We start from the raw sequence: 258,247 nt of genomic DNA on the forward strand, positions 1-258,247 counted from the left end.
AACAAGTTTGTCCAGGCGTGAGGCGTCTTTCATCTTTATCCTGCCACCCCAGCACACCACCGCGTAGAAGAGGGCACTCGCCACAACCGTCTGGTAGAACATCTGCAGCATCTTACTGCAGATGTTGAAGGATGCCAACCTCCTCAGAAAGTATAGTCGGCTCTGGCCTTTCTTACAAAGAGCATCAGTATTAGCAGTCCAGTCCAATTTGTCATCCAGCTGCACTCCCTGGTATTTATAGGTCTGCACCCTCTGCACAGTCACCTCTGATGATCACATGTTTAATGACATAAAAGTAATGTTATACATTTACAAAATATTGCTGCACTTAATCGATCTTATGATACACTGCACAGAGTACTCAGTAAATCAAAATTATAAAGACAGACATTTTAAAAACTGAAGCAGAAAATAAAGAGAGGAGTATTTGACCTTAGGATTCTAGATTCTTATCCACTACGCAGTACACTGCAAGTCTGGTCATGGCTGTTATCTTCTCAAAGTTATTTTGACGTGAACTGAGGAAATTCAGTGTTGTACAAGGCAAGCGTATAATACTTTATTATTCAGAAAATTGTGCTCTCTGGTGGCTTTTGTCAGCATTTACACTAATACTCTAATTCTATACTGTAATTTTGCTATGTTGGTTCACCTCCCCAGTAATCCATACCAGTAATTTGGAATTACAGAATCTGACACCTCTGAAATAAAGCAAAATGGAATAAGCTACTAGGGGTGGACCTTGTCCACCAGTTAATTTGTGACAAATACGAAATGCAGTGGAGTCAATTTGGACTAGAATCTCTGTGCTAAAATTTTAACATCTAGCTGAACACACACCTTAACAGCTTCATGATGACCAAACGTAAAATAGTGAACCAACTCCCAATAAAATAAGGTGTATCTTAACACTTACTTTTTTCTATAATAAACATTACCATGACTTAAATACTGGGAAACAAATACATCGAAACAAATAACCCTAACATAACATTCTACAATCAACACAATTCCAAGTGGAATAATGGGATTTCTGCAGGACTAAGCACAAGGCCAGAAACAACCCTGGAGACAGGGTGCTGATCCATCACAGGTGGTGTGGTAGCTCACGTTGTAACTTGAGATAATCTGACCTAACGGGAGCATATAGATTGAGAAAAGAAGCGGACCTAGGATAGAGCCTTGTGGAACCCCACATAGAATATCATGTGTCTTCGAGTTGTAATTACCATAACTAACAAAGAATTTTCTCCCTGCTAGGTAAGATTCAAACCAATTTAAGACACTGCCAGAGAGGCCCACCCATTGACTAAGGCGATTTCTAAGAATATTGTGATCAATGGTATCCAACGCGGCACTCAGATCTAAGAGGATGAGAACAGATAAATGGCCTCTGTCTGCATTTACCCGCAAGTCATTTACTACTTTAACGAGTGCAGTTTCTGTACTGTGATTTGTTCTAAAACCTGACTGAAATTTATCTAGAATAGCATGTTTACTTAAGTGGTCATTTAACTTCATAATGACTGCCTTCTCTAGAATTTTACTTAAGAAGGGCAGGTTAGAGATGGGTCTAAAATTTTCAAAAGCAGAGGAGTCAAGATTATTTTTCTTGAGAAGGGGTTTAACTACAGCAGTCTTAAGACAGTCTGGGAAAACCCCCGTATCTAATGACGAGTTTACTATGTCAAGGATATTTTCAGTAAGCGCGTCTGATACTTCCTTGAAAAACCTTGTTGGTTTTTCTGGACATCCAATGAGACAAACCCACAAGAACACAATGAGCAGGCTTAAGAGTTAACACTAGGTTGCTGAATCCATGAAGCACTTATCATAAGCTAATATGCTGCTCCCTTGTAAAAAGTTGCTGCTTTCAATCCCTAACTTAACATAAATACGGTTAAAGTCATTATTACACTAATAAACCACAACATTTACCTCTTCATTCCTCAACCAGTTATGAAGTGAATAGTAAGTTGCTTTTTTGTGAAGATCGATTCAAGATTCAGAATAAGTGTAGTTCAGCAGAATAACGATAATGAGAGCATTCGGTTTCTAGTTTATGAAAGAACTAACTTTGAATTACTATTTACTTTCCACAAAGAACTGAAGGGATAAAAACATGAATGTCACAAAACTGTGCAGCTGAGATGTTTAACAGAGAATGTTCTTAAACTGTCTGGCTACAGATTCAGAGTAAATTAAATATTTTCACTTCAGCATGAAATAATATTGTAAGGACCCAAGGGAGTGGGAGATGGAGAAATGAACTTACTACTCTGAACAGAAGTGCAAGGCTGACCACAGCACAATTAAGGGCTAAAACTGACATGGATGTTTTCAGTTCAAAAAGAGGTTGGTTTTTTTTTTCTACAGGCTGACACTTGCGCTTATTATTTGTTATTTAGGGAACAGTGTCCTCTGGTGGCTATACAACGCATTTGCATGACTATTCATTCATTTTCCAAGCTTTATATAATCTGCAATGGGATGGCAGATGAAATTTGCATCTGACGTTGTTTGGATGGGTACTGGCTCCCTGTGACCCTATACTGGAAAAACTGATTAAAGAAAATGACTGGCTGAAGAAATAATACACTCTAATATTCTTTTAATACTCTATACGCTTGCTTAACTTATGCATAACAATGTTAATATCCATCATTCCATCTGTAGATTTTCTAAACAATTTAATCCAGATGCATGTTTTGTGTTGTAAGGACTATCCCGGCACCAGTTCATCTTGATATCTATAATATGGAGATGATATTATTGCATAGTTGTAATATTTGCAGCCTTACAGCCTGCGAGTGGATCCTGTCCAGGATTTTAATGTGCTTTGTGACCAGTGATGTAGGGTGTGGCGGAAGTGCTGAAATTTAGGGCTCAGCAGCACCCGGCAGCGTCCACAGAACCCAACAGGGCTGCACCAAACTACAGCTCCCATTGAGCCCTGAGGCGTCCGAGGCACTGCTGCAAACCAGGAGGGCTGTCACCTAGCGCTCTGGAGAAGGTAATGCTCTGGATACGCTTCCTCCCTGGGTCCTTTCTAAATATATATTACATATACACATACAATCAGTTAATTGGTATTGGCTATTAAATACTCCATCCATCCAACCCGCTATATCCTAACTACAGGGTCATGGGGGTCTGCTGAAGCCAATCCCAGCCAACACAGGGAAGGAAACAAACCCCGGGCAGGGCACCAGCCCACTGCAGGGCTAAATACTCCTTAAATGTAAATATACATACACTTGCAGGTTTTAATAATTTTTAATCTTTAATTGCACTACAGCTACAACATGAAAACGTGCTCGGCCAGTTGTCGAATCCTTTAGGCTATCAGGCCTATGCATATGTCTTCTGCTTACAGAGAGACAACGCATATTCAAAGAAATAGAAATATGGGTGCATTTAATCAAATAGTCATAGCTAAAACTGAGCATCCCCTTCTTGTTAACAGTTTGAAAAAAATGACTTTGGGAACATCTGGGCGGACCCTTGTGGTGGTCACGTGCCCCAACCGGGTGGAGCTTCCCAGCTCCAAACATGTGGCCCACCAGCGAACCAGGGAGATTGCCCTTTCGTGTTCCAGCTTCCAGGCATCCCGGCTGCGCAGACGCCCCAGCCATCTGTCACAATATACATATACACACATATATATATATACACACACATATACATACTGTGGATAGATATTTCTTGTTTAAAGTTTCCTTTATTAAGTGTAAGTGTCAGTTTGTGTGTTACCTCAGTTATGCTGCATTTCATATACAGTTCACAACAGAAGTGCTCATGTTTGCAATGCTGGAAAAGGTGTGCTCAAAGTATTGTCATGATGGGCTATTTTTAATTGTTATTCTATTATTTTTCCCCAGATTTATTTAGCTGTACTGTATATATTTTTGAGGGTGTGGTAGCCATTCAGGACATAAGTATGTTGACACAGGTTTGTTTAAGTTTCTTTATATGTTTTAGCTTTGATTATTGGTTGCTTTGTGGTTGTTAGTAACTTAGTTAGAGGTCATGAAGATAGGAATGTAAGTGGTCACAGCATACAAGTATAATTTTCTATGGTCACTTAGATATCCAAGTTTCCGGATCTCTCACAAAAAAAACAAACAATATCTAACTGACCGAGGTTTTCCTCATTGGCTCCAAGTCTACATTATTGAAATCTAACAGTTTCTCACTTAACACTGAAGATATTTCAGTATCTCGTGCAGCTCAGATTAAGACTGTGGGGGTTATCTTTGATAGTATCCCATATCAATAATGTTATACAGTCATCTTTTTTCCACCTCTGTAGAACTGCACTCCTGTGACCGTCCCTCGCACTAAACATCACTGCTCTCATTACTAACACGTGTTGGTCACTTCCTGCATTGAATACTGTAATTCTCTTCTCTTTGGTCTCCTGCATTAGCTTTTCCAGTTTGTTCAGAACTCAGTGGTCAACATTATAACTCAGACCCCTTCCATACAATACATTACTCCATCTCTTAAACAGCTTCATTGGTTTCCTGCAAAATTCTGCACTGATTTTAAAATCATTTTACTTACCTTCAAAGCACCCCATAACCCTGCTCCATTATACTTCTCTGATGGCATACATCTTTCTACCCCCAGCAGCACTCTTAGGTCCTTCACATCTGGTCTCCTCATAATCCCCCCGATCACCATGGGTTCCAGGGCATTTAGTAGTACTGCTCCTCGTCTCTGTATGTCTCTACCACAAAACATTTGGGACATAGGGATTAAAAATGGTTAGGGAAATCGGTCTTAAGACTCACTTATTTAGATTGGCTTACACTATAGAGCCTTAGGCTGTATTCATATTTGCTTTGTTTATTTTCAGTTTCATATACTGTATAATGTAAATGTGTATGTTTATATGCATGTTTGCTTTTTATTGATTTTATGATTTTATTGTTTGTATGGTGTCCTTGGGTGTTTGGAAAGGTGCCTTGAAATAAAATGTATTATAATTATTAATTTAATTCTTTTGTGTATGTCTAATTCTCCAATCTCTTTTTCACTTTGGGTTTTTGACTAGGAGTTAGGATTGCATTTTGGGTTTTTCCCCCTTAGATCTCATCTTCTGGTTATGACTTTTGCTTTGTTTTTGACTGCCATTTATTTCCTGGTCCATCTTTTGCCTTTCAAAATAAGTATCACTACTTTTATTTTGAAAAGTGTTTATTGCTTGCTTTGTTTTATTATTTCATTAATTAAGGGCATCTGAGTTTCTTGTCAGTAAACCCTTTTTGGATTTGGCCTATCCAGGTCCTTTTGTAGTCCATTCTCTACTTGTGTCTTTAAAGAAGCAAACATTGGAATACAATTATACTCCAAAAGATTTTAAAGGTTATACAGTATGTACGAGGTGTGGCAGAAAAGTAATGAGACTGGCAACACTGCAAGCGATCTGGCAATGGTGCGCTGTTGTCCTTGATAGAGCGCGTGTATCAGTACCCTCCCATAGCTCAGTGTGAGTTTCAACTCCTTCCGTTAACTACGTGATTTTTGTGACTGCTATTAGCGAAGTTGTGTTTTTGGTTGTGCGTCACGCAAAATGGAGCAGCGGAATTTGGAGCAACGTTGTGCCATTAAACGGCAAGTGTGACATTTGAAAAGTTAAAACAGGCCTATGGGGAACATTCTTTATCCCGAGCTCAAGTTTTTCGCTGGCGCAAACTTCAACTTCGAAAACCAATGAAAACATCGAACATGTGAACACTCTTGTGAGATCAGACCGTCATTTAACATTAAGAATGTTGAGTGAACAATTAAATTTGAACAGATTTACCGTTCATCAAATTTTGACTGAACATTTGCACATGCGAAAGGTCTGTGCCAAAATGGTGCCGAAAAACCTCACAATTGAGCAGAAGGACAATCGAAAAAACATCTTCTTGACAGAATCGCTAATGAGCAAGATTTCTTTAGTCGTGTGATCACAGGTGATGAATCATGGATTTTTGAATACGATCCTGAGACCAAGAGGCAAAGTCAGGAGTGGCACACTGCAAACTCTCCTCGACCAAAGAAAGCTCGAATGAGCAAATCGAAGATCAAATCAATGCTGATTTGTTTTTTTGACAAAAGGGGAATCGTCCACAAAGAATTTGTTCCTCCAGGACAAACTGTCAACCAAGTTTTTTATAAAGACGTCCTTGAAAGGCTCAGAAAAAGGGTCATTCGCGTGAGACCAGACATTGCAGACAAATGGATGCTCCATCATGACAACGCCCCTTGTCACACTGCCCTCTCCATAACAGAATTTTTGACCTTAAAAGGCATTCCTGTGGTTCCCCAGCCCCCTTATTCACCTGACCTCAGTCCGTGTGACTTTTTCCTTTTTCCTAAACTGAAAATTGTCCTCAAAGGACGTCATTTCGGGACTTTAGAAAACATCCAAAAGAGTGTAACGGACATGCTGAAGACCATACCGGTTGAAGACTTCCAGCGCTGCTACCAACAGTGGGAACAACGTCTCCATCGGTGTGTAGCTGTAACCTAATGCTGTCTGTTATTATCTGGATGTTTTCTTTTCCTGTGTGAGTTTGTAATTGGTGGAGAAAATGTATTTATATTTAACTAAATGCTCAAGGAGGTGTAGGGGGCTACCCTTCTTTAACACGAAGCAGAGAAACAATTGGTAAAAAACAAAAACAAATAACATTCTTTTTAAAATCTTAGACTGCATAACCAGCATTTTGAAGGGAAAACGTACCTTCTTGTTTTCAGCCACCATTTTTACATACTACCAAAGAAATGTCACCTTTCTGGTTTATTGTAAACAGCAGACCGGTCTGACAAGTGATTCTCAGTATGGGGCTGGAGCATCATGACATTAGGAGAAGCTGTTTGATGACACATGTAGTACTTTTTTTTTTTTATAAACAAAAAGCTTGATATATCCACATGAAACACTTTATCAGCTAGGCTAAAAGGGACACTGTTTTCCTGCATTCTTGAGATTGTTTTGAAAAGTCAGTAATGCAAATGATATGTAAAAACAAAACACACCCAATCATTCCTCAGGACGGTGACTGTTCTCAGAAACTGTCACATCAAGAAAATAAATGTTGTTTACAGCGTTTCTGCCTTGCTGTACACTTGACCTGTGACTTCAGTTGGCCACAGGCAGGGCCTCCAATCATTGCAGAAGGAGATACATTGGCACCAAGATTTTTATTCCATTCAGTATCCTTTTTTAATGTCAAATCCTTACTGTTAATTGAATTTCTTCTTGAATTAGATGGTTCATTGTGGCACTCTCTCTGCACCCTAAGAAATTACAAATAGTGAATAAAGGTGGCGGGGGTTACGTCATAGACAACATAAGAATATGCTTTTATGAAGTCCGGTGATTCATGAGAATGCATTCTAAAAATCCATCCATTATCCAACCCGCTGTATCCTAACTACAGGGTCACGGGGGTCTGCTGGAGCCAATCCCAGCCAGCACAGGGCGCAAGGCAGGAAACAAACCCCACTGCAGGGCGCGCACACCCACAAACACTAGGGACAATTTAGGATCACCAATGCACCTAACCTGCATGTCTTTGAACTGTGGGAGGAAACCAGAGCACCAGGAGGAAACCCACGCAGACACGGGGAGAACATGCAAACTCCACTAAGGGAGGACCCGGGAAGTGAACCCAGGTCTCCTAATTGCGAGGCAGCAGTGCTACCCACTGTGCCACCGTGCCACCCATTCCAAAAATAAAGTGCATTTATGATTATTATGGACCTAGGATTGTCATGTCAGAGGAAACTGCAGATTCCAGATAGAACCCACATGGTCAAGTGGAGAATTATAGTCTCCAAACAGACAGAGGCCTTTTAAAATTTTAAATCTATTTTTGTTATGCGTCCACTCATTTCCCAAATTCATAGGCTACAAACATTCATCACTTTTATTTTTTTCTTCGTTACACTTGAATATACTCTTTGGCCACTTTATTAGGTATACTTTTCTAACACTAGGTAAGACCCTCTTAACTACGAACAAGCCTTCAATCTTCAAGTCATGGATTCAACAAGGTGCTCAAGACATTCCTTAAGGATTCTGATTCATGCCAACTTGATAGCTTCTCTACCATTGCCTACACACTCACATAGTGCACCCTTCCACTCCTGTTTATCCCAAAGGTTCATTCTTGGAATAAAATCTAGGAACTGTGCCTGCCATTAAAGTAAACTGAAGTCATGGTCATGTTGAGATGTGGTGCTCTTTGTGACACAGTGCATTATCCAGCAAGATTTCTACCTCCATCTGCCTCTAAAGCTTTGTCTGAGAGTACAAGAATATGAAAAATATGATTTATCTAACCAATTCCTATTATGCTAAACAGGTATGATAGTAGATACCTGGATTTGTATAACTTTAGGTTTGTCTGACACCCTTATACAGGGTGACTTACTTTTTTTAATGATTGGAAAAGCACCTGCCTGCCTGGATGGACTCGTTATACCACAAACACACGAATGAGGAGTGAGTGAAGGGAGGACACGTCATGGTGTACAGAGGGTCTTGCCCTCAGATTTTGTTTGTTTTTTTTTTTCTGCTGCATTAAGAGACTCTGTTTTAGTTTTATTTTTTGTTAATTATGATGACTTTATGGCTAAGGATCTGTGCTGGTATCTAGAAGGTTGCTGGTTCAAATCCCATTACTGTCAGAAGGAATGCTACTGAATTGGACCCTTGAGCAAGGAACCTTAATCTTAAAAAAAATTCTTCCAGGGTGTTGCACAAAGGCTGACCCCCACACTCAGACCTCACGTGAAAAGACCATATACCCTCCGGAATTAATAAAATGTACAAAATACCAAACAAGTGTCTCCTAATTGTTTCATGTCTTTCATTAATTTAGTTAGGTTCCTATTGTCTTCAGTTAGTTTTCTTTAATTATTGTGTGTGATTCAGGCTGGGTAAGATCCCTAATCAGATTACAGACCCCATATGCTTTTGATGTTTTCCCACTCCTTTCACAACAGAACTTAACATAACATTCTCAGATTTGATCACTCCATTTTAGAGTTTTGAGCGGCAGACTCCTAACCTATAATCAATCGTCTGGTAGCAAAGCAGAGACCAGCCCTAGACAGAGGTGCCAGTCCACTGCCAGGATAAGAAGTAAAGGGTAATTAAACAAAACCTGGCAAGCTCACCAGACTTGAATAATGACAGTCTGTCCCCAGGCTGTGAGGTGGGCTGGTCCCCCTATTTCTTGTCCACTACTTAAAACACTGTGCCCAAAACTGTGCTTACATTCTCTATCTGTTCATTTTCTACAGCTGCATATCCTGAGCAGGGCCACGGGGAAGATGGAGCCTATCCCAGCAAACCTGAGGCGCAAAGCAGGAACAGACCCTGGACAGGGTACCAGACCATTGTAGGTTGAAGATGCACAAACACACTACCCAGTGGCCAATTGGTCATCAACAATCCAAGCCAATCTGCATGTCTTTCAGGTGTAGAAGGAAACCCATGAAGACATGAGGAGAACATGCAAAGGCTACACTGCGAGTACCTAGGGCTTGAAGTCTGGTCTTGCTGTTGTCAGGCAGCTCTGCTACAACCATAATAACATTCTCCATCTATAAAATTCTGTCCACCTTCCCTCACTGCCTAGAAGTCCCATCCTCAAGTTGCTTTTATTTAAATTTGCTCAGAGCAAATTTACAAATTAAGTTCTTTTGTATCACTTTTTGCCTACAAAATTAACGAAGATTAATGCTTTCAATGCTGTGCTGACAGGCAAGAAATGAATGAGTGTTAAGAGCGTCAATCCCAATGTTGTTAGCTCTGAGACACCCACCTAGAGAGCTGACAACTTACAAGTTGGCACCTGCTCCATGGGACGCCTCTCTTTGAATGCCAGCTTTATTCCAGTTGATAAAAGTTTTTATTGTTTTTTTTTTGCCCAAACAGGCCTACCTTTCATAGAGACAGGCTTTGTTATCACAAGTCAATGCATGTCATGCTTTTCTTAGGATTGCAACAATGTTCCCATCAAAAGAAGGCCCCAATACTGGAGCCAACCACAATCTGCTATCCCAAAATGCTTTGCTTGTGCATGGGTTATGAACACGAGAGTCCCCAAGCATCAAAGTCCAAAATGATGACTCAAAATGTCCACTAGGTGGGAAATTGCCATTAAACTCAAGGTTGGTCACTCAAAAAGGGCAATGAAGAAGAAAAGAAAAAAAAAGATTTATTTTGCCAAACATGCACTGAGGCGCATAAGTAAGCTCCAGGGAGAAAGGGCAAACGGCACAGAAGGCAAAGCTTTCAAAATGCCATGCGAAAAGTGAACAAAGTCCCAATCAGAAATTCAAGAGTTGAAGTCTCAAAAACAGATCTCGGGTTCAAAAAAATCCAACAAATAGCAAAAGCACATAAAATCACAATAGAAACTCACGACAAGTGCATGTGTAGTGAACTGCAAGGGACTGTGGGTTGTCTCCACCATTAGAGGGGCAGGAAGGCATCCCTTGATAGTGATAAGCAGGTGGCCTTGACCATTGGGGCAAAACTCACAAAACACACGGCACATAATAAAAGATGGTTAATCATAAAGAAAGAACATAATCAACAATGTCAACTTAAAAGATGAACAAAATAGACATAAAAACAGCATTTGAACCCAAGCTGGGGCAGAACCCTAGCTGAAATGCAACAGTAAGTTCTCTCATTTGACTACATAATTTTGAATGTTCAGTAAGGCTCACACTGCTAGTATATGTCTCAGCATACACAGCAGGCAAGTCTGCACTCTACACAATAAAACAATTCAGAAATGCAGTCTTCTTCTTTCGGCTGCTCTTGTTAGGGGTCGCCACAGCAGATCATCTTCTTCCATATCTTTCTCTCCTCTGCATCTTGTTCTGTTACACCTATCACCTGCATGTCCTCTCTCACCACATCCATAAACCTCTTAGATCTTCCTCTTTTCCTCTTCCCTGGCAGCTCTATCTTTATCATCCTTCACCCAATATACCCAGCATCTCTCCTCTGCACATGTCCAAACCAACACAATCTCACCTCTCTGACTCCAAACTGTCCAACTTGAGCTGACCCTCTAATGTCCTCATTTCTAATCCTGTCCATCCTCGTCACACCCAATGCACATCTTAGCATCTTTAACTCTGCCACCTCCAGCTCTGTCTCCTGCTTTCTGGTCAGTGCCACCGTCTCCATCCCATATAACATAGCTGGTCTCACTACTGTCCTGTAGACCTTCCCTGTCACTCTTGCTGATATCCGTCTGACACAAATCACTCCTGACACTCTTCTCCACCCATTCAACTCTCTTTTTCACTTCTCTTCCACAATCCCCATTACTTTGTACTGTTGAATCCAAGTATTTAAACTCCTCCACCTCCGCCAGCTCTACTCTCGGCATCCTCACCATTCCACTGCCCTCCCTCTAATTTACACACATTAATTCTGTCTTGTTCCTACTGACCTTCATTTCTCTCCTCTCTAGAGCATATCTCCACCTCTCCAGGGTCTCCTCAACCTGCTCACTACAATCGCTACAGATCACAATGTCATCAGCAAACATCATAGTCCACTGAGACTCCTGTCTAATCTCATCTGTCAACCTGTCCATCACCGTTGCATATAAGAAAGGGCTCAGAGCCGATCCCTGATGTAATCCCACCTCCACCTTGAATGTATCTGTCACTCCTACCGCAGACCTCACCACTGTCACACTTCCCTTGTACATACCCTGTACAACTCTTACATACTTCTCTGCCACTCCCGACTTTCTCATACAATACCACAGATCCTCTTGAGGCACCTTATCATATGCTTTCTACAGGTCTACAAAGATGCAATGCAACTCCTTCTGGCCTTCTCTAAACTTCTCCATCAACATCCTCAGAGCAAACATTGCATCTCTGGTGCTCTTTCTTGGCATGAAACCATACTGCTGCTCACTAATCATCACCTCACTTCTTAATCTAGCTTCCACTACTCTTTTCCATAACTTCAGGCTGTGGCTCATCACTTTTATTCCCCTGTAGTTATTGCAGTCCTGCACATCCCCCTTATTCTTAAATATCGGCACCAGTATACTTCTTCTTCACTCCACAGGCATCCTCTCACTTTCCAAGATTCCATTAAACAATCTGGTTAAAAACTCTACTGCCATCTCTCCTAAACACCTCCATGCAGTACTGGACACAAAATACTGCAAGTATTTTATCATAAAGTGCAAGCTCTCTTCTTTTGTGAATATATATTTTAGCATGTTAGTATATTACACGACACTCTGTTAGCACCTATAATAGTATGTAGTGCAAATACTTCAATTTAGCATTCAGTTTATTTTTGTAGAGGACTGTAACAAGTTCACAGCTAAACTTTACAAATAATTCTTTACATAACAAATGCACATAAAGACACAGATTTGTTTAAACACAAAGAACAAAAATGCAGTTCCAAAGTGATCCACATAAACAGAACCTTACAAAATCTGATCACTGGCATACTGTTTGAACTATGGCCCCTTTACCACAGAGGCAAGAAGAACACAAACACCAGTGACATACTGCTGCTCTCTATATGCTGTTGGCATGTGTCTCAATACACTGTACAGGCATTCGTTACTATGTGGACTAGCACTTCAGTACCCTCTCTGTACAATACAAGTTTGGTGTTTCAATATCACTCTCGGTGAAAAGAAAAAAGAAACACAAAACCATTTTAACAGGCATGTCTGCGCTCAATTATATAGTTCTGCTTATGTCTTACGTACCTCGATTATTTATTGAGAGTAACATGATACATAGCAATGCAGAAATAGGAAAACATATAGAGTATATAAACTTACAGATAAGTCAAAGAAAAATAAATCACAAACTATGTTTGAAAAATCATAAACTTAAGAATGTTAGACATTAGAGAGGTCATAAACACCAGCCCCCCCAAAACTCTGTGGCCTCAACTCCAAACTACGCACTCACCTGTGATGGCAAACCACCAATTATTAATAGCGTGCAGAACATGACAGAAAAAAACAAACCCTTAAAAACAGCTCGGCTGGCTTTTGATTTTCTTAGCGACAGACTCCAGCTTTCTAATGTTACCTTCTGATGCCCTGTTAATTCTAAAAGCATCAAATTCTGAAATGAAAACTTGCACTGAATAAAGGATACACGTTCTGGGTCTTTCCAATGACACAGTAGTAGATACTCCACTGAAAGAGTCTGCATTGTATACTAGGAAACAAGCTGTAATCATGTACCCTGAAACATACCATTTAGGACCCAGATTGTACGGATGAATTGCAGAATCGACATTTTCCTTGTGTGAGTTGGGGTACCCACATGTAATGGTTCCCTAAGCACTCATGTAGGTCAGTTATATTTGTTACAACAAAAGTCTTGTGTGCAGGCATTCAGTATACCTGGTCCATAATACTACTAGGACCCACAGCACACCCTGTATGCCAGGCATGTCAAACTCACTACCATTGGTGGGCCGCTTCGACTGCCATACGTGAGTCAGCGGGCCGCACTGTAACAAATACTAATATACTATTATACAAAGTTACTGTAGCTTTCTTACCAATACCGAAAACTTTAAAAAATGTAACATTTAAAGTTTAAAGAAAAGCAATTTATTTCCATACAATCTCCGTACAACAGCGTACAATTAGAGTCTTAGCATCTTAGCTAAGTCCTTATATAGGAGTCTTACAGTGTGAGATTTATTTCTTTTGTCCCGACACTTGGTACCCAGTTTGTCAATATCAGGCTTGAAATCTTGTGCAGTTGCAACTTTTATGAGGGATGAAAGGTGCTCGACGGTAAGTCTTGAGCGATGTGGGGTTTTGGTAGCTTTCATTAACTAAAACAATTGCTCACAAAGGGTAGTGCTTTGAAACATAAGACAGTACTCTCGATGCCAACTTATGGATCTGCACATATGAGGGTGGCAGGTAAGCATACAAGCCTGGCACACCAACTTCGTTGTATTTTGCCTTCAGAATAGAATCGGACTGCAGTTCAATCAATTCCATTTGGATATTCTCAGGCGCATTCTCGACGTTGTAAGAGTATGGTGACATAAACAGCACAAAGTCCTGTTCGTGTGAACTGAAATCACGAAAAACGCTCACTGAATTCATTGCTCAAGTAACTCAATCCTCCAAAAGTCTAATTTTACTTTACTAAGTTTACTTCAAAGTTTATATTGTAAAATAAGCCGATATGCAAAAAGCCCCCTGACCTACACTAATTTTATAAAATTAAAATCACAAAAATCTGTTAATAATCAACTCACCAACTTCTCGTGTCCACTTTAGATCTTCAGCTGTAGTCTGCACTAACTGTTTGTTACAATACTAGAACAAAATGACATAAAACTAGAGCAAAAAAACGTGAAAATATGTGGGCTATTACTACTCGTGTTGGTCAGTTCTGCCCTGTGGTCAGTCTCAGCAGCCCACCCAGTAGTGTAGCCTGCCAGGCTGCCGCACCCTAGCACTTCAGTTGCGACGTCGCGGCTCATTAACTTTGGTCAAGGCTCGTGTTAAGGGCAGTGTCATGCCTAGGGTATCAAGGAGCTGATGCCGCAGCTGCAACTATACTAGCAGATGACATTTCCGGTACCATATTGCCAGAAAGCGTAAATAAGAAAAGTCAATAAGTAACGCCGAAGATGCAGAATGATTCAATCACAAAGGATAGTAATCATTTTGTACAAGTTTAGCTCTAACTAGGATTTGTCATGTGGGCCGCGTGTCTGACATGCCTGCTATATGCACAGTACACTTATGGCTCCCGTAAATGTTGCCCACCACAACCACTGTTCTGCTGCTGAAAAGTATTAATACTGTTTACATGGCAGAGTTGAGTCTTTGAAATGTCCCCTAGGGCACTTTTATTTACCTCCTCATGGATCCAGTTTCCTTTTGTTGCATTCTGGACTGATTACACTCTGCATAACACCCTGGTTCGCCCTTCATTTCCCAAATACGTTTATATTAAGTGGTGGTTGTAAATTAGCCTACTAGCCTAATAGGGTGCCCTACAATAGACCTGCCATCTCTTCAGGGTTGGTTCCTGCACTGTCTTCAATGCTGCCTTGATAGGCTCCCACAAATTTTTTTTCATAAGAGACATTAGCCCTGGCATGTAAATGCTTAACTGACATTCATATATGTAACAAAAGGGATGAAATGTGGTGCCTGTCCCTACAACTGCTTCAAGGATTCTGCAATTTGAAAACCTTTTACTGGAATATCAGGAATACTTAACCAGACAAACAGGTCCAGGATGTGATGTGCTGACCTCCACGTCCGAATGTTATTCTGATAAAATTGCTAAGGAAACGGGCCCGGCCGGTTTGTTGGCCGAGCAGGTGGAAGAGGTGGTCAATTAGATGGGCTGTGTTAAAGTCACTTTCTAACGCAGCTATGGAGTTCCTGGAAGAAGCAGACACGTCTCACCACAACCGAACGTGCGCCTCATCACAAAGCTGTGACAGCCATTACAGCTGTGAATTGATATATAAAACCTACTCAAGTCTAAACCGCTTTACTGACTTCGTCTTATCAGGTCATGTAAACGCTTCTGTCAGACTGTTGTAGCTTTACGGTATGTAGGTGTGGCTGCGCCGGAGAGGCGGCTTGTACTCCGCGTCGACTAAATTAAAATCGAATGACCAACCGTTGCTATTCGAAAGCTTTTTTTTCTGCGCTGAGGTTGCCAATGCGCCTAAATAGGTTGATAAAAGAGTACAGGTAGTTTCATTAAAAGTAATCTGCCTCTTGCTAAGGTGGGCTGGCGACCTGCCCGGGGTTTGTTTCCTGCCTTGCGCCCCGTGTTGGCTGGGATTGGCTCCAGCAGACCCCCGTGACCATGTAGTTAGGAGCTAGCAGGTTAGATAATGGATGGTTGGATGTATAATCCACCTCTTGTTACTCGTACCAGCAAACAGCAATGGACATTGCGCGACACTAACCCAATAATATTACTTTCAATTGACAAAAACACTGCTAACAAAAGAACAGCCTAGCTAAATAAGAACAAAAGCAGCAGGCCTCTTGCTTCTCTTAATCACTGTACGCCAGGACATAGAAAAGAAATGATGAACGATTTATAACAGACAGACTTACAGTAACATACTTATCTCTGCCTGAAGAAGGGGTCTGAGTTTCCTCGAAAGCTTGCATATTGTAATCTTTTTAGTTAGCCAATAACAGGTGTCATTCTGCTTGACTTCGCACAACATACATTATTAAAAACAACACATCGTCTTATTCATTTTTAACTATATAAAAGCGCTTTCATAAAAAGACATGTCGATTAAACATTTGCTCGCGTCCCGTTACGCACTTTGCTTACGTCCTACGTACCTCCGAAACTTGACTGAGGAAAAGGCGCGCAAAACTTACAAAGAATTGCACGGGGGGAGTAAAGGTCAGCAACAATAAAATCCAAAATACGCGGTAAGAATAATTTAGAATAATTTTATCAAAAGTTACAATAAATACACATAGCCAAAAGGGATTTTAGGTGAAAATAATAATGCAAAAATAAAACCATATTATAAGTGGTTCAAGGCTGACCAGCAGAATTTCGTGTACCTAAAACGGACACAACTAAGAAATCGAGTGAGCGTCTTAGACGAAGATTAATTCTAAGAGATGGTTGGTGGGGAAGGCGATGGGTGGTCCCTCTTGAAGTTTCGTGCGCGTTGTAAAAATGTTTATTAGGGGTTTCGATTACGGGCGTTTAAAAACGGGACATTTTATAAAATTCCGGAACGCAATGCATTAAAACGGGACGCCTTGTCACTATGTGTTGTTCATATTATTTCACTTACATTAATTTACAAACACAAAAAAACAATATATCCTAAAAATAAACACACACACACATATATAGTTTTGAGATTTTAATTGTAGGCTATTTATTCACACAGGCAAATGTACCAGCGTTTCATTAACACAAAGATTATATTCTGATCCTACGAGAAGTGTGCAGCAAAGTCAACGCCGAACGTCTTCACCTTAATGTTACATATTTCTCTTTATTAATGAAAAGAAAAACAGATTTATTAAGATAAAAAGATTTAAAAAAAACGAACAATCGTTTCTCAAATATGAATGCAGCATTGCTCAGCGGCAGCATCGACCACAAGTCAGGAGAACAAGTCGTGGACGGGACGAAATGCAACAAAGAAAACAGACTTCAATAAAATGGCTTCAGTTTTAGCCGGGTACAAAAGGTGTGGTTAGCGGTATAAAACTTAACATTGAAATCACATGTGAATGACGTGCCAGTTTTAAAAAAAAAATCTAATTTTCTTAGCCCATTTTTACAATTTCAGGGTCACAAATTAATAATCAGGATGCCACTCCATTGCAGGACACAATGAACTCACGTTATGAGTATGAAGTTTCAATCGACCAACCAACCTAATCTTCAGTTATTTATATGAGAAAAAAGAAAAAGGGGGAATGAGTAGACCTCACGCAGACATGCGGTGTTGCCAGTAGTTGAACTCGTGTGCTAAGGTTTGCCGTGGACACTTAAACACGATTTTATTTTTGGAACTAGAGTTTAGGCTAGAACAAATCATTTTAATAAGCTTAGGAACTGGTTTTATTAAATACAAATAATGTTTTCTTAGTATTTGTAGGTGGGGCGGCACAGTGGCGCAGAGGTTAGCCCTGCTGCTACTTTAATTTACTCCACGCTCGCCGGTTCTCCTCACACGCGGATTTGGCAGATTTAAAACATTTCTTTGTGTGGGTCCGAGTATGCTCGAGAGCGGAAACCGCGATACACTGCCTTGCCTATGGCTGTTTCCTCCTTTCAGCCCCCTATTGCCAGGATAGTTAGAGATAAAAATATGAAGGGGCAGGGAACTGATAGACAATGGATTGGTTTATAAGCAAGAACCTGGAGATGACACGATAGCGAGGTCAAAAAAATGAAGATAAAGCCATTGAAATTCTTGAGATGCCCAGTTGACGGATAAAAGGACCAGGTAACTTCTCTGCATATTAACAGCCGACTGAAGTGAAAGAGCGCATGCGTGCGAACGGACAGCTACATGACGACTTAAACGTCAGTCAGATTTTTAGTTGTCCGCCGGTATTTGAGGGCTTGTTCCGAGTGGGTAGAATTAACTATCGGGAACATTCAAATTATGTATTTCATTGAAGTAACTTTAATATAAAGTAATTAAGTTTGCGGTTCAGTTACGTTTTACTTTTATAGATACATTGACTTAAATTTGTCACACTAACAAATTTTCTTGAAACAAGGCATTTAGGATATTTTTTTTCAACAGAAACAGATTCCGTCTCAAGGACTATTGTCATTGCTCACTTATTTTGTGTTAATCAAGATGCAAGATACCTTTATTGTCACTGCCCAATACAATGAAATATCGTTTGGAGTAATACCTTAGATAAAGGTACTGTATATTAGAGTAGGCAATAAATTAAGTAAACATTAAACTAGGAGAAGCACAGTTACTATTAACAGTTCCAATATACACAAAGTAAAGGTAAATATGTAAGCATAAATAGATAAATAATACATGAAGTCACAATGAGGGTTACGGTCAATGTAGTGGTCCTGTGTTCCACATGGGTCATGTGTGTTACTATGTGTGGCTGAAGTAGATGTTCAGTTCAGTCAGTGATGGTTTCTGTTATAGGACAGGGCAGTGATTGCTGTGCCTTTAATAGGCCGATTGCGTTGGTGTGAAAGTTCTTCTTCAGGCTGGTAGTGTGGGCATGCAGGGCTCTGAAGTGCCTTCCAGAGGGTAGAGGAGTGAAAACATTACAGCCGGGGTGGGTTGGATCTCTACAAATGTTCTTTGCTTTGATATCTTCCTGTGATGGTAGCTGAGCGCCAGTAGTTCTCTGAGCCATTAACAGAAATTTGGACATGAACCCAGCATATGCAAACTTAAGAAGAAGAATATCCTCATATTAAATAATCATGCCCCCCACTGGGCCTTTTACCTAACCAGACATATTCATTCTGTAGAAAACGGCTGAGATGTTTCTTGATGGAGCTGTTGTCATTTTGAACCGAGAACTAACCTTTAGGAATGCCAGTACCTGGTAACCCCAGTGAACCCAATAACAGGTTTCTGTGGTGCTAATGCAATTACAAAAGTGTCTCTAATAACTAATTAACATTTAAAGTGACTAATTAAGGATAAGCCAAGGGAGTTGACCATCAGGACACTGAAGGAATGGCTGCTGAAAATGGGGCTCTGTAATGATCTGTGAATAATAAATTAAACATCAGCAGTAACAGCCATTAGTAACACTAGCCATGATTGGCTGGATTTTAAAATCACTGTAATGTTATCTTGATAAATAGAAATTAATATTTTATCTTTGCTTAAACCATGAACATTTATATGCAATTCCAAACTTTTGAGCGTTAGTGAATGTGCAGCGGGCGGCACGGTGGCGCAGTGGTTACGCTGCTGCCTCGCAGTTAGGAGACCCGGGTTCACTTCCCGGGTCCTCCCTGCGTGGAGTTTGCATGTTCTCCCCGTGTCTGCGTCGGTTTCCTCCCACAGTCCAAAGACATGCAGGTTAGGTGGATTGGCGATTCTAAATTGGTCCTAGTGTGTGTGTCCTGCGGTGGGTTGGCACCCTGCCTGGGATTGGTTACTGCCTTGTGCCCTGGGATTGGCTCCAGCAGACCCCCGTGACCCTGTGTTCGGATTCAGCGGGTTGGAAGATGGATGGATGAATGTGCAGCAAGATCCAAATGAGAACTTTTATAGCATCCAGTGTTACAGCACACACATCAATCTCATTTTGTTTTTAAATCATCGCATTACATTTCTACTTTTGGTTCATGAAAGACGCGTCTGAGTGAAGGTTCCAGAAAGTACCTGTAACAGGTAACAAATAAACAGACGGTAACGGATTTGTCAGATACAATACAATTTTACAATGTATTTTTTTGTACAGCCCAAAATCACACAAGGAGTAACGCAATGAACTTTAACCGGGCCTGCCTTTTGACAGCCCCCCAGCCTTAACTCACTAAGAAGATAAGACCCCCACCTCTGCCCGAAAAAAAAAAAAACCCTTGTAGGAAAAAAAAAAGAAATCTCGGAAAAGGCAATTCAAAGAGAGACCCCTTTCCAGGTAGGGTAAATACAATACAGTACATAGAACAGAACACAAGCAAGTCTCGATACAGTACGATAGTACAACAGTAATATTACAAGTACAGAGCAAAATGCAAGAGTAGAGGATACCACGATGGGCTGTGATTTTAAAAGGGCTCTTTCTGCACACAACACAGGCCAAGTCCTGCTAGATTGCCTACCAAACATAAAATATTTCAGTTTTTTTCACATATTTGGAAGGTTTTCAAAGCGTAAAGAACCAACTTCATATGCAAAAGTAGCCTTTCCAGAATAAAATGTGCTTTGTCAAGCAATCGTTCAACAGAAATCAGTAAAGAACCATAAAGGACCATTAAAGACTCAGTATTTTTAAGAGTGTAGCGCCTTTCCCGGTAATGGAGTATTGTTCGACTTACGGAGGGCATGGGGAATAATGACGGAAATAAAAAAGGGCCTTAAAGAAAACACTCAGTAGTGTAAAATGGTTCGTTTAAATTTTTACAGGACGCTTCTCACCTTGACAAAGCAGATTTACATTAAATCAAAGCTAACAAGCGTGTGCTGTGAACCGGCTGAAGGTTGCCACAGACTCTTAAGTTATTTTATTTAACTGCCTGTCGACGTCTAAGCAGAGATGCAAATTACCTCGGGGCCACGCCCACAGAAACTAACTTTAAAAAGAACAAGAAGGAGCGAGCGACCGAGCGAGAAATCGGAGTGCATTTCCGCCATTCCAGCACACTGCCCCTCGCTGCGGTGACTCGCCGACCCCTGAATTACACTCTGTTGTCGACTTCACCGGTAAGGCAGGTGCGTCCGCCATCAGCGCTGGGGGGCGTATACGATACTTGTAGCCAACGGAGATAACGATCTGCCAAGCGCTATTATCTGTCTGCTTTCCTGCCCGGCCGAAGTTTCAGTCAATCTGGTTTGGCAGTTTCGTCAGCAGCTCTTTTTTCTCTCTCTGTGTTTGCAGCAGGTAACAGGATTCTCTTTGACAAACGCGAGCGCCTCAGGCAGACAGAAGAAACATGCGGACCCCGGTGGTGATGATTATTGGGCTCGTGCTGGCCCCCTGTGGGTTCCTTCTCAGCCTCATCGCCACATTCAGCCCTGACTGGAGGGAACTAAGATCGGTAAGCGGCGCCCCTGTGGACGAAGTCATCCAGCAAGGCATATGGGACGTGTGTATAGCATCGGACATTTCGAGCTCGGTCGCCTGCGGCCAGTCGGACTCCACTTACTTCTCGCAACAGGTGATTACGGTGGCCAGAGGTCTGATGCTCGCATCCCTTCTGGTTATGGCAGGCGGCATCGTGATGGCATCTCTGGGGGTCAGGTGTTGGCAAGACAATCCAAACTGGCTGATCGCTGGTCTGAGTGGGATCGTCATCTTTATTTCTGGCGTTCTGTCGCTAATCCCAGTGGCCTACTACACCAACATGTTGTCCAACATCACCACGACATTCACGGCGGCGAAATTCCAGGTGGGCTACAGCATCGTCATCGGCTACATCGGCAGCTGTTTCGAGCTGATCAGCGGCGCGTTTCTTATTCTGTGTCTCTTCCACTTATGCAAGAAAAGAAACGAGAAGCAGGCGAATAGCTTCTACAATAAATACTACCGGGAAAGCTCGCCAAAGACGCACATCAGGACCATCGACGTGCCCGACATGACCAGGGAGCACCGGCGGTCGCCCTCCTTCGGTATTGAAGATTTTTCGCAGCCCCCAAACCGACAGACCCCAAAAAGGCAGACTCCCCGAGAGTTTGTTTCGACGGATTTCACCAGAAACGAGCCCTGTGATGCCGATTTATAGCCGGGAAGGTGACAGTAGAGGACCGCGATGGACCAAAAAAAAAAAAACTTCTTTCTTTATTAAAAAGTCGGATGTTTCATAAGAGACTTCAGCAAATATAACAATTGCCAAGTTTATTTAGAATGCAACAACAGGACTGGGAAAAAAAAATCGGCATTTGTGTCGAAATTTAAAACTGGCAACTTTTAGACTTCTAATTTTAAAAAAAGACTTTGGTAAGAAAACTGTGACCTGCAGGGTCCCTGTAATGGCACTTTACGGGGATGTGTGGTTCATTGTAATGATTCATTCCCTTTTGTGAAGGGCTCTTTGCACATGAAGTTGGGTCTTCGGGCTTTGGAAAAGATTCCTAACGTGCATAAAACACAAATCTTTAAAGTATAGTAAGCTACACAGCCGGACTTGAACTTAAAGGTCTGTGTTATTGTATGCGGCGAGAGTCCTTTTAAAATCAGCAACCTTGGTTATCACATTCGTGGTTATTTTATGAAGTCCGTTAGGAATCGAAAGAAGTAAAGGACCCCTTCAAGAAAGCAGGCAGGATGCAACAATGGGCCCATCTTTGACGGAAGAAAGACACTGGGATATGCAATAAAGTATTTTAACAGCAAAACATGATACTGTAATTATAGCAGTGAGTAGATCAATGATTTTATTCAGATTTTTTTTTTTTAATTTTGCATTATTGTTCAGTTCCACCGGCGGGTCCAAAGCAATGGGTCTGAATTTAAAGGCTGAGCAATTCACTTTTAAACTTCTGGGTGAGCACCGGGGTGTCCTATACAAATGAAGACCACGTATGGGGTACAGCAAAAGAAAAATACATGGATGAGTGGGTCCGACTTGAGCTGTCTGGCTACTGAAAGAATGGCTCATTGGAGTCACATTCCCAGCTTCTTTGTGGAGTTCTGATGTTCTTCCCATTTGCTTGTGGGTGGGTTTCCAAATATGTGCCATCCGAGATGTTGCCACACAGTTTTGGGTGGGTGTGGCTGTAGCCCTGTGACTGTGTGGTGTCCCTTCAGGGGCTGTTGGTATGGATGTGCTAGAAGACGTGGAATGCTCCGGAAAGAGGAGTGTGCTGGACAGGGAGATTCTCATCAGCACAAGTCTCGCTTCTTATGGCCTTTGACGCCACTGGTGGACTTAAGACGGGCAGAATGCATGAAAGTGCGTGCAGTAAAGTTAAGCATGTGCACTCTTGTCCATTGATGTGAAGAATCTAAGTGTTTATTTCCTTTATAAACATTGCATTTGATGGCTGTGACAAAATTTGTTTAAGAGACAACAATTGTTGTATCTGTATTTAAAAATGATGACCGTTCTTAATAAAATGTTTGATTATCTGCATTGGAATGCTAATCGGCCTTATTTATATATTTCCTAAAGGAGGCTACTTGTTTTTAGTTATAGATAAGGTTTATACATAAAATAATCCTCTCAAACCTGCTTAACCAGATTGAGGGTTACAGGAGCCAATCCTTTAAGCACAAGGCACAAGATGGGAACAGGCCTGGCCAGGGTGTCCATGGCAGGGCCCACTCAACCACACCCACCTTCATACAGGACCACTTTAGAAGCGCAAGCCAAACTGACCTGCACATCTCGGGGAGTGTTGGAGGAAAGCTGGGATCCACATTGACACCGGTTGAAGCCCATCGCCAGTCTGAGAGGAGGCTACAGGAGTTTTCCAATCCAAGACCCTGGAGTGGTGAGCTGCCAGCTGGCTAAACGCATCAGTGGTAAAGAATATCTCCTATCCATCCATCCATCCATCTGTCTTCTTGTCTACTTTGGGGTTCTAGTGACCTTATAACAACAGTTAAACATACTGTAATTGCAAAATGAAGTAATATTTACACAACTCCTCTCTAACTACAACCAAATAGAGTTTGTTTGAAGGCCTGATGGGATTGTTTAAAGATGCTGTTTATAACACAACACGTGCATTATGCACACAAGCCTAAGTTACCAATGTAGACCTCAATGTATTCTGCATTAATGTTCGCAGTGCATCAACTATTGAAATGTTACATTGTTATCGCGTTACATTTTTCATTCCAACAGATGGTGCATCACAAACATTACCAATGCTTTTACTAATCTCATGCCAAAATGGCTATAACAAAGACATAGCAATATATTCAGTGTTAATGCTTGCAGTATACTATTGAAATGCATTTTGTAATGCACATGGCAATAAAAGGCAGTGCATATTTCATTCCAACAGATGGTGCATCACAAACCTTAGCACTGCTTTTACAAATCCCATAACAACTGGAGGTCCACACAGATACACACACACTTGTCCTTTTATTAGGATGGATTATAAACCTGTATATAATGTGTCACCTGCTGGCATCTATAAGGTAAGGCAGTTACAGTGGCTAATCATGGCGCTGCAGCGTGAAGCTCTGTTACATGGTGATTAGTGCATACAAGTAAGCATTTCACTGTACTCTGTACCTGCGATAATGACCCTATAATATAATCGCGGCAATGTTCCAGCCAAGGTTATTATAGTTTTATATCTATATTTTTTCTGATCTTACTTGGAAATTCAGTTAAGTTTTACTTCATCATGTATTTGTAGTTTTAATTTAGTTTTTATTTTACAAAGACATTTCTATTTTATGGGGTGGCGCAGTGGTAGTACTGCTGCCTCGCAGTAAGGAGATCTGGGTTCGCTTCCCGGGTCCTCCCCGTGTCTGCATGGGCTTCCTCCCACAGTCCAAAGACATGCAGGTTAGGTGGATTGGTGATCCTAAATTGTCCCAAGTATGTGTGTGTGCCCTGCGGTGGGCTGGCACCCTGCCTGGGCTTTGTTTCCTGCCTTGTACCCTGTGTTGGCTGGGATTGGTTCTGGCAGACCCCCTTGACCCTGTAGTTAGGATATAGCGGGTTGGATAATGGATGGATTTCTATTTTATTTTTATATATATTGGTTTCAGTTTTAGTAACTATGGTACGGTTAAAGAGCTACTATGGAGTTTAGTTTTTGTGTCACAATGAGACAGAACTGTACACTTAATGGGTTTGGATATAAATACAAGTTTAATGTTACTGAAAGCTTACTACACAACACAGTTTACTATTTGGTTTTGTTTTTGTCTGATAAAAACAAGCATAATCAGCATAATTGAATATCAACAATCTTAGAAAATATTTTAAAAATTATAAAATTGTGTATTTTATTTGTGCTAAACAAATCTGCGCTGCCTGTTGGCACTTTTTTCCTTTTATTGCCCAGAATGGGCCAATCTGTAATGAAATTTTGTTGAATTTTAAGGTGCGAGGGTTTTTTTTACTCTAAATGTCTACAGCACACAAGATATCCTGCTCCAAGACAGTGTGCTTATAATGAATGCCTTCAAAAATCTCAAACACTTTTATCTTCTACCAGCCATATTGAGCTCTGATTCCATCTCAGGCACAAACAATTTATAGACAGAATTTTGCTACTTGCAGGCCTGAAAAGATATAAAAAATTCGAAAACAGAATCTACTGTGTGCTGACAGGTGCGATTATGAAAAGCACTGGGGCTTAAAAAGAACAGAGCTCTTAGGCTCGAATGAGTGTGCAGACCCCACCTAGCAGTACTGAGAGAAAGCATGTAGTGTGAAGGTTAGGGGCAGTGAGTCGTGAATAGCCCATCATAATGAATATGTGCGGGCGGCTGGTGGTGGATGACTTTCAGTTTTAGACTTAACTAACAGCAAGAATATTCATTCAAAAACAAAAACTAAAATTATTTAAGTAAATTATTTTATTTGTTAGTCTTTCCAGCTACAGTAATAGTTTCATTTAGTTTTTCCTTTCAGTTTTGTTAATTATTTTATTTCAGTTTACGAAAATTTTTTAATAATAATTTCAGTTTTGAGTTTAGTTTTCGTTAACTATAAGAACCTTGGTTCCAGCTTTCCACAGAGCCGAGGTCAGGTCAGTTTGTGGCTCCATTACCTTTTGTGTGAAGCAGGCCTGTTCTCCACATGCTCCTCTGATGACTCTAAACTGGCCAGTCACCATGAGTGTGCCCCACCATGGGCTGGCAGTCCCTTTGCAGGTGGTCCCTGTTTACCATTGATGAGAACAAAGCCAGTTCAGAAACACTTGAATGGCACATACGATACCTTCACCCCTAGGATGAGACGTGAAACTGATGTTCTGACTTGTGGAGATCATAAAAGATCCATGGGCATCTTTCAAAAAGAGTAGGGCTTACGTTAAGTCCTGGATAAAATTGCCCACCACGGCCTGACCATTAAGAGAGCAGCAATCCTCAGTTAGGTATTGACATTCCAGCTATGATTCATTGGTATTAATGGCCCAAAAGGTTCCAAGGAAAAACATTCCTGACCCCATTCCACCACAGCCAGCCTTGATTGTTGGCACAAGACAGTTTGGATACCTGGATTCCTGCTGTTTCTGGTAAATTCTGAATCTACCATCTTTGTGCTACAGCAGAAACTGAGATTTGTCAGAGCAGACTTCACCTTTCCAGCCTCCATCTGTCCAGGTTTGAGGGCCTGTGCCCACTGTAGCCTCAGCTTTCTGTTCTTGGCTGACAGGAGTGGAACCGAACGTGGTCTTCTGTTGGTGTCGTTCATACGCCTCAATCCTCAACCTACTGTGCATTCGGAGAGGCTTTTCTGCTTACCACAGTTGGCCATCCGACTTCCCGTAGACTTTCTCTCAGCTCACACCAGTCTGCACATTCAAGGCATTTCTATCATCGAAACTGCTGCCTGCTGGCTGATGTTTGTTCTTCACACCACCCTACCTAAACTCTATGGATTGCTGTATATGAAAAATACAAAGAGATCAGCAGTTACAGAAGTTCTCTAACCATACTGTCTGGCACCAACAATTACACCATGGCCAAAATCAGTGTTTTCTGCACATGCGGTTGTTTGGTGTGAACATTAAGTGAAGCTCCTGACCTGCAGATGAAGGATTTTATGTACTATGCTGCTGCAACATGAATGCAGTCACTCGTATTAAACAGCTTTATTTCTTTGAATTTATTCAATGTATGCTGCAGTGTAGCCAATGCCAAAGGGCTTGGAATCAGTCTAGCTGCTGTGTGGAGCTTCCATGGCATTTCTCATTTTCTGTTTAAAGCCAAAGCGAACTTTGTCATCTCAACCATATACATGTATACAGATAGACAAAATTGCGAAGCTCAGGGCCTACAGTGTAACAGCATGAAGTACAAATAATAAATTAATAATAGAATTAAAATTTAAATTAAAATACAAACAAGACAAGACATTGTGCAAAGAAAAGAAAGTAGCAGCAATATTGACGTGGATTAAGCAATATGAACATTGATGCAATACATATAGTCAATAGATATGTAATTGTAATAAATAAATGATAGATATAGATAATACAGAAATTATCAATGTATGATAATAGTTACTTGCACATCCCACCCCCACAAAAAACACATTCATGTTAAGTCAGGGCAGCTCTAAAATTGTCAAAGTAGGTGCAAAAATCCTTTGGACAAGACGGACGTCTGTTCCAGTTTGGTTCTTGGCTCGCCACTTGTGAAAAGCCGATTCAGCGAATGTGCTGCCTTAGGGCCAGTCTGTCATGAACAACGTCCTAAAATACCTTGGATGGATGGCTTTACCTGTCACATTCCAAAAACATGCAATTCTATTGAAGTGATGACTTTAAAATAGCCCTGCTTGGGTGGGTGTCTTTGATGGGACTGGTACCATTACCCTCCGAAGAACCTACACAGGGCTCCACAAGTGTGTAGGGCCACAGTTCCACTTAAAGCTGATAGTTAAAGCGTAAATGATCACAAAATGCAAAAATAAAATCCCCATGTTACTATAATGCATCTACTTAATTTAAGGAAAGACTCCGTGTCAAGAATGGAGAGCAAAATAAACTCTGGGATAACAAATACTAGGGGAGTGAGAGAGTGAGATCGATCTTGACAAACGAGTGTCATCCGAAAGAGGCAAATCATACTTGCCTGTAGGTGGGAGATGTGGCCCCGAGGCGAGAGTGCTGAACAGAAGAGTCAATCTGTGATGACATTAGCAGTTTTAACAGAACATACAATAATAAAACCAACAGAACAGTTTCACAGCCATTTGCACTAACTCAATGGCACTGTAAGTGGATGTTATCCTAACAGTCCAACGTGCACACTTGGGCCATCTGCTCTCCGACGGATGGGAATTCGAAACTGTAAAACTCAAGTGAACGTCCTACAAAGTTGAAGCTCTGAGTCAGACATGTTGGAGAAAACAAAACTAGCCAAATTATTCCAGTTGTGGCAGGGGTATCTGAAAATTCCAGATACCTGAAGCTTGAAATCACCCTTACAGAAATACCCCGAGATGTCATCCAGGCGTACAGCACTCACACTGGGGGTGTTTAAGGGAACGAGCCTGTTGCCTTCCTACAGAAGGTTTTGTACAAAGCTGTCTGGAAGAGATTCAAGTAAAACGACACAAAAGTAAGCAGCTAAGCATTCTGCTTACCTTACTGTGTAACTGTAGTCTTTGTAAGACTGTTATTATCATTACTTCATTTTTTTTTTTTTACGCTATTTTGGTTTATTCCAGTAAAATGAGCAACACATTGTGAAAACCAATAAGAAATTGTGCAGAATGAATCATTTAAATAGTAGAGAAAGCCAACATGAGGAGTGTAGCAGTGCATCAGCCCAGCAGAAGAGCTTCCACTAACTTGTGTCCCAGAGCACTTCAGGAGGCGGGGTCCAATTAAGAGAAAGGATTTTAATGGACAGTGGAGAGACTGGGGGCGGAGTCACATCAGTGGGCCAGAAGATCCACCAAAGACAGGAAGGGGCATCGGCAAACCTACAGGATTAGGAATTTTTTTTCCCCTTTCCCATTTAGCAACATTTACTGTGATTGTTGTAGAGAAAAGAAAGAGTCATTGGGCTTAGCTGCAAAAATCAAAAAGTGGCAGCGCCTTCTTTCAGGTCCATTTCAATGCAGTTCACAGCCCCAATATTCTAATGAAAACTGAGGACTTAACTTGAAAAATCTCCATTGATTGAGTAGGTGTATATTAGCATTTTAGTTATTTGCTTTAGTTATTTGCTCTTCAAATGTGTTTTGACACCTTCAGTAGTGAAGTTAAGGTTGTAATTTGCTTTGTCATTTATTTCCCCCTAAATGAATTTGTTAAAAATGTATACACATAGAACTCTGTATTGTACATATATATTTTTTTTAACCATACTTTCTACTTATTTTCACATTTCTAGTTCAGGCATGTGAAGTGCCAGGCTTATACCAGAAGAGATTTGTGATCTTTTACTCAGTAAAATTATCCAAAAGCAGGACCGCCCTGGCCCTTTACACCACTGCTTTAACCAACAGAATAATTTAAAGGTGACTTAAAATCCATCCATCCATTTTCTAACCTGCTGAATCCGAATACAGGGTCAGGGGGGTCTGCTGGAGCTAATCCCAGCCAACACAGGGCACAAGGCAGGAACCAATCCAGGGCAGGGTGCCAACCCACCACAGGACACACACAAACACACCCACAAACCAAGCACACACTAGGGCCAATTGAGAATCGCCAATCCACCTAACCTGCATGTCTTTGGATTGTGGGAGGAAACCGGAGCACCCGGAGGAAACCCACACAGACACGGGGAGAACATGCAAACTCCATGCAGGGAGGACCCGGGAAGTGAACCCTGGTCTCCTAACTGCAAGGCAGATTTTAAAGATCAGTCTGAGGCCATGGCACAGTGTCAGACTAGTTAGTACTGCTGCCACATGGACCTGGGCTTGTGTCCCTTTTCAGGTGGTCTTTGTGGATTACCCAGATTATGCTAATTAGCAACCCTAAATGGATGCTCCAGGCTGAGCCAGGACGACGAGACTGTGTTTACCAGGATTATTTCTCAATTTCATGCAATGATGCTTTAAGAGTGTACAGTACACGCATATTCTAACATCACTCATCACAAAAAAAATCATAAGCTGAGGGTGATGGAATGGTTAACACTGCTGAACGACACAGCCCGAGCCCTGCGTTCAGCTACTCACCACAGCAAAGTTTGCACATTCACTCCTCATCTTGGTGAGATTTCCTCCCACATTACACATGTGCATGTAAGGTTAAATGGTGGCCAAGTTACAGTAGCATTTTTAGACATGAAAATCCTGAAGGGAGAAAGACAATTAGAAGTGGTGGTGCTACCTTGGGAATCAGTGCAAGAGAGGTGTGTGTGAGTGTGTGTGTGTGAAAAAAAGACACACACAGTCAAGCCTTTAAAGAGCAGAAGCTACGAGATCCACTCCTCTGCTTACATCCGTGACCGACTGCAGTCTCCCAGGATCTGGGCTTAGATATGTGTAGGGAGTTAAGGAACACAGATGCAGATAGTGCTGTCTTCAACCACAAGCGAGTGGCATGAGGTGGAGCTGGTGGTGGGCACGGCTTTAAGAATTACTGGAGGAACATGGAAGACTGGAAAGATTGGGGAGGGCGTTCAAGGAAGGGGTTGGCCTCCAATAAACCTCACGTGACAGAGAAAGTTAGAGATGCTGGGTTTCACAATTCATTAGGCTACACGCACCAATCCTAAAATGTCAATTTCATGTGTTTTTTGGTTAAGATTAACTGTCATACAGTACAGCTACCCAAACAGAAAACAATTAAACTCAATAATAAAAGCAGAAAAACAAAAATTCAGAAACTTGCACATTTCAATTACGCATCATATTATAAATTAATAACTGATATGGTTCATACGGTTGACAATTACTCCAAAACAGAGTGAAGGCAGACAGGCTCACACCCCCTTTAGTGTGCCACAAAATAAAACAACCAGTTTGTATGTGTGTTTCTTTTTAAGGGGCACACCTGGGCAGTGGTGTGCCTAGAACACTGCGCTGAGCCACCTAAGCACTCTGAAAGAGTTTGGCAGTGCCAGGCAATTAAATTCCACATACTTTTTAAAAAAAAAAAAAAAGTAGATGTCCTACATAAATACAGTTTATTTTTCTAAATGTTCCAAGTTGAGTTTGCCGTTAACATTCATAGTTTTAAAATTAAGGCAAGTCTACTACTAGTTTAGTTTCTATACAGCAGTGCCATCTGCTTGGAGTTGGGGGACACCATACTACTATGAAATCAACCCCTGCGGGTGCGAGTGTGTGCAGGACGAGGCCAGTGCTGCAGGAACGACTGCTACGACCAGCAACTACAAATTGGACAAAGTGGTAAAAAAAAAAAAGTAGCTCACAAAATAGAGTTGAGGAGTTCAATTGAGGGCAGCTGATTTACAAAACAAAATACTGACATGTAAAATATTAAATGAGACACAAGGACTGGTCTGCTGATACATTTAGAAAACATTAAACTCCTACACTAAATGTTAGTGACCCAGAATATCAAATCCAGTCACCAGAAGTGGATACCACAATCTCAAAATCTCAACACCATTTAGTGACTCCCAGTCCCCTCCAACAACATACTTCGACATGTTCAGTTTGAAATAGGGCTGCACGAGGCCTGGGTATCTTCAGCAATGCTGGGTGGGTGACAGGAATAAACCCTGGACAGACAGGGCAGAGCCGGAGGACAAGACTGTTTGTGCCTTTGACTCCATCACAGAGGTCTAAATTTATGGACTAGTTAAATCCTTCTCAAACTTTTTCCTTGGGAGAAAACATTCCTTTAACACATGAAGTGACATCCTTCACATCTTAAAGGGCAACTCTGCATGATGTTCTGTGCTGTGGTGTGGTGTGCTGGACTAGTAACATCACTTCAAGAGAGGCCCACTGACACAAATAGCTAATTAAAAGGCCACGTTCACTTATGGGACACTCTGGACCCCCTGGAGGTCGTAGCAAAGAAGAAAAAATAAACCGGAGTACCATTATGAACAATGCTGCACATCCTCTCCCTGACAACACTATAACTGAGGACTTTCAGCCAATGAAGTATTCAGCAGAAGTGTGTCAAGTAACGCTACAGGGGCTCCTTTACAGCAATGGTAATACACCTTTATAATGTCTCACTGGGACTGTCAAGTCAGATGCTTTTCTTTTTAGTCATTCTGGTGCGAGTCCAAGCTGTAGTGCATGCACGCACACACACACACACACACACACACACACACACACACACGCACTTTAATGAGCTGCTATAAAGAAAAAAAAAAAAAAAAAAAAAACAAATTCCACCCTGGATACAAACAAAATCTGTTTTACTTCCATATCCTCAAACACAGAAGTACGTGGTGAATAAAACTCCCGGCCATGGGGTGAATGTGCAAAATGCACACAAAACTGGGGGTAGAGTTTCAATTTGGGATTGTGAATCTATGCAACAGCAGCAAGCCACACAACCCAAGGCTCCGCCATGCTTCCTCTCAACATCCTCTCCAAAAAGCTTGGTAGGCCATCAACTGGTTTGTATACACAAGGTGACAGTAAACTTGAAATTCGCAGCAAAGGAAAACAAAGGGTACACAAGTAGTAATGCGTTCTTTTGTGGCTGTTTCACACAAGTTACACTGTCGCACATCATAAAGGTGTTGACGCCCTTGGCTAACACATTGACGCTGGTATGAATGTTTTTCAAGCTCTACGAGATTTTAAAGGGCAGGGCTATATTTTAAATTTTGGGTCAGACTTTGGCACCGGTTTGTAAACTTTGCACACATCCAGCAGACCCATGGAGGCCTTTACATTATATTCTTGCTTCATTACAAGCTGCTTCCCCTAATTGCTCTTGCTGTTAAAGGACAGGACCTCCGACATTTACAACTGATTAGGATTTCCTGTCAAGTCACGTCCACCTCCTTCATGTTACTGTCATTTTTTTTTTTTTTAAATCAGAGTCTAAGAGCAGAAAGGCGTCGCTCTTACATTTTTGGGAAGTGCACTGCACAAGACTAGCACAACACTTCAGTGCATACGTATCAAATGGCATTTTTGAAATCAGTCTACTAAATTTAGTTTAATCATTTGTTTAATGTCTAACACCTGGAATGAAAATCCTGTACCTTAAAAAAAATGCAAAATTCAATTAAAACTCTCTTGCATCAATACATCCAACAGGTCCGGGGAATTTTCAGAAGCTAAAATATGTAACTGAATACTTCATCTAAAAAATAAAAAAACCTGAGAAATAGTCTTGGAAAAAGCTAGAAGATTCCAGATTGTTGCTGGTAAAGAATTTAAATGTACAGAGCTGTAGTGGTTTTGAAAGGTCACAGTGAAATTAAGTGTCTTGCCACCCTGGCATCCCTGAAAATTCTTATGGGCCACGTGTTGGAGGCCTGGACTCAAATTCACATTGTAAAGTGACAGACACTAGTAGATTCTGCAGGAGTGCAACCTCACGAGAAGGACCTGCTAAGCTTAACGTGCATCACCCATCCACCAGTCTATTTTTCCAGTTCATGACTATGCCGAGTCTGGCATTATGGGGTGCCAGTCCAGAGAGGATACTCGTACAGACAGACACTTGCTGTCACCTTGGGAAGGCTTGCTTCCTCTGATCTTCTGACACCTCATGAGTAAAGTCAAAAACTACACAAGGCTTAAGCGCTCTTAACTTTTATTACATCAACAATACAGAACTTTGTCTTAACAGCTTTTACTGTTCCAGTGGAGTGGTCATGTCCTGAAAAGGAAGAACAAGTGTTAAAATGAGAATGACAAACATCAGGGATTGCTTTTAAAAATTGTGTGGCAGGTTTCTAAAGATTTTTAGTCCACTGAAAGTGACTCTAAAATAGAACTCTAGGACAGGTTTAAAAAGCAGCAATTCAGTTTCACTAAAACAGGTCAAAGTTGAATATCTTTTCCTCAGAATTTTGCATTTCTTTGTATCATAGGGAAAAATTACCATTCTTTTAATACAATACAGCATGTGGTAATGTATGGTTGCATTTTGAGCAGTAACCCAAAATGCTGTAACCATTTGACACTGTGTGCTCATGATGCTCTTTTCAAACAATTATACGTTCATTTAATAGAATGAAATTTTATGATAGATGTACCACTGTTAAAAGGTGCCATGATCTAAAGTGCTTTATACTGTATAAGACAGTCTATAAATTTAATTGGTGTAAAAACACAAATTAAGGATGATATACAAGTACAAAAGAAAAAAAAAGTTGTCATACCCCTTCTCCATCATAAATGTCATTTGCAAACGTCTGGCTTGAAAACATGTCTCCTTCTAGATCCTTCATGGCCGTTTTTTGTTTATCTTTATTCCTGCATTAGAATTATTAAGAAAAGCTCATCCTTGTGCATTCTGATGCAAATTGCTTTTTCAAGGCTCTTCATCTACCATGCTAGCACCAGACCCCATTCAAATACAGGTTGGCATTCAATCAACATCTACTGAGGGGCCTGCAAGATCATCTCCAAAGAACAACTGGCGCTTAGATGGACCCTACCACTCAGCCAGATGCTTTTGCTGCATCAACACCAGCACGAACAGAGCAGATATTCTTTCCAGCAAGAGCAGAAATTGAATTACAAGATAAGTGACATGACCGAAGAGAAAACATTCGGCTCATGGGGCAGACTAATAAGAGAAGGTACAGGAGGCAATTTATTATTTTTTTAACCTTTTGCATCAATGGTGGCTTGCGTACTGAATTCAGAAAAGAAAAATCAGATTGCCATAAATGCATTTTGAGATCTCTAAATGGTCAAGATATCTGAAAATGCATTTAAGACATCTTGCATGCATTTTTAAAGTATTTGTAATTCATTTTATTTCACGAGATCTGAAAGACATTTTAGGATATCTCCAATAAAACGTCCTGATATCTGGAAATTATATGCTGCATATTTGATATCTCAAAATACATTTCAGATACCTCAAACAACTTTCTGTGCATTTCAAGATACCTCAAAATACAATTTCAGATCTCAAAATCACTTAGAGCAGAAGATCCATTTAAAGAACTGGAAAATTAACAATATTAAGATATCCCAAAATAAATTTCAGAAAACTGAAAATGCTCAGGAACGGATTTGGAGATACTGCAGCATGAAATGCATTTTAGAGACTGGAAAAGGGACAAGAAGCCATCTAAAGATATCTGAAAATATTTTAAATTTTCTACTCACAATACCTTAAACAGTGAATTTCAAAATATCTTGTGAGATATACAAAATACATTTTTAGATGTCAAATTATTTTCATGATATCTTAAAATAGGGCTGTGCTCCAGTTCAGATATCAACGTATCTGAGATCTTCAAAATATATTTTGATATTTAAAAAAAAAAAAAAAATCATAATAATACCTGAATAATCATTTTTAGATGCAACAACAATTCTTTACATGTGTATAGTGATTTAGTAAGTGGGAAGCCACTTCAACCATCACCTGGATGACGCGACAGCAGCCATTCCTGTGCCAGTAGACTCATCACACATTAACTAGTAGGTGGTAAAGTGGTGGGAGAGATAGCCAGGTAGAGATGGGATGATAGGCCAAGGAGGGCAATTTAGCCTGAACATCAAGATAAACCCTGCTGTTTATGATTTTTGAGGTATCTTAAATTGTATTATGGAGGTGCTGACTCTCTGTGGTCAACCACATTTCAAGAGAAGAAGTCCCATTAAAAGGAAATGGAATTGAATAAGAGGTGATTTCAACATGCCTTGAAATCCATTTCAGAGATCTTAAAGGTCTATTTGAGATCTTAGAATTTATTTGTTTACATTAAGATATCTGTCATACAGTTATTCTGAGATATCTGAAAACGTATTTCAAGTTCCCACACATACAGGGAGGTCCAGATCTAATTATGCAATTATGAAAAGGTGAACACATCGCACCCGCTGTTCGACTGACAACCGTCTCGCCGCCATTTTGGAATGCAGGGCAGGTGCTGCCATCTGACGCAACAAAAATAATTTTTTGTGAATTCTCTATGTAATAAACTTAAGTTACAGCGTAATGAAAACAGCATAATTAGACCTGGACCACCCTATATTTTGAGATATTTGGACACAATACCTTAAAAAGTAAAGTGCTTTTTCACAGACCTGAAATTTATTGAGGAGTTACTAAACGTTAATTTATTGTAGGAATCCTTATATGGCAAGAAGAATTATTTTGCTAGTGATATAAAGAATCAGCTGAAGACTATGGGATGTCAATAACAAATTAAAACAAGGACATGGAGCAGGCTGGTTATTCCTATCCTCAAGCAGGAAAATTCAAACATGGGGAATCCAATTCACATTTTAAAAAACACAACAGGACATGTAGGGTTATATCCCTCAAGTTACCTTTGTGCCTCTTTTCTCCTCTTCTGAACAACAGCAAAAATCACAACAGCAGCAAAAAATGCCAAGAGTACAAAGGCAACTCCAAGGGTGAGGGGTACACTTATTGGTTTGAACACTGGGCCACCACAATATTCGCCGCCATAACCCAGTAAGCAATTGCACTTTACTTTTCCTTCGACCAGGTAGCAGTCACCATTGAAGTGGCACTTCTCTCTATCACATGACTTGGACTCCAAGTTGCGGAGCAGCTCTTCAGCAGACATGGTTGGGTTTCCTGAGTATACCAAGCCTCTGGGGGAGCCCTGAAGAGGCTGCTCTCTTGTTGGTGTAGCAGAAGGTTTCTCTTTAGGCTTTTGATCAGTTCTTACCCTCTCATCTGAAGTATCACCTGGAAAGAGCAAATACGAAAGTCTTGTCATTTGTAATCCACAGCCAATCCAGGCACTCAAATTATAAGGCTTTTAATGCAAAGTTTACGCTTCACATTTTATACCACCTAACAACGGACAATTCACAATGGAGATTACATGAAAAATTATTTACGATTACTCTGTGCAGCAGTAGATTATAGTTGAGTGACACAGGTGCTCAGAAATGTTTTAGTTTCAGACAGTTAATTTTTTTTGTCTCATTTCATACGTTTTTACTTCATTGTCTGATTGTTAAAGATCAAAGTCCACAGTAAAGCTCATTTACAAGCAATGACTCAAGACATTCATGCATGGACTGCCATCTCCTGTCGTGCAAGATGCAAAATTGCACGTCTGTTTTAAAAAGTTAGAGGACTCCTTTAAATTTCTCTGGTTTGTAAGTCATAAGTTCAGACAAGTAAGCCGGACCTTGGCCATTTAAGGCTTTATATGTTGAAAGGAGGATTTTGAAATCTGCCCTAAACTTAACTGGGAGCCAGTGTAAGGATTTAAGAACTGGAGTTAAGTGTTCATACTTTCTTTTTCTTGTAATAATTCTTGCAGCAGCATTTTGGATTAACTGGAGGCTGTATAGAGAACAGTTTGAACAGCCAGTCAACACCGTATTGCAGTAGTCAATCCTACTAGAAATAAATGCATGAATTTATTTCTCAGAATTCTGTTTATTTAGAAAGCGCCTTAATTTCCCAACATTTTTTAAGATGGAAGAAACATGATTTGGACATCTTTGTAATATGCACTTTAAATGACATGCTAGAGTCAAAGATAACTCCTAGATTGTGGGCTGAGTCAGTAAAGTTAATGGTGATTCCAACCGAGTTAAATGACAGAATATTGTTGTGATCAGCATCATTTCCTCCAACAATTAACATCTCTGTTTTATCGTTGTGTAAAAGACAAGTAGTTCTCATCCATCCACTCCTTTACTTCACTAACACAACTACATAATTAAAGACAACATCGGAGAAACTTCATTTGATCTAAATGAAAAGGTATAACTGGGTGTCATCTGCATACGAGCGAAAATTAACATTATGTTTCGTAATAAGAGATCCCAGCGGAAGCATGTAAATTGAAAATAGTAAAAGGTCCCAGTACTGAGCCCTGCGGGACACCATATCTCATTTCTGTGTATAATGGCATGCTGTCAGCACATTTCTGTACATATTGGAATCAATTTGATAAATAAGAACTAAAACAAGCGAGCATGGTGCCTGTAAGCCCAATATCATTTTCTAGTCTGTGCAGTAAAATAGAATGGCCGATGGTGTCATATGGTGCATTCAAGTCTAACATAATTACAGTGGAGTTTCCTTCAGAGGATATCAGAATGTTGTTTACAACCCACGTTAGTGCCGTTTCTGTACTACGACCAGGGCGGAAACAAGACTGGAATTTCTCAAATAAATTGTAATGCGAACAAAAAGTTTTATGTAAAATTAACCCCTAGTGAGCAGACATCTGTCCCCCTGTAATTTTGTTGAACTCCTTACAGAGCAGTGTGACAGATGCTAGTATTTTATTAGATTAAAGGAAAAAAAAGAAGTTTACAACAGGCTATGCAGCACCAACCCTATCCACCTAATGTCTGCAAAATGACATCAAGATTTGACAGGTGTCTATGGATGTTTGTGTGAAGAAAAACCTAATGCTTGTGCAACATTTACCCTTAAGTTTCCAACTGTGCCCTTATGTTTTTTGATCACATTTTAAAATAAGTCTTTATCCACTGTACTAATTTTTTTCAAAATGTATAAATCTTTAATCATGTAATGCAAGTTCACTTAAACTGAGAAGTTTTAACTCTGTCAATCTTTCCTCATAACTCCTACTTTGCAGCGGTGGAATCAGCCTTGTTGCTCTTCTCTGGACTTTCTACCACTGCTCCTTGTGTCTTTTGTAACACGGAGCTCAAACTGCATTCAGTACTAAAGGTCAGCCTTATTAGTGCCTTACAAAGATTAAGCATGACCTCCTTTAACTTGCACTAGAAATATCCTACTATACAATCCAACATTCTATTAAACGTTTTTTAGGTTTGATGGTCATCTGTGTTCAGAAGCCATTAAGAAGGTTAATTGTGCTATTTAAGCAAGTCACGCTCACACAACCATAACTTAAATCTTTCTGATGTATCAGACTATAACAAAGTTGAATCAGGTCCTAGGAAGGCCAAGGCTACCAAATGATGCACACTAGTCATGCATTTGTATTGAACATTTGTTTATACTTTTGTAACCCAACACCCCAGTTTCAGGAGAAATCCTTTAAGACCCAATATGTGAAAACAAGCTTAAACACATTTTTTAGAATTGTTAATTTACAGTACATGGGATCCAGGGAGCTTTACCAATATGAATCAGGCTCTCGCTGCACTTCAAGGGTCAAAGGTACAGCCTAATCACAGTCTTGTAATCATAAGGTAAAAAAGTTGAAGCTCAAGGTGGTTGCTCAAACTGGATCACCGAATTACACATCTGGAGCTCTGTACATTTGTAGTAACTGAGCACAGATGTGCTGCAGTTTGTAAACCAGTCAACTGAAGTGGGTTAACCCTAATCAGACTGGATATAAAGGGGGTGCACGCTTGAATATTCAGATACTTTAACTCCATCACAAGCTAACCGAATACTCCTTCACTGCAAATGCCTTCCAATAACAAACTAATAGCATCTGCAAGTCTGCATTTGGCACAACTTGTTTACACAAATGTCACTAAATGTCTGCCGTCATAAGGAATAGCCCAGCTTGTAAAACTTGGCTTGCCTTGGGCAAGTACTGAAGCCTTGCATTAAGTGAATAACCCCAATTTGGAGCTCCAGATTTCAACATTTTTTTTTTTTATTACAGAACTTTCATACTGGCTACCATACCCTGGAAATAAAGCTTGACAGGGATAACAAACAGCTATTGAGCATCATGGCCACTTGACTTGGCTTACACTGACCCAAGGAGGGGCATTCGACCATCAAATATCTCAAACAGCGATATACAGCCTTTAAACCCTAAATACAGACAGCTCTAATTGTACATTAAAAAGGTGCTCCTTTATAATCAAAAATCTAAATGAAACACCAGCAGGAACAAAGATGCACTTGGAAAGCCCTAAACCTTACTAAAGCATTTTATATTTACTGGTAAGCTATGACATAGTGAAAGCAACCAAATGTCCCACATTCACTTCAATGCATCTATAATTAGTGCCACCATTTGTTAACAGGTTGCAGTCGTATCACGTCAAAGTAAAACTGGTAGATTATCACTTAACCCAAAGCAATAGTTACCGACAAATTCAACCACATTTCTGTGCAAAGAATGTTGTTAATACAAACTGCATTCAAGTACTCTGTGGTTGTGTTCTTAACAGTATAAAATACAAGATCAATACTTTAAAATTACAAGTAGACTAAGATGAGCCGTGACACATTTCAAAGGTTAACTTCAAATTCAAAGTAATTTTAAGAACAGCGCTGTAGTGGTTTCGCTCATTACACTGGGGTGCTGAAAAAAAAAGTGTTAAAATATAGTCCTTTACTTCATTAGGAAGCCTGGATCTACTTAAACATGATTTTTTTATGCTTAAAAAAAATTTCCTGAAGTACTTTGCTGCTCTTGTAAAAGATCATTCAGTTCAGCAAACAGTGTTTAAGTCGTCTGTAAAAGCACTTTCTTCTGCCAGAGCACATCTAAACTTGCCCGCTACCACAGCCTTTTTTATTTAGGTCACACACATTTACTTACTTTATGTGAACCTACGGATCCTTGGAAAAAAAAAAATCATCCTAGATCCTTGCAGCACAAATCCTCAGATTTTGGAAAAAAACCTTTAAATTCAACTACAGGTCACTAAACAAGTTCTTAAACTGCCACTGCAACAGCTCCTCCCTGCAATAAAAGGCAACTGAGCACAAACAATGAGGAAGTCTTGAAGCAATTTACTCCTCCTAAAGAGGATCCAACCAAAGAACGTTTGCTACTAATAGACACTGAATGTCCACTTTCAGGAAGTAAATGACATTAATTCCCAATAATTCATCAAAGTGAAGCTTCATTTTAACAGCCAAATATGATTTTTCACCGTGACACCCTAAAATGCTATTACCTCACAAGTGTCAAATGCTTTATTTATTCAACTCCCCAAAAATTAAACATGTCGAGTTATGACACTAAAATTCTCAGGACTATAAAGCCATTGGCCAGATATTTAGGAAAATGGCCTTTGGGTGCTCTTTAGCATGAAACCTTGGTAATCAAGATGAGTTGGTGGACACGTTACTTCTTTGTGGCTAATACTTTAATAATTAAATACATGACGAATTAATAACTAGACATAAGAAAATCATCCTGCGCCACTTAGAATTTTTAATGTTGAGTTGTGTATATGTTGCTCTGACACCTATAATCATCTAAACCAGGGGTTCTCAAACTCGGTCCTGGGGGACCCACTGTGCCTTAAGGTTTTTGTTCCAGCCAGATTCATAATCAGTGACAAACACCTGATAACACTGATCTCATTTAATTAGCCGGTAATTTGTCTTCCTATTCTACATTCAGAAAAGCATGCCAGCATGATATTATTTATAAAGATATTTAGAAATACCTGTATTATTTTTGCTAAAGATTTAAATGCTTAACTGTTTTGATTTATCTGTGTGGTTTGTTCCCTTCATTGCATCTTAATAATGATAATTAAAATGAGCAGAGCAGACACCAAGGCAAACACAATCATGAAAAGTTGCAACTACATTAGCTCCAGATCCACTAATTGCTAAATAATGGATTAATCAAACAATTAGAAAACCTGAAAAAGCAGAATGAAAATCATTGTTAAAAACAAAAAACACATTCCCATACAACTACTTACTACAATTTCTTAATTTTTCTTTTTAAAACCAAACTTGGTGTTCTAATTTCTATATTGTTCCCAAATCACAGAATCTGGGAAATAACAGTTAACTTAATTATCCCAGGAGTCCAATTAAAAACAGACGCTGGAACAAAAACCTGCATTAGTGGGACCCCAGGACCGAGTTTGAGAACCCCTGGTCTAAACTACTATGTATTGCATTTTAACTTTGATTATATTCATCTTTTTTACATACACAATGTCCTGTTATCTCCATCTATGAAAAGCTAAAAACAGCAAAGCAGCTAGCGCATGTGGACATATAATTGAAATGTTAAAGTATAGAAGAATAACAGTAATTAAATAGTTAAAAATGACCCAGCAGGCATGGTACACAGAGGGAATAGAATTGTATCAATATATAAAAAGGGTAACTCTACGAACCACAATTGTATAGCAATAGGTTTGTCATCAGTGCTGTATATTCAGGTATTACAGAAAGAGGCTGGACAACAGCAAATGAGGACAAACTAAAAGAGCAGCAAACGACATACAAATCTGGAAGTCAAACACAAGGTCTCATTTTTAAAATTTCAAAAAGATTGTTTGATTTTATCTAAGCTGGTATTTCTTGATTAAAAAGCATCATTTGACACATTTAGGTATAAAAAGGATCAATAAAGTACTAAACAGAATTGTACGATTAAATGGACAAACATCAGAACAGAATATATAAAAGGGTATTAAACAAGAAAATGCCTAAGTGCTCTATTATACATGATATTAATTACATAATTAACACGGTCAATAAAGAAATTAGAAATGCCGGCTTTGAATACTTTAATAAATCCAGGATTGAATATATTACAGTATATGGGTAACATAACATTAATTGTAAGTGAGCAACAGTTACAAAGAAAACGAACATGGAAGAGCCAAGTGGAAGCAAAAGGTACGAAATTAAAATGTAGAAAAACCAAGGGAGGAACAAAGAAAACCAATAAATGTGAATACAGATATATTGAAAACTATAAAAGGTGTCAATGAGTCCTTGGGGGGGGGGGGGGGGGTAGTAATAAATGAAAATGGAAAGACCAAGGAAGAAATTAGAAATAAAATATCCTATTAAATTAACTGCTTATTCTATTTTTTCTGATTCCTTAATAGGGAAGGAAGAATTAATCTTAAAAAAAGAAGCTGCTGCTATATAACCATACATTTTTCAACATTATTATACGCAGCAGAATCTTGGGCAATACCAGATAAGCCAAAGATAACTGAAGTATTTAAGGAGAGAGAATGATCAAACAAAATGACAGGATAATAAAATAATTCATGAAAAACTGGGATCACAGCGACTCCATGAAATAAATAAAACTACAGTGGTATGGACGTGTAAGAGGAATGAAGATATTCCAAAAAGGTGTCTAATTAAGCAAGAAGTGAAAAGACCAAGAAAAAGAGGTATGACCATGGAACAAATGAAGATCCTGGCAAGACATAGAATAAATTACACATTTCAATGATTGCCCTGAGCTATTGAGTGTATAAGTTTGAGAGGGGAAGTTGAAACACATGACTATTTGGAAAGGTCCATTAGCAGAGTTAAAGGCAATTTTCAAATCGAGTTTTATTTCTTCCTTTCAAACACCATCACAAAGTGTTCTGATTTGGCCTTGAGACTCAGGTTATATTACTCTTAGGCTGACAGACAAAACCATTTTGCTTTGAACTTTTGCCACTTCACGTTTTGATGTTCGACTAAAGGAACAAGTTCACAGATTGCCTTGGCTAATATCCACTTTCCCTCACATACATTTTAGATAATCTCTCATGATTAAAACTTTTTAAATCCATTCCATTACAGAATAATATCCTCTTGTTGCAGTTCATTTGACATTTTAGGGGAGCATCAGGCATGGACAAAGCAATATTTTCTCTAGAAAGTTAAAACACTTGGTGAAAAGAGTTTATATAATAATGGTTTAAAATTATAATAGTGCTAAAACATAAATCACCAAGATCTGTCATTTGGGCTTTTATTTCTTTTCCTTTGCTCTTATTTATTATCTTGCATACAGTATATACACACACACATACATGCACGTATACACAATTTCAGTAATTCCATTCAAAAAGTGAAACTTGTATATTAGATGCATTCATTACACACAGACTGATGTATTTCAAATGTTTATTTCTTTTAATTTTGATGATTATAACTTACAACTAATGAAAGTCCCAAATTCAGTATCTCGGAAAATTTGAATATCAAGACCGACCAATGCAAAAAGGATTTTTAGAAATGTTGGCCAACTGAAAGGTATGAACAAGAAAAGTGTGAGAATGTACAGCACTCAATATTTAGTTGGGGCTCCTTTGGCCTGGATTACTGCAGCAATGCGGCGTGGCATGGAGTCGATCAGTCTGTGGCACTGCTCAGGTGTTATGAGAGCCCATGTTGCTCTGATAGTGGCCTTCAACTCTTCTGAATTGTTGGGTCTGGCGTATTGCATCTTCCTCTTCACAATACCTCATAGATTTTCTATGGGGTTAAGGTCAGGCAAGTTTGCTGGACAATCAAGAACAGGGATACCATGGTCCTTAAACCAGGTACTTGTAGCTTTGGCACTGTGTGCATGTGCCAGGTCCTGTTGGAAAATGAAATCTGCATCTCCATAAAGTTCGTCAGCAGCAGGAAGCATGAAGTGCTCTAAAACTGGTAGACGGCTGCGTTGACCTTGGACCTCAGAAAACAAACACCAGCAGATGACATGACACCCCAAACCATCACTGACTGTGGATGCTTTACACTGGGCCTCAAGCAACATGGATTCTGTGCGTCTCCTCTCTTCCTCCAGACTCTGGGACCTTGATTTCCAAAGGAAATGCAAAATTTACTTTCATCAGAGAACATAACTTTGGACCATTCAGCAGCAGTCCAGTCCTTTTTGTCTTTAGCCCAGGCAAGACGCTTCTGACGCTGTCTCTTGTTCAAGAGTGGCTTGACACAAGGAATGCGACAGCTGAAACCCATGTCTTGCATACGTCTGTGCGTGGTGGTTCTTGAAGCACTAACTCCAGCTGCAGTCCACTCTTTGTGAATCTCCCCCACAGTTTTGAATGGATTTTGTTTCACAATTCTCTCTAGGGTGCGGTTATCCCTGTTGCTTGTACACTTTTTTCTACCACATCTTGTCCTTCCCTTTGCCTCTCTATTAATGTGCTTGGACACTGAGCTCTGTGAACAGCCAGCCTCTTTAGCAATGACCTTTTGTGTCTTGCCCTCCTTGTGCAAGGTGTCAATGGCGTCTTTTGGACAACTGTCAAGTCAGCAGTCTTCCCCATGATTGTGTAGCCTACAGAACTAGACTGAGAGACCATTTAAAGGCTTTTGCAGGTGTTTTGAGTTAATTAGCTGATTAGAGTGTGGCACCAGGTGTCTTCAATATTGAACCTTTTCACAATATTCTAATTTTCTGAGATACTGAATTTGGGACTTTCATTAGTTGTCAGTTATAATCATCAAAATTAAAAGAAATAAACATTTGAAATACATCAGTCTGTGTGTAATGAATGAATCTAATATACAAGTTTCACTTTTTAAATGGAATTACTGAAATAAATAAACTTTGTCATGATAGTCTAATTTTCTCTCTCTCTCTATATACATATCTATATATATACATACACATATATATATATACATACACACACACACACATTCTCCATCTACCTGTATATCTATCTATATATCTATCCTTTCATTCGATATCTAGGTTTGCAGTTTACCTGCCTGTTCAGATACTCTTCCCAAAAAAGGTAATACTAAAATGCAACTAAAAGCAAAACCCTGTGACACTGCATGAATACTTTACACCAGGGGTCCTCAATTACAGTCCTGGAGGGCCACAGTGGCTGCAGGTTTTTGTTCAGATCAGCTTCATAATTAAATGCCAGGTGTTTCTGCTAGGCCTAGTTTCTAATTGTATGGCTCGATAGTGCTTTCATCCCCCACCGCCAAGACAAAATCGACCACATTATGGATTTGTACTTTTCTGTGAACCTTATATACAAAATGTTTTTTTTTTTTTTAATTCACCACAGTAACACAGATATGTTATGAAGTACATTAGCTGGTGGTTCATTTTCCATTTGCATCTCATTAACCTAAGACTGGTTAAACAAGCAACAATCAAAATCTTAATGCAGTTTGTTTAAAGCGAGCTATAGGGTCCTGAAGTATAACTAGCGAGTTAACGAAACCCAAAAACATTGCTTTAGAAGTTTAAAACAAAGGGGTGGGATCAGCGTTAATTGACATATTGGTTAAAGTGAGAACCTGCAGCCCTCAAGGAAGTAACTGAATATCCTTGCATTACACCATGGCCAGTAAAACTTTCAAAACATAAGGGGAATAAAAAAAAAAAAAAAAAAATTCTCAAGTATACCATAATATACTTAAGATATTACACTTACAGCCCTCCTCATCAGAACCATCTAGACAGTCATCCTCGCCATCGCAGAACCTCTGATTCAGAATGCACTTTCGGCCATCTCTGCAGGGCTTGGAGAATTCTGCACAGTGGATTTCCTTGACACAGTCAGCTTCGCCACGGGAGCGGTAGCCCATAGGGCACTTGCAGGTTTTGCCTCCAGGGTATGGCAGGCAGAAGTAGTTACACCCACCATTGTGCACACAGGCATTTGTACCTGAAACAGACACAAAAAGGGAAGCAGCACAATGAGAACTGACGTAGTAATAAGCAGACAGACCAGCGATGTTCCTCCAGAATTTTGTTTATATACAGACAGCACACAATCCTGAGGCTGGGAAGGGTGCTATATAAATAAAATGTATTATTAAACACAGTCACATTAGTTAACAGTACATTCCTCAACAGTGTAGCGTTCAGCCTGACTGCTCCATTGAATCCATAAAGCCAAAGAACTGTAGCTTCCAGTTTTTATCCCTGCTTTAAACTGGACTCTGATCTTAAGCATTATTATGTCCCATCTTTTACCTTTTACTGCACCAATTGTGTTAAATTATTATTTAACAAAATGACCTGACTGTTTTGTTTGGCTTTTAACATGTTTAACATGTTGCTTGTTAATAAGCACACAAGCAGACAAAGGCATCAATGAGAATGAATAATAGCAATAATCAGTACTGTCCAGTATGTATTTTAATTAACGGCAACTGCTTCTATTTAAGCCCCACACTACATTTTACTGTTCCACTCCATCTGAACTAGTGTGGTGCCGAGGTATCTCCCGTTGCATGGCTGCACTCTGGTCCTAATCTGGATCCTGAGTTGGTTTGTCGTGTGGTGGGTGCGGCAATGCACTGTATCAGTGTGCGTTCCTAACCTAACTACATTTTTGTTATTTCTTTAGTTGGACACTGCAATGACAGTGGAGTGAGATTTAAAATTTCCTTCCTGATGCTTTTTAAACTGTACCCACACAGGAGCTTTCAAGCAGCAGCAGGAGAGGTACAACAGCTAAGGCTTCAGTTGAATCAGACTACTGCGTAGAACTTTGAGGGTTTAATTGCTGCGTCCTTAAGATTTTTTTTCTCAAATTGTGGAAAAGAGGGCAGCAGAGAGGTTGGTGCCTCTGCATTCCTTCTGAGAGAGTCAGCTTTAGATCCAAGTTTGCTAGCAATCCGTGGTCTTTGTCCAGATACTCTGAATGTACTGTCCAGGTGTTCGACATGGGAAGGCCAGACACCACCCCATAAACATGCAAGTTGGGCTACCTGGCAGCTCAGAATTTCCTGCTATTGGCGAGTATGGAAATGTGCATGAGTGCACCTTAATATGAAGCAATGTCTCATGCATGCTCAATACCTTCTTTGCTCTCAATGAGGCTAAAATGTGCTTCATTGCCCTTACACCCTCTTTTTTTGAGTGTATTTAGTCCAAGAATTGGATTTCAAATAAAACTAGATTGAAATATTAACATAAGGAAAAGCTTAGATCATACAAATTACCTTCTGACAAAAAAAAGTGGGAGTAAGTCAGATTACATGGAGAACCCCCACATGAAAGATGGGAAGAAAATGCAGCGAGTAGACAGATGGGTTCTATTCTTGCTCAGTTACTAAGTTCCTAGATTTCAGAGGGAGCACCGTTCACTTCGGTGTCAAGCTGGCCAGTTGATTTTAAGCTCAATTAAAGTTTCAGGATATAAAATCAGTGCAGACACTCAAAAGAATCCAAATAAAAGTATTTCATGTTACCACTGAAAAAAAAAAAAAGAAGCAAACCCAATCTGTAGGAAGTACAATTAACTTTTGGGCGGGGCTCACCCACTTGGGCTGGTTCCTCTACATGAGACACTGCCAGTACAGGCTACTGTTCATGGTGCTGCCAGCTCAGCCTGAGACCCGCTTACACCCTGGGCCAATTTTAAAATTGCTAATGAATTCATTCTGACACAGGGAGAACAAGCAGCTGGGTCAGGGCTTTGAACACAGGATGCATAATCTTTAAGGCAGCTTGGATACAACTCCTGCAATGCCACACTGTACCGGTGATAAAATCAGCAGCTGTTAAATGACAAACTGTCTGCAGAGTGCATGTGTTCACTCCCTTTTGGTTTTGACAAATGAGTCATTGCTCTGGGCAGAGAAGGAAAAAAAAAAAAAAGAATCATGGGAAGGTTTAGCTACTACCTGACTAAAATCAGGGTACATCTGCTGAGCCCACTCAGGGCATCAGTTCAAGACAAGTCCATGTTTAATTTGATGTACCAATGGTCAGAACAATAAACTAATTAAATAAAATAAAAATTAATAAAGTATCTATCTAAACTGAGCTTTGTGAGATGTGCGGCTTTAAGGGTGGCACAGAAAGCAGTGTTAGAAAGAATAATTTGCCCTGAGAAAAATCAGCTATGGTTAGACTGCACAAACAGGTTTTTCTCCTTCTCTGCCAAGACATTTCTCATCAAATTAGGTATGCAAAATATATTTATGACCGACTAAATACAGAAATACTGCATTCAAAGGCTTTGATTAAAGTTTGGGTCAAATAGTGCTGATCAACACAATGTTTAAGGCACACCAAACAGAGAAGTGGAATTTAAAAGTACAAACTTGCATAGTGGCACTAGAGTAGAAAAAACATCACCCGGACTGTTTAATGGAGTAAATCCTTACATAAACAAATGGAGTTAAAGTCTAAACATTTACTTGAATGCATTTCAAAAGTAAGGTGATGAATTGTATATAGAGCGCCTATAAAGTATTCACTGCTTTGGAAGTTCACATTTTATTGTTATACAAAATCGAATTACAGTGGATTTAATTTGGCATTTTTGACACTGATCAATAGAACATGACTCTTCATTGTCAAAATGAAAACCAATCTCTCTATAGCAGTTGTCCCCAAACTCAATCCTGGGGATCCACTGTGGCAACAGGTTTTTGTTCCATCCAGATTCACAATCTGTGATAATAACTAAAAATTGATCTCATTTAATTAGCTGATCTTTTTACTCTTTTATTCTGCATTCAGATAAAAACCAGTATGGTTTTTACATTTATAAGTCATTTAGAAAAATACTTATGTTTTTTTTCTAAAGCTATAAATGCTCAACTCTTGTGGTTTTCCTATTTTCCCTTATAGTTATAATTAACAACCAGCACAGCTGACACCCAGGATATTGAAAGCAGCAACAACTTCAGTGTCAGACTCACTAATCAGTAAATAATTAAACAACCAGAACACCTAGAAAAGCAGAATGAAAATCAGGTTGAAAATAGTTAGTTTAATAAAAATCTACCAAATTTACTTTGTAATTTCTACATTGACTCCAAAACACGGAAACCGGGAAATACTGACTCACTTAATTAGGCTAAGAGTCAAATGAAAAACAGAAGTTGGTTGGAACAAAAACCTGCAGCCACAGTGGGTCCCCAGGATCGAATGTGGGAACCATTGCTCTAAAATTACAAATATAAAACAAAATTAATTAAGTATTCAATACTTAATGCACCTTTGGCAGCCATGACAGCCTTGAGTCCAAGTACCCATGTCTCTCCATTCTTTTCTTTACTAAACTGCTTGAAGTCTTTCAGGCTTCATGTTGATTGTGAGTGAACAGCCTTTTTCAAGTCCAGCCACACATTCCCAGTGTGGACTGACATCAGGACTAACTCATTCACTCCAGGTTATTAAAGCAGGGTTTTGACTTTATGCTTGGGGTTGATGTCTTACTGGAAAAGGAGTCTTCTCCCATGGCAGAGGTGCAGACTGTATCAGGTTTTCCTCTATCCTACTGCTTTCATTTTCCCCTTGCATGCCTTCCACAGCCTGCTGCAGAGCAGCATCCCCATAGCCTGATCCTCACACCACCGTGCTTTATGGTGGGATAAGGAGTTTTTCATAATAGGCAGTGTTCAAACATGGTGTTTATCTGATAAGACCATAGGACCTTCTTCCAGCTGACTTCAGAATCTCCCAGGTGCCATCTGTATTTGGTTGTTTAAAGCTGTGACTGAAAGCTCCAAGGAAACAGTTGTCTGTACAGCGTCTCCATTCTCACCCACTGTAGCTTGTAACTCCCTCAGAGTTCTCGCATGTCTTCTGCTGGACTCCCTCACTAATCTTGCACAATTATTCAGTTTTTGTTGGTAGATAGATAGATAGATAGATTCACAATTGTGTAAAACTCTTTCCATTTATTGAATATTCCTGGAAGTCAAGCTAGATCAGTTTTCTTGGATATTTGTCCTCAGAGTTGCCTTTGTCTTCATTCTGTATGTTAGGCCACCATAATGATTCACCACAAGTTGCACCTTCCACATACAGATGAATTTATATGACAGTTAATTGAAACCCCAGACAGGAGATCTTCATTTAACTAATTCTGTAACTTCTAAACACACAAAATTATATAAGTATTTATCCTTTCAATATGCCACACCTAAACCATCTCATCTCTGGTGCAGCTGACTGGTTTTAGATTTGTAATAGATGTCAAGTGAAAACCGATCTCTTCCAAAATGGTCAAAATTACAGGTTTATTCAACCAGTGTCAAAAAAGCCACGTTAAATCCACCATGACTAAATGTTGTACATCACTAAAATATGAAATCTTCCAAGGTGGTGAATAGAGGATGGTCCAGATCTAATTATACAGATCCAGATCGTCTGGATGACTTTGATCTATGCGGGGACGATTCCAGTTCAGCACGAAGACGATTCTTCATGTCATCAGTTCGCACACTTCGATGATCCGCGATTTTTCAGGTGATTATCTATGTAATAAACTTAAGTTTTAGCGTAATGAAAATTGCATAATTAGATCTCGACCACCCTATTCTTCAAGGCGCTTTATTTTGGGTAATCTGAATTGAGACAAACGTATGGGGTGCACAACAGAGCCCAGATGGACCAGCTTTTACACAAATTGAGAAGTGTATTTTAAATCGAGTGAAGTTCCTTTTGTCTTCTGCAAATGCAGCTGAAAAGCTTTGGTTCCAGTGGTATCTCAGATTGTGTAGAAGTTTGCTATTCTTAAACACAAGTACAGTTTGGAAATACTAGCTGCACCTTTATCATAGTAAGAAAGCCTGATTCTTTCAAAAGAAATCAATAGAAGGCTGATAAAACTTGGCACATTTCCACTGGCAAAATGTAAAAACAGCACAGTTAGTTAAATATTAATTTCCAAGTACCATTTTAAAATAAACAGGAAATTAGAAACCTACATATCACCTAGCCTCCGAGTCCAACAATGCAACTGTCAAAATATTTTTATAAAATGAATCTTGAAAACAAAGTAGCTTGAGGAAAACCATTTTAGCTTAAAGCAACAGCTGCATTTCAAATCAACTTGTACCTTGCTGACTGTACTTGCTGAACACTTGTAGACCCACTATTTTCATCTTGGTCTCAAACCACAGATGTTTGGTCTGAAGACCATCACTGTACCACATTTTGACCGTATCTAGAGAAAGCAAAAAGAAAGTTAGTATGCACATCAGTTGAAGTTATACTAGAGCACATCAGTCCAAGACACTTTGAAGAACTGCTTTTATACATCGTTATGACTGGAATGCTTGAACATTTTACCTTATCTATACCAGGGTAGGGTTAATATGGTAGCTGGGGGTCTATGCCCACCCTAAGATTAGAACTATAATACTAAAATAAGACAAGAGTATGTTTTCCAACCTAAATTTTTAAGGCCATAGCTAATCAAGGAATAAGACAATTAAATCAGTCGTTCCCTTCACTTACTTGCAAGTTGCCTGTCCTTAACAGATACAGACCAAAATTCCAAAAACCCTCCTTTTCATATGCTCACCATTTTGTTACAAAGCCATATATTCACCCAACAAGGTCTCAGCGTGACTAAGCTGCCAACTTGTTCTTATCCTTATATTAGTTACAGTAATCTATTAAACCTATCAATTCATAGCTGTTACTTATATAGAAAGACCAAGTAGTTGTGTTGTTCCATTTAGTTTAAAGCTCTTCACTTGTGATGACTGATGTCGTAACCTTGTCCTGTATTCCAGGTTTCAAAACAGTCTCCAGATTGACGCTTTTTCGATTATATTGAGTTTTGTAAATCACTCTGGATAAAAGCATCTGCTAAGTAAACTTATGTAATTTTTTGGGGTGGGATCTATTCGTCCCCATCAATGGAACATAAGGAGAATGCATCTGCTTGCACAAATCTCCCAGATGGTGTCCATGTCACACATGGATTGCATCCCTTGAAACTACTGCGAGTATCCCAGCTTGAAGTTGTCAATCAGTTTTCCTACCAAACTGAACTCCATCAGACAGGACTTGAAGACAACCATTTACTTTCACTCTGGCATGCGGTCTTCATCCACAGTGTCCCTTAAGGTTTTTTTTGTACATCCTCTGCACTAAATGGTTGTCACTGAATTACAAACCAATTACTTGTAAAATGTGCTGATGACTCAGTGATTGAAATCCTTCTGAATGAAATTGAAACCAGTCATGGTCCTGTGGTAGATTTTTTGGTAATGGGTTTGAGGAGTCTTTTCTACAAGTAAACATTACAAAAACTAAGCAACTTACAATTGATGATTGGCCCACTATGAACAATGATATTTCTTTGAAAGTCAAAGACTAGACAGTGGAGAATGTTGACAATTAATTAATCTGGGGACAATCAAAATTAAAGAAAATTAATATTACTAAAAATATAGATGCCACCTACATAAAAAGGAGGACAGCTGTGAATTCACTTCCACTTTATTTGCCATATCCAATTTCTTTCATTAGAAATTTCATCTACCCCCCATACCCCAACTGACTCTCTAGAGATGAACAGAGGGGCAGAGACCAGCTTTGGGTCAGAGAGCAGGGTCAGCTATTTGTACAGGTTCCCTGGAGCCTTCTGGCACTGCCAGGATTCAAAGCAGCAACTTTCCAGATACCAGCACAGATCCTTGGGCCAGAAGGAAATGAAGTCGTTTTAGCGAGTCCTACTATTAAGGCAAACTTTTTAAAGTTTTGTATTGAGTCTAGCTTTAATTATATTCCACTGGCCTGGTTTGAAAATCTTAATGCCAGCAGCAAAATATGAATAAATCAAATTGTAAAATGGAGCAGCAATAATATAAGATCACTGGTCAAATGTCAGACCTGTTTAATGAGCAATTATGGAAGACAGAAATAATTCCTGCTGTCTAGGTTTGTGCAAGCGTGAATAGAGTTCCTGTAAAGTCCTTCTACTTCCTGGTAAATTTATGGCCAATTTCAAAATGCTTCCCACATATGAAGCTTTCACTGGCCTAGGCTCTACCTCCTGTTCCAAAATTACTACATCTTGTACACATCAGAGTGTGTGTTATGTAGATTAGGTGTATCCAATTCTTATCGTGGAGAACTACAGTGGCTGCACATTTTCCTTCCTGACACTTTCGTAATTAGCATCTAATTTCTGCTGCTACTTATGATTCCTTCATTTGAATTGCCTTTTTTTTTTTTTTTTTTAAAAACTCAGACTCCTTAACTGTTTTTTTCCCCATAACAGCCAGACATTCAGATGCAGACTAAGCCAGCACTAACCTGTGTCCATCACACAGCATTTGGAAATAAAGGTGAAGGTCTCAATAATATTGATCTGCTCAGGTCAGCACAACATTTTGACACTCTTAAAAAAAGAAAATCAGTTTGCAATGTCTGGTGTGGCAGAATGAGGGCAGTCACAAACCATGAAATCAAATAACTGGTTTAATTAACAAAAAACAGCTTCTAATTAAAATACTGGCTGGAGTGAAACTGGCTGTAGTTTGAGGCCCTACCTCAGCAGGTCACCTGTAGGCTCGATTCAAATCTTATTTTTGTATTAGTGCCATTTAAGTAAAAGAGCAATTCAGAGGATTGAGAGTTGAGAATATTTGCCAATTAAAATGTAGTGAAAAGTCAATTAACAGCAGAATCTGGTCATTGCTTAAGAAAGTTGCAGAAAGGAAAGCCTGCAGGCACGGTAGCATTGCAGATACCCCCAGTCTTGAAGTCTACTAAAGACTCCAAGGATTAATATGAGCAGTGGGAGGCCACAGGACCCACAAGATGTTAAATGACCGGCATTTTGTATAACACATGAACTTTTAGTCTCAGCTTTTAAAACCATTATGAATGCTCTTTATTTTAGTCTGGGTTACCCTGTCTAATGGCAACTGCCAATTCCATGTTCATATTGCATCGGTTCATATTTTGTACAAAAAAAAAAAATTTAACTGCGATTGCCCTCTACTCTCATTCTGCTTCTGGCTGTGAAACATGGTGCCAATGCTCTACTGCCAAACTGTTCTCCTGTCTATGGGAAAGACACCAGAAATACTCAGGGGCCTTGGAATCCAAAAGACAACAGATTTGGTCTTATTGAAGTAAACAGCAGCAACTTCTACAGTGCCATAGAATGCCCTGGAGGGCTTAGATAACCAATTCATTGAAGCCTCAAGAACTTTGTGTCTGACTTTGTTATAACTGAAGGTTTTTTTCTCAAGGGATGCTGCTGGCTGGAGTTTGTTCTCCCCTTTTCCACTGTTAGCTGAACAGAGAGAGGAGGAGAGGTGGGGAGTTTGTGCAGGACAAACCACATTCGGACAGACCTCAACAATTATACTGATGGACATAAGGCTAGGATCCTTCTCTGTTAAATGGCTTGAAATTGCAGTACTTTGTCTTTAAATTAATCTGAAGTGGAGTGCACATTGTCATTTTTATTGGGCCTGTTAAAATGTTACAACATCTGAACCCTGGCTCAGTTAAAATCACTATACAAAAAATAAATTGAGCACACAAAGTAACACAGAGGGTCGTGACCCTCATTAATGACTCCAGTGATGCAGTGAACGGACAGTTCCATCCATCCATTATCCAACCCACTATATCCTAACTGCAGGGTCACAGGGGTCTGCTGGAGCCAATCCCAGCCAACACAGGGCACAAGGCAGGAAACAACCCTTAAAAGAAAGAATTAAGGTAAAAGGTAAATCAGTAAGTAAACCAATTAAACAACTCACCATTTCCAGTTGTCCAGAAAAGCAGGTTATCGCCAAATGCAAAAGCAACGACATCATGTCCAGTCCGATATTCATTATATTTCAAGCCGTCTAAAGCAACTGAGCCAATGACTCCCATACCTAAGGGTTAACAGAATAAAAGTCTTCTTCTGCTGGACAATAGGGACTTTAAATGTAAACAGATTAGAGTCATCCTTTGTAAAATACAAGCAGGAAATAATTCTAAAAAAAAAAACAGTATGATAAGCAGGTACGTACAGGGTGAGCCAAAAAGACATACCACATTTCAAAACTACAAGATAAAATAAAATTTCATTACGACACTAGAAAGGGTATACAAAATAAAAATTTTCACTGTGTTTTAAAAATGAGGTCTTGAAGGTGGTGGCCATCATTAACGATACACTCTTTGAGAATTTTTCTGAATGCTCACATGACTCGTTTGACCATTTCAAGTGCAATAGTGGCATTTTCATGGTGAATAGAGTCTGAGGGCTTAAAAATTTTGAGTTTAGTGTGTGAATACCTTCGACTTGAGATAGCCCCACAAGAAGAAATTGCACGGAGCAAGAGCAGGTGAACATGAAAACCACCCAACATTGCCATGCAGGGAGATCCGCTTCCCCAGAAACATCTCCCCACAAAACGTACATGGACCTCGGCACCATATGAGTGGTTGACGCACCCTGTTGAAACCAGGCATCCACCACATTCATTTCTTCCAGTTGGGGCTGCAAAAAAAGTTCTCTAGCATATCAATGTGACATTCTGAACCGATGGTGACTGTAGCTCCCCCTCCTCAAAAAAAGTAAGGGACTACAATGCCAAATTCTGCAACGGTGCACCAAACTGTAACATGCCCACTGTGCAGGGGTCCCTGATGAAGTTCATGAGGGTTGGTTTCAGCCCAATAGCAAAGATTTTGCTTATTTACACAACCATTCAAATGCCTTGTCTCTGCACATGACGATGGCATCTTGATGAACGGTTTGCAGAATGTTCGTGCACAACTCTCTACGGCTCTCCCAGTCTCTCTCTGCGAGTTCTTGCACTAACATCATTCTGTATGGATGGAAATCAATGTCCTCATGCAAAATCCTCCTCGAAGACATGTTGGAAATTCCTAAGGCACAAGCATTTTTGCGTGCTGAATTTCTAGGAGACAGCAAAATTGATGCTCTTACAGCTTGGATGTTTTCAGGCATTTGTACAGTCCGAAGATGGCCTTGAGATTCTCTGTGCAATGTTGTACCCATCTGTCTAAATTGAGCCTTCCACTAAAGAGTTGTTTTCCCGATTTGAGATGTTACCATTAGGAGGAATGCTGTAGTGCGTGCAGTAAGTGTGTTACGTAGTGATGATGGATTTGTTGTTTTTGAACAACAGTGAAAGCACAGTGTGCACCAGACAAAGGCATGTTGCCAACTGAAAACTCCAAGGGATTGCATACCAAAGGACCCCCAACCCAACCCACTAGGCTGCCTCTACCTTGCGCAATGACCTTGGTATTTCATTTTGGCTCACTCTGTACCACAGCATATCTAAGGCATCTAATCCAAGGATCTGTGTTCTGCTCACTCAGAATTAAACAGTTCAATGAACCTTGTAAGGCTGAAAAACTTAAGTTTCTAAAGTCCCTCTCAGATTACATGGGTGGAAAGTCAAAACGTACACATTTTAAACATCTTACCAGGATCTGCCCAGTAAAGCACAGCACCAGATTCCGAGAAGACCAAGCTACCAGGCCTGCTTCCTTCACTCCACACCAGTTTTCGGTTCTTTCCATTCATAAATGAACATTCAATCTTAAATTTGTTCCGTTTCACATCCAGCTCAGAAAAGCACATATACCCCGTGGGTGGGTGCAAAGCAATGGAGTTGACCTGGTTAAGGTTTTCAAGTACAGCTGCAGTGTGAGCACCATTGGCAGACGTTACACAAATGAAAGCAGGGAAACCGCCACTCCAGTAGAGAGTCAGAGTTATCCAGTCAACAGCCATTGCAGTCACCATGACTCTGTCCATCTGGAGCACCTTTCCACGGAAAGCAAGCGACGGCTCCTTAAGCTTGAATTGACCAATGAACTGCCCTTCTGAGTCTGCCACAAACAGAGTGTGGTTTTTTAGTACGTAAGCCATGGCGCTGATCTGGTTGACTATGGGAACGGAAAACACCTTGTGCTCAGGCAAGATCTTCATTCCTACATTTGACTGAATACTCCTCAGGTAAACCTACAAGAAAAACTTTAGCTTAGCAAGGACAGGACCGTCCATTATTTAAACATATTCAATAAACGCAGGTTGACCTTACAAACAAAATGTATATATTCCTGTATTGATAGCATTTGAGTTCTAAGTTTTATTACTTGTTTAATTTATTGATGTTGTATGCATTAACCACTTTTGGAGATGTTCCTGCTCCCATTTTCCCCTCAAAACCTAGAAATCATAAATTATGTAAATGAGGGATACAGACTCTATTGAAGACAATTCATGGAGCTTGTGAGGCAGGAGCTTCAGAGATGAGGATTAATCAACATGAGGTCTTACTAAAATAGTGGCCAAGAATATCAGGGAGAACGACATCAGCCAGGGGCAACTGAACTAAAGTACAAAGTCCTACACCATGATGCCTGTGCACCGAATGGAGATTCAAAGTAAGTCTGAAACATTGGCCAGCCAAAAGCAAGAGATGCAAGTTTCATCAACATTATCTTCAGGTTGAATAATAGTCCCTGTGAATCCATAAGTCCAGGTTTGTGATTAAAGTAGTACAATAAACATCAGATTTGGTCTGCAGAGCAGTGGGAAAACTGGGGTGGAAGGGGAAAAAGGTGCATTCGAGTGTGAATAATTAGGGGGTTTAATGTGGGTAGAAATTCAGTCTGGCAGTTTATTTTATTTAGGATGAGGTAAACATCAATAATTAAGGCAAATCTGTGTGATCAAGTTGATTCAGGACTGAGACCTCAATATTTATGGAGCTGAATCTTTTGTTAGGACAATACCCCATCCACTGAGCACGAACTGTAAATGAATGATGCACAAAGTATACCATATACCGTTGTTGGGCAGTGCAGTCTGTGTGTGGCACAATTGCTCTAATGTTCATTGCTCCATTGCCATCATGGTCATCCAGATAGCCCAGCTGAATAATTTAAAATTCTAAATCAGTACCCAAGAGCAATTGCAGCCATTATTTAGGCCCCAAATAAGCAATACAAGCTGTTCAAGTAACGTGTCTTTAATAAAGACAACACTCAAATCTTGCAAAAGTGCTGCAAATCTGTTCTGGTAGCTCACAATGACCCAAAAATCTTAACATTTAAAAAGCCATTCATTAGTCAGATGACTCCTCCTTGAACCGTCACCTTATCGTGGTGGAGGGGTTTGTGTGTCCCAATGATCCTAGGAGCTATGTTGTCCGGGGCTTTATGCCCCTGGTAGGGCCACCCAAGGCAAACTGGTCCTAGGTGAGGGATGAGACAAAGAGCGGTTCAATAAACCTCTGATGAAGAATAAAAACCTTGGACGACGTTTTCCCTTGCCCGACGCTGGTCACGGGCCCCCTCTGGAGCCAGGCCTGGAGGTGGGGCTCGATGGCGAGCGTCTGGTGGCCGGGCCTGCACCCATGGGGCTCGGCCAGGCACAGCCCGAAGAGGTAAGGTGGGTCCTCCTCTCCATGGGCTCACCACCTATGGGAGGGGCCAAGGAGGTTGGGTGCAGTGTGAGTTGGGTGGTGGCGAGGCGGGACCTTGGCGGTCTGATCCTCGGCTACAGAAACTGGCTCTTGGGACGTGGAATGTCACCTCTCTGAAGGGGAAGGAGCCTGAGCTAGTGCGCGAGGTGAGAGGTTCGGCTAGATATAGTCGGACTCACCTCGACGCACAGCTTGGACTCTGGAACCAATCTCCTTGAGAGGGGCTGGACTCTCTACCACTCTGGAGTTGCCCCGGTGAGAGGCGCCGAGCAGGTGTGGGCATACTTATTGCCCCCACTGGAGCCTGTGCATTGGGGTTTACCCCGTGGACGAGAGGGTGGCCTCCCTCCGCCCGGGTGGGGAAGGGTCCTGACTGTTGTTTGTGCGTAGTCGCCGAACAGCAGTTTGGAGTATCCACCCTTTTTGGAGTCTCTGAAGGGGTTGCTAGAGGGCATACCTTCTGGGGATTCCCTCGTTTTGCTGGAAGACTTCAATGCTCACGTGGGCAATGACAGTGAGACCTGGAAGGGCGTGATTGGGAGGAATGGCCCCGATCTGAACCCGGCGGTGTTTTGTTATTGGACTTCTGTGCTCGTCATGGATTGTCCATAACGAACACCATGTTCAAGCATAAGGGTGTTCATATGTGCACTTGGCACCAGGACACCCTAGGCCTCAGGTCGATGATCGACTTTGTGGTCGTGTCGTCGGACTTGCGGCCATATGTCTTGGACACTCGGGTGAAGAGAGGGGCGGAGCTGTCAACTGATCACCACCTGGTGGTGAGGTGGCTTCGATGGTGGGGAAGATGCGGTCAGACCTGGTAGGCCCAAGCGTGTTGTGAGGGTCTGCTGGGAACGGCTGGCAGAGTCCCCTGTCAGAAGTAGCTTCAACTCCCACCTACGGCAGAACTTCAACCACGCCCCGAGGGAGGTGGGGACATTGAGTCGAATGGGCCATGTTCCGTGCCTCTATTGTTGAGGCGGCTGACCGGAGCTGTGGCCGCAAGGTGGTCGGTGCCTGTCGTGGCGGCAATCCCCAACCCGTTGGTGGACACGGGCGGTGAGGGATGCCGTCAAGCTGAAGAAGGAGTCCTATAGGACTTTTTTGTCCTGTGGGTCTCTCGAGGCAGCTGATAGGTACCGCAGGCCAAGCGGAGCGGCCGGTTGTTGCTGAGGCAAAACTTCGGGCATGGGAGGAGTTTGGAGAGGCCATGGAGAACGACTTTGGACGGCTTCGAGGAGATTCTGGTCCACCGTCCGCGCCTCAGGAGGGAAGCAGTGCAGTGTCAACACCGTATATGGTGGGGATGGTGCGCTGCTGACCTCGACTTGGGACGTTGTGGGTCGGTGGGAGGAGTACTTCGAAGACCTCCTCAATCCCACTAACATGCCTTCCAATGAGGAAGCAGAGCCTGGGGACTCTGAGGTGGGCTCTCCCATCTCTGGGACTGAAGTCACCGAGGTGGTCAAAAAACTCCTTGGTGGCAGGGCCCGGGGTGGATGAGATACCGAGTTCCTTAAGGCTCTGGATGTTGTAGGACTGTCTTGGTTGACACGCCTCTGCAACATCGCATGGACATCGGGACAGTGCCTCTGGATTGGCAGACCGGGGTGGTGGTCCCCTCTTTAAAAGGGGACGGAGGGTGTGTTCCAACTATAGAGGGATCACACCTCAGCCTCCCTGGAAAAGTCTATTCGGGGTTCTGGAGAGGAGGGTCCGTCGGATAGTGAACCTCGGATTCAGGAGGAACAGTGTGGTTTTAGTCCTGGTCGCGGAACAGTGGACCAGCTCTTCACCCTTAGCAGAGTCCTGGAGGGTGCATGGGAGTTTGCCCGACCGGTCTACATGTGTTTTGTGGACTTGGAAAAGGCATTCGACCGTGTCCCTCGGGTAATCCTGTGGGGGTGCTCGGGAGTATGGGGTACCGGACCCCCTGATAAGAGCTGTTCGGTCTCTGTACAACCGGTGTCAGAGCTTGGTCCGCATTGCCGGCAGTAAGTCGAGCCCGTTTCCAGTGAGAGTTGGACTCCGCCAGGGCTGCCCTTTGTCACCGATTCTGTTCATAACTTTTATGGACAGAATTTCTAGGGCAGCCAGGGTGTTGAAGGGGTCGGTTTGGTGGACTCAGGATTGGGTCACTGCTTTTGCAGATGATGTTGTCCTGTTTGCTTCATCAGGCCGTGATCTTCAGCTCTCTCTGGATCGGTTCGCAGCTGAGTGTGAAGCGGCTGGGATGAGAATCAGCACCTCCAAATCCGAGAGCATGGTCCTCAGCCGGAAAAGGGTGGAGTGCCCTCTCAGGGTTGGGGAGAGATCCTGCCCCAAGTGGAGGAGTTCAAGTATCTCGGGGTCTTGTTCACGAGTGAGGGAAGAATGGAGCGTGAGATCGACAGGCGGATCGGTGCGGCATCCGCAGTGATGCGGCTCTGCATCGGTCTGTCGTGGTGAAAAGGAGCTGAGCCGTAAGGCAAAGCTCTCAATTTACCAGTCGATCTACCTCCTACCCTCACCTATGGTCATGAGCTATGGGTAGTGACCGAAAGAACGAGATCGCGAATACAAGCGGCTGAAATGAGTTTCCTCCGCAGGGTGTCTGGGCTTTCCCTTAAAGATAGGGTGAGAAGCTCAGTCATCCGGGAGGGGCTCAGAGTAGAGCCGCTGCTCCTCCGCATCGAGAGGAGTCAGATGAGGTGGCTCGGGCATCTGATCAGGATGCCTCCCTGGTGAGGTGTTCCGGGCACGTCCAACCGGGAGGAGGCCCCGGGGAAGACCCAGGACACGCTGGAGGGACTATGTCTCCCGGCTGGCCTGGGAACACCTTGGGATTCTCCCGGAAGAGCTGGAAGAAGTGGCCGGGAGAGGGAAGTCTGGGCCTCTCTGCTTAAGCTGCTGCCCCCGCGACCCGACCTCGGATAAGCGGAAGAGGATGGATAGATGGATGGATGGTCAGATGAATGGAGCTGTGTCTTATTCCAATTACAAAGTGATCTGGAGATCAATCTACTGCTGCTCAGTTTTTTTTATTTACGCTCTGCTATATACTTCAAGCCATAGACTTGTATATTGAGTTCTTTTGTGGTATATTTCAATTTTCTGACTTACAAGAGAGGAGGCCAATCAGGGTCTTAATGAATGGTATGAAACACTTCGATGATCGACAGAAACAGCACCTTACAGGTTGTGACGATGGTGTGATGCTACCACACTTGCAGTGCCTTTCACTCCAAAAAATATCCAGGTTTGATTCACAAAGATTACATGCAACTTTCTTTAATTAAAAATTCCCTTCACTACTTTGGTCATGGCCCCAACCATCTCCAGGACAAGCCATAATGCCTCAAGATGTATTTAATGCAATTGAGAAGTGTCTATTCCAGAAGAAAACCAAGAATATATAGATTTGTAGGGTTACTGCCAAATATTAGAGTACAGTGAAATTCTTACTTGCATGTATTAATCAAAAACATGTTGCCACAGTCCTACACCATCATCAGCCGGTCTAATTACCTTACCTTGATACCTCTGACTTCCTTAACTGAACAATTTTAGTATACATTATTTATGTACATTAGAAAAGTTTACTATAAAGGAACTCTAGCCAAGAAAAGGCACCCATCCATAGATTTTCTAAAACATTCAAGTAGCATCTTAAAGAGCTGATGGCAAAACTGACTTGACTGCCAGTGATACAACATTGCTGAAGTAGATGTACGCTTGAATTGAGTAGAAATAGGCTTTTCACTGTTGAGTAACAATATTTATATAATAAATGCAACCAACTGAGGAGTAATAACTTCAAAACTACAAACTTCATCTTTTCACCTTGTCCAGACAAGCCCAGGAAACTACTAGTACAGCCAGGGATTAAGACTGACAAAGATGGGCTTGCTTAGTTCATCCTTTATATTAGTGAGCAGAAAAAGGTCAATCTAATGATCTTCTACACAACTTTAACAGTATGCTTCATTTTATTTTATTGTCCACCACTCCACCTGTCGCATTTGTTAGCGAGAAGCCTGTTAAGATGGTGTACACACAGAATTGAAATACACATCTGTTCCAAGCACCCCATCCAAGTCTCCTATATTCTAGTTAAGACTGTCACACCCAGAAGGTTTATTATATTTACTAGCAAAATACCCGCGCTTTGCGGCGGTGAAGTACTGCCTTAAAATTATTAAGAAAATTAAACCTTTTTAAACTGAGGGAAAATATACCAATAATTATTTGTTAAGGATCTCTTTGTATGCCGCATTGTCAGTTCGGCCCTCCGGTTGTAATATGACCAAGCTGTGCTCTGAGCTTACTCTTGAGCATGCAACGTACAGTTGGCCATGTGAACAAATCTCACAGCTTGGATTGCTGCGGTCATAATCGGTTTGAGTTTCATGTTTTTTTTTTTCCCCAATTATGACAGTATTTGCAGGACTTGAAGAGACATTCAGTATCTGTCAAGCGTTGTAAGTATACAACCAGTTTCATCGATAACTTCACATCCAGCTTTTGAGAGTTTAAACATTCATAAACATTAAAGTGTCCACTACTGAAATCGTCACCTGTGAATCTAAGATGTTTAAGAGGCATTGGCGGTTGTCGAAAGGTGTAAAATATTTGGCCATTTCAGTACACTTGAAAGTGACAACCGAACAATTCAGCGGCAGCCATCAACTCACATGCAGATCCATAGGTGAAGGGCTTAAGCATTTCACTCTTCTAGTGCTCCTGTGTAGTATAATTATCTCCTGTACCGTCATCAGTCCACTTCTTGAACCTGTCCCAGTCATTTAATACATAAGACACAATGTTCCCCTGGATATGAAGAGTGAGCCTGATATGGCCGTGCAATATGTACCAAAGAGAATGGAAAAGGTAGGTGCCATCTCCGGGCATGGAAACCACTCAGTAAGTGACGGTTGTTTGATCGATGGTGATCACCTCGATAGACATGTTAATGCGGGTACGGTTGGAATGATAAAGGAAATGGGTACCTGAACAATGTAAAGCAAGTCTAAAATACCTACACAATAACTATAATCGTAATAAATGAACAATAAAACAGCGGAGAAGCCGTGGATTAAATAAAAAGGCTGTAGTTATCAGCGGGGAGACGTGAATCCTGTGGCAAAGCAAGGAAGGGAATGCAGAGACTGGAGCGACGGACGGTCTTATATAGGCAGGCAGCCAACAACGTGGGAGGCATTGGGATGGGGGACCTAATGCCGCCTCACACGGTGACTGAGCTGCAGGCTATGGACGTATATATGTACCTAAGTAGGATTCAGTTAGCGTTGGGAACCCGCTGCCAAATTTCTTGAAGATGGGCCCATAAGTAACAAAACCGCTGAAAGTTCAATATGGCGGCTGACAGTGGCATCAGACCACCAAAATAAGTAACGTACATTGGTTTCGGTTAGCGCAGGGAAGCCGCCTACCAAATTTCGTGAAGATGGGGCCATAAATAAGAAAGTTCAACATGGCGGACGTTGTCGACCATTATCGACTGTTATGACCGTTACGTGTAGAATTTCGAAATGAAACCTGCCCAACTTTTGTAAGTAAGCTGTAAGGAATGAGCCTGCCAAATTTCAGCCTTCTACCTACACGGGAAGTTGGAGAATTAGTGATGAGTGAGTGAGTGAGTGCTTTGCCATTTATTAGTATAGATTTATATTATCTCTCTCTATCTATATATCTGTTCGATTGTATGAAATACAATTTAATACTTATTGTAATATGCAATGCAAGAATTCCACAATCTACTATATAAAAGGAGCTCCTATAGGTAGTTTAAGACTCAAGATTGACATAAAACATTTCAGTTTTGGGTAGCACAGCTATAGTAGGATCAACAACTGCTTAATCATGGCCAGTTTACTCCTGCAAATAAGACTGATTAAATGGCCATGACAAAGCCTAATATTCCTGGCATAGTGTAAACAAGGAAAAGCAGCCATCTGTACGCTTACTTTTTACGTTCTAGAGAACACACGACACATGAGGGAATTTCTATAGCTAAAGAACTTTGACTTCAGTTATTTATCATCATAACTTGGCTTTGGCTCCAATAGTCAGCTGGTAAGACTAGATAGAGGTTATGCAGATGTTAAATAAATAAAAATAGTGTCAGAAAAACCATACAGGAATGTAAGCAGCATTTGACAGTTATTAAACCAAAAAATGAAAATGGTAAAAAGAATTTACCTTTTTCTATCAGCATTAAGGCTAGGACTAGGAGTCAATGGATGAACAGACAAACTAAGACTATAATCAGTAATGTCCTGTAACGTCACCTTTGGTTCAGACATCTTAATAGATTTCAATCAGGACATTGGATCACTTTACCTCCCCTACAAGGAATGCAGTCATTTATTTAGATACATAGTGAGGATGCCACATTACTAAAATTAAACCCTTGATAGCATGTGCTTCACAGATCCTATACATTTTTTGCATTACCTGCGTGATAGAAGTTGATGAGGCCACAAACAGAAAAGCTGTATCCCTTGGAAGAGTGCAGGTTGCTTTGTTAGTTTCCAAAATCAGTCCAGGAGGACAACGGCAAATGGCCTTTTGCTCTGGTCCAATCAGACAAACGTGGGAGCATTCGAGTTTCTGGCAGGGATTTGGCAACACTGGTTGAAGGATCTCATGCATGACCTATAAAGTTTATAAAAACAAATAAGTGAATAGCCAATATCTCCAACTAAAAATGACAGCCTCACTTGTAGCTAAATTTACCAAATGTAATTAAGGAGACCACATTCAACCAGGTATGGCTTAATTATATAATAGACATTTTTTGTTGGCATTTATCTATTAGAGACATTCTGCAAAAGGTGCGTCACCACAGTTTAATTTGGCTTTACAGGGGTGTTGAAATTCCCTACCAGACTGCACCTGTTGTGCACGTGAAGGACACAGCCGCTGCCCAATACTAAAGTGAAATGATGGTTTATATTTGACTGGTCATTTTGAGGTTGAATTTGTTTATTTAAAACTAATTCAGCAATCAGTAGAAGACAGCGATTTTAATATTTTGTTTTGCTCTTGGAGGAATTTAAGTGCTAATTGTGTTGTGATTTTTTAATTTGTTTTAAAGGAGATCCTGAGAATGTGCAATGAGATGGCTGCGCATCAATCTAGTGAAGTTAAAAACATCTGGTAAAAGCAAAGTGTTGCGTTTTTTTGTTTTTTTTTTGGTTAAAAGTCAAACTCCACTTCACTCTGGTTACTGTGCCCTTGCTGTTCCTACTTCTGAAGAGAGAAATCACCAGAACAGGAAGCCCCTAACAGACATTCCTCTGAGGTCACTGCAGACAAGCATTCTAATAAATGGACAATGGCAATCATTTCATATAACAGAGTGAATAGCCCCCAGTATGACGAGTATACACCACGAGGGGTTTGTTGCTTGCTCTCACTGATCACGTTTCCATGTTTTCTCTTAATGGAGTCCAACAAAAACATGAATCACTGTCTCATGTACAGAAGTACTATATATTCTATTAACAGTTATAAATTACTAATTAAGAATGTTTACAAACACACAAACAAACAAAAACAAAAAAAACACATGCAGCCACTATGGTCCAGGATCCAAGTTTGACATTCCAGCTGTTAAATTAAAGCAACAGGAGATTTAGAGATTTAGGAGAAAACTTAAGAGTTGGCATTCCAATCATTTAGTCCTTTCACAATTTTACATCTCTCAAAAACATACAGAAGAAAACTAGTGGCTGGCAATTTTCATGATTTTACAACTTCATGTTTCAACAGAGAGTCCTACTAAGTGTAGGTGAAGGTAGAACTTTAAACCTTCAAAGGTCATTGGTATTTCAGACATTAATTTCTTTCCATCAAAACAGATCTATTAAGCAGGTGCTTTCACCCACCAAATTTACAGGTTATGGGGGGGTGAACAAATGTTTTCCCCTTTCTGTATCACAAGTGTTGAACTTCCCAGGTAAACCAACATAACTGCAGTCATACACTTCCAACGTAGGCCTTTCAGAAGCGGCTAAACTCTGACTTTAAAACAAGGGCATCATCTCAGCTCCACTGTCAATTTGTATGGCGCCTCAGTAGTAAAAATATGAAAACAATACCTCAATTTTAACTTATGCAAAGGACAATATATTGATTATAAAGGTTTCCTTATATTGCAACCCACCTTTAGTCCAAAGGGTTGGCCAAGTCGCTTAAGGAGAGTTTTTCTATTCTTGCCTGTAGATTTATCAGCTCGTTGAATTACTCGCTTTTTAGTGTCAGACCAGTACAGAAACCCTTCAAATACCGACAGCGAGAAAGGACTCGGCGACTCTTCCAACTGCATCAGCTGTTAACATTAAAAATGGTGAGTAGGTGGAGTTTTATAAGAGCAGCTGTGCTACAAGAACATTAAATATACTTTTATTTACAACAGCAGCAATATCCAAGATGACCACCTCTAGTACAGGCTCCTCCCCCAAAAAGCCAACCAATGCAACTGATGGCACATACTGTACGCTTTCTACCTGCAAATTAAGAGTTAAAACATTCATTGGAGTCCAACCATTCAGCTGAGGTGGCGGTTGCACAAAAGTCCGGACTACATTTTGGCCTTTGATACCAGGACATTTTAGTTTCACCATCCTATTTTACATGTGGCCAACATATCTTATCAGTGTGCTTAGTGCAGCTAACCTGTTCACCCTGGCTTTATAATTACTATCATTTCATTTTTAACAGTCTTAGCAAAATTGAGACGAGCCCTAATGTTCTTTTTGCTTAACAGTGGTTTGCGTCTTGGAAATCTGCCATGCAGGCCGTTTTTGCCCAGTCTCTTTCTTATGGTGGAGTCGTGAACACTGACCTTAATTGAGGCAAGTGAGGCCTGCAGTTCTTTAGACGTTGTCCTGGGGTCTTTTGTGACCTCTCGGACGAGTCGTCTCTGCGCTCTTGGGGTAATTTTGGTCGGCCGGCCACTCCTGGGAAGGTTCACCACTGTTCCATGTTTTTGCCATTTGTGGATAATGGCTCTCACTGTGGTTCGCTGGAGTCCCAAAGCTTTAGAAATGGCTTTATAACCTTTACCAGACTGATAGATCTCAATTACTTCTGTTCTCATTTGTTCCTGAATTTCTTTGGACCTTGGCATGATGTCTAGCTTTTGAGGTGCTTTTGGTCTACTTCTGTGTCAGGCAGCTCCTATTTAAGTGATTTCTTGATTGAAACAGGTGTGGCAGTAATCAGGCCTGGGGTGGCTACGAAAATTGAACTCAGGTGTGATACACCACAGTTAGGTTATTTTTTAACAAGGGGGCAATGACTTTTTCACACAGGGCCATGTAGGTTTGGATTTCTTTTCTCCCTAAATAATAAAAACCATCATTTAAAAACTGCATTTTGTGTTTACTTGTGTTATATTTGACTAATGGTTAAATGTGTTTTATGATCAGAAACATTTCGTGTGACAAACATGCAAAAGAATAAGAAATCAGGAAGGGGGCAAATAGTTTTTCACACCACTGTAACAATTAGCAAGCAGAGCAGAAAGCCAGGCAGAAAATGAAAACTGAAAGGCTGCAACTACTTGACTACAATTTTAAACTGACTGTATCAAGTAGGAATTTGAATAAACGTGAAATTAACTTTAGTTAATTTAGTTAAAATTAGTGTGTTTATTCGCTTAATGTTGCTGATACATCACATTAATTCAATTGAGCTAAAAATGTTTTGCCGAGGAGTTTTGTTTTTACTTATTTGACGTCCATAAAAAAATTAATGTTTTAACATCCAATAGTCTGTCAGCATCAATAGATTCCACTTGCACCGATATTACTTTTCCATCTTTGTCATGTTCTGTTCAAACCTTATACTATGTCAGCCACTGACTACACCAGGCTTAGCAGGGAAGTCGTCCAAGTGTGAATGCAGAAAATGAATCTTTAGTGCCATGTTGTTGTCGTCAATCAGCTGATGTAGTTTGCTGCTCTGTGCTTGGAAAGAAAATTCTCAACATTCTTGAATGCCTTCCATGCGATTTCCTCCAACGCCACTAGTAGATCTTTCAGTTGCTGGCCATTGAGGACGTGGGACCATCAAAAATGCCTTCCTCAATCTTTGCATCATTACTTGTGGAAACACTGGTCTCAAACCCCCACTGTCAGTCCAAATTTTATATTTAAAAAATAAAAAAAAAAAAAAGTGGCAAAATCTGTTTTTGGTCAACAGTGGTTAATGTGCCACACGTCTGCCCTGGAAACAAATGTTCACGGAATGGCCAGTTCTTTAATACACGGACACGATTGTCCTGTTCTCAAATGAAACAGGACTTGGCATATCTGAACTGCATTCCCAATAATAGTTCAGCAACTTTTAGATCACCTTAGATGTTCCAGTTGTCCTACTGTATATGTATACTTTTAACATGAGCAGAAATCACAAAAAATAGGCAGTTGCAATGAAACTGCACGAGATAAAAATTTAAAGCCAAAATCTATAATATACACACAAAGGGGGTCAGGAAGTAAAATCTTCATTGTCCAGTGTTACTGGAACATCTAGAAAAACCTGAATGAATTATCTACAACAGTAATTTTAATCAACTTAAAACTACATTATCTACAGTACATATAACACACAAATCCATGGTACATTCCAAAATTTAACATACCCAGACTGAAATATCTGGTGACAAATGTTTCATCTCTCTGTCTCTTGCCCTAAAATCTATTTTGTTTGTTTTTAATTGAAATGAGGATACGACTGAAAGCTAACTCCAGAGGAAATAAGATTAATAGGAAAACAGAATTATACACATATTTACACATATACACACACACCTACGTGTGGAAGTGTGTCTGTCCAGCCCGGAAGTGCGAGGCTACAGCATATGAAGCTCAAAGAAATCGACTGTCACCAAAATGAAACCACAGAAAAGAGAAACTTGCTTAGCCGCTAACACTCAAGTGAGGCGAGCACATTGGCAAAAAGAAACCTCAGAGGAAAGACAACCTCACTTAGCCACTAATGCACAACCGACGAGATTGATTGGATTGATTGAAGTGTCAGAAGCCTTGGTTTCTAGGAGCCCAGGACTTTTTACAGTATGGGCTTACACAGCTAGTAAAAAATAATGTTTCTAAATTTCTGAATGTAAATGTCCACTACAGAATAAGGACAAGCTTATTAAACTTTGAAATCAAAAGATAAAATGAACCCAAACTTAGGAAACTGATTGGAATAAAACCCTGCAGTCAACAGTGAAGCCCCAGCACAGGGATTGGAAAGCACCGGTCTAGAATGTAAAGAAAGGTACTGAAAATGAAAATGTTCTGAAACACCAAGGGAGGTTTTAAAACAGAATTACAGATATCACCTTCATTTCTAAGCCAATTACTCCACTTCACCACCATAGGAGACCTGTGCCGATCCCAGCAGCAATGGGCAGAAGGCAGCAGACGGTCCTCAACCATCAAATGCAGGGTACTCTTACTAAGCCAATTCAGAATTAATGTACCCAAACTACATTTTACTTACTTAGGTCTTTACATACCAAAAAAGTCAGGCTGTGTTGCAACTCCACAAAGTCAAAGCATTACAATTAGGTCAAATCTAACAAATATGGATAACTTTAGAAAGTTAGACTTAAACTAAAATCACTGAATCAAAAATTGAGGGAGTTCATACCTTGAAGTCTGTGCCATCTAGTTTTACTGAGCCAATGCTTTTTAACTTGTCATCTGACCAGTAAAGCCGTGAAGTTATGAAATCAAGTGCCAAGCTGATTGGCCAACCAAGCCCCTTTGAAAGCAACACCTTCCGACTTGAGCCATCCATGCCTGCTTGCTCGATTTGTGGATCTGCTCCTATTTCAGACCAGTACATGAATCTGTAAGAAGGGGGGGTGGAAGGAATGAAGGACACAGAAGAATTTGCTGACCAAAATAATTATACTGAACTCTAGTGTAGTGACTGACATACTGTACTACTTAAAGTGAATTCAAAATTGTGGGATTCCTGTTGGGGGCAGATGGTCCACATCTTTCTGATTTATATATTTTTGCAGCACTCTAGACCACAAATCCAGAAAGATCTGAAGTTTAAACTTTTAACCTATTACCAAGCAAAGTTTGGTACCCAGTTGAACAGTTGAAAAAGGAACACCAAACACAGTGGAAAATTGTAAAGTACAACTCAAGTATAGTCATCCCCAGTGCATTGTGTCCTTCATATCAAGTAAAATAAATTCAAACTATAGTCACTACCTCACAACTATGGCTCCATTCAAACAATTACATTTTCACTTAAAAATGCAGACTTTGTTCTGTGTTTACACTATCATGGCTTTTTTAACTTGATAAAACAGACTTTTGAAAACAAAATGTGGCGTAGTAGTGTGGGTGGGTGAATGAAAACTGAGTCCTGAGAATGCAGACTCCGCTTAGGCTCTCCTTTGTTGGCTTTGTTAAGTTACCCTTCCCCGATTGGATCCTGCTCCTTACATCATGTCATTCCCTAATTTGTCGCCCTTCACGGAAGAAAGGCATATCACACCATAGCAGACACAGGAGTTATGCTCAATGGCACTTGGTGTGCTGCCTATCTGTATGAATCTTAGTTACATTTTGTAGAGTTGTGCAAAAGGCAAATAATTGACTAGTTTTAAAGTTTTGTGCTAAATTTTGTGGCTAGCAGCGTTACCATGCCTTCAAGGATTTTTCTGTCAAAGCGTGCATGCTCATTGTATGCAAACCTCTTCATCATATGTGTTTTAAGTTGTTTAAATGTGGGCAGAGATACTTTCATAAATGATGTGAACACACTTGAGTGGACAGAGAGAGTTCACTTTAAAACACCATTTTCAAATGACAATGGCATAGTGTGGACATAGCTACGGTTACATTTGAGGTCAGAGCAGTTCAATTGAAACTGGAATGCTAGCAAACTGTCATAGAATCCATTCAGAAAACTGACACACTGCATAAGGAGATGTAGACTTAAGACAGAAAAATTTGGGGCGACAGGGGCAGGAACTGAAACTAAACTAGTGTGCTTGGAGCAACAGTAGCAGCGACAACTTAGTTTTCTTGTATATAAATAGAAAAAAAAAAAAAAAATTAACCATTTCTACTCTAGCAGACATCTTGGATAGTGTCCGTCCATCCCCTCCGATCACCATCACCTTCTTGACCCTTACAACTTACTGGGTTAAGTCTTACCCACTATGAGGATTAAGCACAAGAGCACGAGGCTGGTCAAGGTCTTCATCCAATACAACTGTGTAATTTGTAGGCGCTGCCGCAGTTGAATACATGCTAACAGCCAGAATCTGACCCGATATTCCATCTGTCCAGTACAGGTTTCTGCCAACCCAGTCGACGGCAATGCAATCAGATTTGATTCCTGAAAATAAAAACTTAGATGAAAATTGAGCAAACTGACTCGTCACTGTTGTTAGTAAAAAGAATTGCAGATAATTCCACACTCTCTGCCATTACAGATTTCATGGCCTGCAACTTAAGGAGATTAACTTAAGCACTTGGAGGCAGAAGCTGCAGTATTGTCAATGGTACAGCATACAGCCCAACAGAAATTCAACCCAAGACCCCAAATATAAAATATGCTTGTTGATGCATGCAATATTCCACCATTATGCATTTGATGACCCAGTTCTCCTTTAGCCTTTTCTCTAAGCTCACCATCCATCCATCCTCTTCTGCTTATCCAAGGTCGGGTCGCGGGGGAAGCAGCTTGAGCAGAGATGCCCAGACTTCCCTCTCCCTGGCCACTTCTAGCTCTTCCGGGGGAATCCCGAGGCGTCCCCAGGCCAGCCGGGAGACCTATCCCTCCAGCGTGTCCTGGGTCTTCCCCGGGGCCACCTCATGCCCAGAACACCTCACCAGGGAGGCGTCCAGAAGGCATCCTGATCAGATGCCCGAGCCACCTCATCCGACTCCTCTCGAACCGCCACCTTATCGTGGTGGAGGGGTTTGCGTGTCCCAGTGATCCTAGGAGCTCTGTTGTCTGGGCCTTTATGCCCCTGGTAGGGCCACCAAATGCAAACTGGTCCAAGGTGAGGGATGAGACAAAGAGCGGTTCAACTAAACCTCCTATGAAGAATAAAAAATTTGGATGGTATTTTCCCTCGCCTGGACATGGGTCACAGAGGCCCCCCTCTGGAGCCAGGCCTGGAGGTGGGGCTCGATGGCGAGCGCCTGGTGGCCGGGCCTGCACCCATGGGGCTCAGCTGGGCACAGCCTGAAGAGGCAATGTGGGTCCCCCTTCCCCTGGACTCACCACCAATGGAGGGGCCAAGGAGGTTGGGTGCAGTGGGAGTTGGGTGCAGTGGGAGTTGGGTGCAGTGGGAGTTGGGTGGTGGCCGAAGGCGAGGACCTTGGCTGTCCAATCCTCGGCTACAAAAGCTGGCTCTTGGGATGTGGAATGTAACCTCTCTGAAGGGGAAGGAGCCTGAGCTAGTGCGCGAGGTCGAGAGGTTCCGGCTAGATATAGTCGGGCTGACCTCAACGTACAGCTTGGACTCTGGAACCAATCTCCTAAGCTCACCATAAAAAGGGAAATTTAAGAAATAGCTGCTCTGCTTTTACGCCGAGTAAACCGAAGTATGTTGGCTATGCCAGCTGAGCATAGGACAGGCCCACCAGTGACTAGCTGCCTGACCCTGTAAAGTATCTTAAGGTGGCTGGACTTGGGACATCCCTCTAAAATGAATGCATAGGATTGGGGTTCACTGTAAAAGGCACTATAATATTTGGTCTACTTAAGAGTACTCTCTCCTGCCAATGCTGATGTGATATGCTCTAGCCACCTGTGAAACGATCTGTTCTCAAGTAAAAGAATACACCAAAACACTAATGTATTTTTGCACTTTTGTTCAACTTGAAAATATTGTAAATAGCACTTTTCTATACTGAACAACTTAAGAAGAATAAATGTTCTCTGTGATAATGTCTTCTAACAACTGAAAGTTTATAACAGTATTATACCACTGTATAATACTGATAAGGCCAAAATAACATAACATGTACAATTATAGCAGGGCTGCATTTTCCTGAAGAAAAGATAGAACGCACTGAAGGGGGAAATCAGTGACGTACAGTCCACTACTTTAAGTAACCTTTGAATTTTATATCAAGTTAAAACTAAAAATGTAAAAGTAAATTAAAACATCAATTAAATGACTGACTGATGACTGATAAGATAAGGAACCTTGCTTTGTGAATTTAGGCTTTAAACTGGATTGTATTTGAACGGGAGGAACCATTAAAATGTAGAACTGTGATTTATAGCAGTTCATCTTGAGAAAACTGGAGAGACCACTTGCTGAGCTTTATCAAGAGCTAAATGGAGAAGCTCTTAGCCATCTTAGGTAAAAACAAATAAAATGCCTCAGACAAATCATGTTGAATGTGTGCTATTCAGGCAGTTTTCCTTACACATTACTTCTATCAATATTTATATCTTAAAGAACTTTTTTTTTCTTCTTTGTAGTGCATATGCTCACAAAAAGTATTCAAAAATGTCTGGACCTTTTCCAAGTAATGGGCACAGGTGACGAGAAAATAGAGCACATCAAATACAATCGTGACACATGGTCACAAATGGCATAAATACAGTGGTGTGAAAAACTATTTCCCCCCTTCCTGATTTCTTATCCTTTTGCATGTTTGTCACACAAAATGTTTCTGATCATCAAACACATTTAACCATTAGTCAAATATAACACAAGTAAACACAAAATGCAGTTTTTAAATGATGGTTTTTATTCTTTAGGGAGAAAAAAAATCCAAACCTACATGGCCCTGTGTGAAAAAGTAATTGCCCCTGAACCTAATAACTGGTTGCCACCCTTAGCAGCAATAGCTGCAATCAAGCGTTTGCGATAACTTGCAATGAGTCTTTTACAGCGCTCTGGAGGAATTTTGGCCCACTCATCTTTGCAGAATTGTTGTAATTCAACTTTATTTGAGGGTTTTCTAGCATGAACTGCCTTTTTAAGGTCATGCCATAGCATCTCAATTGGATTCAGGTCAGGACTTTGACTAGGCCACTCCAAAGTCTTCATTTTGTTTTTCTTCAGCCATTCAGAGGTGGATTTGCTGGTGTGTTTTGGGTCATTGTCCTGTTGCAGCACCCAAGATCACTTCAGCTTGAGTTGACGAACAGATGGCCGGACATTCTCCTTCAGGATTTTTTGGTAGACAGTAGAATTCATGGTTCCATCTATCACAGCAAGCCTTCCAGGTCATGAAGCAGCAAAACAACCCCAGACCATCACACTACCACCACCATATTTTACTGTTGGCATGATGTTCTTTTTCTGAAATGCTGTGTTCCTTTTACGCCAGATGTAACGGGACATTTGCCTTCCAAAAAGTTCAACTTTTGTCTCATCAGTCCACAAGGTATTTTCCCAAAAGTCTTGGCAATCATTGAGATGTTTCTTAGCAAAATTGAGAGAAGCCTTAATTGAGGCAAGTGAGGCCTGCAGTTCTTTAGACGTTGTCCTGGGGTCTTTTGTGACCTCTCGGACGAGTCGTCTCTGCGCTCTTGGGGTAATTTTGGTCGGCCGGCCACTCCTGGGAAGGTTCACCACTGTTCCATGTTTTTGCCATTTGTGGATAATGGCTCTCACTGTGGTTCGCTGGAGTCCCAAAGCTTTAGAAATGGCTTTATAACCTTTACCAGACTGATAGATCTCAATTACTTCTGTTCTCATTTGTTCCTGAATTTCTTTGGATCTTGGCATGATGTCTAGCTTTTGAGGTGCTTTTGGTCTACTTCTCTGTGTCAGGCAGCTCCTATTTAAGTGATTTCTTGATTGAAACAGGTGTGGCATTAATCAGGCCTGGGGGTGGCTACGGAAATTGAACTCAGGTGTGATACACCACAGTTACGTTATTTTTTAACAAGGGGGCAATGACTTTTTCACACAGGGCCATGTAGGTTTGGATTTTTTCTCCCTAAATAATAAAACCATCATTTAAAAACTGCATTTTGTGTTTACTTGTGTTATATTTGATTAATGGTTAAATGTGTTTGATGATCAGAAACATTTCGTGTGACAAACATGCAAAAGAATAAGAAATCAGGCAGGGGGCAAATAGTTTTTCACACCACTGTATGTCAAATTTATATAGGGGTCCCTGGCACGACTCCCCTCAAACTTTTGTTTTTTGTCCCAGGGTTGCCTTAATTTTTATAGTTCAATGCTTTAGCCGCTGGGTGGCACACACCACCTACAGTAGGGCAGCTTGACATCTTTCTACAAATAAATCAATGTCTTGCAGACCACAGGGCCACATTGTAAACTGGAGCTTGGAAAAAGTTCACAGTCTACTGCCTTTGCCATTACACTTCACATCATGTCTACTGAAAACTGCTATTAAACAGATCTGGGGATGGTCAAAGCAGAGAATGAATTGTAAGCAATCACTTGAGTTAATGGTCATGCACAAAAATTGAAAAATGGTTGCACCGTACCAAATGCCTTTACATATTTGCAATGATAATGTACAACTTGTGTACCAGTTATGGAAAATGACAACACAGTACAACACTAAATGCTGATGTGCATAAACTCAGGTGCTAAAAAATACAAGGTCTTGCAGTTTCATTTTTTTCCCCCAAAATGAATTAAGACTAACTTTAAGGTAACTTAGTCAGAAACATGCCTATGCTTAGAATCTCTTAGATATTTTAAGAATCTTCACTTGCAATCAGAGTCACGTAAATAAGTAGACATTGTGAGAATGTGCTCTGCAGGGGATTCCATCCGACATAAACCTCTTCCTTCAGGCACACACAAACCATGCCATCTCACACATGCAGTGCATGTGTAATAAAGGAAACAATGTGGTCTGAAAGAATACATGCAGGGCCGATCACCTAGAAAATGATCAGAATGGCTGTAAAACTATAAATCACCAATCAAGACCTGCATCTTCAGATATTTCTGCAGAAGTGGACCACTGGAAGCAGCAAGCAATAGCATTGCAGAGGATATCTGGCAAACATGAAAGCGGTCAGTGGGCTACAACTGTGACTGGCAGGACAGTATGCAATGACTGTGGATTCTTTGAACAAAGAAAAAAAATCAAATGCCCTAATCCATGAAAACTTCTGTAAATCTAACTAATTGCTGAATCAAAGTCAAAGCTTCTCTGCAAGCAGAATTTAAAAGTGAAAATCTTCCGTACATGACTGATTATTTTGAGAAAGTGCAGTGGTTTGTCAAGTCAAGTGAGCCTGTGGCAGGCAGTCCAAAATATAACTAGTCCCGTGAGCCAAAAACTTCCTTTTGCTTAGCTGGCCAAGGAGGAAGTTGAGGAGTTAGAGGAGGAGTACCACCTCAAAAGAGGGAAGCCAGACTTCTCCAAAAGAACTCCATTCCATTAAGAGGCAGAGCTTACAAATTCTCTCAGCCTGGGATGCCACATGAAATACTCAAGGCTACAAAGGCAGTGACACTGTTCAGCACACTTTGCATGTAAGAATCAAAATCCGCCTGCCATGTTAATGAGGAAGACCCAGTATTATAATTAGGGATTCATTAAAATTAGCTGCAGCCACTTGAAGCTCATGTGAAGCACAATAATGAGCCTAACCTCATTACCTTTCACTAAAGTCCCCTTTTGTTTTTGGTCAATGGAAATCCACTTGATGTTCTGTGAACCAAGACTCAGCCAGAAGACTCTCTGCGCCTTCCAGTCGTAGTCCAGAGAGAAGATCGCGTTTCTGGCTGTGGATACAAGGATGTCTTCCGTGGCACTTTGCAAGCCATACAAGAGGACATCGGATTGAAAAGCCGCTAGCAAAAAGGGTTCTGTTCCTATTAAAAAAACAAAAACTTTAACATGTTAATGTAAAATTTAATAATTAAAATGATACATTTTCATAACTAAAGTATTAAAAAAAAAAAAAACACACCAAACAGTGACTGAGTGTGCTAGGCCTAAACACATTTTAGCTTTGTGCAAAGGCAAAGCTAGGACTTCATCCCCCAACATATCAAAGATTTGACTCTTTCTGTGAGTAGGACTGGGACCTGCAGATTGAACTCATTTCAAGAGAATTTCAGGCTATTTTTTTTTTTTATTGATGTATAACAAGCGAGACTGCAAGGTAACCATTGATAGCAAATCAACGAAATAATCATCTAAATTACAACCAAGGTAAAACTCGGCAGGTACCCGGGGGCTGTGGGAGGAAGTCCGACACCACATAATTAAACTCTTCAGACACCCCAATAAAAAGCCTAAAAAAAATTTTGCAAAGAAAACCACACACTATTTTGTCTCAGTTAATTTGGCTGCCCATGATCGCACTCTTCAGCATAACAGATTGTTCACACTGTAAGTGTGAGTGTCATTGTGCTAATGCACACATCTCCACCAAGAGGCTTCATTTTGGCAAAGCACACCCCAACAGAACATTGTTTCACCCTCAGAACGAGTGGCTTCTGTCTTCCATGCCCTAAAGCAGGGCTGGCATGTGGAGTGAGGTGACAAGCACTTTAGGTAGAAGTTTAAGAGTGGCATTTTCATGTATTTTTGTTTTAAAATATTATGAAATACAACTGTGGTGGGTTGGCACGCTGCCCGGGATTGGTTCCTGCCTTGTGCCCTGTGTTGGCTGGGATTGGCTCCAGCAGACCCCTGTGTTCGGATTCAGCGGGTTGTAAAATGGACGGATGGATGGAAATACAAAAAAAAAAAAAAAAGTGTGACTCTTAAGTAAAACATCCTGGAGCAAGCAATGGACTTGAAAAATGGACTTCAAGCAAGGACTTGAAAAATCCACACTGGCTAGGTTTGGCTCTACAGCCTATTGCAGTTAAGTGTTTCGGTTCTGCTTTACAAGCGATTTAAGATCGGATATGACTGTACTGATAATCTATCCTAAATTTGGAAAACTAATAAAAAAAAAAAAAAAAAAACCACAAAAATCAGACAGATGCGACCTTGTAAACAAAATACGTACACCAGCTACATGAGGATTTAAAACTCTTTACCAGGTGGGATATTTGCAGTTTGCCCAAATATGCTATATGTAATCATCTCTGCTGATTGTCTGTCTTTTTTTGTGTTTGAGTTTTTTGTGAGAGATTTGCAAATTTTTTATTCATGCGAAATGGATTAAATATAAATAATGTGAGTAAGGGGTAACTCTCTTCTTAAACTACCAGTAAGGTAGCTTGCTGTTATGGTATTAACCCAATTATTTTAATATACGGCCCAATAAACTAACCATACAAATGATATCTATGGGATTGAAATAATCTGAATAGTCTAATTCCTAAATTCAATGAAATCTAAGCATGTTTATTGCTCATTTACCCATGGCCCCAGTTTCCTATCTTCATTACTGTACTCAAATTAGCCAACATTGATGCCAAGCATTAATTGGATGGTAGTTTGCCAAGAAAGGAAGAATGCTTAGCATGCCAGTAACAGGAGCAAATGTAAAGAGCATCATCATCAAGTCAGATTGTGAAGCACTACAGAGGATGGGATTTGCAAAGTCTAACTGCAAGTCTTAATTAAAGAGTATACTAATTATGTCGTTTAGTAGAACTGTGTGAATTTCTGGAGTCTGTTTAAGATGGCAGTCGTAATATATGTTAAACATTGCGCAAGGTTTGTTAAAAGGGTTGGCACCTTTCATTTTGCAGGACGGTCCTTAACAGTTGGAGTTTAGAGAACCATGCAGGAAGAGCAAAACAGCAGAGTTTTTTTTCGCATCGAGTTTCATATTACATTTGTAGATACTGTAGATAGATACTTTATTAATCCCAAGGGGAAATTCACATTTGAGTAGTATTTTGGATAATGGATAACGTATTTTTTGTATCATAATGGATATTGTATTTTTTGTCCAATGTTCACTGAATGCATCGTATAGCGAAGCCTGTAGAGAAGTATGTATTGCACATGAATAAAGTGAATCATTTCATGCTGTCTAAGGATATGGTGGAGTTGGGGACTGGGGTGCTAATGGGTGGCAAAAGTGCACCTTGCCTCAGGTGGCATTTTGTAACGCGCTGGTCTGTGGCAAGGTGACAAACTTCCGAGGCAAACAATTACTTTAATAGGACTGATGTAATTGCTATTTTAATACTGCATACAGAGGGTTCAAATTGTGTAATTGTCAAAGTAGCTGTTCTCCATGACTGTGGTCAGAACAAGGCGGCAACAGGACACGTGTACAGATTGCATCTCTATGCATGATGGGATGTATTTACTGTAAGCCCAGCTTGATGGACATGTCACCAAGTCTTTAATAACACAAGCTTACTTTTCCAGCAGTCACTTGAATTAGAGGAGTTTCAGTAGACTTCACACTTCCACAGAAATTGAATGCTCCTCAGAATGTCAAAACAGTAGTAATCAAAAGAAAGGCAGGTCATGTACACAACACCCAGACACACAAGCACATTAATATGACAGCACCTTATCATAATTATGAAGTTAATATAGGCATTTCTTTTATTAGAAAGACTGAAATAAATATAGTAGCACCCACAAACAAGCAGTGACCTGTCTAAGAAATTATACTAATCTTCCAGGGAGAAATGAAGGCTGAACAGTAAGATATGAAAAACTGCACATAATTTTTTGTTTGGCTGCATATTGTATTATTTGTATATTCATATGCTGCACCCTGTACTGCCTATTCACCACTTGCTTAATTTACAATTTAATTTCTATTAAAGCTTGAAACAGTTCTTAATATTTTCAGAATAATATTTAAAATGACATAAGGAAGAAAAACAACAATTAAAGATTCTCCCATTATGAATCCATAGAGAAGTATTTCTGTTTTATAATCAGAGATGCAATACATTGAACAGACTACTTTAACGTTTAAGCGGCACAACCCTCCTTTAATGTGAACAAATCAAAATCCAACTAGGATGTCTGCATCATCCCCAAAACCATAGCTGGGGCTAGAGGATAATGACCAAACACCCTAATTACATTTCAGTCATCAATAACCAAATAGAAACCCTAATTAAGACTTCTAGTGAAATCGCACTTGCCAGATGCTTTACAGCTGTGTCCATCGGCTTCCAGCAGGTAACCAGAGAGGCAGTCGCAAGTGTAGGAGCCCTCGGAGTTGTGGCAAGTCTGGCTACAGACATTTGGGGACACGACTGCACATTCATTTATATCCATGCACGATGATCCATCCTTTGCTAGTGTAAATCCAGGATTACATGCACATTTCTAAGAGTATAAATAAAGCACAGAAAATTTCATTACCACAAGTTCTACTGCCATAGGCATTTTTGTAAAACTGAATTGCAAAACAGAAATATGAGCCATTATGTTGACCGAGCCAGGTCTGCAGACTTAGACTGAAGCTTTTACTCTTCCTCCACTTGCCAGTCTTGGTCATGCTAGTTGTAAGATCAATCATCGCATCACATACATACAATCTGGCCTCATTCACAGTGTATCCCTTTATTCAGATTTTCTTCACCTTTTGCTCGATAAGGCCAAGCTACTTAGGATTGTTCTCCTTACCAAATAAATTGCCATATGCACACCAGTCCTTTCCCTCAACTTGAACAGAATGATGGTCTTAAATTAAAGAACACACTGTTGGTGGTTTCATATTCTGCCTAGAACATTTTTGCCTACTTATCTGGCATGTTTCATTTTAAACTGCTGCGAAAAATTTCAGTTACAGTGTTTATAGGGCCGCTGTCACATGTACAGTGAAATTCCTAGTGGCGCCATGATGAGAGAGAACTACTTCACATCATCTCTGTAATAGTTATGTTGGGTTTGAACGAGTTCGCCTATCTGTATTACTACTGAAGGTCCAAGACCTTCAACCCAAATCAAGATCCCAGTCACACTGTCACCATCCTGCTCCATGACATCACTGTAGCAGCCTTTTAAAAGCAGCACAGTAAGGAGAGGAAGCTGCTTACTGACTGAGAGGGCAGGAGGACTTCTATTTTGCTGAAGCCAATTCTAATTCTTTAGTTACCGTCATTACAAGTTATTTAAAAACCTGGTTTAAGACCTGGAGACAACAGTCATTATACTAGTGGATACCAATAGAGGAAAGGGCAGGTCAGTCACAACATATAAATGAATATTTAATAAAGATACACAGAGGACTTTAAGATGCTTTATATCCCAAACAGATAGATAGAATAAATAGTCTCTCTCTCTCTCTATATCTATCTATCTATCTATACACACACACACATATATATATATATATACATATATATACACATATACATATATATACACATATACACATACACATACACATACATATATATATATATACACATATGCATACAAATATAGTCACAACCCTGTGGCAAGCAATAAATTTGTTTTTTTTTCCAGTTTTGGATATTCAGTCATCTAAAGATATCCCCTTTAAATCTAATACCAGGCTGTGAACACTCTCCAAATCAAATGACGATCACGGATGATAAAACGGTCTTACTGGTCCCGCTGGGGTCTTGTAACAGATCTGAGAACACTGCTGCTTGCAGTTCTTCTTACAGTCGCCACCTTCATCAGATCCATCCACACAATTAGTCCTCCCATTGCATGCCAAGCTGGTGTTGAGACACTCTCCGTTATTGCACTGGAAATGGTGGCTACCACAACTCTGGATACCTGCAACACAAGGTAGGAAGTGTAGGCATGGCTAACATTCAAGTACGTTCTGGGAATGGAATACCAATTGATCATAAAAAAATATTTAAAACTGAAGACTAAATTATGGGAAAAACATTTGAGTTGCCAACCCCCAAAAAAACCCAGAAATTGATTTTTATTGCAAAATTACTGTACAATCAGTATATTTTTTTTAATGTAATGCATCGACACAGTTTGTCATTCCACTTCTATCGGAGTAGTGCATGGGTTATTCAGGTATTTGACAGAATTTGTGCTTAAGTTTAACAAATCACTTTTCTTTGGCTTTGTTCATCTTGCCTTGCCATGCTAACGTAGATTTAACAGACAAAGTTGGGCATTGCACTTTCAGGATGGCTTGGATTAAAGATGATAATGAGTCATAAAAATGGAATGTAATTATCTATTCCTTTAAACAGTTTTCCTGGGTAGGTGGGTATATCCAGACCCTTCATATCAATCTGACACTACATACAGTATATCTGTTTTGATCACTAGATGGTGCTATTGAGCCAAATTCAAATGGTGTATGGGAGGCAAAAATAAGCAAAGGAAAAAAGTCTATTCCTTTATGAGGGGCTTACTGGGCTGGTAAGCATGCACGTCTGGTACCACTGTATCATGCAGATATTACATCTACAAGCTGGCTTACTACTGCATGGTGTGCATTGCTCATGGGGCATTTTTGCATCAACCTCAAAGTACGTGATCATGTCGAATGAGCTCAGTATGACCAAATGCATTATACATTAAAGGGAATGTCAATGTAGAAAATGGCCATTGGTATTAAGTCAAGAATAAATGCAGCATCACAAGTCAGTCAATAGTGATCATGCCACAACAATTAATTCTGGAAACGCCATTAGTTTTTCCAAAACCACTCCACTACTTTGGGTCCACGTCATTTGCCCTGAGCAGCTCTATGGAATTTGATACCTCTAGAATAAATGACTCAAACAGCAGAATGTGTGTGTTAGGTGCTTGACTTGTATGTTACCCAAGTAAAAAAACATGTTATTAGAATTTACAATATCATGCAGCCCAAATAGGCTTCAGGTGGCTCAGATGCTTTCTTAGACTGTAATCCAGGTTTTTTTAAAAAAAACACAAGTTGTGCAAGTCAAAATCTGATTAAGTTCACCTGCACACACAGCTGAAGTGATGGCAAGTTTTGCTGCCACATGCTGCCCTGTGTGCAGTGTCAACTGGAATGTGGTCCAAGGACACGGTTATACTGCTGGGTCTACATTTATGTAGTATATCGGGGAAGCAGATGCATGTTTTCCAATTACATTAAAGGAAGTTGAATAACTAGTTCTTAGAATACACATCTATCCAATTTCAAACCTGCTTATCCTGAGCAGGGTTGAGAGGAGGCCAGAGCCTATCCCAGCATGGTTTACCATTGTGTTAGTGTTGCCATGTTAAAGTATACTTTTACTGCACTCTGTATGTGTGAGCTTCACAAATTCCCCTTGAACATGCCTTAATTACCTGGCAGTGTGCCCTACCCACCCAAACTCCAGATGAGTCCCCTCCACAGACTTTGTGCGACCCTGAGCATCTTACAAGGCTCCAGCAGGAAAAAATGTGGAATAGACTGCAATCAGGTCACTGATGATTTTTAGGAAACTGAACTGGCCTTGTGTTCATGAACCACAGAATGCTGTGAAGTGAGAACTTAGATTCTCTAAACTTTTTCTGTAGAATTTCACAATTATTACAAAATGACACATACACCCTGCTTCATCACTGCCATCTCTGCAATCCAGTTGCCCATCACAGTGCCATTCCTTCGGAATGCACTGGGTGTTGGAGGCACAAGTCCATTGGTTTTGATTGCATGTCACTTCAGGCCACTTGCATGCCTATATGAGGAAGAAAAAACGGGGTTTATTCAGCTTTCATCTTTTAAAGCAGTTTTAATAAGACCTTGATGATGAATGTTGATCCAAAACCACAAAAACATTTTAAAAGGAGTAGAAGAAAGCCAGAACAACATTAAACATTGATATGTCCTTAGAATAGCACAGTGATCTTTGTCCAAGTGGCAGTACTATTCCAAAAACATTTATGCTAACACATAAATCGGGTTAAGTTGAATAACCCAATTAAGGCAGAGAAATAATTTAACAATCCACATTTAAACACACAAGTCATTTTCTGGAGTTTTTGTCAAAACACTCCAATGCCATTAAACTGCACAAAAAATGTAAATCAATCATCGACAACCATGAAACTGCAAAAAAGCATGATGCCGATAATTCTTTTATAGATAGGTTTAGTCAAATTAAAATGCCAAAATTTATAGGTTTCTGTTACAGGATTGCGTGCAGCAAACTTTTCTGCATGACTCAGTCACTCCACCAAACAAAGGACCGACACAGTGCACATGCTTGTTGCCTTACACCCAGTTCTGCTGGAACAATAATGCAGGTAGTTTTACTTCAATAAGACAAGCATCGGATTAGGTCACTTGTAACTTTAAAAAAATAATCTGACAACGTAACACGTTACTTTTAACATTACCCTACAGCTCTTGAGATTTTGCTGCTGAGTTTTGCATTGTAAATTCAGCTAATCAACATATGTAGCTATTTCTGAAATATTGAGATAAATCACCTCAGCCAGAAGGAATAATGTGATCACCTGGGGCCTCATGCATAACACCATGCATAGAATTCGCACTAGAACATGACGTAAACACAAAAGTGGAAATGTGCTTACACACAAAAAAATCCAGATGGATAAATCTGTGCGAACACCAGCTTCCACTTTCTTTTGCTACATGAATCCCGATCAGCGTGAAAAGTAACGCACGTGCATGCGCCTGCTGTCCTGCCCCAACTCCTCCCAGAATTACACCTCTTTGAATCTGCAAATCAATATAAATAGCCCTCAGCATTCTGTGAAAAAGCAATGTCAAAAGCACGAGGGAAAATGGAATTTCAGTGAATATGAAGTGGAGGCAATGAAAAACTTACTATTTGATGGTTTAAACAGTGGTATAAACAACAAAAGGAAGTTGATCGAGTGACACAGTATGTCGGAGAAACTCGAAAGCTCAAGTTCACAAAAAGTCAGTGCCCGAAATAAAAAAAAATGTTGTCAGATATCAAAGTCGCCATGAAAAGGCGAATCGTAGCTCATTGTCCGAGTGTCATATGAAAGCTTATTAGGGTACAGAGAGAAAAAAAAAAAATAGGCACACAGTGGGAACAAAGCACGAAATGTCAACTTTAATCTCAAAATTTCCACTTTAATCACATAGTTTATTTTGTCCTTAAAGTAGATTATCACAAACTTCATCTTAAAATCGTTTAATTTTCTAGTTTCTCAAATCCCATCATAACTAAATAAATGCTTTGTTTTGTATTTGATCTTCTATGTGCTCTGTGTGTGTGAATCACTACGTGCTTCTGGGCTTTCTCTTCCTTCGACAGGACACAGAATCCATTACATTTGTGATATTACAGCTCTCATTAAAATACTGAGATGTATACATGATATAATTTTCATGATGACAGGAGTTAAAGCATGTTATTAAACATGGGAACACGGTGGAGCAGTGATTGTTCATGCCTCATGCAAGATGCTTGCTGCGCTGTGTGCTACCTTCGATGAAATACTTTATTGTAGCAGTACTGTCTCTTTCAAAATGTACTAACCTCCAATTCCTGCCCTTACTTTTCTTTCTCCAAATACCCAATCTCCATACAATCAGCTCTGTAATAGATGTTAAGCCATCTGTAAGCGTAGAACGCCGATTCTTCAAAACTATTCTTCAAACAGGAACACTGAAATATCTTCGTAGTACGTGTTTAATTATTCTATCCATCTATCCTTTCAGTGTCGCGTTAGCACCAGCAAGAATACAGTGCGAGGCAGGAACAATCCATGAATGGAGCGCCTGTGTCCTCACAGGTTTAATTATTAACAATATAGATTATTTAAATTAAGTTTTATCTGTATAACATTTTGCTGCATTTCATCTTAAAAATGATATCATCATATGTAAATACGCGCTTTATAAAGTGGCTCAGGTTGTGCAATATTATAACTATCGCAAGTTTACAGTGAGGTAATTGTACTTATAAGTACAAACAGTTCTATACAAGGAGCACTTGGACTAATTGAGTGTGTTTAGAGTTCTTGGGATGAGACTGTTTCTGAACAGCGAGGTCCATATAGGAAAGGCTCTGAAGAGTTTGCCATATGAGTGCAGTATCCTGATAATTCTCTTTCCAATCAGCTGCTGAGCTGCGATTCCCCACTCAGATACAGTGGTAGAAATATTCAGAGGTGCAGCGAGTGTAATATGGAAAAAAGATGATCCACTGTGGCAACCCCTAACAGGAGCAGCTGAAAGAAGAATGTGCAGTGAGAGTAACGCTAAAGCAGTTATGGTATTTGGAATAGTTTGGCCATTCCATGGACCATTATATTGTTACACGTTAAGTAGCAGTAGCACTGCTTTGACGCTGGGTGCCGCCAATCTGAAAAACCGAGTGCAGAACTTGCGTATGCCATGGTATGAGCTACCGTGTAAACGTGTGGCTTTATGGCAAGTTTAGGTTTTATACATCGTGATTTGAACTTGGAAACATTCTTATGCAACATTTTTGTGCGTACGCACCGTTTATACATGATGCCCCTGAACATTTGCCTCTGGATATATATTTTGGTGAAAATTCTACACATGGCTGCTGAAAGTGCATGCAAAGCAAACATGTACAGGCTGAGAGAGCAACAGACATGGAAGGTTAAGGGTTTACTTGGCAAAAATATCTACAAAATATTTGTGAAGAAATTTACCTCTTTTAAATTAGGATGCTCAGTGGCCAATAACCAGTCATCCAATCAGAATAAGGGTTTACATGGCATTTTAGCAATACCACACTGTCACGACTTCTCTTAAACAGGACAATACAAAGCTCTTGGCTTATCAAGCAATGATGTCAATGAAGTGGTATGGAACTGATTTGTAAATGCAGCACTACACACTCCCATGTCATAGTAAAAGACATTAAACAGGAGCATTACCTTCTCATCTGAGCCATCTTCACAGTCAGGCTCTCCATCACACAGCCACTCTTCCAGAAGACACTCTTTGCTGTCTGGACACCTTCTGTCAGAAGGACAGTGATGTAGTTTGGAGCAGTTCAACTCATCGGAGTGATCTCTGCAATCTGCACCCCCATCGCATCGCAAGGAAGAAGAAATGCACTGCCCATTGCTGCACTGGAATTCTTCCTGACCACACTCTTCATGAGCTTTAGGAGGAGGAGAAGGAGAGCACAGTTCGGGAACATGGTTATACTCGTTCTGAAATGATCCTAATGCTAGTACCAGGATATAACATGTTATTGAGCCCAAGGGAAAATACTTTTCTAAATTATTCAGAATATTAACAGCAGTCAAAAACTGACTACACTCGTCTAAACTGTAAAGCCACCCTTTTTAAACTTAAATTATAAAACCAGTAGAAAGAAAATCAATCTGGGAAAAGATTTGTAAAATTTGATGACAGTGAGTAGAACACTTTTAAAACTCTTGCTGGATCACCAAGAAAAATTAACCTTGACCTGAAAGTAGAGTGTAGCTTGACCAGGTTGTCATGCGGAAGAGGCAGGACAGTGTTCATAGCCAACAGCTAGATAAATACTTCCCTGTTCCGGTCTCCCGAGTGACCCAACAGGACTCAGACGTTTGTTGGCATCTTCTGTTGTCATGCTACTGTCTCAACAAACCATAAAATAAGAGTACACTTGCAATGACAGACCAGCTGTGGAACATTTCGGCATAAAATGCTCTATCAAAGGCCCCTCGCCACCTCAGGAAATAGATGTGCCTGAACCTTTGTATGCTGTTTCTTCTTTTGAAGCCCACTGTAGATTTTTCTTGGTGTACCACCAGCTCCCTGGACTTTAGGAGCAGTAAGTCTTTCCGGACGATAGTCTTTGGACAAACAAGAGAGGTCGGTGTGGTACAGATGTTAATAAAACTGAGATAGTGCTGTAAGTTTACCTACTGATGGTTCACCTTGATCACTCTATGTTATGCACCAGGACTCTATTATTCCTCCTATCCAAAACTTATGCAACTTACGACTGAAGGATCTTAAAAGTTCTTGAATTTAAAGCAATTGATTTTTATAAGGGGCATAAATTGTGGAAGTAAAATTGAGTTTGCTGTACTGTTGAGGCCATAAAACCCACCATCCCAGGGCATTTCACTATATGCAGTTTTCCTCCGTACTTACCACAGTTAGCTTCATCAGTTCCATCTAGGCAGTCCTGTTCACCATCACACTTGAAAGTCTCAGGAAAGCAATGGGAGTTGCCATCACAGTGGAAAGAACAAGTCTCTGTGGGTTTCCTGCAGCCAACCTCATCTGAGCCATCAGGACACTGTGCAAAGCCATCACAGCGTAGTCTGTCTTCAATACATTTTCTCCCATTTTGACACCGAAAGTAATCTAAAGGAAAGAAGTGTATTAAAATTATAAAAATGCTATGGATTGTACCTGCAGAAAACAAGTGGGAGAAAGTCTAGACAACTTCTAGATAGTAGCAGAGGAGTCAAGCTGCTGGTTTTATGGAGCCAGTGTAGGTGCGCTTCCATTTGGCATTATTTGTCACACTACTCTTCTCAATAGATTATCTTTGATTGGCATTGCCCACACTCCTCTAGATTGGTTCAGATCCTACCTCTCAGGCTGCACTCAGTTTGTTCAGCTTAAAACTTTCACATCCCAACCCACCGCTGTTACTTCAGGTGGGCTCTGTCCTGGGGCCCCTCCTTTTCATTATTTACCTCGTTCCCCTTGACAATATCTTTCATAAATATAACATTAGCTTCCGCTGTTATGCAGATGACACCCAGCTCTATCTCACTAGCAAACCTACTGCTTCCTTTCCACCCTCCTCACTTAGTGATTGCATAGCAGAAATCAAATCCTGATTTTCTTCAATTTAATAGTGACAAAACCGAGGTTCTCCTCATTGGTACAAAATCAACATTATTCAAAACTGATCACTTTTCATTTGCTATTGATAATTGCTGTTTCCCCTTCCCCGCAGGTTAAGAGTCTAGGTGTCAGTACTTTATCTTTTCAGTCCCACATCGGTAACATCCCCCGGGTCTGCAGATTTCCACCTGCGTAACACTCAATAACTAAGAATTACAAAGTTAAAAAAGGATTTCAGAAATTTTTGCAAACTTAACAAAAAATGAAATATGACATCGACTCTACACTATGAAACTTGAAATATGGCTCTGGTGCATCCCATTCTGTGGGCCAACCAGGATGTTTTTTCTACACTTTTAGTTCACTTGTGGTCTGTTTGAATGACTGGATATGCTTAGGAGACAGGCTTGTTTTGAGGCAAAGACTTGGGAATGCTGCAAAAAATGTTCGGCACATTGAGGGTTCCTAAGAGCATAGTAGCCTCCACAAATCTTAAATGGAAAGAGCTTGTAACAATCATGAATACTCCTAGATGTGGGTAAACTGAACAATCAGGGGAGAAAGGCAACACTCCATCAGTCTGGGCTTTAAGGCACAGTGGTCAGATAGAAACCTCATCAGTTAGACACATAAGCCAACTTGAAGTTTGCAAAATGGTACCTAAAAAGACTAGTGTGAGAACCAAGATTCCCTGGTCCGATGAAACCAATATTGAACTGTTCCAGCTCGATTCAAACGTCACGCTTAGAGAAAACCATGCACTATTAATTACCCGTGCAATACCATTCCAAGAGTGAAGCACAGTGATGGCAGCATCATGCTGTGGGGTTATTTTTCTATGGCATGGACTGGGAGACTAGTCCGGATTGAAAGCAAGCTGAACAGAGAAAATTAAAGAGATATCCTTAATGAATACCTGCTCCAGAGCACTCAAACTGGGACCGACTAATTCAAATCTAAAATGATTTTAGCACAAGGAGGCAACATGGCAATTTGTTAAAAACGTGAAGGGGTCTGAATACTTCCTGAATGCACTGTACATACAATATATGTGAATATCTCAGGAGTTTCAGAAGATCGACGTCACCTTTTTTTCTTGACAGGTGTTAACAGCATTAGCCCAGTGACTGAGAAAGGAAGCAGATGGGAGATGCACATATATAGATTTTTTTCCTAATGAAAATATACCCTTTTCCAATTCTGGCGTTTTAGATCTCAGAATAGGGCCTACACTATCTAGACTGATTTAACCCTTAATGTCCTAGATCCATCCATCCATCCATCCTCTTCCGCTTATCCGAGGTCGGGTCGCGGGGGTAGCAGCTTAAGCAGAGAGGCCCAGACTTCCCTTTCCCCGGCCACTTCTTCCAGCTCTTCCGGGAGAATCCCAAGGCGTTCCCAGGCCAGCCGGGAGACAGTCTCTCCAGCGTGTCCTGGGTCTTCCCCGGGGCCTCCTCCCGGTTGGACGTGCCCGGAACACCTCACCAGGAAGGCGTCCAGGAGGCATCCTGATCAGATGCCCGAGCCACCTCATCTGACTCCTCTCGATGCGGAGGAGCAGCGGCTCTACTCTGAGCCCCTCCCGGATGACTGAGCTTCTCACCCTATCTTTAAGGGATTCTTTAATGGATATCTTTAATGTCCTAGAATTAAACTCAATCCCAATCCAAGCTTAAGTCACTATAATTAAATGCTGAGAAGTCCTGTGTGAATGCTCCCCTTTCCCCCTCAGAGATTAAATATTTAAATGAATTCCACCTGCTTCAGTTAACTGATGTTCAAAAGCACTCCTTTGACATTTCAGCCACAGCATTTCCATGGGGTTGAGGTCTGGACTTTGACTAGGCCACTTCAAAACCTTAATTTTCTTTTTCAAGCATTCAGGTGTACCTTTGATAATTACCACAGTCCAATTTTTAGACAAATGGTGTTACATTTTGAAGTTTGGTATAAAGTGAAATCATGGCAGAATCACTGATCAAAGTAAAGTATACCACAATCACAAAATACCCCCAAATTATTGCTTCATCACAGTGCTTGACTACTGATACGAGGTTCTTCAGACAATAGTTTTGTTTATGCTGAAAATGGCATTGTGTAACAAGCCTACACTATTTTGGTCTCAATAAGGTACAGAACACTGCTCCAGTAGAGTCTTGTGATTTATTCATCTGCAACTATGCAAAGCCATGTTTTTTGGGAGTGTGGGGGAGATATTGTCCCAGACTACCTGTCAATGAGTCACACTTTTTAGCCTTTCTGATGGTCATGAACTAACATTTACCATGCTGATGTGTTGATCCCCGTAACTCTTGGGTTCTTTAGATTTTTGTGAAGCATACTCTTGGGGTAAATTTGACAACACTTTCCATGTGTTAATCATCCTGACTGTAAATGGACTATAAATTGTGTGGGAACTGTTCCCAAACACCCAACAACTACTTCTGAGATCTTCACGATGTTACAATACCCTGAACATCCAAGTGTTGTGTTATGTGTTTGTTTGTTTGTTTATATATATATATATATATATATATATATATATGGTGTGGCAGAAAAGTAATGAGACTGGCAACACTGCAAGCGATCTGGCAACGCTGCGCTGTTGTCCTTTATAGAGCACGTGTATCAGTACCCTCCCATAGCTCAGTGCGAATTTCAACTTCTTCCGTTAACTACGTGATTTTTGTGACTGCTATTAGAGAGTTGTGTTTTTGGTTGCGTCACGCAAAATGGAGCAGCGGAATTTGGAGCAACGTTGTGCCATTAAATTTTGTGTTAAGCTTGGAGAATTTTTATAAAGACGTCCTTGAAAGGCTCAGAAAAAGGGTCATTCACGTGAGACCAGACACTGCAGACAAATGGATGCTCCATCATGACAATGCCCCTTGTCACACTGCCCTGTCCATAACAATTTTTGACCTCAAAAGGCATTCCTGTGGTTCCCCAGCCCCCTTATTCACCTGACCTCAGTCCGTGTCCTCAAAGGACGTCATTTCGGGACTTTAGAAAACATCCAAAAGAGTGTAACGGACATGCTGAAGATCATACCGGTTGAAGACTTCCAGCGCTGCTACCAACAGTGGGAACAATGTCTCCATCGGTGTGTAGCTGCCCAAGGGAACTACTTTAAAAGGGATAACATTGATGTTTGAAAAGAAAAAATTTGGTAAATAAAAAAATCAGTCTCATTACTTTTCTGCCACACCTCGTATATACACACACAGAGAGATGGTAGCAACTGCTGATAACCAATTAATCTAGATCACTTGGTCAGTGGTTTCCACATTTAGGCAAAATAAAATGGACGGCTTTCCATTCAGACGATTTTTTCTTAAGACAGCTCAGACTTCCTGGCTGACATCAATTCAGTGGTTGCAGCTGAATTTGGCTCAGTGAGTGAAATTTAACTGTTAGTTCTCAGCTAAGTAGAAGGTTTCTAGCACTGGGACATGGCTCCTTTTATCTTTCTGTAGCTGCTTTTGAAGCAGGCCAAGTTTTACACCAAAAGATACAAAGGGCAGGTGACAACGCTAGCACAGACACACCTTGATGCAATAAGCCTGAGCAGTCAAAAATGCCTGTCCAAGTTAAACCAGTTGGCAGTAAGTTAGGACACAAACTCAAACTGCATCACAATGGCAATTCAGAGGCTGAGTCAGGAGGGGCTGCTTATTTCTGTGCTATTCATTTCAAGTAACAGAATTTAGACCTTCGAAATAATAAAATCCACATGCGAAAGCACTTTTAAAGAGCATCTATCCTACAACAGTTGTTTCACAATTAACTTGTTTAAAATTCTGAATCTATTGTTAAAATCATCTGCATTTTGAAGAGGCCCACACATGCTGCAACACACAGAGGTGCCCTAGGAAATGTGCATGCCTGTCGCACATGGTTGGGTTGGGGACAGCCCATGTAAAGTCAGTCCAAAGACCCAAGCCTGGAGGTGGTGAGAAATAGAGGGGCTACCTGGGCAGACATCTGGAAAACCATACAAGTACAGCTCAGCTTCCTGATAGCAGCAACTTAGGATACCCCAATAATACCCCAGAAACCTCTGCCAGTGGTTTGGAAGCAAATAAAACTACTCACTCTAACAATATTAATGCAAAGCCTTCAAACACATTCTTTCAGGATGCAAGGTTGCAATTACACAGGGGTGTTTCTGGTGGCAGCACAACCAGGTCTTGGCAAAGTTTCTAGAGAACTGCAAGGATGGAGGGAACAAAACCTTCAGTGCTGCAAAACCCAGTGACATTTAATGTGTCACACCAGGTGACAGTGTACAAGAAATTGCAGCAAAGCGGCCAGCATCCCTCCTTACCTCTGGAAAGACATGGGAAATATGCTCAGACCTTGGGAAGCAGCTGCTCTTTCCAACTGAAATCACAACCATTACCCCCAGGCTACTGATCATGATGTGGTCAGCAGCTGCAGAGTGTCCTTATCTCAGGACAGACCACACCTGGCAGGAAGGAATGTCTGTGGCACATAAGCAGAAAAGAGAAGTTCTCAGATCCGGCAGCAGAATGCCAAGAGACTGGTTGGAATGCAACCTTCTGCAGGGTTTTTGTTAACACAGCAACCATCTAATTTCTTTGTGTTGCCAGCACGACCAGGTCAAAATTAACAAAGGCAACTAGAGAGCTAGCAGTGGAGGCCAAGAAAGCAAACTACTAGATGTGGTTATGGAAGGACAGAATTTGTGGGTTTTACATAACACCCCATTGAGGAGCTGCTGCAGGAGTGGCAGGGAAACGTCCCCACTCTGGGAGTTGTACTGGGTAAAGGGGTGAAACATCAGCATGGTGGCTCTCAGCTGAAAACCCTGCAGCTGGCCCATGGGCAATGAAGGAGGTATGGTAGGCAGGAGAGCTAGAGCAGGGAAAAAGCTACATGGGTGACAAACTATCATAAGATTTACATTTCAGATACAACCAACTCAGCATTTTGAATTAGGAATGCCTTAAAAACACAGATTTGATATTCTTACAGTGGATAAAATCCCTTTTCTCTCAAACCTGGGTGCTCTCATCCCTATACATTAGGCATGGTGTCAGATGGAGAGGCTCTTAAACCTCTACCCCCATATGGCATTCTGACACTAGTTTGACTTGATTTCCAGTGGATACTCCGTTTCCTTTCCAGCCTAGGTACAGTACATCAGGACATTCATACATTTAGATATTACTATGACAGAGTACCAACCACAGAGATCCAAGTTCTAATACTTGTCATCTCCAACTAAGGCCAGTTCCAAAACATTTAGGGTGCGTCTCAATCTCCCCATCTTAATCTTCTCATTGTATTTGCTCATTCACTTTTCCCTCACAGAAACTACTTGTGACTTTATAATGGACACTTTGTGCATTGCTTCAATTTTCCATCCCATTATAATTCTATCCTGGAGCACTAGGTTTATAAATATTCTACCATCCGAAAAAAACAAAAAACATACCTAACTAACTTATGCCCCTTTCAAAATCTTTTTCAAAGCGCTGCTGCTGTCTTCCTGCAAGATTGTGGCCTTGAGCAGTGCGAATTATCCCACAACAATTTAACCCTAAGTATTATTTAACACAATTTAGTATGCAGCTGGCAGTTTGAAAACAAGTGCCCAAGAGAATTTTATTTCTTTAAGGCCCGGCCATTTTGTTCATTCCAAATATTTAGCTTGTCTCTGATCTGTTAAGTGACACCACAAACTTAGTCTCCTGCACACTTCTGTAGGAAATACAGACACTCCCCATTAACACTCCGATGATGTGGGTGACCCTACTGGCCTTCAAAACAAAATGATGCAGTCACCTGGCTGACATTGTTCAGGGCAGTCCACCTCATCAGACCCATCAGTGCAGTCCTTCTCATCATCACACAGCTGGTCACTAGGAATACAGTCACTGCCATCTTGACACATGACAAACGTCCTTGGGCATTTCAGGGGCATGGGAGCAGTAGGAAGACCTTTTATAGAAGCTTCAGAAAAAAACATTAAGAAATCAATGAATTATTCTTGGAGCCCCAAAAGCTGGTCTTAAAGATTTAGAACATCTAATCTAGCATCATTCTACCAGTGCTTCATAAAAAAATATTGACTGGATAATTAATCTTAAGATTTTATATCGAAGGAATCCTTCATCCAACGCAACTTACAAGATCAAACTACATTAAAATTCTGAGGCATATACAATCTACTTTTAAAATGCACAACTGCAGCAAAGGGCTGATTAATGACCTGCTCTGGTCTAGCATAGCGTTACTCAAGTTTACTATGGTTGGCAGTCAGGTAGCAGTTGCAGGAAATCAACAGTCGAATAAAAAATAAAAAAGCTGATCTTGTGTACTGTAGAAAAGTGACCAGCTATAGTAAATACTCGGACTAGGAACATTCCTTAGGATTCACAGTTTGCAAATGAGGATGACATGATCTAGAAAAGCCCAAGTACAAGATAGGCTTAGGTCTGAGAAGTGAAGTCAATTGCCAGGATGTAGATGGAGATATGAAGTGAAAACAAAGATGGACACAAAAGATCTGTGAACACATATGAAGTCCATGAGGACTTTGGCATTCATCCTGTGTCCCCTAAACAGTCCAGCACTGATCCACATGCTGCACATTCAAGCTGAAGAATGATAACAATGGAGAGAAGTATCCTCAAATGAAAGCAAAGCTGTTTGGGTAAAACCGCCTGTATAAAGACTGGCCACAAAGGCGAAAAAAACACAAATTGAAGTAGAACATGCTTTGCCGATTGATACTTTTGTCAATGCACATGTTATCCACAACTTTAGTAATTGTTACTTTAACAAAAGCAGAGTTTTTTTATGCCTGAACACAGTGTGGAACTAAAGACATGTAATGAACAAGGTGGAGACTGAAGAAAATGTGGGAATGAAGTCTAGATATATGGACTGGTGGCACATGGTCTTTAGAGATGTGACAAGATACTCCCACACCTAATATGGGATTGGTTGGGCGATACTCTGAGACCTACTGATGGATTAATGCCTGAAATTGTGAAAACAAGAAAGTCTAATCCGCTGACATAATATATGCACCGGACTGGAGAGATCTGTCAGATCTGGACAACTCATTGGGAGCTGAACTTGATACACCTGTATACAGCTAGAGAGCCACAATATGCATATGGAGTGCATTGTCTGCCTATTTCACGGCAGTGAGCAATTAGAGAATTTCTAACAATAAGTAGGGTCACCTAAATTGAACCAAGTGGGACTATTCAACATTAGTTATATGGTATATCTGAAACAGTCATAGGGAAAAAGGTGAAGAGACAGGAGTCTGAAATGTTAATCTGTCTTGGATGTCCTTAAAGTTCCTTGATGTTAAGAAGCAAGAAAACTCATTAATTATATCTCAGTCCAGACTTCATGTGTAACTCCTTGCTGGTGGAACAAGCTGCCCACACCTCTAATCTGCCGATGCCTCCCTCAATGTGTTTAAGAAGCATACGAAGACACTCTTGTACAATGAATCGGTCTATTTGATAATGACCGATACACATCCTTGGTTACAAGAACCTATCTAGATCTTTACTTGTCATAATAAATTCCATAACCTTGTCCAGTAACACTTGTTCTAAAACAGCCCCCCAGACTGAGTTTACTTGATTATATTGACAATTTTTTGTAAGTCACATTAGATAAAAGCATAGTCAAGCATACAAATATAAACGGTGGTAAGATTGTAAGGGTTCAAGAGAAACATTTGCTGGAAGTTACTACAAATAGGAAAAAAAAAAAAAAAAAGTACAAAGAGTGGTACATCAGGGCAAAGGAAAGTTCTCATGTATCACACCAGCATTGCCCTCACCACATTTGGCTTCATCAGTTCCATCTGCACAGTCTTCTTTTCCATCACAGAGCACAATTTCAGAGAAGCATTTAGTGTTTTTGTCACATGTGAAAGCACAAGGCGACACTGGGCAATTTTGCTCATCTGAGCCACTAGGACAGTGACGGAATCCATCGCACACCAACTGCTCTTCAATGCATTTCCCATCAGCGCACTGGAAAAAACCTGAGAAGAAGATTACAGCAAAAATGGTAGTACACCACACAACTGTTCCAGAAACAAAGTTGTAACACAGGCTTGTCTAACCTGGTTTTTTACAAGGCCGCACTGGGCAGTTGGCTTCATCAGAGCCATCCTGGCAATCATTCACACCATTGCAAGTCTGCTCCAGAGTAACACACCCTTTCTGATCAAGGCAGGGACTAGATGGACTTGGACAGGTCAGTGGTGGTGGGCTGCTGGTTGCCACGCTTATAATCTTGGGAACTAAATAAAACACAATTAGCGTTCTTTGCCTTGTCACTACTTTGGCAGCAGTTCTCTGGCTAAGCTAAAACATGCAGTGTCAAATGACACTGACAGTGGTGGTAGCATGGCTGACCAGACCACCAGATAACTCACCACAGTTTCTCTCATCTGCTCCATCTGCACAGTCCTGCTTGCCATCGCACTTCACATGTGCAGGAAGGCACCGTCCATTGCCACAGAAGAAACCGCAATCTTCCACTGGCTTCTTACATTGTGCCTCATCAGACTGGTCATCGCACTGAGGAACTCCATCACAGACCTGCTTTAGCTTCAAACACTTCTTTTTATCCAAACACTGGAAATGACCTGTTTAGGATTTAAAAGCCAGCATTTCATAAGCCCCCACCTCCCCAATTCCTCCGAGGACCTGGACAGATTTTAGTTACCATACATTTGAATCCTGCAAACCGATCAGAAGTGTCAATCAAGGCATCCATTACATATACTTATTGCTTGTATAGTTTGCTCTCAAAAACCCAAAGAGCACACATACATAAGCGGCAGTCTAAAGAGGGGAAAAAGTAGCCTCAGACAGAAATGACAAAGTCATTAGACACTGGTTAAAACTCTTGGTTCCGTCACTGGGGCAGCATATGGGCATTTTACCTGGTTTGCTGCAGTTTGCTCGGCAATGTTCTTCATCAGAGCCATCAGCACAATCCAAATCCCCATCACACAACTCTCTAAAGGAAATGCAATCACTGCTGTCTCGGCAAGACACAAATGTCCTTGGGCAGGTGCGTACAGGAAGACCTTCAGGTTTCCTTTCCACTTCTAAAGAGGAAATGCATGATAAACAAAACTAATCAAGCAGCTTCATCTGTAGTGTCAAAAGCAGTTATAACATCAAGAGGTTTTTAAATGAGCTAAAACAAAAAAGAAAATCAAGGGCTTACTACAGTCGCTCTCATCGGTTTGGTCCAGGCAGTTTAGCACTCCATCACACTTCACTTGAAGAGTAAAGCATTTGTCATTGTCACACAGGAAATCACAGCTCTCCATAGCTTTCTGGCAGTTGGACTCATCTGAGCCGTCAAAACATTGCGCTTTGCCATCACAGACCATTCTGGGCTCAATACACTTTCGTCCATCCATACAACGGATGTTTTCTGTAAGAAGCAAAACTTTAGTATTCCAGTTGTTTCCTTGGGTTGGCATGTAAAAGCCCACTTATTCGCCTTTTGTGGCTAATCACACAAAGCCATTGTTAGTCAAAATGCTAGCAGAACGTTTTTTAAGAAACACTTGATAATGCATACAAGGGATTTGTAACGGGTTTACCTGAACAAGTTCATCATAAACAAAATCAAGCCACACAAGTAAGATTTTTAAAAAGCAGCTCACCTGGTTTATTACAACCCTGAAGACAATTTGCCTCATCTGAGCCATCCTTGCAGTCTTTGTCCCCATCACACAGGTGGCTACTGGGAATGCAATCGCTCCCATCTCTGCAAGTCACAAACGTCCGGGGACAAACACGAGTGGGAACAGCAGTTGGAATTTTTAGGACTGAAGGAAAAAAAAGAAACCATTAGATTCCAACAGCTCTAGTACCTTACTTGTAGGGGAGTAAAATAATCCAAGTTCAACTACAAAGCTTCTGCTAACCCCGTGAAGAGATACAATATCAGTCCAAAAGTTTGGACATACTCAGAAATGTTCATGTTTCTAATAGTTAGATTTACCAGGATATCATTAAATTGATTTAAAAATACAGCCAAGACATTAGTGATTCTAATGTCCATTACTGTTTGAAATGCTTAAATTTACTATTCACATACAATTGCAGAGCCCCATTTTCAGCAGACATTCTCTTAAGTGTCCTAATGGTTAAGTCCCTTAGCTTATGCTTAGTCATTTCAAATGCTAATTGGTTACTAGAGAGATGTTGAATTGAAATCAGTACCACCTCAACCAGTTATTCATGTCACTTGAGTTGCAATGTCCTGGCATTCCTAAAGTTCAACTCTGAGATCAATGGTGAAAATGAAACAGCTTTCTCAAGAAACACAAGTCTGTTTTTTTGCAGAATGAAGGTTATTCTGTGCGACATACTGCCAAGAAACAGAAGATTGACAAAAGGATTGGACTGTCTTGAAAGAGGGCAATGTGGATCTAACCAGGATGAAAATATTAGAAGGACCAGCTGGACAACTAAATGAGGAACAAAACTCAGTCCTCAGTTGGCTTCTTACTTACATACAGTACATGCCAAACACGAGTGTCATCTGCAACACAGAAAAGACTACTACGGGATGCTTTCAGTACTGTACTTTATCAATAATTTAATATGAACTTTATAAATAAAAAGTTTAACGTATAACAGCATACTTCAATCCGTAGGCAGCAGCAAATCGCTTGAGCGTTCCCTCTGTATTTGGTCAAAACAGGTACACTAGATGATCACAAATAACCAAGTACTGCATATAACATGGTGTTTGCACAACATCCAAATTGCATAAAGTCCCATTTCGCAGAACGTATCGTGAATGCTAAGAGGTGCACATACCAGTAATGTCTTCGCTGTATTTTTAAAATCAATGTAACAGTGTCTTGATTAAAAAGGTACCAGTATCAAAAAACCTGAAAACTTCTGAATGTGTCAAAACTTTTGACTGGTACTGTATAACAGGGATATCAGACTCTGATCCTAGTGGGCAGCAGTGGTTTTCATTCCAGATATTTTAAATTAAAGACCAATTAGTGCAACTAATTGAACAGACTTCAACTGCCTTCATTTTTTAATTAACTTACATTTTGATATTTAGAGCCCTTAAATGTTTGTTTCTTAGCTGCCAGACAAAGAATATTGAGGCCAACTAACAGTCTCAGACTTGGTTCCACCAGGCCCGTCATTTTATCTCAATTTTTTAAATTAGAAGCTAAACCTTTTACTCCTGTAACCCATTCAATTTCATTCTATGGCTTGTTAACATTCTCATGATGCCCTATCAGATATTTTCAAAGCAATTGGTTTTCTTTATTTCTGAAAGCACCGTCCAGATATTTACTGCACCAGAACAGATCCAACTCTCTGGCCTTTGTCCAAAATATTTTATTGAAACCATCATTGTGTTCTTCACAGCAAGGAAACAAGACGTTAACATTATCTGTAGCAAGTCCCTTGAAAGGGGAAGAGAGAGGGTATGAAAAAAAGACAGAGTAGAGTTTAAGCTGGAAATTTATGAACAAAGACACTTGAAGATGGGATCAGCCGAAATAACGGAGAAGCTGCCTGAGGATTTGAGAACATAGATAGAAAAACATTCCAGTATTCATTCCTTAACAAGTTTGCCCACTAAAAGTTAACTTGTATTTGGTATTCATCTACAGGCAGACATCACCAATGAGCTCTCATAAACAGCCTTCTGGGCTGAAGCAGAAAATACAAGCATATTTGTGGGTAACACATAAATAGCAGGCATCTGAAATTTGTTTTGTGGCACCATGCTGATTTTTTTAAATCTATTTTTCACTTTCAGTTAGTGTCTTATTAGTCATATTTTGGATACCAAGTAGTTTTCACAAACAATTTACATATGTAGGATCACAACCACAAAGTTGAAATGGAAATTGCTACATTCAAATGGAACACATTGTGCAAGAACTAACGTTAGACTCATTAGAGATAAGAACTGTTGGATTAGCTAGCAGAAATCTGCTCAGAATGGACCAAGACTACCTGGGCTCAATATGAACTTAGAGGACAGTAGAGGGTGAAAGTTTTAGATCAAAGGCAAGACAAAAAAAACTTTCAGTACCAAATGAAGTAGATTAATTGTAGATGTTGGTGGAAATTGCCATTTATGAAAAACTGGAGCATCTACTACCAGATCTTTTCCTAAGGCAAAGTCAATTTTAATTCGTTAAACCACCGAAAATATCACTAAAGGCTTTGGGCAGATCACAGTAGTCACCTGAAAACAGCTTACAAAGAGGGACATGAAAGTAAAAATAAAAACGAGAGAAAGAGCGAGGTAGTAGTGAAAATAATGGTGAATGATCTATAGTCACACATTATTCTGAAAACTAACTCCGGGAGAAAGAAGAGACAGGATGGGCAGAATTGTAGGCTTCAGTTTTATCCTGGGTTATCATTAGGAGATGGGGCAAAAGCAGTAGCAGAAACCAAGAGGACAATAAGTGACAAGAAATTTAGCATGATGGGAAAAAAAAATAAAATAAAATGCTATTTGTGGACACAGTAATACAAGGTGAGGTTCTTTAAAGTATTGTTGCTATTCACATAAGCCATTTCTCACCTGACACACCAACATTTTCCTCATTACAGCTGGCTTCATCAGCTCCATCCCCACAATCCACTTTGCCATCACAGCGTACACTTTCAGGGAAGCATTTGGTGTTTTCATCACAGGAGAAAGCACAAGGCCTCACAGGGCAGTTTTGCTCATCTGAGCCACTGGGACACTGTGGGGTTCCATCACACACCAATTGCTCTTCAATGCATTTCCCATCCAAACACTGGAAAAATCCTGAGATGATTACAGCAGATGTGATACTACACACTACAGAGGCTGGCCCATAAACCAAAAAGATAACAGATGTTCTCTAACCTGGCTTACACAGCTGCACTTGACAGTTGGCTTCGTCAGAGCCATCTTGGCAATCACTCACACCATTACAACTCTGTTCTGGAGTAAAACAGCCTTTCTGATCCAGACAGGGATGAGACAGACTCTGGCAGGCTAGTGGTGGGCTGCTGGTTGCTAGAACCTTTGGGACTAAAGAACAGCACAATCATGGATGCCTGCTCTTCCATGCTACCAAATCAGTTGTATTATTTGTAAAATAAAAATCACTAAGTATGTAGAGAAGTGCAGAAAAAAAATATCCTAGATGGCAGACTGGATCATAAATCACTCAACTCACCACAGTCTGCCTCATCCGAGCCATCTCCACAGTCCTCCTTGCCGTCACACTGTTTACGCAGCGGCAGGCACTGTCCATTTCCACAGATGAAGCCGCAGTCCTCCAATGGCTTCTCACATCTGGCCTCGTCAGACTGGTCTTCACACTGAGGAACTCCATCACAGACCTGCTTTAGCTTCAGACACTTCTTTTTATCCAGACAATGGAAATGACCTGTTTAGGATAAAAAGCCATCATTTTATAAAGCACCAGCCAACTCCCCTCCAATTTTCCCCAGAGTTCAATGACATGTTTTACATTCCTATAACTATGATTTAGCATTTATAATCGAACAAATTAACACCAAAGACAGCTTTAAAATATTGAGGTGGCAGCCATGCATGATGGCTTAAGGGGTTTTTGAGAGGAAACAAATAAACAATAAGAAGCAAACCGAGACCACACTAACTTTGGATACAAAAAAAAAGCCCACTAAATTCTTGAACATCTGACGCAGATGGTTTACCTGGTCTGCTACAGTCTGCTCGGCAGTATTCTTCATCTGACTCATCAGCACAATCCGACTCTCCATCACACAAGTGGCTGTTGGAAATGCAATCACTGCCATCTCGGCAAGACACAAATGTCCTTGGGCAGTTGCGCGCAGGACTGACTGGAGGTCTGCTTTCCATTTCTGAGGAGGAAAACGTATGATAAGATAAAGCTCCATATAACTGACAACTTAGACAGAGCACTGCACACAAGTAAAAAAAAAAAAAAAAAAAAAATTAAGTGCTCACGACAATTGCTCTCATCGCTTTGGTCCAGGCAGTTTAGCACTCCATCACACTTCATATGAAGAGGAAGGCATTTGCTGTTATCACAGATTAGGCCACAGCTCTCCACCGCTTTCTGGCAGTTGACCTCATCCGAGCGGTCGAAACACTGCGCTTCACCATCGCAGACCATTCCCAGCTCAATACATTTTCGCCCATCCTGACAACGGAAGATTTCTGAAAGGAGGAATACTCTGTTCCTAACACAGCTCACTGTTTGACCCTGGTAGTCTAAGCAGACTTGTCTTTCTGTGCTTTGATGTTTTTAAATAACTTCAGAGCTGCTGACATTTTGAAATTTGAAGTTTAACAGCATCAGTGGCTATTGTGACTGAACAGCCAAAACCAGGGAAAAGTATGGATTACCCAGGTTTGCTACTGTAGAATGTATAAATCAATGGTTTACCCTGTATCATGCTGAACTAGCTGCGAGATGTTCAATTTATGGCAGAAGCATCACAGACCAAACCACACAAATGAGGTTTTGAAAAAGGCTGCTAACCTGGTTTGTTACAACCCAGAGGACAATTTTCCTCATCTGATCCATCATTGCAGTCTTTATCCCCATCACACAGGTGGCTATTGGGGATGCAATCGCTTCCATCACTACAAGTCACAAATGTCCGGGGACAAATACGGGCAGGAACACCATTGGGTCTGCCTTCAACTTTTTGGTCTGAAAAATGCAAAAAAACAAGAGAAGCCCATCACCTCAATACAGTCAGACTAAAGTGCAGGTTTTATTTCAGATTCTTCAAGGGCTTTTAGAATTTTCATACAACCACAATAGTCTTAGGATTCTACGAGGCGAGACACAAAAATAACCGGATTCGTAAAAACAAAAAAAAAAAATGTATAGATGAATTACAGTATTTCTAAACATGGTCATCTTCTATATACTCTCACTCCCGATCTCTACACCACTCCATATGCATCTTCCATTGACTGAAACAGTGCTGGAAGTCTTCTTGCTTGAGGCTCTTCAACAGGCTTGCCATTTGTTTTCTCTTCACCAATTGAAGAAAAAATGCGTTTCCTTCAAGTCACTTGATTTTCGGAAACAAGTAAAAATCACAGGGAGCTAAAAATTGGCCGAATAGGGAGTATGATCGAGGACAGGAATATTTTTGTCAGTCAAAAACTGCATTGTGCAAAAACAGAAAAAGCATTGTGTTGGTGAAGCACTCAATACCCCTCTCGACCTAGGGATTCTTCCACATTTTCTTGTCCTTCCTTGAAATGTTTGTGCCACTCAAACTTGTGTGCTAGACAAACTGTTATCACCATACACTGTTTTTATCATCATTTCATAAGTTTGTGGCCATTTAGATCAATTTCACTGCTCGATTTTTTCACCTGAAATTATAGCGGCAACTTATGTAGCAATTATTGTGCAAATACTGAATGGGCTATTCACAGGATATACCAAGCCAGTCGGCGGTTTGAGAGGGCGAGATATAGCTCTGATTCACGTCAGGGAGACCTCCAGACGGTTTTCCAGGAAAGCCCCAAGCCCAGTCTAGTTAATTTTTGTGTCTCACCTCGTATGCAAAATAAACAACGTACCAGGACAGTACATAAAACCATTAAGGATAATTGTGTCAGTGTCACCATGTCAATCACATAGGGTTTCCATCACATCATGTGATTAACCAAAACCATTTGCTACAGGTGGCCATCAACATTTTATTAATCCCCATAGCTTTAGCCCCGAGTATCACTCAAGCATTGGTACAGACGTATCCCGCGTAAGACCAGAGGATTACTTGTGCTGTAAAAGTGGCAATAATGTTAATGCCAAGTGTTACTCTGGCAATGGTGTAGACGCGTCTTCTTAGTCTCATAATGGCATCTCATAAGAAATGCCTCTTATTTGCAGTGATTAAGTGACTGTCTCCAGGCAACGAAACTGAAATGGACAGTGAAACCGAAAACGATTCTGGTGAATCTGAAAGTGACAATCGTGGCACAAGCAAATGTGCAGTTAAAGTTCATATTATTCATTATTATTTGTAACATTACAAAACACTAAGGTGTTTTAAAATAAGAACGCCACAATGCATCAAGGTGTATGGATCTTTAAGGTGACTGCCATTTTACCTCCTCCAAGCAGACATATTTAGACATAGAATGTCTAAGGGATTAAACCCCGAGAGAAAACAGTGTGATGGCTAAGGACTTCACCTGTACTCAAGACATATGAACCTTTTCTATGAATACAGCAAGAAATGATTGCAGGCTCTTGTGATGGATGAAGGGAGAGATGCAGAGATGTCCGATGCATAAAAAGAAAATTGGGCCCAGTGATCTTTGACCTCCACTAATGGAAGAGGGACTGGCTTTTACACACTGGTGACTTTACTGATGTAATGAGCTTTACCAAAATTCTTTACAGTCGCGTTCTAAGCTGCTCTGTCTCATGGGCAATGGTTTAAAGTACCCCAACCTTTAGGGTGGTTTGAGAATTTGATACTATTTCTGCAGTAGTGGAGGGTATTGGGTAGGAATCCAAAAATGGAGATAAGCCCCAAAAGGAGGCAATTTACCCACATAATTAACATATAGCTGGCATAAATGGAGCATTCCGTGCTTTTTGCAACACTATACAAAGCTACCATTCAACGCTGGTCATTGAAATAACAAAATTGATCTTAACATTTCTTGAAAAACAGGAGTTTTGGTTCTGAATATTGAGTTATTCTTGGAGCCATTGTCTTTTTCTCATAATTGCTATCCTTGTGTGTTGAATGTCACATGTTCACAACCTATGATGTAAGACGGTCCCTAAAAAAAAACCAAAAAGATGGAGGCACACCATCTAGCATCTAAACTTTGATAAGATTAAGGGGAAGACCTGACAAAAGTACATTCAATTGTTTGCAAGAGAATTTTAGGGTGTTCAACACTTTTGCCTTGGAAGTTTGATAATATCTACTAATGGTCAAAACATATCCTGAGATTTTTCAAGTAAGGAAGAAGAGGTAATGTTGTTAAACTACCTAAACATGGTACCAGATAGTTGCAACTTGTTGCATGTTGATTAGCACATACAAGGAAAAAAAAAAAAAAAAAGTCATTGTCATGGGTACAGAGTACAAAAAGGACCCTAGAAACATTGACCCTGTCAATCATGGCAACATCTGGCAAATTTCCAGAAACACCTTTGAAAAGTTAGTATATTGACAATCTAAATCAACATTCAAAACCTTTGTTCAGACTTGATTAGAATCTGGGCTGTCATTTTGATAAAGGACATTCTTGTTCCTGTTAATCATCCTTGGGTATTTACAGTATTTCACTTACTTCTGTAGAGTTGGCTAATGTTGTTAAGTTAAAATTTGAGCCGTCAATAGTGATGTACGAAGGGCAAAACTACAGCTCAAATCTGTACAGTTTAGTATGGGAGGACTGGAGAAACGGGACAAGATGGGGAAACCACGTGCCTTAAAACACTAATTAAATATATGGTAACACTTAATACATTTTAAAACATTTCAGGTATCTAGAATTTCTAAATTGCTCAAGGAGATGCACTTTGATGCATGGTTGTCACTCAGGTAGGCAAAGTGAATCAATGTTCGAGCCTATGAATGGGGTTGTGCTAATCACCTGAAAGTATGTTAAACAGTTTAAACCAGGGGTCTCCAACACGTCGTTCACGAGCTACCAGTAGCTCGCAACCCCTTTCCAAGGAGCTCGCCAATGGGTTAATGAATCCTACATAAATTTGAAAACTTGATTAGTCAAATTAGGGTTGGGCGATCTTTCCAAAAAATTATATCACGATCCGCAATCTGAATTGAAATCTCTCTTTTCAATGTGGCATACACTTATGAGAATATCCGGACTCAAATTTATCAAGACCTAAGTAACATTTTATTTTAAATATCAAACAAAGTTGAATTCAATTGTTCTCTTGTTCGCTAGCCAAGTGGAGTTAAGGACCACGCCCTGAAGCTGGAAGGCCCCTACCCTCGGCCCACTACATCTCTTGGATTCGCACAAATAAAATCGGTACCGCAAGCGAACTGTGTTACATAGCGAAATGAGAAGTCGCAAAATCAACCAGAATGTTCGAGCAAATTCTAGAAAAAAAACCCCACCTAAATCCGTTAAGTAGTTCTCGTTTAAAGTGAACATGATTTTATATATTACATGATAGTAAACCTTCAAAATAACATGCAGTTAAAGTCTCAACAGCATTTCTGGAGGTTAGCTATACGAATCTTCAAGCAGCTTTGAAAATGTCTGCTTTGTTTGGGTATCCATACCTCTGCGAGTCTGACATGAATGTCATGAAATAAAAGTTCAGAACAAGACTGACAGATGAACATTTGAAAGACTCCATAAGAGTGAACTTAAGTGGCTACACTCCACCATATGCCGGCCTCTCTTGCTGACTCCATGCAGTGCCAGTCATCTGACTAACTAAAAAACACATCACGCATGCAACTGGACATGTGAATAAAGTGAAACGGTGACATGGAACAAAATGACAAATAAATAACGAATATCTGTGGATTTGAAATTGCATTGTTTTGTTTTGATAGCATTCATGATTTAATTGAATAGTATGAGATCCATCCATTTTCTAACCCGCTGAATCCGAATACAGGGTCACAGGGGTCTGCTGGAGCTGCTCCCAGCCAACACAGGGCACAAGGCAGGAACCAATCCTGGGCAGGGTGCCAACCCACCGCAGACACACACACACAAACACACCCACACACCAAGCACACACTAGGGCCAATTTAGAATCGCCAATCCACCTAACCTGCATGTCTTTGGACTGTGGGAGGAAACCCACGCAGACACGGGGAGAACATGCAAACTCCACGCAGGGAGGACCCGGGAAGTGAACCCAGGATAGTATGAGATACACTAGAAAATGCATACAGACATACAAAATGCACTTGCAGGTGAACTACATTTTCTTTTTTGTTGTTTTAATGCAAAATGCGAGTTGTGGACACCAACATTTTGTAAATGTTCAGGCAAAACAAGCTTATTTAGTTTTTTTGGGTTGAAATAAGCTATGAGAATAAAACGTTAGAAAACATGAGTAGCTCTCGGCCATTTTCATTTTGTAAAATTAGCTCTCTATGGAAAAAAGTTTGGCGAGTCCTGGTTTAAACCTTCACATTGAGGAGATTACTACCAGAATACTCACTGCAGTGGACTTCATCAGACCCATCCTTACAGTCTTTTCTTCCATCACAGCGGACAGTTTCAGGAAAGCACTTGGTGTTTTTGTCACAGGAGAAGGCGCATTGCTTGCCTGGGCAACCTTGCTCATCTGAGCCACCAGAACAATGTGGAATTCCATCACACACAAGCTGTTTTTTAACACATTTTCCTTCAGGACATCGAAAATAACCTGAAAGACATTGAAGTGGATGCCTAGATATGGTCCATCACCTACAAGTTTGCTCCTGTCTGATATTATTGAAAGAGCACCAGCAGCTCACCTGCATTGCATTGCTGCAAACAGTTTTTTTCATCAGAGGCATCTGCACAATCCTCCACACCATCACAAAGTTTCTCCTTTGCAATGCAGATTCCCTCACCTGGGCAAAGCACAGACTCATTCAGGCAGGTGGGAGTCTGGACCTTGTGGAAAAGGTCACTTTTATCTGATGGAACTGAAAAAGAAAAGGTGTGAGAGTGGACTTCAGTCATGGGCTAGTAATGAAAATGTTGTATTAGGCTTGGTGTGAAATAATGAGCCTGAAAAAGTCATTTGTTAAATAACAAGTTTTAAAATTTAAACAGCAAAATACATACTGACTACTTTGTAAAAAGTCTTTATTGTGGGTGACATTTCCATTTCAGTGACACCATGCATGGAATATGTACCGAACCAACAAAGTGTTAACTTTCTCACAAATTGGTGTACACATGTATTAACCAAGTAAAAACTACACAGAAATGACCAATGACAAAAAGAAAATCTAAACTGAGCAATCTGTCAGTGACGTCACTAGCATGAGCTCTCCAGACCATAAGTTACCTCTGATGTGTCAGCTGAACCGGACTGTGCAAATAGGTCTACTGACCACGTTAGCTCCAAGAGGAGCCTGTTGAAGTTACTTTAGCCCACACTGCATTGATCTGTCTGTCCATATTAAGACAAGAATGGAGAAAGAGTGGAATAAGTACAGCAAATTGTGATTTTGGGGGTGGTGGGGGGAATCTAAATTTAAAGGGCTATAGCAAAATATCACTGTTTATAGAAACAGTAAATGGAACTTAGGGCAGATGAAAACATGAAAACGCAGATGAATTTATCTTAAACTAATCTAACCCCATATTTAACCTACAGATGCACCAAGCCCAGTTCATTATGACAAGTCAAGCTGGGGAGAACCCAAGGATTTTCCGGAGAGATAGTACCAAAGGAGTCCAGTCTCAGGTCACTGGATAGCGTCCATGTCTCGCAAACCATATAGCAAGACAGGAAGCACCAGGACGCGAGACTTGGACCTTAGTCCTTTTGCACAGATATTGGGAGAGACACACCCCCCCTTTCCAGCGACCTCATGACCCCCCATGCTCTCCCAATCCATCTACTGACTTCACAGGAAGAGTCACACCTGAGACATGAATGTCACTGCCAAGGTAAGTAAACCTTGCAACAAGGTCAACACTCTCTCTGCAAACCGACACACTGCTGATGGTTGTGCCCAAGAGGTCATTAAAGGCCTTAATTTTGGTTTTTATCAAGGACACTCGCAAGCCTAGATACTCAGACTCCTCACCAGTCTCTCGAGCGAGCATCCTGATCAGAACCTCCATTGACTCAGTGAAGATCACAGCATCATCATCAAAGTCAAGATCTGTGAATCTTTCTTCACTGACAGATGCCCCTCAGCTGCTGGATCCCACAACCTTGCCCAACACCCAGTCCATACAAGCATTGAACAGAGTAGAAGCAAGAAAACCCCCTGACGAACCCCAGAATCAACTAGGAAAAATGCAGAGGTCCTGCATCCACTCTGCACAGCACTCGCAGTACCAGTGTACAGGCTGGCCGTGATATCCAGCAACCTCGAGGGGATCCTGCGAACCCTCAGGATGCTCCACAGTGCAGCTTGATCAACTGAGTTGAACACTTTGCGAAAGTCAACAAAGGCTGCTAAGAAACTCTGCCGATATTCGCGTTTGCACTTTATGAGAGCTCTCAGTGCCAGGAAACGGTCGATGGTAGACTCCTTAGGTTGATGGTAGGTGAGCAAGTGATCACGGATCATATTGAGGATGACCCTAGCAAGGGCCTTACCCGGCACCAAGAGCAGTATTATTCCCCTGTAGTTGCTGCAATCCAGGCAATCACCCTTCATTTTCCAGATAGGGACGACAAGTCCTGTTTTCTAGTCAGTTGGGATGATGCCAGTCTCCCAAATGAAAACAAAGATTGCTTACGATGCCAGGAGGACAGCCTTACCACCAGCCTGGAGAAGTTTACCCTGGATACCACAGATCCCTGCAGCCTTCCCCCCCCTCAGCTGGTTCACCACCTGTGCAATGAGTGTGGGTGGTTCACAGCTAATTGGAGGATCAGCCCCAAGAACTGTGGACCCAGAGATATCGAACGTCCTAGCCAGAGGATCAGCTTTGAACATCTGCTTAAAGTAGCCAGCAGCAGTGTCATCCGTAAGGACAATTCCATCAGCCACCCTGACTGACTCTCCGAGGAACAGATTCAGATGTGCATAATGCTTTGATTCCTCTGTAAGCAGGACGTGGGTCGCTAGACCACAGATAATGTGTCACTTGCTCACAAATTCCTCTAACAAATGCCTCTATCTTCCCTCAGAGCCCTCGTAGTCATCCTTCTCAGCTCCCGGTACAGACCAGAGTTGCCATTGAGCCGTGCGCTGCGACTCCTCTCTAATGGCGCTTTTCCACTGCATAGTACGGCACGACACGGTTCAGTTCAGCTCACTTTTGGGGCGTTTTCCACTGGGAACAGTACCTGGTCCTTTTTTTAGTACCACCTCAGCCGAGGTTCCAAGCGCGCCGAACCGTTACCAAAGCGTCACGTGTAAACTCTGCTGGTCACTTATTGGCCGGAGAAAATCGTCATTACTGCGTCACTGGCTATTCTTTTCTTTAAAGGTACACACACGCGGAAGTTTGTGTCCCGTCTCTCCATCGCTGGACGCAGCTTGTTGCATAAGTGGATGAATGTTTCTTCAGACATTCGAAAGTTCTCCAGCCACTGAGTGTTTGTAAAACCGGGAACAATCACATCCCACCACTCTGAAGCACGGTTAAAATGTCCAAACAGATTGTCTGTTGCGCCGACTTTTTTGCAAAATGTGGAAGATCTGTAATATACAGAATCAGCATTTTAATGTTACATTGGCAGTTAAGTTCATTTTATGCTTTGGAACAGTGATAAAAGTTAGCTAGTGACGTGCTTTTTTTAGATGCTTACCCTTGCGTGTCGTCGAGCTAAAGTGTTGTCGTTGTCTGTGTGTTGTTGTAAAAGTTCAACGGTGTCACGGCAGTAGAGGCGGCGCAACTATAACGACACGTGAATAATCCCGCCCACTCTAAAGCGGTACTAAACTGCAGTCGAAATGCAAACCGAGCCGAACTGAGCCAAACTAAGGTGAGCTGTACTGAACCGTGCTGTGCCGTACTATGCAGTGGAAAAGCGCCATAAGATATCCAGGGTGCCCTGCGAGATGAAACATCTCCTTCTGGGAACACTGGTAACACCAACACAACCCTTAGCAACCTTCAGGGTCTTGTCGTGGAAGGTCTCCCACATCACATTAGGATTGGCAGTCATACCCAAATCTGAAAGTTCCTCACACAAACTGCGTGCAAACTCATTAGAAACAGCCTGGTCTTGGAGTCTGGCCAAGTCCAGGCTCATTTTCCTAGTAGGTGGTAAACTAATGGACCTAAGCTGGACCCTAAGAGTAGCAACAAGAAGTCTGTGGTCAGAATTCACAAAATTGGCACTTCTGCAGACCCTGCAGTTTTGCAAGAGCCTCAAGCATCTGCCCACAAGGATGTGATCGATCTCTTTCACCGCACCACCAGTATTGGAGTACCAAGTCCAACGATGCGGTTCAGGGCGCTGGAACCAGGATCCAGCGATTCGCAGCCCCTGACCTTTTGCAAAGTCAAGGAACATGGAGCCACTTTCACCACGGTCACCAGGCCCATGGGGACCAAGACAATCCTCATAGCCAGCCCTGTCAGTGCCAGTGGTTGCATTGAAGTCAGCCATGACCAGAGGAATGGTTACCTCATGGGCACCCATCAACCACCGAGCAAAGCTGCGAATAAAGTGTTTCATCCTCACCGAGACATCACTCACCGCGGTCAGAGCATACACTGAAACAGACAAGGCACCCAGAGAGTGGCATAATCAGAGTCCCATAATACGCTCGTTGAAAGGAGTGATATCGGACACCATCGGAAGAAGCCAATCCGCTACAGCAACAGCTAATCCCGAGTATGACAGCCATGAGACCGACAAGACCAATAAAAGGTGTAACCACCTACAGAGATCTGGCCATTCCTCGGTCTGCGCATCTCAGAGATTGCCGCCACCGAAATGCAGAGTTTACGCAGCTCCTCCAACAACAGCAGAGGAAGATGATGCTCTTGCCGGAGAGAAGACATTCGATGCACCCACCTATATGGGCCGCCTCAAATTGGGACCCCAGTGCTGCCGTGCAACAGGCAATGCCTCAGCACCACACCAGTTCTGATCCTCAACAGACCCAAACCTGTGGGCTCTCCAACGGTTTCGACTCTCCTGGGGATTGGACTCCTGAGGGCTTTCCTTCATCCCCTTCATGATGTGAGCAGCCTTCCTTTGGGCGGCTGCAGCAGAGCTACTCCCACGGAGAGTAAAAAGGAGTCATTTAATGGTCTGGAATCCCTACAGATTTTATTTTTTTCTCCAGCTGTTTGGAGTTTTTTTTTTTTTTTTTTTCTGCCCACCCTGACCATTGGACCTTACTCTTATTCTATGTTAATTAATGTTGACTTATTTTCTTACTGTGTCTTATTTTTCTATTCTTCATTATGTAAAGCACTTTGAGCTACTTTTTGTATGAAAATGTGCTATATAAATAAATGTTGTTGTTGTCTTTCTGTAGTCTCAGAGCGCTTTTTTTTTTTTGGTGGCTGGAGTTGCCAGTCCTGCCACTATCCCCCATGATTTCCCTGCAAGTTGGAGGATCGCTTGCAGGGCCGGATAGAGTTTAACATCATACCCAGGACAAGGACACAGACACCACTGCAAAGACAGGAAAGAGTCTGAGCTAACAAGTGTAATCCACTCAAGACACCAAATCTACTCTCCTCCCTCCATCTCCACAAGGAAACTCCAAGCAATGTACAACACTTACTGCAGTTCTCTTCATCTGACCCATCAACGCAGTCTTCTTTACCATCACATTGCATATGAGAAGGCAAGCACCTTCCATTGTGGCAGACAAAAGCACATTCTGTTGGCCGTCGACATTTTGCTTCATCAGACTGGTCCTCACACTGTGGAATGCCGTCACAGACTTGCCCAGGTTTCAGACACTTGCTTCCATTCAAACACTGGAAGTACCCTGGGGAGCAAAGAAAGCAGCCGTCAGGCTTGCAGGTGAAGTGGTCCCAGTAAGAGTAGTAACTGAAAAACCCCTTAAACTAAAAGTCCTTTAGATTGATATTTCATATTAGCTTTTTAGAAAGGACGAGAAGAAGTGCAACTTTTAATATAACCATTTTGCAGAAAGTTAAAAACAAAGACAAATGTGACATTTTAATAATGCACTTGTTGTAGCTCAAACACTAAGTCACAATCTTGCATTTTCATCAATTTTTTTAAAAGACCGTTAGCTTTTTGGTATTCAACAGTTCGCAATAATGCTCTCTGGTCATCACTTAGATAACAAGGTAGATAGGTTGCAAAGTAATGTCAACACTATAATCCTACTCATGGTAACAAGCGATTACCTGGTTTTCTACAGTCCATCCGGCAGTTTTCTTCATCAGATCCATCTTTACAGTCAAGATCTCCATCACACAAGAGGGTAAAGAAAATGCAATCACTGCCATCCAGACAAGACACAGACGTTCTTGGACAGGCACGAGCAGGAAGGCTAGGAATGCTATTTTCTGCAATGAAGTGGCAGGCAAACGAAAAATTGTAAAAATTAATAATTTTGCAAAAAATTTCTCAAAGAATGACAGCACAAAATGGTGAAGAACATGTGCTATGATTTAAAAAAAAAAAAAGCGCTTTCCCTCACCCAATTCAAATATATGAACATAAACCCAAGGACTAACTGATCAGTTTATATTGCTCTTGAAGTCGGAGGATGCTCTAGTGAAAGAACTCTCATCAGGCAAAGAGTCAACTGCAGCACATTGCTGCCTGGAGAGTCATTTCTCCGACCACCTTTGTCTTTGTTGTGTTTCGCAGAGGGTGATCACTGATTGACTGGTAAGCAATGCCTGCTTTAGTCTTTAAAATATTGTGCCTAAAATACTAGGATCTATAGAATCACTTCCATGTTGCATGCATTTGTTGCGTGTAAATGTTAGCCGTATGGATTGACTTTTTTAAAATTATCCAACATATGTTGTCAGAATGAAGTGTCCATCCATCCATCCATTTTCTAACCCGCTGAATCCGAATACAGGGTCACGGGGTCTGCCGGAGCCAATCCCAGCCAACACAGGGCACAAGGCAGGAACCAATCCTGGGCAGGGTGCCAACCCACTGCAGGACACACACAAACACACGCACACACCAAGCACACACGAGGGCCAATTTAGAATCGCCAATCCACCTAACCTGCATGTCTTTGGATTGTGGGAGGAAACCGGAGCCGGAGGAAACCCACGCAGACACGGGAGAACATGCAAACTCCATGCAGGAGGGAAGCGAACCCAAGTCTCCTAACTGCGAGGCAGCAGTGCTACCACTGTGCCACCGTGTCAGAATGAAGTGTCCTCAATGGCTATTTTCTTGCACAGAAATATAAATTAGGCAACTCAGGTAAGTAGTGTGATTGTTTTCATTCAAGTGAGAGACAACAGTGTTATTGTACTATACTGTGCAAAAGAGTAGTTACATTCTTGTACTTTTGATAGGTCGCTCTTACCATCCACAAATCTCCCCAAGAGTGCTAATGTCGTCATTTTATAGCTGCTCCCCAAGGTCAAATGCTCTTTTGGCAAAAAATGGAAAGGGTAGTGACCTTGCTTGAACACAGTACGTTGTGGAGGGGACAGTAAACATTTTTGAAACTTTAGGCACTGTATTAAAATTAAGATGCTATCTCCCATATTTACAGATTTGTGCTCAGATGGTCTGAATTGTTAATTAACTCTGCACACAAAAGAGCACTGAGAAGGTGGGAAGGTTATTTTCTTTATGCTATCTACCAGAAAGCCGATTGTGTACATTTTAGACAGAAGTATCTCTAGTTCCCTTGGGGGAAAAAAAGATACAAGAGAAATGACCATTGACAAGATTAAGTATTTTGAACATACTTTCCCAATCAAAATTTTAGGCAGAGCTATCCATCACCAGAATTGCCATCAAATTACAGAATCTGTGTGTAACATCGTGGTCTGGAACCCCACATTCGCTTTTTGACATAAAGGACAGCTGTTTTGAAAGAGATGGAGAGAGACTTGCCATTTTAATCAGACAGACTTAAGATCTGGACACTGAAGATGCCATCCACACATCTGCCGAATCTAGATGTCCAACAAGCCAACTCCTTCTCCAATACAAAGGTTACCTTTCTTTACAGAAAGTTGAGTCAAGAGTGTTTTATTAGGGCTTTACTATAATTGACTAATTTATTTTGCTCTCGTTATTGTTCTATTATTAATTAACACCAATTTGCTTTTAAGTTTCTCTACTCTGCTGTACATTTTTAAAAGGATTAAGTGATAAAGTAAATACAGGGCACCTGATGTGGGGAGATTGCTACTTTGACTTCTCCATGGGGTAAGCAGGTTGAGGGGAGCGGTTCCCAACAGAGGACCACACAGGAGTTACACATCATTGGTTAGCACATGGTGTATCAGCTTCCATGTGTCCAGGTTATTCTTGGAGATGAAGGTGTCCATGTTTAGGACTAGGTAACATCCAGGGACACCATGAGCATGTGTCAGCCTTTATTTGTAAAGGTTAGTGACCAAGTTACATCCGAGTACATTTAGGTGTTGCTCATACCAAGAGTATACAGTCTATGTGTAGAGCTGAGGAGCGATAAGCATGAATTATGAGCGATAGTGTCTGTGTGCCTGACCATGGGTATTAGTAGGCCAAGACAAACTTGGAGTTCCAATCATCCTACAACAACAGTGTAATTGGTACTTAGGCATACACTTACCACAGTCTCTCTCGTCGGTTAGGTCAAGGCAGTTTTGCACCCCATCACATCTGACATTAAGAGGAAAGCACTTCTCATTATCACAGGTGAAGTCACATTCCTGTATCCCTTTATTGCAGTTGGCCTCATCTGAACCATCAGAACACTGGGCATTTCCATCACAGACCATTGCAGGGTCTATACATTTCTTTCTATCCAGACACTGGAAGTTCCCTGCATAAGGAACAAAGCTTATTGCTCTTTATCCAAAAATAGAGTGTGCGCTACTACAGTTTCTACCCCATCCAAGTAAATAAATAAAGATTAGAGTATTGCAACATTTCATTTAGAGGTGAAGAGACTCATTTTAGATGGTGGTAATTGCGCCATCTAGTGCCCATTTAATAGACATTTCACTACACTTAACTCTATAGCTTAAAAGCCAGGGTTTGACAGTCCTGAAGACCCCGAAACATTATACTAGACTACAAGATGAGAAATTATTAGACCATTTATCATGCAGTATCTGGTGGACCCCTCTTGTGAGGGACTAGGCACCCATTTGCACAGCTACAAATCAAAACAGCATCAGTAAATAGAATTCCACAATGGAGTTTAATCCAAGGGTGTGCAATTTTCTGGTGGCAGGCTGAATAGTTACGGACTCGTATAACAGGACAAATCTAGTAGTGTCACAGGCATGTGTTAATGACAGAATTTCAAAAATAGTTTCTCCAAAAAATGGTATATTTATAAAACTTATCAAAAGCAATTAAGCTTCAAACATTAGTGCTCCTTTTAGGAATCTCGTCCTAAATGGCATATAATGGAGACATATGCATTGCATGGTGCACTGCAAACATTAATGTGAAGGTCAATGTTAATTAAATTTCAACTCATCTTTGACGGGTTATACAGCACAGCTACTTACAAAAAAGTAGTCACTTGGTACTTTGTTCTTTTAATAATCCTTCTGAAGGTGTTTCATGGTGGAATAAACAAAACAGGTCTACTAGCATACAGTGATGTGAAAAACTATTTGCCCCCTTCCTGATTTCTTATTCTTTTGCATGTTTGTCACACAAAATGTTTCTGATCATCAAACACATTTAACCATTAGCAAATATAACACAAGTAAACACAAAATGCAGTTTTTAAATGATGTTTTTTATTATTTAGGGAGAAAAAAAATCCAAACCTACATGGCCCTGTGTGAAAAAGTAATTGCCCACCTTGTTAAAAAATAACCTAACTGTGGTGTATCACACCTGAGTTCAATTTCCGTAGCCACCCCAGGCCTGATTACTGCCACACCTGTTTCCATCAAGAAATCACTTAAATAGGAGCTGCCTGACACAGAGAAGTAGACCAAAAGCACCTCAAAAGCTAGACATCATGCCAAGATCCAAAGAAATTCAGGAACAAATGAGAACAGAAGTAATTGAGATCTATCAGTCTGGTAAAGGTTATAAAGCCATTTCTAAAGCTTTGGGACTCCAGTGAACCACAGTGAGAGCCATTATCCACAAATGGCAAAAACATGGAACAGTGGTGAACCTTCCCAGGAGTGGCCGGCCGACCAAAACTACCCCAAGAGCGCAGAGACGACTCATCCGAGAGGTTACAAAAGACCCCAGGACAACGTCTAAAGAACTGCAGGCCTCACTTGCCTCAATTAAGGTCAGTGTTCACGACTCCACCATAAGAAAGACTGGGCAAAAACGGCCTGCATGGCAGATTTCCAAGACGCAAACCACTGTTAAGCAAAAAGAACATTAGGGCTCGTCTCAGTTTTGCTAAGAAACATCTCAATGATTGCCAAGACTTTTGGGAAAATACCTTGTGGACTGATGAGACAAAAGTTGAACTTTTGGAAGGCAAATGTCCCGTTACATCTGGCGTAAAAGGAACACAGCATTTCAGAAAAGAACATCATACCAACAGTAAAATATGGTGGTGGTAGTGTGATGGTCTGGGGTTGTTTTTCTGCTTCAGGACCTGGAAGGCTTGCTGTGATAGATGGAACCATGAATTCTACTGTCTACCAAAAATCCTGAAGGAGAATGTCCGGCCATCTGTTCGTCAACTCAAGCTGAAGCGATCTTGGGTGCTGCAACAGGACAATGACCCAAAACACACCAGCAAATCCACCTCTGAATGGCTGAAGAAAAACAAAATGAAGACTTTGGAGTGGCCTAGTCAAAGTCCTGACCTGAATCCAATTGAGATGCTATGGCATGACCTTAAAAAGGCGGTTCATGCTAGAAAACCCTCAAATAAAGCTGAATTACAACAATTCTGCAAAGATGAGTGGGCCAAAATTCTTCCAGAGCGCTGTAAAAGACTCATTGCAAGTTATCGCAAACGCTTGATTGCAGTTATTGCTGCTAAGGGTGGCCCAACCAGTTATTAGGTTCAGAGGGCAATTAATTTTTTCACACAGGGCCATGTAGGTTTGGATTTTTTTTTTTCTCCCTAAATAATAAAAACCATAATTTAAAAACTGCATTTTGTGTTTACTTGTGTTGTATTTGACTAATGGTTAAATGTGTTTGATGATCAGAAACATTGTGTGACAAACATGCAAAAGAATAAGAAATCAGGAAGGGGGCAAATAGTTTTTCACACCACTGTATAGTGGAGAGTTGAGGAGAGTAAACATCTGAGTAATGATCTGGTCAAATCTGTCACGCTGCTCAGAGATGACTCCCATATTATGTGGACGCGGGGAATCCAAATTGGAGGATAGAAAATGGATTTTTAAAGACATGTGGCACCCAAAGTGCTAAGTAGGAAAAGCTCTTTTCAAAGTATTCCACCTTTGTTTTTCTAGAACAGCATGGAATATACTGTACTTTCAAATGCCTCCCAAGGGTGTGTGTTTTGTTTTTTTTTTTAATTTCTCACAGCTTGGATTAAGTTTGCATCCTTGAAAAGCTTCCAGATGAGTCTAAAGAAAAACACCTTACTTTATTTTCATTTCATTAATGCAAGGAAACTTGTCCCTGAAGATTTTGAACCCTTTTACATGTTACCTGGTCAAGACAGTGAATTGATCAAACCTGCCTTGTACATTTCTGTTAATTTAAAAAAACAAAAAAACCCATTTAACACAAATCTGATCAGGACAATAAAATGACTCCTTCTGAATACAATTCCTGGATATTTTGAAGGAATAAGAAAACAAAAAAGGTACACATTGACGGAAAAAAGCAAATAATGGTTTTTGGGTGGTTTCCTCCTCAACTAACATTAAGAATGAGGAACACTATTTTTTAAAATATAATTCATATAATATTCTAAGCATGAAAAATTTTTGTCATAAAACATGACTTATTAAAAAAAGTTTTCAAAATGGCATTTTCACTGAATCCAAATGTTTCTGGTACAGAAATTCCAGTTTTAGAAATAGATTCAGCACACTCAAGCCTATGAAGTACACCACTTTTGAGCAGGATGATTTTGCTAGAGAAAAATGTTAATGTTTGAAAGAAGCTGTACCAAAATTGAAATTCTCACCTGGAAAACCTAAACGGCCTTCCTCTGAGTGATGAAGTATTTTAACACATACAAAATGCCCACAGGCATGGGTGGGATGGTGCTGTGATTATACTCCTCACCTCAAACACACAGGTTAAAGTACAAGAATAATTTTATTGGACAATCTGCTACTTGAAGACCTTTCTCTATTCTAACTACTGTGAGAACCCGGGTCTGAACACCACCAGACTGAGGCCACATCTTTATAAAGATCACACGTTTATTCACAAATAAACACAGCCCCGCACAACACACAGTGCTTCCAGCACTAATCATTCCTAATCCGGGCCTTTCTCACTGTCCGTGGGCTGCCTTTCCTCTCTCCACGGGAGCTTCGTCCCGCTCCCGACTAGCTCCCAGACTGTAGGAAGGCGGCCCCTTTTAAGTTCACCTGGACGTGTTCCAGGTGCTAGATGTTCTTCTTGGCAGCACTTCCTGGTGTGGCGGAAATGCTGCTCTTGCACCCGGAAGCACCCCTGGCGTCCCTGGAAAGCTCTTCCTCCATCTTCCAGGCTGTGGCGGAAGTGAATGTTTCCCGGGCTCGGAGGGCCCCCTGGCGGAGGCCATGGGTCCCAATGTGCTTGAACCTCCTTGGCTCCTCTCCCGTGGTCCTCTCCAGATCCAGGGAGGTTGCCCCCTCATGGCCTGGAGGACGTACAAGCCACCTCCTGGTCCTCCCAGGCGTCCCGGCTGGGTCTGTCCCCTAGCCTCCTGTGACACTGCCCCATCGCCAGCGAAGACCTGTCGGGTGGAGTGGCCTGTCCCTTTTTGGCAGATTTCCCATGAAGCAGGTCCTACTGCTAATCCAGGGTTTGGTCCTGCAAACCAACCAGCAGAAACAGGGGTGGAGACGCTTCCTGGACACCACTATCTGGCGTCGTCCTGTGCCATGCATAGACAGTACTCCCCCCTCCGACCAGCACAGCGGAACTCGCCTCTTCGGCACCCTCTCTGCGAGTTCCGTGCCCCCATTGTTGGGACATCCGACAGGACCGCTCACACTCTCGGCTTCCCCGCTGACTTTGGGGCTTCCCTCTGCACCTGCAGAGGGCTGCCCGGCTCCATACATGAGCTCAACCAACTCATCTTAACACTTGACAAGGGCCAGAATATTAGTTTTTTTACGGTCTGCTCGCACCTATTCCACAGGTTGTAGATTGCCCACCCCTCGTTTAATCCTTTCACTACCTGCTCCAAGTTTAAATTGATCAATAAGGCCAATGTTTCAATCCAGCACCATTCTATTTGTATATTGGAATGAGAACAGTGAAATATGTCAGCAAGACTGGTATAAAGAAGCTGCACCAGGAGGGTGGGCACTTGTATTCATGAACAATCACTAGGGTTCTTCTGGAGAGGTAGGGCACAAAGCAGGGTGTACTGTAGGAAGTTTTGAAAGAGTTTAGAAGACCCAGAGATGGAGACTGATCAGGAGGAGAGCCAGTATGGTCACATTACAGGGACACTGCAGGTAGTGCTCACCTGGGGTCCTAACTAGAGCAGCGAGTGGGAACAAGGCTGCAAGTGAAGTAAAATGCCATCGGGCTTCTCTGAAAGGTCCAGTGTTGCATCCTTTATTGGTGCTTGTCACAACATAAATCTACCATCATGTCTTCCACACTATCTTCAGCAATCAAGTTAAAAATAAAATCTACTGTACCGGGTTGGTTACAGCCTTCGCTGCAGTTTCTCTCATCTGATCCATCTTTGCAGTCTTTTTCCCCATCACATAAATGGTCATTTGGAATACATTTACTTCCATCCCGGCAAGACACAAAAGTCCTTGGACAAACCTTAGCAACAGAGCTCAAAGTCTGACCATCAGCTGTGAAACAAAATACACCATAATTAAATGCAAAATAATATTTAAACTTAAAAGTTCATACATAGGATTGCAATAATATAAGGAAAGGTGCACTGAACGAGAATGAACTGTTGAACAGCCATTATAATGTTTACATCATGATTTTAGAAGCAAGCCTGCCGGACAGTGCAGTTCTTTCAGTTACACTTACTTTGCTCAGAGTCCTTCATCATCACTGCTTTAGCATTCAGCTGCTCCACCTCAATGGCAGACACACTTCTTGTCTGCCTGCTGTTCCAAAGAACGAGACCTCTGCCTTGTAGAGATAACAGGTAGGGGTCATATGCAGCTACCAGAGACTCCACTGAACTCCAACTCCCATTTAAGAAGGTCACCTCATTTCTAGGTATACTCAGGCTTATCATTCCTTGGAAAAGAAAAATGGAAAAATACAACACAACACCATTTCATTCACTAGGGGCTCATGCCAAAAAACTACTAAATATAAAGATTAAAAAAAAAATAAAAAAAATAACACAAGGGGACAGATGTCCACAAAGTCTTTCAGCTCTGTGAATCGGCTGCATCAGACTTTTGCTATGGATAGTAAATGAGGAGTAGAGGAGATGGAAAAACCACAGAAATGTTTAGGATACAACGCAAATACGTTTTAAAATACAATGAAGTATTGTACTATTCAGAAAACCTCCATATAAAACAGAAACTTTAGCAGAGGCCATTATCCAAAGCAACTTACAAAGCAAGTTATAACACATACAAGAATGACTAAGTGCCAGCATCAAAAGCAACAGAGAACAAGATAAAAAGCTTTTCATAAGCTAATATTCTACTATGCTGACAGTCTGTCAATTGTGTTCAGTAAAATAAAATGTAATAAGTGAAAAGTAAGCACTATTTAGGAAAAATTATTCACATGATTGGAGTACACGCTTGTTATTCCAAGTAATGGCAGAACATAACCACTGAACAGAAGTGCAGAAGGAAAAGGAGAATTAGCTGAATATGTCCAGTTTCCCCAAAGCATCCGCTACATGTGGACAAGCAAGAAACATACATCCTTACCTTGGGTACCAAGAATCTGTGTGCAAATGTATTCTACTCAGAGTACTTTTGCTATTACAATCAGTAAAGTGAAGCCTTTGCTACTGAATGTGTAAACTTCAAAATAAGCTTTAGGGCTTTTTCATCCCCACATTGGGATGCCGACATCTATTGCTCCATTATAAAATGCAAGGGGGGGATAATTATGTTTTATTAAATTTATAAAATATACTTCACTCCAGAAAGCAATTTCATGTGGTAAATAAATATATGCCATGTTTGGGAAGAAGAGTTTGGGGACGGAGGGTCGCCATATCCTTTAAACATTCACAATTAATCAGGGCAGCATGGAGGCACAGTAGTAGTGCTGCTGCCCCGCAGTAAGGAGACAAGAGTTCATGTCCTGGGTCCTCCCTGTTTGGAGTTTGCATGTCCTCCCCATGTTTGTGCGGGTTTCCTCCGGGTGCATCAGTTTCCTCCCACAGTCCAAAAGACATGCAGGTAAGGTGAATTGTCGATCCTAAATTTGGACCCTAGTGGGAGTGCATGCCCTGCAATGGACTGGCACCTTATCCAGGGCTTGTGCCCTGTCTTGCGCCCTATGCTATCTGGGATAAGCTCCAGCAGACCCCTTTGACCCTGTGGAGGACAAGGCAGGTTAGAAAATGACCGACTGACTGTTACGCATCTTGACCAGAAAGCCAATGCACTCAGATTCAAAAGGCACATCATTCTCATGCCTTTCATTTACAGTCATGTGGATCCTGAATAACCCAACAGCAACAAATAGGACACTGATATGCAAGTGCATCAATTGTGCTGTGAAGGGGTAATGGCATATTTCACCCTCATTGAAAGTAATACACATTCACAAAACCAAGATGATACATAATTGTCAAATGATTTTCCAAGACAAAGACACATGACCTGCATAAACTTTCCAAATGTAACATATTTTCTCTGTCCCACTTAATCCAACCCAATTGTCATACATAATTGAGTGGGGGGATTGATGTATCAAAGCCTATTATGGCTGGACTAGGTACAACACAGGAAACTACTTTGGGCAATGCACCATTCCATCACAGGGCCCACTTGCACTCACATTACACATGGACCAATTTGAAATCTCCAGTTAACTTAACCAGAACATTTTTTTTCAGCTGTGGAAGAAAAACCTCAAACATTGGAAAATAAATCCCAACATGGTGAATGGCCAGAAGCTGGATCCATTAAAACAGAATCACTAACCAGTATCCATCAGAAAACTTCAGCATGCCAGAGAAAATATTACCCTGTATCATACATAAGTCAAAACATACCTGCATTTTGATCATTCCAAATTAAGCGGTTTGATTTTATATCCAGAACCAGATGGCCAAGCTCTGCTTCTGAAGCATCTAATAGTTCCCACACTCCCCAATCCGTTAAATTCATCCTCAAGATTCGTCTGTCTTCGATCCAAAATAAAGACCCTCTCATCCAGTCAAGGTGAAGTTCTGTAATCACTCTTGTGGTATCATAAAGAGTTTTAGGCAAATGACTGTTGACTTCATTCATCCCAATTAGATGGCCACTGCAGGACAGCCAGTACACACTTCCTGCTTCTTGATCAACTCTCAGGAAGCACACTGAAAAATGAACGCTCACATTAGAACTCCTGCAAGTACTAAGGCAATATGCTCTTGAAAACATGCATCAATCCTGGACAATGTGAATGAGCAAATTCAATATGGAAATGATATGCCAGTACAAACACCAAAACAATGTAGAAAACCTCAAAATGAGCAATACTTGAATAAAACCTAAAAGATTAAAACTTAATACTATACAGTTTATAATTTGATTAGCCTCAATTGCTCACCTGCAGTCAAACAACTAAATTAAATGTGGAGCGACTTGAGATGGAAGATCACAAACTGGTTTAAAATACAATTGTAAATTAAAAATACAGTGGGGTATCGATTGTTCAAAAAAAATAAAAAAGAATAGAATTCTTCCATCCAGTGTTATGGTAATCAAAATCTGTTCATAAGTAATATGCAGATGAGAAATTAACAGTATTAAGGATTATGCAAATACAATTTCTGAAACATTTGTTTGTTACATTCTTTTGCTGCCATTTCAGCTTGCTGTAAATTTGTAATATCTAGCATAGTCATAATTAAATGAAAATTGAGATTTGAATGATGTGTCATTTAAAGGGTAATTGGTGACTTCATGAAAGCAGCAGCTTTCTGAACATAAACCATTCTAACTCCCCAAAAAGAATTGATGTGCTTTGGGTCATCCGTTACAAGGAGAGTCATCCAGAGTGGGCGTGAGGCGGTATAAAATTGTCAGAAGCATTGTATTAGTTTGTGTAAACTTCAAATATGAAAGACAGGGATAGGAAACAATACAATCAGGAAAAAAAAATAGTCTTGAAGAAGCAGAGTTGAGAAGGCAGTTTACAGCCTAATTACCAGTATACCCTTTATGTGTCTGAAAGTGGAGAAGCTGCTTACATACCAGAACAAAGCAACTAGACTGGTGGTTGGGGCATACCAGTGTTGTCTCATCGGTAAATGCTGCATCCCTACACTGGTCCAGGTGGTCTGTCAGGGGCTACAGAGCCATAAGAGGAGGCATGCATGCTACAGGCCGCCTGTCTCTTTCTGCCATTTTCCATCTTGAGGAGAGGCCAGCTCTCAATCTATCAAGAGACCATATACTGAAGAAGAAATGCTGCCGGACCAAAGATCAATCAACATAAGGCAGAGGCCCACCTGGTAATTAAGTATATTAGATGCTTAACAAGAATCAGGTTGCATTAGCATTTTGCCACATTGATTGTACTCTGCTATTTTGGGCACATTAAAATGGTCGAATAAATGTGTCACTTTCTCTCCTGCCTGTTCTGGGACTGTAACTGAAAGGGGGTAGTGGTGAACTAAAATAGCAGTCAACCACGACAGTGTGGTAACAGTGGGAGACTTGGCACATTCTGTTACGGTCTGTGTAAAAGATAAAAGGTAAAATATGGTTATGGCCCTACCATAAGCCAGTAAGCTAGACTGAATGTTCAAAGATACTGTAGACATTATAGAACTTGGCATTTGACAAAGATAGGCACCAGCTTTCACAAACTTAAGTGGGCTAAGAAACGGATGGTTTTCAAAAAGGAAGATTTGGGGGAAAATATTCAGGAAACAAAAATCCAGCTGAAAACCTTGACTTTAAGGAGTCGGCATCAGTTATGATGAAAGGTCAACAGATTAACAAGGTTTTCACTCTTTAGAAGCAATACATAGGAAAATCAATACAACAGTTACAACATGCTTTCATGAATGCTAGAACAATAATGGAATTCTGGCTTCCAAATATTTGCAAGTGCATCTTGTCAAAGATTAATCTTCTCCAAGGTTAGCTACTGCCTTGCACCCAGAGATGCCAAGATAAGCACCAGCATCCTGTGCCCTTAAACTGAATAAGTGGGCTAGAAAATGGTCAGCCAAATAAGAATTGGTTTTCTACAGTCTGCAAACAGTCAGTCCCATGGGCAACTCCCTGAAAAGATACTCGGGATGATGCAATGATATGCTTTGTACTGTTAATCCCAAATAACTCAACAGTATTCTGCGTCCATCTAGTGGATGAAACAACATCTTGCTCAAATATATAAACACACACACACACACACACAATATACATTCACTGGTCACTTTATTAGCTACACATGTTCAACTGCTTGTTAATGCAAATGTCTAATCAGCCAATCACATGGCAGCCACTCAATGCATTTAGGCCTGAAGACATTGTCAAAACGACCTGCTGAAGTTCATACCGAGAACCAGAATGGGGAAGAAAGGTGATTTAGCTGACTTTGAACGTGTCAGGATTGTTGGTGCAATGTATCTATATACATTTTGGAACAACAATTACAGTTGAGTGCTTAACCACAGCATTACATTGTGTTACACAGTAAATACAATGTAATAAAACCTAGTTACTCTGTAATTATACAGGTAATTACATGGTAAGAAGATCTTAATTATGGACCCCTAATCTAAAGTGACATTGAAAACTGTTTTTGGCTCATTTTTCTGGGGATAAATAATGCTAAAGAAGTTAAATCAAGGCTATACATTGCAGTCCCATCACTGCTTGGGAAAGGGTGAATAAGCTGCCTTAGCAGAATACACTCATAACTAGAAATGCTGCTGCTAAAATTCTTTTAATTGCCAGATCCTTACTTTATATCAATTGGAGCATAAAAGGTTAATGTTTAATGACTAGAAGGCAGCGACTGCATAGCAAGCTGTCATGTAACTTCATTGAAAGTGGTTTATGGTAATCAATGGGATGTTCAGAATTTAAACCTCACAATTTAACAAATCATTGAACTTAAAATTTAACAATGAACTCAATGTTTTAAAGCAATAGCGCCTCCTGGACTGAAATAAGACTTGCTTCAATTTTCACTTAGTTACAAATCAACACTTTGCTTTTATTTCTCATTTTGAAATTGTTTATGTTGACTTTACAAAGTTTTAAGAGTGTTTATTAAGTGGTGAACTACTATGTAGGGTAGGGCATTGTGTTAAGGTGGGCCACCCTGATTTAAACAGTAAACACCACTTGGGTGAAGCTGGCAGAAGTTACCAGGCACATTTTGTTTCATACTTTGCAAGTACTAGAGTTCAGATATGCCTTGGTCATTAACAGCATATTGTGATGGTGTACTATATGTTCTTACAGGCTTCTTCAGGTTGACACAAGAGACATGATATCCTATTGAGTGCTCCTGTGAAATTCACAATTATGAATTATAAGAAATGTAATGTGCTACCGATTCTGTGTACTGAGACTAAGAAACCCCTTTGTCTTTACCCAGAGGTTGTTACCAGCACCATAAATGAAAGGAAAAAATCCTCACAAGTCCAGCAATTACAGCAATGGACGGGTGCATCAAAGGGTCATGTCAGAGTGAACTCCATTATACTCTGGCCATTTTGTACACTACCCAAAAATCTATGAACAAAATATTCAGAGTCTCATGTCCCCCAGAGACTGTCTCACCTGGTACAGGGGTGTGAATCAGTTCTGACTGATTCTGCTGGGGTTTCAACTTCTTCAGCTGGCCTGTAGCATTAACCCAGTAGATCCAGTTCCTTTTCCAGTCAAAGTCAAATGAGGTGATGGCTTCAGGTAAATCAAGGACTTTGACCTTTTTAACACCCGTTACATCGAACTCTAGCTTATGTAAATGATTTACTATTGCATACAGGACTACCAGATCTAAAAATGAAAAAGCATCAGGTAAAACATTTAATGCATTAATGATTTTAAAAAATAAAAAAAAATAAAAAGATCACTAATTGCTTAAGAATATCACTGAAAAGGAAAGCAGAAAATATTAATGGACCAAGAGAAAAGGACAGACTTAGCAACAATGCTTCACCACATCATCCAGCTACTATGATGGATCTTCTATCAGAACATCTGAGACTTAATGTATAATGCCGTGTAGAATTCACACAAAAACCATTGTGTATGGACAAAACTGGAAATGTGCGTACACACAAAAAAAAAATCCAGATTCTTACAACTATGTGTACTGTACGCCAAGTTCCACATATTTCCCCTTTATAAACTCCAATAAACGTGAAATTTAACACACGTGCATGTGCCAACAGTGCCATCCCAGCTCCTCCCAAAATTGTGCATATTTGAATATGCAAATCAATATAAATAATCCCTGCCATTCAGTGTTTTGTTAAGACAATGTCAAAAGCATGTGGAAAGAATTTCAGTGAAAAACACGTGGAAAAGAATTTTAACGAATAAAAGTGGAGGCAAGGAAAAACGTACTATTTGTTAGCTTAAGCAGTGGTATAAGCAAAAAATGGAAACTGATGGAGGAATACGTGTTGCAGAACCTCGAAAGTTCAAGCTCAGAAAGTCATAGTGCCTGAAATAAGCGGTCAGATATTAAAGTTGACGTGAAAAGGCAAGTTACAGCCCACTATGTTAATTTTGTTTCAGACAATATTACAAAAGCTGACCCCCCCCCATGCCAAGGACATGACTACAGGTGGTGATGGTGCTGCTGTGCTCACACACCTCCGCCTTGTATACTGTTGGGTGACCATCTGGCTGTGTGCTGACAGACACTTTTCTGGAGTTACAAAATGCAGTAGTGGAGGCTGTAAGAGATGTGGCCAATGAACTAAGGAATATAAGGGCTATACTATGTGATATTGATCACAAATTAAACAAATTAGTTAAAAAATACATTTTTGCATCGGATTTCGTGTTTTTACATTCTGCTAATTACACACAGTTTTAATGCTGCCCAATTTGGCTGCTCATTCTGTGGGTCAGATTCATCATACCGCATCTCTCCAGATATGGGCAAGTCTCAAATGTGTGCCATATTATGAAGCACGCTACATGTTTGCACAATGCAACACTTTCTGTGGACTATAGAGTAGCACATTAGAGTGGAAATACCTTCGATTTACATAAGCAAATATATGCCTTTATAGAGTAGCGTCAGTGCAGAGCGCCATACAGTAACTGATATATTGTCTGCTCTTTACATGTCTCTTTGAGGTGACTTACTATACCAAAAGAGACTGCTTTGCCTTTTGCCATACTACATGGAAAAGCACATGTGACTGTGCAGAGTTGCCATTTATATTGGCTCTCCTGCTATAGATGATGCAATGCCAGCTCATTCTTTTGGTGATTCATCCCTGGTTAATGTAACTTGTCCAATGCCATTGCAATAACAATGTGTGTGTAGTTCTCCGCTCCAATTACATTTGGAAAACTGGACGTTGCCGTGAATTGCACTTTCATGTTTGCCGGTTGAACCACAGTGTAAGGAATGACAAGCAGATGCCACCATGCTATACAGCGGACACGGTGTGATATTTGTGAAATTTCTGATAGGTCAGCAAGTTCATGTTGAAAAGTTCCTGTAGCTAAAAACCTGACTGAACAGAACTTTCAAACCTCAAAGTTAGCCTTTGTAAAGTCGGCACCAGTTCAGCACACAGCTCTAAGAGAATAGCTCTTGGAAACAAGGTTATTATCCTTCTATATAAAAGCGGTCAGGATTGTCCTTCCGTCCTGTGAGTGCTACGCAGGCGCGGAGTTTCACACACGCCCCGTCCATTTTGCAGTGCACGATGGGATTTGTAGTTTCGTTTTTCCAGGTAAAAGATGATTTTCTACTCCAGACTGTGCGATATCTTCTTCTTCTTTCTTACTATATAAAAGCAGTCGGGATTGTCCGTCCGTCCCGCGAGTGGAAAGCGTAGCGGTATTCCGCTTATCACAGACTTACTACTTGCAGTACGAAGCGACATGATGTGAGCAGAGTTCTGGTGCTCCCATCGTTCCCTTGTTTTTGTGCGTGATGTGCTGGAAAAATAGACAAAATTATGACTCTGGAAATAATGTTGGAGTACAAATGCCTCACCGCGTAGTAAATATCAGGGGTGTTCAAAAGGGTAACCTTAATATAGAAAAAAAGTTTACATTTCATCACAAAAATAACAGAAACTACGAGTATTAAAGTAATACCGCTCAAATGCAATATAACCAAATTAATGAGTTTGTATAAAATATCAAATTGATCTACATATTGAAGTGCCTTAAGTGGTCAACTTAAAAGTCGGTCGCCTTAAAAGGCGGGTCAGCCTAGTAGTTAAAGGAAGCTTCAGTTTTGATTTTAGTTATTAAAAAAATCAACATTTTCATAAACTGAAATAAAATTAGAAACAAAATGAAAAACTAAACGAATTAACTAATTTTTGTTTTTGAATGAATATTCTTGCTGTTAGTCTTTAACCCTTTGTAACTTAACTCTAACACCAACAGTCAGCACACATTTGTTCAGCACAAGTTAATAATAATAAAACTGAAACTAATAGAAATAATTTTTGTGAAATAAAAACTAAATGAAAACTAAAAATACACAAGGAAGGAAAACTAAAACTAAACTGAATTTCCAAGTAATTTGAGAAAAAAAAAAATATATAGAAATAAAAACTAATATAAAAAGGCAAAACTAATAATCTTGCTTGGACATCGAAAGTGACTTAGAAGCTAGATGTTCATCTATAAATAAGCACTCTTTTCTAATTCTTCCATTTGCAATGTCATCTAACAGTGCTAAAGCACCTATAGTAGTTGGAATAGTTTGGCCATTCTGTGCAACATTATATTGTTACAGAATGATTACAATTAAGTGAATTTGTAAATGATATGCAATTAACTTCCATATATTTGATAAAGCCCATGTCCTGGATGTGAATAAGAAAACGGAAACAACCCAGAAAGAGTAGCACTGCTTTGATGCTGGGCGTCGCCCATTTGCAAAATTGAGCAGAATAGTGCCTATGTATGGTATGGGGCTGCTGTGAAAATGTGTGTTTAAGTCAAGTTTAGTTTTTATACTGTACATCTCAAAGTGAATATGAAAATAGATGTATGCAAAATGTGTGTGCATACGCACCATTTATACATGAAGCCCCTGGTCTGGGCTTTGGCATTGGCACATGTCACTCTATGCTGGCTCCCTCTAACAGCATACAATGTAAGGGAGCATCAACAGTCTGAACACAGTAGTCACTGGGTCTGCACGTACAATATGTCTATGGAGACACTAATGAAGGTTTTGCCTCTTCCAGTAAAGTCTTCTAGTGAATGACTCCTGGTGATTCCATCTGTGAGTGCCATCAAACTTCAATAAAATGTAGTAGAATGGATGTAGTCTGAGGCAGCTCAACATTGTGCCACCTTACTCACGTGCAGAGAGATGGTAATGCTAAAATTGCTTCTTGAACTTCATGTAATCATCTGGAGTGGACATTTGCAATAAAATGTCACGTTACCTTTACAAAAAATTCAAGAAAAAAAATAAACTTAAAACATTCTCAAAATAGCTGAATTCACTGGCATGGGGAGCCAGGGGCTATTCCTGGCAGCATCAGGTACCTGAAAAGCTATCCATATGAGTGGGCCCAGCTAAGGGTGCCAGCTGAATCTCCACTAAACATGAACATCTTTGGGATGGGAGGGGAAAATGTCAGCAGACACGGGGAGAAAACACAAACTTCAGAGAACAGAACTGAACACGATTTGAACCCAAGATACTGGATCCATGAGCTGCATTATCAAATGTGCCATCACAACATGCTTATAGGTCAAAAGATGATCTTTCATGATGCAATTGGAAAAACCAAATTGAGATTGAATGACCAGATAGCAAAATATAAAATACAACTAAATACTTTTCTAATTGATATTGTACCTAAGCAAAGAGTAACTAGTGCATTGTTTATTTTGGCTTACAGCTCTTCACTGTGATGGTCCATTTTGTACCGTTATCCTGTAACACTTGTTTTAAAACAGTCCCCAAGCTGTTGTTTACTCAATTATCCTGCCTTTACTTGCCAAAGTTAATTAAAGGCTTGTTAAACTGATTTTGAATTGTTTGGAACTTAGATATTCCCTTCAATGCCTCCAAGGATGGAGTCAAAATTTGTCCATTTCTTCTCCAGATGTCCTCTCTCATACACTTCAATGTCTTTTGCTCTGTAAAGTGACTAGAATTAAGATGTGAAAAGTGGCTTAAACACAGAATGGCTAGAATTATCGACATGTACTGCTTACATCCAGGTGTGTTGAACCATTCCCTGGTATTGGCAGTTTGAGGATTTGTATGTCGAGCATAATCTATAATGACTACTGTCATCTCATCTGTAGGGATGAATCCTGTCAGGGCTTTTGTGCCACCAAAGAAGATTTGGCTCACTACACTGTAAAGGGAAAACACTTAACTAAACATTACATTCAACTTTGAGCGTCCCAAAGGCCCCTTAAAATGGGGGTGGGTGGGAGGCAGCTTGTTCCAGCAGCTGGGAGCTACACAAACAAAAAAACTCCATCCACAGTAGCATTTTCATAGTTTACGACTGTATTTTCATGCACACTAGAATGACCAAAAATACAAAGAACAATGACATTGACTCACAGGGCATGACTCCATTGGCAGAAAAATCCTTGATGGGATGGCAACAGCACCAGCCACGGAATTTATAAGGAAACTGTAGCAACTGCTAAGTTAATCTTTTTCACATGCATGCAACATTTAAACTACCCATAACACAATTTAGATGCATACAGGCAAGACAGACAACACAAAGGTAAGCTACTCCTCTAGGGCTATAATGTTGAAATATTTTCTCTTTCATGAAGGGTGACCAATCATGAAATCAAATGTTATAATGAGTAGAATCCAATCAGGACAGGGCTACATAAGCACAAACTTTGTGTACCCCCAATCCACAACTCTCCAGACCCACAAATGCCAAGCCAGAATTTCCAAAAGCATACAGGCCTTCAGTTTTCATGTCTTTATCATGGTGTTATGACCCCAAAGCTGGTGTGTATGTGAGGCAAAAACAGACTATTGTTTGTGTTTTGAAATGAAAATGTAGTAATGGAGATGTAGCTTAAAAGTTTGTGTTACGGATTCAAATCACAGCCTAGGCACTATATGGTGGTTGTCTGTTCTACATAAAAAGAATTTCTCCAGGTACTCTGGTCCTCCTTCCATATGCCAAAGCCATTAGGCTATTTGGCAACCTCATGCCTGCCTAATAGGAGTAACGCTGCATGTGTTTATATGCCAAAGATTGGACTGTGCTAGAGAAAGCCAAGAGTGGCCATCTTCATCCTGCAAACTCTGGTCTGAATATGGGTTTGGGGAAGAGGGGAGGGGGGAAAAAAAAATAGATGCTTTAATAAGTAACCATTTAAATATTTAAGTGCCAAAAAACCCAAAAAGGGTCCAGAAAGCCTCTTCATCTAAATGGACAGTTCTGTTCAACTCCTTTGAGAACTGAAACATCCCAGTACCTTATTAAATAAGAATGGACACATGGAAAATACACGTACAGAAACTCAGCTAAAGTAATGGAATGACCGACGACAGGAGAAAAAACTTTCGAGTAAAACCTGTTGCATATGGGGTCTGCCAGCACAGAATTTGAGAATTTAAGACACCCAAGTACCTCGGATCATATTTTGTTTCTTTGACCAAACTGCCACAGCTCAGCTACTGGCTTCTTTCCAAAGCTCCTCAAATTCCTCTCCAAGCAGCAGCTCATTTCTGCTTCACTCACTCATCACAACACTTGCTAAAGATGAGTAGACAGGTGTTATACTTGGTCTGGCAATCAATATACAAGTAGGAGGTCATAAGATGGTAACAGCGATAGAATGGGTAGATGGGGGTAGCAGTCATCAGCAGTAAGGCATTTGGACTGCCAGCCAAAGTGTCACTTCAGTCTACCACAGAATCAAAGACCCAGAGCTGCATTAGCTTCAGTTATTGTAAATATAGGAGATATGGACGCCATTCTGTGGACTGGTAACTAGAAAGTCGTGAGACAACTGTTATCTACTGGCCAAGGACCAGACCGTTAAGCGCAAAGATGCCAATTTAGAAATCCGCATGGACTCGCCTTGACCCTTAGTACAAAAGCTACCAGGACAAAAGAAATAAGAATTGTGCAAACAGTTCTTTGCAATTTCCATGGGATAAACATTTCAGTAAAATAAAAAGTAAACTTGAGCAGTAGGTCCACATATTAATATCCGCAGAGTCTTACACTTCACTGAACTGGTATAACACATAATAGATGGCCCTGGGAATGTACACATCTGATTTCCTCCATCATTCTTGTGCTTTAATAGTTATTACATATCCTCTTAGCGGACACATTTATCCAAGGTGACTTAACAGATCACGGTAGATGGCAATAGTCGACGGATATTTGTAAAATTTGGAGCACAGACAGGTTGAGGCAGTGTTTCCCAAACTCAGTCCTGTGGCCCCCCTGTGGCTGCAGGTTTTTGTTCCAACCAGCTTCTGTTTTTAATTGGACTCCTGGGCTAATTAAGTGATGTGTTATATTTAAAGGAACTCCGGTCAGCACCCTCAGGAAATGCAAAGGGGGTGCTACACAGGTATAAAACTAATTATCTGTGAAGACTAACATTTTCAAAACCTATTTCCTATAGACATCCAAGTGGACCAAAGTTGGCCTGCAGGTATGGTAAGTGTTGCTTTAGAATTTTTCTAAAAAAAAAATTCTACACTTCTGTTTACTGCTTGAGGATTTTTAGCAACAACATTATAACATAAAAAAGTTGTGAGAACAGGCCATTCATCACATCAAAGCCCTACTCTCCATCTCACTGCTTGGTAGTTAATTCCACATGTTTGTGTTTCTAACAGAAACAAACATTTGTACAAAATATGACCTGAACTTAACATGAAGTTGGCATTAGTATTCACAAACCACTAAGAACAATCAAAACAACATTTCAACAGCATATTTTCATACAAAGATACAGCTCTTTACAGTGCTTTACAGAATGTCAATGAATTAGCTACATGCAAAGAGAAACAAATTAAATTAAGAATAATGAATAAATAGTGTACAAAATATAAATAATTTACATTTACATAAAGATGTATAATTAGGAGAAATATTCTTTCTATATTTCAAGGACTCAAAGGATGACTTACTTTCACATTTACCAGAAGAGCGGAGAATCATCCCATCTGGACATGCACATATGTATCCAGGCACCCTGCGAGGGGATGGCAAGCAAACATGGCTGCAGGCAGCATTAGCACACGGAGAGGCAGAGGCTGAAAATGAAACCAGCAAGAAATCTCATGTTAAATTAAAATCCAGTCAGCTGTTCAGCACAAATGCCGTACGTCACAAGGAACTTTACACAGCAAAAATGTTTCATAAACAATACAAAAACCTGACTGCAGAGTTACAAGAAACATCTTGATTGTACATAGATGAACCGAATAGTTCCCTGCTTGGTTAATGCTTTCCAGTTTAGAAGCCACATCGTAAGAGATTTACCATTCTGTATATATTTAAGGGCACTTTCAGAATTTCATATGCTATTCTTATTTTGGCCTTTGGCTGTCAAGTTTCCACATTTACCCAGCTTGCTTAATTGTTCCACTAATCACTCATCCTTGACGGAAATGCCATTTCTCACTAGACGGTCTACATTCCACTCCGTATCACTTACCATTTGTCTGCTGAAGAGGATGAAAAATTGCCAGTAAGGAACTGGAGGACTGCATCAGGGCTGTGCTTTGCTGTGGAGAGTTGCGGGAAGTCTGCCACAACTGTTTTCCATCAGACCAGTAGAACCACTCTTCAAATAAGGCAAATCCCAGCACTTCTGTGCCCCTTGGGAAAGCACCCAAGATGGAGAAGCGTCCACCACCATCAAGGAATATGGTTTCAATAGACTAAAAGTAAAAAGATAGAAAGAATGATAGCTAAATTAAGCTTCTTGCTGTTAACTAGCTTTTATTGGGCTGTGAATTCTATCAAACAGTTAACCCAAATTGTTCCTTAAGATTATAGCCATTATATTCCAATGTACAGTGTTAAGCCTGAATAACACAGTACAAGATCATGCTTCCATCTAATGGATTAAACAACATCATACTGCACAAATAATTTCTATTTGTTCTGCCACTCTGTGGTAACTTAGTGAGTGGGGCTAAGCCTTCAACCAAAACACAAAGCAGTAAAGCCAGTTTTAGAACTGAACTATTAGCTGAATCAAGGACTACTGCAGACCATGAAAATCGTTAATCAGAAACTGACAAATAGTAAAAACTGATGCATATAGCACTGTATGATTGAAATATCAAGATATGCCTAGTGAATTCTGTCACATTAAGAAGGATCACCATATGGTAAGTAGGTGCGGGGCAAAAAAGGCAAAATGACTCCAATCAAGTGGAAAGATTTTAGCCCCCCTAAGCAACGTTTCATTGACAGTTGCTACATTATAATGTCAGGAAAAATATGGCAGTCATGAAGCCTTGTGCTGTTGTAGTCTACAATAAATGCTGTGCTCATCGTGCAGATCGGACACTGACATGTTACCTCACCTGAACAAACAAAAAGTGCTAAAAAAAAAACAACATGTTTTTATTGTCTTGATTTCAACATTAGGCTGCAAGTTGTTAACAGACATGTACTAAATCGACATCAATACAGCAGTGGACACTAGACAAACCTTTTCTATGGTATTTATGTTGACATTGTGATATGCACACTTTTGTTACATGTAATTATTTTTTCCTGCTGAACAATGCAACACTTTCCATAAGCTCACTATTAAACAGTTATTTCACCTTGACCCTAAACTTTGATCTTGTCCTCTATATTACAATATGTACTAAAACAGAAAAGATCAAGCAAAGATCTGGCATGCCGTTTTCATAACATTTATAAAATTCTTGCCAAATTCTAAACTATTCTTGAAACATTCCTCAGACAGAATTCAAATCCCCCCCACCCCTAAGATTACAAGAAATGAGTCAACTCATTTGTTGTTCTGGATATGTTGATTGTAAACTGTGCCTGATGTACAATTTTTTACCTAAATTATGGTATGCCTACATACCATAGTGCATCCCAGTTCAAACATTTACAATGGGTTAATTGTAAGTGGCCAGTTATGATATTTGGATTACAAAGGCCATCAGAAGCATCTCTCTCTTCTATGCCATAGGTATTAGGAGATCTCCTATGATCAGACATGCAGGGAGAGCCTTGTACTGCAAGGAGACCACTTCCTGGTGATGTCAGCAGAGTCATCTCTTTCACTCAGACCACCCCCATCCCTTGTCTTTTGTGCAGCACTGCCACTGCACTCAATTCATAGTGCAAATCCTGCCAACTACGCCAAGAATTAGATCAAGTCACACCATAACCAATCCCAGTTTGGACGTTTGCACTGTGGTAACTGCCGGAGTTCTGGATAACAAAAGCCCTCCCTTTTCTATGATGTTATCAGTTAACAGGGGTGCAAGTACTGCCAGTGTTTGAAATGTTTTGAGGTTTTGTATTCTTGTAACATTTAAAGACATCTAGGCTGGTTGATTGGCAACGCTAAACTGGCCCACTGTAATATCACGTGGGAGCAAGCAAGACTATATTCTTCAGTGCAATAGAGCCCATTTAGGGCAACCAGATCCCCAGTACCTCAGCAACAAGATGTGGCCTTTTACTACCTTAAACTTGGATTATGCAAGTTTAGAAAATGGATGGGTGAAGAAATGACCAGTGCATCGAATGGCATTAAAATTTGCTCTTGGGCTATTCTACAATTACAGTCTGAACTAAAAAGCTAAAGTCCAGAGCAATCATGCCATCTTTGGACTACAAATCATCCAAACCATCAGCTTCTCATAGCAAACCTTTCTTAATTTCAAAAAAAACCTTTGTACAAATGGTCAACAATCAACATTTAACTAACAACTATTTAATGCAAGAACACAGGCAGTTTTAAAAGTGAAAGATGTCTAATAGGTAAATTTTAGCTTTGTAGATACATTTTAAAACTAATGACATTTACCAGCAAGTGCCACAAACTGAGTGAATTTGTGAAAGTGACCAAGGATTTTATTGCAGATTTTGGTGAAAAATAAGCAACACATTCCTCAAAAGCAGTGTGAGTGTACCAATTTTTATCAAATGTGACATTTCAAACAGTGCAGGGACAGTCAGCATTGGGAACAAAATATGGTTTACTGTACCTCCTTGTATTTGCTAATCCAGAACAGTCTCCCTGTGACAGAGTCGACAGTCAACGCCTTTGTCTCTTCAGCAGTGAGGATAGCAAGGGTCTTTCTTAAGGACCCATCCATGGCAGCGCTTTCTAGAAACATCTGCCCGCTTTCATCACGATTCATCCAAAACATGGTGCTAGAAGAGCAGAAGGAAAAAAAAAGCTTTGCAGAAAACATGTGGTACAGGACTAGGGGCAGATCTACTATGAAACTAAAAGCTTAAGCTTCAGGCCCCTAAACTCACTATTGTCCTCAGAAACAGCTTTAGTCCACATTGCTCAACAGGTTTGGGAGTCTAATGTATGAGAAGGGGTTTTTTTAATAATGTAGGTCATTCTCATTTCCCCTTCCTTTGTCCCCTGAAGTTCTTCTCCTCCAAACCTTTCTTCACGTTCCCTTTCTCTCTGCCAACAAAGTCTTAATGACTGCAGCTATTACAGCCTAGTTGCTTTTAGCCTCTCACCAGAAATCTCATACCCCTTCAATCTGGAAGTCTTTACTTAATAATCTTACCGTTCTTAAACTTTCTGCAACACAAATGAAAAACTCTTCCGGTTCTACAACCTACAACTGCCTTTATGCCCTTCAAACATTAGAGATGGTTGGGGGTTGCCCCCTGAGACCGTCTCTCCTGTCCACCTTTCTTTTTTGATCCCCTTCACCTTGCACTCCTGAATTGTGTGCGTGCCATATACCCGTAGACTTTCCACCCCGGTAGTGCTTCTGCTTAATTAGCAGTCTCAGGTGTGGTGGGAGTTGTTATCTTATAAAAATTGCTGAAAAATCAGCAGTTGCTTACCTTTTAATATACTCCTTTCATTTAATCATTACAAATTTGATCAAAAATTAGTGTCATTAATTCAACACAAAACAGTTAAAAAGTATTAAAGTTATTAATGTATCAAAAAATTAAATTTGTGGTGATCTGTTGTGGAATAACCCCCCTGATGAGAACATTTATTACCCAGATCTCATTGCTGGTTTCGAAGAGACCCCCATAACATTTCAAGCCTCAAAAATGTAGGTCTGGCACTGTATAGGATACAATGGGATTGGCACAATGACTCCATGACAAATAAAAATCCTTATGAGTGAAGGCATGACAGTATATCATATCAGATTAATTATATTTTCATAATAGAGCAGAATACTCTACAAAGCTTTTGTTTTTAGTTTTTTTGAAAAAGAGCAAACCCTTGTACTATGGCATGCACTTTGTACTTTCCAGCACAAAATATGGTCAAAAACCGGCCTAAAAATGAGTGTTTTGAAGAGTCAAAAGTAGAAGTAAAATGTAAGATCTTTCATTTTTACACATACACAGGAGTCAAAGGTTCCTATATAAGGTGTGTGGAAGTCATTAAAACATTAAAATATGAGCGAAGTAAAAGCAATTTGAAGCTAATAGGAAAGGCATACAGGCTTTCCTTGCTTTATTAAGGAGCTCATACAGTACTGAAAAATCCTCAGTAAAGTGAATTTTCTTAACTTAATTACAATTAATTTAAATGGAAGATATTAAGTGTTCCATGGACCCAAAAACAGGCCACACTTTCGTTCAAATAACTACATGACAATTGACAGAAGTAGTTTAACAAAATTAGTTATTAAAACAAAACCTAATTAAACATTGGCCTTTAATAAATCAAGTTTAATGAACCTCTATCTATACTATTTCTTCTAGTCTCACAATTAAAGGAAGGCCTTTTGGTTTTCCAACGAGTTCACTGTCTGCTTTGGAGCCGTGACTACCAGGAGAACATGAGAAGACATGAGCAGCACACGCGACAAGGTGGGTGAACCAGGGACCACAGCAGATGAATGTACAAGACCTCCGCACAGCCAAAAAGGAAACCAGCTGCAGACAATACATTTTGAAGCCTTAAATACGAGACAGTAAGGCCCATTAGAATATATCCCTGTTGGCAGCATTCTATTTTGCCCAATTGTCACCACGCTCTTCATAGAACAGACTATAGCCTCTGCTTTATAGAGTCTCACACACACAGATCTGTTTGAGACGGTTTTGGCTGCAGCTGGTTACACTGCCTACCCTGCTCCCTGTGGATTAAGCCCGATTCTGTCTGGCTGATTTCAGAGTACAGTGTCTGACGCTTTAGCCGAGGAAATAAATGACTGCGCAGGCTGCTGCAAGTTACACATGAAATTACACAAGTACTTTTTGGGGCACATTTAATTCTTCATAAATAGGAATTTTTATAAAGGAGGGTAAGCCTGCATATTACCTAACTGACTGAGGTAAACCATTGGGTGCATTAGTAGCCCTTGTGTTTTCTGGCTTAATATTACAGTAAAATAGCAAAATATGGAATAAAAGTAGCCATTTAAGATAGAAAATGTAGTGAAGCACAAACAGGAAATTATACTCAAGTATTACTGTACAATACTGGCTTTCATCTACCATATATCCTACACTGGGGAACATTATGAAGTAGGAAAACTCTCAAAAGTAAAAACTGTAAATTTAAGAGTATTGATCTTGAGGATGAGGGGTTACTTTTTCCTGTATTGACATGACTATTTCCATAACAACTTTTGTATGTCATTGTTTATGGGCTGCCCAAAATCTTTCAGATCATAGCCACTACTAGGTGATGTATTCAGAAATATTGCAATCTGCAAACACTTCCCCTAAAAACATACTTATATGTGGTTAGGTCAGTCTGCCATTAACAGTTGGACTTATGTTAATCTTTACATTTAAATTACACTTGATTCATTCTAGTACATCTAGTAAAACAAGTGCAATTAATCTAAAAATTTAATTTACAAAAAATGACCTTACAATAGACTGTACACTCAGTTACTTATTGTGAATAGGACTTCTGAATTCAGTTTTTAGCAAACCATTACAATTTCTTTATAGAAACTATGAAGAATCACAAAATAGTTCATAAAAAAAAGAATGCTTGTACATTCAAGGAGAAATTTTCTCAAACTGATAGGATGCCACAACCACTTCAAAATTACAAAGCATTGCCATTGAAAACCTGGTAGGTGGATGCAGAACAAGCTCAGTGGGATTCATCGTCGTCTCCAGAATCGTCACAAATCCAGTTCCATCACTGGCCCCGGCACAAATAGCCAAATCTGTCGGGTTAATCCAATATAACTGATCTGTCAGCCAGTCCACTGCAAGACTCTGAACTCCTGTGACACCTAAAATGAACATAATTTCCTTAAAAGTGTGGAATTCAAATCTTAAGGTAAATTACACTCAAACATAAATCATTTGCTTGATGCAGTAGCGCCACTGAACTGACTCCATCACCACCACCTTTTCTGGGACTACAGTGACACTGATCCTTTACATGTATAAAATACATGAGTTAAGTAAACCTACAGTAGAAATGTCAACCCCAAGCCTACAAAATGGACTGCTCAGTCACAGTTCACAACTTTTCCAACAATTTTTAGTTGCAGACTTCATTTACATACTTTTAGCAAGTAGGAGATAGTCAGTGGCACGTTCCTGTGCTTGCCAGTCATGGCAACTCCCTGTGACAAAATAAAATCAAACTTATTTAATTTTAAGTCAAAGGGGGGGCGTTTGTGTGTGTGTGTGTGTGTGTGTGTGTGTGTGTGTGTGTGTGTGTGTGTCAGAGTTAACACCCGAGGAAGACTCTGTCAGAAGTATAAATGCATATAATGTAGCTACAAGGAATAAAGAGTGTGGGTGTTTTGGACCTGCTGTCATGTGTTTTATGTGGCATGACAGAATGGGATGAGGAAAGAAAAAACCCCAAGTACTAAGACTGCAGCAAAATAGGGTGTACAGTATCCATAAAACTTGCACATGGGCAATGGCTCCGTCAAGAAGCATGATACTGGCCACCAGGTGCGAGCTGGCAAGACTTTGGAAATGTGAAATGTGCTGCAAAGTCTAATTTAATTTGACATGTCCTGTGTTTTTTAGTCTAGTAATCCAACATTGTTAGGAAACAAGATCAGCAATTATGGGTATCAACTTTGACATCCCCTCTGACTAGAAGTCGCGTAGGGTAACATCAGCTTAATCCACAGCCTCTTGGAATCCCAAAACAGGTTTTTTTTCAGCAGGCAGAGAACTGCAAGGCTCAACTTGCTCAGAGAACCGGCAGTGAGAAACTGAATCAATAACTTTGGTCCGAGTCCTAACACCTGAGCCACTAAGGTGACTGTTAAATGTGTGTGTTAAGGTTTACAGCTAACCTATATTCCTAATCCAAGATCTTTAAAACTGCTTTAGAAAAAACATTCTGGCCTGCACGGTTTCTGTAACAAACATGGTTTAAATAGGACAAAACCATTTAAAATAAACTTACCCGAGTACAGTACTTGTGTTTTATTGCTCTTCCACATATACACATTAATCCTGCCCATTCCATCTACCCAGTAGAACTCTTTTTGGGCAAAACTGTAAGTAATTGAAACAGCTGAGCCGTAAGTGGAAACAAGAACATCACGCTGTCCTGTCGGCATGTCCCAAAGAACAAGAGATTCATCTTCGACGCTCAATAGCTGCAAATTGTTCTCTGTTAAAACAAGATTGAAAACCAGATAAGTCTCTATGCATTTAAACACCTTGTGAACAAGACCATAATATTCAGTGTTACTGGTGCCTATTTCAGAGGCATTGTGTGCCAGGCTGCAATAAAAATCACATCTTTAAATGACTTAACAGCTTAGAGCTAAATGCTTCATAACTCTAGATATCACTTATTCTAATATTTATCACTGGTGCTCCATACCAAATAACCCATTCTAGTTAAGCAAAGATCTGAAAACAGAATTCCTTGGAGAAGAAAGGGGAAAACTAAAGGCAGAATGAGAACAGGAAGATCAAGACTAACATGGATAGGCAGCATTACCGGGACCACTTAAATGACCTTGAAGGAACACTAAGAAGCTGTTTCAGACAGAAAGAACTGGCAGTCTAAAGTCACAATAGGATTTGACTTAACAATTAAGTAGCAAAAGATCTAGTTAAGTGCAAGACAGATCACTTTATGGGAAAGTCGAAGTGAACTGCTTTTAGGGGAAAGGGAATGAAAAAGGCATCAATTATGCATTTCCATTGAACTGCTTTAGCATTGGAAGCAGTTTTGAAAAGTATTACATGCAATGACACTTCAAGTCCCACTTTCGTCCACTTTTCCAGTAGGGTTGTGTGAAACTAAAACCTCTCACAGCAGCACAGCACACAATCCTTGTATAGGAGGGCATGACTCCTCTGATCTGCACACTCACCCAAAAGACACTGAGTCACTGTCTGACCAAACAGACATGACCAAGATGTGGGAGACAACCAGGCAAGGATCTAGGAAATGCATGTGAACATTGAGGAAAAAGTACAAAATGTCACACAGTTGGATTAAGCCAAGAAGTGAATACAAATATGGTGGGCACAATATGCTCAGACTTGCACCATCCTAAATCAGAAATTTATTTTATATTGAGGACACCAGGAACAAACCAAGTCTTCTCCCGACTTACACATTCCCACCCCACGCATGTAAATCCTACTCAATTTCCCCAACGCTGATAATTATTTAACTGACACAGAACTAATGGACCTGATGAAGAGCAAGCACAACCCTATAAATGACTAACCTCAAAGTTCAAACACAATCCAGGCAACAGATGCAGAGGATGCTAAAAACAAACTGACTTCTACAGTGAACAGCCCCTGAATATTATGAAGGGTTTGTCCTGCAGTGTCCTGCAGTGTAGATTTGGAGTGACTAGGAGCGCTCACCAGATGAGCCCATATCCAACCAAGACTAAATCACACAAACAAGCAAGCACAGGACAAGAACACGCAGTACATTCAGAAAGGATGTGTAATCCAAGGTGGTAGTTTGTAACCCAGTTGTGGTGTGAAGTGTGGAAACAATGTATGAATGTATACATATGAATAGATATACTTTAATGATTTATACAATGGGTAAAGTATTTAATATTTCAGAAAAAAATGTTTAAGAGACATTTAAACTCCACGAAAGCAACAGACAAAGGATTCTCAACAGAAACCAAATTTGAAGAAACCTTTGAAACTCGAAGCAAAACTCTCAACATCTCTAAACAGTTTCACATGGTGTCTTAAAGTGTTACACTTCAATTACTTAATACAAATGCAAGTGCACCCAATTAATAATTTAATCAAAGAACAAAACTCATTACCCTTTTGACAAAACCTGTGTAACAATAGCGTAGTCTGTGAACTCGGAGGAATTTTTTTTTTACATTGTGTGGGTCTTCAGATTGCACGGAGTTTCAGTTACCCTGTTTCTGTAAAAGATCAAATTCTGAGCAAACACAACAACTTAAGACACAGTATAGAGAGCAGCAGACAGCAACTCCAGGAGATCTAAAGGAAGGAAGGCCGCAGTTGCCTCATAGATTAAGTCTTCAAAATTCTTAGAAATTGAGAAGATTTCTCTGGAAGAACTTTTCTACTTATACAGTGAATCATGTTGTCAAAAGCAGGACTAAAACTCAAACTAAATACAATCAAGAAAACAGAGGAAATAATAATAAATGGCAATTCAAGCACAGGCGAAGACAGAAAAAAAAAAAGCGGATGAGATAATCGTACACTTGAGTGATTAGACCACCAAAACAAGCTGACTAAATGAGCACTCATTTGTAGCTTGTTTTTTTTTTTGGATTGGAAGACAGATGGGTACTTCTTCCAGAAAGTAAAATGGATGAAAATGCAAATTAAAGTATAATGTTCAAATTTTTATTTTCAAAAAAGCACTCGGAGGAAATAAATACAGCATTTTACTTCAAAAATCATTTCAGAGAAGACAAAAGCAATAAAAAAACAGTCAAATCCCAACCAAGAAAAAGTGAAAGTGAAACAAGCAGAAAAACCTCACTTAACCTTTTAAATATAAAAATCAGTTAACAGCATAAGAGTCAATTGCAGGCCTAACATGCCTTCCATAAAATTCCACTAATGAATTCTTACCATGTTTTAAACACAGTTTGGACAAATCCTCTAAGAACAAACTATTTTTTTCCCCTAATTTGAGATAATACTGAACAGTGCTCACCCACAGAGTTACAGAAGGTGGGCTGGGATTCTTCCAGCTGAAGATACACCTGTGGTTGAGTAGTGTGGTATTGGCTACGACAACCAATGTATCGCTATGGACATCAGTGTCATCAGGGAGTACACCAAATATCAGTGTTAAAGGATTAGGAGTAACTGAACACCAAGGCTGTTTGAGGAGTATACAAGTTTGGAAAACATTACTTTATTGAATTCCCAAAATTATGCTCCACTTTTATAACATACACGCTTCTTGATTTAAAATTAGTACACCATGAAGATGGAGTAATGAACAAATGTGAGTAAAATGACAATGGACATTTTTTTAAACTTCGTTCATATTCATTGCTTTGCTTTCAATAACATGTTTTTGATGTGCAGCAGATGCTAAAAAACCCAACCTGCTAAAAATGGGTATTTCATATTACTAAGTGTCTAATAATCCTTAAGAGAAACCATTAGACAATTTAACCTTTTGTATAGCACCTTTAGAGGGAGCACCATTACAAGAAACTACTGAAAACAATAAAAACTCAGAATAATAGAGTAGAACAAAACAGCTCAAGAAAGATCGATAACTAAAAGCTCCAACATAAAATCAAAATAAGAATGTACATTTGGTCCAAGCAGACTGAACGCCAGTGGCTGACCTGCGAAAAATGGAACTGGAAGGATCCAAGATTTCACTGTTCACAACTTTTGAATGCGATGTCAGATTTATTTCACAGCTAAGAAAATAAAACTAAAGTTGGTAGTACATACCACAGCCTTACTCATCTGAGGCATCCGAACAGTCGCCGTGTCCATCACAGCGCAGTGACCTGGGGCCTCATGTATAAACGGTGCGTACGCACAGAAATGTTGCGTAAGAACATTTCCACGTTCAAATCGCGATGTATAAAACCTACAATTGGCGTAAAGCCACGCACTTTTCCACGGTACCTCATACCTTGTTGTACGCAAGTTCTCCGCTCGGTTTTGCAGACTGGCAGCACCCAGCGTCAAAGCAGTGCTACTGTTCCTGTGTGGTTACACCTTATTTTCCTGACGCGGCTTTATAAATACACTGAAACTAACCGCATATTGTTTATTAGTGTAATGCATCTGATTGTAATTAACTTGTAACAATATAATGGTCCAGGGAATAGCCATAGTATTCCAAATACCATAACTGCTTTAGCGTGGTTACTCTCACTGCACCTTCTTTCAGCTGCTCCCGTTAGGGGCTGCCACAGCGGATCATCTTTTTCCATATTACTCTCACTGCACCACTGAAAGTATTTATATCACTGTATCTAAGTGTGAATCACAGCAGCAGCTGATAGGAAAGAGAATTATCGGTATACAGCTTCAAGGACATGCTGTCTCAGCCACGGCAAAACGTTTCAAAGTCTTTCTTGTACGGACCTCGCGGTTCAGAAACAGTAAAGTATCTATCTATCTATCTATCATCCCAAGAACTATAAACGACTCAATCAATTGCTCCTTGTAGAACTGTTTGTACCTATAAGTACAATCACCCCACTGTAAACTTGCACTATAGTTATAATATCGCACAACCTGAGCCACTTTATAAAACGCGTATTTACATTTGATGACGATATCATTTTTAAGGTGAAATGCAGCAAAATATGTTTATTATATTATACAGATAAAACTAACTTCATTTAAATAATCTATATTCTTCACTGGGAGTGTCGTGAAGGATAGAATAATTAAACATGCACTACGAAGATATTTCAATGTTCCTTAAACGTTTTGAAGAATCGGCGCTCTTGGCTTACAGATGGCTTAACTTCTATTACAGAGCTGATTATGTGGTGATTGGGTATTTGGGGAAAGAAAAGCACTGACTGCAGTGACGGCTACGCCAATATATATTGAATATAAAACAAAGAGAAAATAACACAGCGACAAATTTCGGCAAAAGTTAAATGCTTGTGTCATGAGCACGAGGCGGCTATGCAGTGTCTGCAACGGACGTGGCCATCCACCGTGCATAAGCTACCTTACTGCCATTGGCGGGCGAAGGAGCCACCGATTCTTCCTCTGCCCAGTGCCACCACAAGCCTAGAGCCGCCCCCCGAGTACTGCTGCAATAAATTATTTCATCGAAGGTCGCACACAATCACTGTACCGTGAAACTCATGTTTAATAACGTGCTTTAACTCCTATCATCATGAAAATGATATCACGTATACATCTCAGTATTTTAGTTACTCCGAGAGCTGTAATATCACGAATGTAATGGATTCTGTGTTCAGTTGGAGGAAAAGAGCCGGTTTAAGAAGCAAGTAGTGATTCACACACAGAGCACAGAGAAGATCAAATACAAAACAAAGCATTTAACGTGCTACTTTATTTACAATGCGATTTGAGAAACTTCTCCAACACGCTAAGTCATTCGATCAACTTCCTTTTGTTGATTATACCACGGTTTATTTGAACAAATAGTATGTTTTTCCTTTGCCTCCACTTGGTATTCACTGAAATTCTCATATTTTCCCCTGTGCTTTTCCCATTGTCTTTTCACAGAAGGCTGAGCTTAAGGGCGATTAATATTATTTTGCATATTCAAAGAGGCATAATTCTGGGAGGAGTTGGGGTGTTACATAAAGCGCGTGCACGAGCATTACTTTTCACGCTGATCGGGATTTATGTAGCGGAATAACGTGGAAGTCTGAGTACGCACAGATTCCTGCATCTGGATATTTCTGTGCGTAAGCACATTTCGGCTTTTGTGCTTACGCCATGTTATAGTGCGAGTTCTACGCACGCCGTTACACATGAGGCCCCTGGAGATGCATGGCTCATCATTACAATGCCACTGACCTTCAGAGCACAACGCATCTGGAAAGACAAGATGGAGTGGGGTGGAAAATCAAAACTGAAATCTACGGTATAAAGGGAGTGTGCACCCGAGGATGAGGAGCCAGGCATTAAAAGACGACGACAGGTTTAGCTTTAAGTAAACTGTACCACGATAAACACCTAAAGTGGAATGTTCAGAACATTTATGTTACATATTGTACCTGTAAAGGATTTTGGCACCAAGATCGCCATGGCAGAACAAAATATAAAATCTGATATAGATTCTTACTATGTGAGCATTACAAATTCCAGAAAAATAAGTCAGCTCAGTAGCTGCAGATCCAAGTGGTTTTCCTATCTTAGCTCCAAGGGTATGGTCACCAATCTACTGCTGTTAACAGAAAAGCAAGAGAAACCCAGATATCTGCATCGCTTACAGCACCAGACATGGCCACACAACAGCCAAACTGACATGCCAGACATTCCCACAATCATTTGGCCTACATGACCAAAAGAATGTATCTGAACACCCTTCTGTGCAAAAGTATCAGTCAGAGAGCCACTTTATGACTAAGGGACTCTCACTTTATAATATAACTTTAAAAATAAAGACAGCCAGATACACACTTTAGGTATACTTCATACACAAAAGAAAAAAAAGGCAGAACAGTAATTAAATCTTAATAAATTAGACAAACAAGTTGGGTATACAAATTCCTAACAAAGCAAATCAGTACAAAACAGTCTAAAGGGGAGGGTAGAATTTGAACAAGCATATTATAAAAGTTAACAGAAACCATAAGACTTTACATTGAGAGATCAAGCCCCTCCAACAAAATGATGTGTGCTCTTTGAAGACTGTTTGATAATATTTCTTTATTTTGAACCAAACCTACACAAAATATCAAAACAGTCCGGAGTCTTCCAATAGTGGCAGACGCTGAAATACTAAGTGAGATGAAGAGAATATTACAATGGGATCACTGCCAGATAAACATAGCAGTGAACTAAATGGTCTGAATTTTAAAAACCAAGAACACTAAGGTGGCAAATGTCCTTACATTTTTTTCTGTCATGTCTAGTATATCTATTGGTTAAATACAAGCTATGCTATGAGAATACAAGCCCAGGTAGCTGCTATACTAGCTTTTACTCATACAGGGATTACATCAAATATAAACCAAAAATGTATCCAGCTGGTAGATAATAATAGGAAGAACCACTGTGACAGTTTTTTTCTGCTTCAACATTACTTTTCAGTGCTAGACATACTAGTAATTGTACTTTTTTACATTCATTATTTAGCTGTACTTCGTTACAGACTCAAGTTTCTAGCCTATCTAATCTAATACATATCAAAAATCAAAACAGGCATTCACTTCATCTGTATTTGAGTACACTACTGACACCATCTTGTACAAAAAGTGTGCTTTGCAGAAATCAACTGGACCACAGGTTTCAAAAATGTGCTCACTACAGGCAAGTCACCTACATGACAGTCTGAATCCTCACCACAGCCTCCTTTAAGTTTCCAATAATGATAAGAAACCCACCTAATCCCAAATTGCATAGGTGGGCCCAGAAACCATCAGAAAAAAAGATGAAATCACATATCCCTGGTACAAGCTGAGAAAGAGACACAACAGCACACTAGGGTATGCACTCCTTAGGTTAACAAGTCAATTTTGTACTTCAAATTGTTAAAAAGCACGACTGCACAAACAGAAAGGCCGGTTGATTGAACACGCTCTGTCACTTTTAAAAAGTTCGATTGTGGGATGGTGTTTATGTATTGCTATAGGACTTGAGGCACACCACCTTCGTATTTTTCAAATTCAAAAGTCGTCTCCTCTAATAAACTTGAGTTTTGTTTTTTTTCTCTTGGGGAAACATCACCTGTCCCACTCTACCAAACACACTAGTAAGCCACACGACAAAGATTTAAAGCACTTCCAGATGGGCACAAGATCTCTTTACAAAGGAGGTAATGGGCTCCGCGCAGGGGTCTTTGAGTTGCAGTGATGCCATTCTTTCAGCTCCACATACGACCATACAACAGTTCACTTGTGATTAAAGGGAGTTAAGGAAAGATACAGGGATACAGCATAAAATAATCATAATATCGATGAACATCGATAAGAACTAAGAAACAGTGGAAATAAAGCGAGCGACACTGTCGACAAATACTCAAAGCAACAGCCGTATCACCAATTCTGTCTGAATCAAGTTTTACCTGAAGAAGAAAGTCCAAAAGTTCCTTGAAAAAGGCAGAGTATTAGTAAAACCCCACGAACCGTCCCCATGTCTCGGCCCGCACTTCATGAACCCCAGAGATGTCGAGCGCCGCTGCACCATAAACACTTATAATTTCACCTGCCAGTGGGAAATTAGCGCACCTGCCGCCAGGCGCGACGTCAGCGCGCAGCTTCTCGCAGTTGGTTCGCCGCCGCCAAAGGCGCATGCGTGTGAAATTGTATCACGGTCATCCGTCCACAAGTTACAGGCTAGATATTACGTCAACAAAATTCACTCCGAATTAGCATTTATACCAGATATCTGAGGAGTACTCTGGATATTTATTATTTATTTAATAGCTAGAGAAATACGAATTAATTATTAATGTCTAAAGATTTTTTCCTATTAACAAGTTCTTTGGTCACTACTATTTTAAAAAGGGTCAACTAAATAAAAGCACTGTAACGTCAAGAGTAAATTCAAAATTCCGCTATAGCATATTCGAAATATATTTGGATGTTAATGTTGGATAGTGGTGTCCATTCATAATGTAAGAAAAGAAAAAATATTTGTTCACTCTGGCACTCTTATCTAACACAGTATTACATTTTGTTTGAAGACCAGAAAACATTATGTATAATAATAGTGAAAAAGTAAAATAACCTTAATTTATTTAGATCAGTAAAGGGTTCCATAAAGAATAATGAATAGACGATTCGTGAAATTCCAACTTCAAGTTCAGGTTTTTTTGTCTTGTCAGTATCCTGGTAGGTACCCCACTGTACGTTAAAGCTTTATGATTTCTTCACATATTAGGAACCTCTTGAAAGAACAAAGAATCAATTTCGTAATCAATGTGCACTTCCCAAAATTAAGAGGTGCTTGGCCAAGAAGTGGATCTGAAACACCAGAAATCGTGCCATTAAAGAAACATTTTTAAAAGTGTACAGTACAAACTTAAAAACAAAGGGTCCAGAGTGGTTCTTCAGAGGGATGCCACAGGGGAACCGTTTTTGGTTCACTAAGTATACATGAAGGTGCCAGGAGGAACCTTTATTTAGACCAATAAATAACCATGAATAGAAGATCTGTAAAATATCAATGGGTTCCTGATTTTAAAAGGACTCTTACAATAGCAGGTCGAGCACAGGTTTTCTTGATATTCTGCTAAGTTGCCTACTGGTTATTAAAGATTTCTAATTTTTCCACATTAGGAACCTCTTCAAAGTCCAACGAACCAACGACATTTGCAACGACCGCTTCTCAGAATGAAACGTCTCTTTGTCAAGCAATGGTTCAATGAGGAACCACACATCTCACCAAAGTGCCATTTTAGAACCTTAATTTTTAAAATACTGTCTCGTGCGTACGTGCCATTGTCTCGTGAAAATGTGACACAACAGCATACGCTCCATGCTCTGACTTCTGCGCTATGAGTGTACTGTAGTGTTAAGTTCTCAGCGTCAGCGTCAAGCACGTACCCCAGTGTATGGTTCTTTACTTGGGTGTGTTGTTACTCTTAGAACTATTGCTTGATAAAGCACCATTTCATTCTGGGAAGGTTTCCTTGCAAATGAGGTTGGTTCCTTGTACTTTGAAAAACTTCATAATATGTAGGTAAAACCTGAAATCTTTAAAGTATGGTGGTCTACCAAGAAAAACACTCAAATAGATTAAGAAAACCTGAATAGTTTATGTTAGTGCAAGAGTCCTTTTTAAAATAATTCATTGGTATTTCACAAATCTGTGACCATCATGGTTGGATTGTGCTTGTTACATAGATCTGCATGAATAAAAGTTCTTTCTGCAACCTTCATGTGGATGTGTCTTTTGGGAACCAAAACTAGTTCCCTCATAATAGCATCGCTCTAAAGAACCACTATGGCACCATTATTTTTAAGAGACATTGTCACGGGACAATGGGCGCGCTACCAGAGTCAATGGTAGCCTTGCACTACATGTTATAGGTCACACACTCCATAGCGCAGCGGACTGAGGCACAGTATGAGCCCCATAATATCCAGTGAGCTCGCGACACTGTACTGTGATGCTATCCCGTGCCACTGTCTCGTATGTGCGTGTCACTGTCCCGTGTGTGAAGGACCAGAAAACTTTATCAGTACATTACACTCCGTGATCTAACTGATGCTGACGTCCCGGCATCTCTAAATAGTAACGTGGTTTGCCATTAAGAACGCCTATTCAGACCAACTGTACTAGTAATTAGCCTACGAAATTTCATTGTCTGTAAATGAAATCTATATATATAGCGAAGGGTGAACATGTAAATCTAATGCATCAATCGCATTGTCTAACTTTGACGTATTTCAAATGTATTTTCCCCTAGAACGTATTCTGCCATTTACGGAAATTGTCATGTAGTACAACGAAGTATGCCAAGGTTTTAGTGGAAGTTGAAAAAAAAGACTAACAATGTGGTGATTGAAATAAAGCAAAAGGGGCATCTGCTTTTATTGCCTGGCGAAGAATCAGTAGCATTGAGTAAAGCGACATCTGGTGGTTCACAGCGCTACTTCAAAGATTGCAGTCGGACGAGAGCGCTCTAACTGCAGCCTACAATACCTATGGCATGGGTCAGGTAATACCCACAATACCACTCTGTTGAGTCGGACACAAGAATGGAAATGAAATGAAATGAAAAGTTGACACATACAATTATATACATAGTGCATAGTAAAATGCTCAGTTAACAACATACAAATAACTTCTGGCTTGGATAATAAGAGAGCTGCTGCAGTCAATAAGAGACTTGTGGCATTAAGATAGATAGATAGATAGATAGATAGATAGATAGATAGATAGATAGATAGATAGATAGATAGATAGATAGATAGATGTACTGTATAAAATAGATAGATAGATAGATAGATAGATAGATAGATAGATAGATAGATAGTTATTGTCATTGTCACTTTTACAAAGGAACAACGAAATTGAAGGTTCAGTCGACTCTGTGTGAGGCATAAGAGTTAAAAAGACAGAAGAGAGAAAATAATAACAAACCGAATAGTAATAAAAGTACTTGCACTTGTTGACTTAAGGTCATGGGAGAGAATGATATGGAGCACTTTTATTCTGAGTTTAGGGCCATGATTGCTTTTGGATAAAAGCTGTTTTTAAGGCGGTTTGTCCTGGTTTTCATTGCTCTGTATCTCTTGTCCGATGGCAAAAGCTGGAAGAGGCAATGACGATGGTCAGACCTGGTCAGACCTGCTCTCTGGATGGTACGTAATATGGCTAACCTACGAAATTATTTTATTTTAACAAACGACATTTCTATTGTATAAATACGTATTTTAAAAGGTGTCTTTTTGTAATCGCTTTCGTTCAGTTTACCTGCTTTGGCCAGGTGTGTGACGCCCCAAGCGGTCAATCGCCGCCACTTCCTTAGTTACGTGTGTTGCCAGAACTGATCTGGCTGATTACCGAAGAGTTCTCTCGGAACCTTCTAGTTACTTGGGCAAATTATATTAAACGTGAATAATATCAGATAATGAGTCTATTTCGGCGGCGTGCCTTTGGCGTAAATCCGGTGACAAGTACTTACAGGGGTAAGAAAGTTTGCGCGTGTTGTTTTCGATTTACGAGTTTTTCCCGTTTGCTTCACAGCAACAACGCATACTGGTGTGTACAACAATGACCGGTCAGTGGACACGTGTGTGTATGCGATCGGCTGGCTTGTGTCTTGCTGCTGTTGCTGCTGACTTTGTGTCCGGATCAATGTTATCCCGCAACCAATAAGAGGGGATGATGGAGCTTATATTAATAATACAAATGGGGGTCGAAATGCTATGAGAAACTGAAAGTAAATATGTTTATATTTAATGTATTTGTGAGTGCATATGTGCATACACCATTGGCATATAGTTTTCTAAAGTCACTGCAGATCACATTAGAGATGTTCCTAATGACTGGAAAATAGCAAATATTATCCAGTTATATAAAAAGAGTGTTCACTCAGATCTAACGAGTACAGGCCAGTGAGCGAGCAACACAAGTAAATTAACGGAAGAAATATTAAGAAGACTATTGAGCAGCACATGGCAAGAACAGGAGTTTTAGAGACCACTTAGAATGGGTTCAGAGCAGGAGATCCTGTTTCACTAACAAAAGAACTCTACAAGAGAGGTGCATATGATTTTCAGAAGGTTTGTGATAAGGTATAGCACATGAGAGTTTGTGCAGCAAAGTAAAAGAAGCATAAGTTCAGGGCGTAGTGTGTAGATGGATGCAGAATTGGCTAAAACACAAGAAGCAGAGGGTTATGGTGCAAGGAACATTATCAGAATTATATCAGATGTTAAAAGTGTTGTCCCTCAGGGTGCCAGTGTTGGGGCCGCTGCTATTTTTAATATATATATATATATATATATATATATATATATATATATATATATATATATATGATCTGGGCAGGAATTTAAACAACATGCTGGTGAAGTTTGCAGATGATACCAACTAGCTAGAATGGCAGCTAATCTAAAGTCAGTGTCTGGAACTTGAAAGTACCCCTTATGAGAAGAATCAAGGAGTCATAGTGGACACGTCATTAACTACAAAACAGCTAGTAAGACATTGGATTATGTATCACAAGTACAAGTCAAAGGAGGTTGTGCTTAAGTTTTATAATAGATAGATAGATAGATAGATAGATAGATAGATAGATAGATAGATAGATAGATAGATAGATAGATAGATAGATAAATACTTTATTAATCCCAAGGGGAAATTCACATGTGGTAGTCAGGCCTGACCTGGAGTACTGTGTACAGTTTTGGTCTTCACATTACAATAAAGACATAGAAAAAGTCCCGAGACAAGTAACTAGGCTGATTCAGGACTGAGAGGTATAAGCTACACTATTAAAAAATAAAGGTGCCAGAATGGTTCTTCAGAGACATGCCATAGGGGAACGATTTGTATTTCCTAAAAGAACCATCCATTTCGATTTTCCAGAAAGAACCAATATTTATTTAGATCTGTAAAATTCAATTAACCAACATGAATAGTTGATGATTGTAAAATACTAATGACTTCATAATTTTTAAAGGGCTCTCACTTTCGACGATACCACAGGATAAGTTCAGGTTTTCTTGATATGTTATATTCTGCTAAGTATACTATACACTTAAGGTTTCCAGTTGGTCCACATATTAGGAACCTTTTCAAAGCCCAAAGAACCAAATTCAAATAATCCTTATCAGAATTAAACAGTTCTTTGTCAAGTAACAGTCAAAGTAATGTGCCATTTTGGAACTATCATTTGTAAGAGTGTGGGATGGGAGATTAAAGGAGCTGAGACACTTCTGATTAAGTGGTAACATAATGAAGTGTTTAAAGTTATTAAATATATTAACATAGAGGATCTTAGCTGTTTCTTTAAAAAGAGTTTAACATGAACTTGGGGACATGGCTGGAAGTTTGTTAAGGGCAGATTCTGCACAAAAGTTAGAAAGTTTTTCTCCACACAAAGACCCTTAGACACATGGAGTAAATTTGCCAAGGAATCTATAAGTAAATCTATACTTGATGTTATTTTGGACAAACGAGGTGTGCAGGATGGATAAACTTGTTGAGCTGAACGTTTAATGTGATCAGGTGGTGTCCTATTAGTGATGGTCCTGTGCCAATTTTCTTTCTGGGTCAGTGTGATCCCATAATTTACTAATAATGATGAGATTTTATTAATTATAACGCAGGGTCAAAGAGCTAAGTGCAATTGAAAGTTACTTTTTATTGTAGGGTATATTGTGGGCATCACATGCTCATTGAAAACTAAATTCTTTCATATTTAGCCTACTGCTATCCCAAAAAATACCCACACCTGCAAAACAATAAGAAGAGGGCAAAACATTTGGACATTATAGGGAAAAAAAAACATTTAGCACTTAGCTTTTAATGCTGATTTACCTTCTTGAAACAAACAGTTGTGAAGAACACCACATCAACACCATTAAACAGGAGCCTGTGCTACAGCAGAAGAAAAGTCAAGGCCAGTAAAACTAATGTTTTTGTAGTGTTACTTTTAACTTTTCCTGTACAATAAACTATAAAATCATAAACAGTGATTTATAATGCAACAAGACCCTGTAAAACTCTCCCAAGGCTCACGTATTCAACAAGGTTTGTGTTTGAAAGCAATGTTTCAAGTATAAGTATTACAAACATGTGGATGAATATTTTTCACAAAATTGAATAAATAAATTTGCAAATAAATGTATTGTGAATTGTAGTAATATATATATATATACAGTATATATATCACTCTATTATAAAAAAAATAGCGACGAGACGTGATTTAAATCACAAGAAGAAGTATTTGAAAAAGTCAGTTTATTTATTAGAGACAAAGAAACATCATTCACTCACAGCTAGTTATACATTGCATTATCACACTGTAAGACCAAACAAGGAATCAAAATTCAATGCGATCTTGAAGAAAAGTTCATTCGAAATATTGTTTTTACTGAAGTTTTAAAATAAAAAGTGAACATAATGCATATGTAACAATTCACATAAAAAAAAAAAAACACTTTAAATTGCATTTCCTCAGGACCAAACCTGGGGGTTGACGAGCAAAGCGAGCAGGGGGCGGAGCCCCGTAATACATATATATATATATATATATATATATATATATATATATATATAGGAGGAGGAGAGGAGGGCTTGTGCCTCCTCCAGACCGCGAGGGGGCGTCCGTCCTGGTTATGTTGGGGGCCTCGGGTAAGGGGCTTGGAAGCCCAGCCCTGTAGGGACCCGTGGCCACCGCCAGGCGGCGCCCGATGCTGGTTCATCCGTGTGTCCTCGGCCGGGCTGGAGCCTGGCCGGGACGCCTTGGAGGACCAGAGGAGGGCGTGTGCCTCCTCCAGACCGAGAAGGGGCGTCCATCCTGGTTATGCAGGAGGCCTCGGGTAGGGGGCTTTGAAGCCCAGCCCTGTAGGGACCCATGGCCACCACCAGGCGGCGCCCCAGTGCCTATTTATCCCGGGAGCCCGGCACTTCCGCCACACCAGGAAGTGCCGTGGGGAAGACGACAGGGGAGACACGGACGGCTCCCGGGTGCGCAGCCGGCACTTCCGCCACACAGGGGTGTGGCCAACGCTAAGTGCCAGGAAGCAGTTGGAGCCCATTCGGGTTCCCATAAAAGGGGCCGCCTCCCTCCAGTCATTGGTGGATGTTGGGAGGTAGTTGGCAGAGCTGGAGAGAGGACAGGAGGCGGCCAGAGGAAAGGCACAAGGACTGTGAGCCCTGGACTTTGGGGTAATCAGTGCAAGAGGCATTGGGGTTTGTGAGTGCGCATGACTTTTATATTGTAAATATTGTATATAATAAACAGTGTGTTGGGAGAAATATGCTGTCCGTCTGTCTGTGTCCGGGCCAGCGTTCACAATATATATATATATACACACACATATATATATATATATGTTATATATACACGTCTACGTGTGGAAGTGTGTGTTTCTGTCTGACCCGGAAGTGAGAGGTGGAGTTGGGGTAAGAGGCTCCACCTCCAAGGAAACAGAAAACTCATGTATCCGCCAATAAACACAAGCGAGGTGAGCACGTCAGCAAAACGAAACCTCAGAAGAAAGACAAAGTCGCTTAGCCGCTCTCATCAGCAAAACAGTATCCCTTTTACTTTTCCTCCCCCACTAATACACAAGCGAGGTGAGTATGTCGGCAAAACGAATCCTCCTAGAAGAGAGATGCCCAGCGTAGTTCCTTTCAATTACCTGACATCTCTACATTTCCTCCTCCCGACCCACCTCGATGTGTTTGATGTACTTCCAGATGGTCATAAAGTGGCGAAGGACAAACAAACTGTAATCGCCTTTACTTCACTATTGGCACGTAGGCTTAACTGGAAGAAGCGTAACTCACCTCTGTTAAGTCAGTGGGTAACTGATGTTATATACCATTTGAAATTGGAAAAAAATCAAATTCTAACTTAGAGAATCTGTTCAAACCTTTTTTAAAACCTGGCAGGACCTAATCAATAATATTTTAGAATAAGCATTTATACTGGGGGGAGAGACTCTTTTCTCTCTTTACTACTTTTAACAGTTTTACTCTGGCTGTTGGCCTTCCTCTCTTTCTAATGGGTGGAGGTTGATTTGAATTTATTTTTGTTAAGTTTGACTTAATTATATGGAATGTTATATGCTTTTAATAAATTCAACAAAAGATTTAAAAAATAAATTCAATTCACTAATATTTCTCCCTTTACTTATTTCAGTGACTCTGCATGCAATATAAAATAAAAACTGTCACTCACTTGTCAAAGCAGAGAGGGCTGGCTCTAGTGAGTACTGTGTTTTGATTGGTGGATTGTTGGTTGAGTGCACATGCATCTTCAGCTATCACGTGCCACATCTACAGCAGGCACTTCAGATCAGGATTCCTAATGATACTTTGAAAGCTTCTTGAATTAAAGTATCCACTATGTGCAGTCTTTGTGGGAAACGTTTTCCTGCACAGAGACGCACAGTCACAACTTTAACCATGACACTTAACTGAATCCTTTTATCTTAATACTGCATATATTAAGGTTTTTTTATTGTTGACTTTTAAGTCATGTTGTCTAACAATGTTGTTACACTTTATTTAAATGTGTTGGAGTGATTTGTTAGAGTGTGCTCTGAAATGGACTGCCATTCTGTGAGTAATACTAATACTCATGGTGTGGCATAAGCTCCTCACAACCCTATGATGAAAAAAAAAGAAAGAGCTCAGGAAGTTGATGGAAGGATATGTGTTCCTCAAGATTTATTCATTAAGTATTAAGTACAGTAATCTGTTTTTTTTTTCCTGTTATATTTTTATTAACCTGTTTGCTCTAACATACATGATCATTTTGTGCTTGTTTTGAAGGATACAGTTTTCCCAATGTTCAAAGGCAATATTTGCCCCACAGTGACTACAGGATAAGAATGGCCATTTATAAAATAGAAAATATCAAACGAGACATCAGTCAGCATTCTGCAGGAAAGTCACCAAAAAGTGAGCACTACCACAGAGGACCGTCTAGCCAGATTGTGATGTCCCCATCCTCAGTCAAGTCAGAGGTAAGCAGGGGGCTTCTCTCACTTTTCACACTGGCAGATTTGCAGCACACCAATGTCACTTCAAATGCAGGTTTCCTTCTGTCTCTCTGATTGTAAAATGGCCTCCTTCCCTCCTAGGTGGCTTTGATATGTGTGTTCCAGCACCTAACTGGGCAGTGTGGTGCAGTGGTCCTAAACCAGATTATCGCTGGGTCACTCACTGTGTAACCCTAAGCAAGACGTTCAACCTGCCTGTTATGATCTGGCTTATAAATTACATTTTTTCTATCATTTCCTTAGCCTATAAATATGATTCCAGTATGGTTTTCAAGGTTTTTGAGGTTAAGGAATGTAGTGCTTAAATTACTCTTTCATATGGTTAAAAATGATTCCTATTTTCCCACAGTGTAGTGTTGTTTTTCTTATGGGCGCCACCATGTTGGAGACTGGTTGCTATGATGTGAGGCCCAATTGCTGGGAGGTTGCATGCCATAACATCACTTTTAAAAGTCGGTGCCACCTGTACCTAATCATCCAAGATTCAGATTCATGAAAGAAAAAAAAAAAACCAAAACCTTTGAGTCATTTCATTTTGTTAGTTTTTGAATTTACCGATTACAACATTTTTTTCTGCCCTCTGATTACGATTTATGTCTTGTGTTTCTTGGCTCTGGTTACGTGTACCTTTTATTGCTTTCAACTTACCACTCTGTTTTCAAAGTCCAGAGCTTTGTTATTCAATTATTTTCTTCCCAGTTATGACTCCTAGGTTAATTCTGAATTCTCAGTGCCATCTCCTTACTCCATTTTCTTTCAAAACCAGTAAACCCCCGATTCTCTAAAGAATCACAAATCCAAGAATGGCAATCACTTTCTGTTCCCTCCGATCTTTGGAGGGATGAAAAATGATGGAGGGTAGGAGCGTCCTGGGAAATTTTTCATTTAATTAAATAAATATATTTGTACTAAAATGAAAACAATTTATTAAAACTAAAATTGAAATGTAATTGTTACATCATTTAAGTCCAAAATGTCTTTGAGTTGCTGCACTTATAAGTAAAACAAATATCGGAGTGCAAAAGGTTTAAATGAAGTAAATTGGAAACAAAAAATTCATAAAATGGTAAATTCAAAATAGTTAATCAAAAATTTCCTTATAAACAACATTTTTGGTAAAGATGGTTTCCTGTCCTTAAATTAGCTCTCACTGGTATGGAGTAGTTAAAACCTTCACTTTAACGTCACACGAACGCCGGACTCTTCGTGCTCAGATAGGTAAATCCCTACTTTGTCCATGGTTTGTCCTTGGGATTTGTTGATCGTCATGGCAAATGCAGCCTTAATGGAAAATTGGCGTCGTTTAAGTTTAAAAGGTAATTCCAGGACAGAACTTGTAAGGTCAATTCTGGGAATCAAAACAGTATTGCCGGTATGGGATCCCGTAAGCACTTGTGCCTCAATAACATTTTCTCTCATGCTGTTCATGACCAACTGTGTACGGCTGCATAAACCTTGTTTAGTATTAAAATTTCTAATAGCATGACTATTGTCCCTACTTTAAGGTTAAGATTGTGTTGTGGTAATCCGGCCAGGCTAATAGTGTTTAAATATTCTAATGGGAAATTAAGATGCTGAGTTTCATGTTCAGAATCAACACTGTCAGTACTTAGAAAGACGTGGCCTTCTCCAGGAAGCAATCTAATCGCTTGGTTATTTATCTGGTCAGCGTCAACAGGTTGTATATGCAGTGGTGTGCGTGTTCACGTTCAGGCGGTGGTTGTATTGTGCACGGCTTGCTTCTGGCCTCTGATGCCAGCTTGGAGATCTACATTACTAAATGAAGGTTGTCTATGCAGTGGTATGCGCATTCGCGTTCAGGCGTCGGTTGTATCGTGACCTCAAGTATACTTTACAGGTTGTGTTGTGTTGTTTGGGCGCCACCTACTGACACTGGGAAGCCGCTGGGTTTGACTCTGGGGCACTGTGCGTGTGCGCTTTCGGTGCTTCTGGCCTCTGGCATCCATACACATATACAACCTTCGTTTAGTAATATAGATTGCTGAAATCTTGCACAAGCAGTTCAAAGCCTGTGCTCTAGCTATTATCCTATGGATATGTACTTGTAAAGTTTTTGAGGATGGTGTTCACTAAAAAAGTAAAGGTTGATTGATCAGTAACTTTAAAGGAATACTCCACCTAATATACAGTGTGGAGAATTAGCCCCAGACACACACACACACACACACAGACCCAGGTGCCAAAATAGGTCCTTTTATTTTTCTTTTGCACACAATGCGTTCAATTATGGCTCACTTTCTTCCTTGTTTCTCTCTCTTTCTTTCTTCTTATACTATTACCATCTTCATTCCTCCACACAAGCTCTGTCATCCGCCTCCCGACTCTGGTTCCCTGAATGGATTGAGGCGGCCCCTTTTATGTTGCCCCCAGAAATGCTCCAGGTGCCTTCCGGTGTGGCAGAAGTGCTTCATGTGCACCCGGAAATACCCGGATCCTCTCCTGGCCGCACTTCCAGGTCTGATGGAAGTGTTGCAGTCCAGGGCTATGCCACTGTCCAGGCGTCCCCAGGCAGCAGCCACTGGTTCCAGCAGGGTTAAGCTTCTAAGCTCCAATCCTGTGGCCCTGATACAAACCAGGGGGGCTGCCATCTTGTGTTCCAGGGGAGGTGTAATTCTCTCTTGGTCCTTCCATAAAGGCATCTCAGCCAGGCAACGGCCCCAGCAGTCCGTCACAACAGTAATATTTAATATATTACCTACAACCACGTTTTTTCTACCGAATGCGCATTCGAGTGCATTCCATTTGTGTTCACAAGAGCATTTCCCAGAAGTGGCATATTTACCAGTATTTTTTTTTCTAAAATACGTGTGTTTAGGACGTTGTGAGCATACAATTGGATGACTTGACATGTGGATTATGTGACATGAGTAGCATTATGTTTTGATATTGTTTGCTGTTGTCCAGCATTGGTCACCATTGAATCTTATTCTATCTATATTTAAGCTAACTAAATATAGCAGGACAAAGTATTTGCAAAAAAGCTCTGTAAAGTGGAAACCAAGCTATCCCCATGACATATGTGGGGACATGTCCTACTCTGACAGGCACAGAGAAGTAAACCCGAGCAGAGGAGGCTACATGGGGATCAAATGCAGGTCTTCAGAATCCTCAAAGGCATTGATAAAGTAGATTGAGCAGAATTCTTTAGACTAAGCAGTGAATCGGATTTAAAGACGTTACAGAATGAAAGAGAAGTGAATTTAAGGCTGAAATGTGGAAGCACTTCTTTACACAAAGAACTGGGTATTTGGAACAAGCTACTGAGCCATGTAGTTAAAGCAGAGACCTTGACAACATTTAAGAAGTATCTGGATGAGATTTTGGGATAGCTTAGCCCTTAAGGTAAATAAAAAACAAATCTGATGGACTGAATGGTTTCCTCACATTTGTTAAATCTCGTTAGGCTCTTATGTGAGGGTTTTCTCTGAATCTTTGGGTTTCATCTCACATTCCAAAAATGTTCAGATTACATTCATTGGTGAACTTAAGTTGAGTTCATATGAGTGCATGCGCATTTAACTTGCCATAGAGTTGGCAGGTTACTAGGTGTATTTTACTGAAAGGTTTATATGGCTTCCGTCTGTAATTAAAACATGCAAGTAGTTTATTTTAAATAGATACACCTTTTTCAAATAAAAATACAGCAAAGCAATGTATTTGTTATGATAAATGTAGAAATCACATTTTCTATTCCCAAATTAGTTAAATCACAGCAAGTTAGTTTTAGCCCTTTTTGTGTGCACTTTTCCACTGGTCATTCTTTTTATTTTATTTTAAAGCCAGTGTAGCAGTATAGCTGGTCAGGTGTGTGCTGTCGTCTGCCACGCTTGTTCAAATGCACAGATAGCACGGACACACAATCTACAGTCTGGTTAAATAAAGAAGTGGATTTTGTTACACTTCACCACACAAAAAAAAGGCCATTACATCAAAATAAGTACAAAATGGTTATAGATTAATGTGCTATTGCTTCAATCATTTAATTCAATTACATATCATAACTCTAATCATTTTACATGGCCACATACCATAACAACTTGTTTCATATAATTATCTGAAAGGTTCCATCCATCCATCCATTATCCAACCCACTATATCCTAACACAGGGGTCTACTGGAGCCAATCCCAGCCAACACTTGGCGCAAGTCAGGAACAAATCCCTGGCAGGGCACACACATACACACCAAGCACACACTAGGGACAATTTAGGATCGCCATTGCACCTAACGTGCATGTCTTTGGACTGTGGGAGGAAACCGGAGCACCCGGAGGAAACCCATGCAGACGCGGGGAGAACATGGAAACTCCACGCAAGGAGGACCCGGGAGGTGAACCCAGATCTCCTTCCTGCCAGGCAGCAGCGCTACCAATGCGCCACCATACCACCCTGTCTGAAAGGTTAATTCATATAGTTATACTGTATCTTCAAGTTATCAAGTCATCCATTATTTTATAAACCCACTTATCCAAAGCATGTTCACAGGGAAGCTGGAGCCTATCCCAGCAAGTATCGGGCACAAACCAGGAGCAACACCTGGACAGGACGTGACACACACTCACATACACACGCATACAAACAAACACACATACACACACGTACACACACCAGGACCAATTTAGCAACACCAATCCACCAAACCTGCACGTCTTTGGAGGAAATGAGAGCACCAGGAAGAGAACCACATGGACACGAAGAGAACATGCAGGAAGCACCGAGGACATGGACCCCAGTATGATATATAATTCTTCATCAACTAACTATGAGTTGCTCTACTACATTAGTAACAACTAAAACCTTTCTTTTACCACATATACAGTACCTCTTTTTTGTAAGTGCACATTATATAAAGTTAATTAACAGTTAACATGGTGGTTGACGCGACTCATTCTGGGCTAACCAGGTTCGAATATGCAGCCTTCTGCTTTGAGTACAGTGCTCTAATAGTGTTCAGGGATGGCATCATTTCTATGCCTTTTCTAACTCCAGTCCTGGAGACAATGCAAAAAAGTATAACATGATCCTTTGTGTTATACCTTTTGCTTTAATTGGAGAACCATTAGTAATCACGTGCTTTTATCTTTGTAAAGTGGCACTGCTGGGTTACCCTCCTTTTGATGTGCTTTGTTTGACACTTGCAGAGTCGATGCAACAAAAGAGCAGGCACTGGTGCAATCCCTGCAGATGTTCAAGTGAAGGAAACCACTGGCGCATCAAGAACACAAGGCACAGCTGAGGAGAAAAGGAGAGAAAACGTGTCCAGGAACAGGAGAGAACCAATTATTTACCAGGCACATGCTGGTCTTTTGCCCAACTATGCTGGTTTTGTTCCAGGTATTGTCAACTCTGTGCATTTTGGTTTGAGGTAGAGAGAAGCTGACATGCTTTACAGTTTGCGTTTAAAGACTATGGCCTTGTGATGTGCAGAGCAGTTCTGCTTAAGTTGGCCGTCACTTTGCTGGGCAACTGGGTTTATCCTCCTTGGCTAATTGGGGTGTATTACTAACCATCCTGTAAAGTGAGCGTTCATTACTTCACTTAGTGGTCGAAGCCTTTCATTGGTATTTTAGGGGCCATGAACTGCAGATGCTGAAATTCTTTTATTTTTCTGCTTTCTCTCATTTCATCCCTTACATTTTGTTTAATTATTTAAAAGCCTTTCAAGGTCTCCTGGTCAGAGCTTATAGTTATATTCTGGCCTGTGGCAGCTTATGTGTTATGGATGTATTGTGTCTATTGCTCAAAGGGCACAACATTTTTTCTATGTTCATGTAATGGTGTCTAAGTCTATCACCGTTATGATTCTGCATATTTTAATATGCCCAGAGCTCCTATTTCATTGTCTATTATTATTGTTTTTATCATTACGACACAGTGTTGGTTACTATAGAGTGCATCTCTGGAAATACAGTAAATAATGTAATCAATGCATGGATATAAAAAGCAGCTCATCAGACACATCATTACCTAAGTTTGGAGTGTGGCCTGCAGGGAACGATCTTGCTCCCAAAACCTGACACAGACATACACAGACACAAGTGTAGCACCACACACAGGTGCCATTCTGTTGTGGGAAATGCTTCCTTTTTGTTTCCCACCACCAAAGCAAAGTGCATTCATCTATCCATTATCCAACCCGCTATATCCGAAATATAGGGTCATGAGGGTCTGCTGGAGCCAATCCCAGCCAACACAGGGCGCAAGGCAGGAAACAAACTCCGGGCAGGGGACCAGCCCACCGCAGAAGCAGAGTTCAAATAAGCACAACAACAAAGCCCACAGCGCTTTGTCTTCTTTCTCTTTCTGTAGTTGTCCCCCCCTCTGTCTCTCTATTTCTCTCCTGCTTCACTCTTCCTCCTTGAGAGTTTTCCTCCATCTCCTGACTCTGGCTCTTGGAATGAAAGTAAAGTGCTTCTTTTATGCCATACTTCTGGTGGCCTGTTAACACGGTCTGGGTGAGGTGGTATACCAGCAATGTAGGGCTCCATAAATCCCTTAGCACTCCCTGGTGGAACCCATGGAGCCCAACAGTGTTGAGTTGCAGAACTCCATATCTCATGGTGCACTGTGGGAATCAGAGGCACCGTTGCAACACTGGAGGCTGCCATCTCCCCCATCGGACCATGGTGAGACAGTGCCCTGTGCACACTCTCTCCCCCAGTCCTTCCATTACAAAGGCATCTTAGCTGAGTAAGGGTGCCAGCTGTCCACCACATGTGTGTGTGTTTAGTTCTTGTGCTTTAGATTCCTTGGTTGGTTTCTGATTCTTGGCTTTGTCTCATGACAACAATTCTTTGATTCATTTATTGGTAAAAGCAAACCATAGGAAAGATCTCTGGGTTTGACTTTGGCTTCTGTTTTATATTTCCTCTCCTGGTCATCCCCTTTTCTCAATCTGCCTTTCTTAGAACAAGGCATAAAAATCAGACACAACAATGTTCACTAATCTAGAGCAAACATAAAATAAAATGCAAAATAATTACAAAATTCAGGTAACTGCTTTGTGGGAATCTCCAGTTTTTTTTCCTAAATTCAAAGAAGACTCAAGAAAGCCAAAAGTATAAACATAAAAAAGTATTAAACACAAATAGGATAACACAAGGTGAGGAAGCCCTTGACTACTACATGGGTGGCTCTTTAACGTACTCAACATTCTGTACTCATCTTTCTTTAACTGTTACATCAGCAAGTTGACAAGTAATTTTTCTGAGCACCAGATGATAGATGTGGGATGGAAAAAGGTCAAAAATGGGAGATCAAAAGACAAAATCATCATAGTCAGAAACATTTTATCAAAAGGGTCAGAAAGTTTTTAACAAATGAGGTATAAAAGGGTTTTGAATCCACAATACGGATAAGGAAGTGAAATTCAGCCAGCCTTTTAACTCATCACATCGCTTACCTGCAGGTCGTGACCTCTGAGAACACGCCCCTGGAAATGTGCGGCAATGTCCTGTTAACGGGTGTCCAAAATATTCACAATCATTAAAGTGCGAGACAGCAGCCAAAACACACTAAACAATTAAGCAACTAATAATGAAAACGATACAATGAGAAAATTCTGAAATGAAAAAATTAAATTTACAACTTCAAAAAATTCCAAAACAAATGTAAGATCATTAAAAATGGCTTGAACTCTCTTGCTTTGATTCCTGGATTTTGCCCTTGGTTAAGTGTGTTGGGACTTATTCACGTTGGATTGCCTTTAAGGCAAATCCTTTTTTACTCTTTCTAGCATGTTTTTCTATTGTGTTAAATACATTTTCAGTTCACACAGATTCTTTGTGGGGCTTGTCTCTGCTAGCTAGAGACTGATGATTTCTATCCCTTGTGAGGCATTCTTGAGTTATATTTTGATGCTCTGTTTAGTTCTGACTTTTAAAGCCAGCTCCTCTTTATATGGGCCTGTGCAGACCGAAGACAGCAGGTATGAGTTGGGGACTGGCTGATTTTGGGGTGAACCTCTTTGGCACGCTTTGTGGTCTTTTGGAGGCTTAATTTCCTGTTTTTTCCATATTGAATCCTATGTACAATAATAAATAACATAATTCATCATGTTATTATTTGAAATCCTTTTACAATCCCTTCCTTTCAAAGATCCAAGAGGACACTGGGAAAATGACCTCTCAATTAATATATCAGAAAAGGAGTGGAAAGTAGCAATGCAGAGAATTCACTCGAGCTCCATATGCGCAAAGCATACAATTATACAACTCAAAATTATATATCGAGCACATCTGTCTCGACTAAAACTCTCCAAAATGTTTCCAGGGCATGATCCAACCTGTGAACGCTGCAAACTAGCTCCAGCCTCACTGGGTCACATGTTCTGGGCCTGCACCAAATTAACATCATTCTGGAAGAACATTTTTAATTACCTTTCAGACAGTTTTGGACTCACAATCCCTCCTAACCCATTAACAGCTGTGTTTGGGGTTCTTCCAGAGGGTCTTAAAGTGGAGAAAGACAAACAAACTGTGATTGCATTCACTACACTGTTGGCACGCAGACTTATTCTGATAAACTGGAAGAACCCAAACTCTCCTCTTTTAAGTCAGTGGGAAACTGATGTGTTATACTATTTGAAATTGGAAAAAATCAAATACTCAGTTAGAGGATCTGTGCAGACTTTTTTCAAAACATGGCAGGATCTAATCAGTAATATTTTGAAATGAGTTTATAAAGCACAGATAATTTGTTGATTTAGGTATTTTTAAAAGCCTTAAATTTTACACCGTTTGGCTTGCTCTCTCTCTCAAGGGTGGGGATCGATCTGTTCTTAGCATAATTCTTTTTTTTTGTAAAAACTTGATTGCTATGTATTGATTGTAATAAAATTAATAAATAAATAAATAAATAAAAAAAAAAAAAAAAAGAAAATGAAATCTTAATATTTTCAATTTAATTTTTTTCCAATTCTTCAAAAAAAAAAGTTGTTGTGTCTTTAGCTGTGTATTTCACTGGGAATTAGTAGAACAAGCAACTAACATGCAGATGATAGGAAAGCCTGAAGAAACTTTTATTAAACAAGAAATAAACAAGTGCCATCAATATGGTGTGCCAAATAGACCAACTGCTCCTAATCTAAAGTAAAGATACAATACTGCAGGTATTCATTCTGAGATGAAGGCAAATCATTGTTTCTTCAAGACTGTATACAAATTTTAATTTCAATTAACTAATTGTGCTTGTGTTTTAATGGCAGGCCATAGATTTATATATGGGAAGACCTGGGGAGTAAGCACTGTTGATGCTCTCAGCATCTCTCAAAAGACCCCTTTCCAGTGGACCTCGCTGATTTGACAAGACTGACTCACCACCAACGTCAAGGTGCAGATTCTGGAAACGCTTTAACTGAAACGTGATTCTGATGTACTGCAGAAATCCAAACTGTTTCAAAACAAATTAAAAAAATGTTTGCACTCAATATTTTAATTATAAAGAGGTTGATTCCATTACATGTAAATTTAATATCTAAATACTCTGTTAATTGTTAAATGATTTATTATTTTCTATGTACTTTTAAGCAGTTGTAAAATACACTGGAGAAAAATAAATAAAAAGAATAGACTGTGGGAAAAACAGTGTCCTTTAGATTTGTGTTGTGTCACCTCTGCTTAGCCATTAACATGCTGTGAGAACAATTAAAAAGCATGAGCATGACAGGCAAAGATCTAAAAATTAAATACTATATCTGACAAATACATTATTCTTTTGATGAAAAATAGTTAATCCTTGCAATCTAAAAGCATTTTTCTTAGGAAGTGAACGACTATTTTTACTATTGTTTGGACAAATCTATTCCTTGCAGTCCTCGAGCAGGTGGGTTCCAAAAAGGATGGATGGATTGCTGACTCCCCACACAAAGTTTTAAAGCTGAAAATGTGTTTTGTTGTGAAAGACTCATTGTTGTGTTTGTTTAGGATGAACACATATAGAGGGTGAAACTATTATTATTAAGTGTTATGCTTTATTATTCATTACTGATGTACTAGAAATACATGGTCATTGCTATTCTATGATTAATTTCCCTGTTCTCATTATCAGTGAAAAATAACTTTGGGCAGCATTACCACAGAGTTATTTGGAAAATGTGAAATATGAATTCTTGTATATGAGGCATGGTGGCACAAGGGTTCGTCCTGCTGCTTCAGCTCTCCAGCCGGCCACTGTCTGCGACTGTGTCCTTGTGTGGGTTGACTCCCAGTGCTTGTGTGTCTCACACATCTGAAAGACGAATGTATAAGTGAGAGTTAATGTAACCTACCATGGGCTGAGCTTCTATCCATGTTTGGCTTGTTTGAGTAGACTTCCGCTCCGTATGGCCCTGTAATAGAGACAATTGATCCAGAATATTCAATGTCATTTGTTTTTGTGTACTTTCAGTTATGAGGCCATCACTCTATACAAAATAAAATCCAAATATAGTTGGTAAAAATAAATTGCAATGTAAATATAATACATAAACTGAAAAACAGCAAACATACCATCTATCTATCTATCTATCTATCTATCTATCTATCTATCTATCTATCTATCTATCTATCTATTGATTATATAGTGCCTTTCATATCTATCTATCTATCTATCTATCTATCTATCTATCTATCTATCTATCTATCTATCTATCTACTGACTCACTCACTCACTCACTTACTCAAAAACAGCATGCAGAAGTGTGATCTCATCTAAGACCACAGGTACAGCCTTTTCTTCTCGCCTAATGTGGATAACAATTTCTTTGTCCTGCTGGATTCCAGCTTTTGTCTAAGTGTTTGTCTTATTGTCACACAATGGGTTGTGTTTAACCAAGCTGAATTTCCAAAAGACAGCTTTTCTCATTTTTATACCTTGGCAATGTCAAGTACCTTGATTAGTCTAACATAATTAACATTTTTATGTCAAATATCCATTAGTTACACCAAAATGTCCTCTGAAATAAAGAAGGGTACTAATTTGTGTCCAGGATTCACTAAAAAAATATCTGTTTATTTATCTGTTATTTATGAGAATCAATATCTTCTACTCAATAAAATAAGCTTTCTGATTTACTTAAGATGCAGTATGTTGGACACACAATATGGACTAATCACTGAACTCAGAGGAATACATAAAGTTTTTTGCAGAATGTCAATGCTCAGTTAGCCCAACATCATTTCTGAAGTTGTGATTTATGGGAATTCAGGTAACAGGATTTCCCCACACCCTCGTGTCAAAGCCTTTTCACTACGTCAGCGAGCACACATCTTTTGCAGAGGCGTCTGTACCTGTGCATGTATAAAGGAACAGCACTTTTTGCACGGTCTTCAGATTTTAGCTAAATACAAAGGCTCCAGATGTGTCTTCAAAAAATGTCTTGGCACTGCAACAAAGAAATCACTGTCATTTTAGACATGAAAATATGAAAATGTTATATTATTTAATGTGATAATGAGTCTCGTTGCCGCAATCACTGAGAAAATGAACTCTTGAGGATGTTTGTTTTATATACAGTGGTGTGAAAAACTATTTGCCCCCTTCCTGATTTCTTATTCTTTTGCATGTTTGTCACACAAAATGTTTCTGATCATCAAACACATTTAACCATTAGTCAAATATAACTCAAGTAAACACAAAATGCAGTTTTTAAATGATGGTTTTATTATTTAGGGAGAAAAAAATCTAAACCTACATGGCCCTGTGTGAAAAAGTAATTGCCCCCTGAACCTAATAACTGGTTGGGCCACCCTTAGCAGCAATAACTGCAATCAAGCGTTTGCGATAACTTGCAATGAGTCTTTTACAGCGCTCTGGAGAAATTTTGGCCCACTCATCTTTGCAGAGTTGTTGTAATTCAGCTTTATTTGAGGGTTTTCTAGCATGAACCGCCTTTTTAAGGTCATGCCATAGCATCTCAATTGAATTCAGGTCAGGACTTTGACTAGGCCACTCCAAAGTCTTCATTTTGTTTTTCTTCAGCCATTCAGAGGTGGATTTGCTGGTGTGTTTTGGGTCATTGTCCTGTTGCAGCACCCAAGATCGCTTCAGCTTGAGTTGACGAACAGATGGCCGGACATTCTCCTTCAGGATTTTTTGGTAGACAGTAGAATTCATGGTTCCATCTATCACAGCAAGCCTTCCAGGTCCTGAAGCAGCAAAACAACCCCAGAACATCACACTACCACCACCATATTTTACTGTTGGTATGATGTTCTTTTTCTGAAATGCTGTGTTCCTTTTACGCCAGATGTAACGGGACATTTGCCTTCCAAAAGTTCAACTTTTGTCTCATCAGTCCACAAGGTATTTTCCCAAAAGTCTTGGCAATCATTGAGATGTTTCTTAGCAAAATTGAGACGAGCCCTAATGTTCTTTTGCTTAACAGTGGTTTGCGTCTTGGAAATCTGCCATGCAGGCCATTTTTGCCCAGTCTCTTATGGTGGAGTCGTGAACACTGACCTTAATTGAGGCAAGTGAGGCCTGCAGTTCTTTAGACGTTGTCCTGGGGTCTTTTGTGACCTCTCGGATGAGTTGTCTCTGTGCTCTTGGGGTGATTTTGGTCGGCCGGCCACTCCTGGGAAGGTTCACCACTGTTCCATGTTTTTGCCATTTGTGGATAATGGCTCTCACTGTGGTTCGCTGGAGTCCCAAAGCTTTAGAAATGGCTTTATAACCTTTACCAGACTGATAGATCTCAATTACTTCTCTTCTCATTTGTTCCTGAATTTCTTTGGATCTTGGCATGATGTCTAGCTTTTGAGGTGCTTTTGGTCTACTTCTCTGTGTCAGGCAGCTCCTATTTAAGTGATTTCTTGATTGAAACAGGTGTGGCAGTAATCAGGAAATTGAACTCAGGTGTGATACACCACAGTTAGGTTAGTTTTTAACAAGGGGGCAATTAGTTTTTCACACAGGGCCATGTTGGTTTGGATTTTTTTTCTCCCTAAATAATAAAAACCATCATTTAAAAACTGTATTTTGTGTTTACTTGTGTTATATTTCACTAATGGTTAAATGTGTTTGATGATCAGAAACATTTTGTGTGACAAACATGCAAAAGAATAAGAAATCAGGAAGGGGGCAAATAGTTTTTCACACCACTGTATCTAATTTAAGTCAATTTAATGGTAAAAATATACAGGTTTAATGTACATGACTGTCCACCATTTGCATAAAGAATAATACAGTATTTTGTTTAAGGAACCTTTGTACAGTTGTGAAGAAAGTTAAAGTTAAAAGTTCTCCAAATGCTTTGGAATTTATGGGGTCATTGAAGCTGATTTACAATATTTTTGATATTGGTATTCAACACAACGTGGAAATTAATTCTAAGATAACACAGAAAGTGTATAGTCAATAGAAGTAAGACATGGCTACCTTACCCAATAGCATAAGAACCAATACACAGATCTACAAGTAACTTATTACGTTTTTCAAGTTAAAGTTTTGGTTTAATTTTGAAATGTATACATTGCATACACATTTTTTTTTTAATAAATACAGTATTTCACTTCTTTCAGTGCTGGAAGGTAACAAGCCCTGTACCGTTTAGTGCGCCTTCTTTCCTTTAACCCCATCACTGACTGCAGATGTGTGTCAGCTAGCAATTCCTCTTCACCTGCATTCTGAGCCTGGCCTATTCATGTCTGTGTGAAGTCTACTCATTCTTGTGGTATAGATGATACTCGGGCTTCTTCCCGCATCATAAAAATAAGTCAAATCAGGTTGATGGGTGACTCTAAATTGCTTCGGGATGTAAATGTGTGCTGCCTGTCAAGGACTGTTGCCCAATTAAGAACTGTTTCATACCTTGTCCTGGCTGGTGCCCAGCTGTGTTCTGGCTTAGTGGATTAGTAATATTGTGGGAATGGTATAAGTAAAAGTAAGGCGTTGATGTGGGTAATGTCAGTGCCCTCATCAATATTTAAATGTTTATCGATCAGTTATACAATTCCTGCAACACATCTTTAAGTTTCTTGTCTATAACAGGAGAATTAATCATTTCTACTGTAACTTCCTGAGGTATAAAATACAGTAAAACTCAAAATGAGCTGCAAAAATATATTGTAAAATACTTCCAAACTGTTGATCTAGTGGGGGGTTCCCTTCTGATATGACGTGGCGTTTTTTCCCTCTCTCTCTCTCTCTCTCACACTTTTCTTAAAGCTTAGCGAGTCGCCGCGTCGACTGTAAAAAGATGCCCTACAGCAGATACCGTGCGTGCGCGCGCGCAGACAGCGCCGGCTTGCCGAGCGCGTACCCGCACTATTTGACGTGGCACTCAGAATACAGGCAAGCGCAGGCGGGTGTGCTGAGAGGCAGCGGCGCACATAGAAGCAGGTAGCGCATCACCGCAGGCTTGCAGGTAAAGTGAGAGACGTCTTAATTAGATTCTTCAACTTTTATTTGTGTATCTTACTATTGACACATCATTACCGTCGCTTCTCTGGTTGTCCGTCTTCTGTTTAAAACGCAGTTGGCAGATTAGTTTTTGGCAGCTGTCTTGTGAAAGTTTGCCTGTCATTTCTACTTCAGTTACTTCGAAGTGTTATAATGAAGAACAAAACTATCAGTAATAATGTTTTATTTGTTAACCATGACAAAGTCGTCTTTGTATTGGCGTGACATTTGAGAGTGTGGCCACTTGTAATCGGACGCTGTTGCCGTCGCTATTGATGTTGACAGCTCGACGTGGCAACTTTAGCTGTCCGCTAATCGCGACTGCCGCGTCGCAGGTACAGAAATCGAAGCAGACTTTGGCCTTTGCTAGACAACGTTTCAGCTGCCCAGTAGGCACGTCTACTGTAAATGCCAATGTTGACTGAACATCTGCTTCTACTGTAAGTTAACAATTGCGTGTAACCAGGCCTCTTTTGTATATCTAGCGCTGGTGCTGCTCTTTGTGGTTCAACCCTAATATGACAAAAGTACCTTCGCTACAGTAATGCAGAGTGCCAGCGGTATGGATGACGTGCCCTTAATTCACAAGTGTTACTAAAGAACAGCTTGTTTGCCCCCGTTAGCCGTGTTGCCGCATATAAAACGCCTTTGTATAATGGTGACTTTTCTTATTCGTGAGTGGTATGTTTTGTATATGAAGTCATGGTTTACTTTGGATACTGCTGTTGTGTTATGGTATATGTGTAGAAGGTAATCTAACTCAGACTACAGAATTTAACAAAAATAAATAAAAATAGACTTGGGATACATCTGCAGTTTGCTGTCAAGTATATCATTTTTTTGTAAACCAAATGATCTAAAAGAGCATTTTTATGCTGCTCATCCAGGCAAAACCCCCAGTTTATGCATTTCAAACATTTTCTAATATAGGGGGTATTACAAGATGTGAAGACAGTGAGGTTATACTAAAACACTGTGGTTATTCTGAAATGAAAAGGAGAGACTACACATTATTTTTCCCAGCAAGAACAGCTGGCACATCCTGGGTAACTCTCAAGATCTCTTAATTCGGCTAAGAGAGAGAAATAACTTATTTTCATCCTAGTGGGCTCCTCCTGGCACACTGTCTATGGAAAGTATCTTACCACCTTCACTTCATAAAAAGTAGTCCACCTGCGAGACATACCAGGAAAAATTGGTTTCTTCTAGAAGAGGTATTGGTGAGGTCATCAGGGGGTGCTGACCCTACAGTCTGTGTATGAAACAAAATGCCCCACTGCAGTGACGGGGACACTGTGCTGAAGAAATGGTGCTCTCCTTCAGATAAGACATGACACCGAAGTCCTGACCATCTGTGGTCATAGAAGATCCCTGGGCATGTTTCAAACAAAAGTAAGGTGTCCCCCAGTGTCCTGGCTAAACTGCCCATCACGACCTTGTCCATCCCGGTCCCTTACTGGCTGACTGTGTCTCTCACCCTTTCACCACCTAATAGCTAAAGTTAGGTGAGCCTACTGGTGCAAAAATGTTGCTGCCGTGACATCATCCAGGTGAATGCTGCATATTGGTGGTAGCTGAAGTGGTTCCTGACTGTCGATGGAAAGTGATTTGAGTCATTAGAAAATGTCGTAAACACTTCAACTAGCTGAACTCAATCTGGAGCAGCAGCTGTTGTGAGGACTTCCCAGTTTTTGTAGCTTCTCAGTGCCTCATAGGGTGTATGCTGTGCATTTGGGGGTGTTGCGGGTAGTCCTACTATCTGGTTGTACCTCTGATCATATTGTTTATGTATGGACATATGTAAAGATGGGGAACATAGACGGGTCTCCATACAGTACTTACACATTTTGCCCCAGGATCTAGTCTTCACTTTATCACCACCATGTAGAACCGATTTCTTATATAGAGGCTTATTAATTGTCTTTAATTCATCCAGCCATTTTCAGATCCTGTGTTTTGTGTTTAGCTCAGTTATGTATTAAATAACATCCTTCATAGTGGACGGCCTCGGATCATTTTTCATATTTTCAAATTCAGATCATTTTTCTAGCACAGGACTAGCAGCAACCCATGTATCTGTCCAAGGACAAACAGATCACTCATTCCCTCATTGCAAATTCACTTCCAGGAGGAAAAGTATACTAATATGAGAAGAACTTGTAAACTTTATACAAAGGGCAAAGTGGAAATTAACAGGGAGTTCGAGCACTTTGAGGCCACTTTTCATCTCTTTGTGCCATCGTGGTGCTGTCTTTCATTTATTTCTTCATTAAACTCAAAGCCACATTTCTAGTGTCAAGATGTAGAGATAGAAATTGTAGATTGTGCTGAATTAGAAATTGGAGAGATGACTGGATGTTTGTTTATTCTTCATAAAATGTTTTTTACTGATCACTAGAACCCTCTGCTTTAACTGTTATAGGCAGGTACAAAAATGGATGGGTTAGATAATTTTTGTGATATATACAGATGCATAGGACTTTTGCATTTCTTTTCCTTCTACCATCGCTTAATCACTGCTATTCTTTATTGTTTCTCTAATTTTATTTTATTTTAACATCTTTGTTGTGTTCTGCCTGATGGCTCCATGTGGCAAATAAACCTTGAAGTTAGAGTATAGTTTTGTAATGACATTAAACAGCAGATGCTAGTGCAGATGATGATGCATTCAAAAACAAAGCTGTTTATTATGTTCCACTCCCTCTTCATTCTTTGCTCCTAATAAAAAAGGACGCTTTTAATAATGGCCATTTGAAAGAAATTCCAAAAAGCATAATAAGTAATTGCAAGAAAACGTTTCTGTCTCTGTGAGTAAAATACAAATACTGTATCTGCCAATTCCTTAAGAAAGCAGAATGAAGTTTGATTCAGTGTTTTGGGATTCACAAATTGCATACAGAAGTAATGAAGCAGTGTGTCCTGATAAGCTTCTTACTACACGTTCATGTATCACACAGCGCTATCAGTACACACAGTGCACATAAGGTATGATTTTTGCTGTATCTTGGTTAGCAGGTTTCTAGTGGTTCTGGCATACCGTATGTGTTTATTAATTAATACACTAGTAATTTATAACTTACTTTGCACAAAAGTCTGCTAAATAAATTAATGTGAATACACTTGACTTGAGCATTCCTGGTTTTCATCCTCCTTCTCCGTACGTTTAGCATTCATTTGCTCAGAGGCTGATGCGCTTGCTGCTTCCTGAGCAGCTCGTTTCTCCACCCTAATGGCCCGCTTCTTCTCTTCTTCCGTCGGCATCTTTTAGTGTTAAAACTGATTGAATAAGTGCTTGTGTTGCAATTACTTAGTACGTTTTCTTTAATTTTTCACTTAAGCTGACACTTAAATCTTCAATCTGCCTCAAGAATGATTTAAGATATGGAGAGGTAGGGGAAGTGACGGCGAAGGTGGTGGGGATGAGAACGGCGCCCGTGCTGCGTGCTGCCGAGAGTTGATTCAACAATAAAATAAAATAAAAAGAGGAATAACCTTGGAGGTCAATCATCACCCCGAAAGCGGACAGTAGACATCACATAGTATATCCATCCATCCATCCATCCATTTTCTAACCCGCTGAATCCGAACACAGGGTCACGGGGGTCTGCTGGAGCCAATCCCAGCCAACACAGGGCACAAGGCAGGAACCAATCCTGGGCAGGGTGCCAACCCACTGCAGGACACACACAAACACACCCACACACCAAGCACACACTAGGGCCAATTTAGAATCGCCAATCCACCTAACCTGCATGTCTTTGGATTGTGGGAGGAATCACATAGTATATGTGTACCAAATTTCAGGTCAATCGGTCAAATGGTTTGCGAGCTACAGGTGATTTAAAATCCTGGACAGACAAATGGACAGCCGCGGTAGAGTATTATATAAGAAGATTTTACAACAGTGTTTCCTGACCTAACCATATGCTAATGTGGTTGTGACCCACTGGGGGGGTCCCACTCCGTTTATTTAGTGCAGCCCACTACGGGTTGACACAGCCCACACATTTGAAAACATTTTTCTAAGAAATTATGAAATATTAACTTGAGATGTTTAAATTTCCTTTGCTATTTTCTTTTTAACTGGCCCTTTTCCATTGTGTTTGCTCCCTCAATTGCATCCAAATACTGACAATGCATTATGCTAAAGATAAGAAATCAGTTCAGTGCCACATTCACTTGTCGCTCATTTGTAAGAAGCGTTTCTGAATGAACAGGCAAATGAAAAGTGCAGTGAAGTTATCACTTCTCTTCAGCATTCAATGCTGTTTGCCCCCATGTATGAACTGTTCATTGCTTATCAGCAGTATTTGGATATAATTAAGAGGGTAAACTATGTAGAACTGGGTAAATTAAAAAGAAAACTGCATTAGAAATGGATGTCATTAAAGCAATGGCAAAGAAAACAAATATTTATTTCTTAGAAACATTTTGTAGGCCAGATAACTAAACAATGAGGTCAAATAAAAGTAAGAGTGACACATTGATTGTGAAATTGGTTAGAATAAAAATGGTCAGCCATGCTGGTCACCTAGGACTGGAGATGAAAACAACTGCTCTGACATACTTACAACATTCAAGTAAAGCGGAATATTTGAGGAGAGTAATTGCACATGTCTGTCTAATTTGTCTTTTCTTTGGGGTTCACAATGTAACCCAGTGTAAGGATCGGTTTTAGTGCCATTTGGAGGTAGGTTTTTATATTAATTAGAACGTCCTTAAAAATAGTTTAAGTTTATTGGCATTAAGGTAATTGTCAAGTTAACTTAGTTAACTAGAACGATTTAATAAATAGCATGGAGAACTAACTTTCTCCAGAAAAGTAGCCTTATTCTGTCAAAGATATGTCATTCCTACATTATTCATAAAATATCTGTAAAGCTTTCAGACAGTAAGGAGAACTTTATTTTGTGGTATTAATCAGCTAGAGCCAAGGTTTGTAGTTCTCTAGCCAAGTGAGATCAAACCTCGAACCACAATGGATGTGATATTTTTCCTGTTTTAGCTCATTTTAAATTTTAGAAGTTTCTTAGTAATTGTCTTGAAAAACCCAAATTTGATATGAAACTTAACTTAACTTAACACTTAGCATCCATGTTTCTAAAACAAAACAAAAATTACTTGAATAGTAACAGCATCAGTACATACAGTATATTGTGAACTGTAAATTACAACAATACATTTTTCATTTAAGGTACATTGATTGTTATTCTAAACAAAGGATTAGCAATTATTGTGATCCCAAAACTGTGTAATAAATACAAATGCTAGTCCTGTACTGCCTAAAAGAGGGACACTCTCAAAACATGTAACTCAAGAAACAGGCGCATGATCTTAGCCTGGAAACCATCATATATCCTGTTTTGAGGGAATGGTGTTGGGACTTGGAAGTAGAACTTTGAGTTGAGTTTTTTGTATATTTAGTAATAGTGTGTTTTATCTGGGGTTAGCCTGCATTTATTAACTAAAAATCTAATCAACTGGTCCCAGTGCTGTCCCAGATTATATAATGGTTCTTTTTTTAAAAAATGTGTAAATACTATCTGAATCTCTACTGCAAGTAAGAAGTATTACTTCTACTTTAAAAAGGTAGGTAAAATTTGTAAAGTTGGCCAAATATCTTATAATGAAGCTTCTAACTTGCAGGTTCTATAAGAAATGTTTTGATGAAAATTTATATTTTTGGCACAGTTTTTTTAAAGGTTAAAATATTGTTAATATGCAAATATACCAAGGGTAAAGTTAAATTTATTAAATATGGTGTATTTCAGGGATTGCCGATTCTAAATTGGCCCTGGTGTGTTTGTGTGTGTCCTGCGGTGGGTTGGCACCCTGCCCAGGATTGGTTCCTGCCTTGCGCCCTGTGTTGGCTGGGATTGGCTCCAGCAGACCCCCGTGACCCTGTGTTCGGATTCAGCGGGTTAGAAAATGGATGGATGGATGGTATTTCAGGGATGCTGGAGACGTGCAGTATTATTGTCTTGTAAAGTTGCCTTTGCTCTCCATCTCAAACAGTACAGTACAGAATTTCCTGTGCTGGTACATATTTTAAGTGGGTTTACAGCCGCAGTATTTTTACTTTGTTGGTTGGTGACTAGGACACAGGTGGCAGAGGATGGTACACACTTCTTCTCTATGACTAACCATCTAGGTACAGTTTAATTTTTATCTGATTTGTGGCATACTTTTATGATACACATATTGGTGAACCAGTGATAGAATTGAAAGTTAGGCAATGGCCAGTCCAATCTGCTGTACATCTCTGAACATTTTATTATTTTATTTATTTATTTGTTTGTTTGTTTGTCTGTGCACTGCTTGCATTCCCAGTAAAACAAACTTTGCAATTACATTCAGTTTTTTTCTTAAAGTAAGTATTTGTTAATGTACTGTATATTGGAATGCATTCAAAAAAGATGTAAACATTTGGGAAAAATATTCATTTTAATAACGTTAATTGTCCCGGCTAATGTGAGGTGAAGACCTGAACAGGTGATAAGGTTGTGTTTAACACTTTCCATCACGTTGTAAAACTTACATGTTGAGTAGATCTTTAGGATTCCTTAAGTAAGTCTAAGGAGGCGATGCTAGCCATAGATGATTGCTTCTTCTCTTGAAGTTAATTTACATTGATTGATTTGATTAATGTGACATTACACATGACTGAGTGTCATTACTCAATGTGGTCAAAGGCTTAAGTTGTTAAGGTGGTCACTTGAACCTAAAGTTCAAATCATACCGTTGAAAAGATTTTTTTCCCTTTATTCCCCATGTTGTATCTTTCAGAAAATCCCCTATTTACAGTATATGTTAAAATCCACTGTTTACAATGTGTCAGCTAACACCTTAAGGAAATATTTTTAACCCTGTAGTACAAAAAAGGAGTTCATTAACTTTTTAAACTGTAGTTCTATTTATCATAGTAAGTTATGTAGTATTATGTAATGTAATTTGTAAATGTATGAATTTTGCAGTGCTGCTGTGTGAAGAATAACGAAATAGGATGAGCCAACAGGGCTATGTCGCAACACCACCCTTCTCCCAGTCTCAGCCTGGAATTGGAGGATATCACTCAGGTTTTGGACCAGCACCTTCTCATCCGCTTTATGGACACTATGGAGAGACGTCACCAGCCTTCTCCTCACCCCCTCAAGGTAGTCAGGTTTTGTAAGAAAGAACAGTTTCAGGTCAACAACTGAAATAAAATATGTCTTTCTATGTAGCAGTTTTTAAAAAGTGTGTGTGATGTCCACATGTATACTTAGCCTTGTCATATTAGAGGTTGTTTTATCCTTGTTTATTTCATTTCATTCTTTAAATATTTTTCACAACATTTTTGTCTAGTATAAGTAAAAATAAAGATACAGTATTTTAATCTCTAAAACAGCTGAGCCAAACGAATCATACCCAATATAATTCTAGTCTCCTGATCCCAGGAAAGACAATGCCTTAACTTCACATGCCTGCTAAACACTGTTCATGATTAGTACATTCATGACTATGACATTCTACTCACACATGTATTAATTATATTAATTTATTGGTATGTGCGTTTCATGAAGAGATTTCATAAGTACTCATGGAGTTCCTTTATATTTTATCATGTTGGACTATTTATGTATTTAACTGGGATTTCCCAGGTTTGATTAGCATAAAAAATGCAAAAATATACAAATTCTTCTGAAATATTTGTAAATAAAAAAACAAAAACTAATAGCATGTGTAGTCTACTCATTTGACTCAATACTAGGTGGATACCATTTTAGATAGTAATTTCAACCCTACGTTTACAGATCAGTGTCAATTGCTTTCTTCGTCTTTATCCTTGTGTGTTAGGTCTTTGCTCAGGGTCCCTATGGTAGAAATTAGTTAGTCAATAAACAATACTTTTTATCTCCTGGTACATGTTATAGTTTGGATTTGAATTTGACTCAGCCCAGAATATGGACATTTGGGGTTAATTGTTTCTGGTGTGATGTTTGTTATGATTTTAACTAAGGAGGAAGACCTCGTCAAAAAACTCAATTTTGCTTAAATTGATTTGTTAACCAGAAAAAACAAAGTGAAACAAAATAATTACTTGCAATACAAATTTAAGCAAAATCAGTCCATGCACTACAAAAGACCAAGATTAAAGTAATGCAACAAATAAGGTAAACAAAAAGGGCTGTATACAAAAAATACTCCAAGAGATCAAAAATAGTCATGCGGTGTAATAAGACAAAAGGCCAAGATAAGATTCAAGATCAAAGGATACCAAACTAACCTTAAGTATTACAAATGCAAGATCTACTGTAGAGAAGTAAAATAGTAAGCCAGCAACAAAAACTACAAACTCTTTGTCCCAGCCAATGCTGAATAATCCTTAAAGGGGAGCTCAGGGGGCAGCACAGTTACTCACACACCTGTATAATTAGAACCCAAAATAAAGAGGCAAGAGTAGCATGTAAGTTAAAAGCGAACAATGAAAACACAAAAAAAATCAGTACATTATTAACAAAAGGATAATGAAACACATTAACACAAGCAAGAAAAACCATTTATAAAAGTAAAACAACAATAAGCAAACTTAAAACCAGGGATGGAACCATGGCAGCTTCTAATCATTGTAATGGAACTGGGGGCTCTGCCCCCTGCTCACTTTGCTTGCCAACCCCCGGTTATGGTTAACCGGATGTACAATTTAAAGCAATTGTTATTTTCATGGGAACTTACATATGCATAATAGAACTAACTGTTTTACATTACAGTGAGTAATTATCCATAGTTAAAAATAGTAAAACGTAATAAATTGAAAGAAATTCATGTTTCATGTTGTGTTAGAGGTATTCTTTGAGTTAAATGTTTTCGTTCTGTTTGGCTTTGAAATTAACATGCAAATACTTTTTAAATGTACACTTTTACTGTAACACTTCAGTAAAAACAATATTTGGAATTAACTTTTCGTAAATATCGCATTGAATTTTGATTCTGTGTTTGGACTTACATTGTGACAACGCAATGTATAACTGCCCGTGAGTGAGTATCATTTCTTTCTCTCTAATAAATAAACCGACTTCTTACATTACAGAGAGTAATTAACCATAGTAAAAAATAGTAAAATGTAATAAATTGAAAGAAAATTATGTTTCATGTTGCGTTAGAGGTATTCATTGAGTTATACGTCTTCGTTCTGTTTGGCTTTGAAATTAACGTGCAAATACTTTTTAAACTTACACTTTTACTGTAATACTTCAGTAAAAATATACGGCAAACAACAAATCTTTTAATTCTTTCAGATACGCCTCTTCATTGGGAAGAAACACTACTTTTACCTGATGGCAACATGAATTAGACAATCTACAAGTTTCCGATTTAAACTTTAAAGCTGAACAATATCTACATACTTCGGTCATATCACCTATGTCCATATATTCAATCTTTTCACGCTGTTCCGTTTTTTCGAGTAACAATTTTTGTTTGTTAGCGCTAATGCGATCGTTACTATCAGTTTTTCGTGCCTTTCAAATTTTAGTACTTTCATAATCTTTAACCTGCTCTGCATGTGTATCACCACAACATTTTTGAACCTCTTTACGAAGTTGTACTTTGTCTTCTACTCTTTGCCTTTTATTTCCGACCCCACTTGGAGCTGCTTGGTTTTCAATTCCACTTGGTCTGGGCTGATTATTACTTTCCTTATTTTCCAAATGTACACTTAGATTATTATTGTTCTTTTTTGAATTCTTTTCTCTCCAACTTTTTTAGGCCTCTTTTTGATGCGCTGCCTTTTCTTTTTTGCATAGTCGTTAATGTGTCATCTAGAATGTATAGAATTATTGTACAGAAATGGACTATTACGAATGAAACAAATACAGTAGATTGTATGTATAACAATACTGCCCAGAAAAGCTTCTTTAAAGGATGAAATGGATGACTTTTCATAAACGACTTAAAATAAGGAAAACGTAAAAATTTATAAGAGGTGAGAGTGCAGAAATTGTGTCTGACAAAAGCATTCACACGAATGAGAGGTGGTTGGACTGTGTGCGTGATTGAATATGGTTGAGAGGAGTGCAGGACTTTGAAAAAGTCTCGTCCCAGGATTTCCTTTTATAATAGAGAGATATAACTAATTGCGTGTGTCCTGAGCCCCGTTGTTTTTTTTTGCAAAGTGTAGAAGAGTTTTTCCTTGGTTTTGGTTTTATTTGGCTGCATAGATTTTTAGTTTTAAAGATTTCTGAGCTTGGATATGTCTCTCTGTTCTACCACAACCTCTCTTTGTTGTAAAAATGGTATTTTCATGGTCATGTGCATAAATTACTAGGAGTCACATCAAGCTTTGAGTGAAGCTCTAATTTAAAGAAGGTAAAATTTGGTCTTATCAGCAGATCGTTATCATGAACTAAGTTGTCTCAGAGTCTTCCATATGCTTTCTTCAGGACTGTTTGATTTGATAATTTTTCCCACAATGGATTTACTTTTCATACTGTCTCTTGAAGCAGTTGGTTACTGCCTACTTTCTTCTGGTTTAGCCACAGTTGACTATAATTCTTTTTAGAATTTTCTAGGCCTCCTGATGATGTTCCTGATTAGTATCTTTTTGTCCCACTATCCTTTTCTAAACTGGTTACCTTTAGTGTCTATTTCTTTTATTACGCTCTTTATATGGTACATTATTAAAATTTCTGTGATTTTTCAATTTTTCCTATACACCTCTCCTGATTGGTGAATTTTAGTAAACTTCTATTGTTTTTGCCGCTAAAGTTCATGTGTCTTCATGTTGCACTAATCTGCTGCACTAACCTGAGACTGGAACCAGAATTCTACACACTGGTGGGATAAATTCAACTAAGCATTTAATTACTAAAGCAATATGACTCCACTGTAGATTAGACATATCCTAAAAAATGGTCAAATTAGTATTCGGGATTGTTTTCTTATTTTTATCTGTCATTAATTCGGCTGAAATTTTCTAAAGTTTCCTTTTATCTTATGTTAAAAATTATTAGATTTTTTGTGTTAATTATTGGTACAAAAGGTCCCAATTACATTCTGAAGGAATACATTATTTTTATATCACTCATTATATGTTTTCATGTTTATTTTAATATCTGAATTTACTATAAATACAGCATTCTCTTGTTTATATATGCACAATGACAACCATTTTGGAAAATATTTTAGCTCAGATTTTAATTTGGTAGAAACTTTTTTCCCCAAGCAGTGTTTTAAAACACAATGTAATTACTTTCAAGCATTTTGTTCTTCACATTCCTGATTATTTTTACTAGGCTTAAATAGTATTTTGTCTAATTTTCTTGTTTGTTAGGTTCATATTTCAACATGTATGTATTCCAAGGAACTTTAATAATGAAATTGAAAACTTATAGTTTATGCAATGGCAGTTGTTTTTTGATTTCTCAATTTCTCAGTTTTTTTGCAATATATTCATAAGTTTTCTGTATTTTAATTTTTGTATTTAACTCAGGAACGCACAAGCAAATAGCACCTGTGTGGCCTCCAGCGCCTCATGGTCTTCCAGTTTCCACCCAAAATCAATTTGATGCAAGTAGTCTTCCAAATGGGTCCAGTTCACCTCCAGTTCACCAACCCAGGTAATTGTATTGTTTTCACAGAGTTTGTTCTTTGTGCTTAACAAATATTGAGTTTGTCTGAAGTAATACTAGTGTTAATATTGAGGGCATTCAGCTGCTGTTTTAACTATGGCATCAGTTAGGATGGTGTACTGTATCTTTTACACAATTCAGAATTCTGCATACATTAATTATTTTATCTAGCTTCATGTAAAGCACCTCATGTAATCACTTCATATTAAATTTTATTTATCTTATACAACCTTGTAGCCTGTGTTAAGCTAATGGGAAAATTGTAGAGTCCAGAGGTTATTACTCGATCATATCTTAGAATGATAAAGAAAATCTACAAGCGACAATGGGCAAATCGCTTGACTCCACCGAAGATTGTTTTCATTATATTCTTTACTAAAACATCCATTATTTTCAAACACATCCATTTCTATTTCCTGATATGAAGCTAATTAAGGCTTTGGAATGTATTTTAATCTAACTTTTATTTCTGTATTATTTTCATTCTAGGCCCTCATATACAGCAACAAGCAGTACATCCTATTTGCATCCTCCTCAGCCCTCCTATCAGAATTCGGCGACTGCCACAGCAACACAGCAGCTGACTAACCAGATGGGTGCCATGCATTTTGGTAAAAGTACTGATTTTATCTTTGGGCAAAAGCCCTACCTTAATAATGAGGTTTGTTCTATCAATGCAACACCTTATGATGTCCTAATAAATAATTCTGTCAAATGTGAAAAACTACTGGTGATATTCTTTGCAGCTTGTTTTCATATTCAGCTACTTAGCGGGACTTATTTAATAAAATGAAGATAATAACTATTCATCAACAATTCAGTCAAAGCAGAATGAAATTAGTTGTGACTTTTAGCTAATGATACCTTTGTCTTTTTATTAAAATTATTGTCAAAATGGTAATCAAAAAAGAAGAAAAGCAGTACTTGATTGTAGTTGTTATGCTTTGGTGGCAGAGGTTAAATATAGAGAAGCTAGACCAAATAGTTATCAGAAATCAAAGTTGAAAAATCTTTTACAAAATAACAAATTTTGTTTCATGTGCAAGTAAGGGTTCTAAACTAGAAATGTAATAATATAGAAGGAGCCTTAAACAGGGAAGAAAAATGGAATCCTAGACAAGGAAGATGCCATTGGTCACAATCAGAAAAATATAACAAAAGAGAAGACTACTAGGAGACTGAATCAGCATGCCATGTAAACCAAAAGTGATATCACTGTCAACGAGAGGCAGACAGCAGTTAGTTGTCGGTTGGCCTGCCGTAAATGCACGATGTTACAGTAGTAGAAATAAGATAGGAACAAAGACTACATCTTCCAGGGACGTAGACTGATGAGCTACATAGACCCGACAAGATGAGGCACAAAGGAGTGTTTTGCTAAAGTAGACAGTGAGCAGGCTCATAAAAAAACAAAAGTGCCAAATTGATTTAGTCTTGCTAATTGTGTGACCAGACAAAATTGAAAGTGCCACTAGAAAGCTGCTGTACAATCGGAAGGAACTGGGCACCTGCCATGTAAACAAAACTGATTTACCATAGGGATTGGGGTTCACCAACAAAGGCACGATTGACATATGAGCACCGACAAAACCGCGATGACAAACTTGCTAACTGGTTTTCGACAAATGCGTGCCGACAAAATCGCGAGAGAGGCCAAGAGAGTGGGACTACATATGCAGGGCGTGATCTTAAGGACTATCTGTGTGCCGTGTCTCATAATATTGACTTCTAAAATAAACATTATTATATATGCTTTAAACTAGTAATTCATATTTAATGAAACTTTCGCGATTTTGTCGGCGCGATTTTGACGCTGCGTTTTAATCGGCGCTATTTTGTCGCCGTTCATATGTCTATCGTGCAAATGTCGGGTCACTAGGAATTGGATAGGCCCATATTCATAACATACTTTACATCAAGAAACAAAATGGAAAGTAGACTACAGCTGCTGCCAAAGGAGGAAGAGCAGTGCACAAGAACAAGACATCTACTGCTAAACAAGTTGGCGAGCACAGCTGCATTGATGTTAAACCGTTAAAATTAATTCAGAAAGCCACTTTCAGCTTCTTAGGTGGAAACCCTTCTCAAAACAGGATTCAAGTGCCTACTTTTTTTGTCAGTAAAACATTGGCAGCCACACTGTGCTTTAACATCAGATTAGTAAACTCAATGATGTTTCCATGCACATGTATTGTCATGAGTAACCATATTTATGGTTACATATATCCATTGAGCCAGCTAATTACATTGTTGATGTGTGGTACTAAAAATATCAAGAAAAAAACAAAATAAAAAGTAGAAAATACAGTAACCAAAAATAATGATTAAAAAAACAGTAGGAACTTCTCAGGTGCTGACTATAGGAAGGTTTCTGAAGGTTTTTTTTTTTCAATTCAGAAGTTTAAGGTTGCTGTTGGGTATATCCCACCCCATTAACCTACATTTGGAACAATTATTAACTTAAACATGAAGAGAGCAAACCAAATGAACAACTTTTTTAATAGGTTTGACCACCCTAACCCACTCTCACCTCGGAGTACTGCATCCTCCAACCATCCTTCTGCTGATACCATCATAGGAGAGACATCCCCACCCACAATTACAGCAGCACAGGTGAGCAGAGAGCTGAGGACACTTCGTGCCAGCAAAGCAGTGGGTCCAGATGGAGTATCGCCATGACTACTGAAGGCCTGTGCGTTGGAGCTGGGGAGTCCTCTACAGCGCATCTTCAACCTGAGCCTGGAACAGGGGAGAGTCCCCAGGCTTTGGAAAACATCTTGTATAACCCCAGTTTCAAAGGTATCACGTCCTAGTGAGCTGAATGACTTTTGGCCTGTTGCTTTGACGTCAAATGTGATGAAGACCATGGAGCGGCTGCTGCTTCACCACCTGAGGCCACAGGTCCGCCACGCCCTTGACCCTCTGCAGTTCACATACCAGAAGAAGGTGGGAGCGGAGGATGCCATCATCTATATGCTACACCGATCCCTCTCCCACTTGGACAGAGGCAGTGGTGCTGTAAGAATTATGTTTTTGGACTTCTCTAGCGCCTTCAACACCATCCAACCTCTGCTCCTTAGGGACAAGCTGACTGAGATGGGAGTAGACTCACACCTGGTGGCATGGATCGTGGACTATCTTACAAACAGACCTCAATACGCACGTCTTGGGAACTGCAGGTCTGACATTGTGGTCAGCAACACAGGAGCGCCACAGGGGACTGTACTTTCTTCCGGTCCTGTTCAGCCTATATACATCAGACTTCCAATATGACTTGGATTCCTGCCACGTGCAAAAGTTTGCTGATGACACTGCTATTGTGGGCTGCATCAGGAGTGGGCAGGAGGAGGAGTACAGGAAGTTAATCAAAGACTTTGTTAAATGGTGCGACTCAAACCACTTACACCTGAACACCAGCAAGACCAAGGAACTGGTGGTGGATTTTAGGCGGTCCAGGCTCCTCATGGACCCCATGATCATCAGAGGACTGTGTGCAGAGGGTACAGACCTATAAATACCTGAGAGTGTAGCTGGATGATAAATTGGACTGGACTGACAATACTGATGCTCTGTGTAAGAAAGGTCAGAGCCGACTATACTTCCTTAGAAGGTTGGCGTCCTTCAACATCTGCAATAAGATGCTGCAGATGTTCTATCAGACAGTTGTGGCGAGTGCCCTCTTCTACGCAGTTGTGTGCTGGGGAGGCAGCATCAAGATGAAGAACGTCTCACGCCTGGACAAACTTGTTAAGAAGGCAGGCTGTATTGTAGGAGTAAAGTTAGACAGTTTAACATCTGTGGCAGAGCCACGGGCACTAAGCAAACTCCTGTGAATCATGAAGAATCCACTGCATCCACTGAACAGGATCATCTCCAGGCAGAGGAGTAGCTTTAGTGACAGACTTTTGTCACTGTCCTGCTCCACTGACAGACTGAGGAGATCGTTCCTCCCCCACACTATGCGACTCTTCAATTCCACCCGGGGGAGTAAACGCTAACATTACTCAAAGTTATTGTCTGCTTTTACATACATTTTTATTATTCTTTAATTTAATAATGTTTTTATTTTGTATCAGTATACTGCTGCTGGATTATGTGAATTTCCCCTTGGGATTAATAAAGTATCTATCTATCTATCTATCTATCTATCTATCTATCTATCTATCTATCTATCTATCTATCTATCTATCTATCTATCTATCTATCTATCTATCTATCTATCTATCTATCTATCTATCTATCTATCTATCTATCTATCTAATCTAAATACAAGTTTCATAATCCATTTTCAGGTCCAGGTGCATTTCAGAACTCGCACCTACCTCCAAAAGTTGTTGGACAATCAGCTTTACCTCCCACATCTGCACAACAAATCAGAGGTCCATCTATGCCACCTATACCTCAGAGCCCCCAAATGAACCTTTCTTCTCCACCAATTGGCTCAGGCATGGGTGGCTTACCATCCACTCCGACTGTGGGTCTCCAGCCAAGGTTTCCAGACCCAGGTTTACCCAATTCTGGATTTCCACCATCTCCAGGGCAAGTTGGACCTCATGGATTTCCACAACAGACAGGTAGATTCATTCATTTTAATAGTATTTTTTTAGAAAGAAGTTGATTTGAATTACAGAAGGCAAAATTGGTTGGTAGGCTTCGCTAATTTAGCAAGAGAAATTTTCAATATGTTAGTGAAGTATTTTCATTCCCATTTTAGCAAAAGCACCCCTGGAAGAGAAAGGATCCTTGGATGGTATATATTATTTTATTTTTTTAATATAACAACAACTGAATAATACATCCAGTGACCACTGGATTTGTTGCGTCTAACTAACGGTGGAGTTGGCCCCCATATGCACTCAGAATTTCTAGTTGTCTTTGAAACATTAACTGAGTATGCTGTTGAGGCCTCTATGCCCAGCACATTTTCTAAATTTACTGTTGGTGAAGTAACTTGATTAACGGTGGCATTCCAAATAGTTGATTGGATTGAGCTTTTAATGCAAGTGAGAACTCTACTTCATTAAGCTGATTTCACAATTAAACTTTTAGAACCTCTTCAGGAGTTTCTAAGTTGTTATTTTTGTTTTTGTGATAATTTTTTATTGCCAAGTAATTTAATATGGAGATATATTTTACAGTAAGAGTAACACTCTAAGAGAAAAACCTCAAATTACTCTACCCAATCTAATGATGTATAATTCTGAGAATATCAAGAAACAGGGTTTCATTTATTTTTTGATGACTATGGATATCTTTTTCCATGAATTTACGGTTAAGGTACTTCAGTTGTTAACTCTTGCTGCAGAGGCGTCAACAAGGTCAGATTTAATAAGGACGAGCGCCTGTGCTCAGAGATATGTGCTTTGGAAGTTTGGAGATTCCATCCTGAGGCAAATAGGAGTTTTAATGAGAGATATGGATAGCTAAGACTTATCTCAAAGGAGGAGAAGCTGAGGTTTGAAAATACAGGAATAAGACAATAAGACAAGACAAGAAAGAGAGCATCTGGTGTTGAATCATTGTTTGGAAACTTAAGGACAGTGTCAAGACATACAGTATGTATGAACATGCCTGTAATATCCCAGTCACAAAATGGACATTTAAACTCGGTGCTAGGCCCAAACTAAAATGTTTTCTAGGGGTAAAGTAAAGGTAGTTGATTATTTGCGGTTGGGTAATCTGATCAGTGGGATATTTGGAATGTGTTTTTTTGTATGAAACAAATGAAGATCCCTTATCTAAGAAATAAGATGAGCTTAATAGAGGATTTTATTAAGCGTGAGTAAACTGAAGAAATAATGCCTTTATAAGGGGGAGGTATAGAAACAAGAAGAAATTAGGATGATCAGGAGGGCTTGTAGAAAAGCAAATGGCAACTGATTTAAGGGTAGCATTATTTCATAGGAAGAAACAAGACAGGTTAAATTTGTCAACTAGTTCCTGGAATATGCCTGCGGTGGGCTGGCACCCTGCCCAGGGTTTGTTTCCTGCCTTGCGTCCTGTGTTGGCTAGGATTGGCTCCAGCAGACCCCCGTGACCCTGTGTTAGGATATAGCAGGTTGGATAATGAATGGATGGACGGATGGATTATGCATAGTCAGGCCTTAAAGAAGAGCCTACAAGTAGACCATAGAGGAAATCTACAGAGTTCACTCCCAATTAAAAGTGAAAAGTTATTAAAAAAGGGAAACTGGTTATCCCACTTAGACTTACTGTACAGCCAGGACATTTTTCAACCAATCATCTAATTTGCATTGCCCTCGAGATAAGAAGACCAAATCTAAGTTTTGCATATTGTGGCATTGGATTGGCAAATAATATCTTGTAAATAGTATGTGGTACAACAAAGGGTGATTAAATAATCATCCAACTAGATTGTGACAAGGGATCAAACCATGACTGTAATGGACAAAATCATAAATGCCCAGTAGTAAAATATGAAGTTGGGAATGTCAAGAACAGCATCTGTTTTAGGGCAGAATAAGGCAGCAAATTTCAAATGTGGTCAGCCCAAGATAAATTTAGAAATGATGGACTGGCCTTTGGGCCATTAGGATGCTGGAGAAGGAAGAGGGATCATGAAGATAGTGAAACTGACATGGGGTACAATGTTCATTTTGACAGAGACACTTTTGTGGAATGGTGCCATCTTCTGCTGAAAAATGCCTGTTTACAAATGAGTACACTGATCCATGAACTTCTGTACCTCCAGTGCTTATATGAAGTATTCATCACTTTTACATTTTATTGAGTGACAGTCGATTTAATTTGGCTTTTTGGAAACTGAGCAGCAGATAAAATACTCTTTAATGTGAAAATGAAAACGTAAATTAATTACGGGCAGTTCAGGGGTGGGAAACACTTTTTATAGGCACTGAATCACTGATACTCAAATATCAAAGTAGCATTAAAGTGTTGCTGTAGTAATGGGAAAGCCAGTTGGTAGCATGAAAGCACACTCCACACCACTACACTGCATTGCTTATACCTGGAAAGGCAGATCCATGGACTCATTCTCCCATAATTATCAATCAACAGGAACCATGCAGGATTCACCAGACAAGGTGATGTTTATTTCCCAATTCTCTAGTGTCTAATGTTTGCATTACTAAATCCACTGTGACAACGCTTCCCTATTTTTCACTGAGAGAGACAGTTTGGGCTGTCAGATGCAAGAACCATTCCATAAAAAGACACTACATGTTTGTGCTATCTGGCCTGCTTGTTTCTGTATTCCTGCTGCATTTACTGTAGCTGTTTTGTGACTTTAGCTCATATGTTGCTTTACACAATTCTCTCCGTCTGTACCTTTCATCAGTGCCATCGACTTCTTTTTTTGGTTTAAGGTAGTAACCCATTCTTGGTACAACAGTGTCAGGCTCATGCATGAAAACCCAAAACGTGTTGCTATTCATTAAACTGCATATTCATGTTGGTGCATCCTGTGCTCTCTACCACACCACATTTAACGCAGTTTACCATTCGGAATTACATGCACTTATAATCATTCATCACTTAGTACCGCTTACCTGCTTTAAATACAATTTAATTATGAATAGGCATTTATGCTGGAAGGGCAGATGAATCTAACAAAATATTTCTCTAGAGCTTACCCACTTGTAAGTATTTCTATTTGTAGATTTAAAGTTTTACATTTTTTCCTTGTGTACTGTGTAACAATGGCATTTCTTTGATTAGTTATTTATAGTAGCAGTGTTTATTAATGTAAATATGGTTTATTTTTGGTAGGTGCATTTGGAGGGCAGATGTCAGGACTTCAACCAAACTTTCCTGGATCCTTACCAGGTGGATTAGCCCAAATGTCTGGTCCTCAACAGAAAAAACTTGATCCCGATTCTGTTCCAAGTGTTGTGAGTAAAGTACCACTGAAATTAATGTGTAATTAATTTGATTAGAAAAATATTAACATGTTGCACATTGGTTTCAATATAATTTAGAGGAGTTCATTATTTTAGAGGAATTTCTGAAAGGGTTTGCTGTTTTGTTATTTGTTCTATCAGATAAATAACTTACATTGTATCAGTTGTACAGTATATGAATGTGCATGGTTCACTTGTGTTTTATTATTTCATACGTTTTCTGTACATTGATTCTATTTCCATGTTTTGTAGACTCAAGTCATTGAAGATGATAAAATGAAACGGGCTGGTCAAATTTTTATCACAAACTTACGGGGTCAAGTTCCCCCACTTGTGACCACTGATTGTGCCATACAGGATCAAGGTATCAAAATATATCTTTCAATCTTTCCTGTTTCATTCGTCTACCTGTAAAAATATTTTCTTCTGTAGCATGTACGTGCAAAAGGAGCTGCATATCTGTTTTTTTCATGTACACTTTTTCAGTACTCTTAATGCAGTATTAAGACTACAATTAATACTTTAACTCCAGCATGAACATATCTGGTATTGCTTTTGCTAATTCACTTGAAACAAACTAGTAGCAGAATGTAATGTTTTATATGTGTGTTTTGATCATTGATTGTTTTTTCTTTAAGGAAATACAAGCCCTCGCTTTATACGATGCACAACCTACTGCTTTCCTTGCACAGCTGATCTTGCTAAACAGTGTCAGGTTCCTCTGGCAGCAATTATCAAGCCATTAGCTAAAGTTGCTCAAAACGAGGTAAGTTAATTTAGTACTCATTTTATGTATCCTATAATTGTCTTGTATTATTTATGACTCTAACCATGAAACACATAGGTTTTACTAATCTATGAATGATTGAACAACACTTAATGATGTGATTTCCCCGTATTTTGTCATTTTTATTCATCACATTTGAAAGGTTTGTCCCTTGACAGACTCTGTATTCCAAATGTGGATTATTTAACTGTTATCTACAAGACACATTTTATTCTCGTTCTTATTTGTGAATGAAATAAACAGTTACAAGAATGTTATTTGTAGACTTCTGCTTCGTTATGTTATTGTTCTTGAATAAATACATTTAATGAGTGTAGTCTTTCTAATATTTCATATATTATAAAGTGTTTTAGATTGTTTTAACATTAACCCCTCTTGCAATTTTCTGAAAAATGACTTGTCAGAAATATTCAATAGTTATTTTTACTTGCTCATTTACAAAATATACACCAAGGTAGAGCTGTTTTAATATTCCTACAGTCTTCTAATATATTCAGTTCAGCATCATTTATTAAAATTATTTGAATTATTGTCCCAAAGATAAATATTTTTGGCATAATTTATTCATTTTGTAGGCATTATTATTATCAGGCATTATTGTACACCATGCAATTTAGAAGAGTATGAGTCAAGACAGAATTGTACTTGTTTCATTTTAGTACATACTAGCCAAAGCCTGCCGTAGCATACGGCGGTGTAAGAATAGGAACGGAAAACGGTGAGAAAGGAATTCAGTATAACAAAGGCTTAGGAAACCACCGTCGCAGTATAACGAAAATTGCAAGGAGCGAAACCAATGCCAATGGTCGAGAGAGCACCTTCTTGTAGCAGGCTACGGAAAACATAGACATATATAGATAGACGCTGCATTCACTGTGTTGCCCAGTCGACACAATAAGTCAGCACGTCCGCCCTATTGCGAGTGGTAAAAGTACCATTTAAACTAATACAGGTAGACATGGAAACTGGGTTTTCTGATGAGAAAACAATAACGTTTTAAACAGTGTCGTTTACATACAACAGATTTTGGCGAATCGTTTACATGCAATTATTTATATCCATTTATTATTATTTATATTCGTCTGTGTGTGTGTGTGTGTCTCTCTCTCTCGCACGCATGTCTGTCTTTCTGTGTGTATGTGTGTGTGTGTGTGTGTCTCTCGCACACGCGTGTCTGTCTGTCTGTCTGTATGTATGTGTGAAATAATTCCTCCCATATAAGTAACATTTCTCGGACTGCTTTCTTCCATCTCCGAAACATTTCTAGACTTCATCCTGTTCTTACGCAACACAGTACTAAAGTATTGGTTAATGCCCGAGTCTCCTCACGTATAGATTATTGTAATGCTATTCTTTCTGTCATCCCACTAAAACGTATCCATCGCTTACAACTTCTTCAAAATTCTGCTGTCAAGGTAATAACCTGCTGTTCTAAATCCACTGAACATATCACACCGATTCTCTCTCAACTTCAATGGCTCCCTGTTAACTACAGAATACAATACTAAATACCGCTCTTAACATTTAAAGCTCTCCACAACCTCACTGATCTACAGACTTGCACTCCTCTCGCTCACTCTGATTCTCATCTGCAGCTCGACTTTCTGTACCACACATCAAACTCTGTGCTATGGGAGCTCGAGCGTCTCTCATTATGCTCCTCAACTCAGGAATTGTCTTCTCTCTCATATACATCAGCTCGATTCAATAACACATTTTAAAACTACCCTCAAAACTTATCTTTTCAAACTGGCATTCCAATTGTGAATTTTGCACTGTTACTGCCAGTTATCTTTGTTTGTTTACTAGTTATTGCTGTTTGATTTAGCCTTCTCTTTAGCCTCGAGAGCGACGGTGGATGCGGAAGGAGGATTAGAGATGGCGGGCGGGGCTCTGTCATGCATTCCCCATGACGCGAGAGGAGGGTTAGAATGGGCGGGTGGGGCTCTGTCATGCGTACCCCATGGTCGGGCAACTTGGTCGATTATATATATAGAAAAGCAGCCGGTATCGAAAAGAACAATGAAAAGTCAACGTGGCTCTGAGGTTCATATGGACTATAGCACAGACAAAACCGACTGACTCTGTGTTTGGTGAGGTGTTCCGTGCGGGCACATGAGCAGGCAGTACGCATGCCTCGAGAGCGAGGGTGGACGCCGCACGAGAGTTAGAGTTGGTGGGCGGGGCTCTGTCGTGCGTATCCCATGACGTGGAAGGAGGGTTAGAGTTGGCGGGCGGGGCTCTGTTATGTGCATCCCATAGTCTTAGAGTTGGTGGGCGGGGCTGTGTGAGTTGGCAGGCGTGGCTCTCTGTCTTGCGCTCTTTGTCTTGCATGCCCTTAGTGAATTATATATATAGATTGTACAATAAATAGAACAGGCTTTGTATAAAAAATGAATTATGGTGTCTCATGATTGATTTTTAAAAATTAGGTTGACAAAGCAGTTAGCTACCTTAATTTGAATCGTTTGTGGTTGCTCTGTCTTTGGCAATGTACATTCTCTCCCCATGTACTTGCACGTTGTGCCCAGTAGTTAACCACTTGCAGTCATTGCTACAAGGATGGACTCTGGTTCACAATGGCAGTGACCAAAAAAGCAGATTTCAAAATGAATAGCTAAAAAAAGCATGAAATATGCAGCAAGGACAGATTAAATACTGTATGTATTTAAATATAGTCTGCAGACTATAATTTATGGATTTTGATTGACAGAAGTGAAGATGAACTGAGAGTAGATATTACTGGAGTAGACAGTTATATATTTTAAATATAGCATTAAGTAATCTTTTGTTTTTTTCACTTACATGAGAATATTTTGTTCTTTAAATAGAATAAGTTAAAGGTCACTTGAATTCAAAAGGTTATTTGTCACATGCAAAAATTATGTGACAGTAATATAAGATGCAGTGAAATATTTTTTCTAGCAGAACTTGGACAGTGTCCAAATGAAAAAGCTAATAGTAACCCATACAAAATATAGCATAGAAATAACAGAAAAAAGAAGAAAATTGTGTTTTTTTAACAGTCTAATGGCATGAGGATAGACAGTCCTACAAAATAATTCATTCCAAGTTTTTAGGCTACATCTGCTTGACTTCAGCAGCTTAAACAGTTTATTTCTGGGATGACTGGAGTCCGGAGAGACCTGACCAAGTACTGCCTCATGAAGACATCCTGTAGAGGTGGAAGTTAAGTCTGAATGTTGCACTCAGCTATTCACAGAACCCTCCATAGAGATTCCTTCACCTGAGTAGTGCAGCTTCCACAGTGGTAATGCACTCTGTCAGGATGCTTTCAATGGCTTGTTTGCAAAGTTCACATTTGAGTTAAAACTGTACATTACTGTGCAGTCAAAGGTATAGAGGGTATACAGCAAAGGACTCAAAACACATCTGAGGTGCCCCTCTGTTGAGAATGAGGGTGTTTGAAATGATATTGTCCATTCATGTACCAAACCAGGATCAGCCAACACCACAATGTGAGATTTGCTTTTATTGTCTGCTATAGTCAGGAGCCCTTGCCACCAACTTCTGGAGTCACCAAGCAGAAACTGCAACTCCACACTGACCCTGTAATGATGTTTAGTAGCCTTTAGTACTCTGTGATATTTGTTCTCTGGACATGCATTGCTATAGGACTATTTCTGATTGCTATAATGTAACTCTAAATCAGATATCGTTTTTGTTGATTTCTATGTGAGTTTTTATCTGAATATAAACCTAGGTGCTATCTGGCAATTCAATAATGTTGAGAAATTGACATTTTGAGCTGAAAAATTTCCAAGAGATAGTTGCAATGCTGGCATTCCTTTCTGGTCAGTGTTGACCTGAAAACAATAAAACAATTTTATAAAGTGTTACTATTCCTGAATTACTGTAGGATGAGTTCAAAACTAGGCTTTATAAATCAGTTTCTTGATTTTGTCCTCAAGCAATAAATTGAGAAGTTGAACAATGGTTCTTCTTGTAAAATGGCGTTTATATCAGATCAGTAGGATGGTCCCCTACCAGCATTGGTCTGCTTGCTCAGTGTAGTCTGGAATAACTATCTTAACTAACTTAAATACAAAAATTCCAAGTACTTTACAATACATGATTTTAAAGTTGTCTTGTACTAAATAATTGTGATTTGCATAACAATAAAATAACTTTCATTGATAAGTTTAGATTTTAAAGATGTTACTTTCTTTGAGCAAACTGTTGAAATTGAAAGTTAAATTGCAATAAATAAAAAAGGAAAAAGTGTAAAGCAATTGTGTTACAAGTCACTTTTTTAGGTGGAAAAAATATATAAAATAAGACACTACAAAGATTTGAAAGAATCTTCTACCTTAGTTTTAGAGAGTCCTGTCTATATTTAAGTGTTGGATTCTCCTGATGTATTTTCTGATTCCCTCTTCTGATTGTCAGACTCCAATGAGTACCTGAACTGTAACTTTTAGCCTTGTTCAAAACACTGACTATCCTGTTTATTAATTACACTTGCCCTGCCCATATAATTGACTACTATGTCAGTAAGAGCATCATATGCACACAATAATTATTATAGTAGTTAGGCTTGTTCCAATAGACCTATTGTGTGTGTGTGTGTGTTTTAGACAAAGACTGAGCATGACTAAAAATGTAGGTGAAATGTTAATGACAGCAAGAAATACCAGTACACATTTATTAGGAACTATGGTCCTGTGGTATTCAGCCATGACAGTCTCATTGGTATGTTGAGAAAACCTACTGCCATTTGTAGGTCCTATATCTGGCAATGACTATGGTTAAAAAACGGATTGACTGACTGACAACGGAGGTCCTAACAGAGATCTGTCTGGCTGTGCATCTTATTATACGTTGTTATGGATGGTTTATGCTGTTTTGTGACAGAACATATTTTGACAACTGTCAGTTAAAAATAGGAAGATGTGGTTACAGTGGACTAAGAACACTGGGAAATTTAACCAAAAGATCTCTTAATGAAGCAGAGTTCCTTTTGATTTATGCTGTTATTATCCATTTTGGTGCCATTAATGAGGTTTGTTTTAACAATTTTTTGGGTTTATGCCTTGACACATCAAGGATGTTCAAAGATAAAAATGCCATCTTGGTATTAGATTTACTCTATTACCATGGGAATTCTCTTTTAAGGAAATTAAAATTCTTCTCTCATTTTTCTTGCATAGAAAAATAGTGTTGCATTATTGATTGGTATGTGTCAATCCCCAAGACCCTTAAATGTTCAGACCCATAATGTCCCATTTATGTTGTGCAGAGATGTTGCAAACACATAGAAATCATCTAGTTTGTGCTTCACCTCAAATAGGAATAATTTTGTCATTTAGTTCTTTTCCAGTAGCAGTGTCTGGTAAAATTAACAGATAGATAGATAGATAGATAGATAGATACTTTATTAATCCCAAGGGAAAATTCACATAATCTAGCAGCAGTATACTGATACAAAGAAACAATATTAAATTAAATAGTAATAAAAATGAAAAAAATTAAAATAAAATTAATGTTCGCATTTACTCCCCCGGGTGGAATTGAAGAGTTGCATAGTGTGGTGGAGGAACGATCTCCTCAGTCTGTCAGTGGAGCAGGACAGTGACAAAAGTCTGTCACTGAAGCTGCTCCTCTGCCTAGAGATGACACTGTTCAGTGGATGCAGTGTTTAGTGTTTAGTGGTAAGTCTCCCACAGCTTGAGTTAGCGCAGAAAAGTTTTTTGAACTTCATACTGGTGTTTCTTCGAATGCATGCTTAAAAAGATTAGATCAAATAAAGAAGCAACCATTATATTTGCTAAGCTCATTTACTTTATTTTAGAATTACAAAAATCTACTCCTGTTTTTTAAGCTATCAAGGATCAAGGATGACTTGGTGGTACAATATATTTCAGATTCCAAAGTCCTCTTTCTCTTTCAATTTCACTGTTGTTCTTAATTGTGCATTTCGCTATTCACTTGAGATAAAATGCAACCGGATGATTTCTGTGGCTTCTGAGAATCATGAATACCTGAGTTAGCATTCTATGTAGTCTTTTATATTTAAGATGGAAGAGAGTTAGTTCCCTTAGTACTGCATGTCAGAGGGTAATGTAAAATTAATCCAGCAACGCACCTGACTGCTATTCCATGCCCAAATTATAGTGCGGTTATATATTTTCTGTAATATGGTGACAAGATATACACATAGTACTTCAAATATGATCTCACTACTGCATTATAGTTTGAGATAACGTCCCTATGTCAATCAGGGAGTGGTAGCTCCATGGAGGACCAGGTTTAATGCTATGAATCCCACTATGGAAAGTTCATTCTGCTTACAGTACTGCCTCAAATCCACAATGGTGACCAACAACACAAATCATTTACAACATATAGTACATAAGTTTATGCTAAGTTTACATTGAGGAATTTTTTAGCCTACCAATCCATGGCCAGGATTTGCCATGAGATGCAAAAACAGAGATGAATGCAGCAGTTATCTGAGGTGCTCTCAGTGCTCTGACTGTTGTCTTCTCCAGATGCTGTAGGAAAGTGCAGATGTTTGGAGTAGAAGGTTATGGAGAGATGAGACTTCAAAGACCCAGGATTAAGTAGGTCAGCAGCTTGTATGTCCTACCACTGTTATGGTGATGATACACAGTTGTACCTTCCTTTGAGATCTGGCCACTTGGATGCACTGAAATGCCTATTCGACTCCCTAAATGACGTTGACCATTGGATGGCTAGTCATTTTTTAAAAATGAATGAAAGGAAGATGTAAATTTTAATTTTTGGATCTCTGAATATTGTTAATAACATAACCTGCAATCTAGATTCACTTTCCAGTTATGTTAAGCCCTATGCGAAAAATCTGGGCATATTATTTCACTTTAAATTCAGTCAGTCAGTCATTATCCAACTCGCTATATCCTAACGCAGGGTCACAGGGGTCTGCTGGGGCCAATCCCAGCCAACGCAGGGTGCAATGCAGGAAAAAATCTCCGGGCAGGGCACCAGTCCACCGCAGGGCACACACACACTTGGGACAATTGAGGATCGCCAATGCACCTAACCTGCATGTCTTTGGACTGTGGGAAGAAATCCACACACGGGTAGAACATGCAAACTCCACGCAGGGAGAGCCCAGGAAGTAAACCCAGGTCTCCTTACTGCAAGGCAGCAGCACTACCACTGCGCCACCCGACTTTAAATTTCTTAAGCAAATAAATGCTGTTGTTAAGGGCTCTTTTTATCATCTGAGAGTTTTAAGCAAAAGTAATGCACATGTTTTCTTTTGGAGATTTTGAGACATTAATCCATGCTTCTATTTTTTTCTCGTCTGGATTATTGAAATGGGCTGTATTTTGGGGTTAGTCAGACTACTCTGTCTCGTCTTCAGCTTGTGCCACACATCTGCTAACTAAAACAAATAAATTGTCCCATATTATCTCAATTTTAACATCATTAGGCTGGTTACCGATAAAATTTAGAGTCAATTTTAAAATGTTACTGTTCGTTTTTAAAGTTTTGAACAGGTTAGCTCCAGCTTACCCCATTGACCTCATACAACCCTACTGACCCCATAGAGCTCTGAGGTCAGCTGATAAGCTGCTGCTTTCTGTCTCAAACAGTTGTTTGAGGCATAAAGGTGACTGTGCTTTCTCCATGGCGGGGCCCAAATTGTGGAACAGTCTTCCTTTCCATGTTCAATCAGCCCCACCATTGAACGCTTTAAATTTAGGCTAAAAACTCATCTGTGTACTCATTTCTGCTTTGTAGGTGTTTTAGAGGTGTGTTTATATAGATTTTTGTTTTTGTATTACTCATTTCATGTTGTATGTCTTAATTATTTCTTATTCATTTATTGGTTTTATTGTAACATTGTAAAGCACTTTGGTCAGCCACTGGTTGCTTTTAAACTGTGCTGTATACAGTAAATATATAAAGTAAACTAAACTATGGTGCTGCAGAGTGTCCGGGCTCCAGCAGTGGTGGAGTCTTAAAGTGCTACTTTTTGTAAATCTAGGATAAGTTTGGTTTGGTACAATAATCCCATCAATGTTTAACTAGGAGTTTTGACACCACTTCTCTAGAAGTCCATGTAAAACATAAAACTTTCTTAGCAGAATCCAAGAAATACTACCTTGTGGATGAATATAAAAAAACATAGTTAAGCAATACATAGTAGAAAGGAGAGGCAGGCAGTACAGCATAGTAGTAATCATAACAATAAAGAATTGAAGAATAATATTTCATAAGCAGGCTATTAGTAGTAGTAAAAGAACAGTTAAGGAGGAGGTCAAGTTCATCAGGAATAGTAAAGGGGAATTAAAAGATACAGACAATGAAATAGCAGATGCCCTAAACTTACATTTTTCTGAGGTGTTTACAAGTGAGCAAGTGGATAACCTCAGAGCAGTAACAGGGACTACTAAGGAGGTACTGAGGGATTTGGAAATTGTAGAGGGAGAAGTGCTGCTCAGATTAAATAAGATGAAATCAAACAAATCACCAGGCCCAGATAATATTTATCCTCGTGTTCTTAAGGAGGCTAGTGAGTACATATATAAACCCTTGACACGTATTTTTAGGAAGTCACTGTGCACTGGAGAGATTCCAAAGGACTGGAAAATGGCAAATATCATCCCATTATATAAAAAGGGTGACAGGGCAGATCCAAGCAACTATAGGCCAGTAAGCTTAACAAGCATCACAGGAAAATTAATGGAAGGAATTATTAAGGATAAGATTGAGCAACACATGACAAGGACAGGAGTTATTCTGAACAGTCAGCATGGGTTCAGAAGGGGAGGTCGTGTTTTACTAACATGTTGGAATTCTATGAGGAGGCAACAAAAGGATACGATCAAAGTGGAGCTTATGATATTATTTATCTGGACTTTCAGAAAGCATTTGATAAGGTGCCACATGAGAGGTTGGGCATCAAGTTAAAAGAAGTGGGAATTCAGGGTGATGTTTTAGATGGGTGCAGAATTGGCTCAGACACAGGAAGCAGAGGGTGATGGTGCGAGGAACCTCATCAGAACTGGCTGATGTTAAGAGTGGTGTTCCACAGGGGTCAGTGCTAGGGCGCTGCTATTTTTAATATATATAAATGATTTAGATAGGAATATAAGTAACAAGCTGGTTAAGTTTGCAGATGATACCAAGATAGGTGGATTAGCAGATAATTTGGAATCCGTTATATCATTACAGAAGGACTTGGATAGCATACAGGCATGGGCAGATTTGTGGCAGATGAAATTTAATGTCAGTAAATGTAAAGTATTACACATAGGAAGTAAAAATATTAGGTTTGAATACACAATGGGCGAAAAATCGAGAGTACACCTTATGAGAAGGATTTAGGAGTCATAGTGGACTCCAAGCTATCAACTTCCAAACAGTGTTCAGAAGCCATTAAGAAGGCTAACAGAATGTTAGGTTATATAGCACGATCTGTGGAGTACAAGTCCAAGGAGGTTCTGCTCAACCTTTATAATGCACTGGTGAGGCCTCATCTTGAGTACTGTGTGCAGTTTTGGTCTCCAGGCTACAAAAGGACATAGCAGCGCTAGAAAAGGTCCAGAGAAGAGCGACTAGGCTGATTCCAGGTCTACAGGGGTTGAATTATGAGGAAAGATTAAAAGAGCTGGGCCTTTACAGTTTAAGCAAAAGAAGATTAAGAGGTGACATGATTGAAGTGTTTAAAATTATGAAGGGAATTAGTACAGTGGATCGAGACTTGTATTTTAAAATGAGCTCATCAAGAACACGGGGACACAGTTGGAAACTTGTTAAGGGTAAATTTCGCACAAACATTAGGAAGTTTTTCTTTACACAAAGAACGATAGACACTTGGAATAAGTTACCAAGTAGTGTGGTAGACAGTAAGATGTTAGGGACTTTCAAAACTCGACTTGATGTTTTCTTGGAGGAAGCAAGTGGATAGGACTGGCGAGCTTTGTTGGGCTGAATGGCCTGTCCTCGTCTAGATTGTTCTAATTGTTCTAATTGTTCTAATGTGTGCAAAGCTTATTTATACACAGACCACAGTGATGCACTGAATATCATTAATCATCACTGCTGCCTACAGTCCTTGATTGTATCTGACATCTTTTCTAATATAACCTAACAATTTAAAAGCATTTGCTTCTGAGACTTTCTGAAGGTGAGCAGATATTCTCAAAACATGCTAAACCTGTGTTAGATTTGTTTCTTATACAGTAGTTTAAAGGCACTCAATGTACGATTAATATTCTTATCACCTACATATAGAACTTACACTTCAATATGTTTTCCTTCCCTTCACCTTAGTTCTACCTTATTAAACAGAATATAAAAGCCATCTATTTACATTTCACTTGTGATTCTCAACTTGTTTAAATGTTCTGTTTTCTTTAATTCATAGAATCCATTATATGTGGTGGACCACGGAGAGAGTGGACCAATCAGATGCAACCGCTGCAAAGCTTACATGTGTCCATTCATGCAGTTTATCGATGGTGGTCGCAGATACCAATGTGGATTCTGTAACTGTGTAAATGAAGGCAAGTTTCAACTTACTTTAAGCAAACTTCAATAAACTCTCTCATATATAACATATATTGTGAATGGATTTCCTGACAGGCAAGCATTATACTTTGTATTGAGTAGTTTTTAAATTGAAGTATGTGATACATAGTGGCAAAAAAAATGGATTCTGGTACTTTACCACATGAAAATCATCAACTAAGGCTAATTTAGAAGCTGTGAAAATAAACAAACAGAAACATATTACTCAGATTAATAACCTACAAAGGAAAACAGATAACTTTATCTTTATTAATATCCTATTGGTGAAGCAATAAGTCAATGACTCAGTAAGCAACTCTTTTTTCATAAACTGCTGTTCACAACACACATAATGATGAAAGACTTTATGAAGCACAGAATAACCATATTCAAGAAAAGACACCAAAGAATGAGGCCGAATATCTAACACATATAAAAAAATTAGTTCATTATTACATCTGCTCTTCAGTCCATTATAAATAAATGTAAGGTAATGTATTTCCCAGCCAACACAGGGCACAAGGCAGGAACCAATCCTGGGCAGGGTGCCAACCCACCACAGGACACACACAAACACACCCACACACCAAGCACACACTAGGGCCAATTAGTATGTCTGTGAAATGCTATTTGAAATCTCATTATTGTATTTAATTATTTTTTGCTATTTGAAATCCATTATTGTTTTTTTTGCCCTGAAGTAACTGTGTGCCCATTTATGTAATTGTTTCCTGCAAAAATGTTTTGCAAACATCAATATAACAATGACTTATTTGTACAGTAACACCCCAAGGCTTTTACATTTCATTTCAGTCCTCTAATTTGAAATACTTGGAAGGTAGGAAGTGAACCTCATGGAATATTTAAAAATATTTCTAGCACATTTGTAAGATTTCTGCATGAGTTCATCCTATAAAATACTAAAGAACAAGATATGTTTATTCTGTTATCCCGTCTCCTTTACTCTATGCTGGTGAAATACAGAAATGAAAATGGAATAACGTTTACCTTACTCATACTAAACAAGAAAAACGTAGACTTTTGAATTAAGGTTTTAATTTTGTTTCAAATCACAGAAACGCACAATCAAACTAAAACGAATGCAAGGAATGAAAACTCTTCAAGTCATTTGTTTCCATATCTCGTATTTAGGTTTTCTTTAACCTAAAGTACCTTCAAACATGGTTGTCATTCTTCTTCTAAATTTCCAAATCCAGTTTTAATAATCCTTAAACCTGCTTTGCTTAAGGCAGTTTATTTTTATTTGATTGTTTTTTTAGTTCCATCTTTCTATTTCCAACATCTGGATCATATCGGCAGAAGGGTGGATGTTTTGGAGAGGCCAGAGCTATCCCTAGGATCATATGAATTTATTGCAAATTTGGACTACTGCAAGGTATATTCTTAAATCTTCACATCCTTCTTTTTGTTACCAAACCAATTAAAAAATAAATAAAAAAAGTTAGCGACACCTGTTTGCTATTGAGAGTTTGCCAGGTTTTAGGTTTATTGTCTGTCGTGTGTACACACTGCAACTGAATTGTTAATTGCACTTCTTCCTCAGAGTAGTGGCAGTACATGAATACATCAAACACTGAGCATAACATACTTTTTTCCTGGCCAAGTTTCTTTGAAAGTGTTAGCTAAAGTTAAATGTAACCATATTTCTACCATTAAACTTTCCATTCCTTTCTTTTTCCACTATAAAAATTCATCAACAGTGAATATTTTGTACAAGACATTAAAGGCAACCATAATTTAAGACCATCAGCAGTAGTATATATTCTGTTTTTTATGCCTAGGTACTGACACACACACACATGCATATAAACACTCACAAACTAGGACAATGATATAAGAATATTAAATTAAATAGTAATAAAATGAAAAAATTAAAATAAAATTAATGTTCGTGATTTACTCCCGGTGGAATTGAAGAGTTGCATAGTGTGGTGGAGGAACGATCTCCTCAGTCTGTCAGTGGAGCAGGACAGTGACAAAAGTCTGTCACTGAAGCTGCTCCTCTGCCTAGAGATGACACTGTTCAGTGGATGCAGTGTTTAGTGTTTAGTGGTAAGTCTCCCACAGCTTGAGTTAGCGCAGAAAAGTTTTTTGAACTTCATACTGGTGTTTCTTCGAATGCATGCTTAAAAAGATTAGATCAAATAAAGAAGCAACCATTATATTTGCTAAGCTCATTTACTTTATTTTAGAATTACAAAAATCTACTCCTGTTTTTTAAGCTATCAAGGATCAAGGATGACTTGGTGGTACAATATATTTCAGATTCCAAAGTCCTCTTTCTCTTTCAATTTCACTGTTGTTCTTAATTGTGCATTTAGCTATTCACTTGAGATAAAATGCAACCGGATGATTTCTGTGGCTTCTGAGAATCATGAATACCTGAGTTAGCATTCTATGTAGTCTTTTATATTTAAGATGGAAGAGAGTTAGTTCCCTTAGTACTGCATGTCAGAGGGTAATGTAAAATTAATCCAGCAACGCACCTGACTGCTATTCCATGCCCAAATTATAGTGCGGTTATATATTTTCTGTAATATGGTGACAAGATATACACATAGTACTTCAAATATGATCTCACTACTGCATTATAGTTTGAGATAACGTCCCTATGTCAATCAGGGAGTGGTAGCTCCATGGAGGACCAGGTTTAATGCTATGAATCCCACTATGGAAAGTTCATTCTGCTTACAGTACTGCCTCAAATCCACAATGGTGACCAACAACACAAATCATTCACAACATATAGTACATAAGTTTATGCTAAGTTTACATTGAGGAATTTTTTAGCCTACCAATCCATGGCCAGGATTTGCCATGAGATGCAAAAACAGAGATGAATGCAGCAGTTATCTGAGGTGCTCTCAGTGCTCTGACTGTTGTCTTCTCCAGATGCTGTAGGAAAGTGCAGATGTTTGGAGTAGAAGGTTATGGAGAGATGAGACTTCAAAGACCCAGGATTAAGTAGGTCAGCAGCTTGTATGTCCTACCACTGTTATGGTGATGATACACAGTTGTACCTTCCTTTGAGATCTGGCCACTTGGATGCACTGAAATGCCTATTCGACTCCCTAAATGACGTTGACCATTGGATGGCTAGTCATTTTTTAAAAATGAATGAAAGGAAGATGTAAATTTTAATTTTTGGATCTCTGAATATTGTTAATAACATAACCTGCAATCTAGATTCACTTTCCAGTTATGTTAAGCCCTATGCGAAAAATCTGGGCATATTATTTCACTTTAAATTCAGTCAGTCAGTCATTATCCAACTCGCTATATCCTAACGCAGGGTCACAGGGGTCTGCTGGGGCCAATCCCAGCCAACGCAGGGTGCAATGCAGGAAAAAAATCTCCGGGCAGGGCACCAGTCCACCGCAGGGCACACACACACTTGGGACAATTTAGGATCGCCAATGCACCTAACCTGCATGTCTTTGGACTGTGGGAAGAAATCCACACACGGGTAGAACATGCAAACTCCACGCAGGGAGAGCCCAGGAAGTAAACCCAGGTCTCCTTACTGCAAGGCAGCAGCACTACCACTCGCCACCCGACTTTAAATTTCTTAAGCAAATAAATGCTGTTGTTAAGGGCTCTTTTTATCATCTGAGAGTTTTAAGCAAAAGTAATGCACATGTTTTCTTTTGGAGATTTTGAGACATTAATCCATGCTTCTATTTTTTTCTCGTCTGGATTATTGAAATGGGCTGTATTTTGGGGTTAGTCAGACTACTCTGTCTCGTCTTCAGCTTGTGCCACACATCTGCTAACTAAAACAAATAAATTGTCCCATATTATCTCAATTTTAACATCATTAGGCTGGTTACCGATAAAATTTAGAGTCAATTTTAAAATGTTACTGTTCGTTTTTAAAGTTTTGAACAGGTTAGCTCCAGCTTACCCCATTGACCTCATACAACCCTACTGACCCCATAGAGCTCTGAGGTCAGCTGATAAGCTGCTGCTTTCTGTCTCAAACAGTTGTTTGAGGCATAAAGGTGACTGTGCTTTCTCCATGGCGGGGCCCAAATTGTGGAACAGTCTTCCTTTCCATGTTCAATCAGCCCCACCATTGAACGCTTTAAATTTAGGCTAAAAACTCATCTGTGTACTCATTTCTGCTTTGTAGGTGTTTTAGAGGTGTGTTTATATAGATTTTTGTTTTTGTATTACTCATTTCATGTTGTATGTCTTAATTATTTCTTATTCATTTATTGGTTTTATTGTAACATTGTAAAGCACTTTGGTCAGCCACTGGTTGCTTTTAAACTGTGCTGTATACAGTAAATATATAAAGTAAACTAAACTATGGTGCTGCAGAGTGTCCGGGCTCCAGCAGTGGTGGAGTCTTAAAGTGCTACTTTTTGTAAATCTAGGATAAGTTTGGTTTGGTACAATAATCCCATCAATGTTTAACTAGGAGTTTTGACACCACTTCTCTAGAAGTCCATGTAAAACATAAAACTTTCTTAGCAGAATCCAAGAAATACTACCTTGTGGATGAATATAAAAAAACATAGTTAAGCAATACATAGTAGAAAGGAGAGGCAGGCAGTACAGCATAGTAGTAATCATAACAATAAAGAATTGAAGAATAATATTTCATAAGCAGGCTATTAGTAGTAGTAAAAGAACAGTTAAGGAGGAGGTCAAGTTCATCAGGAATAGTAAAGGGAATTAAAAGATACAGACAATGAAATAGCAGATGCCCTAAACTTACATTTTTCTGAGGTGTTTACAAGTGAGCAAGTGGATAACCTCAGAGCAGTAACAGGGACTACTAAGGAGGTACTGAGGGATTTGGAAATTGTAGAGGGAGAAGTGCTGCTCAGATTAAATAAGATGAAATCAAACAAATCACCAGGCCCAGATAATATTTATCCTCGTGTTCTTAAGGAGGCTAGTGAGTACATATATAAACCCTTGACACGTATTTTTAGGAAGTCACTGTGCACTGGAGAGATTCCAAAGGACTGGAAAATGGCAAATATCATCCCATTATATAAAAAGGGTGACAGGGCAGATCCAAGCAACTATAGGCCAGTAAGCTTAACAAGCATCACAGGAAAATTAATGGAAGGAATTATTAAGGATAAGATTGAGCAACACATGACAAGGACAGGAGTTATTCTGAACAGTCAGCATGGGTTCAGAAGGGGGAGGTCGTGTTTTACTAACATGTTGGAATTCTATGAGGAGGCAACAAAAGGATACGATCAAAGTGGAGCTTATGATATTATTTATCTGGACTTTCAGAAAGCATTTGATAAGGTGCCACATGAGAGGTTGGGCATCAAGTTAAAAGAAGTGGGAATTCAGGGTGATGTTTTAGATGGGTGCAGAATTGGCTCAGACACAGGAAGCAGAGGGTGATGGTGCGAGGAACCTCATCAGAACTGGCTGATGTTAAGAGTGGTGTTCCACAGGGGTCAGTGCTAGGGCGCTGCTATTTTTAATATATATAAATGATTTAGATAGGAATATAAGTAACAAGCTGGTTAAGTTTGCAGATGATACCAAGATAGGTGGATTAGCAGATAATTTGGAATCCGTTATATCATTACAGAAGGACTTGGATAGCATACAGGCATGGGCAGATTTGTGGCAGATGAAATTTAATGTCAGTAAATGTAAAGTATTACACATAGGAAGTAAAAATATTAGGTTTGAATACACAATGGGCGAAAAAAATCGAGAGTACACCTTATGAGAAGGATTTAGGAGTCATAGTGGACTCCAAGCTATCAACTTCAAACAGTGTTCAGAAGCCATTAAGAAGGCTAACAGAATGTTAGGTTATATAGCACGATCTGTGGAGTACAAGTCCAAGGAGGTTCTGCTCAACCTTTATAATGCACTGGTGAGGCCTCATCTTGAGTACTGTGTGCATTTTGGTCTCCAGGCTACAAAAGGACATAGCAGCGCTAGAAAAGGTCAGAGAAGAGCGACTAGGCTGATTCCAGGTCTACAGGGGTTGAATTATGAGGAAAGATTAAAGAGCTGGGCCTTTACAGTTTAAGCAAAAGAAGATTAAGAGGTGACATGATTGAAGTGTTTAAAATTATGAAGGGAATTAGTACAGTGGATCGAGACTTGTATTTTAAAATGAGCTCATCAAGAACACGGGGACACAGTTGGAAACTTGTTAAGGGTAAATTTCGCACAAACATTAGGAAGTTTTTCTTTACACAAAGAACGATAGACACTTGGAATAAGTTACCAAGTAGTGTGGTAGACAGTAAGATGTTAGGGACTTTCAAAACTCGACTTGATGTTTTCTTGGAGGAAGCAAGTGGATAGGACTGGCGAGCTTTGTTGGGCTGAATGGCCTGTCCTCGTCTAGATTGTTCTAATTGTTCTAATTGTTCTAATGTGTGCAAAGCTTATTTATACACAGACCACAGTGATGCACTGAATATCATTAATCATCACTGCTGCCTACAGTCCTTGATTGTATCTGACATCTTTTCTAATATAACCTAACAATTTAAAAGCATTTGCTTCTGAGACTTTCTGAAGGTGAGCAGATATTCTCAAAACATGCTAAACCTGTGTTAGATTTGTTTCTTATACAGTAGTTTAAAGGCACTCAATGTATGCGATTAATATTCTTATCACCTGCATATAGAACTTACACTTCAATATGTTTTCCTTCCCTTCACCTTAGTTCTACCTTATTAAACAGAATATAAAAGCCATCTATTTACATTTCACTTGTGATTCTCAACTTGTTTAAATGTTCTGTTTTCTTTAATTCATAGAATCCATTATATGTGGTGGACCACGGAGAGAGTGGACCAATCAGATGCAACCGCTGCAAAGCTTACATGTGTCCATTCATGCAGTTTATCGATGGTGGTCGCAGATACCAATGTGGATTCTGTAACTGTGTAAATGAAGGCAAGTTTCAACTTACTTTAAGCAAACTTCAATAAACTCTCTCATATATAACATATATTGTGAATGGATTTCCTGACAGGCAAGCATTATACTTTGTATTGAGTAGTTTTTAAATTGAAGTATGTGATACATAGTGGCAAAAAAAATGGATTCTGGTACTTTACCACATGAAAATCATCAACTAAGGCTAATTTAGAAGCTGTGAAAATAAACAAACAGAAACATATTACTCAGATTAATAACCTACAAAGGAAAACAGATAACTTTATCTTTATTAATATCCTATTGGTGAAGCAATAAGTCAATGACTCAGTAAGCAACTCTTTTTTCATAAACTGCTGTTCACAACACACATAATGATGAAAGACTTTATGAAGCACAGAATAACCATATTCAAGAAAAGACACCAAAGAATGAGGCCAATATCTAACACATATAAAAAATTAGTTCATTATTACATCTGCTCTTCAGTCCATTATAAATAAATGTCCATCCATCCATTTTCTAACCCGCTGAATCGAATAGGGTCACGGGGTCTGCTGGAGCCAATCCCAGCCAACACAGGGCACAAGGCAGGAACCAATCCTGGGCAGGGTGCCAACCCACCACAGGACACACACAAACACACCCACACACCAAGCACACACTAGGGCCAATTCAGAATCGCCAATCCACCTAACCTGCATGTCTTTGGATTGTGGGAGGAAACGGCGCCAGCGAAACCCACGAACACGGGAGAACATGCAAACTCACGCAGGGAGGACCGGAAGTGAACCGGGTCTCTAACTGCGAGGCAGCAGCGCTACCACTGCGCCACCGTCCATTATAAATAAATGTAATGTATTTAATTATTAGTACTGTGAAATGCTATTTGAAATCTCATTATTGTTTTTTTTTTTTGCCCTGCAGAAGTAACTGTGTGCCCATTTATGTAATTGTTTCCTGCAAAAATGTTTTGCAAACATCAATATAACAATGACTTATTTGTACAGTAACACCCCAAGGCTTTTACATTTCATTTCAGTCCTCTAATTTGAAATACTTGGAAGGTAGGAAGTGAACCTCATGGAATATTTAAAAATATTTCTAGCACATTTGTAAGATTTCTGCATGAGTTCATCCTATAAAATACTAAAGAACAAGATATGTTTATTCTGTTATCCCGTCTCCTTTACTCTATGCTGGTGAAATACAGAAATGAAAATGGAATAACGTTTACCTTACTCATACTAAACAAGAAAAACGTAGACTTTTGAATTAAGGTTTTAATTTTGTTTCAAATCACAGAAACGCACAATCAAACTAAAACGAATGCAAGGAATGAAAACTCTTCAAGTCATTTGTTTCCATATCTCGTATTTAGGTTTTCTTTAACCTAAAGTACCTTCAAACATGGTTGTCATTCTTCTTCTAAATTTCCAAATCCAGTTTTAATAATCCTTAAACCTGCTTTGCTTAAGGCAGTTTATTTTTGTTTGATTGTTTTTTTAGTTCCATCTTTCTATTTCCAACATCTGGATCATATCGGCAGAAGGGTGGATGTTTTGGAGAGGCCAGAGCTATCCCTAGGATCATATGAATTTATTGCAAATTTGGACTACTGCAAGGTATATTCTTAAATCTTCACATCCTTCTTTTTGTTACCAAACCAATTAAAAAATAAATAAAAAAAGTTAGCGACACCTGTTTGCTATTGAGAGTTTGCCAGGTTTTAGGTTTATTGTCTGTCGTGTGTACACACTGCAACTGAATTGTTAATTGCACTTCTTCCTCAGAGTAGTGGCAGTACATGAATACATCAAACACTGAGCATAACATACTTTTTTCCTGGCCAAGTTTCTTTGAAAGTGTTAGCTAAAGTTAAATGTAACCATATTTCTACCATTAAACTTTCCATTCCTTTCTTTTTCCACTATAAAAATTCATCAACAGTGAATATTTTGTACAAGACATTAAAGGCAACCATAATTTAAGACCATCAGCAGTAGTATATATTCTGTTTTTTATGCCTAGGTACTGACACACACACACATGCATATAAACACTCACAAACTAGGACAATGATATAAGTAATCTTTATGTGTATTTTTCTATATGCTTTCCCAAGAAAACAGAATAAAAGTGCATTAGCAAATGTTCTGTCTAAGGCATATGGTTATTAAAGGGAGTGTGAGCATCTTCTGGAATAATGCAAAGAAAGTCTCTTGTATTACACAGCATGATCAATTGAAACCAAAATAAATGAGGGATGAATAATAACGGAGAGAACATGAAGAATGAAGAAATAAAAAGCAAACAAAATTCTTCTGCCCTGGTGGCCTTCCTTAACAGAGTGGTTTGCCTTTTGGCAAAAAGGTTTAATCTGCTCCTGAAATTCCACACAGTTGTTCCTGTCTTATTTTACCCACTCTGTTCCTTCCTTCAGTGAGACTTTGCCCAACTGTCCACCAACTTTTCAAGTCTAATGCACTTCTGGGAGATAGCAGTGAGGTACAGTAGTATTAAAATCAGGGTGGAAGATGTTAGTCTTTGGACCAAGAGTCCAGAGTATCTTCTGGTGATCCTGGAGATCACTGCACCTGTAACTTTGACTTATTATTAAAAACCAGCACTTTCAAAGCAACATTTAACCTAATATTTGAAATGGACAATTCACTTTACCTCTGGTAGATACCTTCTTTCTGTCTTTCTCTCTGTTATTCCAAACAGGCCCTACCCATACCCTGTGCCACCCAGGTACCGCCTCTGCTCCAAGCAATTGTAAATAAACTGTCACAAAACGAGACAAAGACAGAAAAAGGTTTGGGGCAGCCACCCATGTAATTCGGTATCCTGGCTGCAACGTTTTCTTTTCAAATACCAGCACTGAAGTGCTTACAACAGAGTCCAAAACAAGACTGACACAGAAGGGAAAAGGGAAGGCTTTTAAAGGGGGAGGCAGGAAGTGAGGTCATAAGGATCGGGCACGTGTTCATCTTTCATTGGTTTAGTCCCGGATGTGACATCAGGGGGGCCGGAGCTGGCAAGGTCTGTCTCCATTGGCTCGGTCCCAGAAGTGACGTCCAGAGAGACAGGTGGAACCTCCCGGGTTAGGTCTACAGGGAAGTGAGAAAGAGAGTTAGTGCGCTCTGCCACATCCCGGCATGGCTCAGAACTGCCTTCACTCGAGCCCTTTAGCTGCCTCCCATGCGCGCAGTGTGACAAGGCCCCCCCCTCAGCCCAGACCCGCCGGGTCGGGCGACCTTAACCGAGAGGTCGTGAACCCGAGAGAGAGCATCAGCGTTGGCATGGAGAGCACCCCGACGATGAACGAGCGAAAACTTGTACGGCTGCAGGTCAAGAAACCACCGGGTGACCCGCGGATTCGACTCCTTGTGCAGGGCCATCCACTGTAGAGGTGCATGGTCCGTGACAAGGGTGAACTCACGGCCCAACAGGTAGTACCTCAGCTGAGTGATCGCCCATTTAATCGCCAGAGCCTCCCTCTCCACCGCCGCATACCTGGTCTCCCGGTCCAACAGTTTCCGCTCAGGAACATGACGGGTGTTCACACCATCGACACTTTGGCTCAGCACGGCTCCCAGGCCTGTGTCCGGCGTCCGTCTGGAGGATGAAAGGCAAAGAAAAGTTAGGTGCCATCAAAATAGGTGCGGACGTAAGGGCCTTCTTCAAGTCACCAAATGCAGCGTCTGTTTTGCAGTCCATACCACAATGTTCGGGCCCTCTTCTTTGTTAAATCAGTCAGGGCGCTTTCTCCAAAACCGGGTACAAACCGGCGGTAGTACCCGCTAACCCGAAAGGCTTGGACCTGCCGCTTGGTTCATGGACGGGCCATTTCAGAATGGCATCAATTTTGGAGCACTGTGGCCTTACGGTACCCGACCCACCAGGTAGCCTAAATATTTGGCCTCGCTTAATCCAAAGAAACATTTCTTGGGATTAATCCGAGCCCGCCTCACCAAGTGTCCGTAATACCGCTTGGACATGCTGTAGGTGTTCCTTCCATGTGCTGGAATAGATGACCACGCCATCTAGGTAGGCAGCACTGTATGAGTTATGAGGCGAAGCACTTTGTCCACCAGACGCTGAAAGGTTGCTGGAGCCCCGTAACCCAAATGGAAGGACACGATACTGCCAGTGTCCGCTAGGGGTACTAAAGCGTTTTTCCTTCGGAGTCCGTTAAAGGAACCTGCCAGTACCCTTTGTCATGTCAAGTGTGGTCAGGTATTGAGCCTGTCCAAGCCTCTCGAGGAGGTCGCCCACGCGTGGCATTGGATAGGCATCAAATTGGGAGACTTGGTTGCCGACGGAAGTCATTGCAGAACCTCCAACTCCGCCAGGCTTACCGACGAGCACAATGGGGCTGGACCAGGGACTATAACTTTCCTCAATACACCTAGTTCCAGCATGCGCTTGATCTCAAGCTCCACTTCAGCCTTTTTTGCCTCGGGAAGACGATACAGGCATTCTCGGACAACAACCCCGGCTCTGTCACAATGTTGTGCTCAATCAGAGAGGTCCTTCCGGGTGTTCACTGACTACCTCTCAACGGTCCGGATAACTGTTTCCAGCTCCTGCCGCTGCCTGGGTCTCAAGTCTGTGCCAAAGTTAAGGTCGTGTGTGTGAGCGAAGAGTGAGCGGGCTGGCCGGAGGAGGGATCGGGTCCCTGTCCTTCCACGGTTTCAGCAGGTTCACATGATAAACCGCTCCTTTGGCCGACGATTGGGTTGACTCACCAAATAGTCGACCAGTCCCTTCCTCTCCTTAACTTCGTAGGGGCCCTGCCAGTGGGCAAGCAACTTAGAGTGGGAGGTAGGCACTAGGACCATGACCCGATCTCCGGGTGGAACTCCCAAGAGACGTGTGCGGTTGTAGTAGCGAACCTGTGCTGCTTGAGCCTCCTCCATGTGACTTTTAAGGACAGGCGAATCTTTCCAAATCTATCGCAGAACTGCGCGATATACTCCAGTATGTTAGTGGTGGGAAGAGCCTCTTCTTCCCAGCCTTCTTTCAAAATATCAATATGCCCCGAGGTTGTCGCCCATACAGTAGTTCAAAGGGGAGAACCCGTGGAGGCTTGTGGGACTTCCGATAGGCAAAAGGACGAGGGGGAGGAGCTGATCCCAGTTCCTTCCATCCTCGCTGACCACCTTACGCAGCATTTGCTTGAGAGTTTGATTAAACCTCTCTACTAATCCGCCGGTTTGAGGATGATACACCGAGGTTTTAAATGCTTTATTTTCAGTAATCTGGCAGTCTCCTTGAACGTCTCCGAGGTGAAGGGGTCCCCTGGTCTGTCAAGACTTCTTTGGGGATCCCCACGCGCCAATACCCCTAGTAATTCCCGTGCGATGGCTTTAGAGGTAGCTGAGCGCAACGGAACAGCTTCGGGGTATCGTGTAGCATAATCCACGAGGACTAAAATGTACTTGTGTCCTCAGGCTGAGGGCTCTAGAGGTCCCACCAGGTCGACCCCGATTCTGTGGAAGGGAACGCCAATCAATGGAATAGGAACAAGAGGAGCACGGTCCCTCCTAGGAATCTGTCGCAGTTGACACTCCGGCAGGAAGCGCAAAAGCGATTTAACCTCCTCATTAATTCCTGGCCAGTAAAACGGAGCTTGATCCGCTCCAGAGTTTTTTCGGTGCCCAGGTGGCCACCTAGGAGGTGGGCGTGTGCTAGCTCGCAGACCTGCCGCCGGAAGGTACGCGGCACTAGCAGCAGCCTCGTCTCCTGCCCGCCATGCATTGCTACACGGTAAAGGAGGTCATTATCTAGCACAAAGTAGGGGCCCTGTGGCATCGACTGACTAGTGCGCTGGCCATTGACAAGGACCACTGCATTTTTTACAAACTTCAGGGAGTCGTCATTCCATTGCTCCCTTTGAAAGAAGCCGGCGTCTTTTAAATTGAAACCGCAACACGGAGAGAGGGTCAGCGCCGACCTCAATGGGCGTGGTTTCTCCCGCTCCGCCGCGGCGTTGGTGGATGACGTGTCAGCCTGCGACGCCCGGAGTTGCCACGTCAGCCAGGACGGCTGCTTCACCTCTCTCTGCCGGCTGATTACACGGCGTGGAGGCAGCTTGAGACGGTTCATCTCCGCCCATAACGAGGCCCAACTTAACCCCGGAGTGGTATGTGTCTCACCGCTTTTAATTCAGACCAGTCCGCCCTAGTATCACCGGGTGTGGAGGATCAGGAAGGATTGCCACGGTTACTTTCTGGACTGATCCTCCGTAGCTAATGACACAGCGGCGGTGCTGTACCAGCGGGTTTCCCGTGGACACAGGTTATACTGGTCTTGAATTTTAGCCATTGTCGCGGTAGCACAAAGCGGCGGGCAACAATGGAAATGTTGCTGCCGGAATCGAGCAGAGCGGAAGTTTTAAACCCGCTAACGATCACCACGCCTGTATGCGGGACCGTCAACGGGTTTGTCAGAGCACACCAAGCCCTCCTCCCCCTCCACCTGCATTCCTCCTCGCCTCCAAGCGGTTTGCGTGCCCGCGGCGCCGCGGACGCCGATACAAGCTCCGGGTTGTACAGGGAGGGGCTAGGTCTTGGGACATACCCCGGCTGAGTTTGACAGAAGGACGGTTCTGCTCTCCCAGAGTGTGAGGCCGCCCTCTGTGTTTCCAGAAGCTCTATGAGCCCTGACATGTTCGTAAACTGCACGCCCCAGACCGGCTGGGTGAAGCCCTGGGGAAGTGCTTTCAGGAGCAGATAGCAAGCTACCTGCTCAATGACCTGGTAGGGCTTGTTTTCCAAGGGCCGTAGCCACTGCCATACTTTGCCCATAAGGACCAGGCTTGTTTACTGGTCGGCCTCTCAGGGTCCAACCTCCACTTGTTATTTTACTCACCTGCCAGTCTGGGGCACCCCTAGGTGGTAAATGGGGCTGTGGTTTCACTGGGGGGCAGGCACTCTCCCCCAAGAGAGCATACTGAGTCCCTCTCGTCTCCCCTCCAGGGCAGCCCATTCGGTGAGCCCCACCCGCACACGAACCCTGGCCTCTAGATGGCCTAGTTCTGCGTGCTGGGAGCGGAGCCCGCACCGGTCTCGCCAACCACGGGCACCCTCCCCGCCTGAATACTGCCCCGCACGCTCCCACCTGGGTGTTTTGCAGGTCCTGTCCCCTTCTCTTCTGGGACTTCTCCATCCTGCCGACTACGCCACTGTCACAAAACGAGACAAAGACAGAAAAAGGTTTGGGGCAGCCACCCATGTAATTCGGTATCCTGGCTGCAACGTCGTTTTCTTTCAAATACCAGCACTGAAGTGCTTACAACAGAGTCCAAAACAAGACTGTCAGAGAAGGGAAAAGGGAAGGCTTTTAAAGGGGGAGGCAGGAAGTGAGGTCATAAGGATCGGGCACGTGTTCATCTTTCATTGGTTTAGTCCCGGATGTGACATCAGGGGGGCCGGAGCTGGCAAGGTCTGTCTCCATTGGCTCGGTCCCCGAAGTGACGTCCAGAGAGACAGGTGGAACCTCCCGGGTTAGGTCTACAGGGAAGTGAGAAAGAGAGTTAGTGCGCTCTGCCACATCCCGGCATGGCTCAGAACTGCCTTCACTCGAGCCCTTTAGCTGCCTCCCATGCGCGCGTGTGTGACAAAACATTAAATACATTGAATAAATAGGAGTTAGTCACTCTGTTAAATAAACTGTTTATTATGTGTACATATACTATGCCACGTCTTATTTAGAAGCCTATATATACTGAATATAATTCATCTGTCTAGATGGTTGCGTACGTGATATGTCATGTTAAGGTTCACTTGATTTCACTCTTTACGATCACATCATATAGTTTACATTTGGACTAAAGAAACAATTGAGTTATTCAGCTGACATTGTTTAAAGTATATTTCTGCAGTGGGCTTATGTGTGAGATCACACTCGAGGAAGTGAATTTTCCTAATTTTAAATAAAAATATAACCTCCTGCCTCTGTTTTCAAGATTGAAGACTACATTGTAATTGAAAGGGCAAAAAAAAAACAAAACAAAAAACGGAACAAATTATATAAGATATACTGTATTCATTCAAATCCATAGGCAGAAAAAAACCTTTCATTTAGTCTGATGATTTTTGAGGAATGAAATGGGTTAGTTATGTATAACGGAAAAATATTATCTAAGATATACATTTGAATGATTTATTAGCACACTTACGTGGTTAATCTTTTTAATTTTAAAATACGCCTTTTGTCTTTCACATATTACTACTCTGGTTTTAACAATTATAATAAAATTACTTCAAATAAAAGAATTGGATTTGTATAACACATGGAGTTATATTAATTTTAATTTACTTTACAGAACAAAACTCCTCCAAAACCTCCTGCATTCATCTTCATGATCGATGTGTCATACAATAATATCAAAAGTGGCCTAGTGAAACTTGTATGCAATGAACTGAAACTTCTCTTAAACAAACTTCCCAGGTAAAGTAAAGAGAAATTTTGTCTAAACATTACGCGTGCCTGAATTTATATACACATCGTGACTTGTTAAGATTTATGAGCCGAAGCTGCCAAATTAAACTTAGTTGTGGGCTATTCATTTACGGATTTTGTATTTGTTAAAATATTCTAATGCTAACAAAGTTGATATATCAAGAGGATCCGTGACCTTCAGTAATACTGATGGTTTCCTCATTGTGATTATGTAACATTATTTCTGTTTATTTTATTTATGTTCATTTATTTTATTTCTATTTATGTTATTCATGTTAATTGTATGTTTTTCTTTTATTCTATTATTGTAAAGCACTTTGGCCACAGCATTCCAATGTTGTTTTATATAAATAAAATTGACATATAAGTAATTTCTCAATTTAGAATAATCATGTTTTAAACTTGATGCAGTATCAATATTTTTTGTTTAAGTAAAAACCTTTTGCAATATCATAATGAAAATGGTTTAAGATTTTAAAATGCTGACCTGCTTGTGACAACTAATTGAATTAAGTGGGTTCAATAAAATACCGACATTATTAGCACTGCAGCCTCATGGTCATGTCCTTAGTTGAAATCCCAGCCCAGGCACTGCCTGTGTAAAGTTTGCACATTTTTCCTCTTTCTGCATCGGCTGTCTTCTCACATATCAAACACATGCATGTTCCGAGAATTGGTTTATCTAAACTGAGGTGATGTGGTGGTGCTAGAAATGTCTGGCTATCAAGGGCTGCGCTGTGCATAGAACCCACTGCTTCGTGGAAAGGCACCCTCTTCTACTGACGCTGAACCGGCATTTTAAAACATTACAACTAGTATATACTTAAAATCCAAACAGCAAGTGCTTTGTCATTAGCTAATAAAGAAGCCTTTAGTACAATTGTAAAATATGAAGGCCAACAGTAACCTATGAAACCTAAAACTATCCATCCATCCATATTCTAACCCGCTGAATCCGAATACAGGGTCACGGGGGTCTGCTGGAGCCAATCCCAACCAACACAGGGCACAAGGCAGGAACCAATCCTGGGCAGGGTGCCAACCCACCGCAGGACACACACAAAGCCACCCACACACCAAGCACACACTAGGGCCAATTTAGAATCGCCAATCCACCTAACCTGCATGTCTTTGGATTGTGGGAGGAAACCGGAGCGCCCGGAGGAAACCCACGCAGACACGGGGAGAACATGCAGACTCCACAGAAGACGGACCCAGGAAGCGAACCCGGGTCTCCTAACTGCGAGGCAGCAGCGCTACCACTGTGCCACCGTGCCGCCCAACCTAAAACTATTCTTAATAATAACATTTTTAAAACAATTAGGCATTGACTTTTTATGGTAACATTATTTTTTAATTGTGGTGTTTGTTTCAGGGAAAACAATGCAGAGAAGTCAGTGATTAAAGTTGGATTTGTCACCTACAATAAGATTCTTCATTTCTACAATGTAAAAAGCAATCTGGCTCAGCCACAGATGATGGTGGTGCCTGATGTAACAGAGATGTTTGTGCCTCTTTTAGACGGCTTTCTAGTGGACTTCCATGAATCTCAGACGGTGATTATCAAGTATGAAAATATAATCATTTTCCTTTTTTCCCTGTTTTAATAAATGAAGATGGTGTCAGTTTTATACCTGTGTGCTGGTTTATCGCCTAGAACTGGAATATGTTTAGTGTAATAGGCTTTAGAAACGGTACTTTTTATAATACATATTTACTTCTTTTTCTTTCTCATGGCTCCAGATATCTTGCCTACTGTATATATAAGATGGAAATTTAGTCCTCTTTCTTTCTAATAATAGGAAAGTGACTGCAGGGTCTTCCCATACAGTAATGATTAGGAGTCGGTTGTCTTATGTTTTAAAACTGTCCTTGATAGGCACTTTTACATTTATGGCTCTGTGATGCCCAAGAGCCACACTGAGATATATTCTCATTATTAATTGAAGAAGCAGTATGTCAGTAAGAAATTGATTTTAAGATAGTTTATATTTTTAAGGGCACAATGAGTTTAAAAGGCATGGTAACTAAAATTATTCTGAAAACCATGAACACTGCTGCAGTAGATGTGAAAATAAAGAATATTAGCAACCTATAGTAAATTCAAGAAACTCTCTTAATCTGTTTTCACAAGGCACCAATTGAGCAAACAGTATTACAAGACAATGTCGCTCAAAAATTATATTATATTGTTTTCAAAATAGACAGAACTGTCGAAGTCATACTTGAAAAAGGTAAGGTTATAGTAGGCAAGTAAGTAAAGTCAACAACAGGGAAGACTTGGGTAATGAGGCGGGATAGACCGAGAGTATTCGAACATTCTCAAGACTGCCTTAGCATGACCACATTTTCAACATTAGCTTATAGTGAGATCTGATTCAAACTGAATATTAAAAAATACATTGGGGCGTGTTACAGTACCTGAGAGCCATATTTGTACTTGTCTATGAAACAGATTAAATGGATGTAACCCAGGTGAAGTACTGGGTGAGTGTTTTATACACGCAATGCCAGTAAAACTGTTTACTTTTTACTTACTAAACAACATTTTCTGCTATTAAAGTATGTAAAAGCCAATCCACCGTTCCCCTTTGTAGTGTCTTTTTACTCCTTAATTACTATAAAAAGGAATTTTGAGTGAAATGAATAAAATGATTATTCCATGTTCCTGTTAGTGTCTGAGAATAGTTCTGGCTTACTGTATCTAGTATGTGGTTGTGTGTCGCCACCTTGTGGTGAAATCTTTTAGGGAGCTAGTAGTAAAAACAGATTTTCTGCAATTTCTTTTATTGATGTGAATGAAGTAAAAACAAAAGCAAGCTTTCCTTCTAGACAGTTTCCATATTAGAAGACAATTCTAGGAATGTTTATTTTTGGTTCGTTTTATTTCATTCACTTATTAAGAATTACAACACTTAATTGCTACGTTTATTTTTCAGATTTCTGAATTAAAAAAAGAGATGTAAATAAAAAGGGAATCAGTATGCAGTTTTTATAAAGTTATCACTTTCAATTAAATTTCTGAAAATCAAGGGAGGAATAAGTGAAGCATTGAAAAGCATGAATTTGCTACTGTCCACAAAATATTCAGACGGGATTTACAGAAAAGGAAAATCTATAATTTTAGAAATGTCTTACTTGGCTCAAAGATGGCACAACCATTCAATTTAATTAAATGGCATAATGGTAAAGACTGCTTTCTAATTGCAAAACTGATTGGCACAAAAAAGCACCAATCACAGCCTCCCTCCAAGCCCTGAGTGTGACACCCCTGTTTTACATTATGCTTTTTAATTTTCTGAAATATGGCAGTGCTTTGATGTGACAGGTAGTGAGTGCTGCACACCATTATGTTGATGATAATACTAATATGCTTTTCACTGGTAACTTCAATTCTTTTAGTCTCCTGGACAACATTCCAGACATGTTTGCTGACACCGATGAAGGTGAAACAGTTTTTGCACCTGTCGTCCAAGCTGGGCTGGAAGCACTAAAGGTTAGACAGTTTACTGGGCTTTCTAAATAAAATGAATGATATAGCAGTGGTGAGATTTTTCTTCTGAAGGAAAACTGATAGTGCCAAAACTGGAAAGGGCAAAACAGAAGGAAAAGCAAGTTGTTTGTGATATGAGTATGCTTAGGATGTAATTATTTATATATGTATATAAATCTAGTAAATTGTATTGCACAGAAAGTTTTATAATTAAATATATATATATCAATATATCCATGTCTCTTAAGGGAGGCGTATATCTCTTAAATCTTGGGATAAATTACAAATTACAGTTTTTATTGGTTATAAATTATGCTGTAGCTTTACATTTTGCAACATCTAGGTTTGTGTTTGAATATTATAAGGATATGCTCAACTAAATTCTTTTTAAATATTAAAATACAGTATTACTTACTGCATAGTCCTAGCTAATAATTGTTTTGTTGTGTTTTAATGACAGGCAGCGGAATGCAGTGGGAAACTGTTCATATTCCAGTCATCAATTCCTACAGCTGAGGCACCAGGGAAACTTAAAAACAGAGATGACAGGAAACTTGTGAACACTGAGAAAGAGAAGGTACTCGCCTAATGCATGAAAATAACACAGAAGCAGACGCAATGCTTTGCTTGAGTCAAGATAATAGGAAGGATGCTGTAGTGTCATTCTGTGTGTTTTGAGTTCCTGATGTGCATTTCAGCACTGCTGATTTGCAGTAAAGAGATTGTGGGTTCGCTTCCTGTTTCCTCCCTGCGTGAGAGTGCTTTGAGTAGTGGAAAAGCACTATTTAAATGTAAAAAATGATGATTATTATTATTATTATCTCTTGTGAGCCACTTATTAATGAAAAACTAACATTGACAAGGATGCAGTCGTTAAAGGCATTATGTTAGAATTTAGTATGATGCTTGATAAACCACCAGTCAGTTAAAGTGCAGGTACAGTAGTTTCAAATAACTATTTTATATTCTCTATGTAAAGTTGTACTTTACCCCATCAGAACATGATGTATACTATTATTACAGGTGCGTCATAGCCTCACACATAAGCTCACCATTTCAAATCCTAATGGAATTCCTTCTCTGGAATTCATATTTTCTTAACATTTTAAACATTAACTTTTAAGTTATTTACATTAGTACATGAACATAAGAATATCCGACAGAACTTGATCAATTTGAATGTGTTGTCCTACCATGTGCTCAGTGCTGCCATTTGTTTGACCCCAAATGGAATAAGGAGGATGAATAAATAGTTGCAAAGACTATTGCATATACCCGTTATATTTTAACTTAAAACATTCTTGCGCCTGTTTAATCCAAATCAGAGTTGCTAGATGATGGACCCTATCCTAGGAGAATCATAAGCAAGGAAAGAACTACTCCTAGACTCCATGCTGCCGGTCATGCATATAGATCTCATTTAGAGTTGCCAGTTAACCAACACACATGTTTTGAGAATGTAGATGGAATACCTAACTCAACACCGATGGCAATCAGGAACATGCTTTGAACCAAAATGTTGAATCTGTGATGTAGCCACAGTACCAGCCCCATTATATAATTTTTCTTCAAAATACTTCTGTAAGAACAAATAAACTAAAAGAACTGACATTTTTGGCCAACTGTACCAGGATCAGTACATTCACCTGTTCTTACAGTTTTCATTTCTGTTTTCCTCTAATGAAGAGTTGCGAAGTACAACCCCAATTCCAATGAAGTTGGGACATTGTGTAAAGCGTAAATAAAAACAGAATACAATGATTTGCAAATCCTTTTCAACCTACTGTATATTCAATTGAATACACTAAGAAGACATGATATCTAATGTTCAAACTCCATCCATCCATTCTCTTCCGCTTATCCGAGGTCGGGTCGCGGGGGCAGCAGCTTAAGCAGAGAGGCCCAGACTTCCCTCTCCCCGGCCACTTCTTCCAGCTCTTCGGGAGAATCCCAAAGGCGTTCCCAGGCCAGCCGGAGACATAGTCCCTCCAGCGTGTCCTGGGTCTTCCCCGGGCCTCCTCCCGTTGGACGTGCCCGAACACCTCACCAGGGAGGCGCCCAGGAGGCATCCTGATCAGATGCCCGAGCCACCTCATCTGACTCCTCTCGATGCGGAGGAGCAGCGGCTCTACTCTGAGCCCCTCCCGGATGACTGAGCTTCTCACCCTATCTTTAAGGGAAAGCCCAGACACCCTGCGGAGGAAACTCATTTCAGCCGCTTGTATTCGCGATCTCGTTCTTTCGGTCACTACCCATAGCTCATGACCATAGGTGAGGGTAGGAAGGTAGATCGACTGGTAAATTGAGAGCTTTGCCTTACGGCTCAGCTCCTTTTCACCACGACAGACCGATGCAGAGCCCGCATCACCGCGGATGCCGCACCGATCCGCCTGTCGATCTCACGCTCCATTCTTCCCTCACTCGTGAACAAGACCCCGAGATACTTGAACTCCTCCACTTGGGGCAGGATCTCTCCCCCAACCCTGAGAGGGCACTCCACCCTTTTCCGGCTGAGGACCATGCTCTCGGATTTGGAGGTGCTGATTCTCATCCCAGCCGCTTCACACTCAGCTGCGAACCGATCCAGAGAGAGCTGAAGATCACGGCCTGATGAAGCAAACAGGACAACATCATCTGCAAAAAGCAGTGACCCAATCCTGAGTCCACCAAACCGACCCCTTCAACACCCTGGTTGCGCTTAGAAATTCTGTCCATAAAAGTTATGAACAGAATCGGTGACAAAGGGCAGCCCTGGCGGAGTCCAACTCTCACTGGAAACGGGCTCGACTTACTGCCGGCAATGCGGACCAAGCTCTGACACCGGTTGTACAGAGACCAACAGCTCTTATCAGGGGTCCGTACCCCATACTCCCGGAGCACCCCCACAGGATTCCCCGAGGGACACGGTCGAATGCCTTTTCCAAGTCCACAAAACACATGTAGACCGGTCGGGCAAACTCCCATGCACCCTCCAGGACTCTGCTAAGGGTGAAGAGCTGGTCCACTGTTTCGCACCAGGACTAAAACCACACTGTTCCTCCTGAATCCGAGGTTCACTATCCGACGGACCCTCCTCTCCAGAACCCCGAATAGACTTTTCCAGGGAGGCTGAGGAGTGTGATCCCTCTATAGTTGGAACACACCCTCCGTCCCCTTTTAAAGAGGGGACCACCACCCGGTCTGCCAATCCAGAGGCACTGTTCCCGATGTCCATGCGATGTTGCAGAGACGTGTCAACCAAGACAGTCCTACAACATCCAGAGCCTTAAGGAACTCCGGCGATCTCATCCACCCCGGGCCCTGCCACCAAGGAGTTTTTTGACCACCTCGGTGACTTCAGTCCCAGAGATGGGAGAGCCCACCTCAGAGTCCCCAGGCTCTGCTTCCTCATTGGAAGGCATGTTAGTGGGATTGAGGAGGTCTTCAAGTACTCCTCCCACCGACCCAACGCCCGAAGTCGAGGTCAGCAGCGCACCATCCCCACCATATACGGTGTTGACACTGCACTGCTTCCCCTCCTGAGACGCCGGACGGTGGACCAGAATCTCCTCGGCCGTCCCAAAGTCGCTCTCCATGGCTCTCCAAACTCCTCCCATGCCCGAGTTTTGCCTCAGCAACAACCGGCCGCATTCCGCTTGGCCTGCCGGTACCTATCAGCTGCCTCCAGAGACCCACAGGACAAAAAGTCCTATAGGACTCCTTCTTCAGCTTGACGGCATCCCTCACGCCGGTGTCCACCAACGGGTTCGGGATTGCCGCCACGACAGGCACCCACCACCTTGCGGCCACAGCTCCGTCAGCCGCCTCAACAATAGAGGCACGGAACATGGCCCATTCGACTCAATGTCCCCACCTCCCTCGGGACGGGTTGAAGTTCTGCCGGAGGTGGGAGTTGAAGCTACTTCTGACAGGGACTCTGCCAGCCGCTCCCAGCAGACCCTCACAACACGCTTGGGCCTACCAGGTCTGACCGGCATCTTCCCCCACCATCGAAGCCAACTCACCACCAGGTGGTGATCAGTTGACAGCTCCGCCCCTCTCTTCACCCGAGTGTCCAAGACATATGGCCGCAAGTCCGACGACACGCACCACAAAGTCGATCATCGACCTGAGGCCTAGGGTGTCCTGGTGCCAAGTGCACATATGAACACCCTTATGCTTGAACATGGTGTTCGTTATGGACAATCCATGACGAGCACAGAAGTCCAATAACAAAACACCGCTCGGGTTCAGATCGGGGGGGCCATTCCTCCCAATCACGCCCTTCCAGGTCTCACTGTCATTGCCCACGTGAGCATTGAAGTCTCCCAGCAAAACGAGGGAATCCCCAGAAGGTATGCCCTCTAGCAACCCTCCAGAGACTCCAAAAGGGTGGATACTCCAAACTGCTGTTTGGCGCATACGCACAAACAACAGTCAGGACCCTTCCCCACCCGGCGGAGGGAGGCCACCCTCTCGCCCACGGGGGTAAACCCCAATGCACAGGCTCCAGTCGGGGCAATAAGTATGCCCACACCTGCTCGGCGCCTCTCACCGGGGGCAACTCCAGAGTGGTAGAGAGTCCAGCCCCTCTCAAGGAGATTGGTTCCAGAGTCCAAGCTGTGCGTCGAGGTGAGTCCGACTATATCTAGCCGGAACCTCTCGACCTCGCGCACTAGCTCAGGCTCCTTCCCTTCAGAGAGGTGACATTCCACGTCCCAAGAGCCAGTTTCTGTAGCCGAGGATCAGACCGCCAAGGTCCCCGCCTTCGGCCACCACCCAACTCACATTGCACCCAACCTCCTTGGCCCCTCCCATAGGTGGTGAGCCCATAATGTTCAAACTGATAAACTTTATTGTTGTTTTGCAAATCTTCACTCATTTTGAATTTGATGCCTGCAACACGTTCCAAAAAAGCTGGGACGGGGCAGCAAAAGACTGGGAAAGTTGAGGAATGTTCAAAAAACACCTGTTTTGAACAGTCCACAGGTGAACAGGTTAATTGGAAACAGGTGTTTGTCATGGGTATAAAAGAAGCATCCCCAAAAGGCTTAGTCGTTCACAAGCAAAGATGGGGTGAGGATCACCACTTTGTGAACAACTGCATGGGCAAATAGTCCAGCAGTTTAAGAACAACGTTTCTCAATGTACAATTGCAAGGAATCTAGGGATTTCATCATCTACTGTCTATAATATCATCAAAAGATTTAGAGAATCTGGAGAAATCTCTGTACGTAAGCAGCAAGGCCGAATACCAACACTGGATGCCCGTGACCTTCGATCCCTCAGGAGGCACTGCATTAAAAACCGACATCATTCTGTAAAGGATATGACCACGTGGGCTCAGGAAAACTTCAGAAAACCATTGTCTGTTAATTTAGTTGATCACTACATCTACAAGTACAAGTTAAAACTCTACCATGCAAAGCAAAAGCCATATATTAACACCACCCAGAAACGCCACCTGCTTCTCTGGGCCCGAGCTCATCTGAGATGGACTAACGCAAAGTGCAAAAGTGTGCTGTGGTCTGACGAGTCCACATTTCAAATTGTTTTTGGAAATCATGGACGTCGTGTCCTTCGGGCCAAAGAGCAAAAGGACTTTCCGAATTGTTATCAGCGCAAAGTTCAAAAGCCAGCATCTGTGATCGTATGGGGGTGTGTTAGTGCCCATGGCATGGGTAACTTACACATCTGTGAAGGCACCATTAATGCTGAAATGTAAATACAGGTTTTGGAGCAACATATGCTGCCATCCAAGCGACGTCTTTTTCAGGGACGTCCCTGCTTATTTCAGCAGGACAATGCCAAGCCACATTCTGCATGTGTTACAACAGCGTGGCTTCGTAGTAAAAGAGTGTGGGTACTAGACTGGCTTGCCTGCAGTCCAGACCTGTCTTCCATTGAAAATGTGTGGCACATTATGAAGCGCAAAATATGACAACGGAGACCCGGACTGTTGAACAACTGAAGTTTTAAATCAAGCAAGATTGGGAAAGAACTTCACCTACACAGCTTCAACATTTAGTGTCCTCATTTCCCAAATGTGTTGTTAAAAGGAAAGGTGATATAACACAGTGGTAAACATGCCCCCGTCCCAGCTTTTCTGGAATGTGTTGCAGGCATCAAATTCAAAATGAGTGAAGATTTGCAAAACAACAATAAAGTTTATCAGTTTGAACATTCGATATCATGTCTTCTTAGTATATTCAATTGAATATAGGTAGAAAAGGATTTGCAAATCATTGTATTCTGTTTTTATTTACGTTTTACACAGCGTCCCAACTTCATTGGAATTGGGGTTGTAAGTAGCACTTTCATCATTTAGTCGCTGGACCCTGGTGAAAAACGAGGCTAAGCTAAAAATCAGTTTGGAGTTGTATGAATTTCTGGCTTTTGTCCAAGAGACTTGGATTCTCTGTCACTTCCCACATATATGCTGTTAGACTGATTGGCACCTCTATATTTGTAGGAGTCATGTATGTATGTTTCCTTCTGTGGACTTTTATTTATCTTGGGTTGGTTCCTGTCTTATATCTGATTCTGGGATGACAGCCTCTGGATCCTAGCAACCAAAATAAGGAAATACGAGGCCTAGAAAATAAATTAATATATAACAAATGATTATACACTACATGACTAAAAGAAGTATGTGGACACCCCTCCAAAATACTGAGCTCAGGTGTTTAGTCGCTGTCATTGTTAACAGGTACATAAAATGAAGCACATAGCCTTGCAACCCCTATTGACAAATGCAGAAAGTAGAATGGGCTGTACTGAAGAGCCGAGTAGTTCAGCCATGAATTGGTAGACCACACAAACTAACAGGGTAGCGCTGCTGAGTGCTAAAGCATCATACAGCATAAAAATCATCTATTCTCAGTTCCATCACTCACAATAAAGTTCCAAGCTGCACAAGAACTGTGGGATGGGAGCTTCAGGAAATGGATTTCCATGGCCACGCAGCTGCACAAAAGCCTAAGATCACTCTGCACAATGCCAAGCTTTGGCTGGAGTGGTGTAAAGCACACTGACACTGCACCCGGGAGCAGTGGAAATATGTTCCCTGGAGCGAAGAGTCATGCTTCACTTTTTGGTTCGGCAGATGCCAGGAGAATGCTTCTTTCCAGACGGCAAAGTCAGGTAAAGTAGTAATAATGGCCTGGAGCTGTTTTTTAGGGTTTCAGCTAGGTCTTTTGGTTCCAGTGAAAGCTGCTGTTAATAGTACAGCACACAAAGACATTTTAGACAATTGTGTGCTTTGAGCTTTGTGACAGCAGTTTGGTGGAAGGCCCTTTTCTGTTCAAGCATGGCTGTGCTCCTGTGTACAAACCAGGTTCATAAAGACATGGAGGAACCTGCAAAGAGCCCTGACTTCCACACTATTAAATACCTTTGGGATGATTTGGAACACAGATTGCAATCCAGGTTTTCTTATCAAACATCAGTTTCACAAGTATCACAAATGCTTTTTTTTGGTTGAATTGGCGTAAACTCCCATGCAAACACTCCAAAATCTTGTGGAAAACCTTTCTAGAAGAGTGGAGGCTGTTATACTCACAAAGTGGGGGGCAACTTCATCTTATTGCCTGTGGTTTTGGAATGGGACGTTCAACAAGCTCAAATAGATGTAATGGTCAAGTGTCCATAATCGTTTGGCTATATAATATATAAAACATTAGCAGGAGACAGCTGGCGCTGCCTGGGGTTGGGGCACCAGTTAAATTTCAGAAAGAAACATAGCATATGGTGTTCTCTTGAACAAATGGGTAATCTGTAGAAAATTTGCTGGAGATTGGGTAAATGGTGTGGATTTGCATACCGGACAATCACATATTCAGCTTTATATATTAGACTACCACCCAATCTTTGTCCCAGACTAAAGAATTTTTCTATACTTGCAAATATCACCCCCTCAAATTGAATTCTCACAAAGAATCTCAGCTTATTGTTTTATGTACTGTATATTGTATTATGTACTATTCACTCTGCAGATTTTAAAGTGAACTAAGCAATGCTTCTTCTAATTTTCAGATACTTTTCCAACCTCAGAAGGGCATTTACGAGAGCCTGGCCAAGGAGTGTGTTGCTAACAGCTGTTGTGTGGACTTGTTTCTTTTTCCAAACCAGTATGCAGATGTTGCCACATTGGGTTCTGTACCATTGTACACGGGAGGAAACATCTATAAGTACAGTAATTTCCAGGTAAAACAAAAATATTTTCATTGTGTATTTGTTGTAATTATTAAAAATTATTTTGCTGCCAAATCTAAATCTAATCTACAAAATCGAATATATTGTAATTTATTAAAAGTATAAAGGGTGGAATATACACAGAAACACAATTTGCATTTACCTCCCCACTGCACTTTGAAAGTGACAAGAGTATGCTGCAATTTATTAAACTTAGTCTAATCTCATTGATTTAATTTAGGCCTCATTTATTCTGAGTGGAATCATGCTGAGCAGAATTGATTTTTACACAGCTTGTGAATTTTCACGTATAGCATGTATGAAGAAACCAGTTTATATTTAGCAAAGCCTATATTGATCTGTCAGCATAATCAATCTGTTAGTATTTGTAGTTGTCAAAATATTTGTGATTTCTAGTTTATATTTCCAACACATATTTCACTGGCACGTTACTTTCTCCACAATGGAACAAACTGTTTTATTGTACTACTAAATTTACCAAAACATCAAAACAAGACATAGTTAATACGAACAAACATAAAACCGGAACACCTCTGGAAATTTTAAAATAGCTTTAATTTCTTCTTATTTTTAATGCCATTTGCAGGAAAAACACAGTATACTACTTGGGGAAAAATAACAGAAAGGTCCAATTTGCCAAATACAGTAAACCCTCGATTATCGCGGTTAATCCGTTCCTGACTCTACCGCGATAAATGAATTTCCGTGAAGTAGAATTCTTTATTTATAAATGTAATATTTTCGCAGTTAGAACATAGAAAACCTGTTTACGACCTTCTAAATGCGTTTTTTAACATTATCAGAGCCCTCTAGACATGAAATAACACCCTTTAGTCAAAAGTTTAAACTTTGCTCCATGACAAGACAGAGTTGGCAGTTCTTTCTCACAATTAAAAGAATGCAAACTATCTTCCTCTTTAAAGGAGTGCACGTCAGGAGCAGAGAATGTCAGAGAGAGAGAGAAAAGTAAACAATCAAAAATCAATACGAGCTGTTGGGCTTTTAAGTGGAAGCACCGCGATAAAGCGGCTGCAAGGAAAGGGATCAATGTGAAGGTAGTCTTTCAGCATTTTTTTAGAGGAGTGTCCGTATCTTCTAAGCAAACAGCCACTGTGCAAACAGCCCCTCTGCTCACGCCCCGTCCATCAGGAGCAGAGAATTTCAGAGAGAGTGAGAGAGACAGAGAAAAGCAAACAATCAAAAATCAATACGTGCTGTTAGAGCTTTTAAGTGTGTAAAGCACCGCGAGGGAAGCATATCGTATATCATTGAGGAGTTTTATTTAATACGTAATATGTTCTCTGATTGGGTAGCCTCTCAGCCATCGGCCAATAGCGTCCCTTGTATAAAATCAACTGGGCAAACAAACTGAGGAAGCATGTACCATCAATTAAAAGACCCATTGTCCGCAGAAATCCATGAACCAGCAAAAAATCTGTGATATATATTTATCAATTATTACATTTAAAATCCGCGATGGAGTGAAGCCGCGAAAGTCGAAGCGCAATATAGCGAGGGATCACTGTAAATAAATGCTTCAGGATGTGTATATAATAAGAAATTTGAATTGCAATCATATTTACCATAGACATTTAGCCATTTTTGATAAGTGTCTTAGTATTAGCTAATTCTGTTCAGCCAATAATGCATCTTGCGTAGCAAAACCTTTCAAGACCAACAAAATACGTTCAGCACAACATGCACATTTATTTTCACTCAAAGTGAATTTATGCCCTTCAACAGATAACGTGGACCAAAATAATTTTGAAAAAGTAAAGACTGATGGAACAGATCAAAAACTGGACTCCTAGAGCTAATCACTGACTTATTTATCCTACTGCTTTAAGCTCTCAAATCATTTAACTAAATACCATAAGAAATTCTCTTCAGATGTTTTAACAGAGTTTGCAAAACTAATTTACAGTAATGTTTCTATGTCCTGCAATGCATTTCAATTTAAAATCCAGTTTGTTTACTCTGGTAATATTTCAATTATGGCATAGCACCTACCCCATTTGTCTCAAGCAAGTGTTTTTATAGTTTGTAAGAGTTTGTTAGATAATCATTTTCTAGCTCTGCGTGTTAGCTACTTTTACTAACTTAAATTTCATGTCTGTTTTACTGCAGATTAATTCGGATGGTGATCATTTCCTGAGTGATCTGAGAAAAGACGTTACAAAGTCAATTGGTTTTGATGCAACCATGCGAGTCAGGACAAATACCGGTAATAAATATTTGAAATTTAATGTCTTGGAATTGTTTCCGTGTTGTAGTCTCCTTCTTACAGCTCAGCTCCCATTCTCCTTTGGCATTTGTTCCTCCCAGCCTTCACAGTAATTTATATTCCAAGTCATACTCCTTGTCGAGAGCAGGCTTTACACCCCACCACTTAAGTCCCACTTCATGAGAGCTCCTTCTAGCAACCCCCTGTTGTCCCAGCACCTTTGAGTCTTGATTTATCCATAAAGAGGAAGGCTTCCAAGGCAACTTACAGGCTGCTTAATCATTTTTTTAGAGTCGCACTGTCTGACGCCTCTTACATGACAGATGGAACTCTCTGAGTTTTCACTTGTCAGCCAAGAGGAGTTTAATAGTATTCTACCTTAACTTCTTGGCTTTGTTATAATTTTTGTATTCCCACCAGAGCACTAATCAGACCAGACCCCTTCTTTGTTGGTTGTAGTCTTCCTACTCTGACTTAAAGTGGAGCTCTCCATTGAATCAGCATGAAGCTCATTGTATCTTAGGGATTTAACAAGTTGCTTCTGTGCTGTGGCATCTGTACCCCACTCTGTTCAAAGAGCACGATTGTGGATGCTCAAAAACACAATTCAGTGGGCACAACAAAAGATGCATGTTTAAAATCCTTATGTAATTTAGTTGGCGTCAAGATGGAAATGAGCACTTCTTGAATTTATAGTTATGCGTGCATGAAACACATACAGCAAGCAAGAACACTTTACAAAGCAAAAAACAAAAGCATTCTGCCATTTAGTTAATTAATCTTATCTTAATGAACTTTACCCTGTTTAACATATTTGAAATTAGCATTTAACCCAACTTGCTGATATTTTAAAATCAGTAACACATTTATACAATAGCTCCTTAATGTCTTTGATTAAAAGAAAATATGGCACATTCATTAATATTTAGTTACTAAATATTACCAACGCTTCTGTCCTATTGTAAAAAAATAATTTTTTCTCTGTTTGTACTTTTAGGTTTCAGAGCAACTGACTTTTTTGGTGCCATTTATATGAATAACACTACAGATGTGGAGATGGCGGCTATAGACTGTGATAAGACCGTAACGGTTGAGTTCAAACATGATGATAAACTTAGTGAAGATACTGGAGCCTTATTTCAGGTAATTGAACTGGTTCTAAAACTAAACTTAAAATATAATTGCCACAAAAATGCCTTAGTAAGCCATATGTCATGTAAACTATTATCCGTCCATTCATCCATTATCCAACCCGCTATATCCTAACTACAGGGACACGGGGGGTCTGCTGGAGCCAATCCCAGCCAACACAGGGCACAAGGCAGGAAACAAACCCCGGGCAGGGTGCCAGCCCACCACAGTGTAAACCATTAATTTCAATAAATTAATTAGACAATAAATAATTATGTATTTGGTGTATCAGACATACTGTATAAATTAAAATACCATACACCACTGTATCCAGCTGATCTTCAGTTATATTATGCCCACATATACACATGCCACCGTATTACAGTTTTTCTCAATCGATTGACATGTTTCTCACGCCAAAATTGGCATTCTCACAACTGTGGAAGTGTTTGCCATAACAGTTCATGCATTTCTCAAAGCAGCACTATAGCTGTGCAAATGGCTTTAAAACATTTAGCACACTCACTACATGCATCAAGATGCACAAAGCTGACCAATCAATATAATATTGTGACCAAATAATGACACCATGTTTGTTATTTACAGAGACTTACACCAATTTTTGTTTCTGTTCTTTAAAACTTGGCATTTGGAATACTTCTGTCATGAGAAAAGTGAAACCAAGAAAATGACACGTAATTGTGGAACACATTTACTGTATTTACAGTACATATACAACCGTTTAGCCATCAAGTAAAAATACAGTAAGTATTGTAAACCTACACAGGAAATGGAAACTTTCTATAAAAACAAACTGAGGAAAATATATTCAAAAGTATCCTGCAAATGAAGCAATATCAACATTAATGGGCCATCCATTCCTTCCTAACCTTCAAGCTACAGAACTGGATCCACATCAGACCTTATAGTTTGTCTTCCAAGGTAGATGGGTAGAGAAAAGCCAAGCAAAATGACACCTTTTTATTGGCTAACTAAAAAGATTACAATATGCAAGCTTTCAAGGCAACTCAGGCCCCTTCTTCAGGCAAGATGTAATGTAAGGGGCCTGAGTTGCCTCGAAAGCTTGCATATTGTAATCTTTTTAGTTAGCCAATAAAAAGGTGTCATTTTGCTTGGCTTTTCTCTACATTCATAATGGCTAACACGGTACAACAATCTAGTACTATAAAGGTAGAGGGGTAAAAACCTTTTAGCGTGCCACACCTACCTACAACATGCTTCAAGTGTTATGACTTCACACCCAGTCGCCATTACCTCCAGCGATGACATCTGGTTATGAGACTGGTGCTTGTGCACCTTCCACCTCCATGCAGAAGAAAAACTCCTCAATTGGGTTAAAGAAATGTGACAATAATGGCAGAAACAAGTTGAATATCCTTGGATGGGCATTAAACCAAGCTTTTATTTGGTAAAATCTTACAGTGTCTCAGACCACCCCAACATTTGGCAGGTCTGGTGCAACCACTCCTCTCTCAATTTCAGAAATGACAGCATTGAATAACCCATCCAAAACTAGCAGAAGCCAATCCAAAAGTTGGAACATTGTGCAGCACACCCTGTTCAGACATCGCAGCACACATGGTAATGTTGCCTCTGTGTTGTCCAGGCCCAACCTTCTGCTCAATGAGATTTGTGTAATGTTGTCGAAACCTGTGAAGGTTTATGTCTACTTCATTGACATACACAAGTGTGTGTGGGGTCTCACTGCGCTTGATCACTATATTCAAAATATTGACTTACTTTATAGAATTCTGTAGTAATTGTGTGGAACTGTAGTGGTTTATAGGTACAATATTGGTGTAGTATGAAAGGTATTTTCAGTACTTGTTCTCATTCAGAAATGTCTGCAGTATGGATACCACAGGCTCACCTGAGATTGCACCCGTCTCCCTGCCTCAGCCATGCTTAGACCATGCTTGACTACTTTGTGGCTTTGACTACTTATTTCTGGACCTACTGTGGGGTTCCTTTGACCTCTCCTGTCTGTCTCTCTTCCCTGTCCCCAACACCCTCTATGTGTTCTTGGATCCCTTCCACTCCACATGCCTTGTCCCTGTGCGACAGTTTGCCGATCACCTGTGAGAGAGGTTGACAGCATGTGCTTTCAGTGGTCTGGCACAGAGAAAACTTGACTGGAAACATCTGCTCTCTGCTTCCTCTCACCAGCTTTGTCTTGTGTAAATGGATTATGCAAAGGCTGTATGTGTGAGTTGTTTTATATGCTGTCATTTATAGCAATGAGATGATATTTCGGTTTGACAGAGTTGGTTTCTGAGTTGACTGATGAATGTTGTAACTATTAAAACAATTACAGGACTGGGCTCTAAAAAGAATGGGAATTTTCCAGCTGACAAAGACCACAAGCTTTTAGCAGATGAACTGAAGAACTTTTTTGCCAGATTTGAAACAAGTGATTTCAGCATCCAAAATACAGAAATAAAGGAGATGCTTTATAAAAACACCAGGAATTCTGCTGTGATGGGGTTCAGTTTAACTGAAGTGGAGAAGGGCGTGCAGTAGGCCAAAACAAATGCAATGGACCAGACGGCATATCAGGTCGGCTCTTAAAGTCTTACTCTAATGGCGCTTTTCCACTGCATAGTACGGCACAGCACGGTTCAGTACAGCTCACCTTGGTTCGGCTCAGTTCGGCTCGGTTTCGACTGCAGTTTAGTACCGCTTTAGAGTGGGCGGATTATTCACGCGTCGTTATAGTTGCGCCGACCTCCTGAAAACTTTTAATTCCGCTGCCCCATCCAGCTCTCGCTGGATCCGCTCCTCGCTACCAACGAGGAACGCCTGTAATTCCTCAATAGACCACGAAACAGCCATTTTTGGTTAAAACAAAATGGTGCGTCCGAACCTTCGCTGGCTGTGCTAAAAATCTAGCGGGTCTGTTGTGTCTCGTGTCGCAAGTTCAGTGACGCAGTAACGACGATTTTCTCCGGCCAATCAGTGACCAGCAGAGTTTACACGTCACGTTTTGGTAACGGTTCAGCGAGCTTGGAACCTCGGCTGAGGTGGTACTAAAAAAAGGACCAGGTACCAGGTACTGTTCCCAGTGGAAAACCCCCCAAAAGTGAGCTGAACTGAACCGTGTCGTGCCGTACTATGCAGTGGAAAAGCGCCATAAACAGCTCTCTCCAGTTTTTGATTTGCTTTTTAACTGGTCTCTGACCTGTGGTATTGTACCTAATCTGTGGAAACAATTAATCATTACCCCTGTATCTAAGGTTTCTAGGCCAAGCTGTTTAAATGACTACAGACCAGTGGCACTTACATCGATTCCAATGAAATGCTTTGAACATTTGGTGAAAAACATTTTAATGACAGAGACGGTCTTTTCAAGACAACAATCAATTTGCTTATTGTGCAAACAGAAGTATGGAAGATGCTCTGCTTGTTATCTTACATCAAATCTACACCTTTCTTGATCAGCCTGGTTCATATTGGCAGTATTTTTGGATTTTTCTTCAGCGTTCAATACCATACAGCCTCATATACTGATTGGGAAATTGAACAGTATGAATGTAAACCCATTTATTACACTATGGATTCAGAACTTTCTTTTAAACCGTTCACAGACAGTTAAAGTTCAGGACACTTTTTCAATAGTCATTCATTCAAACACAGGAAGTCCGCAGGGGTGTTGTCTTATCACCATTACTGTTTACTCTGTACACAAGTGACCTGAGACAGAACAATGACCACTGCTCCATTATTAAGTATGCAGATGACACCAGGCTCATAGGACGCATATCTGGGGAGGATGAAAGCCACTATGGACATGTGGACTGGATGGTAAACTGGTGCAATAAAAACTCTCTCACTCTGAATGTAAAGACCAAAGAAATGATATTTGATCTTAAGAGACAGAAATCTGTATGTTCACCTATTGTAGTTCTGGGAGAGGAGGTAGAAATAGTAACTGAATATAAATACTTAGGAACTTACCTAGGTAACAATCTTAACTGGAATACAAATACAAAAAAAATATTTTCTAAATGCAACCAGCGCTTTTTTCTCCTACCATAAACTCAAACTATTTAAAGTAGACAAGGACCTCATGTTGTCCTTCTATCGCAGTCTGATCCAGTCTGTGAATACTTTCATTTTCATTGCCTGGTTTAATAGTCTGACAAAGCAAAACTCAAAAAAGCTCCAGCAGATTATGAAGTATGCAGCTAAAGTTATTGGGGCTGATGTAGATGATTTGACTAGCGTGTGTGTGGCAGAGGGCAATGTTAAAGAAACTGGAAATCATCTCAACTGATGACAGTCATCCATTACATGTAGGACTAAAGTTCAGTAAATCAGGAAGGATAGTCGCTTTGAAAACCCACACAAATCGCTCCAGGGACTCCTTTCTTCCTAGTGCCATACGACTTTTCAATAAGAAATATTGGAGATAATGATTAAGGTTTTGATATATATCCTGTAACCTTTTTTTTGGTGTAAATATGTATTATCTAACTGCCTTACCTTAACCTTTCTTGTTTCTATTTGTCTGTTTTATTTCATTCTATCTGTTATCAGATGCAACTGAGAAGGCAAATTTCATGTTTTCTTGTGTAAACATCACTAAATAAAGAAACCTTAAACCTTAAACTGTTGTGATGAGTTTCTCAGAGTCGAATGAGAAACGCACTTCACAATGAAGAATGTGTTTAGAGTTGGCCAATATGTGCCTCAGCATTTGCAGCTTGTAAAACAACAAAGAGGTTAAGGTTAAGGTTTCTTTATCTGCCATTTGTGCATAAAACCGACAGTCAAAGCACATTGGAATTCTTGGGCAGAGCTTTTTCAGAGTCATCATAGTAAACATTTAAAAAAAAAAGAAGAGAAGTGTGAGTGTGCTGTGACCACATGCATTATTGCTGTGAGGATTTGATGAACAGTTGTGAGTGAAATGTGTCAAACCGATTGAGAAAAACTGTAATACCAAAAAATGCTACAGATAAGTTTTTATCAAAAAGTCAAATACTGCATGGCACATCTCATTTGGATCTTCACCCTAAAAACATTTTGAATTCTTGGATGGCCAATGTCCCTACATACGGTCTACCACTCATGACAAGTATTCTCAAGTATGCTTTGTTCATTTGCAGAGCACAATAACTTTTATTTTACTTCATTATTACTTATGTGGACCCAAGACAGATTCAATATTTAATGCACTTCTATCACTATGAAGCTAGCACGTTATCTATTGGACAAGCTGAAGTTGTATGCTTCATTGACCGCTATCCACAGCTCTAAGCGTCAAGTTCTTATATCTTTTCAACAGAACTATTCTTGGAGACGTATATACCAAATGATATGTGTATAGTTTCTCAAGAATAAGGTGAACTGGATTTGATATAAGGAATACATCACTTATATGTATCCTGTGCTTGTTTGACTATACAAACATGTAACGCATAGTAGCCTTCATCATTTGGATTTATACAGCCTTAAACACCCAAGGCAAAGTAGAGGACCTCAAATCAGAGAACATGTCACACTTAACATGACTAGGAATTGTACGGGGTGATGGATTACACAACTTCTCAGTATGGTTTCAAATATTTCCAAACAATCGTGAGCTCACCACGTTTTCACAATCAGTTAACATACTACCTGACAGTGCTGGTGGTTCCACAAATGTTTTTTCCTGTATGGTAAATTCAGCCAGAGTCTCGGCCCATCCTTTTCTATTCTGTCCTTGTCCTTGTGTTCTGACAAACTCATGACCTCAGACAGAGAAGCCTCTCTTCCTTTATGTTCGTAGTATTGTCACACGTACGGGGTACAGTAAAATTCTTATATGTGGTCCAGAACACCTGCTTTTTTTCTTTGCTTGTGCTGCATTGTATGCACTGCATTTCTGCATATGAACTCATTGTGGCCAACTCTTGAACACAGGAGTCTGTCCCTAGGACCTATGACAAAAGGAAGCCCCTTTGACAGTTGCGTAGCTCGAGTTCGGGCTTCAATTTGCCACCCTCCAACATATCTGAATATGTTAAACTATTTAAATAGAAAATTAAAATGACATATAGAGAAAAATTAAGATACATTTTGCATAGATGTATTCATATATAAAGAAACAGCACAAATTTTTATATACATTTATAAGCATCAACTAGACAAGAATATAGTATAGACGCACTGATAAGCTGTGTTCTAATTATTAGTTTAATATAATTACTCTACGAAAACCAGTACCAAAGTAATAGGTGGGGATGTTTTCTGCGCAGAGCAAGAACGCATTAATAACGAAACGAAATTATAAATTGTAAATTAGTTGTTTATCTTCCTAGAAATTATTATCGGTGTAACGTTTATGTTTATTTTTGTCATTGCCTCATACATTTCAACTGCTGTGTCTGATGCAGAAGAACAGTCTGAGCATTTTTTCGCAGAGTGCTAAGGTTGAGTTTGGCTGGGGTGTCTTGCTGCATGATTGCCAGTCACAGACTTGTGCCATGATTATGTAAATGAAGGCTACAACTCAAATCACTAGAAATGTTGTGTAGTGTGACTCCAGCTAAAGTGAAGTCAAGACACTCTGAATTAGTGCAAATATTATTTTATGCTCTTGTGTCAGAATAATTAAAAAATTAACTTTTGTGTTTGTTTTTCTTCTGCTTTCCAGTGTGCCTTGCTTTATACAACAGTTGGTGGGCAGAGACGACTTCGCATTCATAATTTAAGTCTCAACTGTAGTTCTCAACTTGCAGATTTGTACAAGAGCTGTGAGACAGATGCCCTCGTTAATTTCTTTGCAAAGTCTGGTACATATTTTTTATTATATTTAATCTGTTCACCCTTGTGTAATGTGCATGGCAGTTGCAGTATAAACTGACCTAACCTGTACCGAAAGATGGACTTATAATAAAAGTTGCAAACATCTGATGGACAAATCTAGCCAAATTTAAAAGGATGAAAACCAAGAAACACAAAGTATTTAAATAGAGAAACAGCGTTTTCTAATAAATGCTGGTCACACCTATTAAAAAGTACCCAAGAAGTGTCAAACAAGAAATGGAACACATTGCTCCAAAATAATGAACTCATTAGGTTTTGTAAAGAATTTTACTTAATTTGTATACATCTTAGAATTTATACTTTTTAATGCTGTAAACATCATTTATTAATAAATTGTGTGCTTGTTGGTCCTGTGATGAACTGGTACCCCATCCAGGGTCGCTTGCTGTCTTGTGCCCAGTGCTTGTGGGATACTCTCTTTTAAACCTGATTTGGAGCAGGCAGTAGTAGTGGCAGTGTCATGTGTACAGAGTACAGTAAAAGTCTTACTTGCGTGACTGACCAACATGCAATATGTCACCACTCTCGGGCACCATGAAAAACAAGAATGCATTAAAATGCTGAACTTCATATCATTGGATATAAATCACAAATTGGGTTATCTGACGTACTCCTTACTTTTGTTTTTATGCCCCTTTAAATTAAAGGATACATTCATGATGTTGATACAAATTACGTAAGGTGAAGCCTATACTGTAACTGAAAATATTACTATAATAATCCTATCTTAATATAACAGATTTAAAGTCTGTATGTGTATATATTCGCACGTCCCATCATTCGGACTTTCATTGCCTTTTCATAGCTTTTAGTGGAAGTGACATTTTACCCGGTGGGTTGTTTTTTTGTTTTTTATCCCTCAGTATTCGACCATCAGGGAGCGAGAATCGCATTGTAGAGCCGCGTGTGCTGCACAGAAGCCCGACGACTCCGTTTTTTTTTTTGAGAACGGTATTCCCATTACTTTCACAGATGGAGTGATTCACTGATCTGTGAGTCACTGGTGGCGACTGAGCGGGTGACTTCACATACCAGGACCCTGAGTTCCATAAAGCAGGGTTGAGAATTTGCAGGTCCTGTTTGGCTGGCAATTCCAGACTACGCGAGTGGGCAGACTCAGTCCGTGTTGGTTCTTAATTTCAGTCTGTTGCAGTCCAGTTAAGTGCTGGTAACTCCTACAGTGAGTTAGGTGGAGTTGGAGTTTGTGATGTTATGTCGCCTTCCTTTTGTGGCCATCATAAGGGGTAGGAGCATTTTATTGTGGTGAAGTTACACATTCAGGGTGATCCCCACACGCCTTGAGTTGTTACTCCTAGCAATGTGTTCAAATATACTGAATAAAACCCATTATGGCGTAGTAGTGCATATCTTTAGTAACAGCAGAGTACATTTAGAAAGATAATGGATGGTGTTACATTATTAAGTGGCTGTGCAAAGCAGGACCCGGTTACTCTCTCCACGAGTGGGCCACTGTGCCCTCCGCCCCTAAGAGTTTTGATTTTTCTCTGAAGTTTGACTGCGGCCTCTGAGCTGCCCTACACTTGACTGGGCTTAGTCATCCTGTGCTGGTGGCTTTCATGTTGAAGAGATTTGGTGAGAAGCAACTTTACCTAAGATGACTAACAAAAAAAAACGCATTCATGTCAACTGATTACATACATTTACTTTTGTATGTTTACCATTTGAGGGGAATGCGTGCTTGTGTGTATATATACACACATATACTGTAGACAGAGACAGAAGGCTATAGATGTGTATGTGTGGATATATAAAAAATATATAGATGGGAATAATAGTTATCTAGCTAGCACCTTTCTTGCTACTCGGAGCACTTAAGCTACCACCATTGTGTAGCACCAAACTGGATGATGCAATGACAGCTATTCTTGCGTCAATACCCTCAATGCACATTAGGTATTAGGTGGTGAAGTGGTGACAGAGAGCCAATTAGGGATGAAAGATGATTGATGGACTGAAAGCCAGAAGTCTACGTGACCATCATCATCAGGTCCTTCCATTAAAACCCTAAATCCAAAGAGGACTGTTTGATTTATGTTAGGTAGAATGCCCAGAGGGGACTGGGCGGTCTCGTGGTCTGGAACCCCTACAGATTTTATTTTTTTTCTCCAGCTTTTGGAGTTTTTTTTTGTTTTTTTTGTTTTTCTGTCCACCCTGGCCATCGGACCTTACTTATTCTATGTTAATTAATGTTGACTTATGTTTATTTTTTATTGTGTCTTCTATTTTTCTATTCATTTTGTAAAGCACTTTGAGCTACATTTTTTTGTATGAATATGTGCTATATAAATAAATGTTGATTGATTGATTGATATATGCTAATATTAATAGCACTTCTGCTAAAAGCACCATTAGCAACTCCTGTAAGAATATATTCTCTTATCATATATTTTTATATTCGTAAAGTAGTATATGCATTGCACCTTTTTCACTTATGTTGTTCTTTTTAACCTTTAGCTTACAAAGCCATACTTACTCAGCCTATAAAAACTGTAAGAGAAATACTTGTAAATCAGACTGCACACATGCTGGCCTGTTACAAGAAGTGTTGTGCCACTCCCTCGGCAGTCACTCAGGTAAGAGCTAATAAGGTAGACTGCTCGTCAGTCTTTGAATAGTGCTTTACTTTACAATGCATTATTTATTGCTTATTCAATATTTTTAGAAAATGAGGAAACAACATAGTGATTAGTCTAATCAGTTATAGATTTTTTTAAATTGTTTTATTACGCAAAAAAATGTAAAGCATGCTTCCTTGATGCTGTGGACGAAACAGTAATTGGAAAAACAGGTTATTTTACTTGTGAAGGGGTCCAAGCTTTCCAAACTTTCTATTGTAGCAGATTTTTAAATCTTTAACTTGGTACTTGCAAGACTTAATGACACATTTCTTTAACAGTGGCCAATGAGAGTCATTTTCTTAAATAGCCTAATGACTTGTATGATTAGTGGCAACATAATTATTTTCAAAGTGGGCAGAATACAGTAAAAAAGGATTGGTTTAACTGGAGTGTCATGTTAGATAATAACTTTTACTAAACTCTTCAGAATGACAACACCTCTAGTAGCAGATGGCTGATGCTGGTGGTGATGACTACCGGCTTATGTAATAAAGAGCATGACATTCACGCTAGTCTAAAAAACGCCTTACAAGGATTGAGCAGGCAGGTGCAACAGACTTGTCTTTTTCATGTCAAATCATTATTGTTTCAGATTTTAAACCATATGATACGTAAAATATTTGTCTATTAGTTTACAAACCAAATGTTTGAAGAAAGAGATTGTATTATTATTTTTTTTTCAGGAGACAAAAATTGTCCTTTACTTTCTAAACAGATTAGAAATCAAAGAAAATCCACACCATCCTAATACCTTTTGAACGAATAGCAGTTGCTGTGTAGAAATAGTATCATTCTTACAGAATAATGGTACACCTGGAACCTGAAACATTGCTTTCATTGGTGTGCATTGGATTTCCACATTATTAACTTAAAATAAAAACGATGTGTCAAAGTGAAAACTAATCTCCTTTGCCACGGTTTAGAACATCTGTTCCTCAGGATAATCCTTTTCCTGCTGACTATGCTGCTCTTTACTGTCTAACCTCTTTTACTCTTTTAAACAGTCAGTGCATTCTCACAAGATCTTTTTAAAGTCCCTCAGTGCTTTCTGTTAATGTGGGCCATTTTTAAAGTGTATTTATTTACTGTACTTCAGGTATGTGACATATGAAATACATTGTATCAATAAAAAAATGTCTTGGTGTTTAGTATAAATTATTTTATACAAAATAAAGATTGACAAGTAAAATATTTCTTTTAGTCAAAATGACACTTAATTTGATTTTAACTGTATTTGGCAAACTGCATTTCTATATTTTTATTTAAGAAACTTTACCTTTATTTATAAGTATAGTACTGACTGAACATGGGTTTTCTCTCATTTAGATAGATAGATAGATAGATAGATAGATAGATAGATAGATACTTTATTAATCCCAAGGGGAAATTCACATAATCCAGCAGCAGTATACTGATACAAAGAAACAATATTAAATTAAATAGTAATAAAAATGAAAAGAATTAAAATAAAATTAATGTTCGCATTTACTCCCCCGGGTGGAATTGAAGAGTCACATAGTGTGAGGGAGGAACGATCTCCTCAGTCTGTTAGTGGAACAGGACAGTGACAGCAGTCTGTCGCTGAAGCTGCTCCTCTGTCTGGAGATGATCCTGTTCAATGGATGCAGTGGATTCTCCATGACTGACAGGAGTCTGCTCAGCGCCCGTCGCTCTGCCACGGATGTCAAACTGTCCAGCTCCGTGCCTACAATAGAGCCTGCCTTCCTCACCAATTTGTCCAGGCATGAGGCGTCCTTCTTCTTTATGGTGCCTCCCCAGCACACCACCTCGTAGAAGAGGGCACTCGCCACAACCGTCTGGTAGAACATCTGCAGCATCTTACTGCAGATGTTGAAGGATGCCAGCCTTCTCAGAAAGTATAGTCTGCTCTGAGCTTTCTTACATAGAGCATCAGTATTGGCAGTCCAGTCCAATTTTTAGACCATATATATGAATTGATATGTAATTAAACGTATTTGGTCGCTTAGGACATTTAGTAGTGAAGCAGCTGGTAGATGTTACCATTTCAAAAATGTATAGTTCTTTTTCTGAGTCACAACTATTGTGAGTTCTGTGTGCAGCTATGCATATTCTCCCTAATTTGAGGTTCTGTTTAAGAGATCTGGTTGAGTTTCACTTATGGAAGCGACTGTGTCAGAGCCTTTGGTATCTCCTAATTGGCTCCAAGTAAATGTGTATAGCATTGTTTGCTAAACACATAACAAACAAATGGTAAATTAATGGCTGATAATTATATTGCATATGCATTTTTATGTCGGGAAAAGCAGATTATGAAAATGGTGAATAACTGTTAACTGTTGTAAATGTTTCTCTTATTTTCTTAGTTAATTCTGCCAGACACTATGAAAGTGTTACCAGTTTATATGAACTGCTTACTGAAAAGTTCAGCTCTAGTAGGAAACACAGAAATTGCCACTGACGAGAGAGCTTATCAGAGACAGCTGGTGTTATCAATGGATGTTGCTGAATCTCAAGCCTTTTTCTACCCAAGAATCATACCACTTGTAAGTGAAAACTGTGTGAATGTAATGTGAGAGTGCGAACGCCATACAGGTTAGAGTGGGGGATACTGTGAAGACAATGCTATTTATGAGAATTTGTGGAAATGTTTTAGAAAGGAGCTGTACATTTTAATGCCTCAAGAAATACCATTTAATATTCTATAGATTTGAATGTACTGAAATTACTTTAATGTTGGTATTTTTTATGCTGGATAGTTTGCAAAATTAATCATAAAGCATCCTTTTGTAAAGAACAAACACAAAAATGCTGACAGTTACAGTACATCAGGTCCTTTCACTTTGTGTACAGATACATTTTAGACAGTCAGAACTTTAATTTTGTCTAACTAATCACAAACTCTCTAGGAGTTTATTTCATCAGGAATGTTATTGGCGTTTCTGTTTTCTTCTCCTCCACACCAAATGATCATATCTCAGTTATAAGGTTTATGCACATTGTGTTTAATGTAATTTGGGCACTTACAGTATGTATAAATGTGTCGTACTCCTGAAACAGAGCTGAAATTGAAAACAATATATATTATATTATATTTTCCCCAATGGGGCGGCACGTGGCGCAGTGGGTAGCACGGCTGCCTCGCAGTTAGGAGACCCAGGTTTGCTTCCCGGGTCCTCCCTGCGTGGAGTTTGCATGTTCTCCCCGTGTCTACGTGGGTTTCCTCCCACAGTCCAAAGACATGCAGGTTAGGATTGCATTGGTGATCCTAAATTGTCCCTGGTGTGTGCTTGGTGGGTGTGTGTGTGCCTTGCGGTGGGCTGGCGCCCTGCCTGGGGTTTGTTTCCTGCCTTGCGCCCTGTGTTGGCTGGGATTGGCTCCAGCAGACCCCCGTTACCCTGTAGTTAGGATATAGCGGGTTGGATAATGGATGGATAGATTTTCCCCAATAAGATTATTAGTCAAGCTTAATATGAATGTTTATTTCATTATATCAGGCAGAGTGGTGGTATTTACTTGTATCATGTGTTGTAGAGCAAGCCAACTAAAAACAAACAACCTACATAATAATCTTAAGGTAGGTGAAGTGAGGTATGTGAATAAATAATATGAACTCAAAACACAAACTTGGTAGAATGGCAAAATAGCAGTGAATACGTATCAGAACTTGGAACCAAAAAAATGAAAAAGACAAAAATTATAACAAAAACAATATTAATGAACAAAAAACTTAAATATACAAATATAAGAGGGTGAGTAAAGGACATACATTATATATAATGTGAAAACATTATACAGATATTTATGAACATAAAACAAGTAATAGACCAAAAAATACAAAATAATTGTACCATCCTGTTTTCTAAGCCCACTTAAACCTCAGTAGTGTCGCAGGGGGGTTGGAGTCTATCTCGGCAAGTATAGGGGGCAAGGTAGGAAAAAACCCCGGACAGGACAGTCGTCCATCGCAGCGTGAACACAAGCACATACCACACACACTCTAAGGCCATTTCAGTGTTTCCAATCCACCTAACCTGCGTGTCTTAGGACTGTGTGAGGAAAGCAAAGCACCCAGAGAAAACCCATGCGGACAACATGCAAATTTCATGCAAGGAGGACCAGGTCACGAAGCCTGCTCTCCCTACTACTGCAGAACTACCACTGCAACACCATGTCGTCCTTTCAAAAACTGTCTTAAACTCAAAAATGATAAACACATGAAAAATTAGAACAACAATGAAAAACAAAAATCAATTGTTCGTATTCATTCATTTCTGCATGTGTAAGTTTTTTGTCCCAGTTTTTGTTTATGCATTTAGTTCTTTACTTTTGTTACCGTGATTTTGTTTAGAATTTGTACAGGGTTCTCTGTTGTTTTGCTATTTGTTATAGAAGATATGTCATTTTTCACATTTCATTTCATCTCTCTTGTGATAATCATGTCATATTCTGTTTTTGGTGGCCTGCTGTATAGCTCATGTGGTTATGCAGTTTCCACACTAGTGTTGTTAAAGCGGTTGATTAATCTATCAATCAATCTTGATATTGTTTTGAAATGTGTCCATTCACTTTGCAGCACAACATGGATGTCAACAGTGATTTGCTACCTACTTCAGTCCGTTGCTCAGAAGAGCGCTTAACAAATGGAGGAATTTACCTTTTGGAAAATGGACGAAACATGTTCCTATGGCTGGGGCTGGCTTCCCCACCAGAAATCATTCAGGGCGTCTTTAATGTGCCTTCTTTTGCACATATCAATTCAGAAGTGGTAAGTATAAAGATTTAAGTGTGCTGGCTGAATCCAGAAATCAAAAAGTTTGTCTGTTGTCATAAAATATTTCTTCAGTGTATTTATTTTGTTTCATTTACCACAATGTTAGTCAGCCGCTGTGTTCTATAGAATACATCGCAGAAAGCATATCTGTTGTAATTTGTAGATCCATATGACATTTGCCAATGCAGATAAGAAAACCATTTCTTTTATCCTTACTTTATCAGCTCAAAGATGGCTCTCACTTTGTCTTTCCATTCATTCTACCTATCAATTACAGTTCTTAATCACTAAGATTCATTTTCCAAAATGTTAAATGACCAAAACATTGACATGTACCAAAACACACAAAATACGTCATCAGTAAAATATTGTCCCCATAAAGAAAGCACACTTGACCAATGCATAGGTAACCCCCCAAAATGCTATGTATTTGAACCAAAACAAGGCACACTATTTATTTTGCCAATATAAAATATACGCAGGTATATTCAACAAAAATTCAGTCTACATTCATATAACTTCCAAATAAGAAAAAAAAATTGAAGTCCTGTTCAGTAAATACAATGCAGATATAATTTCAAGCTATCTCAGCATCCAGCCTGTCTTCTCTGTTTGGCTACAACACTTCATCACCATCACATCTGATGTCTTATCTTCCAAGGCAGATGGGGAAGAATTTTCTTGAATTCCGCATCCACCCTTGGTGTGCTTCCACTGTGATGTCTTCACAAGTAGCATCCATTGCCTCCAGTAGACATCTGCTTGTGGGGCAGATGCCACCTTCATGCCAAGAAAGATTTTTGTGGGATATGCCATAGAGATCATATATATTGTGCTTAGCAGTCCTAATTCTCGAAAGAACTTTCACTTGTAAAGATGAAAGCTAAAATGGCTTCTACACTTTTCAGAGGTCTCATTACCAGAACTGAGGATGCTGAACCCCACTTAATGGCTTATGACTTATTAAGGTATGGCACCGAAGGTGCCTTGGTTCTTCTCTAACCTTGTCTTTTAACAATAACATTCACAGCCCTGTAGTATGCTTCCACTGTTATGAACCGCAGTCAACGTATAAGATTATTTGACTTCTTCTTTTGCAGACAACCCTACCAGTTATTGACAATCCATACTCAAGGAAGCTGAGGTCTATCATTGATACGGTCAGTCACCAAAGGCCTTACTCAATGAAGGTAAACCATACCAATATCAGCTCATTTAAATATACAGTAGATGTGTACAGTATTTGTTTTATTTAATGTAATTCTGAGTATATTCTTTTCAAAAAGAAGTCAATGCATTTACGTCTAGAAACTTAAGAAGAGTAATTACTATTATAATTAAAGAAGAATATTATTAAACCTTGTGAATGATGAATATATAAATCTCTCTTGCATTTTACCTAAAAATAACTCCTCAACACTCAATTAGTGTTTGCTTTTTTAAAATTCTTATTTACATTGCCATTGCACCCTTTGTGTGGATTAGTACTTTTATTTTTTTGTTGTATTAACACTTTTAAAATGACTTTTCCACACTTGCGCAGAATTGTATCAAAAGTTTGATTTATTGTGGTTGAAGTGGTTCCCCCCTGTCAATGTAAAACACTTTGGGTAGATTAGGAAAGCACTTATTATTATTAAAGTGTGTAGTTTTGGGGTGTGCACTTCTTATGCTACATTAACACTTTTAAAAAATGCCAGAAGACAGCAATGTAATGAATGTACATACCTTAAAGCATGTATGCTATATAAGCCAGTCTAAACTACGTATCATTCTAGAAATACAACTAAACAAAGCAGAAACATGAATGTTGAATAGCATGAGTTAGAATGTAATGGGCTCTAGACCAAAAAATTTAATTAAATGCCCATTCATGTTAAATTAGATTACATTCAATTTAAAAATGACCACCATCAATAAGACGCATACATAAAGGCTCAATAATCATAATTAAGTTTTATGGAGTTGTGGAAATGGTCACACAATTTACCTATTCATTTATGTCAAGTAGACATGCACCTTAGTAAAGAGCTGTTGCAAAAAACATCAGCCATGCAATAACCGTGGGGTCTTTAGTCCTATTGGCCTTGGCGCAACTGCCCTACCTCTATATAGATAGATAGAACTTTATTTGTCCACAGGGGGAAATTTGGCTTTTTACAGAAGCTCTTTCAATAAATAAATACATAAATATACTGTATATGTTGTGAACGCTGGCCCTGGCACAGACACACGGACAACATATTTTCACCCACACACCGTTTATTTACAATACTATTATTTACAGTTTTTGCTCACGTGCACCCCCAGTGCCTTCTTGCACCGATTTCCCCAATGTCCAGGCCCACAGTCTCTGTGCCTTCCTGGCCGCCTCCCGTCCTCTCTCTCCACCTCTGTCTGCTTCCTCCCGACATCCACCAATGACTGGAGGGAGGCGGCCCCTTATATAATGGTCCCGGATGAGCCCCAGGTGTTCCCGGTATCCCCTCCTTAGCCACGCCCCAGCGTGGCGGAAGTGTCGGCTGTCCTCCTGGCAGCTCTCCGGGCGCCACATAAAGTCTTCCCCCCAGCATTTCCTGGTGTGGCGGAAGTGCTGGGCTCCAGGGACAATTAGGCACTGGGGCGCCGCCTGGCGGTGGCCACGGGTCCCTACAGGGCTGGGCTTCAAAGCCCCCTACCCGAGGCCCCTGCATAACCAGGACGGACGCCCCACTCAATCTGGAGGAGGCACACGCCTCCTCTGGTCCTCCAAAGCGTCCCGGCCGGGCTCCAGCCCCGGCCGAGGACCACACAGGATAAACCGGCATCGTGGCGCCGCCTGGAGGGGACCACGGGCCCCTACAGGGTAGGGCTTCCATGCCCTCGACCCGTGGCCCCCAACAGAACCAGGACGGACGCCCCCTTGCGGTCTGGAGGAGGCACAAGCCCTCCTCACGTCCTCCTGGGCATCCCGGCCGGGCAATGTAAAACCATACCATGGTCTGAACACAGACCAGAATTACTAAAAAGGAAGAAAAACTTAAAAAGAAACAAGAGACAACTTCTTACTTGGCAGTCCCAGTGAGGCGCCATTGATGTTGGTATAAAGGAGCCCCCATATTGTTTCTTGACCCACTTCTGCTGAATAATGAATTGGCTGAAAGTCCTCCATGGTAGTGTGTCAGAGAGAGGATCTATAGCATTGTTCATAACGGCACTCAGTTCTGTTTTAATTCCCTCGTTTGCTACGACCTCCAGGGGGTCCAGAGTGTGTCCCATAACTGAGCCTGCTCTTTTAATCACCTTATTAATCCGGTGGGCCTCTCATGAAGTTATGTTACCAGCCCAGCACACTACAGCATAAAAAATTGCACTGGCCATCACAGAGTTGTGCAAGATGTGGAGGATGTCACTTCCTAAGTTAAAGGAACACAGCTTCCTAAGGAAAAAGAGGCTGCTCGGCCATTTCTCCTATAGTTCCTCTGTGTTCTGAGACCTATTCAACCTTTCATTGATACTTATAGGAGTGGACCACCTCAACATTCACTAACTGAATAGGGGTCACGTGTTGAGGCTCTTTGTTGCGGTGAAAGTCAATAAGCAGTTCCTTCATTTTGCTAATGTTAAGGTGCAGACAATTTTCTTTGCACCAAGAAACAAAGTTCTCCACCTGACTCCTATACTGGTTCTCACTCCCCTTATCAATACACCCCATAAATGCAGAATCGTCTGAGAATTTCTGCCTATATTTCTGCCACTAAAATTAACATATTAATATTATCTGAGGGCAGCACAGTGGTACAGTGGTAGTGCTGCTGCCTCACATTACGGAGACCTGAGGTTCACTTCTCGAGTCCTCCCTGCGTGGAGTTTGCATGTCCTCCACGTTTCTGCGTGGGTTTCCTCCCACAGTCCAAAGACATGCCGGTTAGGTACACTGCTTGGTGTATGTGTGTGTGTGTGTGTGTGCACCCTGCGGTGGGGTTTGTTTCCTGCGTTGCGCCCTGTGTTGGCTGGGATTGGCTCCAGCAGACCCCCGTGACCCTGTAGTTAGGATATAGCAGGCTGGATAATGGATGGATATTATCTGATGAAATGATTAGATAATATGAATGCAAAAATGTTTAGGATTGCAATTATATTACACTATTATTTAAACTTGTATTATTTTTGATACATAACAGGATTACAAAGTAGGCTGTTTTAGTTACTGGTATACTGCCATAAAGCAGTCAAACAGACATTAAGTCTGACATTTATGAATCTCTTATTTTGGCTCTCTGTCCATTAATAGGATGGATGGGAGTTACAGTCAAACCAAGAAAACAGCAATTGAATACATTTGAATAAAGTGAATAAACAATTTATATTGGGCATTTATTTAATTAATAATTAGTGTTGCCTTTGTTACATATTAATTTATGGACTTAATTTGTTATTTCTCATTTTACATTGTGGTGATATATTTGACTCAGCACATGTGTAACTTAGGTTCATGACTTTTGGTTTTACCCTTTTTTATTTTTAAAGTTACTTTTCAAAATAACCAAAATAAACTACACCTATGGTCTTTCTTTTCTTGCCCATTTATCAGGATGTTCAAATGCACTTTGGTTAGCCACCACCACAAAGACAAAGTGAGAAGTTAACAGCTAATTAAGATTAAAGATGGCACTAATGAGGTCTGTCAGCTCCTTCCCAATCTGTCCACTGGTGGCTATCATCTCAGTCAGAGCTTCCACAATTTTCAGCTGCTCTAATTAGTAACCAGAAAAAGAGATCTAAATCTTTCATGTCTGCTTTATATATGCGTATAAGATGAAAATACAAAGTTGTAATAACCTCTCAACAGTTTTTCCAAAACTAGAATGTGAATTTCTTGCATTTAACATTTTAAATACATGTACTGTAGCTTCATTTCCAAATGTAACACAAGTACTTTGTTTAAATTTAAGCAATATGGCAAAATGTGAAAACTATCCAAAAAAATTGTGAGCTTATTTAACTGAGGATACTGTAGATCAGCAGAATTTGGAAAAATAATAATTTATAATAATAAAGTATCTATCTATCTATCTGTAAGCAACCAGGTAGTGTGGTGGACAGTAAGACGTTAAGAACTTTCAAAACTCGACTCGACTGACGAGCTTTGTTGGGCTGAATGGCTTGTTCTTGTATAATGTTCTAATGTTTTCTGTGAAAAATCATATAATTGATGTTTATAATAATTTGATATTGGAGGTAAGTCAATGTTAAAATTTCCAAAACTAGAATGTGAATTTCTTGCATTTAACATTTTAAATACATGTTCTGTAGCTTGAGGGCAGCACGGTGGCACAGTGGTGGCGCTGCTGCCTCGCAGTTAGGAGACCCGAGTTCGCTTCCCGGGTCCTCCCTGCGTGGAGTTTGCATATTCTCCCCGTGTCTGCGTGGGTTTCCTCCCACAATCCAAAGACATGCAGGTTAGGTGGATTGGCGATTCTAAATTGGCCCTAGTGGGTGTGTTTGTGTGTGTCCTGTGGTGGGTTGGCACCCTGCCCAGGATTGTGCCCTGTGTTGGCTGGGATTGGTTCCAGCAGACCCCCGTGACCCTGTATTTGGATTCAGAGGGTTAGAAAATGGATGGATGTACTGTAGCTTCATTTCCAAATGCAACACAAGTACTTTGTTTAAATTTAAGCAATATGGCAAAATGTGAAAACTATCCAAAAAAATTGTGAGCTTATTTAACTGAGGATACTGTAGATCAGCAGAATTTGGAATGTGCTTTTAAAGAATTTGGAAAAAGATGTAATGTTTATTATCAATATCTATCACATTTGCAATAGCCACACAAACAAATATGATTTCTAGGAGAAAGACAAATCAACTGTTAGTCTGATAATTGACATAAAGACACAGTCTTGCCAGTCGTAGCTCTGTGGCATGGATGACCTCGGAGAGTAAGGAGATATCCAAAAGGAAAGAAAAGTATGAAAAAAATAAAATAATAATAATAAGAAGAAGGATACATTTTAAGTTATAAAATGTCTTACCCATGCTCAATATTAAAATGTTCACCAAAATCACCAAAGAAAACAGAAAAACAATCTCATAATAATCTCAAAACAATACATAATAAATTAAATTTAGTGTACTAATAAATGTAAAACTATACTGTCCTATTTAAATCTACCTAAACAAAGGTGTGCTCTGAAACAATACAGTGTTTAACATTTGAACTGTAGTTTTTTTATTTTATTTTCATTTATTTTTTACTTTATAGTAATGTGTCTCTGAATGCCATAAAAAGTGTCATATTTACTGTCTTGGACCACCATGATACTAACAGCTATATTATTGTTTTCTGCAGCTAACACTTGTGAAGCAAAAAGAGAAGGCAGAACTGAGTTTCCGACAGTTTCTTGTTGAAGACAAAGGCTTATATGGAGGAGCTTCTTATATGGATTTTCTCTGCCACGTTTACAAAGAGATCCGGCAGCTACTAACATAATTCTCAGAACACGATTTCCATGTAATCATTCTTTCATTATTGGATGTTATTCTTTTGGCCCTATTTTGTAAAACAAGGCCAGTATTTTATTCCAGCAAATCAAACGCATTTGTTTACAAACAATATCTTTTTTTTTTTTTTAATAATTCATCAAAGTCCAGGCCCTTTGTACAGTTAACCTAGAGTGACCTAAATATTAATAATCTTGGATATTGTTATCTCATGGTGACTCCATTTGACCAACTAGAAATGCTTATATGGCATTGCTGCTTTTAATACAGTGTATTTTTGTTATTGATAACACTTAATTATTATTTTGTTTATTTTTTTGTTGTTTGATTATGGAGAAAACACTTGCTTTTTCTTTACATGCTATACATATAGTGCTACAATTGTACACAAAAATTGGGACTTTATTTAGAAATATATTTCATTAGTTTAATACTGTCAATCTATCCATCTTCCAAACCAGCAGGGTCATGGAGAAGCTGAAGTCTATCCAGGCAAGCATTGGGCACAAGGCAGGGACAATTTCTGGACAGGTCGCCAGCCCATCATGGTACCATTAATTAAACACAGAAATATACTCTAACCTCCATCTCTAAATCTCAATATACACTGTGTTATCCTTCTTTATTTATTTTAGGCCTAAAGAGAAAATGCCATATATGACATGATGGCTATGCGAGTGCCACCCTGGTCTGTGTTGTCATCATCCTTCTTTGATGTGGTGGTTATAATGACCAGTTATGTCATTCTGCTGGCTTCCGCTTTTAGCACAGAACTTTGTACTTGAATCCATTTATTCTCAGGCTCATTGGCACATCTCCATGAGTGCAGAAAAGTCAGAGTTGATCCTTCTAATAGCAAACACACAACAGTTTTCACTTTGACCAGGAAGCTGGTGTGTTGCAGGGTGTACTCACTCACACATACTGCACATATTGGTAATATTTAGGGTTGGCATTCGGACAGTTGGGCACTAAATTATTAGGGTATCATACTGTTATAAAGGCAAGAAGATTGACCTGTAAACTCCACATAGAAGCTGTGCCAACATCAGCAATCCCCAGGTCACTGGGTCATTTGGCATTACAGACTACAGTACCATTTGATAATCCACAATATTGTAAACATTAAAACTAATTTTCATTGTATTAATAGTTTATGTTTAACAAAGTAAAACAGTATGCACCTTTTTATTCCACAAAGTATAATACATGAAATTTTAATTTCAGCTTATATTACAAAATTCCCAAGCAATGGCTTAATTGAGTTACTGATGAAAATTACACAGGGTAAGCAGTTAAAACAAATGTTTCTTATTTTTGTCTTAAAATACGGCTGGCTCCAAATGTTCTCATCTTTGAAGTTCTTAAAAAAAATAAAACATTGTACAGCATTTCCAGTATTCATAATTTGACATTTCTATTTAATAAAATGAGCTTCATTACAACTGCCAGTGTGTTGTCATTATTACTTTGTGCTGGAATAAAAAACAGTGGCTTCTACATATATGATTTCCACCGAATTAAAAAATGTTTAAGGAAGGTGCAGTTCCTATATATCTGGCAGAAAATGATTTGATACAAAACTATAAATTTCATTTTTAATGGTGCCTAATAGACTTAATAGAGCATTGGAAAAGGTCAAGAGAAGTGACTAGGCTGATTCCAGGGCTACAGGGGATAAATAAGGAAGAAAGATTAAAAGATCAGTTTAAGCAAAACAAGATTAAGAGGTGACCTGATTGAAGTGTTTCAAATTATGAAGG

General features: G+C 40.0%; 3 protein-coding genes across 5 annotated transcripts; 2 read left to right on the top strand and 1 right to left on the bottom strand.

The window, feature by feature from the left end:
- Positions 1 to 20,856: 20,856 nt before the first annotated feature.
- On the top strand, positions 20,857 to 23,322 carry LOC120533010 (claudin-23-like). Of its 2 annotated transcripts, none has more exons than XM_039759601.1 (2): positions 20,857 to 20,953; positions 21,129 to 23,322. In XM_039759601.1, the coding sequence occupies exon 2, from the start codon at positions 21,184 to 21,186 to the stop codon at positions 21,970 to 21,972; it is 789 nt and encodes a 262-aa protein (XP_039615535.1). In that variant the 5' UTR covers positions 20,857 to 20,953; positions 21,129 to 21,183; the 3' UTR covers positions 21,973 to 23,322. The 2 variants fall into 2 exon arrangements, with proteins under 2 accessions (XP_039615535.1, XP_039615537.1); XM_039759603.1 differs by having other exon boundaries at positions 20,859 to 20,962.
- Positions 23,323 to 33,542: 10,220 nt separating this feature from the next.
- si:dkey-88l16.3 (low-density lipoprotein receptor-related protein 2) lies at positions 33,543 to 151,121 on the bottom strand. 2 transcript variants are annotated; one of them, XM_039759604.1, is made up of 45 exons: positions 151,028 to 151,121; positions 143,249 to 143,458; positions 141,935 to 142,103; positions 138,891 to 139,059; positions 136,358 to 136,583; positions 135,828 to 135,953; positions 128,294 to 128,512; positions 124,555 to 124,863; positions 122,382 to 122,597; positions 122,027 to 122,191; positions 116,848 to 117,060; positions 114,449 to 114,610; positions 113,851 to 114,060; positions 108,940 to 109,113; positions 108,642 to 108,848; positions 103,974 to 104,147; positions 103,436 to 103,648; positions 103,162 to 103,329; positions 102,657 to 102,869; positions 102,341 to 102,508; positions 102,029 to 102,259; positions 99,111 to 99,275; positions 98,663 to 98,875; positions 98,373 to 98,540; positions 97,860 to 98,072; positions 97,545 to 97,724; positions 97,257 to 97,463; positions 95,231 to 95,398; positions 88,712 to 88,927; positions 87,493 to 87,722; positions 84,188 to 84,317; positions 82,253 to 82,428; positions 80,817 to 81,003; positions 77,391 to 77,606; positions 71,977 to 72,160; positions 70,445 to 70,646; positions 66,945 to 67,109; positions 65,231 to 65,431; positions 56,763 to 57,303; positions 55,073 to 55,192; positions 51,397 to 51,504; positions 46,021 to 46,254; positions 36,265 to 36,652; positions 34,131 to 34,224; positions 33,543 to 33,625 (listed from the first exon to the last, which is right to left on the bottom strand). In XM_039759604.1, the coding sequence occupies exons 1-45, from the start codon at positions 151,095 to 151,097 to the stop codon at positions 33,599 to 33,601; spliced, it is 8,745 nt and encodes a 2,914-aa protein (XP_039615538.1). In that variant the 5' UTR covers positions 151,098 to 151,121; the 3' UTR covers positions 33,543 to 33,598. The 2 variants fall into 2 exon arrangements, with proteins under 2 accessions (XP_039615538.1, XP_039615539.1); XM_039759605.1 differs by lacking the exons at positions 136,358 to 136,583; positions 138,891 to 139,059; positions 141,935 to 142,103; positions 143,249 to 143,458; positions 151,028 to 151,121 and adding an exon at positions 136,076 to 136,115.
- A 23,297-nt stretch (positions 151,122 to 174,418) lies between these two features.
- Positions 174,419 to 257,929, top strand: sec24d (SEC24 homolog D, COPII coat complex component). The gene is made up of 23 exons (XM_039759606.1): positions 174,419 to 174,521; positions 181,531 to 181,710; positions 186,027 to 186,153; positions 186,655 to 186,776; positions 190,458 to 190,739; positions 193,915 to 194,036; positions 194,298 to 194,409; positions 194,684 to 194,811; positions 205,217 to 205,355; positions 206,640 to 206,755; positions 220,601 to 220,725; positions 222,113 to 222,304; positions 224,140 to 224,233; positions 224,691 to 224,807; positions 232,244 to 232,414; positions 234,551 to 234,647; positions 235,645 to 235,790; positions 242,437 to 242,575; positions 245,085 to 245,203; positions 247,594 to 247,773; positions 249,804 to 249,995; positions 251,102 to 251,191; positions 256,333 to 257,929. The coding sequence occupies exons 2-23, from the start codon at positions 181,560 to 181,562 to the stop codon at positions 256,471 to 256,473; spliced, it is 3,102 nt and encodes a 1,033-aa protein (XP_039615540.1). The 5' UTR covers positions 174,419 to 174,521; positions 181,531 to 181,559; the 3' UTR covers positions 256,474 to 257,929.
- The last annotated feature ends 318 nt before the right edge of the window (positions 257,930 to 258,247 follow it).

The sequence above is a fragment of the Polypterus senegalus genome, chromosome 7, assembly GCF_016835505.1.
Source record: "Polypterus senegalus isolate Bchr_013 chromosome 7, ASM1683550v1, whole genome shotgun sequence".
Taxonomy (NCBI): Eukaryota; Metazoa; Chordata; class Cladistia; order Polypteriformes; family Polypteridae; genus Polypterus; species Polypterus senegalus.

Coding starts and splice junctions, on each gene's coding strand:
- LOC120533010 (XM_039759601.1), top strand. CDS start 21,184: ATGCGGACCCCGGTGGTGATGATTATTGGGCTCGTGCTGGCCCCCTGT.
- si:dkey-88l16.3 (XM_039759604.1), bottom strand. CDS start 151,097: ATGGGGACGGTTCGTGGGGTTTTACTAATACTCTGCCTTTTTCAAGGA. Junction 142,104..143,248: donor AACACAAGTACTGTACTCGG/GTAAGTTTATTT, acceptor TGTTCATTTTAG/GTGTCACAGGAGTTCAGAGT. Junction 84,318..87,492: donor AAGATGGCTCAGATGAGAAG/GTAATGCTCCTG, acceptor TTCCTCATATAG/GCATGCAAGTGGCCTGAAGT.
- sec24d (XM_039759606.1), top strand. CDS start 181,560: ATGAGCCAACAGGGCTATGTCGCAACACCACCCTTCTCCCAGTCTCAG. Junction 232,415..234,550: donor ATAAGTACAGTAATTTCCAG/GTAAAACAAAAA, acceptor GTTTTACTGCAG/ATTAATTCGGATGGTGATCA. Junction 247,774..249,803: donor ACCCAAGAATCATACCACTT/GTAAGTGAAAAC, acceptor TTCACTTTGCAG/CACAACATGGATGTCAACAG.